The sequence below is a fragment of the Histomonas meleagridis genome (genome assembly GCF_020186115.1).
Source record: "Histomonas meleagridis strain 2922-C6/04-10x chromosome Unknown contig_20, whole genome shotgun sequence".
Lineage (NCBI taxonomy): Eukaryota > Parabasalia > Tritrichomonadida > Dientamoebidae > Histomonas > Histomonas meleagridis.
Genome location: NW_027150805.1, coordinates 410,622 through 698,979, shown reverse-complemented (window position 1 = coordinate 698,979; position 288,358 = coordinate 410,622). Strand labels below are relative to the sequence as shown.

At 29.0% G+C, this 288,358-nt stretch overlaps 97 protein-coding genes across 97 annotated transcripts; 45 read left to right on the top strand and 52 right to left on the bottom strand.

Moving 5' to 3' along the window:
* Window positions 1-259: 259 nt before the first annotated feature.
* Window positions 260-1,270, bottom strand: GO595_002806 (NADH-ubiquinone oxidoreductase chain 5; the record flags this gene model as incomplete). The annotated part of the gene is made up of 1 exon (XM_067915757.1): window positions 260-1,270. The coding sequence occupies one exon, from the start codon at window positions 1,268-1,270 to the stop codon at window positions 260-262; it is 1,011 nt and encodes a 336-aa protein (XP_067776607.1).
* Window positions 1,271-1,739: 469 nt separating this feature from the next.
* Window positions 1,740-2,402, bottom strand: GO595_002805 (NADH-ubiquinone oxidoreductase chain 5; the record flags this gene model as incomplete). The annotated part of the gene is made up of 1 exon (XM_067915755.1): window positions 1,740-2,402. The coding sequence occupies one exon, from the start codon at window positions 2,400-2,402 to the stop codon at window positions 1,740-1,742; it is 663 nt and encodes a 220-aa protein (XP_067776606.1).
* A 52-nt stretch (window positions 2,403-2,454) lies between these two features.
* On the bottom strand, window positions 2,455-3,405 carry GO595_002804 (NADH-ubiquinone oxidoreductase chain 5; the record flags this gene model as incomplete). Its single annotated transcript, XM_067915754.1, has 1 exon — window positions 2,455-3,405. One exon carries the CDS (start codon window positions 3,403-3,405, stop codon window positions 2,455-2,457), a length of 951 nt encoding a protein of 316 aa, XP_067776605.1.
* A 38-nt stretch (window positions 3,406-3,443) lies between these two features.
* GO595_002803 (NADH-ubiquinone oxidoreductase chain 5) lies at window positions 3,444-4,706 on the bottom strand (the record flags this gene model as incomplete). Its single annotated transcript, XM_067915753.1, has 1 exon — window positions 3,444-4,706. One exon carries the CDS (start codon window positions 4,704-4,706, stop codon window positions 3,444-3,446), a length of 1,263 nt encoding a protein of 420 aa, XP_067776604.1.
* Window positions 4,707-4,770: 64 nt separating this feature from the next.
* GO595_002802 (NADH-ubiquinone oxidoreductase chain 5) lies at window positions 4,771-6,051 on the bottom strand (the record flags this gene model as incomplete). Its single annotated transcript, XM_067915752.1, has 1 exon — window positions 4,771-6,051. One exon carries the CDS (start codon window positions 6,049-6,051, stop codon window positions 4,771-4,773), a length of 1,281 nt encoding a protein of 426 aa, XP_067776603.1.
* Window positions 6,052-6,086: 35 nt separating this feature from the next.
* Window positions 6,087-6,470, bottom strand: GO595_002801 (cysteine-rich, acidic integral membrane protein-like; the record flags this gene model as incomplete). The annotated part of the gene is made up of 1 exon (XM_067915751.1): window positions 6,087-6,470. The coding sequence occupies one exon, from the start codon at window positions 6,468-6,470 to the stop codon at window positions 6,087-6,089; it is 384 nt and encodes a 127-aa protein (XP_067776602.1).
* A 54-nt stretch (window positions 6,471-6,524) lies between these two features.
* GO595_002800 (NADH-ubiquinone oxidoreductase chain 5) lies at window positions 6,525-7,220 on the bottom strand (the record flags this gene model as incomplete). Its single annotated transcript, XM_067915750.1, has 1 exon — window positions 6,525-7,220. One exon carries the CDS (start codon window positions 7,218-7,220, stop codon window positions 6,525-6,527), a length of 696 nt encoding a protein of 231 aa, XP_067776601.1.
* Window positions 7,221-7,254: 34 nt separating this feature from the next.
* GO595_002799 (cysteine-rich, acidic integral membrane protein-like) lies at window positions 7,255-7,683 on the bottom strand (the record flags this gene model as incomplete). The annotated part of the gene is made up of 1 exon (XM_067915749.1): window positions 7,255-7,683. One exon carries the CDS (start codon window positions 7,681-7,683, stop codon window positions 7,255-7,257), a length of 429 nt encoding a protein of 142 aa, XP_067776600.1.
* Window positions 7,684-7,735: 52 nt separating this feature from the next.
* Window positions 7,736-8,563, bottom strand: GO595_002798 (NADH-ubiquinone oxidoreductase chain 5; the record flags this gene model as incomplete). Its single annotated transcript, XM_067915748.1, has 1 exon — window positions 7,736-8,563. One exon carries the CDS (start codon window positions 8,561-8,563, stop codon window positions 7,736-7,738), a length of 828 nt encoding a protein of 275 aa, XP_067776599.1.
* Window positions 8,564-8,615: 52 nt separating this feature from the next.
* On the bottom strand, window positions 8,616-9,026 carry GO595_002797 (cysteine-rich, acidic integral membrane protein-like; the record flags this gene model as incomplete). Its single annotated transcript, XM_067915747.1, has 1 exon — window positions 8,616-9,026. One exon carries the CDS (start codon window positions 9,024-9,026, stop codon window positions 8,616-8,618), a length of 411 nt encoding a protein of 136 aa, XP_067776598.1.
* Window positions 9,027-9,078: 52 nt separating this feature from the next.
* GO595_002796 (uncharacterized protein) lies at window positions 9,079-9,714 on the bottom strand (the record flags this gene model as incomplete). Its single annotated transcript, XM_067915746.1, has 1 exon — window positions 9,079-9,714. One exon carries the CDS (start codon window positions 9,712-9,714, stop codon window positions 9,079-9,081), a length of 636 nt encoding a protein of 211 aa, XP_067776597.1.
* A 928-nt stretch (window positions 9,715-10,642) lies between these two features.
* Window positions 10,643-11,281, bottom strand: GO595_002795 (NADH-ubiquinone oxidoreductase chain 5; the record flags this gene model as incomplete). The annotated part of the gene is made up of 1 exon (XM_067915743.1): window positions 10,643-11,281. One exon carries the CDS (start codon window positions 11,279-11,281, stop codon window positions 10,643-10,645), a length of 639 nt encoding a protein of 212 aa, XP_067776596.1.
* A 718-nt stretch (window positions 11,282-11,999) lies between these two features.
* On the top strand, window positions 12,000-12,305 carry GO595_002794 (uncharacterized protein; the record flags this gene model as incomplete). Its single annotated transcript, XM_067915742.1, has 1 exon — window positions 12,000-12,305. The coding sequence occupies one exon, from the start codon at window positions 12,000-12,002 to the stop codon at window positions 12,303-12,305; it is 306 nt and encodes a 101-aa protein (XP_067776595.1).
* Window positions 12,306-14,075: 1,770 nt separating this feature from the next.
* GO595_002793 (Histone H2B) lies at window positions 14,076-14,462 on the bottom strand (the record flags this gene model as incomplete). The annotated part of the gene is made up of 1 exon (XM_067915741.1): window positions 14,076-14,462. One exon carries the CDS (start codon window positions 14,460-14,462, stop codon window positions 14,076-14,078), a length of 387 nt encoding a protein of 128 aa, XP_067776594.1.
* A 3,689-nt stretch (window positions 14,463-18,151) lies between these two features.
* GO595_002792 (Bromodomain containing protein) lies at window positions 18,152-18,760 on the top strand (the record flags this gene model as incomplete). The annotated part of the gene is made up of 1 exon (XM_067915740.1): window positions 18,152-18,760. One exon carries the CDS (start codon window positions 18,152-18,154, stop codon window positions 18,758-18,760), a length of 609 nt encoding a protein of 202 aa, XP_067776593.1.
* A 5,902-nt stretch (window positions 18,761-24,662) lies between these two features.
* GO595_002791 (ARF GAP-like zinc finger-containing protein) lies at window positions 24,663-27,008 on the bottom strand (the record flags this gene model as incomplete). Its single annotated transcript, XM_067915739.1, has 1 exon — window positions 24,663-27,008. One exon carries the CDS (start codon window positions 27,006-27,008, stop codon window positions 24,663-24,665), a length of 2,346 nt encoding a protein of 781 aa, XP_067776592.1.
* A 4,323-nt stretch (window positions 27,009-31,331) lies between these two features.
* Window positions 31,332-32,780, bottom strand: GO595_002790 (uncharacterized protein; the record flags this gene model as incomplete). The annotated part of the gene is made up of 1 exon (XM_067915738.1): window positions 31,332-32,780. The coding sequence occupies one exon, from the start codon at window positions 32,778-32,780 to the stop codon at window positions 31,332-31,334; it is 1,449 nt and encodes a 482-aa protein (XP_067776591.1).
* Window positions 32,781-32,978: 198 nt separating this feature from the next.
* On the bottom strand, window positions 32,979-34,394 carry GO595_002789 (major facilitator superfamily transporter; the record flags this gene model as incomplete). Its single annotated transcript, XM_067915737.1, has 1 exon — window positions 32,979-34,394. One exon carries the CDS (start codon window positions 34,392-34,394, stop codon window positions 32,979-32,981), a length of 1,416 nt encoding a protein of 471 aa, XP_067776590.1.
* A 2,020-nt stretch (window positions 34,395-36,414) lies between these two features.
* On the bottom strand, window positions 36,415-38,250 carry GO595_002788 (uncharacterized protein; the record flags this gene model as incomplete). Its single annotated transcript, XM_067915736.1, has 1 exon — window positions 36,415-38,250. The coding sequence occupies one exon, from the start codon at window positions 38,248-38,250 to the stop codon at window positions 36,415-36,417; it is 1,836 nt and encodes a 611-aa protein (XP_067776589.1).
* A 2,284-nt stretch (window positions 38,251-40,534) lies between these two features.
* On the top strand, window positions 40,535-41,677 carry GO595_002787 (tetratricopeptide repeat protein; the record flags this gene model as incomplete). Its single annotated transcript, XM_067915735.1, has 1 exon — window positions 40,535-41,677. The coding sequence occupies one exon, from the start codon at window positions 40,535-40,537 to the stop codon at window positions 41,675-41,677; it is 1,143 nt and encodes a 380-aa protein (XP_067776588.1).
* A 2,791-nt stretch (window positions 41,678-44,468) lies between these two features.
* Window positions 44,469-45,524, bottom strand: GO595_002786 (Carbohydrate binding domain protein; the record flags this gene model as incomplete). The annotated part of the gene is made up of 1 exon (XM_067915734.1): window positions 44,469-45,524. One exon carries the CDS (start codon window positions 45,522-45,524, stop codon window positions 44,469-44,471), a length of 1,056 nt encoding a protein of 351 aa, XP_067776587.1.
* A 67-nt stretch (window positions 45,525-45,591) lies between these two features.
* On the bottom strand, window positions 45,592-46,863 carry GO595_002785 (Carbohydrate binding domain-containing protein; the record flags this gene model as incomplete). Its single annotated transcript, XM_067915732.1, has 1 exon — window positions 45,592-46,863. The coding sequence occupies one exon, from the start codon at window positions 46,861-46,863 to the stop codon at window positions 45,592-45,594; it is 1,272 nt and encodes a 423-aa protein (XP_067776586.1).
* A 383-nt stretch (window positions 46,864-47,246) lies between these two features.
* Window positions 47,247-47,648, bottom strand: GO595_002784 (uncharacterized protein; the record flags this gene model as incomplete). Its single annotated transcript, XM_067915731.1, has 1 exon — window positions 47,247-47,648. The coding sequence occupies one exon, from the start codon at window positions 47,646-47,648 to the stop codon at window positions 47,247-47,249; it is 402 nt and encodes a 133-aa protein (XP_067776585.1).
* Window positions 47,649-47,737: 89 nt separating this feature from the next.
* On the bottom strand, window positions 47,738-48,664 carry GO595_002783 (uncharacterized protein; the record flags this gene model as incomplete). Its single annotated transcript, XM_067915730.1, has 1 exon — window positions 47,738-48,664. One exon carries the CDS (start codon window positions 48,662-48,664, stop codon window positions 47,738-47,740), a length of 927 nt encoding a protein of 308 aa, XP_067776584.1.
* Window positions 48,665-48,809: 145 nt separating this feature from the next.
* GO595_002782 (uncharacterized protein) lies at window positions 48,810-49,328 on the bottom strand (the record flags this gene model as incomplete). The annotated part of the gene is made up of 1 exon (XM_067915729.1): window positions 48,810-49,328. One exon carries the CDS (start codon window positions 49,326-49,328, stop codon window positions 48,810-48,812), a length of 519 nt encoding a protein of 172 aa, XP_067776583.1.
* A 300-nt stretch (window positions 49,329-49,628) lies between these two features.
* GO595_002781 (small GTP-binding protein) lies at window positions 49,629-50,210 on the top strand (the record flags this gene model as incomplete). The annotated part of the gene is made up of 1 exon (XM_067915728.1): window positions 49,629-50,210. The coding sequence occupies one exon, from the start codon at window positions 49,629-49,631 to the stop codon at window positions 50,208-50,210; it is 582 nt and encodes a 193-aa protein (XP_067776582.1).
* Window positions 50,211-55,144: 4,934 nt separating this feature from the next.
* Window positions 55,145-56,533, top strand: GO595_002780 (MBOAT family protein; the record flags this gene model as incomplete). The annotated part of the gene is made up of 1 exon (XM_067915727.1): window positions 55,145-56,533. The coding sequence occupies one exon, from the start codon at window positions 55,145-55,147 to the stop codon at window positions 56,531-56,533; it is 1,389 nt and encodes a 462-aa protein (XP_067776581.1).
* A 752-nt stretch (window positions 56,534-57,285) lies between these two features.
* Window positions 57,286-58,383, top strand: GO595_002779 (transcriptional regulator, Sir2 family protein; the record flags this gene model as incomplete). Its single annotated transcript, XM_067915726.1, has 1 exon — window positions 57,286-58,383. The coding sequence occupies one exon, from the start codon at window positions 57,286-57,288 to the stop codon at window positions 58,381-58,383; it is 1,098 nt and encodes a 365-aa protein (XP_067776580.1).
* Window positions 58,384-61,272: 2,889 nt separating this feature from the next.
* Window positions 61,273-61,983, top strand: GO595_002778 (U1 small nuclear ribonucleoprotein A; the record flags this gene model as incomplete). The annotated part of the gene is made up of 1 exon (XM_067915725.1): window positions 61,273-61,983. One exon carries the CDS (start codon window positions 61,273-61,275, stop codon window positions 61,981-61,983), a length of 711 nt encoding a protein of 236 aa, XP_067776579.1.
* A 3,964-nt stretch (window positions 61,984-65,947) lies between these two features.
* On the top strand, window positions 65,948-67,705 carry GO595_002777 (uncharacterized protein; the record flags this gene model as incomplete). Its single annotated transcript, XM_067915724.1, has 1 exon — window positions 65,948-67,705. One exon carries the CDS (start codon window positions 65,948-65,950, stop codon window positions 67,703-67,705), a length of 1,758 nt encoding a protein of 585 aa, XP_067776578.1.
* A 148-nt stretch (window positions 67,706-67,853) lies between these two features.
* On the top strand, window positions 67,854-68,798 carry GO595_002776 (uncharacterized protein; the record flags this gene model as incomplete). The annotated part of the gene is made up of 1 exon (XM_067915723.1): window positions 67,854-68,798. The coding sequence occupies one exon, from the start codon at window positions 67,854-67,856 to the stop codon at window positions 68,796-68,798; it is 945 nt and encodes a 314-aa protein (XP_067776577.1).
* Window positions 68,799-69,226: 428 nt separating this feature from the next.
* On the bottom strand, window positions 69,227-69,814 carry GO595_002775 (uncharacterized protein; the record flags this gene model as incomplete). The annotated part of the gene is made up of 1 exon (XM_067915721.1): window positions 69,227-69,814. The coding sequence occupies one exon, from the start codon at window positions 69,812-69,814 to the stop codon at window positions 69,227-69,229; it is 588 nt and encodes a 195-aa protein (XP_067776576.1).
* Window positions 69,815-70,551: 737 nt separating this feature from the next.
* Window positions 70,552-71,514, top strand: GO595_002774 (Cyclin, N-terminal domain containing protein; the record flags this gene model as incomplete). The annotated part of the gene is made up of 1 exon (XM_067915720.1): window positions 70,552-71,514. The coding sequence occupies one exon, from the start codon at window positions 70,552-70,554 to the stop codon at window positions 71,512-71,514; it is 963 nt and encodes a 320-aa protein (XP_067776575.1).
* An 837-nt stretch (window positions 71,515-72,351) lies between these two features.
* GO595_002773 (uncharacterized protein) lies at window positions 72,352-73,077 on the top strand (the record flags this gene model as incomplete). The annotated part of the gene is made up of 1 exon (XM_067915719.1): window positions 72,352-73,077. The coding sequence occupies one exon, from the start codon at window positions 72,352-72,354 to the stop codon at window positions 73,075-73,077; it is 726 nt and encodes a 241-aa protein (XP_067776574.1).
* A 2,978-nt stretch (window positions 73,078-76,055) lies between these two features.
* GO595_002772 (uncharacterized protein) lies at window positions 76,056-77,294 on the top strand (the record flags this gene model as incomplete). The annotated part of the gene is made up of 1 exon (XM_067915718.1): window positions 76,056-77,294. One exon carries the CDS (start codon window positions 76,056-76,058, stop codon window positions 77,292-77,294), a length of 1,239 nt encoding a protein of 412 aa, XP_067776573.1.
* Window positions 77,295-77,722: 428 nt separating this feature from the next.
* On the top strand, window positions 77,723-78,613 carry GO595_002771 (putative HIV-1 rev-binding protein; the record flags this gene model as incomplete). The annotated part of the gene is made up of 1 exon (XM_067915717.1): window positions 77,723-78,613. The coding sequence occupies one exon, from the start codon at window positions 77,723-77,725 to the stop codon at window positions 78,611-78,613; it is 891 nt and encodes a 296-aa protein (XP_067776572.1).
* Window positions 78,614-78,653: 40 nt separating this feature from the next.
* GO595_002770 (Oxysterol binding protein) lies at window positions 78,654-79,844 on the bottom strand (the record flags this gene model as incomplete). Its single annotated transcript, XM_067915716.1, has 1 exon — window positions 78,654-79,844. One exon carries the CDS (start codon window positions 79,842-79,844, stop codon window positions 78,654-78,656), a length of 1,191 nt encoding a protein of 396 aa, XP_067776571.1.
* A 1,784-nt stretch (window positions 79,845-81,628) lies between these two features.
* On the top strand, window positions 81,629-82,318 carry GO595_002769 (protein MEI2-like 2; the record flags this gene model as incomplete). The annotated part of the gene is made up of 1 exon (XM_067915715.1): window positions 81,629-82,318. One exon carries the CDS (start codon window positions 81,629-81,631, stop codon window positions 82,316-82,318), a length of 690 nt encoding a protein of 229 aa, XP_067776570.1.
* Window positions 82,319-82,705: 387 nt separating this feature from the next.
* On the bottom strand, window positions 82,706-83,044 carry GO595_002768 (60S ribosomal protein L30; the record flags this gene model as incomplete). The annotated part of the gene is made up of 1 exon (XM_067915714.1): window positions 82,706-83,044. The coding sequence occupies one exon, from the start codon at window positions 83,042-83,044 to the stop codon at window positions 82,706-82,708; it is 339 nt and encodes a 112-aa protein (XP_067776569.1).
* A 597-nt stretch (window positions 83,045-83,641) lies between these two features.
* On the top strand, window positions 83,642-84,334 carry GO595_002767 (uncharacterized protein; the record flags this gene model as incomplete). Its single annotated transcript, XM_067915713.1, has 1 exon — window positions 83,642-84,334. The coding sequence occupies one exon, from the start codon at window positions 83,642-83,644 to the stop codon at window positions 84,332-84,334; it is 693 nt and encodes a 230-aa protein (XP_067776568.1).
* Window positions 84,335-85,281: 947 nt separating this feature from the next.
* GO595_002766 (protein disulfide-isomerase precursor) lies at window positions 85,282-86,661 on the top strand (the record flags this gene model as incomplete). The annotated part of the gene is made up of 1 exon (XM_067915712.1): window positions 85,282-86,661. The coding sequence occupies one exon, from the start codon at window positions 85,282-85,284 to the stop codon at window positions 86,659-86,661; it is 1,380 nt and encodes a 459-aa protein (XP_067776567.1).
* Window positions 86,662-87,134: 473 nt separating this feature from the next.
* GO595_002765 (Protein transport protein SEC24) lies at window positions 87,135-89,003 on the bottom strand (the record flags this gene model as incomplete). The annotated part of the gene is made up of 1 exon (XM_067915710.1): window positions 87,135-89,003. The coding sequence occupies one exon, from the start codon at window positions 89,001-89,003 to the stop codon at window positions 87,135-87,137; it is 1,869 nt and encodes a 622-aa protein (XP_067776566.1).
* Window positions 89,004-91,756: 2,753 nt separating this feature from the next.
* Window positions 91,757-92,260, bottom strand: GO595_002764 (bud site selection protein 31; the record flags this gene model as incomplete). The annotated part of the gene is made up of 1 exon (XM_067915709.1): window positions 91,757-92,260. One exon carries the CDS (start codon window positions 92,258-92,260, stop codon window positions 91,757-91,759), a length of 504 nt encoding a protein of 167 aa, XP_067776565.1.
* A 245-nt stretch (window positions 92,261-92,505) lies between these two features.
* Window positions 92,506-93,114, bottom strand: GO595_002763 (septum formation protein Maf; the record flags this gene model as incomplete). Its single annotated transcript, XM_067915708.1, has 1 exon — window positions 92,506-93,114. The coding sequence occupies one exon, from the start codon at window positions 93,112-93,114 to the stop codon at window positions 92,506-92,508; it is 609 nt and encodes a 202-aa protein (XP_067776564.1).
* Window positions 93,115-95,592: 2,478 nt separating this feature from the next.
* On the bottom strand, window positions 95,593-96,306 carry GO595_002762 (uncharacterized protein; the record flags this gene model as incomplete). Its single annotated transcript, XM_067915707.1, has 1 exon — window positions 95,593-96,306. One exon carries the CDS (start codon window positions 96,304-96,306, stop codon window positions 95,593-95,595), a length of 714 nt encoding a protein of 237 aa, XP_067776563.1.
* A 531-nt stretch (window positions 96,307-96,837) lies between these two features.
* On the top strand, window positions 96,838-97,230 carry GO595_002761 (ribosomal protein L14; the record flags this gene model as incomplete). The annotated part of the gene is made up of 1 exon (XM_067915706.1): window positions 96,838-97,230. The coding sequence occupies one exon, from the start codon at window positions 96,838-96,840 to the stop codon at window positions 97,228-97,230; it is 393 nt and encodes a 130-aa protein (XP_067776562.1).
* Window positions 97,231-98,194: 964 nt separating this feature from the next.
* GO595_002760 (leucine-rich repeat domain-containing protein) lies at window positions 98,195-100,942 on the top strand (the record flags this gene model as incomplete). The annotated part of the gene is made up of 1 exon (XM_067915705.1): window positions 98,195-100,942. One exon carries the CDS (start codon window positions 98,195-98,197, stop codon window positions 100,940-100,942), a length of 2,748 nt encoding a protein of 915 aa, XP_067776561.1.
* Window positions 100,943-111,205: 10,263 nt separating this feature from the next.
* Window positions 111,206-112,393, top strand: GO595_002759 (CDK inhibitor Srw1; the record flags this gene model as incomplete). The annotated part of the gene is made up of 1 exon (XM_067915704.1): window positions 111,206-112,393. One exon carries the CDS (start codon window positions 111,206-111,208, stop codon window positions 112,391-112,393), a length of 1,188 nt encoding a protein of 395 aa, XP_067776560.1.
* A 6,669-nt stretch (window positions 112,394-119,062) lies between these two features.
* GO595_002758 (uncharacterized protein) lies at window positions 119,063-120,346 on the bottom strand (the record flags this gene model as incomplete). The annotated part of the gene is made up of 1 exon (XM_067915703.1): window positions 119,063-120,346. The coding sequence occupies one exon, from the start codon at window positions 120,344-120,346 to the stop codon at window positions 119,063-119,065; it is 1,284 nt and encodes a 427-aa protein (XP_067776559.1).
* A 7,118-nt stretch (window positions 120,347-127,464) lies between these two features.
* Window positions 127,465-127,911, bottom strand: GO595_002757 (Ubiquitin-conjugating enzyme family protein; the record flags this gene model as incomplete). The annotated part of the gene is made up of 1 exon (XM_067915702.1): window positions 127,465-127,911. The coding sequence occupies one exon, from the start codon at window positions 127,909-127,911 to the stop codon at window positions 127,465-127,467; it is 447 nt and encodes a 148-aa protein (XP_067776558.1).
* A 101-nt stretch (window positions 127,912-128,012) lies between these two features.
* On the top strand, window positions 128,013-128,891 carry GO595_002756 (putative protein disulfide-isomerase A6; the record flags this gene model as incomplete). The annotated part of the gene is made up of 1 exon (XM_067915701.1): window positions 128,013-128,891. The coding sequence occupies one exon, from the start codon at window positions 128,013-128,015 to the stop codon at window positions 128,889-128,891; it is 879 nt and encodes a 292-aa protein (XP_067776557.1).
* Window positions 128,892-129,378: 487 nt separating this feature from the next.
* Window positions 129,379-129,648, top strand: GO595_002755 (high mobility group protein B3; the record flags this gene model as incomplete). The annotated part of the gene is made up of 1 exon (XM_067915699.1): window positions 129,379-129,648. The coding sequence occupies one exon, from the start codon at window positions 129,379-129,381 to the stop codon at window positions 129,646-129,648; it is 270 nt and encodes an 89-aa protein (XP_067776556.1).
* Window positions 129,649-130,916: 1,268 nt separating this feature from the next.
* On the bottom strand, window positions 130,917-132,395 carry GO595_002754 (RabGAP/TBC domain-containing protein; the record flags this gene model as incomplete). The annotated part of the gene is made up of 1 exon (XM_067915698.1): window positions 130,917-132,395. One exon carries the CDS (start codon window positions 132,393-132,395, stop codon window positions 130,917-130,919), a length of 1,479 nt encoding a protein of 492 aa, XP_067776555.1.
* Window positions 132,396-135,592: 3,197 nt separating this feature from the next.
* On the bottom strand, window positions 135,593-138,391 carry GO595_002753 (protein phosphatase 2C; the record flags this gene model as incomplete). Its single annotated transcript, XM_067915697.1, has 2 exons — window positions 135,593-137,224; window positions 138,143-138,391. 2 exons carry the CDS (start codon window positions 138,389-138,391, stop codon window positions 135,593-135,595), a joined length of 1,881 nt encoding a protein of 626 aa, XP_067776554.1.
* A 1,230-nt stretch (window positions 138,392-139,621) lies between these two features.
* On the top strand, window positions 139,622-140,842 carry GO595_002752 (Myb-like DNA-binding domain containing protein; the record flags this gene model as incomplete). Its single annotated transcript, XM_067915696.1, has 1 exon — window positions 139,622-140,842. One exon carries the CDS (start codon window positions 139,622-139,624, stop codon window positions 140,840-140,842), a length of 1,221 nt encoding a protein of 406 aa, XP_067776553.1.
* Window positions 140,843-142,148: 1,306 nt separating this feature from the next.
* GO595_002751 (Clan CD, family C14, metacaspase-like cysteine peptidase) lies at window positions 142,149-143,315 on the top strand (the record flags this gene model as incomplete). The annotated part of the gene is made up of 1 exon (XM_067915695.1): window positions 142,149-143,315. One exon carries the CDS (start codon window positions 142,149-142,151, stop codon window positions 143,313-143,315), a length of 1,167 nt encoding a protein of 388 aa, XP_067776552.1.
* Window positions 143,316-143,896: 581 nt separating this feature from the next.
* GO595_002750 (prolyl oligopeptidase family serine peptidase) lies at window positions 143,897-144,316 on the bottom strand (the record flags this gene model as incomplete). The annotated part of the gene is made up of 1 exon (XM_067915694.1): window positions 143,897-144,316. The coding sequence occupies one exon, from the start codon at window positions 144,314-144,316 to the stop codon at window positions 143,897-143,899; it is 420 nt and encodes a 139-aa protein (XP_067776551.1).
* A 101-nt stretch (window positions 144,317-144,417) lies between these two features.
* GO595_002749 (prolyl oligopeptidase family serine peptidase) lies at window positions 144,418-144,879 on the bottom strand (the record flags this gene model as incomplete). Its single annotated transcript, XM_067915693.1, has 1 exon — window positions 144,418-144,879. One exon carries the CDS (start codon window positions 144,877-144,879, stop codon window positions 144,418-144,420), a length of 462 nt encoding a protein of 153 aa, XP_067776550.1.
* A 1,269-nt stretch (window positions 144,880-146,148) lies between these two features.
* Window positions 146,149-147,603, top strand: GO595_002748 (Aspartate--tRNA ligase, cytoplasmic; the record flags this gene model as incomplete). Its single annotated transcript, XM_067915692.1, has 1 exon — window positions 146,149-147,603. The coding sequence occupies one exon, from the start codon at window positions 146,149-146,151 to the stop codon at window positions 147,601-147,603; it is 1,455 nt and encodes a 484-aa protein (XP_067776549.1).
* Window positions 147,604-147,959: 356 nt separating this feature from the next.
* Window positions 147,960-148,970, bottom strand: GO595_002747 (CAMK family protein kinase; the record flags this gene model as incomplete). Its single annotated transcript, XM_067915691.1, has 1 exon — window positions 147,960-148,970. The coding sequence occupies one exon, from the start codon at window positions 148,968-148,970 to the stop codon at window positions 147,960-147,962; it is 1,011 nt and encodes a 336-aa protein (XP_067776548.1).
* A 1,075-nt stretch (window positions 148,971-150,045) lies between these two features.
* GO595_002746 (Myb-like DNA-binding domain containing protein) lies at window positions 150,046-150,516 on the top strand (the record flags this gene model as incomplete). Its single annotated transcript, XM_067915690.1, has 1 exon — window positions 150,046-150,516. The coding sequence occupies one exon, from the start codon at window positions 150,046-150,048 to the stop codon at window positions 150,514-150,516; it is 471 nt and encodes a 156-aa protein (XP_067776547.1).
* Window positions 150,517-150,767: 251 nt separating this feature from the next.
* On the top strand, window positions 150,768-164,117 carry GO595_002745 (Dynein heavy chain family protein; the record flags this gene model as incomplete). The annotated part of the gene is made up of 2 exons (XM_067915688.1): window positions 150,768-158,090; window positions 158,523-164,117. 2 exons carry the CDS (start codon window positions 150,768-150,770, stop codon window positions 164,115-164,117), a joined length of 12,918 nt encoding a protein of 4,305 aa, XP_067776546.1.
* Window positions 164,118-166,173: 2,056 nt separating this feature from the next.
* Window positions 166,174-170,796, bottom strand: GO595_002744 (leucine-rich repeat domain-containing protein; the record flags this gene model as incomplete). Its single annotated transcript, XM_067915687.1, has 2 exons — window positions 166,174-166,352; window positions 167,448-170,796. The coding sequence occupies 2 exons, from the start codon at window positions 170,794-170,796 to the stop codon at window positions 166,174-166,176; spliced, it is 3,528 nt and encodes a 1,175-aa protein (XP_067776545.1).
* Window positions 170,797-171,428: 632 nt separating this feature from the next.
* On the top strand, window positions 171,429-172,946 carry GO595_002743 (Clan CA, family C1, cathepsin L-like cysteine peptidase; the record flags this gene model as incomplete). Its single annotated transcript, XM_067915686.1, has 1 exon — window positions 171,429-172,946. One exon carries the CDS (start codon window positions 171,429-171,431, stop codon window positions 172,944-172,946), a length of 1,518 nt encoding a protein of 505 aa, XP_067776544.1.
* Window positions 172,947-175,208: 2,262 nt separating this feature from the next.
* Window positions 175,209-176,144, top strand: GO595_002742 (uncharacterized protein; the record flags this gene model as incomplete). Its single annotated transcript, XM_067915685.1, has 1 exon — window positions 175,209-176,144. The coding sequence occupies one exon, from the start codon at window positions 175,209-175,211 to the stop codon at window positions 176,142-176,144; it is 936 nt and encodes a 311-aa protein (XP_067776543.1).
* Window positions 176,145-176,557: 413 nt separating this feature from the next.
* On the top strand, window positions 176,558-179,994 carry GO595_002741 (vacuolar protein sorting protein DigA; the record flags this gene model as incomplete). Its single annotated transcript, XM_067915684.1, has 2 exons — window positions 176,558-177,700; window positions 178,507-179,994. The coding sequence occupies 2 exons, from the start codon at window positions 176,558-176,560 to the stop codon at window positions 179,992-179,994; spliced, it is 2,631 nt and encodes an 876-aa protein (XP_067776542.1).
* Window positions 179,995-183,668: 3,674 nt separating this feature from the next.
* Window positions 183,669-184,253, bottom strand: GO595_002740 (DNA-directed RNA polymerase II subunit rpb7; the record flags this gene model as incomplete). The annotated part of the gene is made up of 1 exon (XM_067915683.1): window positions 183,669-184,253. One exon carries the CDS (start codon window positions 184,251-184,253, stop codon window positions 183,669-183,671), a length of 585 nt encoding a protein of 194 aa, XP_067776541.1.
* A 328-nt stretch (window positions 184,254-184,581) lies between these two features.
* On the bottom strand, window positions 184,582-185,559 carry GO595_002739 (uncharacterized protein; the record flags this gene model as incomplete). The annotated part of the gene is made up of 1 exon (XM_067915682.1): window positions 184,582-185,559. One exon carries the CDS (start codon window positions 185,557-185,559, stop codon window positions 184,582-184,584), a length of 978 nt encoding a protein of 325 aa, XP_067776540.1.
* Window positions 185,560-190,893: 5,334 nt separating this feature from the next.
* On the top strand, window positions 190,894-192,042 carry GO595_002738 (leucine-rich repeat domain-containing protein; the record flags this gene model as incomplete). Its single annotated transcript, XM_067915681.1, has 1 exon — window positions 190,894-192,042. The coding sequence occupies one exon, from the start codon at window positions 190,894-190,896 to the stop codon at window positions 192,040-192,042; it is 1,149 nt and encodes a 382-aa protein (XP_067776539.1).
* Window positions 192,043-192,560: 518 nt separating this feature from the next.
* Window positions 192,561-193,409, top strand: GO595_002737 (Phosphatidylinositol transfer protein; the record flags this gene model as incomplete). Its single annotated transcript, XM_067915680.1, has 1 exon — window positions 192,561-193,409. The coding sequence occupies one exon, from the start codon at window positions 192,561-192,563 to the stop codon at window positions 193,407-193,409; it is 849 nt and encodes a 282-aa protein (XP_067776538.1).
* An 829-nt stretch (window positions 193,410-194,238) lies between these two features.
* On the top strand, window positions 194,239-194,820 carry GO595_002736 (small GTP-binding protein; the record flags this gene model as incomplete). Its single annotated transcript, XM_067915679.1, has 1 exon — window positions 194,239-194,820. The coding sequence occupies one exon, from the start codon at window positions 194,239-194,241 to the stop codon at window positions 194,818-194,820; it is 582 nt and encodes a 193-aa protein (XP_067776537.1).
* A 12,910-nt stretch (window positions 194,821-207,730) lies between these two features.
* Window positions 207,731-208,036, top strand: GO595_002735 (Ras-related protein RABD1; the record flags this gene model as incomplete). The annotated part of the gene is made up of 1 exon (XM_067915677.1): window positions 207,731-208,036. One exon carries the CDS (start codon window positions 207,731-207,733, stop codon window positions 208,034-208,036), a length of 306 nt encoding a protein of 101 aa, XP_067776536.1.
* Window positions 208,037-209,030: 994 nt separating this feature from the next.
* On the top strand, window positions 209,031-209,564 carry GO595_002734 (penicillin-binding protein; the record flags this gene model as incomplete). Its single annotated transcript, XM_067915676.1, has 1 exon — window positions 209,031-209,564. The coding sequence occupies one exon, from the start codon at window positions 209,031-209,033 to the stop codon at window positions 209,562-209,564; it is 534 nt and encodes a 177-aa protein (XP_067776535.1).
* Window positions 209,565-217,468: 7,904 nt separating this feature from the next.
* GO595_002733 (uncharacterized protein) lies at window positions 217,469-219,913 on the top strand (the record flags this gene model as incomplete). Its single annotated transcript, XM_067915675.1, has 1 exon — window positions 217,469-219,913. One exon carries the CDS (start codon window positions 217,469-217,471, stop codon window positions 219,911-219,913), a length of 2,445 nt encoding a protein of 814 aa, XP_067776534.1.
* A 7,710-nt stretch (window positions 219,914-227,623) lies between these two features.
* GO595_002732 (SNF2 family N-terminal domain containing protein) lies at window positions 227,624-231,919 on the top strand (the record flags this gene model as incomplete). The annotated part of the gene is made up of 2 exons (XM_067915674.1): window positions 227,624-229,016; window positions 229,968-231,919. The coding sequence occupies 2 exons, from the start codon at window positions 227,624-227,626 to the stop codon at window positions 231,917-231,919; spliced, it is 3,345 nt and encodes a 1,114-aa protein (XP_067776533.1).
* Window positions 231,920-232,666: 747 nt separating this feature from the next.
* Window positions 232,667-233,353, bottom strand: GO595_002731 (5-amino-6-(5-phosphoribosylamino)uracil reductase; the record flags this gene model as incomplete). The annotated part of the gene is made up of 1 exon (XM_067915673.1): window positions 232,667-233,353. One exon carries the CDS (start codon window positions 233,351-233,353, stop codon window positions 232,667-232,669), a length of 687 nt encoding a protein of 228 aa, XP_067776532.1.
* Window positions 233,354-237,341: 3,988 nt separating this feature from the next.
* On the bottom strand, window positions 237,342-238,673 carry GO595_002730 (cytoplasmic heat shock protein 70; the record flags this gene model as incomplete). The annotated part of the gene is made up of 1 exon (XM_067915672.1): window positions 237,342-238,673. The coding sequence occupies one exon, from the start codon at window positions 238,671-238,673 to the stop codon at window positions 237,342-237,344; it is 1,332 nt and encodes a 443-aa protein (XP_067776531.1).
* Window positions 238,674-239,295: 622 nt separating this feature from the next.
* GO595_002729 (tubulin-specific chaperone D) lies at window positions 239,296-242,598 on the top strand (the record flags this gene model as incomplete). The annotated part of the gene is made up of 1 exon (XM_067915671.1): window positions 239,296-242,598. One exon carries the CDS (start codon window positions 239,296-239,298, stop codon window positions 242,596-242,598), a length of 3,303 nt encoding a protein of 1,100 aa, XP_067776530.1.
* A 1,761-nt stretch (window positions 242,599-244,359) lies between these two features.
* GO595_002728 (uncharacterized protein) lies at window positions 244,360-246,816 on the top strand (the record flags this gene model as incomplete). Its single annotated transcript, XM_067915670.1, has 1 exon — window positions 244,360-246,816. The coding sequence occupies one exon, from the start codon at window positions 244,360-244,362 to the stop codon at window positions 246,814-246,816; it is 2,457 nt and encodes an 818-aa protein (XP_067776529.1).
* Window positions 246,817-247,211: 395 nt separating this feature from the next.
* On the top strand, window positions 247,212-247,691 carry GO595_002727 (uncharacterized protein; the record flags this gene model as incomplete). Its single annotated transcript, XM_067915669.1, has 1 exon — window positions 247,212-247,691. One exon carries the CDS (start codon window positions 247,212-247,214, stop codon window positions 247,689-247,691), a length of 480 nt encoding a protein of 159 aa, XP_067776528.1.
* A 1,137-nt stretch (window positions 247,692-248,828) lies between these two features.
* GO595_002726 (phospholipase) lies at window positions 248,829-249,551 on the bottom strand (the record flags this gene model as incomplete). The annotated part of the gene is made up of 1 exon (XM_067915668.1): window positions 248,829-249,551. One exon carries the CDS (start codon window positions 249,549-249,551, stop codon window positions 248,829-248,831), a length of 723 nt encoding a protein of 240 aa, XP_067776527.1.
* Window positions 249,552-249,996: 445 nt separating this feature from the next.
* GO595_002725 (uncharacterized protein) lies at window positions 249,997-250,596 on the bottom strand (the record flags this gene model as incomplete). Its single annotated transcript, XM_067915666.1, has 1 exon — window positions 249,997-250,596. The coding sequence occupies one exon, from the start codon at window positions 250,594-250,596 to the stop codon at window positions 249,997-249,999; it is 600 nt and encodes a 199-aa protein (XP_067776526.1).
* Window positions 250,597-251,398: 802 nt separating this feature from the next.
* Window positions 251,399-253,684, top strand: GO595_002724 (Importin subunit beta-1; the record flags this gene model as incomplete). Its single annotated transcript, XM_067915665.1, has 1 exon — window positions 251,399-253,684. One exon carries the CDS (start codon window positions 251,399-251,401, stop codon window positions 253,682-253,684), a length of 2,286 nt encoding a protein of 761 aa, XP_067776525.1.
* A 435-nt stretch (window positions 253,685-254,119) lies between these two features.
* GO595_002723 (uncharacterized protein) lies at window positions 254,120-254,731 on the bottom strand (the record flags this gene model as incomplete). The annotated part of the gene is made up of 1 exon (XM_067915664.1): window positions 254,120-254,731. One exon carries the CDS (start codon window positions 254,729-254,731, stop codon window positions 254,120-254,122), a length of 612 nt encoding a protein of 203 aa, XP_067776524.1.
* Window positions 254,732-255,376: 645 nt separating this feature from the next.
* GO595_002722 (replication factor C subunit 1) lies at window positions 255,377-257,500 on the top strand (the record flags this gene model as incomplete). Its single annotated transcript, XM_067915663.1, has 1 exon — window positions 255,377-257,500. The coding sequence occupies one exon, from the start codon at window positions 255,377-255,379 to the stop codon at window positions 257,498-257,500; it is 2,124 nt and encodes a 707-aa protein (XP_067776523.1).
* Window positions 257,501-258,077: 577 nt separating this feature from the next.
* Window positions 258,078-259,094, bottom strand: GO595_002721 (uncharacterized protein; the record flags this gene model as incomplete). The annotated part of the gene is made up of 1 exon (XM_067915662.1): window positions 258,078-259,094. The coding sequence occupies one exon, from the start codon at window positions 259,092-259,094 to the stop codon at window positions 258,078-258,080; it is 1,017 nt and encodes a 338-aa protein (XP_067776522.1).
* Window positions 259,095-259,150: 56 nt separating this feature from the next.
* GO595_002720 (zinc transporter 6) lies at window positions 259,151-260,221 on the bottom strand (the record flags this gene model as incomplete). Its single annotated transcript, XM_067915661.1, has 1 exon — window positions 259,151-260,221. The coding sequence occupies one exon, from the start codon at window positions 260,219-260,221 to the stop codon at window positions 259,151-259,153; it is 1,071 nt and encodes a 356-aa protein (XP_067776521.1).
* Window positions 260,222-261,229: 1,008 nt separating this feature from the next.
* On the bottom strand, window positions 261,230-262,156 carry GO595_002719 (MATH domain containing protein; the record flags this gene model as incomplete). The annotated part of the gene is made up of 1 exon (XM_067915660.1): window positions 261,230-262,156. One exon carries the CDS (start codon window positions 262,154-262,156, stop codon window positions 261,230-261,232), a length of 927 nt encoding a protein of 308 aa, XP_067776520.1.
* Window positions 262,157-263,014: 858 nt separating this feature from the next.
* GO595_002718 (Adenylate and Guanylate cyclase catalytic domain containing protein) lies at window positions 263,015-263,998 on the bottom strand (the record flags this gene model as incomplete). The annotated part of the gene is made up of 1 exon (XM_067915659.1): window positions 263,015-263,998. One exon carries the CDS (start codon window positions 263,996-263,998, stop codon window positions 263,015-263,017), a length of 984 nt encoding a protein of 327 aa, XP_067776519.1.
* Window positions 263,999-268,626: 4,628 nt separating this feature from the next.
* GO595_002717 (uncharacterized protein) lies at window positions 268,627-268,911 on the bottom strand (the record flags this gene model as incomplete). The annotated part of the gene is made up of 1 exon (XM_067915658.1): window positions 268,627-268,911. One exon carries the CDS (start codon window positions 268,909-268,911, stop codon window positions 268,627-268,629), a length of 285 nt encoding a protein of 94 aa, XP_067776518.1.
* A 105-nt stretch (window positions 268,912-269,016) lies between these two features.
* Window positions 269,017-269,949, top strand: GO595_002716 (WD-40 repeat-containing protein; the record flags this gene model as incomplete). Its single annotated transcript, XM_067915657.1, has 1 exon — window positions 269,017-269,949. One exon carries the CDS (start codon window positions 269,017-269,019, stop codon window positions 269,947-269,949), a length of 933 nt encoding a protein of 310 aa, XP_067776517.1.
* A 377-nt stretch (window positions 269,950-270,326) lies between these two features.
* On the top strand, window positions 270,327-270,758 carry GO595_002715 (ribosomal protein L27e; the record flags this gene model as incomplete). The annotated part of the gene is made up of 1 exon (XM_067915655.1): window positions 270,327-270,758. The coding sequence occupies one exon, from the start codon at window positions 270,327-270,329 to the stop codon at window positions 270,756-270,758; it is 432 nt and encodes a 143-aa protein (XP_067776516.1).
* Window positions 270,759-271,062: 304 nt separating this feature from the next.
* On the bottom strand, window positions 271,063-271,425 carry GO595_002714 (40S ribosomal protein S20; the record flags this gene model as incomplete). Its single annotated transcript, XM_067915654.1, has 1 exon — window positions 271,063-271,425. One exon carries the CDS (start codon window positions 271,423-271,425, stop codon window positions 271,063-271,065), a length of 363 nt encoding a protein of 120 aa, XP_067776515.1.
* A 3,341-nt stretch (window positions 271,426-274,766) lies between these two features.
* GO595_002713 (Actin family protein) lies at window positions 274,767-275,879 on the bottom strand (the record flags this gene model as incomplete). The annotated part of the gene is made up of 1 exon (XM_067915653.1): window positions 274,767-275,879. The coding sequence occupies one exon, from the start codon at window positions 275,877-275,879 to the stop codon at window positions 274,767-274,769; it is 1,113 nt and encodes a 370-aa protein (XP_067776514.1).
* A 3,274-nt stretch (window positions 275,880-279,153) lies between these two features.
* On the bottom strand, window positions 279,154-279,747 carry GO595_002712 (small GTP-binding protein; the record flags this gene model as incomplete). The annotated part of the gene is made up of 1 exon (XM_067915652.1): window positions 279,154-279,747. One exon carries the CDS (start codon window positions 279,745-279,747, stop codon window positions 279,154-279,156), a length of 594 nt encoding a protein of 197 aa, XP_067776513.1.
* Window positions 279,748-280,188: 441 nt separating this feature from the next.
* GO595_002711 (Protein farnesyltransferase/geranylgeranyltransferase type-1 subunit alpha) lies at window positions 280,189-282,598 on the top strand (the record flags this gene model as incomplete). Its single annotated transcript, XM_067915651.1, has 2 exons — window positions 280,189-281,023; window positions 282,195-282,598. 2 exons carry the CDS (start codon window positions 280,189-280,191, stop codon window positions 282,596-282,598), a joined length of 1,239 nt encoding a protein of 412 aa, XP_067776512.1.
* Window positions 282,599-284,901: 2,303 nt separating this feature from the next.
* Window positions 284,902-285,225, top strand: GO595_002710 (ferredoxin; the record flags this gene model as incomplete). Its single annotated transcript, XM_067915650.1, has 1 exon — window positions 284,902-285,225. One exon carries the CDS (start codon window positions 284,902-284,904, stop codon window positions 285,223-285,225), a length of 324 nt encoding a protein of 107 aa, XP_067776511.1.
* Window positions 285,226-288,358: the final 3,133 nt, after the last annotated feature.

Below are 288,358 nucleotides of genomic sequence, written 5' to 3'. Positions count from 1 at the left end.
TTATGAATATGGCGTTTTATCAATGTACTAAATTGCAGTCAGTAATTATTGGTAGTAATGTTATTACAATAGGAAATTATGTATTTATGAATTGTGTTTCCCTAAAATGTATTTGGTTTAATGGTAAATCAATGCCATCAATCGGAACTGATGCGTTTAGAAATGTAAAAGTAAATACTGTGATGACAAAAGAGTTTTATAAGGATGATTCATTTGGACCGTTAAATGTAATTAAGGGAATAATTATTAATGAAGAATGTCAATTAATTTCTACTGAATCAGAAACATCAGAACATATTCCAATCATAACAACTGAATCAACAACTGATTCAGAACATATTCCAATCATAACAACTGAATCAGAAACAACATCAGAACATATTCCAATCATAACAACTGAATCAACAACTGATTCAGAACATATTCCAATCATAACAACTGAATCAACAACTGATTCAGAACATATTCCAATCATAACAACTGAATCAACAACTGATTCAGAACATATTCCAATCATAACAACTGAATCAACAACTGATTCAGAACATATTCCAATCATAACAACTGAATCAACAACTGATTCAGAACATATTCCAATCATAACAACTGAATCAGAAACAACATCAGAACATATTCCAATCATAACAACTGAATCAACAACTGATTCAGAACATATTCCAATCATAACAACTGAATCAACAACTGATTCAGAACATATTCCAATCATAACAACTGAATCAGAAACAACATCAGAACATATTCCAATCATAACAACTGAATCAGAAACAACATCAGAACATATTCCAATCATAACAACTGAATCAACAACTGATTCAGAACATATTCCAATCATAACAACTGAATCAACAACTGATTCAGAACATATTCCAATCATAACAACTGAATCAGAAACAACATCAGAACATATTCCAATCATAACAACTGAATCAGAAACAACATCAGAACATATTCCAATCATAACAACTGAATCAACAACTGATTCAGAACATATTCCAATCATAACAACTGAATCAGAAACAACATCAGAACATATTCCAATCATAACAACTGAATCAGAAACAACATCAGAACATATTCCAATCATAACAACTGAATCAGAAACATCAGAACATATTCCAATCATAACAACTGAATCAGAAACAACATCAGAACATATTCCAATCATAACAACTGAATCAGAAACAACATCAGAACATATTCCAATCATAACAACTGAATCAGAAACAACATCAGAACATATTCCAATCATAACAACTGAATCAACAACTGATTTCAGAACATATTCCAATCATAACAACTGAATCAACAACTGATTCAGAACATATTCCAATCATAACAACTGAATCAACAACTGATTCAGAACATATTCCAATCATAACAACTGAATCAACAACTGATTCAGAACATATTCCAATCATAACAACTGAATCAACAACTGATTCAGAACATATTCAAATCATAACAACTGAATCAGAAACAACATCAGAACATATTCCAATCAGAACAACCGAACCAGAAACAACATCAGAACATATTCCAATCATAACAACTGAATCAGAAACAACATCAGAACATATTCCAATCATAACAACTGAATCAACAACTGATTCAGAACATATTCCAATCATAACAACTGAATCAACAACTGATTCAGAACATATTCCAATCATAACAACTGAATCAACAACTGATTCAGAACATATTCAAATCATAACAACTTAATCAGAAACAATATCAGAACATATTCCAATCATAACAACTGAATCAGAAACAACATCAGAACATATTCCAATCATAACAACTGAATCAGAAACATCAGAACATATTCCAATCATAACAACTGAATCAGAAACAACATCAGAACATATTCCAATCATAACAACTGAATCAGAAACAACATCAGAACATATTCCAATCATAACAACTGAATCAGAAACAACATCAGAACATATTCCAATCATAACAACTGAATCAACAACTGATTCAGAACATATTCCAATCATAACAACTGAATCAACAACTGATTCAGAACATATTCCAATCATAACAACTGAATCAACAACTGATTCAGAACATATTCTAATCATAACAACTGAATCAACAACTGATTCAGAACATATTCCAATCATAACAACTGAATCAACAACTGATTCAGAACATATTCCAATCATAACAACTGAATCAGAAACAACATCAGAACATATTCCAATCATAACAACTGAATCAGAAACAACATCAGAACATATTCCAATCATAACAACTGAATCAGAAACAACATCAGAACATATTCCAATCATAACAACTGAATCAACAACTGATTCAGAACATATTCCAATCATAACAACTGAATCAACAACTGATTCAGAACATATTCCAATCATAACAACTGAATCAACAACTGATTCAGAACATATTCCAATCATAACAACTGAATCAGAAACAAACATCAGAACATATTCCAATCATAACAACTGAATCAGAAACAACATCAGAACATATTCCAATCATAACAACTGAATCAGAAACATCAGAACATATTCCAATCATAACAACTGAATCAGAAACAACATCAGAACATATTCCAATCATAACAACTGAATCAGAAACAACATCAGAACATATTCCAATCATAACAACTGAATCAGAAACAACATCAGAACATATTCCAATCATAACAACTGAATCAACAACTGATTCAGAACATATTCCAATCATAACAACTGAATCAACAACTGATTCAGAACATATTCCAATCATAACAACTGAATCAACAACTGATTCAGAACATATTCCAATCATAACAACTGAATCAGAAACAACATCAGAACATATTCCAATCATAACAACTGAATCAGAAACAACATCAGAACATATTCCAATCATAACAACTGAATCAGAAACAACATCAGAACATATTCCAATCATAACAACTGAATCAACAACTGATTCAGAACATATTCCAATCATAACAACTGAATCAACAACTGATTCAGAACATATTCCAATCATAACAACTGAATCAACAACTGATTCAGAACATATTCCAATCATAACAACTAAATCAGAAACAACATCAGAACATATTCCAATCATAACAACTGAATCAGAAACAACATCAGAACATATTCCAATCATAACAACTGAATCAACAACTGATTCAGAACATATTCCAATCATAACAACTGAATCAGAAACAACAGAACATATTCCAATCATAACAACTGAATCAACAACTGATTCAGAACATATTCCAATCATAACAACTGAATCAGAAACAACATCAGAACATATTCCAATCATAACAACTGAATCAACAACTGATTCAGAACATATTCCAATCATAACAACTGAATCAGAAACAACATCAGAACATATTCCAATCATAACAACTGAATCAACAACTGATTCAGAACATATTCCAATCATAACAACTGAATCAACAACTGATTCAGAACATATTCAATCATAACAACTGAATCAACAACTGATTCAGAACATATTCCAATCATAACAACTGAATCAACAACTGATTCAGAACATATTCCAATCATAACAACTGAATCAGAAACAACATCAGAACATATTCCAATCATAACAACTGAATCAGAAACAACATCAGAACATATTCCAATCATAACAACTGAATCAGAAACAACATCAGAACATATTCCAATCATAACAACTGAATCAACAACTGATTCAGAACATATTCCAATCATAACAACTGAATCAACAACTGATTCAGAACATATTCCAATCATAACAACTGAATCAACAACTGATTCAGAACATATTCCAATCATAACAACTGAATCAACAACTGATTCAGAACATATTCCAATCATAACAACTGAATCAACAACTGATTCAGAACATATTCCAATCATAACAACTGAATCAGAAACAACATCAGAACATATTCCAATCATAACAACTGAATCAGAAACAACATCAGAACATATTCCAATCATAACAACTGAATCAGAAACAACATCAGAACATATTCCAATCATAACAACTGAATCAACAACTGATTCAGAACATATTCCAATCATAACAACTGAATCAACAACTGATTCAGAACATATTCCAATCATAACAACTGAATCAACAACTGATTCAGAACATATTCCAATCATAACAACTGAATCAGAAACAACATCAGAACATATTCCAATCATAACAACTGAATCAGAAACAACATCAGAACATATTCCAATCATAACAACTGAATCAGAAACAACATCAGAACATATTCCAATCATAACAACTGAATCAGAAACAACATCAGAACATATTCCAATCATAACAACTGAATCAGAAACAACATCAGAACATATTCCAATCATAACAACTGAATCAGAAACAACATCAGAACATATTCCAATCATAACAACTGAATCAACAACTGATTCAGAACATATTCCAATCATAACAACTGAATCAACAACTGATTCAGAACATATTCCAATCATAACAACTGAATCAACAACTGATTCAGAACATATTCCAATCATAACAACTGAATCAGAAACAACATCAGAACATATTCCAATCATAACAACTGAATCAGAAACAACATCAGAACATATTCCAATCATAACAACTGAATCAGAAACAACATCAGAACATATTCCAATCATAACAACTGAATCAACAACTGATTCAGAACATATTCCAATCATAACAACTGAATCAACAACTGATTCAGAACATATTCCAATCATAACAACTGAATCAACAACTGATTCAGAACATATTCCAATCATAACAACTGAAATCAGAAACAACATCAGAACATATTCCAATCATAACAACTGAATCAGAAACAACATCAGAACATATTCCAATCATAACAACTGAATCAACAACTGATTCAGAACATATTCCAATCATAACAACTGAATCAACAACTGATTCAGAACATATTCCAATCATAACAACTGAATCAACAACAACATCAGAACATATTCCAATCATAACAACTGAATCAGAAACAACATCAGAACATATTCCAATCGTAACAACTGAATCAACAACTGATTCAGAACATATTCCAATCATAACAACTGAATCAGAAACAACATCAGAACATATTCCAATCATAACAACTGAATCAACAACTGATTCAGAACATATTCCAATCATAACAACTGAATCAACAACTGATTCAGAACATATTCCAATCATAACAACTGAATCAACAACTGATTCAGAACATATTCCAATCATAACAACTGAATCAACAACTGATTCAGAACATATTCCAATCATAACAACTGAATCAGAAACAACATCAGAACATATTCCAATCATAACAACTGAATCAGAAACAACATCAGAACATATTCCAATCATAACAACTGAATCAGAAACAACATCAGAACATATTCCAATCATAACAACTGAATCAACAACTGATTCAGAACATATTCTAATCATAACAACTGAATCAACAACTGATTCAGAACATATTCCAATCATAACAACTGAATCAACAACTGATTCAGAACATATTCCAATCATAACAACTGAATCAACAACTGATTCAGAACATATTCCAATCATAACAACTGAATCAACAACTGATTCAGAACATATTCCAATCATAACAACTGAATCAGAAACTAAATCAGAACATATTCCAATCATAACAACTGAATCAGAAACAACATCAGAACATATTCCAATCATAACAACTGAATCAGAAACAACATCAGAACATATTCCAATCATAACAACTGAATCAACAACTGATTCAGAACATATTCCAATCATAACAACTGAATCAACAACTGATTCAGAACATATTCCAATCATAACAACTGAATCAACAACTGATTCAGAACATATTCCAATCATAACAACTGAATCAGAAACAACATCAGAACATATTCCAATCATAACAACTGAATCAGAAACAACATCAGAACATATTCCAATCATAACAACTGAATCAGAAACAACATCAGAACATATTCCAATCATAACAACTGAATCAGAAACAACATCAGAACATATTCCAATCATAACAACTGAATCAGAAACAACAGAACATATTCCAATCATAACAACTGAATCAGAACAACTGATTCAGAACATATTCCAATCATAACAACTGAATCAACAACTGATTCAGAACATATTCCAATCATAACAACTGAATCAACAACTGATTCAGAACATATTCCAATCATAACAACTGAATCAACAACTGATTCAGAACATATTCCAATCATAACAACTGAATCAGAAACAACATCAGAACATATTCCAATCATAACAACTGAATCAGAAACAACATCAGAACATATTCCAATCATAACAACTGAATCAGAAACAACATCAGAACATATTCCAATCATAACAACTGAATCAACAACTGATTCAGAACATATTCTAATCATAACAACTGAATCAACAACTGATTCAGAACATATTCTAATCATAACAACTGAATTCAACAACTGATTCAGAACATATTCCAATCATAACAACTGAAATCAGAAACAACTATCAGAACATATTCCAATCATAACAACTGAATCAGAAACAACATCAGAACATATTCCAATCATAACAACTGAATCAACAACTGATTCAGAACATATTCCAATCATAACAACTGAATCAACAACTGATTCAGAACATATTCCAATCATAACAACTGAATCAACAACTGATTCAGAACATATTCCAATCATAACAACTGAATCAGAAACATCAGAACATATTCCAATCATAACAACTGAATCAGAAACAACATCAGAACATATTCCAATCATAACAACTGAATCAACAACTGATTCAGAACATATTCCAATCATAACAACTGAATCAGAAACATCAGAACATATTCCAATCATAACAACTGAATCAGAAACATCAGAACATATTCCAATCATAACAACTGAATCAACAACTGATTCAGAACATATTCCAATCATAACAACTGAATCAACAACTGATTCAGAACATATTCCAATCATAACAACTGAATCAACAACTGATTCAGAACATATTCCAATCATAACAACTGAATCAACAACTGATTCAGAACATATTCCAATCATAACAACTGAATCAACAACTGATTCAGAACATATTCCAATCATAACAACTGAATCAGAAACAACATCAGAACATATTCCAATCATAACAACTGAATCAGAAACAACATCAGAACATATTCCAATCATAACAACTGAATCAGAAACAACATTCAGAACAAATTCAAATCAAAAAAACTGAAACAACAACAGATTCAGAACAAAATCCAATCATAACAACTGAATCAACAACTGATTCAGAACATATTCCAATCATAACAACTGAATCAACAACTGATTCAGAACATATTCCAATCATAACAACTGAATCAACAACTGATTCAGAACATATTCCAATCATAACAACTGAATCAGAAACAACATCAGAACATATTCCAATCATAACAACTGAATCAGAAACAACATCAGAACATATTCTAATCATAACAACTGAATCAGAAACAACATCAGAACATATTCCAATCATAACAACTGAATCAACAACTGATTCAGAACATATTCCAATCATAACAACTGAATCAACAACTGATTCAGAACATATTCCAATCATAACAACTGAATCAACAACTGATTCAGAACATATTCCAATCATAACAACTGAATCAGAAACAACATCAGAACATATTCCAATCATAACAACTGAATCAGACAACTGATTCAGAACATATTCCAATCATAACAACTGAATCAACAACTGATTCAGAACATATTCCAATCATAACAACTGAATCAGAAACAACATCAGAACATATTCCAATCATAACAACTGAATCAGAAACAACATCAGAACATATTCCAATCATAACAACTGAATCAGAAACAACATCAGAACATATTCCAATCATAACAACTGAATCAACAACTGATTCAGAACATATTCCAATCATAACAACTGAATCAACAACTGATTCAGAACATATTCCAATCATAACAACTGAATCAACAACTGATTCAGAACATATTCCAATCATAACAACTGAATCAGAAACAACATCAGAACATATTCCAATCATAACAACTGAATCAGAAACAACATCAGAACATATTCCAATCATAACAACTGAATCAGAAACAACATCAGAACATATTCCAATCATAACAACTGAATCAACAACTGATTCAGAACATATTCTAATCATAACAACTGAATCAACAACTGATTCAGAACATATTCCAATCATAACAACTGAATCAACAACTGATTCAGAACATATTCCAATCATAACAACTGAATCAGAAACAGATTCACAACATATTCCAATCATAACAACTGAATCAGAAACAACATCAGAACATATTCCAATCATAACAACTGAATCAGAAACATCAGAACATATTCCAATCATAACAACTGAATCAGAAACAACATCAGAACATATTCCAATCATAACAACTGAATCAGAAACAACATCAGAACATATTCCAATCATAACAACTGAATCAACAACTGATTCAGAACATATTCCAATCATAACAACTGAATCAACAACTGATTCAGAACATATTCCAATCATAACAACTGAATCAGACAACTGATTCAGAACATATTCCAATCATAACAACTGAATCAGAAACAACATCAGAACATATTCCAATCATAACAACTGAATCAGAAACAACATCAGAACATATTCCAATCATAACAACTGAATCAGAAACAACATCAGAACATATTCCAATCATAACAACTGAATCAGCAACAGAATCAGAACATATTCCAATCATAACAACTGAATCAACAACTGATTCAGAACATATTCCAATCATAACAACTGAATCAACAACAACATCAGAACATATTCCAATCATAACAACTGAATCAGAAACAACATCAGAACATATTCCAATCATAACAACTGAATCAGAAACAACATCAGAACATATTCCAATCATAACAACTGAATCAGAAACAACATCAGAACATATTCCAATCATAACAACTGAATCAGACACAACATCAGAACATATTCCAATCATAACAACTGAATCAGACAACTGATTCAGAACATATTCTAATCATAACAACTGAATCAGAAACATCAGAACATATTCCAATCATAACAACTGAATCAGAAACAACATCAGAACATATTCCAATCATAACAACTGAATCAACAACATCAGAACATATTCCAATCATAACAACTGAATCAGAAACATCAGAACATATTCCAATCATAACAACTGAATCAGAAACATCAGAACATATTCCAATCATAACAACTGAATCAGAAACATCAGAACATATTCCAATCATAACAACTGAATCAGAAACATCAGAACATATTCCAATCATAACAACTGAATCAGAAACATCAGAACATATTCCAATCATAACAACTGAATCAGAAACATCAGAACATATTCCAATCATAACAACTGAATCAGAAACAACATCAGAACATATTCCAATCATAACAACTGAATCAGAAACAACAGATTCAGAACATAATCCAATCATAACAACTGAATCAGAAACATCAGAACATATTCCAATCATAACAACTGAATCAGAAACATCAGAACATATTCCAATCATAACAACTGAATCAGAAACAACATCAGAACATATTCCAATCATAACAACTGAATCAGAAACAACATCAGAACATATTCCAATCATAACAACTGAATCAGACAACTGATTCAGAACATATTCCAATCACAACAACTCACTCAGCAACTGATTCAGAACATATTCCAATCATAACAACTGAATCAGAAACAACATCAGAACATATTCCAATCATAACAACTGAATCAGAAACAACATCAGAACATATTCCAATCATAACAACTGAATCAGAAACAACATCAGAACATATTCCAATCATAACAACAAAAACAGAAACAACACCAGAACATATTCCAATCATAACAACTGAATCAGAAACAACTATCAGAACATATTCCAATCATAACAACTGAATCAGAAACTAAATATCAGAACATATTCCAATCATAACAACTGAATCAGAAACAACAGAACATATTCCAATCATAACAACTGAATCAGAAACAACAGAACATATTCCAATCATAACAACTGAATCAGAAACATCAGAACATATTCCAATCATAACAACTGAATCAGAAACAACAGAACATATTCCAATCATAACAACTGAATCAACAACTGATTCAGAACATATTCCAATCATAACAACTGAATCAGAAACAACATCAGAACATATTCCAATCATAACAACTTAATCAGAAACAACATCAGAACATATTCCAATCATAACAACTGAATCAACAACTGATTCAGAACATATTCCAATCATAACAACTGAATCAGAAACAACATCAGAACATATTCCAATCATAACAACTGAAACAACAACAGAATCAGAACATATTCCAATCATAACAACTGAATCAACAACTGATTCAGAACATATTCTAATTATAACAACTGAATTAGAAATAAATATCAGAATATATTCCAATCATAATAACTGAATCAGAAACAACATCAGAACATATTCTAATCATAACAACTGAATCAGAAACAACATCAGAACATATTCCAATTATAACAACTGAATTCAGAAACAACTAGAACATATTCTAATTATAACAACTAAAACAGAAACAACAGAACATATTCCAATCATAACAACTGAATCAGAAACATCAGAACATATTCCAATCATAACAACTGAATCAACAACTGATTCAGAACATATTCCTATCATAACGACTGAATCCACAACTGATTCAGAACATATTCCAATCATAACAACTGAATCAGAAACAACATCAGAACATATTCCAATCATAACAACTGAATCAGAAACAACATCAGAACATATTCCAATCATAACAACTGAATCAGAAACAACATCAGAACATATTCCAATCATAACAACTGAATCAGAAACAACATCAGAACATATTCCAATCATAACAACTGAATCAGAAACATCAGAACATATTCCAATCATAACAACTGAATCAGAAACAACAGAACATATTCCAATCATAACAACTGAATCAGAAACAACAGAACATATTCCAATCATAACAACTGAATCAGAAACAACAGAACATATTCCAATCATAACAACTGAATCAGAAACATCAGAACATATTCCAATCATAACAACTGAATCAACAACTGATTCAGAACATATTCCAATCATAACAACTGAATCAACAACTGATTCAGAACATATTCCAATCATAACAACTGAATCAGAAACAACATCAGAACATATTCCAATCAAAACTACTGAATCAGAAACAACATCAGAACATATTCCAATCAAAACTACTGAATCGGAGACAGAAGATTCTTCAACTTTCAGTAATACATTAACACCATCAAATACATTTACTTCATCAAATACATATACACCATCTAATGTATTTACACCATCAAACACATTTACTTTATCTAATCGATTTACACCATCAAACACATTTACTTTATCTAATCGATTTACACCATCAAACACATTTACTTTATCTAATCGATTTACACCATCAAACACATTTACTTTATCTAATCGATTTACACCATCAAACACATTTACTTTATCTAATCGATTTACACCATCAAACACATTTACTTTATCTAATCGATTTACACCATCAAATACATTTACTTTATCTAATCGATTTACACCATCAAACACATTTACTTTATCTAATCGATTTACACCATCAAACACATTTACATCATCTAATCGATTTACTTCATCAAATACATATACACCGTCTAATGGATTTACACCATCAAACACAAATACACCATCAGATCCTGTTATCACATTGTATCCAAATAATGTCACATTATCCCATTCATATGTTTTGGTTCAATCTGTTTCATTTATTCAGACCGATGTACAGCAAGTACTCTTCACAGAAACTATTGTATTCACTTCTCGCTTTTCAACACATATGACAGTTGTAACATATTCTTACACCAAGTCATACATCCCATCTATGTTTAGTTACTATTCTGATTACTACACACAACTTGCTCAATTAAACAGTGACCAAAGTAATGGTCTCTCAAATGGAACTATAATCGGAATTGTCTGCAGTGTCATTGCTATTGTGTTAATTATTATCATTATCATTGTTATCGCAGTACGCGAAAAGTCATCTGATGATGAAAGTGTATCATCTGAAGATTTCTTCCAAAAACTCTCAAATTACATGGCGAAAGATATAGAAAATAATACATCAAATTTTGACCTTTAAAGCACATAATAGAAAAACTTTAATTCTCGAGTTAGGATTCATTAATAAAATTTAAATAATTAAATGATATTTTTTATAGTAAAAACGTTGTGAGACAGCACTGGTACAAATAAAATTCAGTTTTGTTCGATAACACATTTCTCAGATATAATAAAACATTTCGTATACTGAAATAATACGTATTAACAAAGTAATGTTAACTACTTTGATTTGTTTGAATGTTTTTTAATACAAAGTGACATAAATATTCAAAACAAATTCCAAAATATGTTATAAAATATCCAATGATCAGAATAAACAAAAAATAAAATAAAGAAATATCTTTAAATTATATCAATTCCTTTTTGTTTAAGAAGTACTTTAACTGTTCTAATTTGTTTTTGTTCTGATGAAAATATAAATGCTGTTTTCAATCTCTGAATTTATTTTCAAAAGGGTTTAATCGGATGTCCCCCGGGGACTACCAGAGGATGTTTTTTTTTAAAAAAACAAACAAACTTATACAAATAAGTTAATGTAGTCAATTTTTTTAACTGCGTGTGTCAAAAAATTGACTACCAGGGGACAGTCCCCGGGGGACATCCGATTAAACCCTTTTCAAAAATGATAGAATTTCTATAGATAGTATGGGTATCCATAGACGACCGTTTATTTGAATTGGGGTTTCAAATTTGCACGTTTGGAAGAAGTTAAAAATTTTTAGAATTCAAGCTTTGCTTGTTTCCACATGTATCTCAAAATCATATAGGTATATCAATCAAATTTGTTGTTAATTAACTTGTGTTTGATGTTTCTTGATTCAATCGTTGATATGCAAATGTTAATAATTTTGTAAGTAGATGAAGAGCGGGTATAGGTTTTGGCATTTATTACAAAATTAACAAATTTTTATTGCAAAATCGATTTTGCAATTTTCATGAAACCTCTAATGCTGAATGGATGCGTTTAAACAAAATGAGCACTTAGATCAATTGGAGTTCTTGTCATCAAAATATGATAACGTTCGATTAATTATTTTCATTATGTATTATGTTTCTTGGCATTAAGCTTTGATCTTTCAATTTTAAGCAAAGAAGCAAGAAGCTCGAGTGAGTCTTCCGATATTTGACCATGTTCAAACCATAGAGCAATGTTCCATATATTAATTTGTTTTTTCAAAACATACAAGCCACAAAACTTTACATCATTTATGGTCTGTTCAAGAGTGCCACCTATGATGTTCATGACCAAATCATCAAAGCTTTTTTTATCAAACGATTTAATTATTCTGACTGAAAAACCATCTTCATTTTTTTTATCTTCCCAAGCTGGTTTTATTCCATCCTTAAACAAAGAAAGTCCACCTTGAGACATTTTTTCAATATTTGGAAATTGAGAATAAATATCCCAAAATTCTTCGATTGTTGAAAAAGATGCAATTGGCTCGATTTCGTAGTTGCGATTTGATTGAACAACCCAAAATTTCCAGCGTGATAAAAGTTTATGTTCTTCAATCATGTGGTCGAAAAAACAAAATTTTGTTTCATATAACATTTCTAAACGATAAAAGAACTTATTTAAACGGTCTCTGCGGTCTCTATTTTGAGTTTAGTTGATAAATTTCTTACTCTAACATTAAAGGATTGAACCAGAATGCCAAACACATGTGCACCAATATTAACTACAGGGTGGACATTCATTATTTAATATATATGATCCATCAATTTTTTTCGGTAATTTAATTAAATTTTTCATTCAAGAGAAAAAACAAAAAAATCAAACTTAGCATTTTTACTCAGCATTAAACTTAGCAACAGCTTTACCGCCTTCTGAAACAGCATGTTTTGCAAGATCTCCTGGAAGAACAAGACGAACTGCTGTTTGAATTTCACGAGACCCAAGTGTATTGCGGTCGTTCATATCTACAAGACGTGCACCTTCACGTGCAATACGTTCGAAGATATCTGTAACAAAGTTATTCATTACCAACATAGCTTTGTTAGAAATACCAATATCTGGGTGAACTTGTTTAAGAACTTTGAAAATGTAAGATGAGAATGATTCATTTCTCTTCTTATGGCGTTGCTTCTTTTCCTTTTCATTTTCGGCTGGAGCTTCTCCCTCTACAGCTGGCTTTTTTTCTGTTGGTGTCTTTGAAGCTGGTTTCTTAGTTGACATGATAAATAATGAACTCTTCGAATCAGCGGGCAAATTTACCGCCAAATCAAATGTCATTTTAATACAAATAAAATTGAATAAATAATTATTTACAATAGCCGCGTTACACAAGAACAAATTTTTGCGCCCACCCTCAGATTACATTCTGATACACAGATGCTATAATTCTGTTTTTTTATTAAACGTATTGAACCTTCTGGTTTTGATGGGAGTGACAAGATTTAATTTATAGAAATAATGATAAATATAACAAAAAATTGAATTCAACCTTTCTTTACAAATGAGCACGCATAAAAGAAGGAAAAGAAAATATGCACTATTTTATTAAGCTTTTTTTCTTTTTTGTTCCATTCTTATATTTGAATTAATGTCATCACTAACTTCAATTCCATCTTGTTCTAAAAGAAACAAAAAATATCAGTGTGTTGATTTTTATAAGCATGCATTAAAGCTGTTTCAGAATAAATAAAGAAATTCCAATAATATTTTTGAATCATTAAACTTATGATGTAAACATTTAATAAAAAGAAATAATATCTTTTGCATTAATATCTACATTTTTTTGGTTAATAAGTAATTTTACGACATCTGCATGACCATTTTCACAAGCAAACATAAGAGGCGTCCAATCATTTTAAAATAAAGCCCAAATACTTATTTGAAATATAAAATTAAATGAACTGATAATATCTCTTGCATTGATATCAATTTCTATCCTATTTAAAAGCATTTCTACTATATCAATATTACCTTTATCACATGCGAATGTAAGTGGAGTCCATTATATATTACTTAAACATTAAATATAATATATCAACAATAATATATTAGATGAAACATCAAATAAGAAATTAAAAAAATTTTCTGCATTAACATCAATTTCTGCTTTTTCAAGTAGTAATTCAACAATGTTTGTAAATTCATTGGCAGTTGCAAAAATTAATGGTGTCCAAAATTCAATATATAAATTCCAAATATCCATTTAGAATATTAAATTAAAACTATAATCATTTTAAGAATTCATCAAATATTACTTTGGTTTACATCAATATTCTTTTGCTCAAGTAAAAGTTTAACAATATCTGTGAAACCATTTGAACATGTACAAATCAGTGCTGAGAGAAATAATATATGTAAATACCATAAAATAAAATGAAATATCAAATTTTTTAATTAAACATCTTATAAAAAACATTAACGTTTTGAATATTAATATCAATTTCTTTTTGATTTATAAGTAATTTTACTACTTCAATAAATCCTTCTTTACAAGCTTCTAATAGTGGCGTCCAATATAATTTGATAAATTTCCATATAATATATTAAAAAATTTTGAAAAACATTAACAAAAAATAATTAATATCTTTCACATTAATATCTATCCCTTCTTTTTTAATAAGTAATTCAACTACTTTTATATATTCAAGAAATGATACGAGATGTAATGCTGTTTGAAAACATTACAATAAATCCCAAAAAATATTCAAAAATTTCATATGAATTTTATAAACATTATTAATAACAAAAATTTATATTTTTAACATTAATATCTATTCCTTTTTTACTAAGAAGTAATTTTACTATATCTGTATCATTATTTGTAGATGCAAAAATAAGTGCTGTATAAATATTTATAAAGATATTCCATATCTGAAATTAGAATTTCAGAATATTTAATTAAATATTGAAATAACAAAAAAATCATCCTGTTCATTAACTTTAATATTTTCTTGATTAAGGAGTAATTCAGCTATTTTATGTTGAAAATTGTTACAAGCATTCATAAGAGGTGTTTGATTTTTATAAAATAAAATCCAAATATAATAAACAAGCGAGAAATATTTAAAAGAAATAATAAAGAAAAGATTGAAATATTTTTCTTGTTTACATCAATATCTTTTTGCTCAAGGATTAATTTTGTAATTTTTTCATTAGAAGAAATCATAAGTGGAGTCCAAAATTATTCGAATAAAAGCCAAGTTATCATTTAATACTTCATATTTGTTTAAAAAATATTAAATAGTTGAAATATTTATCTTGAGCATTTAAATCGATTCCTTCTTGCATAAGAAGATATTTCATTATGTTAGTTAAACTTTTTTCACAAGCAACCATTAGTGCAGTCATAAGTTAAGCATAAAAATACCAATTATTAAAAAGAAACATAAAAAACAAAGGAAAATTATCCTTTGCATTAATATTAACTTCTTTTTTTTCAATAAAACATTTAACAATTTCAATATTTCCAGATTCAACAGAATTAATTAATATATTTGGAGGAATGGAATTGTTTCTAATGTATTTTTCTATGATAAAAATATTTCCACTACACACTAAGCATCTTATAAAAGAATCATTAATATTCATTCGTTCTTCTTCTAAAAATAAAAGTATATCAAAATTACTATATTCAATGCAAATCTTTCCTAAATCACTTAAATTGTCAATTGGTATAATTTTATTTTCATAAATATATTTAAAGATATCATTTCGATGAAATTCAATTGCTGTTTCATATGCATCTATAAATGATGAATGATTTTTTTCACACAAATGAATTATCTCTAAACTTCCACCTGCAATTGCATATTTACCAGTGTATAAACATTTGCGCCATTCATAAGTAAATATTTAAAACATTTAATAGAAGAAAAAAATGCTGCATAATCAATTAATGTAACATTTTCTTGATTAATAAATGAATATCTTTCATAAAGTGACGGCTTAATTATTTGATCAAAATCAAAATTTGTTTGTGATGTAATATCTTGAAATTTTTCTATTTCATCATTTCGAATTATTTTTGCAATTTCATTTGGATTAACTCCTTCTTCAATTAATTTCTTATGTAATTCCCAATTGTTTTTTGAAAGTTCTTTTTTCTTTGGAAAAAATTCATCATTAAATGGCGCAATATATTTAATTTTTCTGATTTCTGTTAATGTTTTTTTATGTGCAAAATATAGTGTATTTATTTTTGTTAATTTTGATTTTTTGATTCCAAGCTCCAATATTTTTTCTTGAAAATAATATGATTCCTGAGTTTTTAAAAAAAGGAGAGACTTCCAAAAGACTTTGATAATTTTGAAATCGCTTTGTGTTATTTTTTCTTCGCATGCTTCAATTGCCTTTATGAAATCTAAATAAACTTTCACGTCTTTTCTTTGAGAAATAAAAGATGAATAAATTATTTTGCTCATAACAAGATTCTAAGAATATGGAAATATAGAGTCATATGTTTTTATCACTAGTTGAACTGTTGAATTAATATTATCTTCCCTTAAGTTAAATATAAGATCTGCTAGTAACTTTAATTTTGTGACACTTTCTTTTCTCTTTATGCAACTTTCTTCATGACTCATTTAAAATTGATGAGAAAACGTTTCTTATTTTTTAAAAAATATATCATTTAGAAAAAATTATTCACAATAACACACTTAAAGCAGAATTTTAATTTGAAAAACATTATAAAAACTATAATATATCTTAGAAATATGTAAATTAAAAAAAAAAAAATCTGATTCCAACACGTATGAAGAATATTCCTAAAAGCTAAAATCTATACAATTTAATCAGTGCTTGGCAAGTATACTTTTAAAAAAGATTATTGTCCTCAGTTCATATTACATGCTGGATACATTTGCTATCGGCAAGCAATTTTGGTATTGACAAGGTCTGTTAGTCAAGGAATGGTTGAAGTTTTCAGCAAATCGCCTTTAGGGATCCTTTGTTCTGAATTCACAAAGGAACTTACAAACCACCCACTGTCTGGTATGTTTAGAAAACCTGTTGTTGATGAAAATTATTTATCAAAGATAAAAAATCCAATGGATTTAGATACAATCAGAAAGAAAATCAAAGACAATGTGTACACATCACATAAAGAATGGATGGCTGATGTAAATTTAATATTCGATAATGCAGTAGAATACAATACAGCTGAAACAATTCCTGGTGAAATAGCAATTTACTTAAAAAAGAAAGCATCAAAAATGTTTAAGCAATTTGATCTTTTCAACTTACAAAATTATGAGGAAAGGATAAGGGAATTATATCGAGAGATAGCTAGAGTCACAGAACAAATCACAAATCAGCAAATACGGAATGTTCCAAAATATGACTTGTCGGAGTTAAGTAAAATCCTAAACCAATTACAAGATACAACAGAAGTTGAAAAAATTATTAAAAATGGAGGCGATCAAAGAGTACTTAAAAAGAACAAAGAAGGCTTGGTTAATCTTGATAGCCTTTCACGTAAATCTCTAGATGAACTATGGCTAAAATATGGACCCCAATAAATTAATTTGTTGAGAAGTATTAATGCTTATCCTTAAACACAATCAGCATCATAGGGATGAATGAGTATGTTTTGATAATAATCATTTCAGTAGTAATCATAATAAAAATGTTTTTAAAAAATGATATTCTTTTTTTCATAATTTAATGAGAAAAAATAAATGAGGTATTTCATAATGACAAACAAAGATGAATATGCAAGTGAAATTTTCCTTTTGTTCCTTGGGAAATGTTGTTGCAGGGAGGATGTCATAACGATTGTTTTTCATTCATTTGATTCAAAAAGTGTATATTCACAGAAAAACCGACGTACGATAGCATAGTTCCAACCAAGATGAGGAGACTGACAATTGATGTTATCATGAAAGCCCCTGCTTTTAGAAACACACTTCATGAACGTGAGCTCGACTTGAGGGGGAACAAAATCCCAAGAATTGAGAATCTTGGTGTTACACAAGATCAATTTGATGTAATTGATTTATCAAATAACCAAATTGAAACACTAGAAGACTTCCCGATCCTTAGGCGTTGCACAACACTTTTAGTTCACAACAATATTGTAAAGAATATTGGATCAAATTTTGCTGAAACACTTCCAAATCTTCATACATTAATGTTATCTAATAACGACATACGTTCTTTTGAAGACATAAAGGTATTAAAAGAATGTAAGTTTTTGAAGCGTTTAAGTCTTCATCTCAATCCAATTTCAGCATTGCCAAACTATCGTTTAATTACTATCAAATTGTTCCCTAGCCTACGTTTTCTTGACTACCAAAAAATATCTAATGCTGAACGCGAACAAGCAAATCAATTAATTTCTTTGTAATATATATAAAACACAATTTGGAAATAATTTTTTGTGTTCCAACGGAAGTTCAAGAATTTATCTATTTTTATTTGAAGATTTCACTAAAGAAAGAATTTATTTAATAAGAAGAAAATAAAAAATGAACTCCATACACTATATCACTCATTTTAATGCTGTGACCTCTGTTTTAGTACTAGAATTTTAACTTACGAAAAAAAGCTTTTTTTTCAGATGTAATTTTTGTATAATTTATCATTTTTAAATATTAAACGTGCCTTTTGATTTTGTAAAACTTTAAATAAAAAATTACCAAATATTGAAGGATCAACATTATTAAAATCGTAACATAATTATCCAATTTAAATTTTTCACATTAGTAATAAACGAAATGAGGGTAAAATTACAATGATCATTTGAGCTATTATCTAATTGTTACATATTATGTTGAACACGTTTACGTGTTGTACATGCGCGCAATTACCGGTATTTGTTATCTATTTGATTATTCACAACACAACGAGATACGGCTTTGTGTAAATTTGACTTTTATCTCATTATAACATGGTTTTGATCCGTGAGATTTTCTTACAATTTCATGTTGTATTCCATCCAAATATTGTATCAAAACTTCGGTTTGCATTCAAATCGTTTGTTCGATTATGCCATCAAAAAGTTCGAATTCAATATGTTATAAACGACCTTTTATATATTCGGACATTTTTTAATAAAATTATTTATTTTATCATCAAGATTTTGTAAGCTTTATCGGGGTTTCATCCATTTTAAAATTCTATCGACCAATTCAAAATATTCTGACGATAAGTAATTGTGATGTTTTCACTAAGCTGTCAAAAAAATTTAAATAGAGGAAACAAAGCGACATATGACAGATAATGAGCGACTTTTCGAACAATTAACAGCTCTTTCAGGACCTTTTTTGGCGTTTTCCAAGAATCCTATTCAAGATTATAAAGATGTTGAGTATAAAAAATTAAGAACTCATATCTCATTAATTATAAAATTAAAAACCAAATTAAAAAATCCCATTACAATTGATTACAAAAATCTAGATGTTTGTATCAAGAAATCATGTCAACAACCAGCTTCTAAGTATTCGACACAATTTTTAATTTGCCAAATTGCTATACCAATTTTCACTATTATACCACCAAAAGCTAAACAACTCCCTGATTTCTTTGAAGTTGTTAGTTCTGTGATTTGTTTTAATGAACTTACAGAATTAGCCGGAAAATTATTTAACATTATTCTCAAAAATTTTCCAATAGAAACCACTGAAAATATTTGTGAGAACATAAGACAATCATTAAACCCGCAATCACCAAAAATGAGTAATTATATTCCAATTTTAAGTTTACTTGATTTCGACGAACATAGTGAATGTGTAGAAAAAATTCTTTTTCTTTTGATACCCAAAGCCACCACTTTCTTAAAAAACAAAGATTTTGCTGAACAATTTACATCTTCCATTATTCAAATGCTTGTATTATTAAAATTTAATCTTGAATCTTCTATTTGTAACAAATTATGTGACGAAGTCAAAGTAAGTCGTACAAAAATACATAAAGCCAAAGATATTTTAAAAAGATTAATTTTTCTTTCCATTGTCGTTCATAACCAAAATTTACTTAACAAAAATCTTAAACAAATTCAAGCGATATCAGAAGGCCTTAAATGTTCTGAATTAATCAAACCATGTCTTTTATTATTAAAACGAATAATTGTACAACTTGATGTAAAAGACATTCAACCAATTGAACCTATTGTTTTGAATCTCCCACCTTCCACCATTGCTTTTCCTGAGTTTGTATGTCAAATTATTGATGAATTTTTATCGAAAAAAAATGTCGATTCTAAATTACAATATGAATCATTATCAAAAACCGAATTCTATGAATGCCTTGTTTATCATAATAACATTAATGATCAAATTCGGCAAGAATTAATACATCGTTCAATTAACGCATCAAGGTTTGATTTGCTTGCAAAAGTGGCAAACGATACGACGATAGAGCCGATACAACCGTATATTTGCGAACTTATTCGAAATGAATATCCCATTAGTAAGCTTGTTGAATATTGTACACAGAAAACTAAGTATATACATATTTCATTTGATAATGCCATTAAGAAAATATATTATTTTAATGACAAAAACACGATTAATTATATCATATATTTTTTAACTGAACTTTTATCATCAATTATTACAATGTTTAAATCAACAAAATATGTTAAAGCGACATCAAAAATCCGGAAAATAGTATCTAAATTTGATATACCACATTGTAATGCGATGACTTTATTATATTTATATTCATCAAGTAAAATGTTAGTATTAATTATCCAAAAGTTCGCACGATTATTATTTGAAATATATACTATAGCATATCCTGATTGGAAATCCGAAGATTTGTTACAAATACCAATATATCAATTTTTATCGACATATTCTACGGAGAACTTAAAGAAAATCTTTTTTTCACCACAAGAAATATATTTACGGAATCCAGATCCAGAAAACATTGTCATGCCGCAATCATCTTTATTTATCTTAATACGGAATCAATTTTGTTGTCATTTTATATTTCAAGTAATATTAGAGATATATATTAAATCAAATCCTTTTAAAGAATCAATGAATAATATAATTAATGATATTAATTCGAAATATTTTCATATCAAAAGTTTTGGTTTAGTTTTAGGAAATATAAATGAATATAAACCAATTATGGAAAACTTAGTTAAATATAAACTTAAGCCGACACTTATATATACTTTAGCATTTACAAATGAAAAGTTTCTCGAAGAAATGATTCATCAAATATCAACATCACCGAAGTTAACAAATCTTGGAAAGTTAATAATATATCGACATATTGTCCAAAAGTTAAATTCACAAAAAGATCAAACGGAAAACATAAAATTTTATAAGTTAATTGTCAATTTGTTGTTGGAAGGATCATCGATTTTTAAAGAGTTCATTACGAACATAAAAGTTACAAACGCAACAAGTTCTTATATATTAATATTAAATATATGTTTTAGTCATATAAATGAACAAATTTCGAGACAAGAAATCATTGAATTTTATAACTTAACAAGTCAATCAATCGAAAATAATATCGCCGAAATAATTAAGCAACAAGAAAACCAAAACATTTCTATCTCCGAATTAATTTTTGTGTTTTTTGTTGAGATTTCTTGTGTTATAGCAAACTCTGATTCGAATTTTGATTATAAAAAATGTTTTAATACATTAAATAAATTAATACATTTCATACCAATAGATAAATGTATTGGATTGTTGAAGCCTTTGTTTTTAATTGCATCAAAACATCAAAACATTTTATCTGATTGTTTAAATTCAATCGAATTAATTACTTTGTCCAATTGTTATATAGTCGGTTATTTCGCTATTACATATTACGAACAATTAAAAACTGATAAACATTTAGCGTTATCAATCGCTTTAGCTTTAGTTACTCATGATTTCATATTTCCGACTTGCCCAGATTTGATAGATTTACTCAACCGAATTCAATGGTATACTAAACCGTCACGAAGACGATCAGAAGCACGTTTACGGAAACCGTTACCGAACCAACCTCATGTTGTCACTTTTAGAAAATCAGGTGGATTACATCAAATAATACCTAAAGAGAATTCATCAACATTTATAGCAAATAAATTAACCAATTTAACAGAAACATTTATTAAACTTATTATAGGAATTATTTGTAATGACAAAATTCAAAGTGAATTAGTCACAAAATTTGTACAAATATTAATTCCATGGGCTAAAAACCTTAAAATGAATTCTACCAGCAAATTTCGATCATTATTTGAACCATTTTTTAATTGTACTAAAAATGTTCATTATTATATAATGCGAACAATTTTCCCATTATTTAAAGGATCGCAAGGAATTATCTTAAATGAGTTCTATAAGCGTAATTGTAAGGCCAATGACTATTTATTATTTTATCAATGCACTGAATCCAAAGATGAATTTATACAATTTATCGAATCGAAAATATTAAAACAACAAAAAATCGAATTTTTTATGAATGTTTTATTTCGTTTACAAACAAATGATATCACAGAATCTAAACTTTTAGCATTAATGTATCCATTTTTTGATAGTGACGAAGAGAACATTATTAAATGTGTTGAAAGTGTATTAAAAAAAATTGGAGAAGATAAACCTTCGCTTGAAATTATATTTAATCGAAAAGGAAAAGAATTTGAAAACGAATTTTTATTAAATATAATTTCATTTTTAGGGTATAAAATGGATGATAAAGTAACAGATAAACTTTTTACATATTTAAATGTTCATGCAAATGAATTCGATATTGAACATATGAAACAATATATTAATACAATGAAAAGAAGAAAATGTAATTTGTTATATTTAACAAAACATTTTTTACATTTATATAATTTAATTAATGAAAACATTAAATATATAATTTATGATTTCGCTGAGTTTCTAATTCAAACAGATGATAAAGAAATTGCAAAATTAGCGTTCGATATATTAAAAGATAAAGATGACAATGATAACTTAATTTTGCAATGTATTTTTAGAGGTACTTTTACATTCACCGAAATAGAAAATTATGTTAAACTTGAAAAGTTAAAGAAAAATTACATCTTTTGGTATAAAATGTTTAAAAATATCGAAGTGGATGAAGACGAGTTTCCGGGTATCGATGACTTATATTGCGCTTTAGTTTATGGAAATGAAGAATTGTTACAGAAAATCGGTGATGTATTACCCGATTTAATCGATAAAGGTTTTAACATTAAGTACTTATTAAATTATATGTTCGATATCGATAACTTAAACGTGTTGAAAATAGCGCCGATCTTCATCGCAATTCCATCTGATTTATATAATTTGCCGGAAAAAGGAATTTCAAAACCAGACATAAACATAAAGCTAAACGTGGCTTTGATCGCGTCAAAAGAACATAGAGATTTCATTATGAAATATCAAATAAATGAGAATTAATTTGTATTTTATTTTGTATTGGTTTTGATCGTCAGTACTGTATCGTTTCTATCGTTTACTTAAACTTGGGTCGACTCGAGCTTTGAAGTGACTGATATGGATTTGGCTCATTGTTGAAAACAGGGATCCCGGATGATGCAGTGATCATACTTGCGCGTACAGGATTTGGTGGTATAGGATTCATATTTTGTGGCATTGAATTCATACTTTGACCCATAGATCCAATACTGTTACCAATAGTGCTTATGCTTTGAGGAATTGGATTGATGTTTTGTGGTATTGAATTCATACTTTGACCCATAGATCCCATGCTTTGTCCCATTGAGTTCATACTTTGATCAGTTGTGTTCATATTTTGTCCTATTGAGAAATTCATCGGGAATGGCATTCTTGGCATACTTCCAAATGGTTTACCGCCAGATTGGAAAGAAGGTTTAGGACCTTCGAATACTGGTTTAGCTTCGTTTTTAAGTACCTGACTGATGTTTGGTCCCATTGGGGTGCCCGGAACGATAGGCTTATCGGCATTTCCAGGTTTGACAGGTTTATCTCCATTGAGAAGTGGAACAACATCAGGAACAGATGGGTACTGTGGTGTTGGTGTAACTATACTTGAATGAAGGATGTTTGTAGGACTTGTTGAAATTGAATTGCCAAATGTATTCATTGATGCAGCTTCTAAATATGGATTTTCAAATGCATTGTTTGGAGTAATTGGTACAGGCGCTTCAGTTGGAGGAGCAGCTGAAAGGTTCGGATACTTAAGGTTGGTAAGTGGTGTTAACGAATTGATATTTCCTTGACATTCTTCAAAGTCAGGAATAGCTCCGTCAATAGCTTTTCGCTTCATTTGGAGTTGAGGAGTAGCTTGCGGAGGTTCTGGCTTCAAATGCATTATGCTTTTTAGGAGAAATGCTTCATCTAGTGGAGCATCTTTGACTAATGGACTTGGCGTTTCAATGTTGACGTTAATTGGTATTATTGTACACTTGAAAATGTGTCCAACTTCTGGAGGTTGTTCGGCATTATCAGAATGAGAACTTTCTTCATCATTTACTGGTTCTTGTTCTGGTTCAGATTCTGGCTGCGGCTCTGGTGTCTCTTGTATAGTTGGTTTCATTATGATTGGTGTTACAGTTAAGAAATCATCAACTTCGTCAAATGGGAATTCATCGACTGAAGAACTTCCAAATTCTGTATTCAATGCTAATTTACCAATATCAGGAGTAGCAACTTGTTGAATTGGTTGTAACTGTGGAGGTTCATAATCGTCTGCTGATGGATCGAAAAATGGGGGCGCCCTGAAAACATCCGTTAGCTGCACTTTTTGGGGCGGTGCATTTAACAATTCAAAAGGTGGCGGTTCATCTTCTTCTGAAACTGTAAATTGCATCGGCACAAATTCGGGGGGCTCTTCGATAGGGCGGTTATTTTGAATGAATTGTGGAGAGTCAACACTTGGTCGAAACAAAGGAGGAACGAAAATTGTAGGAACATAAAGTGGCGCCTTGATGCTCTTAAATTGAAGAGCATGTGAATCAAGTTCTATTGGTTCATTAGAAAACAATTCAGGAACATCAACATTTTGAAGTTGAAATAGTTGTGAACCAGAATCCTTTTTGACTTTGAATGGATGAATTGTGTCTAGTACACTGGCATCAAATGGATTTTCAAAGTCGTCATCATCAAATGGATTTGATGGAGAAGTGTTGGAAGGAGAAGGTTTGGGTGTGCTTGGAATGGGAATCATGGGCGGCTTTGGTGTAGATTTATTATGGAAGAAATCAAATTGGTTATCAGTTGAAGTATTTGGTTCAAATTGGAAAGTTGATGGAGTTTGTGAAGGCTTTGGCGGGTTAGGTGCACTTGGCTGCTCATTGATTACAAATGGATTAACATCGTCATCTGATCCAAAAGGATTTTCTTCATTATCAGACGGTTCTCCTGGATCAGCAAAAGGGCTTTGAGATGATGACGAATATGAATCTGAATCAAGTGATTCGGTTTCGTTTGCACCAAATGGATTCGGTGGTGATTTTGAAGGATTTGCCCATTTTTTCTCAATATATTTTTTGTGAATAAAATCTCTAAGTTTATCGAGTTGTTTGTTATTTGGTCTTTGGAAATTTCCTGAAAGTAAATATTCCCAATATTTATTTGCAACTTTATTTCCAATTTTTGACACTGATGTTACACGTGCGTCATCCCAACTGTCGTCAGAGCATGAAATTGCATTGAACATTTGATTTCCTAAAGTTGAATGAATTTCTTTGCATGATTTGCATAAAAAAATTCCGAGATTGAGTGAGCAATAATTTGGTGATTTTGCGCCACAATCAGCGCACGTTGAGTTTTCTGGTTTTGCCATTAATTGACATAGTTTTGTAATTGGAGCATTCATGAATTAATACTCGGCCTAAATTAAACGTCCCCTTTCCAGGTTTTTGAAAACAAATAAATGTTTATTTCTGCGTAAAGTTATCAAAAATTTCTTAAGAACTCGATTACAACGGTTATTTATCCACCATAAATTTCTAAACACTTTTTCTGAGATAATTTATCGTTCTTTATGCGTCAAATTTAGTTTAGCTACCAGACAATCAAGTCTTTAGAAGCTGTTAAACGATGATAGTCACATAATCAAGATGTAATTTTGCGAATGAGCAAATGGACTCTTTCCCATTCCAAAAATTAAATAATGAATAATTAAGAGATAAAAATGGGGGCAATATGTCTTCTCTCAGAGGCAAAAGTGACACTGCTCATTGACACTTTTCTTTGCTTACAGATCAAAATATATTTTGATTAAAATATCTGGATTAGATCATTAGCCCCTATGGGGACGATTGATATGAATATAAATTATATACTGATAATAAATATAGAATATTGTTATCTATTTTAGCACAGAAAATATTGACATCAAAAAGACCTAAGTTTCTTATTTAAATAAGAAAAATCATTAAATAATGAATAATTTCCTCTTGACTTAAAATTACAATTTGAAATCTCTGTAATTTTACTGTTTTGATTTGAATTTTTTTATTTACAAATTTTATCGCTTCTTTAAATAAATCAAACATTTTATATTATTTATTATTTTTGTTTAGAAAGTAATTTAACTATTTCTGTATTACCATTTTTTGAAGCATACATAAGTGCTGTTTGAAATATTTTAAATAATTTCCAAATATTATTTTGAAATATCAAATTATAATATTAAATATGAAATATAACAAATAAATATCTTTAGCATTAATATCAATTCCTTCTTGTTCAAGAAGTAGTTTAGCAATTTCTGTATTGCCATTTTTAGATGCTTCTATAAGTGCTGTTTGAAATATTTTAAATAATTTCCAAATATTATTTTGAAATATCAAATTATTAAATTAAATTTTAGATAAAACAAATAAATATCTTTAGCATTAATATCAATTCCTTCTTGTTCAAGAAGCAATTTAACTATTTTCTTGTTACCTTTTTGACATGCAATCATAAGTGCTGTAATAAGTATTTTGAATAATTTCCAAATATTATTTTGAAATATCAAATTATTAAGTTAAATGTAATCACATTTAGTATTTATGTCAATTCCTTCGTGTTCAAGAAGTAATTTAACTATTTTTATATGACCTTTTTCAGATGCCCAAATAAGTGCTGTTTTAAATAATTTCCAAATATTATTTTGAAATCCAAAATTATTAAATTAAATGTCATTATATTTAGCATTTATATCAATTCCTTTTTCAAGAAGTAATTTAACTATTTTTATATGACCTTTTTCAGATGCCAATAAAATTGCTTTTTTATATGATTTAAATAATTTCCAAATATTAATTTGAAATTACAAATTATTAAAATAAATATCAAATAAAACAAGTAAATATTCATGCAGTTAATTACAAATCCTTCTTGTTCAAGAATTAATTTAACAAGTTCTATTTGACCATGCTCACTAGCAATACTAAGTGCTCGATTAAGTAATTCAAATAAATTTTAAATATTATTTTGAAATCCAGTATTATTATAATAAACATTTAATAAAACAATTAAATATTTTTGACTATAATTTTAATTCCCTTTTGTTTAAGAAGTAATTTAACTATTTCTGTCTGACCATTTGAAGATGCATATATAAGTGCTGTAAAAAATAATTTATATAATTTCCAAATATTATTTTGAAATATCAATTTATTAAAATAAATTTCAAATAAAACAAATGAATATCATCAACATCAACTAATTCATTTTCAATAAGAAACATCGCAAGATCAAACAACCTTTTATGGCATGAGCTTTTAAATATTTTTTTAAATATTATTAATAAATCATAAATATCATTTTAAAATATCAAATAATATAATGAAATATTCTTATTTTTAATGTTAATATAATTCTTTGTAACAAGGTAATTAAAAAGTTCTTTATTCCATGAAATTGTTGAAATTCTTGGTATATATGTATCAATCACATATTGTTCAAGCAAATACTGAATTAAATATAAGTTACCTGTTTCAATTGAAGCAATGATATGTAAATCACAAATTTGCATTCCTTCATTTTGTAAAAATGATAAAATTTCATAGTTATGAGATAAAATACATTTAGTTCCTAATTCTTCTAAACTATAAATTTTCCTTAATTTATTTTCATAAATATATTTAAAAATCTCATTTTGATGAAATTCAATTGCTGTTTCATATGCACATGCAAGTAATGAATGGTTTTGTTCACATAAGTGAATAATTTCTTCGTTTCCACCTGCAATTGCATATTTACCTGTTTTTTCTACATTTGCGCCATTCATAAGTAAATATTTAAAACATTTAACTGCAGAAAAAAATGCTGCGTAATCAATTAATGAAACATCTTCTTTATTTATAATTGAACATCTTTCATAAAGTGATGGTTCAATTCTTTGATTAAAATCAAAATTTGTTTGTGATGATATTTCTTGAAGTTTTTCTATTTCATCATTTCGAATGATTTTCGCAATTTCATTTGGATTAACCCCTTCTTTTATTAACTTTTTGTGAAGTTTCCAATTATGTTTTTTAAGTATTCTAATGTTTTTATAAAATGATTTGTATTTTACAAAACTTTCATATTTGAAGATTTCATATGAATATAAATAATGTGAAAAGTATAGTGTACGCGATATGATTTTTTGATTTATTTCAATGAGGCTATTTTCAAAAATTTTATTAAGAAGATAATTTGATTCTTCTTCATTGCGATTATTTAAAAATTTTACAAAAATATATATTATATTTTCATCATTAATTGAATAAAGTTCTCTTTCTTTAGATTCAAGTAATTTCAAATATTTTACACATATTTCCCCATCATATTTTGAGATGAAAAATGAATATATAATACTACAAATAATAAAATTAAACGAATATGTATATTTATCATCAAAATAATTCAGAGTCATTTTTATAGAGTCCTCAATATTTTCTTCATTTAAATTGAATATTATTCAAGATTTTGTAATATTAGATATGTGTTTTTTTTTTTGTTGATGTTTTGATTTTTGGCTTTGATTGTTTCCCGTTTGAAAGAATGTATGAAATAACCTCCTAATTTTAACACTTTACCACAAAAGTGGCAATAACATAGGAACGGTAATTAAAAATATATATGGAAAAAAAATTGATCAAAAGAACCACAACCAAATTAGACAATCTGATATCAATAATATTACATCTAGTATATAACTCTTTTATCATCCTATCTCATCTTATCCCTTTCAGAATGATTCTTTATATCAAACTTTAATAAATTTCATAAAAATTATACTTAAAAAATAAGCAACAAAAATGATTTATTTCAAACTAAATATGTGTTCATTTTTTGCTTATTTCCCGTGATTCAAAAGCATTATTATTCGATTTTTTTTCAATAAAAATTTGTGCTCATTAAAGTGATTTTGCAAAATACATTAAATATTTACTAAATACTTACCGTGAGAGCATCGCAGTATAATGTATTTCACGTCCTGTCATCAAATCTCTAAAATAAGTTCCCCCACAATTGTCATATAAATTTGTTGGGAGTGTTCCATTATTAACCACAAACACAATCTTTGTTGGTTTTTGTTAAACCATTCAATATGACCATCAGTTCTTGAAAGGTTATCATTTGAAATGAAGAAATTCCAAATACCAATGATCATGAAGATCACCAATTTCATCTCCATAGTAAAATGTACCCAGTATAAGTAGCTAAGCAAGCAAATGCTATTTTATGGCGTTTCCAATAATTTGGGTTATCCATATTTCTTCTTCATAAGATTTCTTAATCTCCACACGCCATGGTGAAAAAACCTGTAGACCAACAGCAAATTTTTAGATAAATCATAAATTTTTACATAGTTTGTTAGCAAATAAAAATTTTAACATATGTTCAGTCCCAAAAATATGAATTAATCAAAATATGTAAAGAAAAAAGATTTTTTCATGTTAACGTTCTCCTTAGTGAAGTGAGTGAAAAACCAAATCGAAAAAAAATTTATTAAATATATATTACTAAATATGTTTTATATGAATAATGCTACAGTGTAGGCGTGGGTTATATTAAGGTGTTGGTCTACGGGTTTTTCACTGCGGTCTGCCTAAAATCTGTATTAATTTCATTCAAAAAATATATTTTCGGGCACACCATCTTCAACTTGGTTTAATTCTTCTGATGTTTCATTTGGAGGGGAAATGAATTTATGTATTTACATTATTCCTTTGTATTGCCTCTTCGTTTCACTTATCACAGTATCTGCTTCATTTATTTTATCCTTTTTCTTCTTTTCCTCTACAATTTCGATCGCGTACGCAACAAATTTCACAATTTCTTCTTTCATTTGCTCATTTGCGTCGCATGCAGTCATTAGAAAACACAAAAGAATTGGCACTTGACATTGTTCCATTTCCTTTTTTATGTTACTTTTTTTGTTATTCAAAAGATAATTAGTTACACGTTCGGCATTACGTGTGTCAACAATTGATTCGAAGTTTTTGTTCTCATTTTCATTTGCATCAATTTGTTGAATTTGATTTTCATTATCTTCAGTGTTAATAGTGTCGAATGCATTGGTTATGTCGGAGACAGCATTCATTGTTGCATCGCTAAGTTGCTGTACAAAATCAAGCTGAAGCTGCTTTCGCTTCTCTGTGAATTCAGCAAATGTCGCAGCAGAAGTAATGCGAATGCATTTGCCTGTGTATGTGAGAGTGGGCGTAATGTTTTGTGCTGTCGCATTCGGAGTGTATTGTGTTTGTGCTGCGTAGTATGCGTTTGCATTGTTTGGAAGTTGATATAGTGCATTACTTTGTTTAACATTTGATATGTAATTGGATTGTCCATTGTTCGGTTGCTGATATTGTTGTAGCTGTGTATAACTTTGTTTGTCGTACTGAGCGCAATTTATATGTTCTGTTTGTGTTATGATATTTCTTGCGTAATATGTTTGTGTACTATTTAATTGATTGGACTGTGCATAATTTTGTTGACTAAACCGATGTGCATTTGTCGGTTCGTAATGAGCGTTATCTATTTGCTCTGCTTGCGCTATGGTATTTGTCATGTAAGTGATTTGTGAATAATTTTGTTGACTGAGTTGTGCTGTGTTTGGATGTTCGTACTGAGTTACATTCATTTGCTTGTTACGATTTTTGTATTGTTCGCTGCGTAACGATTGTTTTGTTTGTGCTGTTATATTTGGAGTATAAGTTTGAGGATTGATTTGGGAATTATTTGGTATATATTCTCTTGCGTAATCTGTTCGCGCATTGTTTGGTTGTTGGAATTGTGCATAATTTTGATGATTAGGTTGTGAGTTGTTTAGCTGTTCAATTTGATAATCATACCATTGATTAGTTTGTGTACGATTTGATTGCTCAAATTGTATTCCACTATTTCTCAAGTAATCAGATTGTGGATTCATGCCATTTGATTGTCTATTTTGTGACTTAGCTTGAGTATAATCTACTTGTTGGAAATGACTGTTATTATGTGGTTCATAATCTGTGTTACTATTAATTTTTTGTTGAAACTGTTGATAGCCATTTCCTGTAAAATTAGAATATACCTGTTGTTCATATCCATATTGATATCCAAATTGATTATATCCAGAAAAATATGTAAAATTTTGGTATTTTTGCGATGCATTATATTGCATTTGAGGTGTCTGTTGAAATTGTGTTGGTTGTCCATTAATAAATTGCATGTTCCCTGAGTAATACATATATTATATAACACTTAACTTGTACAGCTATCGTACTATGGTACACCCCAAAACGATACAATGCATCAAGAAATTTGATGTGATGATAAAAAATTAAAAGTTTAAAGATTAAATTTTACTCTTTTACTTTGTTTATTCGACTGTTTTAAGTGGCTCCAACATTTCTTGTTCTTGTTGTTCAGGAACAATAATCCAGAAGCACAACAAAGCTGACAAGAATGCGAAGACTGAACCACAACCAAGAATTGGAGCCTTCCAATCAGGAGACAAAGCACCTATACCAGATCCAAGCAAAAAGTTAGAAATTTGTTGACCAACAACACAACAAGAGTTAAGTACGCCCATATAAGTACCCATTTGTTCTTGAGAAACGCACATTCCTACGACAGCGTAAGGAACAGAGTTGAATATATTACAAGAAATACCTAGTGGTGCGAAGATACCCATCAAAGCCCATTTATTTGAAATGAAGAAGACTAAGACGAGACAAATACCTTCGATGATCTGTGATAAAGCATAAGTCAATTTCATTCCTACGAGTTGAATAACCTTTTCTTGGAAGAATCCATAAATTAAAACTAAAACATTAGATACAGCAATTACAAGCATACCGAAGTTAACACCATCATTATATATTGTCTTTTGTCTATCTGTACCATTTGATCTACCGCCATAAATATCAAATCCGAAGAAATCAGTTGTTTCAATGTTAAATGGATAATAAGCCATCCATGAAAAGAAGAAAACTATAGCTATACGTAACACTGGTTTTGGTACATTACGTGCAGCTTGGAATATTTCCTTTAATGGATTTGCACGAACTGGTTTAACACGAAGTGGTTCTTCTTTAGCAACTACACATGTAATTATAACACCAATAGCTATAAGAACAATACCAATGATAAAGATAAGTTTCTCATTATCAAATGGTAACTTAAGTTTGGTCGCTAGATCTAATCCTCCAATAAGATTCGTAATAATTGCGGCAATACCTATCATAAGTGAACCAACGGTATTGGCCTTAACTTGTTGTACCTTTGGAACTACATCTCCCACTAATGTACGTGATGGTCCTTGAAGTACGTTAATGGAAATATTTGTAATAAGAAGCGCAAGTGTGAAGATGAAGATCTTAAGTCCTTTCTTTGCAGATTCGCTTTTGCCCATTGCGTTTCCGAGTGATTCAACAAATAATAATAATACAAATCCTAACAAGATACCAATAACGCCGACAATAATGAATGGACGCCTTCGCCCCATTTTTGCCATGGTAATATCTGAATAAAAACCAATTAATGGCTGGACGATAAATCCAGAAAGTGGACCAGAGAACCAAATTAAGGATTGTACACTTTGCGCAATGCCAAGGCGTGACATGATTGGCGTGCCTAAGGCAAATTCAACACTATATGCAATCTGGAATGCAAGCATTGAACAACAAATTCCCATAATGTGGAATATGGATAAGGACTCCCTTTGGTTAAGAGGTATCCAATCCGTTTCTTTACCAATTTCTTCGTAAGGGATCTGATCAGTATCTTTGTCCATACGTTGGTGATGTGATCGATGATTTATTAACTTTACATTATAAACCAAGGTCAAAAAGTGACGCGGAGATCAAAATCCAGGTCACCCCTGTGAATGATCCAACAAATTTCTTATTCTGGTTTAAGAGTTGATTTCATTTATAAAACTTTTTTTGATTTGCCTTTCACAGTACTGTAACGCTTATAATAAATTTTTGTTTTTTGAACAATTTGAATAAGATGTTTTTTTAGATTTAGAAATATTTTGGAATTAAGCGTCACCAGTCAAACATGAAATGGATTTTTAGTTTTAACTTTAAATTTAATTCTTAATCAAATGTAATATAATTTCCGAATTGCAACTTTTTCGAAGGCATTTCATAAACATTAAGCATTTTTGGTTAGCTTATAAATATCTAATGCTTATTTAGTTGTTTTAGAGCATTTTATTGGTATTTGAAATTGAAATTTTGTAAAAACAATTTAATACTTTATTCCAAATTTGTCAAAACATGTCAGTGGATGATTCCATCGAAATGACTGAATTAAACAATAAAAAATATATAAAAATTGATACTCCTAATGGAAATAAAAAGGTCTCTAACAAACAAAAAAAAAAGAAAATTCATAATCATTTTAAGCATCATTCTCATGATTTTTTTCACTATTTTGAGCTTTTGCTCTTACTTTATTTCTCGTAGTAAGTATCTTGAAGCCAAAAAGAAACATTCAGATCTTGATTTCATTGAAGTACCATTTGTTTTTGTTTTATTGCATTGGTTACTTTATTGTTCCGAAATTCTTCTTGTTGTTTTCATTATTTTGTGTCAATATTATGATAATATTCTTGTTTTTGAGTTGCTTATGTTCTCTGGTATTTTTCCCTATCTGGTTTTGCTTGTAACATTCATTAAGGAAGGAGATAATGAAGTTGTTCAAGGTGTTTTTTCTAAATATGAAACATATTACTCATATGAAAATGAAACAAATTATTTAATGAATCAATTTCCTTATCTCGAAATTATGTTTAAAGGATTTACTGAAGGTGAAAGCTATTATAATTGTAAAGCTACAACAAAAATTATATATTCTACAAATGCAACAACTACTTATCAAATGCCGACATTTGAAGACAACAGTTGGATACAAGTTAAGTTAAACATTACATATTCAAATGAAATTCAAGAATATATTAAAAGTTATAATGAAACGTATCAAAAACATTTACCAAAAATTGATCAAAAAGGAAGAAAAATATTTTGGAATTGTTTTACTGGTTTAAAAATGTATACAAACGATAAAATTAGATTCATCAAAAGAAAAGAATTAAGCGAAAATTTAAGTAATAAAATGAGAATAGTAATGACAATATTTGGCTGTGGAATTAGTTACATTTATAGATTGGTTTCTATTCCGATTTATACTGTAATAGTTAATAAAACAAATATAAATATGAAATTGGACGAAATTAACGAAAATGATCAACTGTTTAAGATAATTGAGTTGACTAAATGTAGTTAATAAACATGTTTTATTTGTATTATATATATATATAATGAAATGTCAAACACTCCAGAATTGTATCATTGGGAAACCTTTCCGCAATCACTTGATTAAAATAAATTTGCATGTCATATATAATGTACTTTTAAAGATTATATATTTATTTTGTGTTATTGTTTGAACTATTTCTTGAACAAAGTGAGTTCTTCCTGGAACTGTTTGTTTAAACTTTCTCTTTAATTAAAGCTTAATTATGCTTAATATACATAAATTTAATTTCTCTTTTAATAAATTAATTTCTCTTTAAATAGATTTTGCATAATATCCATAAATATAATCTTCAATCATTTTTCTATCATATTTATCTGTAAGCGAGATCATATTAATATTTTATTCGAATATTAAATCATATGAATACAAATATATATTATGTTGTGTATCTCATATAGAACATTTTATACATTTTTGAAAAATTTGCAGATTCAATCCGCAACAAAGAATAAAACTTTATATACATTTAAACACAGTTTATTTACAATTTATGTCAAAAGATTTTTTTCTTTTTCTGTTTTTTCTTTCTTTCTTCTTTTCGCCGTTTTTACAATTCTTGCAAGCGCTTCTTTTGAAGATCTCTTTTTACAGAACATAAACCATAATCCGAATCCCATACCCACCAACAATGCGATAATTGGCACGCTTGCGATTATAACGAGTGGAATATTTTCTGAAACCCAACTTGACAAATCTTCTTCGATCTCGGTTTCAATTTGTATTGTTGCCGTACGAATTTCATTTACCGACAATTCGATATTAACCGAGGTCTGATATGTTGTACAATTTATCCCTTGCGAAACTTGAAAACATGTTGGAACTAAACCGCTGGAGAACGTTAAGTTTATATGACGAAAAGTGACAGTTTCACTCGAATTGTACTTATGAACACTCACCAAAACATTTAAATAACAGACTTCCTGAGGATTATCTTGATCTGTTTCTTTGCAGTACATTGACAGACCAAAATAGTCATGCTCTAGGTCAGTCATTGGTGGAATTTGCTCTGACATATTAAATAATATGGTATAAAACTCACGGATTCGTGGATAATATATGGTAGAACCAATGTTCCTCATGGCAGTGTTGTATGAAATGACATCATTGTTATACGCTAAAATACCACATATAATATGATTATGAGTATTAACATGCGCATTAACAGACATAGCAACTGAGAAAAGCTGTTCGTAGTTATTAACTACATGGTTTTGTGTGGCTGTTTCTATAAGTGATATTGGTTTTGAACCAATTTGAAATCGAATTTTCCAAATAGAGTTTTTCTTTTCATTTGAATAATCAAACACTTCCCCACACAATGCTATAGGGAAACCAAATGAAATACAGTAATTTGCAAATTGAGGATGAATCCAATTACCCATCATTAAATAACCGTTTGGCGAATATTCAAAATTATTTACTACAAAAATAAAATATGAAGTCATTACTGGTATATATGGTGTTGTATCCTTTAGCAAAGCAAAAGGGAATTCTGCATTTGTTGGAATATTATAATCAACCAAAGTACTGTCAAATTTATCAGAAAAAAAGCCATTGTAATAAACGGTCTCCATAAGAGTTTGATTTGACAAGTTGAAAAATAAATCTTTTACAAAGCTGACCTCATATGAATAGAATGTTTCATTAATTTTTGAATAAATATATTCCAATTTAGAGTTTTTTCGGCCATATTTTTTGATATATAAACATTTTTCATCTTCACAATCAGTCAAATTCTCAGGAGGTGCAGAAATATTAACAGAAAAGCCGGGAATCCATTGGAAGTACTGAATACCATTTGCAATTGTTAAGTTACCAATCTCAAAAACTTGATTAAATGATTCAATTATCTGTAGAGGAACACTTCCATAAGAAACAAAAGATCCGATAAACTCATTTTGGTAAACAGAGTTGAACGAATGCTGCCAAATTTGTAAAGCTTGAAGATAATCCGTTGAAGATGTCTCAATGACAACATAAGAAAGTCTGAACGCCTTTAAAGGTCGAATTCTCATTGAAAAGCTATGCATATTGTCGACTTGTTTGACCTTCCAATAAGAAATATATTCTGTACTTTCAATATCGAAACCGATTATCTTTTCATCATTAGCGAGCACAGGTATAATAGAAAACTCTTCGCCGTTTTCGAATTTTTGGTTTAAAGGAAGAAGTGGATCTGGTATTGAATGAATGTTTGGAAGTCTGACAGTTTCGATTTCAACATCACCAAAACTAACATTAAGAGACACGCTACACCGGATTGCTTTAGCATGGTTTAGAACCATTGATCTTTGAGTTATCGAATAATCTGTTTTGCTTGCCATTGTGTAAAATATAACCTCTGGAAGGAGTACATTCGAAATATTGGGTCCATTGTTTGTTAAACTTATTGTGATATTTTGCGTTATGTTTTCAGTGATTGTGATATTGATTGAATGACCTGCAGAAACAGTATACGTTTCTTTTGGTAAAACTAAAGACCCGGTTACCAGGTCTGTTTCTCCTGTTGAATTAAAGAAAAAATAGATTTTAGTAAAATTAATATCTGGTAAATTTTGTATTTCTTGAGTAAGTGATACTTTTTCTTTTGGGCTGATATCAATTTCATATGTAAGATTACTTAAATTATGGGTTAAATTTGTTGAAGTCCATTGTGAAAAATTTTGTATATCGATTTTAAATGGGTCTGTAAAATTAGAAAGACTGATCCAACTAAATATATCATTCTCAAAATCAGGATTAACAGGTTCTGCTTTTGCTAGATACGCAAAAGAGAAAAGAAAAAACATTTGTGTGCTCTGTTTGAATTTTCGGTTTCATTTTCTTTCCGGTGAAACTTTTTCGTAAAAAAGTGAATTTTCTTATTCATGGTTTTAAGAAGAATAAACCAAATTTTTGATTAAACATCATACATATCCACATCTATGAATATAATTTAAAAATAATAAATTATAAGTTATAATGGTTTTAATTTAAACTTGTAAAAGTACTTTTGAAATCAAAACATTGATTTTGATCTCATTTTAAAATTGAGGAAGTTATTAATAAAAATCAAAAATTCATTAAATCATTAATTAGTGATCGTTTTCATTTCATACATTCATGGTAAATATTAAAATGACAAATAAAATTCCCTTCAAAAAAGGTCAATTTCAACACCAAGAATCCCAAAAAACGAAAAAATTATTTAATGCAAATCTCAGATATATTAATTTTTCATATTAAATATATTTGCTTAACTTAGTTTGAAAACGCAAATTTAAAAATTGGTTCCATGATTTAATAATATATAATTGAAATTTAATTATATATCAATTTTGTGAAAATAATTTTACTCTTTTTCTTAAAGTGTATATGTAAAATTTGCATCAGACTGATTGTTTTACTTTTTCATTAAAAAGTTTAATTATTTTGGCATTTCCTTGTATAGATGCTACATAAAGTGCTGTTTGAAATAATTTAAATAAGTTTCAAATATTATTTTGAAATATAAAATTATTAAAATAAATTTTAAATAAAACAAATAAATATTTTTAGCATTAATATCAATTCCTTTTTGTTTAAGAAGAAATTTAACTATTTCTGTATGACCTTTTTCAGATGCTAATATAAGTGCTGTTCCAAATAATTTAAATAATTTCCAAATATTGTTTTGAAATCCAAAATTATTAAAATAAATTTTAAATAAAACAAATAAATATTTTTAGCATTAATATCAATTCCTTCTTTTTCAAGAAGTAATTTAACTATTTCTGTATGACCATATAAAGATGCATTCATAAGTGCTGTCCAAAATAATTTAAATAATTTCCAAATATTATTTTGAATTTTTAAATTATTAAAATAAATATTAAATAAAACAAATAAATATCTTTAGCATCCATATCAATTCCTTCTTGTTCAAGAAGTAATCTAACTATTTCTGTACAACCAGTTGAAGATGCACAAATAAGTGCTGTATAAAATATTTGGATTAATTTCCAAATATTATTTTGAAATCCAAAATTATTAAAATAAATTTTAAATAAAACAAATAAATATTTTTAGCATTAATATCAATTCCTTCTTTTTCAAGAAGTAATTTAATTATTTCTGTATGACCATAATAAGATGCTAAAATAAGTGCTGTATTAAATAATTAAAATAATTTTTAAATATTATTTTGAAATATCCCAAAATTATTAAAATAAATATCAAATAAAACAAATAAATATTTTTAGCATTAATATCAATTCCTTCTTGTTCAAGAAGTAACTTAACTATTTCTATATGACCTTTTGAAGATGCTTTCATAAGTGCTGTTTCAAATATTTTAAATAATGATTTTCATCAAAAATGTCAATTATTGAATTTGCTGATTCTATAATATTTGTTTTAGCCAACCTAAAGAGGGTTTGCATTATTGATTGATGAATTTCGATATCATTTAATTGTTTTTGCTTCTTCATTTTTTTATGATTTGTCTTCACTAACGATATGTATCGGCTTTTTCATTGTTTTTAACGGTTTGGGTAAATTTTGAAGCAATTCAAACATCACATCACACAACATTCTGAAATCCTATATATAAACTATTCAATAAAAAAAAGATTTGCCAAACAAAATTTTATGACTGATTTTTCTAAAATTAAAGAGAACTTATCCCAAATTGAAGAACAAGCAAAAGAAAATCCACAAATATATATGGATCTTGGTAATTTATTCTTAAGAGGAGAAGGTATTGAACATGATATCAATAAAGCGGTTGAATATTTCCAAAAAGGGTCTGATGCAGGAATAAATGATGCATCATTTAATCTTGCACAAATTTATCACATCGGTTTGGGAGGTAATCCAATTGATATCCCAAAAGCCGTCAACTTATATGAGAAATGTGTCTTAAATGACGATCTTACAGCTATGTTTAATTTAGCGATGATTTATATTGTAGGTAATGGGGTTCCAAAAAATATTCCACGTGGTATTGAGTTACTCGAAACATCAGCACAAAAGGGTTTTGCTCATTCTATATATAATCTTGCATTACAATATTTAAGTGGAGAAAATGTTCCCTATGATTGTCAAAAAGCAATTGAATTATTAGAAACAGGATCAGAAAAAGGGTATTTTAATTGCACAATAAGACTTGCGATACTTTATCGCGATGGTTACAAAGAGATTCCACCAGATTTAGGGAAATGTGGAAGAATTTTAGTTGAATCAGCCAAAACTAAGAATCCTGATGCATTATGTTCGTTAGGAGAATATTATGAATATATTGGGAAGAACACGAGTCTTATTCAAAGGTCTGTTGAATGTTATGAAGAAGCAATCTTAAAAAATCATACACGTTCAATGTATAACTTAGCAAATTTATTGGTTAATACACCAGGACATTTTGTGCCACGTAATCCGAAAAGATCAATCGAACTTTTAACGAAAGCTTCTGAATTAGGTGATTTAAATTCGATGAAAAAATTAGCTGAAATTTATAGGGAAAAAGATCCTTATAAATCATTATATTATTATGAAAAAGGTTCTGAATTAGGTGATGATGATTGCACTTATAACTTAGCTTTAATGTATCAAGAAGGTGAAGGAATACCTAAAAATAAAAAGAAAGCTTTAGAATTATATCAAAAAGCAGCAAGTAATAACCATGTTCAAGCATTAACTAATTTAGGTGTTATGTATCATTATGGAAAAGGAGTCGAAAAGGATTTAAATAAAGCATCCGAGTATTATGAAGCTGCTGCTAAAAAGGACATTTAAATGCAATTTATAATTTAGGTGTACTTTATTCACAAGATGAAGAAATGAAAAATATTCCGAAAGCTTTAGAATATTTCGAAATGGCAAGAAAGAAAGGGGACACAATGGCAATGCATAACATGGCATTAATATATTTAAATGGTAATGGAATAGAACAAAATGTACAAAAAGCTGTCGATATATGTGAAGAATTAATTAAAATGAATTACTATAAAGTTATTGATACTTTAATTAAAATTTATGCAAATGGGAAAGGAAATGTTGCCAAAAATCCAAAAAGAGCTTTGGAGTTATGTCAATTTATGTTCGATAACCAAAATTTCCAATTTTTAGATGTCGCTATAAAATTGTTAAAAGAAGAAAACCCACCAAATAATGAACGAATTTTGGAAATTTTGGAAAATGGCGCAAAGCAGAATGATCGATTCGCTTTGATAGAATTAATAAGAGTGTATTCAGAAGGCGATTTTGGAGTGGCACCTTCCGAAGAAAAGATGAATTTCTATCAGGAAAAACTTAATATGACCCCTGAATGCACGATTTGGTAAATAAAATTTCTGATTTTTTGTTGAATATGTTTTAGTGACGAAAATATACACTTGCATATGTAAGTAAGTTTTAATAAAAGATCAATTTTTTCTTCTTTCTTAGCATCTGTAAAAAATTGCTTTGAAGTTTACTTGTCGGAAACTCAAAAAATTACTTTTAACATGGATGAAAATAACACACTTGGAGTGTCGTGGTACGAAAAGGTCTCACTTTTATTTACACCACTTTTTTAATAGTTTATCATCTCAAAAAGTCGAGTGTGTCAAAATATTTTTTAAAAAGCCGTTATTGCTATTAACGTCATTTGATGTCACTTTTATTTGCACTTTTACGTAAAGTATACAAATACATATAAAATACAGAATAATAAATAAATAAATCAATATTTTACATCCTCTTTCGGTCATTTAAAATATATGATAAACTCAATGGTCAATGTTGATGAGCTGATCAAAGCTGACATTATCGAAGGTCTAAGTCAGCGTGATATCGCCAAAAGACACAATGTCGGAAGACGCAGAGTTCAGGCGATTTTACTAATTTTCTTCTTTTTGCAAAATTTATTGACCTCGATCCAAATTACACAGGAATTTACGAGCAAAAATTATATTATCCACTTTTGAAAATGTATGAAAATAATATTCTTGATCTAAAAATATTGAAAGATCAGGAAAATCCATATTTTATCCATTATATGTCTAAAGAAGAAATTTATAAACAAAAAAATTTTAGCTATTTTAACCAAATCATTGCTAATTATGAAGAATTATCAAAGAATGATTGGGAACTTCATAAGAAATATATTGAAGAAGGACATAATCCAAATGAAATTGTAAAAATAATTCGAAATGATGAAATTGAAAAACTTCAAGAAATAACATCACAACCAAAATTTGATTTTAATCAAATAATTGAACCATCACTTTATGAAAGATGTTCATTTGTTAATAAAAACAAAGTTTCATTAATTGATTATGCAGCATTTTTTTCTTCAATTAAATGTTTTAAATATTTACTTATGAATGGTGCAAAAGTGGAAAACACAGGTAAATATGCAATTGCAGGTGGAAACATTGAAATTATTCATTTATGTGAACAAAATCATTCATCATTTAAAGATGCATATGAAACAGCAATTGAATTTCATCGAAATGATATTTTTAATTATCTTTATGAAAATAAAATTATCGAAATTGATGATATAGAAAAATTAGGCTCTCTATGTATTATGTTTTTGAACATTGAAGTTTTTATGTTTTTACAGAAAAATGGAATGAAAATAAATGAAAATATTCTCAATAATATGGTAAAAATTGGTAATCTTTATCTCATTAATTATTTTCTGAAAGAAAATCCAATTCCAAAAAATATTTTTGCATACTCTCCCGAATTATGGAACATTGAACTCGTTGAATATCTTTTAAATCAGAAGGAATTGATATTAATGTTAAAGATATTTATTTATTTTGTTTGATATTAATTTCAATAATTTGATAATTTAAAATAATATCTGGAAATTATGTAAATTAATCGATACAGCACTTATTTGTGCATCTGAATTTGGATACGCCGAAATAGTTAAGTTACTTCTTGAACAAGAAGGAATTGATATTAATGCTAAAAATATTTATTTGTTTTATTTAAAATTTAATAATTTGATATTTCAAAATAATATTTGGAAAATATTTAAATTATTTGATACAGCACTTAAGTTAGCACATGAAAAAGGATATACAGAAATAGTTAAATTACTAAATGAAAAAGGAGATAATTAAAAGAAATTGCCATAAAACGCGATCCCAATAAAGTGATGACAAAAGTGGTTTCGAATAAAAATTTGTGATAAGAAGAGAAACATAATGTAATCGAAGAGATACAGAGGTAGAATGCGCTATAACAATAGTTATACCAATGGCAGCCCCAATTTCGGGACCAAGTGTACGTGATAATAAATAATAACATCCGCCTTCTTTCATTTCTCCATTAATGGCAATAACACAAATGCTTGTAAGTGTTCCAATGGAAACACATGTGATAATAAAATAAAAAGAAGACTATAGCCCCAACCAATGTTTGAAATTGTATGATGTAAATCAAGAAAATATGTAACACATAGAAGATTATAAAATACAGGAATAAAGACACCAGAAAACCAGTGGAAAGTATGTTTTATATTGATGTGATCTGTTAAATACAGAAATTTCCATCATTTATATTAATATTTATTTATATCACATTATTTTTAATCTTCATTGGAGTCTTTTTCTTCACCTTTTTTTCTATTCATTATAAAAAGGACAAGAAAAGTTATTCCATCAATTACCACAGCAGCAATTACAATTACAGCAATTGCCCAAGGAGGTGCATCTGTATAAACGATGACAGTACTACTCATTGGTTCAATACCTCCGAATTTTTTATCACCGAAATTTACGGTGACAATAACCCTATTATTACCGAACACTGTTTGTTGTACTTTCCAATCATCAGACAAATATTTATGATCAGACATTTCATAATATCCAGTTAAATAAGAAATTTCTTCTGCAGTTTTATAAGATTGAACGAATCTATTTTTATATCTTTCCCAAATTGTTTGATTAAACAAAAACATTGGAGGAGTTCCATATAATCGATTAAACAAATCTCTTTTATCCCATTGAGGAATTACTTTCGAATTATGATCTCCCCAATACCAATAACTTATAACACAATCATGATAAACAAGTTCGAACAAAGGAATTCGTAAAGTTTCATCAACCATATATTGAGTTTCTTCAGGAACATAAGTAAACACTGTTTCTAAATCTCTTCCAGAGTTAGGTACTCTATATTCGCCAGGACTCATCATTCCTTCAAAGAAATCGCAATTAGGTATAGCTTGTTCTTTACCATTCTCTGTTCCTACAACAAATCCACGATTTGTATATTCCTTTAAAAGTTCGATTCGTGCTTCTAATGACATTGTTCGAGTCATAGGATGATCTGGATGATAACATTCACGATAAGGTGATGCAAATGTCGTATCAATAAATCGTGTTGTAAAGTTATAACCAGAAGAAATTTCTTTATCAAGTTTCTTCTTTGCATATTCAGGCGCTCTTAAGTCACATAATACTGCACAACCAACTCGTGGACATTCTTCAAGTGTTGAACATGCTGGACATGATAAATTATTTACTGACCATGAAGTAATTATTTGATTATTTTCATCAACAATAACATCATCAGGAAATGCATCATAAAAATATGCTGTCGAATTACTTACATAACCTTTGATAATATTTTCGGGATCCATTTGATCTTGATAAATATCATATCGACTTGAAAGGATATTAGTCATATTATTATTCATATAATTAACTTCACTGATTGATCCTCCACCTGATGATAATATTCGTTCGATTCCCTAACGATTGCATTTCGGTATATAATTTGATTTTATTAATATTAAAACTACCAACAGTCCATACATTAACTGCGCCAATTAATTTATCAACGTTTGGACGAGTTTTAATTTTCTCTGTAAATGGTACTAAATATCCTTTTTCTTGCGCATATTTTCGATATCTTTTGGCTATAGAAACATGATTTCCTTCTAAAAAGACATAACGAAGTTTTCGAGGATATGAAAAGCGTCCTTTCTCAAGACTAAATCGTGGTTTAATATATAAATATTCTTCATTATAACGGACAACGGCTACTGAACTATCATAAGGCGTTTCAAATATTATTATCATTGAACTTAGATCATTTGTTTGACCAACAAATGCCATTGATAAACTATAAATACTATAATAAAATTCATCACGTCCAAGAAGTTCGGTTAAATCAACAGGAAGTGTGATGCCTTCACAGTATGGAAGTACAATACGATCTCCAAGTGAAGAGATAAATGGAAACGGATAATCTGGTGGAAGAATTTCGGAGTTATTGTTATCAAGAGCAACTGTAGATCGAAAGCCATCCTCTAAAAGTTCAATATTAAAGTGAATAAGATTATCTTGTGTAATTGTATCAATAGAAATTGAACTACTGGTAGTTTTTAAATTTATTGTAGTGCCACCAATAGTTTGTCTACGTTGAGTCCAAGTTCGTTGGGTGGTTTTGTCATGAATTGTCATATTTAATAAAAGAGTATCATATGTTAATTTGATGTTTGAATTTTCAAGTTCGACATTTCGAATTGTGGGCGCATCGTAGTGACCAGTTATATCCCACTTTATAGATTTAAACTTAAAATTGGTAATATTACTTCCGACAAAACGAAATGTGAAATTACGTGAATTTCCTGGAATAATCCATTTTCTAGTATAAGTAGCATATCCTCCAGGTGAGTCAACAACTGGATAAGATTGAAATGACCAATCTGGATCATTATTAAAATCGTATGGAATGATTTGAAATTTAGCATCTCCTTTTATATAAAAAACATCGCCAGTAACAGTTACTTCATCACCAGGTTGACATGAGATACGAGGTGATGTAACAGAATAATCTTTTTCACCAATATGTGAAAAAGAAAATTCATTATCTGTTTGTTGGAGTTCAGCTTCACAATCTCCTGTTGAAATGCCATTACACCAAGTACTGAAACGAGTAATTTCAGTTAGAGAAAGGAAGAAAAACAGAAACATCAGGATTGTCCGAACTGTAAATACGGTAATTCAATGCAAGAGAACTTTTTACTCAAAATTCATTATCGTTTTATAGAAAAATCCATCGGCCGCTGTTTACAGCATCATTTCAAAGCATTACACAACTGTACAACTTTTGCACTTTTTGTCGTTTTTCTCCATGTAAATTATACAAGTTTCACGCCAAATAATTAATGATGTTGAAAATATAAAAATCCGTAACAGAGAAACTTATGTCCAGAATAATATATTTGCGTGCGAAGTTTATATTAAAGAAGTAATTACATGAGGACGCATTCGATCTTTCCAAATGTTTCCATATTCTTCTGTATAAAACATCACAGTAATTTTAATTAATTTTTTCGTTAAATTTTCTCCTCATTTCATCCAAGTTCAGCGAGATTCTTCTCAGACTTCTCGAGTATGATACGTGCTCTAATGACTCTTGACTCGAGCTCCAATCTCTTGAGCAAACTTTCCTTTGTTGTTCCAACTCTCACGACAGCGCCGCCCTTCTTTGCAGCTTCTTCTTGTTTCTTCCTTTGTTCTCTCTTATTGTTCAAAGCAGTTTCTGCGGAGTTTGCTAATGCGTTTGCACCTTTACATATTACTACTACGCCTTCTCTCAGTGCCTTTGCTTCAGGTGACTCATTGTTATGCGGCTTTGCGAATTTCTCTCCGATTCCATTTAATCCTTTCATTCTGTCGATGACCAAAGTTTCGGGTTCTTCGACTTTCTTTTCTTGTGAAGTAATTTTAGTTGACGCGTCGAGTAATAATTTCATTTGTTCAGTTACTTCTTCAGTTAATGAAAGATAACTATCGACGCTTTCTTCACTACTTGGATGTGCCTTCGCATGTAACACAACATGATTTACAGAGTCGCATAAAGTGATACCAATTCAAACATGTTTGTAGCATATTCACGTGAGATACTTGACTTCATTGTCTTGACTTTATCATTATAAGTTTCTAATGATGATTTAACTTGTGTTAATGGATTTAATACATTAGTGAACTTAGCGTTAACTGCATTTTGTGCTTTAGCTTCTTCTTCGGCTATTTCTAATGCCTTTTGCGCGATTTTCTGTGTCTCTTCAATTGCGTTCTTAATGTTTTCTCTATATTTCGGTGATTGTCCATCCCAATCACCACTTAACATGAATCTACTACGTAATTCCTTAAGTAATGAATCATAATTTACTGCAATGTTACTACAAGTAGTTGCTAAACCACTTTGCAATTCTAAGTTCATCGATATAGCTGAAACTCTTAATGTTTGTAATACGACATTATCTATAGCTGTATATACTTCATTCATTGAATCTGCTAATTGTGCATTCTTTGCATTAGGGAATAATCCATAAAATGCTTTAGACTTTTGTTGATAAATATTAATATATTCATTTAACTTCTTAACTGAATCAATAACTTTCAAATTAGCAGTGTCTTTAGGTACTGATGGCATTACATAACGTTTCTTAAGTTTTTCGGCATTTTCTAAATCAGGCACTATAGGTACAGCATCAGTTAACTTATTAATAACACGTGTTAACCCACCAAATGAATCACTTAAGTTAATGAAGTCATGAGTTAAATCAAATAATGCCGAATCTTGTTTGTTTAATGTTGGGTTTTTAGCATTAGCTTTGAATTGTCCAAATTGTTCTTTAATAGTAACAAATAAATTATTAAATTCTTTCTCTGCTTGTTTATCAGTATTTAATTGTAATAATTTAGTTGATTTAGTTTCTAATTCTTTCATAGATTTCTCTAATTTTTCGACTTGTGAATTGAACATTATTTCAAACGTTTCGGGGATTTTAGATTCTGCTCTAGCTGTAATAGTTGAAGATAATGATTTAATTACATCAGAAGCAATTCTCATGAATTCTAATTTAGATTTACCGATATCTGATGTAGGCTTTTGTTTATAAATTGGGATATTAGTATACTTCCATAATATCAAGCATCGAATCAAACATTCTATTAAATGAACGTGTAGATCTACGAATAGAAGTAGAAGAAACTGCAGAAGTCTTAAGGATATCAATCATTGAACGTACTGATATTAAAGAAGAATCGAATATTCTAATACAATCATTATAAATCGAATCATTTTCACATGATGTAACATTTAATCCTTGGAATATAGCTGCTATAGAATTAGAGACATATTCAATGATTTCTGCAATTGCTTGAGTTTTAGATGATTTATTTCTATTTTGGACTGATTCAATTAAATTCTTTGTAGATACACCAATCTTTTGCATAGAATTAGAAATAACTTTTTGGACATCTGTAGCTGTCTTAAGTTTTTCAATTAATTCATAAGGATTCTTAGTTTCTTTATTAATGATTGTAATTAAATCTGTTCGAAGTTCTGTTAATTCAGGACTAATCTTACCATGAGATGCATAAGATTTTTCTACTAATGGTAATATCTTATTAATTTTAGGTTCCATAGCTTTAAGATATGAATCATTAGTACCAAATGATAATGAATGAATATTTAATCCTTTGAATTGAATAATTTTTTTGTTCATTAAAATAAATATTTAATAATAATTTTATTTCTAAATAATATTTGAAAATTATTTAACAATCAAAAATCTTCGAAAAACTTTTTTTTTTTTTTTTTTTTTTTTTAAATAGATTCTTAAAAACACTAAAATAACCATAATTTCAGGTTTTATTTTACATTAATTACCAATTTTCGGTTTTGTAAACTAAACAAAAAGGAAACCGTAACTCACTGATCCAAAATGGATGACGAAAATACAATGAAAGTAATTTTTGTAGGAAGCTCTGGTGTGGGCAAGACCTCCCTCCTTAACTACTTTAGGGGAGAAAATCTCTCAACTGTTTCTACTGTAAGCCCTGAAAATTACACCAAAACTGTGATTAACAGCCGAAACATCAAAGTTAAACTCGACTTATGGGACACAGCCGGACAAGAAGAATATCAAGCCATTATGCCAATGTATTATAGAGGTGCAAATGTTGCCATTGTTTGTGCAAATAAAGAAAACCTCAATACTTTAACTGAATGGATCGATAAAGTTATCGAAATTTCACCAGAATGCACGATTTTCTTAACAGTCACTAAGTCTGATTTACTAAGTTCCAATGAAATCGAAGAAGCCACCAAGTTTGTTGATAATTTGACATCGAACGAAGGATTAGCCGAAAACTACTTTGTGACATCTGCAATAACAGGTGATGGAGTAGAAAACTTATTTGGTGAAATTGCAGATTGCAATATCAAAGTAAGTGCAAAGGGAAAGTCAATTCAAATCCAATCCAATGGGCCAACCCAAAATGAGAAAAAAGGGTGTTGCAATTAATAACCTTTACCATTTATAAACAAGGTTTACTCTTCACATTTTTATGTGCTCATGCAATACTTCTTATGAAGTACTGGAATCATTATTTTACAAAAATACTGATGGGGGCTGGAGTTCATTATCGCATGAGATCTCATGATCCTACTTCAGTGATTGATGCCATTCATTTTCTGATAAATTTAATCGTTTTTTGTTGAAAATTGAATGCTCTTTTTTCTATGGGTGTTACGTGATTGAAGTTTTTGGTGCATTTGCTTTGCATTAGCACTAACAACTCAATTTGTGCATGGACATTTAATAAATGAATATGATCCGACTATTTAATATGCATAACTTCTGGAAAAGTTATTCTTGTTGTTGATGACCAAAACATTCAACTTTATACTGGAGGATATGATGACCTTAATTCAATACATGCTTCATTGGTGAAGCAAGGAAAAGGATTTATCATCGTTCTATTGATAATCTTTCATCTTTCAAATAAACAGAAAAGTTATATGATTATATCATTATGATAAAGCAAAAGGAAAAAAATAAAATTCCAATACTGCAATTTCTTTTGATTTATTTAAATAAAAAAGAGTTATGAATATATCCTTAAAATGTTTAACTTTCATTTCAATTAGCCTGATATATTCTGTGTAAATCTATGCTTTTTTGTTGCAACACACTTTTTTAAGACTACGAATATTAATGAAAATATAAATTTTTAACATTAAATTTTGTTCATTTATTAAATGATAAAAATAAAAAGCTTATGTCCAAATAAAGAAATCAATTTTTATCAATTTTAATCTACATACAGTCATAAGAGATTACAAAGTTATATTTCTATTTGAATATTTCTCATAGTTATTTTTTTTATCCAAAAGAAAAAAAAAATTCAACGTATTTGATGATTATATTTTTAAAAAAAATTATTATGAAATAACAAGTTTTATTAATTATAAATTTTTCTTGTTTTGGTTTTTTATTTTGGTTTCTATGTTTATTTTTATTTTATAAAAAAAGTTGGTTTAATCCAAATCATTTATATTATCAAAAAAATTAAACAAATATCTTTAGAACTTATTTTAATACCTTTTTGTTCGAATAATTTGACTATTTTTGTATTTCCGTTTTGGAAAGCTAACATAAGTGCTGTAAAATATAATTTTATCAATCTCCAAACAATACTTTGAAAAATTAGATAACAAAAGTAAACAAATAACAACACAAATAAATATCTTTAGCATTAACATCAATTTCTTTTTGCTCAAGAAGTAATTCAACTATTTCTATTTGATCATTGTTAGCTGCAACAATCAATGCTGTTTGAAATAATTTAAATATTTTTCATATAAAACTATTAAATTTTAAATTATTAAAATAAAACCAAAACAAAACTATAAAACATCTTTAGCATTAATATCAATTCCTTCTTTTTCAAGAAGTAGTTGAACAATTTTTTTATTACTTCTTTCAGAAGCATAAATAAGTGCAGTTCTTTATTATCTATAAAAATTTCAAATATTAATTTGATATATGATATCATTTTAAAAAACGCCAAATAAATAAAACAAATATCTTTTGCATTAATATCAATTCCTTCTTTGTCAAGAAGTAATTTTATTATTTCAGCATTATTATTCATTGATGCAAATATAAGTGGCGTTTTAAATAAATTTAATATATTCCAAATATTATTTTAATATATCAAATGAACAAAATAAAAATCAAATTAAACAATTAAAAATCCTCAATATTAATATCAATATCTTCTTGTTCAAGAAGTAATTTCACAACATTTGTTTGATTCCTTACAATTGCTATAGTTAAAGCTGTTTCAAATAATGTAAACATTTTCCAAAAAATTTTATGGAATAACGTAATTATTTTAAAAAATTCGAATATAACGAAAAAACATTTTTTTGATTAATATTAATATCCTCATTTTTAAGAAGTAATTTTATTCCATTAACATTACCAATTTCAGATGCTAACATAAGTGCTGTTTCAAATGATTTGAACAATTTCCAAGTACACGAACATAATGTTAAATTTAATAAATAAACAAAAAAGTTAACAAACAAAAATCATCTTTAGCATTAACATTAATTTCTTCTTGTTCAAGAAGTAATTTTAATATTTCATCATCATTATATACAGCCATCATAAGAGCTGTATGAAATAAAACAAATGATTTCTATATATTATTTAGAATTATCATATTAAAAAAATAATCTTTAAATCAAACAAAAAAATTTTAGCATTTATATCGATTCCTTCATGTTTAAGAACATATTTCACAAGTTCAATGTTTCCTGAACTTACAGAAGGAACTAAAATATTTTTAGGAATTGGATATTCTTTCAGAAAATGTTTCACAAGAAATAAATTTCCATTTCTTGCCAACATATTAATAAATTTGAAATCGATTTTTATTTCTTTTATTAAATATAAGAAAATTTCATAATTTCCTTCTCGATCAGAATATTTTAATAGTTTTTTAAGATATTTAGATTTTAATTCATCTGATTTCGGTGGTACTAATCTCAAAATGTTTTGATCTATATTATAAAAAGTCGAATTTTGTACATTTTTATCTAAATTTTCGATTTTGTTCTTATAAATATATTTAAAGATATCATTTCGATGAAATTCGATTGCTGTTTCATATGATTTTTCAAATGATGAATGATTTTGTTCACATAAATGAATAATTTCTAAGTTTCCACCTGCAGTTGCATGTTTTGCTGTGTTATTTACTTTTGCACCATTCATAAGTAAATATTTAAAACATTTAACTGATGAAAAAAATGCTGCAAAATCAATTAATGAAACATTTTCCGCATTAATAAATGAAAATCTTTCATAAAGTGATGGTTTTATTTTTTGATTAAAATCAAATTCAGCTTGCGATGATATTTCTTGAAGTTTATCTAAATCATCATTTCGAATTATTTTTGAGATTTCTGATGTGTTTACTGCTTCTTTTATATATTTCTTGTGAAGTTCCCAATCATTCTTCGAAAGTTTATCATATTGTTGAATAAATATATAACTAAAAAAATCATCATATAATTCTTTGTTCTCTTCTTCTGTTTTATAATGCGCAAAATATTTCGATCGATTTTTTTTGATAATATTTTTCTCAATTAAATTTTGCTCAATCATTTTTTCAAGAAAATATTCACATTCTTGCGAGAATTGGATGTCATTTAAATAACTACTAAACACTTCAATGATCTTAGGATCATTTTCATTTATTTCTTCCTCTTTTTTCTGAATTAATTTTATGAATTTTAAATACGTATCTCCTTCCTCTCGTTGCGAAATAAACGAATAATATATCAAAATACTTAAAATGCGATTAAAAGAATATGGATATTTCGGTCTATATAAATCCATGGTTTGTTGAACAGTTAGTTCAATATTTTCTTCGTTTAAATTGAGTATTAAATGTTGAAGTGATTTCAACATCTGCATGTAAATAGACCTACTCTTTGTAGAATGCCTAGATTCACCTCCAAATGGGCTTACTGTGTATCCCAAGTTGAGGTTCGCTTCATTGTCAAGCATAAATGTCTGGCAAATAAATTTTGAAACTTATCCACTTTTGAATGAACGATTGCAATTATATATAATATTCTATGAATTAAAATTTGAATGTATTGAAATTCATTTTTATCTTTATTCTTAGAAAAAAACTCAGAGGTACTCAAACCTCAAATCCTGCAATATTTTTTCAACGGTAATTTTATGTTAATAATGGTATCGGTAGGAGAGTACAAAAATACCCTCGGTATGAAATTTTGATTGTTCAATCTTTCCAAATTCGATATGATTTCGACCATACTTTTTCGGGAATTTTGGAATATTTCTCATATAGTAATATTGTATGTTAGATATGTTTATTTTCTAAACTATTATCTTGTATCATTTTTATTGAAATTTTTGAGAAAAAGTGAAAATACATGAAAAAAACGACTTCTCCAACATTTATGCAAATGCAACTTTTTATATGAAGTGGCGCTGGTCTTTATTTATTTATGAATAAAAATATATAATTTAATATTTTAATATATTTGATTATTTTTATTTTTATTTATTATTTAAATTGAAAAATTAAAGTCTTATTTTCTTCAACGAATATATTTGTGAAACCAAATAAAACGATTTTAATCACAAAAATTTTGATTGAATATGATCACATAACAAAAAATATATAAAATACCAATTTTTGAGCACTTTTTGACCATCAAAATATAAATATCTTGGCAAATCATCAAAATCAAAAAATATGATACATATATTTTAATATTTTCTTTATTTTAATATTATAGCTAGAAAAAAAAGACCACTGCCACTTCATAGAACTTTTTATATATGATTTAAAATAAAGTGATAAAAAAATGAAGAAAATTGAATGAAAAAAAATCATCCTTAAGATTTCAAGAACTACCATTTGTAAAATATAATATAAATCACAAATAATTAAGATTTGACTTAAAAAATAAATATTTTGAAAAAATTGATTTCGAAATTTCCATTTTGATCTTTATGCTTTTTTCTCAATTTGAGGACAGATTTTTACTTAAGTGATGATAGGGAATTTATAAAAATCAAAAAATTCATCAGAATATGTTTATTTTCTCAGAATCATTAAAATTTCTTGAAATTAAAAACATTCGGTTTGCACTGGGTTTCGTGAAGATTACTAAGATTTCTAAGGAAAATATTAATTATTTAATAAAATTTCTTATTGAATTTAAAATTATTTCTAAAAATTTTCGCATGCGTGAAACATCACCTCACTTCTGAAGTGACGCAGTTTGGCGACAAAGGTGAAGTGATGGTTTGGTAAATTGTGAAGTAAAACCGTTTATATATATTCAAAAAATTGCACATTACAAAGTCCCCATAAAACCGTAAACCCTCAAAATTCCTGCCTAATGGAAAAAGAAGCAAAAAAATCTCTTTTTGCATGGTTTATTGATGTATATGAATTCATTGGTCCTGTGTTCTGGCTTTGCACCATCACCATGAGCTTAATGCCACTATATCGTTGGGTTTTACCAAAAATCAAATCAAGATATTTTCATTCTATATTTCACATTATCACAGGATTGTTCCTTACCCGTATCTTATACAAAAATGATTTTATCATCCCAATTTTAATTACATTTATAACTTATTTCATCATAGATAAAAACCCGTATATTGTTTCCTTAATTGCAATGGGCATAAATACTGCTGTAAACCTTTATCAAAAACTTAAGGCAAATGAATCATGGGATTTTGAAGTAACTGCAATTACAATGATTCTATTTAATCGTATAGTTTTCACAACATTCAACCTTTCTGATGGCCGCAAAATCAAGGAAGGAAAACCTGTTAAACGTGAATTTTCCAAGCGTCTTGCTCTTGATAAAAAACCATCACTTCTTGATTGGTTTGCATATTGCATAACACCAATGGGAGGCAACTCAGGTCCATGTTTTGAGTTCAAAATCTTTGAATACATTCTTACTATTGGTGATCATCCACAAATTTCAGCTGATTCTAAATCACGTAAGTATGCCAACAAACGCTTCCTTTCAAGCATATTTTGGTCCGTGTTCAACATTCTTTTTATGAACAAAGTTCAAATCTCATTTTATTCACAACCTTGGTTTGTTCGCCAAAATGTCTTTATACGTTTCCTTTTATCTATTGTGTGTACCATTGGTCAATTTTGTCGATATTATCCAGCATGGCATCCAGTTGAATCCAGCATTTATGAAACAGGAGTTTGTGAAACACCACTTGTAGAAGATTTCTATGATTGTTCCAACATGGGCTTAGTCCAACTTCTTACAACGCCGTCAGTTGGAGCTTGGTTACAAGTTTGGAATCATACATCACATATCTTCTTTAAGAGGTATCTTTTCTATCAACTGAAAGACAATGGATTTAGCTACTCCTTTTCACATCATTCTGTGTTTGTTGTATCAGCATTATGGCATGGCTTTGACCCAGTATACTTGATGTTGTTACCTGAGCTTGTTGCATCGTCGGTTGCCGATCAAATGCTTCAGAAATATTATCCAAGGTCTTCGAGATCTAAACTTGGAAATCTATTGTATCACTTTTGGAAGGTGATTTCAATGACAAACGCTACGTCAACATTCTGGTATAGAACCTTTGATTCATTCTTCTTTGTAAGAAGGAGTTGTGGTTATATTGGAACAATTTTAACTTTCGGCGTTTTCATCGGCGTAAACATCTATGCAAAAATTATAGGGTCAAAGAAAAAAGACAAAAAAGAACCAACTCCTGAAAAGAACTTAAAGAAAGAATAAAGTAATACAGTGAAAGAATTGTCGTTTTTATGAGTTGAGCATAAGCCCTCAAAGTTTCGGTTTTGGCAAAATTTATTTTTATCGCTTTCTGAAATAAACGTTTTCTTTGAGGTAATTCTTTGTGCTCTCAATCTACTTTTTGAATGAAAGACCAAACACAACTCACATCGCATGAACATGCGCAAATGCTCGAAGATAACAAAATAATAAGGATTAAACTTTCGTTCTCGTAATGTAGAAAGAGGCTCCAATAAAACTATTTGTTTTTTGGACAAACAATTAATTAATCCAAATAAGAAAAAACAAAAAAATATTTCCTAAAACGTGACCAAAGGAACGAGATCATTATGAAAACGTGTTCCAACCTTGGGAAATGCTCATAAAAAATTTAATAATGAGACAAAAATTATTGCAACAAGGATTTAACATGTTAACATCGAAAAGTTCCAAGACCGAACACAACAATTTAACATTAATATAATTATATGCTTTTTGGCTTTGTCTTGCCTTTTTTTTGGATTGCTTTTGCCACCTTAAAACGTTAAGACAAAAAATTTCCTCCGCCAACGTCTAACCGAAACTTTTTTTCAAAAAGCAATGTAAAGCAGCAAATTTTGTTTTACGGCGATTTTATTGAATTTTCGAGATCGACCAAATATTTTTGAGAGCAAAACCATTTGAATTTGAGAATTTGATTCAGTTTTATTGAAAAAGCTGTGCTGAAAATCTGAAATTGAGAGAGGAACCTGCAGATGGAAACGATCTCGTTGAGAAATACTGTTTTCGAGGCCTATGAGCACGGGGATGACCCAAAAGATCTCCTCTGTGACCTTCTAGGAAAAGATCATTCTGAAGCTGCGTCTTTTTTGGGTGTATCTGAGGAAAATTTGTGGCATCTTATCTTCCAAATTGCATCCCAAAGAGATTTGGAAAGCCGTGGTCGAGTTAAGCAACAAATATCAGACATCGGAACGGTTTACAACCTGATTTATCAGGCAAAAAATATAGTGATCCTTATGGGAGCAGGTGCAAGTACAGGTCCAGACTTTCGTTCTCCCGGTGGACTTTATGATACCGTCGCAAAGATGGGTGTTCTTAATGATCCTTATGATGTATTTGATATTCAATACTTTTTGCAAAATCCATCTATATTTTGGAGTGTTGCACACCTAATATTTCCTTCAGAAACACCACAGTACTCATCAGCTCATTATTTCATTGAAGCTCTTGAACAACAAGGTAAATTGCTCCGCGTATACACCCAAAATGTTGACACACTTGAGAAAGGAATTCCTCCAGAGAGGCTCCGATGCGTTCATGGCTCATGGAGAGAAAATCATTGTATTTTTTGCGGAAAATCATATTCGATAGAAGATTTGAGGCCAGCAATCAATGCTCGTACAGTTCCTCGCTGCGTTTCTTGTGGAGGTTATATCAAACCAGGTATAGTTTTCTTTGGTCAAGATACAAATTTTGATGAAAAAGAAGCGTTTCAAGATTCGATCCAAGCAGACCTTCTAATTGTCATAGGAACATCGCTTAAGGTAAGGCCTATTGCTAACTTGCCATCAATGTTCTATGATGTACCATCAATATTGATCAACAGAGAATGTGTTGAATGTGATTTTAATGCAGAGCTTATTGGTGATTGTGATGATGTGATAAGTAACATAGAGACGAACCTTCATTGGAAAGAAGCTAGAGAAGGTGGAGAATCAAATCCGATTTTCTTCCATCCAAATAAATTCATCTTTCCGAACCGTTCAGGGCTGGGAACGTCTGTTGTGAATGCAGGCAGAAACCAGTTCCTTGTGACACCGAGAAGGACCAGCTCACGCGATTTCGATTAATTATTAAATATTTTTGTTTTTTTCAACCGTCGGAAATTTGATGTGAAAAAAGTTTATTCAAAATCTCCGAAAATTTTCGGATCGAAGTGAAAAAGTTCAACAAATGGGGAAAAAATAACAAAACCCGGAATTTTTATGAGCTCGAAGAAGTATTTGTTGAGTTCATCGATAAGTTTGTCCGATGGTTTCTTTGGAAACGGCGTGACAAAACGTGATGCATGAAAATATTCTCGAACAACTTTGTCAAAATGAGTAAGACTCGTAAAATTCGTTTTGCTTTTGTGGAGATATATTGTGGTATCATCTTTTTGAATTCCAAATTCACATTTTAATGTGTTTGCTTTCGTTGCTTCTGTGAATGATACAAAAACTTTTGGCTTGGAGACTGAGCGACTAAGCAAATTTTTGTTGGTTTCATTTATTGTATCGATCTGAACTTCATTCATAAGAAAAATATTTTTCTCGTTTTTGCCAAACAGACATATTCAAATTGAAAAATATGAACGATCAAAAGTTATTTAAAAAGTTGACACTCCGCCAAATTTCACTCAATTTTTAATAAATTCATAAAAAACTTTATTTATAATAGTTGTGCTTTAACAACTGTAAATGAAAACTGTTTTAAATCATATAAATAATTTCCATATATTATATAAAAATATCAAAATAATGATTTATATAGTAAACATATCTAATCAATATCTTTAACATTTATATTAACTCTTTTCTGTATATGTTCTGCAACTTTCTTCGTTTTACCATTTTTGGTCGCATTTATAAATACTTTGATTTGATTTATTTTCTCACGAATCAACTTTTCAATTTCAGTGAAGCCATAATTAGATTCAACCTCAAGTGCTGTTTGAAACAATTTATATAATTTCTATATATTACTTTTAGATATGAAATTATTAAAACAAAATTATAAAATATTTTCAGCATTGACATCAATTTCTTTTTGTTATCTGATATATTTCAAAAGTTCAAACATGTTTCCTGATTTTACAGTACATAGATATAAATAAAATATTTTTTGGTATTTGATTCTTTTGAAGAAAATATTTAAGATATAAATTCCCATTACTTGATGATTCATTGATAATAATACCATTGATATTCATTCCTTCTTCTTCCAAAAATGATAGAATTATCGTTTAATAATTTTATTGTTTCTTCAATTGATGATTCAATATTTTCTTCATTTAAATTAAATATGATTCTCTCAAGTTCAATAATTGAATCCAAGTTAAAATATGGACCATTATCTTCTCCACATCCTCTTCTCAATGAGTACCTGTTTTTTGTTTTTGGATTATTTATGGTATTTGCAGTGCCAAAACCTTAACCATTCATAAGATTTTGTAAATATAATATGTCATATTTATTTGTTCATAATGCTGCCAAAAAAAACTTTCCCATCATTCAAAATATGAATTTTAATATGTCTTTAGCAGCCAACCACAAAGTTATGATATATGAATCAATTTGAAATATTGAAATGTTTAAGATTTATCACCAAGGAACTCATATTTTAAGTTGTTCATCACATTGAAGAAGAATATTCATAAAAATATTATTTTTCAATCATAATTTCAAAATTAATCTTTTTTTTTTTTACTATTTATGATTAATGTTATCCTTCCAATAATCATTTTTGTAATACAATGAAAAAAATTAAATTAAATTTATACAATTTACATAATGTTTTCGGGATTACTAATTTTAGAAAACAGAAATTCTTTTCTATTTTCGACAAAGAATTCTTCGCTCTTCATATTCTCCATCAAATCTTTTATATTATTTTTCATTGAAGAAGTTCTTTTTAATTTCTTTTTCTCTTTTCCATTTTCTCTTGCTGAAGAAACAAATGAATTTTCTTCATTTTGATTATTCAACAATTTGTTATATTTCTCCTTTAGTTCCATTATTTCATTCACCGAAATTGTATTAATCTCTTCAATGTTATCTTCGATTTGTGTTAACTTATGTTTTAATGTTCGAATTTCATCATTTTGTATTATGACACAATCTTCGAGTTGTCGAACTTCGTTTTGAAGTTTCTCGTTTCGAATACTTTCGTTATTTATACTTTTCCGAAGTTGATTTATTTGTTCTTCGATTTCATTCGAGGAATCATTAAAATATTTTTGCGTTTCTTCTGGCGTTAATTGAAATGAATGTTGTAAAAGTGTTTCTAATTTGGTTTTGTAAAGATCAAAGACACAACGCTCACAATGAAGAATGGAATCGCGCGCAAGAGATTTGGGTTCGTTGATACGATGAATAATGCGTTGATTAAGTTCAATGAATTCACTCATTTTGGGATTATAAATCGTATCTGGTGATGTGGTGTCATAACGACGCATTAACTGAGCAAGCTCTTGTTTCAGTGTTAAAAGTTCTTCGTTTAATTCTTCTTTTTTATGAATACTATCTATTATCATATTTTGATATTGAGTGGTAAGTTCGGACTTTTTGGTCTGAAGTGTTTTCTTCTTAAGACGAAGAAGATCGTTTTTATGTTGAATTGCATTGATTTCAGTTGAGAGTTGTTCTGTTGTGGTTTTGTTATTTAAAGGAAATGTATCAAATCGAGAATATAAAGATATTGATGATTTCACTCGAGGATGTTCTTCTTTACGAGGAGTTGATAATTCTGTTTCCTTTTTTTCAAGTAGTTGTATTGACTTTCTATTATTGGATGTTTGAGGAAAAGGTGATAATAATTTTTTTCCAAAAACAAGTAGTTCATCTTTGTTTGGAGCATCAGTTAAATATTCAGAATATTTTTCCAGAAAATTGGAAAATTGATTTTCTTGTTTCGAGAATTCCAAATTTTAAGTTAACGGATACAGTCAAAATTTTAACTGTTGTGTGAAATCGAAACTAATGTCAGTTGTTTCGCAAACTCTTTATGTTAATCATATTTGCGATAAAATCGGTACCAATGAGCTAAAGAGAGCTTTGTTTTCTATATTTTCTGCTTACGGAACAATTCTAGAAATTAGAGCTCATAAAGGATTAAAGAGACGTGGTCAAGCATGGATTACATTTCAATCAACTGATAGTGCTGTTGCTGCAAAAAGAATGCTTGATAAATATTATTTATTTGATAGACCAATTTCAGTAAATTTTGCGCTTGCAAAATCACAAATTACTCAAAAAATGTCAGGAACATTTAACCCATATGGTAGGAAGGCAGAACGAATATCAGATGCTGAAGCTGAATTTCTTACACATGGTTCGATTCCAAAATATTACGATTTCGATATGCTCTCAGAAGATGAAGAAGAGATAATTATCACAGAAGAGCCAGCCTATTCCAAACCAATTCCTGTTATTGCTCCAACAGCAGATCTCAATCCGCCTAATAAGACATTATTTGTTCAGAATCTTCCTGACTCAGATAACAAGCTCTTACTTAGTATGTTGTTCCAACAGTACCTTGGATTTGTTGAAGCACGAACTGTTCCAAAGAAAAACGATATTGCATTTGTTGAATTTGATACAATTGACCAAGCAACAGCAGCACTTAATGGCTTAAACGGAATGACCATTGATGATGAACATCACATGCTTATACAGTATGCTAAGCAATAACTGTATTAATAATTATTTTGGATTTTTAAATAAAAATTATACGTTTAATAATTTATGCAAAATCAAAACAATTTTATGAATTAAGCTAATGATATGATAAGAAGAGATTCAAAGTGAAATTTATATATAAATTGCATTCTAAATCCTCAAAAAATAATACATAAGTTTCAAACATGTCTTTATATAAGTGAATATATATTAAATTTAATTGAATAATTTCCTAGGAAAAAGATGAAAAACAAAATTAAACATTAAAAACATTTTATTAATTATTTTGAATAAGAAACTCCATCAGAATCTGATTCAGAATCATACTCATCTTCTTTATCAATATTTGCCACATTTATTTCTTCTTCATGAGGCAAAATCATTGAATTATGTCTTAATATCAAATATTCTTTTTGTTCATCATCGCAATCATTTAAGAAATTTTCATTTATAATATTATAAATTTCATCGAATTCATATAAATTAAATAATTTCTCATGTAATCTTGCGTTAAATAATTTCGGAAACAAATTTGCGATTTTATAAATTGCTTCTTTTTTATCTTTAGATATAAACAATTTTTGTATTACGAAATCTTTCATATCATTCATAATACAAAACGGAGGAATAATTAAATTTTTACTTAACAATGTTAAACAATCATATGCCAATGATTCCATATCAAAAAAATCGGGTAAATCATTGATTTTAATATTAGTATATAAGACGAAAAATATAGCATATATAGATTTTTTTGATATATTTAAATTTAATGTTATGTTTGGAATTGAAATTCCATAATTCGAATCATAAAAAAATTTCATATTATTATCATCATTTATTATAATAACATTACCACAAATTCCAATTAAATCGAGCACAAAAAATAACAAAAAATTAAATTTAATATTCGGCAATAAAGAAACTAAATCCTTTTTAAAATATATATTTTCTTTTGCCATAATAAAAAACAAATTTTTAGAGTTATCTATTAAATCATTAAAATATTTTTCGGTGAAATTCATATCACATGAATTAAGTAATTTTATCAAAGAGAAAATTATTTTATTCGAATGGAAATCAAAAAGTAATGGAATAGTAAAAGAAAGAATTGATTTAACTATTATAATATCTGTTTCATTAAGAACATCATTATCAAATTTAAATATATTATTTAATATATCTTTTCTTGTACCATTTGTTAAATATGCAAGTTGATACTTATGATTTGAATTTGGAAATATTAATTTAATTGATTCATAATCACAAGTTTCAAAATATGAAATTTTCTTTAGGATAAAACGTGATGAAATTGATGATAATCCGATAAGTAATGAAAAATCGGCAAATCGATGATATTTAGTTAAAAAAAACAAAAAAACTTTTTTCATTATTATTAAATTAGGATCTTCAAACATTGGTTGTTTAGAATTACCAAATGTTGAAAAACACAAACGAAATACTTGTGAAGGTATTAAATTCTGTAAATGATAACCAAACTCATACCATATTAAACGATATAATTTATTTAACATACAAAACTCAATAAACATAGAAAACTCAGAAAAATTTGTATATTTTGTTTTTGTTAGATCAATTGTATCAGTATATGCGTAATATATTAAGTCATATATATATTCTTTTGGTATTGCTGTTTGAGGAAAAAACATTTTTCCAATTCGTTTAAGTAAAATTTCTTTTTTCGCATATACATTAGCATAACATACAAAGTTTTGTAATGGAAAATGATATGTTTGATGATAATGAAATAATTCAGTTAATTCCTTTATAAATAATTTTGAAATTTGTTTATTCTGTTTTTCTATTATTATATCTCTTAAGTCTTTAATAAATTGATCATTAATTGGGTTAAATGACTTACTAAACGATTGAATTGAGTTTATCATATACGAATTATTAAATGAATTTTTATATAAAAAATTCTTAAAATTAATTTTATAAATTATATTATTGGGCTTAACATTAAATTGTTTGTTAGTAATAATGCCGCCAGATATATATACGTCTTCATTAATAATTTCACAACTATGATATGAAACATTAGGCACATCTTTAACTACAAATTTTCTAAAATTTTTGTTATGAAGTGAATAAAACCAAATGGTTAATGGCGCTTGATTTTCAATATCTTCTTTTATATTGTTAATTCCTTTTTCTATGAAATTAATATCAAGATAAAAATTTGAGCCACCAACAAAAACAAGATATGAATTATAATCATCACTATAAAATTTAAGCTTACAACCATAAACTTGACTTTTAAGCTGGACTGGAATCTCAATTTCTTCCCATTTTAAAACAGATTGGGATAAATCAAGAACCCAAAAAAATGAAGTTTCGGCTGTTTGAGTAAAACCGCCGAACAGAAAAAGTTTGTTCTCAACACAAAAAAGTGACGAATAAATCCTTGGAGATGGTGAATTAAGGGCTTCAACCTGAATCCAATTACCAGTAATGTTAGACCAATTCCACAAATCATTTAAAAAGGTTACGGTGCCTTCTATTTGACAAAGACCACCAAAAATCCACATTGAAGATGAATTGATTTCCCATGCACCTGAATGAAAACATCGCCCGCATGGAGAAAAACATCCCCTCTTGGAAAATATGTCTTTGTTAGGATTAAAATATGATATTGGAAATAAATTGTCCCATTTATGTGCATAGATTTTGTCTGAACAAATGATTTCGAGTTTGTTGTTAGCGTTTGCTTGTTGAATCATTCCGCCAAACATATATGAAATACTGCATTCGGGATTAAAAACACATAAAGCACCAATAATTCTTGTGTAAGGAAATTGCATATCATGAATTTTAGACAAACCTTCTGTAATTGATGCTACAGTACCAACATGAATAAGTCTTGTATTAAATTCAGAACTCGAATTTTGAATCCAAAGATCTTTCATGTCATATCCGCCAAAATAAGAAAAACTATTTTTTGTTTGAACGCTTTGACCTAGAATATGTGTCTGTTCCATTTCCATTTCGATCTTTAAAACATCTTGTTTTTGTTGGTCTGTCATTAGAAACCGTTAAAAAATTAACGTACTTTATTAAATGATTTTTTTCTCACCTGTTTTTCATCTAAATTTAAATAAAATACTAAATACTCGTGAGGTGGAAAGGCAATGAAATATCAATTGTTATCATTGTTACAATTTTTTTTTTATTTTCAATGTTAATTTTGAACGGGTGAACATTGATTTTTCTATTGAAGTTTCTTAGACTTTAAGTATAATACGTCAGGACTTTAAAGATCTATGATTTTCATTGTTAAAATTTACTGTTATATATGAACAAATGGTAAAAAGCTGAACGTTGTGGTAAACATATCACGAACGATAAAGTTATCAAAAAGTTGAAGCGATTAAGAAGAAAATTTGTGATAAATACGATAAGAATCTCACCTGAAAGTCAAAAAATTTAAGACATTATTTGTTCGAACAAACGATGACAAAAAGAAGTTCGTAAAGAAACATTGTTTCGTTCCAAGTCATCATCTAAATATTATATAATTCAACATTAATGATTTTTATTAAACGATTTCCTTAATAAATTGCAAAAAATTGAAGATTTAGCATGAGAAAAAATCAAGACTTTTGATCCGTAAAGTATTGAAAATAATTCTGATACGATGCAAAACCTTGGTGTTTTTGCAATTCTTTTAAATTCCATTTATTTTTGCTTTTAACACTATGTAAAGCTTAAAAAAGTGAATAACATTATGTTAATAAAATTAAAATCATAACATTGGTATAAATTGGAACGAAACGAAATCATTTCTCCCATACAACTCATTTGAAAAAGCTCAATTGGTCAGTGTTAATTGAATTTTAAAAGACCAATCAACGATCAGCGCACGCAACCGTTTGGCCCAAAAAGCCAATTCAAATGTTCCGCTTTTTCAATTTGTTTCTTGAAAAAGCTCAACCAACCGAAATTATAAAGAAATATGGCTCTCAAGAGAGAAACCATCCTCGAGTTTGTCCTTGGGTGTGGCACTATTGGTCTCTTCATTGTGTCCATAGCAGCATGTACATATAATGCATTATTTGATGACAATAATATGTACTCTCAATTAACATACGGAATTCACAGATGGGTACATACTATCGCAATTTTATGCGTTGTATTCGCTATCGTAACAGCCGTCCTATTATTGATCGTAACAGTTATGTACTTACTTGATGCAGCTAAAATAGTCAGACTTATAATTTTCATTGTTTCAATTATTACATCATTAGGGCTTATAATTTCACAGATCATGGGCCTTGATTACACTAGATTCGGCACAACAATTGTTCCTTCAGTTTACAATTATTATAATGGTAATTCAGAATTCAGAGAATATGTAGATAACTATGATGGTTCTGGTCTTGTTGAAGTTTACCAAGCTTTAAACTATTCATCACTAGAAGAATTCCAAGCTGATCATCCAGATTTCTTTGTTACATATGCAATTACATCAGATGACAGTTACACAGTATCCACCATTGCCCAATGTACAGTTAATGTTAATGCGTCAAATCTTAATCATTCATCAAATGATCCATGCTTCTTTACAATTGCTTCCGACAGTTGCATTGGAAGTTGGTCTGGTGACAACTTGAAAGGGTACATATGTTATGTCAGCCACCAATTACAAGATCGTGAAGAAGTTGCAACAACTGAATCATATCTTGAGTTAGAAAAGTATGATGCACAAGAAGAAAGGACACAGTTCAGTGTCAACACATTTTCTGCCTTCTATGCCTTCAATTCTTTCTTACTTGGCTTTGAAATCCCAACATTACTCATTTTGATCATCATCTTAAACGTCATCTCAATCCTCAACTACAACGACAAGAACAAGCAGGCCAAGAAGGCCGCGCCAAAGAAGCCAGCTCCACCCAAGAAGAAGGAGGAGCCCAAGCCAGCGCCACCAAAGAAGGAAGAGCCCAAGAAGAAGGAGGAACCGAAGAAGGAAGAGCCAAAGAAGAAAGAAGAACCAAAGAAGAAGGAGGAGCCGAAGAAGAAGGAAGATTCATCATCTGAGTCATCATTCTCTGAGTTGTCCACCTCATCGTCTAAGAAGCACAAGCCACCTAAGCCAGCCAAGGCACCATCTCCACCACCTAAGAAGGAAGAGTCAACCTCTGAGTCATCATCTGAGTCATCGTCAGAAGAGTCCACCTCCGAAGAGCCATCATCAGACGTCAAGGAGAGGAAGGCGCCGCCCGCCGAACAAAAGCCTCAGCCCAAGCCAGCGCCGCCTCCAAAGAAGTCATCTTCTGAAGAGTCATCATCCGAAACCGAGTCGTCATCAGAGGAGTCAAGCAACTCGTCGTCCAGCAAGAAGCCAGTGCCCAAGCCGCAGCCCAAGCCAGCGCCAGCTAAGCCAGCGCCGCCTCCAAAGAAGTCGTCTTCCGATGAGTCGTCGTCTGAGTCTGAGTCCTCCTCCGGATCATCCGAATCGCTGCCCAAGAACAAGCCGATCAAACTTGCGCCAGCACCAGCACCAGCTCCAGCGCCCGCTCCAGCTCCAGCGCCGCCTCCGCCAAGGAAGTCGTCCTCTGAGTCATCATCAGACAAATCTTCATCAGACTCTGAGTCTTCCTCCGGATCATCCGAATCTGAAATATCTTCTTCATATGAATCGTCACCTAACGCAACATCAATGGACGACTCTGATGAGAGCTCTGGATCTTCTTCAACATCATCAAGCAGCTAAATATGATAAAGCACTATGAAATATTTATTTTTTTTTTGACGCCACAATTCAAAGTGCGCCGAATCGTTTTGATACTTTGCGAAGTGCCAACAATTGAATGGTTTATGGCATTTGAACACGCAAATTGAACTCAAGTTCCGTGTCGGCGATGTCCAGCGAGAGTCACGGAGAGGAGGTACCGCACGCGCAGTCGAAGTTCCTGCAGCAGAGGCTTGGGTCATGTAAGCCGTTCTACACGCCTTGCGTTTCTTCAATTATTTTCATTATTTTAACAGTGGTATCACTCGCATTTGGATTGCCAATATTCTTGGCAAGCGACGGACTTTGGGAAGCCATTGTAAGATATGATGATAAATGCCAAATTGGGACAGTTTGTAATGTAAGTTTTGACGTTGACAGAGATCTGAAGAAAACTCAGCTATTTTTTTATTACCAACTAACAAACTTCTTTCAAAATAACTTCCTTTACATGAGCTCGAAAAATTGGGATCAGTTCAGTGGAGAATTTGTTACATCAGATAATTTAGATAAATGTGATCCAATGAGAGTTAATGATATTGGCGAACCACTTGCCCCTTGTGGCGCATTTCCAACAAGTATATTCAACGATACCTTTGTAATTGATTCTTCATTACCAAATTTCACATCAGATAGCATATCTATCTCAACTTATTACTCTCTTTTTCAAGACACTAACCCAACATACAATGATACTAGTGCTTGGCTTCGCAATTCTACCTTGTTTCCAAAAGGACAAAAAGATGAACATTTTGTAAACTGGGTACAAATAGCACCGTTATCTAAGTTTAGGAAACTTTGGGCTTCTACAGCACCTGACATTGATATTGATCACGGAACTTATTATGTGCAAATAAATAATACATACCCCGTCAGCTCATTCGAAGGAACAAAATCAATTGTAATCTCCGAAGTATCTTTCGCCGGTGGTAAGAATCCTGTTTTAGGAATTCTGTTCATTGTACTTGCTGGAATAAATTTAATAGCATCAGTCGTGTTTGCAATTCTGTTCTTCGGACAATGTTTACCAATATACAAACATCTGAAGGTATCGCCTTCGAGCAAGCCAATGTAAAAAAAATAATTTTTTGTTAGGTAATTACATAAAAGTAAAAACTATTTCTTTACACCTTAAAATTTGTTCACTAAATGTTTTTTTTTATGCAAAAGCTGGAAAGGATTATATTTTATTAAATGTGAAAGTGATGAAAATTTAGATTCAATGCTTTACGTAAAATTTCATTCCGTTTATTTTTGACTTTTAAGTTCGGATTCATCGCATTATCCCATCGAATGTTGATTTTCATCGGAAGCCATACGTAGACTTGTCTTAATGTTTTAAAAGGTACAACAAAAAGAAGTAAAAATATTGCACCAAAAGCAATAAAATTGATATAATTAGACAATTGTTTAAATTACAAATTTGATTTGATATAAAAAGTTTGAAACTTGGTCAAGTTTGGTTGCCTTTTCAAAGCGGAAAATTGTACATATATTTGAAATTTATCTCATAACCTTGATGATTTTAACATTTGATGCAATGCTATGAGGTAAGTTAGAGCTATGGGACCTTGGACGCTTCTTATTTTTTTCAGCGCCCATTGAATTTGGAACAGATTTGAACAAATGCTTAAAATTGTATGTGGTTTCCTGGTTTGGAGTAGAAGATGGGTAAGTGTATCCTATTGACTTGAGTCTACTTTCGTTAGTCCTATGGAGAAATTGCATAAAATGTGACTGTGGGTCAAATTCATCAAAAATGAAGTCGGAAGGCTCTTCCCTTTCCTCTGTAGTTGCTTTAGCTTGTGTATTATTTACGGAAAGTGTAAACTCATTTCCAGATGAAGATGAGTAGTGGTTTGCGAAAGGATACGATTTAGTTGAATCAGATGTAATTTCGCGAACAACCACTGGGTTATCTGCTTCATCTTCTGTTAAACCTGTGAAGGGTTCGCCATATTTGTTCACCATAGATCCGCATAATTGACAAAAAGATAACAGCCTTAAAGGTACCCCTATCTGTAGTTCATCCGCAGACGAGATATCCAGATTTGTTGGGGGATAGGATTTCGTCTTTGTGTGCGATTTCATGATTGGATTTGAACTTTTGATAAAATTTCAAAAAGTTAAAACAAATCTATTTCAATTGAAATTACAGTAACTCAATTTTGAATGGCTTGTAAAATTTTTGGCACGTTGTATTCAGGGGGATTGTGTGAATAACTGTTTACATATGTAAACCGGTGAAAACCACGATTTGAATGTAAGGTTTTGAGGCATTCTGTCACTTTTCATGTTGTCAAGGCGGTTTATATTCAATTTTGTCTGAAAATCTATTGTAGTAAACGGAACTTTGCGTCGTAATTTATGTTGTTTTCACTCAATTTCAAGAAAGAAAAACAATATAAAACCGCTGCGTTTTTTCGAATAATATCGTCAATAATATTATTGCTTATTTTTAATCGACAAATATTGCTGAGGCCTAACACAGGTGTAACTCAACATGAATTGTAGTATGCAACAATATTTAATTTTTGTGATTAATGCTCAATTTCTACTCATCTGAGGCTTTCGCCCTATCACATGTTAAGCCCGTTATATATTTGATAATAAAAATTTTTTTGTAGTAATGTTATCTTATACTTCAAATAAATGCTTTTTCATTTAAAAATATGACATTAATATCAATCGGATAAAATGCCATTTTAACATCCTTGAAGCGTCCAAACGAAACGAAGTCGTAAAGCTGTTGAAAAGTAAATTTTCTTAATTTTTTTGGATAAATTTATCAAAGCTGACGTTAATGCCCGTTTATTAATTGACCCGATATGGATGAACATGAAACTAAAATTAATCTAAACAACATAGGAGATGAAAAGGTTTCCCAAAGCACAATGAAAATTCAAAATATAAATAGTATAGAAGATGATGATGAATATAGTGATCCTGATTTCACTGAAGATAGTGAAGAAGAGATAATTGATATTGATGAGCAAAATAAAAGTATCCCAAGAAAATTATCATATATTGCAAATGATATTTTTTTAAATGCCATGGACGAAGATTTTTCTAATGTAGTTTCCAAAAAATCATTCCTTACTCGCCAGGAAAAAATTCTTCAAAAATCTCCAAAAATGAGAGAAAACATTATTAAGTATTTAATACGAGTAGCGCAAGATATTGGCTGTTCCAGTGATGCACTTTTCAATGCAGCATTTTATATCAACATTGTTCTTTGTTCCACAGAACTCCTTGCAGAAAATATTCAACTCTTTGTTTTATCATGTCTTTGGCTCTCCATTAAAGCCGACAAACGCACGTATGGATATTTAGATCAATATTTAGAGAAAACGAATACAAATTTTATAGCGGATCAAATAATCGCAACTGAAATGGATCTTCTTCCAGCTCTATCATTTCGTACAACATATCCTACAATCAAGTTTTTTGTGCGTAGGTTTCTTGATATTGTTTCAACAGATGCAATTGTCTATGAGTGTGCGAATTTTTTTTGTGAAGTTTTCATAATGTCTTTTGAGTCACTTGATTGTCCAACAGCTGTTGGCGCTGCAGCTGCTGTTTATTCTTCTTTTGTCGGATTAAATCAAAGATTCCCAATGCAGCTATTGTTAAGATATACAACAAATATTGGTGAAGAAGAAATTTTAGAGGCATCAGATTGGATGATAAAAAAGGCAAAAAATATTCTGAAAAATGATAAACATTTGTTGAATGAGCGTTACTCGGATCAACGTCTTAGAGGCGGTGTAAAGAAAATGAAATTCGAATAAATTTTTTGATAAATTTATATCTTCGAATTGTTTCTTAATGTTTTTGCTTTGAGGTAAGAGAAAATTCTTTAAATATCTTAGATATGAAACACAAACAAACATGTTTTCGTTATGCTTTTCTTCAGGTTAACACAATGGAATTTCTCTTTACTTCTTTATGTATTGCGGATTTTGATTTTTTGAGCTGAACGATGTTCTCTTATAACAGATACAGGCAAACTCATTCCACTCTTTTTTTTTCCTAAATTGAACTAAAAAAATAATAAACTTTGTGTTTAACATCATTTCCTTTTGGGATGTTTTGGGTATGATGTTTTACTCTTTTATGCATTCATCAAATTAGTTTACATATGTAAGAATTATTGGGATGTGTTTTGATTTTTATTAATAGTTTTTTAAATTCATTTTGATCGTTGGTATTACAAAGAACTTACAAAATAAAAAATGTTTACTCCAAAATTTCATGGTTCAATTTTCAATATATCATATGGGTTTAATGAAGCCCAAATTAAAGCTTTTACAAATTGTCATTTAATTACTTCACTCAAATACTTCGAAATTCTATCATACGATTGGAAATCTGTTCTGTTAAAAGTAGATGTTGAAAATATTGAAAAAGTAACAAACAAGAACAAATTGGTTCTGCTTGAAATGAAATCCACATCCAAATTTCCATTATTAATTTTTGATGCCAAAACCGAAAAACATCTTTTCGAAGCCCTCAATATTATTTATAATATTCCTAATCCAGAGATACGCTTTTTAGCTCTTTCTTCAATCCTTCCCACATTTAAATTTCCAGATCGTAGTAAATCAATTGCTTTACATAAAGATCTTATGGACCTTTCGAAGGAACTTTTAACTATATTTAAACCCGCCGAAGTTTATAAAAGTTTTACAACAAGTGTAAATGGAGCATTAGTTGATCTTCTTTCATGTGGCTATCGTATGCGTTATGGAGATGGAGAACGTGGCATTGGCAAAGCTCAAAGCTTTTCCATTGAGATACAACATCATATTATTCGTATGTGGCTTAAATCATTAATTCGTGCATCTGAATCAACAGATTCCAAAACTAATGACTTATTTTATTCCCGTCTTTCTGGGAGCATATTAGACACAATATCTCTTCTTTCTAATCGAATTTCATTAAGTTGCGACGACTTATTCACTGGTAACGAAAACGATAGCAATTTGAATACTTTAATTTCCTCATCAAAAAAAGTTATCGAAGAATTAGACAAAATGGATGAAGAAGATTTTGAAGCTGATTCTCCATATAACACTGAATATTTAGGCTTACTAATGGATATAATTGTTGTTGGCATATCTGGAATTGTTGTAGGAATGTATCAAATAGATATCGATGACTTGGCAGAAAAAGTTGTGAATTTCGTTAAAGCTTTGGTAACAAATAGTAAAGAAACTTCAGCACTAAAAATAAGTATGGAGAAATCATGTAAATCTTATTTAACAGAGATGTTGAGATATTTGGACGGTCATAGATTCGAAAGCGATTTTCAATTTGTTTATTGTACTTGGGATGTGATGAAATCTGAGTAAAAGTGATTAAAAATTTTTTATTTAAATGTTTTAATTATATAATTTTATGTATTACTCTTTGGTAAATTTACAAATGAATGCGAAACATTATAAACATTAGATAATATAGGAAAAATGGGCAACAGATAAAATATCATATACTGTACATATTTTCATTATAGATGAAAAAAATTTACAATTAATATTAATATAATTTATTTTTACACACAAGCATTTATATAACAATTGCTATGAAGCATCATATGCTTTATACATATGTGTTGTAATGCTGATATGACATATATGTAAGTTACTATTGTTAATGAAGATGTATATGCATTGATGCATTTGTTGAAATATATGAAATCCTGGATGTTCGAATTGTGGTGTGAACTAATGTATATGATAGTGATGATGTTTTTAAGTCAAAATATAAATTTGTATATGAATCGGATTGAACCCGAGTTAGATATATAGAAAGTGATGATGTTAGAATTTGTTATCATTTAAATTTATTGTTGTTGTGCTCCAATTAATAAATGATTTAGAATTAGTTTCAATGCTTTCATTAATAATAATATAACTTTGTATATTTGTAATATAAATGTAAAAGATGATATTGTAATTATTTCATTTTTTTCCCCAAATATTTCATGTTGAATAAAAAAGAAATGCATTAATCTTTAATAGAAATAGCGGAAGTATTATGAACTAGTTCTTCTACCAATGGATTCCAATGAGAAAATGAATGGCGAGGAATTTGTCTAACGTTAGACAACATAATTATGTTGAATGAAAAAATATTTCGTAAAATTCTTAAAATATGATAAATTTTCATTTTCTTCTGTGACTTCAAGGCTAAAATTAGATTTAACACACAATGTTTGGTTCGAGAGTAAGTTAAAAATCAAGAAAAATAACATACTTTCAAAACATTTATTATATCTATAATGTTGGAACAAATCAAGTTTTTTAAAAGACAAGCAAGTGTTCATGACCAATTTAATAATGCTTGTAACATATAGCAGTGGTGAATCAAGAAACGATAAATGATTTCAATTGTTTATTGAGGGGCACCCTAAAGTTGCAAACGTTAACAGCAGAAAGGAAATGCCTCTAAGAATTCGTCTTGTGACATTTCCAATTTCTTTATCATATTTTAACAATATTGGCACTCTTGAAACATGGCGGATATATCATAGGTTTACAATGAGAAAACTTTTCCACATTATCGAAGTTTTTTGTTGCTGGATGTACTTAATGAATGTACTTGAACCTGTTCAGATGGATGCTTACAATATCCGTGGAGTTTTCAAATCAGTATTTTTTTTAGAAACTCATGAAACTTCGGTAGCTACGGCATCTTTCATTAATAATTACTATCAAGAAATTCAAGAAAAAGCTGAAAGTATTAAAACCGATTTTCTCATGGACATTGACTTTCCAAATGAAACAACGCTTGTGTACCATCATTTTACATATAATAATGGAACGGAATCAATTATTTTTGAACCATCCATCACTTCAGAATCACTCAAAAACATCACTACAATACGTACCTCAGTTCCGATTTATGTTTTTTCATCTCGTAGACCAGTTCCAGGTTGTAGTTTATGGGAATTTCTTGTTATTGTATCATGTGTAAATTCTGATCCAGCCTTCTTTCTAAGTTCCAAAATCATTCGTCATCGATGTCCTCTTGAAGGAGACTCTATTAAAGGTCGTAAAATCGATCGTAAGCATCTTCATTATTATTTCAAATCAATTGAAGCTATTCGTCCTCTTTTCATATCATCCTTAATTCATCTTTTTATTCTTTTCTATGAACACCGTCAACGTTGGGCGAAACATCATCATTGGCTTGATACTGATGTTATTTATCAAGAATTAAAACCTCGTCAACAGTTTCATTACACTTTTGGCGTTTGGCTAGTTTACGAAATATTTGTGAGCTGTCTGATCATAACCGCCTGCATCGTCGTGTTTGTGGAATGTTTGAAATTAACTGAGTATCCATCATTATTAACATTACAATACTTTGCTGTATCATCATTCTTTATGTTTCTGTCGGCATTACAATGGTTTCAATTTAATGATTATTCATATCATTTTGTTGAAATTATCCGAGAAGGAATTTTTATGATTGTTGATGTTATACTTGGATTTGTTCCAATTATTTTTGCATTCTTTTTGTTTGGTATTTTTATGTTTTCGAGTGTTGCTGAAAAAGCACATTCGATTGTGTCAATGGTTGAGATTTTGGTGAGTTTTACACTTGGCGATAATATTATGCCGACGTATAACGCATTTAGTGATGGAACGCCTTTGTTTAATTGGCTCGCGTTTTTCTATATAACTGTGTTCGTGTTAATGGCGGGTTGGGTGGTGTTCGCTTCGTTTACAGCGACGATTTCATTCGTTGATCATAAAATTATGATGAAAAAAGAACATCCAAAAACGGAATAACAGATAAATTTTATTATTAAATATAAATAAAAATGTTCTTAATTATTAATATTTTGTTTTTTTGCTTGGTTGCTCTGGTGTAATACTTAAGTAAATATTTAAAGCAAAAATTAATTTTGAAATTGAATTAATCATATTTTTTCAATTTTCAAATTTTGACTTTTTTGGATTGAACCAACAAATGATGTAATTCCCTTTAGTTGATAATCGAAAGCTTGTGTTATTTTCGTTCCAAACTAATTAGAAACATTCAAAATTTTTTCTTTTTCTTTTTTTCAAAAACCGTTATTTTTAACATGAGTAACCAACACAGCAAACACGGAGCTTCTGCTGATATAAAAGAAGAAGATAATAAACAAATGATCCTAGTTCCAAATGAAGGGAATGTTTCAATAGTCTGTTATTCATTTCCGTTATATTGTTTCCCTCTTTATGGCGGTTACATACCATACATGTATCCATATCAATATCTTCCTTTTTATGGGATACCATTTTTCCCACAATTTTTTTCATTTTATCCCCAAGTGCAAATGATGGCAAACAAAAGTTCTCAGTTGCGCCAACAAAAGATTTCAAAAGCTCCAAAAAATGAAATAAGGACAATTCTTTCTTTGGGAGAAATCATTGAAAATGAAAAAGGAATTAAATTTTTACAGCGTTCAAATCGCCGACAAATAACAGAAAGTAGTGATTATGCTTTTCTTTTAAGATATCCGTTTTTTAGAGGCGATTTGATTCAATTATCATATAATGAATCACCTTTATTTCTCATATATAAGACAGGAAATAATTCAGAGCTTGTTCTTGCGCTCCGTATAGGAGACACAATCATAACAACCTTCAAAAGCGCACCAATTAACTTTGAAATTTCAGGAAGGTATGATCCCATTATAATTCGGAGAGAAAATTTCTTTTATTTTGTGATTTATGGACTTGTATTTCGAATCACTGAGAATGAAATTGTGCAGTTGAAAGCTCAATGTATTTCTTCGACAGGAGAAAGAATTCCATTCAGACCAATTTACTCAGAATTCAATCGTTTCCAAACGCAGAAGTATCAAACAATACTCAACACCATTAACTTCGAAGGCCAACAATATGTTTCAATTAACCCTTATTTGTATCGAATCGAGAAATCTGATGATGAATTTAATCTTCATTTAGTTGACGAAAATTTAGAACGATTCCAAATTTTTAATAGCACATCAATCTTGCTACCAGGCAAAGGGATTTTGACAATGGGTGTAAACGAGTTAACTTTATATAATCCAATTTCTCATGAATTATTTATAGACAATGTCGTGAAACTTGCAGAAATTGAAGCTCATTCCGATCAGTTCATTCTCATGCCATATTGTATTTCTTTAACAAAAGATAATAACATTGCGATTATTACCAAAAAAATTATATTAGAAAATCATCATGAGGTTGCTAACGAATATACTGTTGAAACAAAACCCATTTCTGATCTTGATTTTACTCGCTCTGATTACACATATACAAAGCCTCTTCTCAGCATTGCTTGTAAACAATATACTCCACATTCCAAAGATGGATTCAAAGAAACTCAAATTCAAGCCAATGGCTATAAATTCCAAGCATATTCTCCTGTTTCACCATTTAAGAACTACCGTATCATCAAAGGCTTTGGAGAAATTCCATCCGTTCTCAAGGCGCCAAACTTTGTTCAATTGACAGAAGCCGAAATTTTAACACAAATAGGCGCGCCAATTTTTTATTATAAAACTTGGGGCGATGATATAAACAATTAAACACAATTAAATAATATTTTTGGGACTGAAGGTGTATTAAAATTTCTATTTGCTAACAAACTATATAAAAATTAATGATTTATTTCAGATTTTGTTGTCGATCTACATATTTTTCAAGGCAGTTTCTACAAATGGAAGTTACTATAATAACAAGTGTGAGAGATATCTTTAAAGAAATGTTATTTATTTTTTCCAAAAGATTCATCACAATTTAAGAGGATTTAGAGGAAATTGCATATTGCTAAAATAATTTGAACATAAGTAAGTTAAATACAGAATGCATCATGTTTTCATCAAACAATACATTTCACCCAAAAGAAGATTTTTATGGAAGCCGTTTATTAGCAACCGTTAATCGGAAGACCAAAGAAAAAATGGAGCAGCAGGAACTTGATCCAGAATTTCTGCGCCCATTTCAAAAAGGGGATATGAAACACCCTCTCTTAGAAGAGTCTTCATTTGCAGTTCTATTTCCTCATTATCGCGAACGTTATCTGACTGATATTTGGCCCAAAGTTGAAGAAAAACTTAAAACTTTGGGGATTGATTGTACTCTTGATACCAAAGATGGTGTTATGGTTGTTCGTACCACCAATGAAACCTGGGATCCATGTGCAATTATCCGATGTCGCGATTTAATCAAGTTATTAGCACGATCAGTACCATTTGAAAATGCGGTTCGTGTTCTTGATGATGACGTTGAGTCAATGATCATTGTCATTGGTCGTGATATCAGAAATACAGAACGCTTTATTAAACGTCGCCAACGTTTAATTGGCCCCAATGGTGATACGCTTAAAGCTTTAGAACTTCTTACCAAGTGTTATATCTTAGTACAAGGACATACAGTTGCCGCGATCGGACCACCAGAAGGATTAAGAACAGTTCAGAAAGTAGCCACAGATTGTATGAATAACATCCATCCCGTGTACCACATTAAGACGCTTATGGTCAAGCGCGACCTCATGAAGCGCCCCGAGCTCGCCAATCAAGACTGGGACCGTTTTCTACCCAAATTCAAGAAGATGAACAAAAAGAAGAAGAAGTTCAAGAGAAAAATTAGAAACAAGAACATTTTACCGGATTATCCGAAAGACACCGAAATCGATCGACAAATTGAAAGCGGTGAATATTTCCTGAAACATAAAACAGGTGAAAAACGAAGAAAACAAAAAGAACTCAACAAGAAAACGGTCGACGGGGCACTCCAAACCGTCGAGGAAATTCAAACCGTCACCGAGGCAGACCTCCAAAAGAGTAATGTACCCTCGACAGAACAAATTGTCGCTTCGCTGAAGGCTAAACAAGAACAGAAATAAAAATAAGAAATTAGAAAAAATCAAATTTTAATAGAATATTCTAATGTTTAGGAATGCTTTCCCTAAGTTTATAGTCGTGACGCTGACACTCTTCCATAATAGTCTTGGCTTTGTCAGCAACATCCATATTACCTTCAATAAGATATCCTCTATCAATTCGATATCTGCAATCTGATGGTAAAATTTCGTCATCATCGACTTGCTTGTTTGGTCTCTTGACAATGTTCTCATTAATGTCCCAAGCTTTTTCATCTCCGATAAATAATTTATCACAATAATCGCCTTTGATAACTGGGTTGAACTGAAGGGATTTCTTTTCCTTTTTATCAACGTTGGATGGAATTGGTGCAACTCCACCATATATTGTGGTTGGTCGAGATTTCTTAATTCCATTTGTTTTTGATGGTGTAGGATTAACATCAATCACTGCAATAAGGTTATGTGTTGTATCTTTGATCTCAACAACGCCGCTAACTTTAACAACGCGATCTCCATGAAGTAATCCTGTAACAGCAATAATTGGGAATTCCCATTCGATATGAGTTCCATCACCAAACTCAAGTTCAGTGAGTCCCTTTTGGAGAATATCAATACGTGTAATACCAGTGTCAATAGCAAAATTGAATTTGGCATTAATCTTCCATTTGTTATTAGGTGTCACAATTTGGATTTGTGAAACTGGTGGGTGGTGGCTAGTTTGCTCACCATAGATAGTAACATCATTTTCCCATCTTCCGATATATGTTTCTCCAAGAACTGGATTCCATGGCTTCTTTTGCTGAAGATAATAATGATACCCAGCAGCAATACCAACAGCAACGTTGGCAAGACGCATTGAGGGATCATTACAATTTTCGGCACGATCCAAATAAATTTGGGTAAGAAAACCAAAAAGATCAGCTGAGCGCTCAAGGAAAGTACGAGGCTCGTTATAACCAACAGGGAAACTAAACCTTGTTACATCCATTTTGAAGATAGCCATTGTGAATTTTTTGATTAATTTCCAATTTAAACTTCTTTCGAATTCTTGTTCTTCTTTGGTCATTGGTTTTACACCTTCTTTTGTGTTGTGATTGATTGCATTAAAACGTTCACGAGCATAGTCTTGGTCAGGTGGATTAAGTTCATGACGAGGAAAAGATGTATAAGAAGAATTATAATATTTAACATCTCCAAGTTTACCAACTTCTTTGTTAGTATGCGGAGCCTCTCCTCTATTTATTGGAAGCATTTGCTTTGTGGGTATTTGAATCGGCAAAGGACCAAGCAAAAACCGCTGAAATCTTTCAAACTTAATGTAAACAAAAACAATAATTGAGGCAAACCGTTTATCTGCACTGATTTTTCAGTGGCTGATCCACATTTCCTTTTGAAAAGTTATTGCTTTTGGGAATTTGAGGATGATTTTATTTGAAATAAGACTCACAATCTTGACGCATCACAAGCAAAGAAAAAGATGTAAACGTTCCAATAATCAGTATCCTTACAGGGGCTATGTATTTATGAATACCTCTACTCTAAAAATGGATGGTTATTGAAGATAATTGGAAGAGAATGCAAAAATGATTGCACTTAAAAAAAAGCATTTTTCATGATGAAAAAAATTTTACAAGAAATGGCTTTAATGAATTGTGGAAAGAATCTCATTTGTTAATTGTTTTTCTGTAGCAGATAATCACATTTAACGTAATAATAAATGACATAATCTGAGAGATAAATCTAAATAATTAATCTTTTTAATGTGTGTGCATAAAAATTATTTTAAAATTTCCTATATTGTTTCTGATCAAAAAAATATCTTAATATTAACATTTATTTATCAGAAAATGTTCCTAATTTTTTTAGATGGCCTTTTTGGATCAATTAGAGATGTTAAATTTTATTTTTAATAAATTCTCGGGAAATGAGTTACTTATTTATACCAAAAAAACATCATATTATAGCAAAGGTGAGAAGTATAGACGACTATCATGTAAAAGGGATTGAAGAAAGGATGCCTCAGAAAGAACTCTAAAGTTATGAATTCGCGAATTGTTTGGAGATAATAATAAGCCAGATCTAAGAGCGACAGATTTTGATATGTCTGTTGAAACAACAAACATATTAGTATCTTTTTCGATGACATCAATTGGTATATTGTTGATTTCTGCAGTTCCGAATAATCTTAAGAGATTTTTATTAATTCCATCAATAACATCTTTTTTGTTTAATATTATTTCGTTTGAATAAGGTTCTGCTTCCAACAAGTAATATCTTTTTTTTGGGCTCAGAGTTAAGATAGGAAGAATTGTGCGGCTTTCTGGTTCCATCGCTTTCCTTAAACGGTTTTGTGAATAATAAACGTCCTCTAAACGATAAAAGATGTGAGGAGGTTGTGTAATGCTTTGAAATTAAAATGTTGACTTTTTCTATTGATTCAAATACATTCTGGTAACATCCATCAAAGAAAAAAGATTGGATGGTTTCCTGTTTTGGATTGATAAAAAAAGTATGAAAGGTAATGATAAATTAGTATCAATCAATACGTTTTAAAAAAAGGCATTTTATTATTAGTGATGTAAATTATTGTGACAAGAGGCATTTTTTATAATTGTTCGTGAAATTTCTTAGTGTAAACATCACAAAATTGTGTGTAAAAATCTTCTGGTTCAATTGACTGCTGTCCTTCGAACACCTCTTACATCCACATAATAGACCTGTTAAATATTGATAATTTAATTATTGTCCGAAATAAGAAGCACGCCTTCACGTATTGTTATAAAAACATATTGATAATATCATTATATAAGCGAAGAATTAATGGTATGAAATGAAAAATTGAAATTATTTTACACAAAATCTCGAACTGTGCCTACAAAAAGTCAAAATTTTGAACCATTCAAAATTTTCAATTAAATTATAAGCTTTACAGCTGTAAAGATTGATTTTACAACTCCCGCATAAAATTTTTGCGATTCAATTCTTCTTCAGATTTGAATAGCATAACCGTATATAACGTTTCATTCCATTTCTTCAATGACAACAGACGAAGACTGGGGATTCTTCATCGAAACTCCTCCAAGTTATGGGAGGAGCTTTTCACCAAATGATCTTAACCAGTACTCTTTGTTAAAGATCCCTACATTTGAAGCACCTCCAAATCCACCAATTCCTGTAATCAATAGACCTGATAGAGAGGTGACATCTCCTTCCGAACTTGAAAGCCGCTCTGTTGAGGTTTATAATCTTGAAAAAAAATTTACACAAGAAAATATGCATGAATTAATAAATCCCCCAACAGTATTGAATTATTTCGAAATGAACAGTGATGGATCTGTCCATATGGAATTCTTTGATTTAAGGCATTCAGTAATGTTCCATGATATGTTTAATGGAATGAAAATAGGAGATCGTGAAATTACTGTTAAATATTCTGTTCCAAAGTCTCTCCCTGGATCAGAACCAATTAACAATGGGACAATTGTTCTATTTCATTTGACGCCTTCGATAAATAATCAGCAATTATCCAAAGTGTTTTCGAAATTCGGCGAAATAAAACAAATTCGTGGAACGCCACAAAAGCCAATGCAGCGTTTTATAGAGTATTGGGATATAAGAGGATCTGCTGAAGCGTTCAAAGAAATGGACGGAGCATCAATTTATAATGCTCGCATTTCTATCAAGTTCTCAGTGCCTGGAGGACTTAGGAGAAAAGCATTTGTCTAGCTCAAATTAAGGCTAATTTCGGACTCAATAAATCAAAAAATAAAATTGATTTTTGGTGAATATTCCTTTAAAAGTAGTAACGTTTTTAATAAAGGAGTTTGGCAAGTTTTTATAATTTTTCATAATCAATTTATTCACAAAAAAATTTATAAGATTCACAATAAAATTTTGAAAATATGGAATGTACTAATTCCACTCTAGTTATTTAGTACGTATTAAAAGAGAAAAATAAGTAACAGATTTTATCACAAATTAATGTAATCTCTTTGAAAAACTTTCATAATTATAAACAGGTAATGTGAACCACTTGTGAGTATAAGCGAACAACTTTGCAATAAATTGAAATAAACTAATTATCAAAAAATAAAATTAGTTATCATTTTGTGTTTACTCGGACTTTTCCTTGATCATTTTGAGAATTTCAGATTCACCTGCATCAATGATTGTGATAACAGATGAACGGAAATATTTACCACAGGCTGTTCCAAGATCTACATTATCTCCATCAAAAGGAAGAATATCGCATTGGCTAAGCATAGCATAGTATTCGATGAGGGACTTTTGTGATGGAGCAATGTTTGATGCAAAGATAACAAGTTTGGCTTGACCTGAACGGAGTGTTCTTAAAGTCTGTTCAATGCCAAGGCTGTACTTTCCAGATTTGGTAACAAGGCTGAGGCTGCTAATGATGGATTCACGAGCTTTTGTGATGTTCTTGCGTCCCATCTTGATAAAGGCCAGACCATAACCGTCAATAAAACCGTTTCTGCCACTATGAATTTTTAAACGGTTCCTAATTTGGAATTAATGGAAGCAGACAAAACAAATGAAGAAGAAATTTGGCAACGTGCAAAAGAATTAAAAACAAAAGTAGACAACGGAGAAGTGAAAATAACACAAGATCAACTAAAAAGGCTAAATGCAATGCTTGAAGGTTATGATGCTTATATAGAGGCTGATACAGAATTAAAAAAGGGAATGATTGGATTGCTTTATGAAAAGCAAATATATCTTTCTAAACTATGGCTACTGGAAAAATTGGGTGTTCAAAATCAATGGAAACACCCTCTCTTACAGCAGATTCGTGATGTCTTATATGAAGAAACAGATGAATTTAAAGTTGATGATTACAGAGCAGATCAAAACTAAAATGTTTTTTAATTAAATATTATCTTCAATTTCTACATTTTCTCTTTATATATATATATATCTAAATTATAAATAATTTCATTGACGATCATAGCAAAATGAGAACTTATACATGGAAATTTCGGCAAGAAAAAGGAAAACGAGAAATAACCGTCAAGGCCGTTTATTTTTAGGATGGAATTAGGCGCCGAAGAAGAACTTAATTCAGCTTTGATTCAATTACAAAAAGCAGTTAAATCATTTAAGCAACAACAATCAGCATCATCAAGGATGTGGCAAAACCGGGTTACAGAACTTGAAGCCTTAAACCAGGATTTACAAGAAAGAATCAAACAATTAGAAAAGCAAAATACACAATTACAGATTGCATACGAAGATGCTAATGCAGAAGCTGTAAGACTTCGAACAATAAATTCTTCTATTTCACGTACTCTCCAACAAAAAGATCAAGAAATATCGCGATTTATCTCACTTAACCAATCTCTGAAAGGTCTCCTTGATCAACAAGATGCAATATCTAGCAGTCAACCAGAACCAGAACCTCAATATGAATCATTTATAAAACTGGAACCAAAACAATCAATTTCAAAACAATCATTTTCTACGCCTCACTCCCCTTCAACAAAAAGAACTAAACCATCACAAACTCCAACTACGGGTACATCTAAAAGTTCATTATTTATTAAAACTGCAAAACAAGAACTTACCTACAGTGACTTTAATCAAATGATATCTGAAATAAATTTGTATAACAGACACCAACAATCACGAGAAGATACAATAAAAAATGTACAAAATCTTCTATGCCCCGAACACCAAGAATTGTTTGAACTATTCTTGCCAATTATAAGTTTTAATGGTCACTAAAAATTATTTGTAATTTTTTTAAAAAACAAACAAAAATTATTTTTTTATTTGTAAAATTTGTGAGCTCACAAAATTGTCAACTTTTTTGTGATTAATTATTTTAGCCAAATGGAAAAATACCAAGCATTAAAATGTATACCTGCTTTTAATTGCAGGAGATGTGATAATTGCTCCCAAAACATAGATGGTTTTCTTGAATGTCCTGAATGTAAAATGTCTTATGAAGATCTAAGACCAATATGGCACTTCTATTTTACAATATCTAAAGTTGATGGCGGAAATGCGTTAAGTGTTGAGGGGTTTGGACCAATTTTTGATAACGTAATGGGAATGTCAATTGAAGATTTTTTATATATTTCATCAAAATTGGGTGATTTAACTGAATGTGTTCGCAGGTTTTTCGAAAAGAACATTTTCTTAATGACACATAGTGTAAAACGCATTACTTCAATATCACTTCCATTTGGTAATCAGATGACATTTCAAAAATGGCTTGGAATTCAAGTCTTTACATCACCAGAAGAAGTTACTGATATGCTGTTATCACATATGAATCAATTCACATTTTTACCTAACGAGAATTATGAAAATATTGGTCAATCATTCATCGACAGCCTCATGAACACCAAAGAAATACTATAATAAAGGCTTTTATTATTGGGGTCTGGAGTTAAATGTGATAATTAAAAAAAAATGGAAATTATGAATAAAAAATATTTTATAAGTTTATACTTAACGAATTTTTTTAATAGAGATGAAATAGGTGTACTTTTATCAATTTCGCAAAGCGTAACAACATATTTTTAGTTAATCTGCGATGCCAAAAAGCATTTGAAACAAAGAAGCCGTTTATTTTGTAAACTTGTCACTTTGGATAAACAAAAAAAATGTTTGTTTTAAATTTATTGGTTACACTCTCCAAACTCAGTATTTCAACTCCAAATGTAATGTCAAGAGTCAAGCTTGATGATTCATTCCTTAGAAAAATTCTCGATAAGGATTGGGAAAAATCTTTACAAAAAACTCCAAATTGTTTCCTTTTCTTACACGCAGACAATAATCGTATACCTGATGCAGGATATCTCAGATTTATAGAGGTTGCTAGAAAATATAAAGATAAAGCAATTTTTTATGTTATTCCAATCATTAGTGGAGATAAAACAGCTAGAAAATTTGCAATCCCTGGATTTCCTGCTTTATACCACATCTCAAATAAGACAGACATCAAAGAATTCATAGGATCATTCTCTTCTGATAATATGGATCGTTTCATTTCTTCGTTTATATCACAACATTTCACTGATATTGATGTTAGCGATTCCGAGTCTATTGATGCAGTTTATAGAAGAACAAGAATAGATGAGTATGATTCGTCAGATGTTATTTTTATGCTTTCAAACAATGAAACCAAATTTGGTAGAGCTTCAATTGACTTGTCAGAAGCTATTCACGAGCATGTTCAATTTTTAAGAATTTCTGATGAAAAAATAGCTAAATCATGGAATTTCAGATTCCCATCATTAGTTCTTTACAGAAACCAAGATCGCAAACCATTAGTTTATATTGGCGAACCCACTACCACTGAAATGATCTCATGGTATAAATCTCTTCCCAAACCAGAAGTTCGTAAATACAATATGAATTCACTCTTTGAAAAAGATGGACACTCTAAGAAGACACTTGTTAAGTTTATTGACGATGATTCTGAGATTCCTTCGCTCAACGAAATTTCTTTTGACAAGTCAAAGATTTCAATGGTTTATGCTAAGCCGATACAAATGAATGCACTTTTGACACTTTTCGGTTATGACAAAGCACCCAAGCAACTTTGTATTGCAACCAACTTTTCCAAAATAGGATATGCTGAATGTGATGATATTTCTCAATTTTCAGATGGTAACTTACCTTTCAAGTATATCAAAACGCCAATAGAAGCATTTGATCGCATTGCACTTGTAAATGAACTTGGAATGAAAGATCTCCTTGTTAATGGCCCATTATTTGTTATCTTCACCTTAAGGGGAAGTGATAAATGTGCTGAGTTTACTGAAGAAGCAGTTGCCGCAGCTGAAAAAATCCTTTATTCGGGCGGAAAGATTCCATGGTCCATCTATGATGTGTACAAGGAAACACCGTCTTTCAGATCTGATGTACGTTTGACCGTTCCATCCGTTGTTTACTTCGAAAGCGAAAATTTGACAAATCACATCGACTACAAGGAACAGCCAAATTACATGCTCATTGCGGATTGGGCCGCGAAGCAAGAGAAAGATGTAAACTTGGATAATATGTACCAAAGCGATCCACAACAATACGATTCTTTATAAGTAAATAAATTCTTATAAATCATAAAATTATTACGTAAATGTTTGGATAATTTTTTTAAGGCGTTTGTGTTCTTTTCAATTTCTGTTTTTGTATCGGCAAAAATTGATTCTTATTTCCAAAAAAATCTTCAAAAAATACTTAAAGGGAATCGAAAAACCTGTCAATGCGTTAACTCAACGCCTCAAAAAAATCGAAAAAGGAAATCAATAAAAAATTGCAATCATTTTAAATTATTCTCTTTTTTAAAAAAATAGATAAAACATTTGGGAAATTTAATTGTATATTTTTTTAAATAATTTTGGTTGGCAGACTTCCTCTGCTGACAGTTTTTTCTGGTCCCTTTATATTCAAATCTTTAGAAGTTTGTACATTAATAAATATGTAATTTAAAGAATATATCAAAGAAATTACACTTTAAAGTTAACTATAAATTATTTATAGTTGAAAGTGAATATTTATTTATATCCTTTTTCTAGTACTGTTCTCTTGGTAATGTGATTCTGTGTAACTGTATTAGCCACTGCTGATACGACGGAAGTGTCGTACTTGCCCTTTCCACCAATCTGTCGTACAGCACAAGTAAATTCGATGTCGATTCCTTAAATATCCGAACATTTCCTCTCATTAATGACCTGAATCGACTTAACACTTCGTCGCCATCTTCCAATACTTGATTCACCAAATCTGGATTTTGGACGCCGAAAACCTTTTTACAGATTTCTTTGTCGATCTTGCTTCCAACCCATAGATAGCTATTGAATCCATCGTAAAGAATTACGAATCGATCATTTGTCAGTTCGCCTTCGTTAAGCGATAATATTTGTATATCTCCTTCACCCTTAAGGTAGGACGTAATCTCCATAACTTGTGGAAAGCCAATTTCTAAAAGTTTTTCAGGTCGCATTAAATTTAATGATCCTAATTCATAACCACGATCATCATATGAAATTGACCGGGAAAAGGCTGTGGATTTAAGAAGCCCCAAGACATGATATGGTAATAATTTAAGGGAATCGGGCATGACAAAATTTGAAAATCGATTTGGACTACGAGATATATGATATCTATATGAAAAGAAGATCGGCTTTAAAAATCCTAAGGCCAGATCTTTCATCTGTTCCATTGATGAATTTTGATGATAAAATAAATCAAGTAAAGAACATGTAATATATTTAAAAATTGATGGCTCATATGAGCTATTTATAACCAAAGAAAGATCATCGGATACTGGTATAGTACGTGAATAAACCCGCATATGAAAGGTTCCATCAATCCCATAGTATTTAACGGTCGCTTGTATCGTTAACGGTTTTTTCAATACTTCGGGAAGCAAAAGTGGGAAAACAAGAGATTGCGGTGACGTTGCTTGGAAAGAAGAAGGATGGTGTTGATATAGACCAAGCGATGGCAAGATTTTTGCATCATCAGATGCCCGTAATTCACAAATAGTTTGATTGAAATGAAGAAAATTGGTTAAACAATTAACAAGTTCATATTCTTGATTAGCATTCATATAAAATAGCCTACCACCTGTAATGGAGCACATTTTATTAAGAGAAGTACAATCAACATCTCGACTAATTTTTTTGAATACAAATGTATCAATACTAGCACTTTGAACTTGAAGTTTTTTGGTAATTTGTTGAAGCCTCTCATTAAAGTTAGACCCTCGTAATGCACTAGATTCTGTTTCAGCACCAATTCTAGAAAATGATGATGGAGAAGATGTAAGAAAAAGAAAAATATGACCAAAAGAACCAACAACATTAGATAGCATATCAAGGGCAGCAATTATATCCGGGTTTTTCCATTTATGTGTAAATGAAATTAAAGGATTTAATGATTCTGGTTTTGTTTTAAGAAATGCATTTGGTGGTAAAACTGTTCCTTCAAGGTCAGGAGATATACCAATTTTGCCACCTGGAAGTAAATAACATAACTCTGTAGTAATTGTAACAAAAGCCATATTTATTGCATTTGGAGGAAGTGAATTTAATATGGTGTCAAGAATGGAAGTAAAATATCCACCATCTTGAGGAACAAATGAGGTATCAATTAAAAAAATAGATTTTGGTACATTATTTGATTGTATTTTCCATTCTGCATCTGATGGAATTTGAAAGTTAATACTTGGAATTGGTGACCCACAAAAAGGACATTTATTTGGTGATTCTGGGATCGGATATCCATTACATTTTGTACATTTAGGTAATTCACAATCATAAACTGTTAAATTTTCTGGAATAGGATCAAAAATTATACCAATTGGAATTTGGACTTTATCTCTTCTTTCCTTTGTCCTCGGGAGATGTGATGTAGTTAATCGAATTGGGTTTTCCATGTCCAATTGGAGAACGTTAAACAAGTTCCTTGAGAACGTTAAAATCTGAATTTAAAACGTATTTTCTTAAAAATATGTTCTTCTTTCTCCTTTCTCTATCTGGATCAATTCCAGATAACATGCCTATTTTAAAAACAGAATGCGAGGATGGAGAATATTTTGATACATATGGATATGAATGTCTTAGTTGTGAATCAAATCCAAATATATTCTATTGTCATACACAGCCATATGTTTCATATAATGGAACAGACTTTATAGAAACAAATGAATGTTTGGCTCCAAATCATATAATTTATGATTTATGTATTTCAGACGAAACTTATAATGCTGCTATTCAAAGTATCAATTCAATAAGTTCTGTACGATTTACTATAACTGATGATGCTTGTTCTATGACAATAGGTACCAACGAAATGACAGAAGAATTTTGTCGAACAGCATATGATCTTTTAATTGCTTACTTTTCAACTGTTTCTGTTTTACCATATCCAAGGTCTATCCAATTTATTTCTAATCTTGTTAGTCAATTTGGTTATTCTAGAAATGAATTTCCTTACAATTTGTTAACAGATATTCCACAATTTGGAAGTAATCTTAATCGACATCAATACCAAAATTGGCCACAAGATGGTCCTTTTATTGATTACCCTGTCAACTTTGATCTTACATATGTTTTATCAGAAGAAATAATTCTATCACATTTTGAATTTGCAGAAGTTACTCAATTTTATCTAGCAACATATACATGGGACGGAGTTTTTAAAGGCTTCCAACCACTTACTTTCCAGTTAAACAAATGTTCTCAAAAGAATAATATTGGTCAGTTATGGCGTCAATTTGGATCTGATTATTCATGTGAATGCTTTTTTGATCTCACAAGACTTAAAGATTCCGAGCCTACTGATTTTTATGAACCTTTTTTTGAAGATGGAGTTGATTCAAATGGATATATAATCATTCGTCCAATACCCGTTTTAATTAATTGGTATTACTATGACGCACAACGTGATACCCATAGTGTTCGCCGTTTTTCAATAATGAATAATAATACAAATTCAATCCAAATTCTTAATAGAACTAACATAACATTTGTCATTCAAAATGAAGACCAATCCCGTATTAACCCGCCTATTATCTCTCTCGAAAGGCGAGAAATTCCAAAATCCGACTTAACGTACAAAACCGCCGAGATTTCATCGAATCAAAACTCGAATCAACATCCATTTTTCCAATTTTTTGTTCATTATTCCATGAACATGGAAACCTTCCAACAAGTCTTTTTAATTCTTGTTATTATTTTAGCTGTTTTTGCCTTGATTATTGCTATTATTCGAATTATTGTTAATGTCATGACTGAGGGACGTTTTAATATGTTATCGAATAATTTCCTTGAAATTGTTTATTCATTTTTAGACACGATTGCATTATTCTTTTTCATTACATCATTTGGCTTTTCTCTTTTTGTTTTTATTTTTTATAAATTCCAAAAATTCGTTTTTTGGTGTTTACCTGATTCGGATATTTTAGAATTTACAATTTTGAGAAACTTTTTATATTGTGCGTTAGCATTTGAAGGCGCTGCTTCATTAATAAAAATGTTTTTTGTTCAACCTATGAACCATTTCTTTTTAATGGATTGGGAATCGCCATCGAGCGAAGGTGTTCCTGTATCAGCGTGGCGAAGAATTAATGTTGCGAATGAGTTAAATCGAATATTTACGATACGTTCATATAGTGTACCATTCACATTAATAGTAATAACATTTTGCCTTGAAGGATTAGATTTGGAATTTCTTTCAATTCCTATACCTACAACTGATTTAATTGACGTTGGATCAAGTTATTGGATGTTACGTTATGCTATCTCGACTATCTTTTGGCTCGGAATGATTATCGTTCAATACATTTGGACACATATTTTCTATCGGCGTTTTTGGGGTAACCCATTTTACAATTTTTTGGATTTATGCACTACGTCTAATATTTCATTATTTATTACGACTTCAACTGCACATGGGTTTTACTTGCATGGTAGATCAGTTAATAGTCATACTGATGTCGAAATGAAAAAATTATCACAAAATCTTTCCGAAGAACATGAAGGACTTGTAGGCCTTAGAGGGTTACTAGCTGGATCTAAGGAACAAGTTTTCGAGTGTTATTTCGCTAATGACTTTTATCAACAATATCAACAAATTTCACAAGTCTTACAAAAGAGTCAAAAAACATTTCCTTTAAAGGTTTCGTTAAAAGAACTTTCAAGTCAAACATTAGAAAGTTATGACGAAATTAACAAATTTTTACAAAAAACATTTGATGGCTCATCAACCGAAAACAAATATATTGTATTACAACCCGGATTTTTACAAGTTGTGTTTAATGCGCCGCCTACAGTATTAAATGAGACAGTTTTAAAGCCTGTTAAAGATGACAATTATAAGAAAACACTTTTAGGCGGTGTTGAGTTTTCATTAATAATTTTTTATATGTTATTATTTTGTGTGATTGATATACATTTAGAGTCAACATGTATAGCTGCTTTCATAGTCTTTATAATAGACTTCTTGTTAGTGAGAATATTTAGAAAGATTTGTAGAGCAAGATTAGCAAGGGAATCTTTGCTCGACACAAGATTTTTGCTGTCATAAATACAGCCGATAGAAAATTCAATGATCAAAAAATCGTTTTTACCAGAAAAACGCTATCGTACTATAGAAATTCAGAATATATCAGTAAACATATGTTTTATATCATTTTGTTGTTTGGGGTTCTTTTGTTTCTTCTTCTTCTTCATCGGAATATTCAGATGAATCTAAATAATCACCAGAACAACAGCCTGGACACCCGCAATTATGACACTTGAGATCTCGATTACTACGTTGGTTTCGTGGAACACGACAAATACAAACACCACCTTGATCAGTGTTTCGTGAAATACAGGAGACACAACATAATCTGTCATAACCTGGTTTACGCCATTGATTAATTAGTTCTCGATCTGCATAGCCTTGATTAAGAATCCATTCATAAAGTTCATTGGACATAGTTTGCTTCTTCCAACGCATTTCATAAATTGGTCTTGATCGTTTCCAATTAAGACGCATGACTGCCCATATTTGTTCTTGAGTTGAAGCAGCAGTATCTTCTGAATTTTCAGCGTTACGCATTTGTTCATTTAATTCCATTACCATATCTTTGACTTCATCCCAACCTTGTGGTGGTGCTAATTCTCTTCTTCTTCTTATCCGGCTCATTGGCACTTTTTGGATATTTAACGTCTTTTTCACACGCTTCAGTACTGAAGCAAAACTAAGAATTTATGAATTCTCAAAAAAAACTCAGGTTACTCCAAGTCCTTAAAAATCTTTCTGTTATTTTTAATATTTAAATTTTGAATATTTCATTTTACTTTCAAAATTTCAAATTATTTCATCAAATTAAAATACCGATTGTAGAACAACGAAGCCAAATAAAAAGAAGTTACCAATTTAAATCAGTTTTATTGCTTTAAAAGCTTTGCTATTTGAACACATATCTCGTGAATTGGGAGCCCAACTACATTGGAATAATCACCATCAATCTTTTTGATTAGAGAGACAGCGCCTGATTGAATTCCATATCCACCAGCTTTGTCAAGTGGATCATCTGAATCTGCGTATGCACGAATAACTTCCTCAGGAAGGTCGTCAAAGAAAACTTGCGTTTCAACAGAAAAAGAAACAGATTTGTTCAACTTTGGCATAAGAATAAATACTCCTGTTTCAACAGAATGAGATCGTCCACTTAGCTTGGAAATCATTTCATATGCCTTTTCATGTGTACCTGGCTTTCCCAAAATTTGGTTATCAATAAAAACAATTGTATCCGCAGTTATGATCATATCTGCATCTGTAACACGTGTTGCTATTTCTTCACATTTTTTCCTTGATTGAACTCGAACGAATTCACTTGGATTTGGAAATTGTGAAGGATTTATCGTGGATTCATCGAAATTTGAAGGAACAACTTCAAAATTAAGTATAGGTGATAAAAGTTCTTTACGGCGAGGACTTTGAGAACCAAGAATAATTTTCATCTTGTCTAATTGTTCGCGATATGGAGCAAGCATTCCAGAAAAAAATGGTCGAATATTTGTAAACTATTCAAAGTCAAAATTTATCATTCAACAGCTTCTTTAATCATTCTTCTATTCTCAGACTATAAGTCTTAAATAGTGAAAAGTTTTTTATTGTCAATTTATTTGGGAAATGTTAATATGTTTGTATATATGTTATTTTGTTCATTAATAAAATTTTTAGAAAATGATTCTTAAAATTGAAGTATTATTTTGCAAAAGGAAATAAATTAACTAATATAATAAAAATGTTAAAAAATCAAAACTAATAAAAATAAAAAATTCATGTAAAAATGTATTTAATATAAAACATTTTTATCTTATTTAGTTTCCTCAATTAACTTTTTCCTTTGTTTTTATCTATTAAAAACAAAATAGAAAAAAATAATGTTTGTAGTGATCCTCTTAAAAACAATCATATCTGGTGATTGTGCATCTCTTCTTCGAGATGATTTAGAAGCAAAAACATACGGTAAATTACCACTTAATTATTTTATTAATTTTTATTCTCCTGTTGGATATTATGGAGATAAAAACCCGCTCAACCTTCAAATGCCTCTATTTATGTTTCTTTCAGGTGTCAATCGAATAAAATATAACAATGGAGATTATAATCCTATTCCTTCAGAATCTTATGTTGCAGGAAAACATCAAGATTTTGAAGAAGCATGTCCGATGTATGTAAATAAAAAAATTGAAACATGTTGTATGTATAAAGATCCAGACTCATATAAAATATCACTATTTGAAATGACTCAGATTTCAGGGCATTATAATAACTACAAATTTAAGATTTACCCAAGATGTTATAACTTAATTCGTTATATTCCTTGTGCTATTTGTCATCCTCAAATAAAAGATATTTCTTTTATCGTAAATCATGAAAATAAAAGTTTACCTCCAATAAGATCAATTTCTTTGTGTGGTTCATTTGCAGAAAAGATTTATAGGGAATGCAAAAATGCTTATTATATGGATTATCGAATCGTACCTAAAGGATTTAGCCTCAAAGACTTTAAGAAACTTGTAAATTCACCAGAAAAAGAAGATCCTGATAAAAATTGCATTTCTTTCAATACATTCAGCAGCGCACCATTTGGACTTACTCTTAACATGTTATTAATTGTACTTGGTGTACTTTTTTCAACGATTAATTTGTTTTAAAAAAATAAATAAAAATGAATTAAAAGTGATTTTTTTAAATGAGATTGAACATGTTCGAAATATTTTTTGATGAACTTTTCTTTGTGAACTTTATTTTATATTTGAAATGGATTGTATACAAAAAGTGGGGATTGGCGCTAACTTCAGAGCACCCAAAAATCGTTAACAGTTATTTTGTATTGGCGCCCGCCAAGTCAAAATCTCAATCAAATCACCTTTTTTAAGAAACTAGATGAGCGCTGAAGATAATGATGTATATTCTTCACCCTTAATTGACCGTAATAATATTTCAGAAATAGACACATTTACATCCATCAAATTGGCTGATATGAAAACACCAGATGATTTTGATTCATGGACTTCATGTAAGAAACAAGCATGGATGCAAATAGAATCAAATCCAAATGGATTTTTCTACCGTCATGTTTTACCTGGAGAAGAAAGGAAATTAGGGCATTGGACAGAAGATGAAAAACAATTATTCATTGAAGCATTAAAAGCACATCCACCAACATCTGGGCATTGGGGGTTGTTTTCCAGATATATCCCAGGAAGAGTTGGATATCAATGTAATGCTTTTTATAAAAAACTAATTACAGATGGAGAAATTCAGGAAACGGATGAAGGGATTGAAGTTGTTGCAAATCCAGAAGATCCAAATAAAGCAGATAATATTTATGTTTCAAGTGAAATAAGTCCAAGAAAAAGGAATACAAATCAAATTTCTTTTAAAGGGAATGATTTTGCTTTCCAATATACTCCAATTGAAACAGATCCATATTTGGCTTTACCCGCATTGCCAAAAGAAAGTTTTCATAGAACTGTTAGTGAAGCACTCATGAACTCTGAGAACAAAAGAAATTTTTATAATTGTTCTGATCAATTTTTTAAAAGAATTCAAGTGAAATAAATTTTAATATTAATGCTTTTTACTTTTAAAATATATACAATGAACTTTAAAAAAAAAAAAGTATAAATAAATATTCTATTTTCAGAATATGATTTTGATTTATTATTTTTACTAAACTCCACTTTATGAAGTTTTACCAAGTTTTGTGATGGAATTCCATCAAATAATTTTAATTTAAAAGAAATCATAACTATAAATTTTATAAAGCGGAATGATATAAATTCTCATTATTCATTTTTAATACACGATTCGCGGTGCTTCATATGCAAAAAATTTTAATCTTCTAATTTTAAATTTAGTGATATCTAAGTAAAGAAAAATAATAAGTAAATAATTTTTAATGGGTTATCAAAAGAATCAATTAAATAAAAGGATAATCCAGCTTTTTATTAGAAAGCTTAACGCTTCCAACCTGATCTCTTCCCTTTAGAAAGTATTTTCTTCATTGGATTCTTATTTTTCCCTGATACCTTGGATTTAAATTTACCCCAAAGTGATTTCTTTGCTGTTTTTGGTGAAGAAGGATTTTGCTTTTTGTTTTTATTTTTATTTTTCTTTTCTTTTTTCATTTGTTTCTTAAGGAGTTTATCTTCTTCTTCATTATTTATCTTATTTGGATTTTGAGATTTTAATTCATCTTCAAATTCTTTTTCATTATCAAATTTTTTAGGAGTTCTATTTTGAAATCTTTCTTCTTCATCCTCTCTTTCATCATAAAGTTTTCTTGGATATCTGTGTTGATACATATCATCGTCTTCATCTTCATCATCAATATACTTTCTTGAATATTTAGATTGATATCTTTCTTCTTCATCATCTCCTTTATCGTTAAATCTCTTTGAATATCTAGATCTAAATCGTTCTTCATCTTCATCATCATCCATTTTATCTTCATTATAATATCTATAATTATTATTAATATCTTCATCTTCGAAATCACCATCTTCAAAATCTTCTGAATTATGTTGAATCCATGATTCTATTGGGGGAATTTTTGCATTACTTATTTTATCAATTTTTTGATTGAACTTTGATACCTTGTTTAATGCTGACTTAACACCAGGTATTTCGATGCTTTTAGCAAAAGAAAGTGTTAAAAGAAAGAGATACATTTATAAAAGTGATGAAAAAAACATTAGTAACTGAATATATTCTTTAATTTAAAAACTGTTAAAAAGGATTTTTTAAAAGGATTTAAAAAGGTACTTTCGTTATTCGATTCATTTTCTTATTAAAAATTAATCTTAGAGTTTGTGACATAAGACTTTATCCTCAAATTTAAAAGGGATTTACCATAAAAGTTTTTTAAAACAAAAATATTAATTCAGCATTAGAACTAAATCTCCAATAAAGATTATGACATATTAAATTTTGAAGTTATTTTAAATTTGTTGTTTTAACATTTTTTTTAAAAAATGGTTCTATGGGGGGTCACAATCCTATTCGAAAAAAATTTTTAAAACTTTCTATGACAATTTAAAAATGTTATGTAAATGCACTTATGTTTAATTTAATGGAAGTAATCCCAATTGGTTATATTATTATAATTTATGTAAATTTGCAAATTGGAGGATAAACGACCGTTTAAATGACACTTTCCTTAACATAAACCGTTATAACCGTTTGGCCTGGCCTTTCGATAAATGCCTTACACACAGTTCGTTGAATTCGGTCGCGTTGCACTTGTTTCCTACGGTCCACTCGCTGACAAGCTTGCCGTTATTGTTGATATCGTTGATGACAAACGTGTTATGATTGATGTTATTGGAACTAACGAACCACGTCAAATGATCCCAATCAAGCGCCTTAAACTCACAGACATTGTTGTCAAGATTGAGCGCGCTGCTAAGAAAGAAGTAGTTGCTGCTGCTGTTAAGGATGCTGATGCAGTTGCAAAATTTGAAGAAACAAAATGGGGAAAGAACCTCAAGGCTGCAGCAGCAAAGAGCCAAATGAACGATTTCCAACGCTTCAAGCATGCAAAACTTGCTGCTAAACGTGCACAACTTGTTAAGGAGCAACTTGCAAAGAATTAAATACCAAATAGCTTACTTCTTTTTTTTCTTACATCAGGGGATTCGTGGTCTTTTTTATTTTTTTTATTTTGAATTTGGTTTTATAAGATAAATTTATCTTTCAAAGATATGGTAATTAAAATAAATATGAAATAAAGCCAGCCAAAAAATTAAAACGATTGAAACTAAAAATCATATTAACAAAGCGATTAGCTCTTTTCTGGATCATCAGGTTATATTTTTGATTGTTAAATTTTTTCAAATACTTTGGGTAACTCACTAGTTCCTGCAAACCTTGCTTTCGCTTGAATTCATCCTTAGGGTTAAACTGAATTGTCAGAGGAGTGATGAAATTAGAAGAATATTTTAAATGAATTATAATCGTTTTCTTATTCAACATAACGGATTTTAAACGGTTCTATATAAACGTTCTTTACCCACAATTCAAAACTCCTAACAAAAAAAAATAAATATCTTGGCGAATACTGGCAGATGTGTCTAGACGCAAAGGTTAAAAATGCTGCATTCGTGAGAGTGTTCTATATTATATTTTTTTAAACCGAATATTGTCAGAGAATGAGAAACAGACATTGCAGACTGCAAATTCGCCCACAATTGAATATCAATTTGTCCAATCCATTGTATAAAAATAAGGTTGAAGAAAACAAGACGAAATATGTTTAGATAAAACAATGAATAAACTTAAAATTATATTTAGAAAAATTAATTAATATGTTGTAGAAGGAGAATTTGTGTATAAAAAATTATGTGTATTTTATAATATAAAGTTTTGTCAATAATATCATTATGACATATTGAAAATCTATATTAACCTAATATTCGACAAATTGAACAATTTGATTTCTTCATTTGTCACTTTTATAACTGGTTGGACAAAGTGAGGTATTACGGTTATTTACTTCAAACAATCGCCATTTTGAAAAGTTTACAAAGAACAACTGTAGATTGTCAAATTATTTTTTTGATGAATCATCTCATTAAAGGATTAATTCTTCTCTTTTTTTCAGTACTTTTATCACATACATTACAGACTTTTGATAATGCAACAAAAACACTTACTATATCTAATCCATCAGAATTTACAAATAAATATCAGAATGTTTCAGAAACTGTCGTAATTGCTGACAGCATAAAAGAAATCCCAGATGCAGCATTCTATGATTGGACTGAGTTGATTTCTGTTAAAATTGGAAATTCTGTTGTTTCGATTGGTTCAAAAGCATTTGATTCGTGTTATAACATTGAAAATATTACTTTTGGAAATAGTATCTCAACCATTGGTGATTATGCATTTCATTTAGCAAAAATAAGCAAAATTGTATTTCCAAATTCTGTCACTACAATCGGTAGTTATTCATTTTATCGATGCACCAGGATAGAGACAATCACTTTTAATGACAAACTCACATCAATTGGTGATTATGCATTTAATTTATGCTTAAGTTTAATCAGTGTTACAATACCAAATTCAGTAACAACAATTGGAAAAAATTCATTCCAATCATGCCGAAGTCTAAAAACAGTCATAATTGGGGAAAGTGTTCAAACAATTGATGATTTTGCATTTAGATTTTGTTTGATAAGTAATATAACAATACCAAAATCTGTAACATCGATTGGAATTGGCGCATTTTCATCGAATGAAAACCTTAAATTTATCGATGTATCCCCCGAAAACACAAAATATTCCAACAATGCGAATGATGGAATTCTTTATAACAAAGACATCACAACAATTGTTTCATATCCGCCTATGAAATCACTTGAAACATTTGAAATTCCTAATACAGTCACAACAATTTTAGATTATTCATTTTATGAATGTAACTTATTAACAGAAATAACAATTCCTAATTCAGTTAAAACAATTGGAAACAGTTCATTTGAATCATGTTCCAAATTAAATGAAATTAAATTTGGTGAAAATGTTGAAACAATTGGTGTTCGTGGATTTAAATTATGTGCAAGTTTAGCAAATGTCATAATACCAAATTCGGTAACATTAATTGATGAATATTGCTTCCAAGAATGCACAAATTTATTATCAGTTACATTAAGTGATAAAATAAACAAAATCTCAATTTACACATTTCAATTATGTTCTCAACTTACTCAAATTATTATTCCGAACTTAGTTATATCAATAGGTGATTATGCATTTCATTCTTGTAATAACTTAAAGGAAGTAACAATTGGAGAAAATGTTACAACAATTGGAAAATATGCATTTTATGAATGTTTACCATTAACAAATGTCATCATTCCAAACTCAGTACAAGTCATTGATGTTTATGCATTTAATTTATGTTCTTCACTAGAAACAATTACAATTGGAGAAAATGTTAAAACAATTGATGAGTCCGCATTTAGTAAATGTACATCATTAAAAGAGATAACAATTCCAAGTTCTGTTGAAACAATTGGCGCTTCAGTTTTTTATTTATGCACAAATCTTACATCCATTAAAGTATCCGAAAATAACAATAAATATTCGAATAATAAAAATGATGGAATACTTTATAATAAAGAAATAACAAAATTAATTTGTTTCCCAATTTCAAACAAAAACCAAAAATTCCAAATTCCAAATTCAATTGTTACAATTGATATTTATTCATTTGCTGAATGTTCGAATTTGGAACAAATTACTTTTGGTAATAAAGTTAAAGTAATTGATGATTATTCTTTTACTTCTTGTACATTATTATCTAACGTAGTAATACCAAATTCAGTTACAACTATTGGCGAAAACGCGTTTTCTTCATGTTCCAATTTAATTCAAATCACTATTGGCGAGAATGTGAAAACAATTAAAAAATTCGCATTTTCTTTGGCAGGACTTAAAAGTATTACAATTCCTAACTCAGTTACATCGATTGGAATATTTATCTTTTATGAATGTCCTTCTTTAGAGAAAGTTATTATTGGAGATAATGTTCGAACAATTGAAGATTTTTCATTTTATTCATGTCAATCATTAAAAGAAGTTAACACACCGAAATCAGTTACATCTATAGGTACATCAGCGTTTTCTTTAACTAATTTAACTAAAATTGTCATTGGCGATAAAGTAAAAACAATTTATGATAACGCATTTCAGTCGTGTCATAATTTGACTTCGATTACAATTGGCGAAAATGTCGAAACAATCGAAATAAACGCTTTTTCATATTGCAGATCATTAACAGATATTACAATACCAAATTCAGTGAAAGTTTTAGGAAAGAATTTGTTTTACGCATGTTCGAACTTAATCAGCGCAACAATTGGATCAAATATCACAACAATTAACAACTGTATGTTCTACAAATGCAATAATTTGTACTCAGTAACAATTGGTAAAAATGTTAAAACAATTAAAAGCGATGCATTTTCTTATTGTAACAAATTGAACTGCATTTACTTTTATGGTGAATCGCAACCTGCAATCGAAGAAAATGCGTTCAATAACGTAACTTTGGAATACGTAATGACATTTAATTATTACAATGATTCAAAGTTCGGAACTTTCGATGTAATGAAGGAAAACGCGTACGACAAATGCGCAGACATTTGGGAAAAGAAAAATAACAACACCGCTCTGATTGTCGGAATCTGCGTCGGCGCTGTGGTGGTAATTGTCGTCATAGTGGTCGCTGTTGTAATTTACAGGAGAAAGAAGTCGAATCAAAACTCTGTGCTGTCACTCAATACAAATCTGTACACTAATTAAGAAGTGATTTCAGTAAAGGTTGAATAAGTTTGTTCGCATGTTTGATACCATTTTCTGGAGTTTTAAATATTTTTATTGAAACATCAAATGATAAGTATCAGTTTTACTTTAAATGTATTAAAATTTTGCATATAATTATGGCATTAGGATTATTAAAAAAAAAATATATTATAGTAACTTAAGTCGTTTGAATGAAAATGAGTGTACGTTCATGGTAATAAGATCAAACAATAAAGAACGAGAAGTACAACATTTTATTTTATATTAGCTTATAAATTTATACTAAAATTTCATTGTTTTTCTTAATAGTACTATTCTGCAGATGTAGTATTTTGTAGAGATGAAAAATTTGGAAATTATATCAAAGGCAACTTTAAGAGCTAAAGTACATGAGCAAAAGTTACCGAAAATTCAGGAATTATCGCAACTAAGATTAAATCATAAAAATTTTTGAAAATTATGTAATTTTTACTTCTGGCTTATTTAAATATGATTTTGTACAATATAATTTGTTTAATTAAATGTCATTTTTGGGTAATAACTCGTTGTAATTATTACATTTATTAACGAAATCAAATGTATACTAAATCTATGCATTTACGTAGTCATATGAAATTTCATTTGTTGTTTCGAATTCATTTTCGTTTCTGATTTGAATTCTGTATTAATTTATGTTTTGAGTGAATTTATTTATTACGAATATACTGTTGTTGTATATTCAACTTATTACATATATTATAGTAATTTCTTTACAAGAAAATAACAAAATGAAAATATCGATGGTGATAATAAAAGCACAATCATAATTATAAGTGTTTGCTTTGAAGTTGCCATAATTGTATCAATTTCAATACTTATCATAGTTTTGATTGTAATTCATAATAGAAAACAAATACGTGAAGAACAAGATGCAAAAAGTTTCGGTGAAAACCATAATTAAAAAGAATATAATGTATACATTTACAATGGGAACATCAACAAATAATATTGATGAAGATCGATTTGCGAGTGATTTTAAAAAAGAAAAATTCAATAATGATATTAAGCATATAAACATTTACTTGTTAATTAAGAAAAAAAAAATCGGTAAAACTTAAAAATACGAGTTGAATGGTATTTTTATCATGAGATTTGTTGTGTATAACATTTCAATGAATTTGTTATGTAACTGCATTATATCAATAATTTTTATTTGTATTCTATTCATCTATCATATTGATAACACAAAATTATAATTCAAACGAAGTTTTAAAAGAAATCTTATAAAAATCTGTATACTACTAAATCAGTTCGTAAAAAAGCATATAGCCTGGAATTAAAAAAAAAAAAAAAAAAAAAAATCGTTCAGAGGGAAATCTTGAAATACCTCATTTAATGAAAATGTAATCATTTAAATAATTATTTTTTTCACAGTAAATTATATAGCTATCTATCGATATTTGATTCTAATATAATAATATTCATTCTGAATTTAATTCGGAAAAATTTCATAAATTCTGATTTCCACTTTTTCATTACATGAGGCATTTTGTGCAATTTTCAATTTCATTTTTTTTTCTAAAAACAAAAATTATTTATTTATTATGATTATTTACAAAATTAAAACCATGGAAGCGCAAACGGTTCTTTGACTTCCATTGAATTTCTTATCAATGCATCGAGAGTTTGGTTTACGTTTTCAAGCTCATTTCCCGCAATTGATATTCTCTGTATCTGTTGTTCAGCGACATTTGTGTTTTCTTCCAAATCGCTTAAAACATGAAAAATTTCCATTTTATAGAAAGAGTAACATAAGAACGAAGACAATATTCCATTTTTAAAAGGTCTGAACACCATTGTTTCATTCATAAACTTTGAAATTCTACCGAATAATCTCAAAACAAATCTTTTTTCATCAAATGATCGAATTTCATTTGCTGATATCAAAGCGTTATCGACGTCAATACTCATTTTAAAAGGGTTCATCACTTGTCCCATTAATAATATCTGTATAGAACATAAAGCGGCATATCTTTCTGCAAACAAACAATGCCATTTTATGTAAAACTTTTTCATAGGCCAACTGCCCACTTTTTCAATGTCATCAATATAACGGTCAACGCGACCGTTTATAAACGGCATGAAATTTGATTTTGATAAAAAGAATTCATTTTTTATAGAGATCGAAGGTATTTCAGCGATTATTTGACCTCTTTCTCTTGTGTCATTAAAGTTATTTAATCTACTATTAATAAATTTACAAAGTATATTAAATTTATTTGTCATTGGTATATTTGGAGTTAAAGATAAGTTAATTATTTTACCAGTATTCGTTTGAATGTTTAATAAAATTATTTTATTTTCATAGTTTCGAATTACAGGTTCAATTCGATAAATTGTTTCATTTTCAGTAAATGGTATTATACAATTACATTTCATACAAATTGATTTTAATAATGAAATTTGATTAGAATTTTTCAAGCTTAAGTCAATTATTTTATTTTCATTAATACAACTTTCGAAAAATTTATTTTCAATTTCGGAATTTTTTTTAATAATTTTTGCTAATTTTAATGAAACTATTTCATCAATGATTTCATATAATGGATAAATATCAACGATATTCTTAAATGGAAGAATTTCGTCTCTTTCATTTAATTCCATTAAAGTTAATAACAATGATTTATGTATATATAATAATAACCATTTTAATTGGTGATTTTCTTTTATTAATGAAATGAATTGTGAACTCCAAAACATATTAAATTGGAACAAATCATTTTTTTCGAATTTCTTAATGATATCTTTATTATTATTTTTAAATATATTATATAATGACACCATAAACAAATCATTATTCGGCCGTAACTTTAAACCATTATATATCACATTAACATAAATTTCTTCCCATTCTTTATTACTATTATTTAATGATAATAATAACTTTTTATAACTTATAAAATCTTTTGATATTTTATCAATCGTTTCTTCTAATGATGTAATAATTTCGCGTGGTTGAGAAAATGAAAATTCAAGTGATTTCTTATACGCTTTAATATGAGATTCTTCCAAATTTTGTATTTGTAAATTTTGTTGGAATATTTTTAAGAAATTAGTTCGAATAGTTGTAAATGATTTATGTATAAATGGTGGATATAATGATGAAATAGGTCTAATTTTAATTGGTTTTTGTCTTCTAGAATTAATACATTTAATAATCGATGAAAGTGTATAAAACTTTGCAAATTGTTCCGAATAAACATTTAAAGGTTTAAGTGGTAAATTATTTACACATGTTTTTAATATGATATCCAGATCAGAAAAGTTATTTAATATATTATTTGGAAAAACTTTATGATCAAGTGAAAGATAATTAATTAAATCCGAATCAAATGAATTTTTATCTTCAGCATATTTTAATGCATGTTCATACATCGAATGATGTAAATATATATTCGATGGTGATACATTTGAAATAGAATCATAAAAATCATAACGAATGAATTCGGGTAATGTTAAACTTAATTCCCAATTAGATAAATTATTAAATTCATTTGGATTAAAGTTCCTTCCGAATATTTTTAAAACTTGATTTTTACTTTTTGATTCTTCGATTAAAAGTTCTTTAATTTTATTATTTGATTCTTTTGTTCGTAATATTTCATTCGTTAATAAAAACTTCTTTAATATATTTAATATTGCTATTGCATCATTATCAGATATATTTTCGATTGACAAAAAATGTTTTATAAATATTAAACAAAATTCTTTATTTGTTTCTAATTCATTAATTATAATTGGTATCGTAAAATCAAATGAATATGATATTATAGTTTGTAACCCAATTGTTATTAATATTTGTGTTAAATTAATATCATGATTACCAGATTTAATTATTCTTAATATAAAAGGTAAATAATTCTTTGATCTTAATTCATTTGATTTACAAAAGATCCAAATTAATGAGAAATATCGATTCGTAATTTCATCATTATTAATTAACTTAATTTGATTAAAGAATGTTTCAAATCCTTTATTATTCTTTAATAAACAATATAAACATTGGAATGCATAAGGCCATGAATTCGATTTAATATTATCAATAACATTACATAATAATTCTGTTACTTGTTTATATTCAATTGTATCATCATATTGTATAGAGACTTCTAATACTGATGGCATTATTGATAATAAATAATCAAATCCATCAATACTATTTTGATTATTTTGATTATTCGTTATTGCTGTTAATGATTTTTGATATAATTCATTTAACATTTGTGTTATCATTTGAATAATATGTACTTGTGATCCAAAATGTCGCGTTAATTGTATTCCACATTTAATTATTGATGAAATACATTTACCTGCATAATTAAATTGTTCTAAAACCATTCGTAATGAATACATTAAAAATCGACCAAAATATATTATAACATAATGTTCTTTATTTGGTGGCGGTGGTGAAGAACATATAAATATTGTTAATTCATTAATTAATGGTTCTAAATAATCGATTTGAGTTTTCTTAGCAAAAGGTTTTAAATTTAATGTTTGCCTTAAAAGTAATGGCCATATTGTAGTTAAAGGATTTGAGATTGATGAAATATTATTTGCTAAAATTTTCCATAATGATGCTACTATTGGTTGAGTCTTTTGATAACTTAAAATACAATTATATAACATTTTTAAACATATTAAATTAATAGATACATCATTCGGAAAACGGATATTTTCACATGCATTCTTTTGATTATTTGATATATATATTGAGAAACTTTTTAAAAATAATGTAAACATTTTATCAAAATCACCATTATATTCGGATTTAGACCATATTTCAAACACGATATGTCGTTGTTTATCATTTATACATTTCTCATATAATTCATATGTTTTTGTTGACATTATTTTATATTTAAGTTGGTTTTGTAATAATAATATTGAGTTAATTAATAATTCATGATTATCTTGAATCATATCAATGAAGTTTTGTATTTCATTTAAATTCATTTGTAAATATTTAATTATTAATTTTTGTACAATAAAAATCGATAAATTAATATTTTCAAGATTTAATAATTCTTGGAAATCATTTAATGTATAATCAGAATCTATTTTAAGTATTTCATTAATAACTTGTTCTAATAAAAATATATATAAATAAGATTCAGGTTTAACTAATTCTATTATTAATGAAATTATATATTCTTTTGGTATTTTATGAATATTTTCTATAATGAAATTAATAAAATTATCGACATAAAGTAATTGTAAACCATTACCACCAAATGAAGATAATATTACTTTATATACTAAATCAAATAATTTTTGATTTGTAATAATATCATTTGATTGTATAGCTATTGATGTAATAATAAATTGAAGTTTATTTGGTTTATCATTAAAATTTAATGAACTTTTAATGAATGCTATATTAGTAAATAATTTATTCCTTAAAGGTTTTGGTGAAATTTTTAATGCTTTATATATAACAGAGTTTTTAGAATCAGATAATAAACATTCTTTTAAATATTTAAAACCTGTTTTAGTAGCAAAAGTTAAAGCATTAGTAATTATCGAATATTTCTTATCATCAATAGCAAAACCACATTTATCAAAAAATAAAATTATTGAATCCATTGTATTTTCGAATTGATCAATTGATAATAAATATTTAATTACATCCTTATTAATTAATTGATTTGTTAATATATAAAATGATTCAAGAACATTAAATAATGTATTCACTTTAGTTAATAATGATATTTGTGATACGATTGTAGCAGTTGCTTTATTTTTATCAATGATATATAATAATGGCCAATAATATTGTATAGATACCCATTTCCCAATTTTATTATTAATATTTTCAATTGTATTATCCCATTTATTCATTTCAATTATTCCATCATTATTTAATTGATCTAAAAGAATTTGTAATATTTGTTTTTGGATCTTTTTAGGTGATTGATGATAAATCTCTTCAAATAATGAATATATAAAATATATATGTTTTGATCTTGATGAAATTATTTCTTGGAAAATTATTTTATATTTTGGTATATTATCAGAATTTAATACTAATAAAGGATAAATGATATCTTTTAATGATTCTTTTTCTTTGATTTCAAGTGTATTATAATTTAAGACTGGAATTTTAATTAATTCTTCAATTCCTTCATATAATTTATCATAAATTTTTGGAAATGCTCTTAACATTATTGATAATATTTTACAATTATTTAAGTTATTCGAATAAATCGGATTTTTAATGACTAATTTTGCATATTCTTCAACTTCTTCATCTTCATAAATTTCACGTGCAAATTCAGCACATGTATATGAATATAATAAACAATTTACATGATTAATTCCTTCTAATAAAAACTTCATTTCTTCATGTAATTTATCATCATCTGTTTCTTCATTTATTAAGTTTTTAATATAATCAATTAAATCTTGTACATTCTTTGGTAATGCTGAAAGTTCTTGAAATTGAAATCGTTCTGAAGGAAATGGTTCAATAATTTGTAAGTCAGTGATATTAGAAATTATATTTAAGACAAAAATTAAAAATGATTTTAAATGGAAAATTGAAGAATTTAGAAAATCACATAAATAATTTGCTATTTTTAATTGGAAAACGTATGAATTTAAAAAGCAATTACTAAATATTGTTAATGAATTTAATATAAATTCTTGGAAATAATTTTTGGTATTAATTCGATTAAAAAATTTTAACATTTCATTCTCATCAAATGAATCAATTTTAGTATATAATATTGTACATATTACATAACTTAATATTTTTGGTGTATTTGATATTTCATATAAAATTTCTAATGTTTTTTTCTTGTTTTTATTTACTAATGCTGATACATAATTAAAACATTTAAAGATAAATAATAAATTATCTGTTTCTGATGGTATAATTTCATATTTAGGTAATACATCTGATTCATTTTCTTCAAATAATGATAATAATAACGATTTTAATGAACACCAAAGTTTTTCATCATCAATCGAATCTAATAATGAATGTACATTCGAATAAATCATTTGATCAATTGGTACTTGTACTTCATTATTATTAAAACTATAACGTGTAATAAATAAATTACTTTGTGGTGTAAAACAACGTTTTAACTTAAACTTTTTAGTGAATTTTAATAAAAGTAATTTATCATCTTCATTTGCATTTGATAAATTATTAAAAATCGTTTCTAATATTATTGAATTTCGTTCTTTTTTACCATATATTAAAGGCTTATTTCTTTTTCCTATATTTTTTAATAGTTTTAAGACTTTAATAGGTTCATTATGAATCGACTTTATTAATGAATCAATTGTTATATCATTTTCTATTAATTTCGGAAAGTTTTGATTTAAATATTCAATAAAATGTATTAAAATCGATGCAGAAGAATGTTGTTGTTCTGATAAAATCGAAATAATATTTGTTGTAAAATCGGAATTTAATATTTTTATTAATTGATTTGTTTGTTTTAAAAAAGTATTTATAAATATTAATAATTCAATAATAAACATTATAGTATCAGTAACATTTGATACTTTAAATATATTTGCTTTAAATGTCTGTAAAATACCATTAATATATCCTAAGATTTTGGACATATTTATTTCATTTATTTCTCCATGTGTTAAATTTGTACTTTCATTAATTTTTTTAAATATACTAAACGCTGTTCTAAATACTATAGTTCCATAAACAGAACTTTTCATTTCTTGGATAATGAAATCAGTTAATGTATGTAATAAAGGTATAAAATTCGGTATATCTAAAAAAAATGTTCTAATAAAAGAAGAATCAATAACCATAGAATTCTTTGCATTAAAGAACTTAATAAAAACATTTTTCCATATTCGTGCTTCTAATAATATATTACATTTAGCTAAAATTAATGGGAACTTTTGGAACAAATATTGAATTAAACATCGAATTCGATCATAATACTTAATAAATTTAGCATGAATCATACACATTTTCATGTTATTATTCGGTGATGAATTAATATTTTGAAATGCATAACGGAAATTACATTTATTAGTTAAATTCCTTAATCGTATAAATATATATAATGAATTTACATATGAATTAATGATTAAATTAGAATCAAGTTGTGTAAATTGTGTCTTTATAGAACCATTTGAAATTGATTTAATTTCTTCATATGTTATATGGATTGAAGAAGCAATTTCAAGTGATTTAAATAGTGTTTCAAATGATTGTTGTACAAATAATATCGTAGCTTGAACATTATTAAAATTTGTGGTGGTATCATTATTAGGATCAAAGATTTTATCAATTGATTTTTCGATAAGTAAAAAGAATTTATTAATACCATAAAATAATGTAATAAATATATCAATGCTTGGTGGTAATGTTTTTATTTTATTATTAATTTCGATTAATAATTTATGGAATTTTGTTGATCGTTGAATTAATGGGAATTTATCAATAAATAAAAAATCGACTGCAAAATTTACAATTAATGAAACAATTTTCAGATCTGATTTTGGTGATTGTAAAACAATTTCACATAACCTAAAAACTAATGTTTGTCGTGACGCATAAAAGTCGGGATCTGTAATAAATGAATTCATCATTGTTGGTAATATATTAATTAATGATTCGATCCATGGTTGTTCTTTCTTTTGATTAACAAAATATACAAATGAATATGATATTTCGTTTTGAAGAAGTTGAAATGAATGTGGACAATGTTGAATTAAGTTATAAATCGCATCAAAAATTGCCATCGATGATTTTGTACGTGATGAAACATCTGAGGCTAAAGTATAATAATGAGTGGTACGTGCTTTAAGCGCTAGGAGTGGAAGAATTGAATTATAGTTTGTATCGTTTGGTAATTCTTTGGTTATAAATTGTTCCATCATGGTAAAAATAGGTGAAAAATGCTCTGAAAGTTGATCAAACGTACGCGCACAAAATGATATCAGTGTAAGTAATGAAAGAAATGGATAAAATGTCGAATAATCAATTTTCGTATAATTAGTTAAAAGCCATTTCATTCGTACATTACCGGCAGAAACGGAAAGCCTGGCAATTTGTAATAAAAATTGATTTGATGTTTCGGGTGTCTCAAAGGAATGTCGAACAATTGATAAAGCTTCAGACATTTCTTCAATGGTTCCTTCAGAAATAAATTTAAAAAATGCTGGCAATTTATCTATATGCGTGTTTGGTTGAAATTTGAAATTTAATGTTACTAACAAAGAAAGAATCTCTTGTCGAAATTCTGGTGTTGAAGTAACTCCAGTCGTACCTGGTTTAATGGCAATATCCAATAACTTTTCTGCGAGCGGATGAGTTGATGGTTCGAGTTCTGAAATTGGCACTTGAAAAACTAGATTTCTGATTTCATTAATTACAGATGTAGAATTTATTGGAGTTGAAACTAGACGAGCGATTTTTAAATTTACTTGTTCATCAATGCTTGCCGGTGTAATATTTAATGGCGTAATGTATTTGGTTTCTTTTGGTCGCATTGATCCTTTGGTATCCCCAGGGCTATTCAATTTTTCGTAAACGTTTCAAATAATATATTTGAATACATATTAATCGTTACTCTGAAAATTAACCGCTAACGATGTTATAAATTAGGAGGGATATCCGTTTACACGAGGCCCCCCTAATATTTTGCCGATAAGAAAAAAGATCGAACCTAATAAACCATACAATCAAAATAACATGTTTTTGAAACACAAAAAAAATCTTTCATATAAAATTTCATGGAAAAATTATCATTGCCTTCGTTTTGCTTCATCATGGAATTCTGAAAAAACAACTTTAAGTACTGCTGTACTTCGAAGATACTTGTTTGTTTCCTAATGTTATTTAATGTGACATGTTATCATTTCATTCAAAATTTATCACTTTTTGAACAAAAATTGATTTTGAAAAATGTCATACTAGTTTTGAATGTTTTTATATTATGACAATTTATTTCACAGTTTTTCCGATTATAATTTAAGGTTATAAAATTATTTAATACTGCTTTTGGAATTATCATTTTAATGAATCAAGTTGTAGGGAAAAAGGGAACATGATTGTTCAATCAAGTATATTCTTAATTGAGATGTGTGTAAATATTAAAAACAAAATCTGACCGATTATAATGGATACAATACAAAATTTGATCTAAATTTAAGAGTTTGTTTCAATAATTATTGACTTAATTTTACAAAGCACTTTTTAAATAATCCATGCGTTAAGCTTAACGTATTAAATATAAAATGCAAAAAAGCCCATATGCCAACACTAGGGCACCTAAACAGAGAACACAATCAGCTCATATCCTTCGCTTCTGCATTTCAGACCTAAAAATGCAAAACCAATCTCCATATGATAAAGATAGATTTTTCAATTCTCCAATTAAATCTCCAAAAAATAGAACTCCCACAAAATCTCCAATTAAATCCTGTCAAACATCTGAGTGGCCATCGACTTCGAAATCTCCACAAACGCCTACAAAAATAATTCAAAGTCCATGCAAAAAGAAAGCACCCATTGCTGTTGATAAAGTTTTAGATGCTCCTGATCTTTTCAATTCATATCCATCGAAACTTATTGATTTTAAACAAAGGACTTTAGCTGTTGCATTAAATACATGTGTTTATATTTGGGAAGATGGTAACACCACAGAACTTATGGAAGCCAATTCACCCATTACATCACTTTGTTGGACAGATAAAGGACTTGTCATTTCAGCAAGTGGTGAAGTTGAATTATGGGATCCTATAAAATGTTCAATGATTCAATCATTCAAGAGTCATGATATCAAATGTGGTGCTATGTCTTTTAAAGGACATCGTTTTGCATCAGGTGGAGCTGATAACAATATAAACATCACTGACATCAGGACAAATATTACAAATGTTTTTAATGAACACAAATCAGAAATAACGCATCTTTCATGGTCAACAGATGGTTCACATCTTGCATCTACAGATTTATATACAGTTAACATATGGGGAGATCAAAAAAAGAAAACATATAATTTCGATCAATCGATTAGTAGTTTTACGTGGGTTTCATCAAATATATTTTCTGTAACAAATGCAATGGATGATGGAAATATTAAAGTCATTTCGATGCATCCTGAAGATGTTCTTTACAATATTAATATAGGAACACCTATTTCTGGTATTAAATATACTAATAAATGGGGTTATATTGTTACACATGCACGAAACGATTTTAGTTGGGAATTATTGACTCAAGATTGCAAGAAATATGGAAAATATAACGGACATACTGGTGATATTATAAATATTACTGTAAACGAAGAAGAAAATGTTGTTGCAACTTTGGGAATGGATGAAACTTTAAGGATTTGGGAACTTAAAGAAAACCAAATAAAAACACCAAAAAAGAATCCACATTCATCAATTCCAATTGGTTTCAATCTTTCACTTAGGTAATAAAGCGTTTATATATATACTTAGATACTTAAACATGAAAAATTATAATCTTAAAATATTTTTTAACCCAGTATAACCCAAAACAGGAACGTTCTGCATTGAAATATTGAACGTATCGGTAACGTACACAAGCACTTTTGATATAAAATTCTATAGCTGGCAAAACAAAAAAATGGTGGCCAAAAACTTGCCACCTTTAAAAAAAGTCGAAGGGTTTGAAAAGTCAGTCACAGCTCATCATACTTTTTTTGTGCTTTCGTACATAATTTCCGAAATATTAGAAATTCGGTTCACATTTCTTCGATTAAATCCTCCACGATTATTAATATCTCAATTTCTCCAATACATTTCAATGCTCCTTGTTGCTTTTTTTGGCCGTATTTTTAAAATCTCTAAAAAAATTTACAGTGATAAAGAAGAATTATCACATTTAAATTCAGCAACACTCACCCTCCTTGATATCAGTTGTGACGCCTCCCTTAAAATTGCCACATCACTTGCCCCCGAAAAATCAGAAACACTTCTTAGCATATTTCCAATAATACAATCAATCTTTTCATTTATATGTTTCAACCAAAAATTAACAACATTAGAATTCCTAGGCATGATGTTACAAGTTGTTGGTTACATTACCATTTCATCAAGTCCAGTTGGATTACCAATTGAACCCATCCATCCAACTCCATACTATGTTTTAGGCATTGAATCCATTCGTGCAGGTTATATATTTCTTGTTTTATCGATATTCCTTAAATGCATTAGTATGACCATTGTTCAATCACTTCACTCAACTGACATCAAACTTTCAGCGCTTTCGTTTTGTAGCGAGAATGGCTTTTTTGGGATAATTATCACAACTTCATATCATTTATATATTTCATTAACACATAAAGAACAAATATTAACATCTCCGATCAAAAGTAATATATTAATTGCTTTGATATTTATATTATCAAGCGCAATAAAACATTACACACAATTTTGGCTGATATTAAACACTTCTGCTGTGGAACATTCAAGAATTACAACTTTGGCAATGTTATTTAACTTTATTGTAAGACATTATATATATAGAGAAGACGCATTAACTTATGGTTATTCTGCAATGCCTTTGTTCGGAGTGGCGTTGGCGTTGTTGGGATTCAACTTGATGGGCTTAACTCAAGATAAAAATAGAATTTTGTTGATGGAAAATGAATGCGATGATGACGAGTTCAAATTAATTAAAAATGAGGAAGAAGAAGAGGAAAAGGAAATAGAATTTGTTGAATAAAAATAAAAATAGAATTCATGTATACAATGTTCATTTTATTGTAAAATATGAAAAATGTTTTGTTTAATAAGTAACTTAAGTTTTCTTGTATATATAAGAAAATTAGATGAAATTGAAATATAAACTTTTGAAGATAATAACTTATTTGATATATATAATCAGATGGCTTTTCCCCAATTCTACACTAATACTCGAACACAAAGCCCATCCATATATATATATCATCAGTTAAATAATAACAGTAGAAATTTGAAATGTTTATTTGTTATGAGTTGCTTTTAGGGGACGGGTTCAGTTTAACATTCTCTTTGTTTATAATAATGCCTGAATTGTGTTCTTGTTCAATAGTTTATTATCCAAAATTGAATATAACCGTCAAATAAAAAGATAGTCCATATTTTTGACCGTTTAAAATCCGATTTTTGTTTCAAATCTGAATGAACGAAGAAAAAAATCCAAGCACAAACGGACAGAAATTACTGGAAGAAATTCAGCAAATAATTTTTCTTTTAAATAATGATAATATTCCTAAATCAGCGGATTCAATATATAAAAACTTCGATGATAATTATTCATATTCTTTTAACCTTATTATTTGTCAAATAATATACTCATTTTTCATTATAAGTATGAAAAATATTGATATAATTTTAGATTTTATGAAAAAGATTGAAACATTAGAGGAAAACAATAAAAATAAAACAAAAATTTTTGATGTGTTTGCATGTTTTCTTTTGAGAAAAGATACAAGAGAGTCCTTTTATCTTCTTAAAGAAATAATTGAACGTGGAATTATTAATCCAGAAAACATTCAAAGAAACAATCCAAATTTTGTATTCAACTTATCAGATGAAGAAATTGAAGACATTTATAGTGATGCAATAATACATAACGATCAAGAAAATTATAGTAAACTTTCAGAGAATGATTTTGAACTTCATAAGAAATTAATTAAAGAAGGTGTTAATCCAAATGAAATGCCAAAAATAATTCGGAATGATGATATAGAAAAACTTCAAGAAATATCATCACAAACAAATTTTGATTTTAATCAAATAATTGAACCATCAATTTATGAAATTTGCTCATTTATCAACAAAGAAAATGTTACATTAATTGATTATGCAGCATTTTTTGGATCAATTAAATGTTTTAAATATTTGCTTATGAATGGTGCAAAAGTAGAAAATACAGGCAAATATGCTGTTGCAAGCGGAAATTTGGAAATAATGCATTTATGTGAACAAAATCATTCGACATTTAAAGGTGCATATGAAACAGCAATTAAATATCATCGAAATGATATCTTTAAATATATTTATAATAAGGAATTAGAAGGAAAACCAATTCAATCTTCTGATAGTGATAACGAAGATTATGATGAAGATTACAATAAAAATAGTGATAATGGAGATGATGATAATGAAAATGAAGAAGATGATGAAGATGACACAAGCGAAAATCATAGCTCAGATGAATCAATTACTAACAGTAATTTAAAAAGATTTCACAAACTACAAATTGCTTGTATTTCTAATAATAATTATGAACTTTTATCATATTTAAATAATGATGAAACACAAATCGATGATGATGTTATTAATAATTCAGCAAAAATTGGAAATATAATACTTGTTAAATATTTTCTTCAAAATAATCCAATTCCTAATGATATTTTAGTATATTCTTCAGAATCAGGCAATATCGAACTTGTTAAGTATATTTTAAACAATTATGAAATAGATATCAATGCTAAAAATGTTTTTTTGATTAAATTAGAAAAAATTTTTATAATTTTTTGTTTCTGATTAATATTTGAAACTTGTTAAATTTATTTGAAACAGCACTTATGATTTCATCTCAATATGATCATAATGAACTTGTTAAATTCCTTCTTGAACAAAAAGGAATTGATATAAATGTTATAAATGTTAATTTGTTTTGTTTAGTTTTTATTTTAATATATTAAAATTTTAAAATTATATTTGGAATTTATTTAAATTATTTGAAACTGCTCTTTTTTATACAGCACGTTATAACCGCAAAGAAATATTCGAATTACTTCTTGAACAAGAAGGAAATATTGAAATCAAAAATATTTATTTGTTTAATTTAAAATTTAATTTAATATTTTAGTATTTTAAAAAAATATTTGGAAAATATTTAAACTATTTAATTCAATACTTATTTTAGCAGCCAAAAAAGGCAGTACAGAAATTGTTAAAATACTTTTACAGAAAAATGTGATTGATATTAATACTAAAAACATTTTATCATTTTAATTAATGTTCATTTCAATAATTTTATATTTAAAAGTAATATTTGGAATTTTTTTGAAATATTTTATACAGCACTTATGGGTGCATCTGAATTTGGCCATATAGAAATTGTTAAATTACTTCTAGAACAACAAAAAGGAATTGATATTAATGCTAAAGATATTTATTTGTTTTATTTTTTGTTAGTTTCATTTAATTTTAATTTCGATATAATATTTGGAAATTGTTTAAATTATTTAGAACAGCACTTATTTTAGCATCGCGTTATAATCATTCAGAAATAGTTAAATTACTTCTTGAGCAAAAAGGAATCAATATTAATGCTAAAGATATTTATTTGTTTTATTTAATATTTATTTTAATAATTTAGGATATCAAAATAATATTTGGAAATTATTTAAATTATTTTGGACAGCACTTATTTTAGCAACTTGGAATGGGTATATTGAAATTGTTAAAATGCTTCTTGAGCAAAAAGGAATAGATTATAATTCTCAAGCTATAAATATGTTTTATTTAATGTTTTTTTCAATAACTTGATCTTTTAAAATTATATTTAAAGATTATCTAAAGAATTTTCAACAGCACTTATGTATGCATCAGAAAAAGGATATATAGAAATTGTTAAAATGCTTCTTAAGCAAAAAGATATTGATATCAATGTTATAAGTGTTTGTTTAAAAAATTTAAAATATCAAAATAATATTTGGTAACTATTTATAATATATGAAGCAGCTATTATGTATGCAGCTTGGAATGGTTACACAGAAATAGTTAAATTACTTATCGAACATGAAGGAATCGATCTAAACACAAAAAATGTTTATATATTTTAATTATTATTTATATTAATAATTTGAAATTCTAAAATAATATTCGGAAATCATTTGTTATATTTCAAACAGCACTTATTTATGCATCGGGAAGAGGTCATATTGAACTCGTTAAATTACTTCTAGAACAAGAAATTGATATCAATGAAAAAGATATAAATTTGTTTTATAAAATTTTCATTTCAATAATTTGCAATTTCAAAAAAATATTTGGAATTTATTTTAAATATTTTTTACAGCACTTATGTATGCAACTGATAAAAACTTTATAGATATTGTTCAATTACTTCTTGAACAAGAAGGAATAGATTTCAATACTAAAAATATTAATTTGTTTGATTTAATATTATTTTTAGCAATATGATATTTCAAAATAATATTTGGAAATTGTTTAAATGATTTAAAACAGCTCTTATGATTGCTTCTAGCAAAGGTAATTTGGAAATTGTTAAACTACTTCTTAAACAAAAAGATATTGATATCAATGCGAAAAATAAAATTTGTTAAAATAAGTTTGGATTTCAACATAATATTTGGAAATTATGTAAAATATTTGAAACAGCACTAATTTGTGCATGCTTTGGAGATCACCTTGAAATTGTTAAATTACTTTATGAACAAGAAGGAATTGATATCAATGCTAAAGATATTTTTTTTGTTTTGTATAATATTTGTTTTAACAATTTCATGTTTCAAAATAATATTTGGAAATTATTTAAATTATTTTATACAGCTTTTATAACTGCAGTTGATGAAAGATTTGTTGATATTGTTAAATTCTTTCTTGGACAAAAAGAAATAAAAATTTCTCATGATGTTAATTAATTTGTATCAAAATTTATAAAAATAGTTTGAAATTTGTTAATATTACTTGATGTTTATTCCTAAAAAATTTAATGCTGTCATTAGCAGCAGCTGTTAAAGATGGTTCCATAGAAATTATTGAGTTACTAATCGATTACATAAAATCAATTGAAAAAAAGTAAAATATTTTTTGAAATACATCAAAAGAGCACAGTAAAACAATATGATATTATCATAATATTTTTGTGTTTTATCATCAAGAACTAAGTAATTTATTATATTGTGTATCAAAACAATATTCATGTAAAACATTCAATCACATATCGTTAATAGTAATTTTCGCATTTCAGTGGTTTACTCTTATCGTGAATCTTTTGGTTTTAACAAACAAAAAAAAATACAAAAAACAGCCTAATATCATTTATAAATAGCACAACAACAATTACTGGAAAGAAATTTGATATTTTGCTTTATGAATAGGTTATGTAAATTTTAAAACTCTATGTCTAAAAATGAATATTCCCAATTGTCTGGACATAAGAAATCAAAGTCATTGCTCATGTTCAAATCATTTGAATTCATTCCAAAAAAGGATAAGTTATTGTTAGCTTCTTGGGAAGTGAATTTTGGTATTGGTAAAGAATGGGATACTGTTTCATTTTTAACACAGCACGCATTGGGTGGTGGTTGGGTATTTATTTTTACCCTTTTACAGCAACTATCTTCATGCAATAACATTTTTGTTTGTTCTAATTTCATTTTGGCTAATTCTTCCTTTTTAAGTCTTCTTTGTCTAATCTGCCAACGACTCTTTATGTTGATATCAGTTCTATTTGGGAAAAATGTTGAAATATATTTCCAACGAGGACCAAATTCTTCATATTTTTGAACCAATAGTTGGTCTTCTTTTTCAGTCCATGGTTCATTTGAAATATGAGGCGACAGGTACCCCTGCCACCTATCTCGGCACTGCCTTGGATTCCTTCCTGGCATTTCCTTTGCAATAATTTTCCAATCGTTTGTTCCAAATTTTTCTACAATCTGTTTTAACAGCATATCTTCTTCTTTTGAAAACTTATTTTTAGGATGTATGTGTCCTGGTATAGAAGATGGGTAGTGGAAGCAAGGAGTCATAAAAATGAAAAATTGACAAATAAAGTGTTCAGCTCAGAATTATATAATTCAAATTTTGAGAGGATATGTACCGCGAATAAAAGTGGTGTGACCAAATTGTGAGTCAATTTATTTGACCAGAAACGATACAGTCATCAAAGAAAATGATAATATTTGCACTATAAAACATCATTAAATCATAATTTTATATCAATAAAACATTATTTCATACCTAAAATGAAAAAAAAATTGTCATATTGCAAAAGAAGATTTGGAATTCAAGAAGACAAAAAACATCAAAATTGAGAGGCTTTGTTTGATTTTTGCATCAAAAAAATTTTTATTTAATTAAATTTAATGATATCGTTTAATTAGAAGAAGTAGATTCATCTGTAGATGATGATGATGAGCCACTGGATGTTGACTCATCATCATATTCATAATATTCTTCTTCGATAATTTCCTCCTCAATTTCATCCTCTTCTATTTCTTCCTCATATACATAATCTGGTGAAGAATCCAAAGTATCCTCTGAAGATGTTGTAGTTGTTGACGAAGATGATGATGAAGAAATGTTTTCATTTGATGAAGTATCTGATGAAATATCTAATGAAATCATTGGTTTCACAGGGCTGGATTTCACGACCTCCTTCTTCGGTTCAGGTTTCACTACTGGTTCCTTCTTTGGCTCTGGCTTCTTCTTTTGTTCCTTCTTGGGTTCTTCCTTCTGTTTCTTTGGCTTGCAGAATTCTATTGCTGTGTTTACGATCATTAACGCTAACAAAAGAAGTATATCGATTACTTCAATGATTATAAAGAGTGCGTTTAAAGAGTAAAAATTGGCAAACGTACCATAGCCATAATGGTTGCGGTCCATTTCCGCCTGATATTTGATCTGGTCGGGGATTGTCGGCTGAGCAAGTTTCTCATCATGAATTGTGACAAGATAACACCAATATTGGCCGAAGTCTTCTGCTGACCAACGACCGACGCATGTTCCTTCGACGTTGGAAAAGTCATAGAAACATGGGCCGAGCGATGCGGTCTGACTACTTCCTCCGGAGATTAAGTCGAGTGTAATGTTCTCAAAGCGACATGAAGGAACTCTGCCTGTTCGGTACATTCCGTTGTCATAGTAACGATATGAAACGATGAAATCGCCAAATAATGATGGATCATATGATACGGAACTATTTGTCTCTGGGAGTGAAAAATCATAGGCGGAATCACCAACATGGTAATTCTCATTGACATAAGTTTGGAAATCTTCGTTATTGTCATAGTATGAATGGATGCTTGAAATTAATGAATTCCCATACATTGTATAACTTTCCCCAATAATTTGTGCAAGGAGAGTTCCTAGGAATGTGAGAATAGCTATTACGAGAAGGATTAATTTGAATAATGTTGAAAGATCGAATAAATATACGAATAAATATAATAACATTGCCACAGCTGAAATTGCTGATAGAACAACTATAGCTATTGCTATATCTGAAACTTTTTGATCTTGGCCATACTTTAATGTCGAAAAACTGTTGTGGTCATTATAATACGCATTGTATCCGAGAGTGCAGACCATTATAACGATGTTTGTCGTTAGCAGACCGCCGAGTAGATAATTATATACTTCTTCTGTTTTGCTCACCATAGGCGATTGATAAGAAACCGTTTTGGCGGTTATTTCTAGCTTTTTCAGATGCGAACAAGTCAAAAACTGATCTTTGAATTCAATTCAAAAAAAACACTAACGGAAGAAAAAACGGCCGTCGAACTTTTTGATCGGTTTATGATGTATTAAAATAACCGAAAATTCTTGGTTCTACATGCCACTGAAAAATTTGGATATTAATTCAATTTCCTTGTAAACATTACAATTCCTTACTGTTTCGGCTAAAAAATCTGGTTTTAAAATATCGAAAACGGTTTTATACAACGCACCAGGTTCGATCTTTTTTCACAGAATAATTAAAAGTGCACTTCAATTTTTGCATAACAATTTTTTTGATCGTTATGAATGAAAAGTCTTATAAATACAACATTTAAACTAAAATATTTTAGAACTTTTAAAACATCATTTTCTTAACTTTGTTATTAAAATATCTAAAAATTTTGGTTAAAATGTTTTTGTGATAACTTACAAAAAAATTATTTTTCCAAACAATTCTATAAATAAAATAAAAAATACATTTTCTACATATATTCATACATTTATAAAACAACGTTTTGTTGGTCACTTAAACTATCGAGTAATGATGATAAATACATTACATCTTCAAGGACCACACCATTGCATGACATTTGCATTTCGGTAAGAACCTGACTCAAATTATCACAAGAATCACCACAAGAAGCAATTATTCTTTTTTGTTCATCATCAGTAAATATTCTTAGCAAAGTTGCAATTGATATTCCAATTCTCCCCCGGATGTCATTAGTTTCCACTTGCATAGCCTCTATCATCATATCGATCACATTTGCTGAAATTAATCTCTCCAAAAACTCAACCGTCAATTCCTCAGAAAACGAACTTTTTGAGAGGACCAAAATCGCATCAACAAAAAACAGAACAATCTCCTGCTTAAGCTGAAAACCTCCATCATGGTATGCTTGGACTAGCATGTTCAAAATATCTAAATTAAGAACAGCTTCAATGGTAACGGAATTTAAAATTAATGTCGAAATCCATAATCCAAGAATCCGTATACATTCGAGTTCAGCTTTTGTGCCAAGGAAAAGAAATGATACAACGTCAAGATTTAAGTTTTCATTATACTTTGCAATATACTTTCCAACTAAAACTAAAGAATTATATTGAACTTTAAAATCATTACTTGCTGTTTGATCAACACAAACATCAATAAACTTAAACATGTCGAACTCTGCTTTGATAAGAGTATCGTTATCAATCATCTTGATACATATCCAACAAAAATATTTATAACATTTGTTATTCACAACTTTCCCATCATATACAATAGAAGGAAAAATCTTTCTTAACGTTGTGAGGATAAAGTGTGAATCATCTTTGGTACATGGATGAGAACAATATGAATAAATGCACCGAAGCCATGGAAAATAATAACCATAAAGTTCTGGGTGAGAAGGATCTATTGAGCATATCATTTTGCAAAAGTTTTGAATTTGAAAAAAATTTGTGATATTGGAACATATTTCATTATTAATAAAACAATTCCCAAGAATAAGACAAACGATAGTGAACAGAGATGAATTTGTGACACGAGGGAGAACGTTGGATATGGATTGGAAAATGTTGGGCTGTACTTGAAAATAAAATTTGATGATATCATCTTTAGATAAACAAAGAGAACCTTGCACTAAAACTTTTCCTATAATCATGAGGATATTAAGATCCATACAATTTGCAAAAATTTCGATAGTTTTTTGAAAAAAATGAAAATCATTCAAAACTTTTGAAAAAAATGAAGATGCATGGTTCTTAAGAATTTTCGAAATGAAGCCTTGCATCGGAATCAATTGTTCAAATGACTCATTCATTAATAATTGCTTAAATAATAACAAGTTATTAACAATTTCTTCATTTGAGACTTCATCAATGTCATCTTGGACATTTGTCCTTGATAAATAATTTACTCTTGATGGGCTTCTAAATGTTTTCTTCTGTCTTGCTTTATAATTCAGCATGATTTTGTAAACTATTCAATTTGAGGTAAAAATAAACGGAACGAAATATGGAATTCTTAGTCATTTCTGTCACATCCTGATGTTTGATATTGTATTGTTTTTGTGTTTAGTTTACTTATGATTACTTATTACGAAATGAAAATTGAAAAAATAATAACGATTAATCTATTTGCATCTATTTTGTTTCAGGTGTGATTTTATATAATCTTATAATCTTTTTTAAAACCAATAAATTTAATTAGGTTATAATATGGAATAACATATTCCTATCATTTTATCATTTATAATTTTATATGCATTTCAAATAATAATGGAGATATATAATTTTATGATAAAATAATTATTATTATTTAATATATTTATGTATTGGAAGAGCTGTTGTTGTTTCAGCTAGCAGAATTCTTTAAGTCATGTTGCATACGTATTTTTCATGATCTTTATTACGTTTATTGAATTAATTATTTTGGTTTGGTAAAGTATTAATATGTACCAAACAAACTTTTACATTTCAAAATAAAATTTTTAACTGAATCATTTAATGATTAAAAATAAAGTAACTTGTTAATCATATTATTATCTTATTATTATATAAAAATAAAACTATTAATAGTATAAAAATAAGGAATCATTATTTTCAAGCATTTCCTATCAACTCTTTATTAATATTGATTTTTTTGAGTTTTTTATTGTTTTAAAAGGAATATAAATTATAAAAATTGTTTTGAATTTTTAAATAAATTGAGTTATATGCTTTTCACATTTGTATTTTGAACAATCAAGAGATACAACTGTCTTATGAAGAAGCAATTCGTGAAATCCAAAATCAGCAAAATATTATTGCTCAAAAATTTAAAGAAATGGTGGATTTTATTATGCAAATGAAAAATAGTTTTCAAGAACAAATCAAGAAATTAAATGAGAACCAATCCAATTCTGAAGTGCCATGTTTAGTTGAAGAAATTAAGAAACAAATTAGAATTCATTTAGAAAAATTGGATGAAATGGTTAATGAGAATTTTTCTCATCTTAGAGATACTGACCATACATTAGATGTTTTAATTAAAGATAATTCGAGACGTATTAATGAAATTATAGAACTCAATAAACAAATGATATTAAAAATTAATAGTATTTCAGATGAAGTAAAAAATAATCAAGGATTAAATTCTTTAAAGTTAAAGTTTGATTTTCTTGAAGAGGATATGATAAAAATTAAAGAAAAATTTAAAGAACAAAATTTTTATGTTCAAAGAATTGATATGGCTTCCAATCAAAGAATCGAAGTTTGGGATGAAATCATATTAAAAATACAAAGGAATTATATAAAAATTAATAAGTATTTTGATGAATATCAAAAGAAATGTTATAATCAAATTGATGAATTTCAAAATATTATCGAAAAAGAAATTATGCCAAATGTAGAGAAAAAAATAAATGAAATAAAAGAATATACTCAAGAATTTGTGAATACATTCCACGAATTTAAAGCAAAGCAAAATAATATTTATGTAAATCAAAATGATTTTGATGATCTAAAACAAAAATTAATAAACTTCAAATCGAAAACAAAAAAACAAATCCAAATATTAGTTGAAAATATCAATAACGAAAAAGAAAAGTTTCATGAGTTTGTGAGAACTTATCATGAATTAATTGGTGAAATGAAAGTAATGCAAGATACAATAAAAATGAAATCAAGTTCTACTGAAGAAAATTTGGATAATAATATAAATGAATCATATGATTTTAATGAAATGAAAGTAAGAATTTCTAGAATCGAAAATAATCAAGAACAAATTGTGCAATTAGACGAAAATCAAAAGCAACTCGAAGAATTAATTAACTTCCAAAAAGAAGAATTCCTTGATCAAATTGGAAATCTTCAATATGTTATTACATTAGAACACGAAGAAATTGAAGATAAAGTAAAATCAATTGAAGAGAAAGTTGAACAAGGTTATCGGGAAATTCTTGATTGCCCTTTAATGATTACAAAAACTATAGAGGATAATCAAATAATGTTACATGAATTTGAAGATAAAATCAATAATCTAAAAATTGATTTAAAAACAAATATTGGACAAATAAAACTTGCTGATGAAGAACTTGATGAACTTAAAAGAAAAATGGAAGAGTCAGAAGAGATATCAAATAAAATAATTGAAAATATTTCAATCATAATAGAAAATCACAAAAAAGATACAGAAATAATTTTTAATGAAGAAAATAAAATAAATGAAATCGTTAATGCTCTTAAAACAGAAGTTGATATTCAAGCTAATAAGACCAATGTTCATTTCAATAATGTATTAAATAGACTTCGTAAGAAAGTAAATAAACTAAAAAAACTAATAACTAAAAATGAAGCTGATTCAAACTCAGAAACAGAAGTTGATGAACCAATAAACGTTGATATTAAAGGAATCTTAGATGTTGCATGTGAAAGAATACAAAGAATAGAAGAAAATATGAGAATTAATACTGATAAAATTTCAACTTATTTAAAAATAGGAGAGAATTTGATGATGTATGAAGAAAAGCTTCAACACCAATTCCAATCAGAAAGAAAAAATCTTAATCATAGAATTCAAGACATGTTTTTATCCAATGATGAATACTTGAGTTTGAAGAAAGAAGTTCAAACACTGCATCGAGTACTAAATGCATTCATAGAAAATAGTAAAGAAGAAAAGGAAAAATTTGAAGAAGATATGAATAAAATTATTAATAGGATGGAAAATTCATTTTTCTTTGCTGATACTACTGAAGATAAAGAAAAAACGCATTTTCCTCCTTCTATTTCATATGAAGAAATTAATATTAAAATAGAAAGCATTGAGCTATCTTTTCAAAGACAAATAAGAAAACTTCATAAAAACATTCGAAAGATTCAAAAAACGATAGCAGAAACAGAAGAAGTTCCACATCATCATAAGCATGAAAAAGAGGAAGAAAAAGAACCACAAAATATAGTTAAAGAACAAACATCACAACTTCCAATATCAAAAGCATTATCAGAATTAAAGCAAAGTGATTACGAATTATTATTAGTTTTGTTATTTACAACACTTTTTTATTTTCTATTAGCAGATCTCTTAATATAATAATAAAAAGTTTTAATAAAAATAAATTTGAAATTACATTTTATGAACAAATTTTTATGATTGCCACTTTGGTCTTTTTGGCTTTTTCCTTGAAGATGTTTTATTTTGTCTTGGCTTTTTCTCTTTTTTCTGTGGCTTTTCAAACAGCTTTTGTTGCTTTGCGTCAAATGGAAAACTTTTCAAAGAAGTAATTGCTTTTTGGAAAGATTCCATTTCATTTAAAAATTGATTATCGAGTTCAACCTTCAACACAAATATCTTATTGAAATAAGCCGGAGCCTTATGAGCCAACACCAGACCGGAGAACAAGTCATTTATCAAGTTAGAAAACCAATTTAAATTTGGTGCTAATGTATTTACAAAACATTCAGTAACCCTAGAGACTCTTCCTAAATATTTCTTCTTTTGAACAGCCATTGCAATAAACATTGCAAATCTTTTCGTTAATTTACATACCCAATCGACAGTTTCTTTTTTCGGGTTTTTCGTCAATATATTTTTCAATAAAACCGCCGCTGACCTCCCAAAAAGTGGATCCAAAATCATCAGCTTCGAGATGTATTGAACCACTTCTTGAACGCAACCAGAGGCTGGGTTTGATGCAATTTTATCGAGCATCTCCAAATCGAAAGTGGAGACAACTTGTTGCGAAATTAAAATTTTCGCAAGAGTGTCTTTTTTGATATAAGCACTATGATTATATGCAAAACGAACAATTAATGCATGTGTAATTCGACTTGGTGGCGATGCTTTAACTAAAGCAGTGATTCTTCGTGATGATATATCAGGCTTCACTTTTTGAATACCGATTTCAATAATTTGAAAGGCGTTCCTCAAAAAGTTTATGGAAAATTCAGAGGGGGAATTGAATATGACACTTTTGGTGATTTTGTGGATGGAAAGAAGTGTCTCGTTCATGAGACAGATCATGTTTTGATTGTCAACTAGAAGATTTGTTATTAGTTCAAAAATTTCAAGACGTAATGCCCAAAATTCATTATCATATTGTCCTGGTGCTGGAACAGTAAAAAATGGAAGAAATAAATCAATAAATCTTTCAGATGAACCTTTCCTTTTTATAAATGAAACCCATAAAGGATGTTTTTGTTTGTGAAGATAGATGCATGTTTGTACACATAGTATTGAATCACCGATGCACCGAAAAAATTCATAAACAAAGAAGTCACTAGGATGCTGTGGACAAAATTTTTCAATAAATGGTATGCAATCTTGTATAGCTTTTGGATAAAAAAAATTTGAATTTTTATAAATTACATCTATTAAGTCTGAAAATTGGCAATCATCAGATAATTTAAAACTCGAAATAAAAGATATAAGTTCTTTGGCATTTTGCCAATAAGAATCAAAATCAACGTTGATATCAAGTTTAGCATCTAGAATTGGAGAAATTTTAGGCCAAATTTTTGATGCTATTTCTAAACTAGGAAATTTAGTAGGGACATCTGAGATATTATCTTCTGAAAAAATGCTTTTCCACCAAAAATTTCTCCCATCTTCCATTTGGCACTTTTATTACTTCATCAAAAAACAAAATCAAAACAAGTGGTATTAAAACAAAGAACCCAATATATACATCGAACAAAGCAGAAGTGTTTTAAAAAATCAGATTCGAATTATTTGTAAATTATGAAATAATTTATTTAATAATTTTAAACATAATCAATTTCCAATTTCTTTTTCCTGGTCACTTTGATCGATCCTGCCAAATTCCGATTCCAATGGCTGTTAATGAAAATATTGAAAATAATGCAAGATTTCCAAAAAAGATAGCCTTTCTTTTTTTCATCTCTTTAGGAGAAAACTCAACTACCCCAAACTTCAAGGAAAGAGGTCTGTTGAACCTTGTATCTTTCTTAATTTCGACTTCCATTAAAAAATTCCATAAAAAATTCAAAGAAAATATTTTGGCAAAATTAATAGTAAAGAAAAAAATACCGTTCTTCATTAATTGCATTTATTATTTCCAAAAAAGTTATTTTTATTTCTTTGTTGCATATTGTTCAATGTATTTTTTAACATTCCTTGCATACAGTTCCTTATTATTTCGAAATTGATCTAATGCTTCATTGTTTAGACCATGATCTGGATTTGGATCATCTAGAAATGATCTTATTGAAACTAAAAGTGAAGCTATGTGAAATGATGGAAGCCAACGATCAAAAAGTAAATCAATACAAATATTACCTTGTGGAGATATGTTTGGATGGAACATTGGCGTTGTAAAAACAACTCGAGGAGCTTTAAATGGGTATTCAGGTGGAAAAGTCACTTTTAATCTGAAGACTCCATTCTCCCAAATTGTGTCCTTTGGACCATCTATTTCACATATCCATTCATTAAGAGTTTCTTGTTCTACAAGTCTAACACCATCAGGTGGTTGAGTTGTTATTATTTTGTAATCCGATGCAATTCGCCTTGAAGCCATCTACAGTTTCCTTTTCAGTGGGTAAAATTTGCCCCGTAAGGATAACTTTTTGAAAGCTATGAAAGCGGCTTATATCGGTTTTTTCCAGCAGGCTGAAATAAATGTTTTTAACATTTTTATTATTTTTAAGATCACCAACCATTACAGACTTAACAGACAAAACATTCTTTTCATTCTGCAATCAGGAAGAGAAAATTTCTATTGTTCATTTTTATCAAAAAGATTGTCCTGCATGTGTAGATGCAGAAGATACATATGAAGAGTTGAGTAGAATGTACTGGCTTGAACCACGTGTTGAGTTTGGACAAATTGATTGTGATCATTACAATGATATCTGTGATTCAACAGGTGTTTTTGATCGACCATCATGGCTTGTTTGGATGCCTGGAAAAACACATCCTCAAAGGTATAATAGAAATATTGATACAGCTATATTTGAAAAATGGCTTCGTCAACAAGTTGGAATTTGGCCAACATCAATGCAAAATAATTTATTATATACAAACAAAACTATGGTAAGTCAGCTTATGAAGAAACCTACGTGTTTATTTGCTATTATTGACATACCAAGATATAACGGTTCACAAGATCTACACAACTCAGCTAGAGCTTTAGAGAAAAAAGTAAGAAAAGGAGCTAGATTCATTGCAATTGATAAAAGGGAAAACGAAGAATTAGCCAAAAGTTTACTTGGCGACGAGAATTTTGGAGCTTTTTTGTTCAAAAAACCACAAACTATTAAATATGAAAGCACAGCAGACTCAGAAGAAATCCTAAAATTCTTAAAATCTTATAAATGTGGTGTTTCAATTCGAACTCCAACACCAACCCCAGAACCAGCAGAAGAACTTGAAGATGTTATAGATGAAGAAACTTATTCATCTTCTCGAAAGAAACCAAGTCAAGAATTTATTGAGGAAAGCACAGACAACGAAGATGAAGAAGAAAACGATGAAGAATGGATGGCAGATGAGATATAAACCACAGAATTTCTTCGATGACTTTTTTACTTTGAGATAAAATTATCTGAAAATTTGAATCAAGACGGTTATCTAAATGGTTCCATTGCTTCCTCCATCCGCGAATTCGCCCAAAGAACCATTCTGATCCTTTTTGCGGCGTCTTCTATAGCATCAAGAAGTTATAATAAGTACATTAATTCCAAAATTTAACAATAAAATGTCTAATATTAGAAATTTAACAAACCCATCATTGAGATATATAGTGGCTCTTCACATATTCACAACAAATGTTCATTGCGCTTTTTCATTTCGGAGATTTTCATTAATTCCAAAACCTGTTTTTGACAAGATTTTGTTATTGGTCAAAAACGATATTTCAACCGTCATAATATTATTCAAAAAGTGTAATACGTTTATGTTTAATTTGGCGCCATTTTAGTCAATGTTTGAGGCTTATTCAAATATTTGATTCACCAGTGAAATATCTTTCAGTTCATTTTCATAAATGCCTAAAACAAGTGGTGATAAGCCAAAGCGTCCAAGGTCAGGTTACCTTATCTTCCAAGCTGAAGTTCGTCCAAAGATCGTAGAAGAGAACCCAGATATTTTACAGAAAGAAATTATGAAAAAAGTTGGCCAAATGTGGAGAGACTTAAGCGACGAAGAGAAAAAAGTATATAATGAAAAGGCAGCTGCTGAAAAGGCTCAAGCAGGTGGTGATTCAAAGAAATCTAGTAAGAAAGCCAAGAAAGAAGAGGAAGAAGATGATAATTAAAGCAGAGAAGTAAAAAATTTGAAAACTTGTCATTTCATTCCTTTTTATCTTCGTTTATTTGATGAAATTGTGAAAATTTGTGCTTAAATTTACTCACAAAAATCATTTCGAAAGTTCAAAATGCGATTTTAGAAACTCTTAAGTTATCAGAACATGATTAAACGCATTAAAATAAATTTTTTTGTTGATCAAATTTTTTGGTCATATCAAAATTAGAGCCATCTAAAGATAATACCCTGAAACTAAGGGATTTGGGATGTAGATCTTATGTTATTAAGGGTGGGTGATTTTGAAGTTTCGAAAAATAGTTACAAGATAATGAGATCTGAGGTTATTTATTAGCTATTCCTTTATTAGAGATATTAGAAGATTATTTTCCCACAATTTTCCTCTATCGTTTACACACTTAATTCAAAATTTGATTGACATTTTTACTGGCAACAAATATTTTTTATCAAAACTCATTTTTAACGTATTTTTTAGGTGCTCTGAAAAATAATGTTGAGATTTATTTAATAGCACTGTAAGAAAAAATGAAAAAGGTACTGGTTCATGCCGTAAAAGAAACCTGGTTGACAAATTTATTTTGAAATTTGCAGGACAAGGGAAATTTGTTTCTACAATTTTCCCATTGACTCAGGATTAATTTGTAAAGGTGAGTGTGAGGTTTCCATTAGAATCTTTAAAATTGGGATGATAAATATTTTTTGATTTCTAAACATTTTATGTGATGTATTTTCTCGCATTGTCTATTCCTTTAGGTCTGTTGACATAGTGCACTATTGGCATTCTGAAAAGAAATTCTGCAGTGTCAATTGACAATTGTTTCCCTGGTAGCAAAGCGTATCCAATTTGTTGAAAAGAACTGCTAAATGTTGACTTGCATTTCCCAAATAATAAATGCAATTACATTGATAGCAATTGAATTCGAGAAAATCCCACAAACTAATGATCTTTTTCAATCATTTTGATCACCTTTTTCAATAAAGTTTAAACTTATTCTAGATGATTCAAGTCTTTCTCCTTTTTGAAGTTTTCCAAATTTCCTTTTAATCATCTTTCGTAAAGATTTATATTCTTCTAAATCAGTAAAAGTTTCCAATGATTTGGAAATTATTTACTGTTGAAATTGGATAACTTTATTTCTTGAGTCTAAATCACAAGTTCACCTTAGAAGAATCTTTAAAGATTTTTCATATCAAAAGAATCAATTTTTAACACAACAAAATCAAAATTGTTTATAAACAATAAATTTAATCGAATTCGAGTTACTTATTTTTCAAGAGCATTTCCTTCGTATTATGCAAGAGCACATTCAAGTCAAATTTCGTTTTTTCCTTCTGATACATTCGAACCATCTCCTCATTATTCAATGAGTTCATCTCAATTAACATCGGCGCGAGCGAGTACAGCATTGACACAATGAAACTCTTCATAAATTCGATGGAGTCAGCTGATGATGCAGAAGATATCCACAAACGCATTAAATCTTCTCCTTCAAAACAAGTAGCAAACCACTTTTCGCAGTCTCCTCTCATGAAATCTAATGAGTACGCATGCTTTTGATTGAGCAACTGTAATAACGTAGGAAAATCTTTCTGTAAAATATCGTTGATATCAGCAAACATCTGAAGCTTAAGAAGAGGCTGTTTCGAGGAATGTCTGATTAAGGACGAGATTTTGTTTTTCTCATAAAAAAGATTGAAAACTGTAAATATATCTGCTTCTATGTCTTCAATACCGAGAGTCTCATTGTTTGGCATGAAGACACTTTCACCATTCGCATCTTTGATGAAAGAGTCAAGGAAAGGTGTTAATAATTCAACAAGACCAGGAACATAAGAAGCATTATCCCAATTATAGAATGAAAGAGTAAGGAAAACATTGAAGGTAATCCTTTGAACACATTTTGGTGATGAATATTTTTCGAAAATAGAAGAATGTGCTCGAAGATCACGTTCGAGAGTTTTAACCAATGACCGAAGTTCAGGGCTATTATGCCATTGATTAGTAGTTGTAGTTTCCCACTGTTTTTTCACTGTTCTATAAAGAGAACGCTTTTTGCCATCGAATTCGTTTCGCTCATCGGCTGTCATAACCGCATAACCGTCGTATAAGATGAACTTCCACAGCTGCGGCAGGACGTCATAGTCAACTGATGAATTAAAGAGTATTTCTGGAAATTCAGACATGTTAGCAACCTTTCCTTCAGAGTTTAGAAGAGAAAGAAAATAATCTTTGGAAATTTGACGGACTTTTGAAGATAAGGTGAAAAAAAGATTTTGAGATTGAACATCTGAGAGAGATATGTGAACTCGGTTAGAACATATACGAGGAAGGATAGGAACTATATATGATTGAGATGGTGTGTCAAGAGAATTAATAAGAAATAAATCTGGATCGTACTTAGAATGTTCAAGCTGAACTTTTTGGAATATACAATCAAGGAAAGTATTGGAATCTGTGTTGTTTTGAAAACAGATACAATATTTACTACAAGAACCAACTAGTGTAATATTGAGACTGTCGTTTGGATCAACTCTGAGTATTGTAAAATCGCTGAGTTGCTGAACAAATTCAGGTATTTGAGCTATTCTGCGCTTTTCATCATTTCCTACAGTGATTAATTGTTCTGGGAAAAAAGAAAGTGAAAGACTTCCACTACCGAACTGTAGCTTAAGGAGACCGGATTTCTTTTCTGAACCCTCTTTTAAACTTACATTCAGCGTGGAATCAACAAACGCCATTTTGTTAAACGGTCGACTTATTTGTTGTTTTTAAAATTAAAAAAGCTTTTAGTCATTTTATTTAATAGCAAATTAATTTTTGGAAAAACCAAACTTGGAATACCCGTGTGATTTGATAGAATCTTGAACATTATTTTTTGAATATGTATTCATGGTCTTCTTAATTCCATTTGAAGCATTTGAATAACGGGACGTTGTAGTGTTTCTGTCAATTTGTCTAAAAGGCATTTGTGGATCAACATTTTCTGATAAAAATGATGCAACATCAATCTTGAATATATCAACCGGAAGATTGGAACATGTAAATTCTTCATTCTTTTCGATACTTTTAGCGAATTTTGGTGATAAAAGCTTCTCAGCATCAAAATTTTTCCTTGTGCTCATTTTTATTAAAAAATAAACGTACGGATTTTATCAAGTTTAATTTAAAAAGTGCTCCATTTTATATAACGAATTTTCAATAAAATTATATTTATAGAATTAGAGATTTTTATTTATTTGTTCATGGATTTTCTTACTTTTTTCAAAAGTTTGTTTTTCATCATTTTAGATCTGATTTTATGTGCAGAGAATAAGCTAACAATTTCAGTATAGCCTTTTTCAGTTGCGTACATAAGTGCTGATTTAAACAAAGTTATTAAACTCCAAATTTTATTTTGAAAATTTAAATTTCAAATACAAACAAAAATTAAACAAAATAATTATCTGCAGCATGTTGATGTTTACCTTTATGACTCAAAAGTAATTTTGCTATTTCGAAATTACCATTTTTACATGCATAAATAAGAGCAGTTCTAAATAAATTATATATATTCCAAATATCATCATAAAACTTTAAATAAAAGAAATTAATATGAAATTATATTAAAAGACATCTTTATAACCAATTTTAATTTCTTCATTTTTAAGAAGTAAGTTAACAATTTCAGTATAACCATATCTTGATGCAATCATTACTGCTGAACGAATTATTTTAAATGAATTTCAAAAAACATTATAAAACAAGGAGTATGATAAACAAACATTAGAAAAAATGAAAAAACATTTTTTAAATTCACATCAATATCCTTTCGTTTAAGTAGAACTTCAACAATATCAATATAATCAAATGTCGATGCATATATAAGTGCTGTGAAAAATATTTAATAAAAACATGAAATATGAAATTTTATCCATAAATACTCAAAATAAATATTGAATCCAAAAAATATATATCTTGGTCATTAATGTTAATTCGTGGATGTTCAAGAATAATTTTTAGTATTTCAATATTTCCTTTTTTTGATGCTGCTAATAATGCAGTACAAAATTATTTAAAGAAAATCCAAATATTATTTTAAAACAAAAAATTATTGAAATCAATTTGAAATCACACAAAAAAATATCTTTTTCATTCACATAAGTTTTATTGTTTTCCAACAGTAATTTAACAATATCAAAGTAACCATATTTTATAGCTAAAATAAGTGGAGTCATAAAACAAACAATAAAATATCAAAATATTTAAAAGAACATTATTTAAATGCTCATTAATATCAACTTCATTTTTATCAATAATATAATTTACTAGTTCAACATTTCCGGACTTTATAGCAGAAAACAAAACATTTTTAGGCAATTTTCTTTTCTCAACAAATCGATTAAACAAGAATAAGTCGCCATTTGTTGCAATTTCGTTAATAATATCATCATCAATTTTCATGTTTTCTTTTTCGAGATATGAAAAAATTTCATAATTACTATATCTAACACATAATGTTCCTAATTTACTTAATGATAAATCGTGATTAATGTCTTCTTTTTCATAAAAGAAATGGAAAATTTCATTTTGATGAAATTCAATTGCTGTTTCAAATATACCTTCAGGCGATGAATGATTTTGATAACAACTTTGAAGGATTTCAAGATTTCCACCTGCGATTGCATATTTAAATGTATTTTTTAAATTAGAATCTTTAGACATTAAATAATTAAAACATTTAATCGACCCAAAAAATGCTGCATAATCGATAAGTGAAACATTATCATTATTAATAAAACTATTTTTTTCATAAAGCGATTTCTTAATTTTTTGATCGAAATCAAAATTTGTTACCACTGAAACTTCTCTAAGTTTTGTAACATTATCATTTTTTATTATATCTGTTATTGTTTCTGGATTATTTCCTTCGCTTATCAATTGCTTATGAAGTACCCAATCATTTTCAGAAAGTTTTTGATAATTTTGGAAAAAGTCTGTCCAAAACACACCGCCGGAATATTCATCTTTATATGGATCATAATCATTTAAATTTCGAATTGTTCGTGGTGACATAAGATGTGCAAAGAACAATGATTTTGTGTAGCGAACAAAATTTGGGTTAATTAATCCTTTTTCAAACATTTTTTCAAGAAGAAAATCGGATTCTTTTGAATTTATGTTTAATAAAAGATTACAAAACATTTCAATAATGTTAACATTAGGAATTTGTTCTTCAGCACCTTTAATTAATGTTAAAAAATTTAAATATGAATCATAACAAGAAATTTGACAAACACAGTATTGATATATTAAATGACAAACAATGGTATTAAATGTTATTGGAAATTTTGAATCGAAAAATGACATTGCAAGATTTAGTGATTCTTCTTGTGACCTTGAATCTATCCTAGATACGACATCCACCAGTGGTTCATAAAAGCTGCGATTTTTCTTAGTTAGAGCGTTCACTTGTGTTTTTATCATGTTGGATTTTTGCGAGAAATCTGGTAAATTCTAACGGTTAATTTTGAAATGCATGTCATTTTTTGAAATTGTGTGTACACAATGGAAATTGAATACTTATCGTCATTTTATAACATCATTTTTCCGAATTGTGTTTGATATGAGGGTTGCAAACTTGTATTTTTAGAAATAAAAAGAAATGATATTATGTGTCACATCCGACAAACCAAATCCAGTATTTGGTTGTCATTCCATAGAAAAAAGTGATACCTCTCAATCAATTCAAATTTTTACCTCACATGTCGGTGGTCATGATGAATGCCAGGCATATACCACACCACAAAGCGTTGTTGATGTCAATAAACACCAACTTTTGTCTAAAGTTTACATGAAAGTTGTTTCATATTCAAAAGCATCACATCGCAATTCACAATTTTCACTTCGCATACAGCACTTTTATTTTCTATATTATATAATACATTTCGTTTCTGTTTCATATTATTTCTATTTCGAAGTCCTCCTCGTTGTTGTTATGGTTTGCATCATTCACTTCATACATTTCATAATGATCACCAACGATATCCAATTCATAGTCTTCATATCGATTTCCGATTACTTCGACATCATCTTCATTATTTGACACGATTTCCATTTCTTCATTTTCACTTTCATTTTCATTTTGTAGTTTTTCTTCTTCATCTTCCTCTTCTTCCTCTTCTTCATTCATAACCATGAGTTTATTCTTTGTATAAAACAAATAGTCGACTGGAACGAATTGTTTCGACATATGATATTCAGGTATAGTTTCATCATCAGATGTATCAGATACAATTGGGCATTGTCCAAAGTCGAATAATTTTCGTGCTTGTAAGTCTATTACTATCACCGAGATGTTATCAAGTGATAAATTCGTAAAAGCAAGGTTACGAAGGTCATAAGCTAATCCGCGTGCATCATTTGATCGTCGCGCCGCTCGTGACACTTTTATGTTCGTCATCGCATCAAATATCCCATCACAGCCGATGATGAGCCAGCGGTCGTTTTTCTTCATTTTGTACGTGTGCACTTCGGGAATTGGGACGTTCGCAGGGACATTAAGATCACCAAGACATCGACTTGGCGCTAAAACTCCATGTAATCGAAGATTTGTGATTCGACCTCCAAATGAATGAATTCGTTCAAACTCACTACGTTCAGTAACTTTATGATCATTTGTACAATAATATATTCCACCGCCTCGATGAATGACTAGAATTCGTGCATCGCCAATATGCGCAGTGATTAGTTTTTCACCATTAAAAAAGGCTATTGCGATTGTAGCACCATCAAAGAACTTTCGATTTCGTAATGCTTCATCCAGCTTGTATATCATTTGATAGACTGATTTTTCTGTAAATTTGAAACTTTCTGAAGATACATATTGTTCGATAAAATATTCACTAAAAACAGCTGTAGCACTTCCGCCATGTCCATCTATCATTGCATAAACATCGAGATTTCCCTTTATATGTGATCGAACAATTATTGCATCTTCCATTGTATCTCTAACACCTTTCATTTCTGCATAAGCGACCCAATCATCACAAGTTAGTCTATGGATACGTAGATTTGGAGAACTTGGATAGTCTTCTGATACTAAAATCTGTTTGATGGGGCTATCGTCGGGGGTTTTGACATTTGTCATTGAAATGTCCAAAATCAAAAGATGAGGAAATACTGACGTGTTAAGGTCATCAAGAGGATTAGCACTAATTCTTAGATAACGTAGCATTGGGGCATTGAAGTTTTCTGGGAAATTGATGATACAATTAAAAGATAAATCTAATTCATCAAGATGAAGGAAACAAAGATCTTCTGGAATCTCGACAATGTCGTTAAAAGAAAGATCAAGATTTACTATAGTGTTTGGAATGTTATCTGGAAAAACCGTAAATTTATTTCTGGACAAATGAAGACGAGTAACAGATTTAAAGGTTGGTATCGACTGCAAATTATTCCCAGGTACGTCGACAACACGAAGATTGGGGTTTTTAGAAAGTGAATCTGGAAGTGAATCAAGATCACAATAACCTGCGAAAAGTGAAATTAATGTCTTTGGTAACTTGGGAAGCTTCTTTATTTTGTTCTCAGATATCACCAATACTGTCAGAGCTGTATACTTAATTGATGGAGGAATTGATGTTAATCTGTTATCTGCAATTGCAAAGAATTTCAAATCCAACTTGTCAAAAAAATTATTTGGAATTTCGGAAATATAATTATATGAGAAATCGATTCGAGTTGCAAAATGCGATATTTCATATCTTTCAATTTTTGTTAGATAATTAAATGCCAAATAATATTCAGTCAACTGACAATTTTCGAAGGCTGGGATATGAGAAAATCTGTTTTCGCGTATTGTTAGACGTGTCAATTTTGGAACAGAACAATATTCAATTTGACAAATTTCACATCCTTGTAAATTTAAACTACAAATGGACGGAGGAAGTCTTGGTATTCTTTTTATCCTATTTTTGCTTAGGTCCAATTTTTTTAATTTGGTCAGATATCGTAAAATATGAGGCACGGTTCTAAATTTGTTTGCGGATAAGTTATAATCGACTATAGTTTGAGGAGGTAATGGGAATTCCTCAAGTAAGTTATCAGAAAGATCAAGAACTTCGAGTTTTGGGCAAAAGTAAAATAAATTTGGCACTTTTTTCAAACGGTTTTTTGACAGGTCAAGTTCTTTCAAAAGTGGAAATTGAATACCCTCTCGAAAATATTCAATGCCATTCAATGACATTGAAAGTTTTGTCAGATTTGGAAGGCAAAAATCGATTGTTTTTATGTAGTTGAAATCCATATTTAACTTTATGAGTGAATTTGGTAATTCTGGTACAGAGGTAAATAAGTTATGTCCTAAATTAAGAAATTCTATATCTGACCGAATATTAATATGAGAAATTTTGTTGCTAAATAAATAAAGACGTTTTAATGCTGGCATGCCGTCTAAAAGATTTTTTAAATCAGAGATAAAATTTATGGATAGATCAAGATATACGAGATTATCATAACTTTGAATTTCTTGAATTAATTTAGGGGTGAGCCGTCGTATAAAATTAAAGGAAATATCAAGACCACGCAAATTATGTAATGACATAGGAAGATCACGAATGAGATTTCGTGGTGCTATTAATTGTTGAAGATATTCAAATTCTGGTTTATATGGCACAGCAGTTAATCCGCTCTCACTGAGATCTAATGTAGTTAATGGAGGTGTTGTTGGTGTTCCTGATTGTTGCGCACCCATTTGGAATCCTAAAAAGCGGTTGATAAATAATTCTGAAATCGAAACCTTTTCTGAACATTATAACATCACCTCAGAAAAAATTAAAACATTTTTCTTGCAAAAACATGGATGAAGTATTCAAAATGAATCATTCTTGTGATTAAGAAAGGAACTATTCATGATATTTGTTATCAATGTTTGGATTTTTTTTATTTTTCTAAATCATTTCGAAATTAATTTCAAAAATTTACAAAGAAACAATTTATATTTATAATATTACTAACACATGCAATTATAATAAATAAACTCATAGGTGATACTATGTGCTTTGCACTTTTTAGTCCCAAGAACTAGAGTCAATTTCTTAAAACAGACGATAAAAATTCTGTCCAGTTGGACATCAAAGTGAATCCGAAGAAAGTTCGCAGTAAGTTTTTATATAAATTTGAAATAATTGCAGAGTTGATCTTTACTGGAAGATTTGCTTCTAAAATTATCCAAAATATTTGATCTAAAATGATATATTTTTATTTTTTTCATGATGAATTTTCTGATTTGAATTATGATCGTTATAACCGATTTATGTCACTTTCTTACGTAAAAAAACTTTTGCACAAAACGGTTTATACGTTATGATGCATGACGATCAAAAGTGCTCTTTGGGGATCGGAATTGTTTAACATGAATGAAAAAAACGAAACAAAAAATAATATTGAATCATTTAGCATTAATAAACCAGATGATAACCTAAAACAAAACGAGAGTGAGTTAAATCAGAATAAGCAAAACCTTAAAACCTCGAACATTAGAAATTATCTAGAAGAAAAAGTTTTGCAAACATTAACATCTGGGTTAGAGGAACTCTTGAAGGAGGTCAATAATCTTGATAAACGAAGAGAATTAGGCGAAGAAAATGTTTCAGAGATTCAACCCATATATTTTTTAGCAAAATATCTCTTGCAAAATTCGGAAAACAATTCTAAAAGTATACCGCATGACTCCATGGATCATTCTTCATATCCCTTAGCGGAAACACTTGTTAATTCTGAATAATAAATATAATTAAAAAAACATTAATCGAATTTTTAAAAAACCACATCACTATGTATCCTTTTTTAATAGTTTTTTTCACTAAAGGTCAGTTTCGCGGGAAGAATTAACACGATTCTTCGTTAACGTCTTTTTGTGGTGAACTTCACTTGGCGCATTAAAAGAAAAATATAAAAAATGGCGCCATGATTCATTTCGAAAATGGAAATCTGTACATCGCTATGTGACATCAAAGAAGAATTCAAAGACGAATCCCATCCATCAAGCGAGTCTGATATAGATCAACATGTAACTCCAATTACCATTGATGATATTTTTAAGTATTATGATTTCGAACCAGAACTCGAAGATAAAGAACTGGAAGAATCAATCCGAAATAATAAAATCAACATGATAAAAAGAGTTATTAATCAGATCAATCGTTCTCTCCCTTCTATTGTTAAACAATGGCCTGAAGCAACACCTTTAGAAATATATATTGGCTTTACAATGTCTTGTTGTGATCCTGAGGAGCTTGTGTTTAATATAAATGATCCAAAATTCCGAATCAAAATCAACGACGAATATAAATATCGACTTCATCTCCTTAATCCCAAGAAATCCAAGAACATCCAGCCACCTACACCTCCTCCACCAGCCTCTGACAGTGATGTTGAAGAGGAAGAAGAAATATATGAAAGTGAAACATTTGGATATCGAGCCACAAAACGTTATCCTCGAAAAAAGCCAGCACCAAAGAAGTATCCGTGTCCCAAAGATGTTGATCCAGAGGTATGGAACAAATGGAGTGAAATTCATCAAAGTTCATATTTATCAGGACTCAGCAATCCGAATCAATACTTATACCGAAATCTTCCGCCTGGCGAGAAACAAAAGAATGGCTCATGGTCAGCTGAAGAAAAGCAACTATTTCTGAAAAGACTTGAAGAGATGAAAAAACTATACGGAGATGGAACATCACGTTGGGGCATCTTTTCTCAGACTATTCCCGGACGCGTTGGATACCAATGTGCCAACTTTTATCGGAAACTTGTTTTGAATGGCGAAATTAAAGATACTGATTATTATGTCGATGACGAAGGTAAACTTCGGTATAGATTCCCACGTAAAGCTAAAAGGGAAAAACAAGCCAGTCACTCGACGAAAAAGAAGCATGAAGTCGTATTGTCCAAATATGAGAAAAAGGCACTGAAAAACCCATTGAAAGGACAAATCGACTCCATGACACAGGAGGAGATTAGAGTGCCGGCGATGTCTCCGTCTGGTTATGTATTGGATTACAATACTTGGACGAGATTACTAAAGGACAAAAGCGAGGACCCTTTCACTCGGGAACACATTAACAGGAGACAGTTGGTGATATTGACCACAAAAAATATCAACGAATATATTGGACAGATTAAGAATTTGAATATAAAATAAATATTTACACATTTGAAAATTAATAAAACGAAAAGTACAAATGCTTTTTTTCATGAAACTTGTGCCATTTCTTTTTGATTTGCATGAGATTGATGCATTTGCACCACATGGAATAACGTATTTATCTCAATTTTTTCTATGAGTTCATTGGAAATTAACTTTAATTTTGTGAGTTGTGGGAATTCCGATAACGAAAATACAATACTTTACATTTCAATTGTGTGATCTCTTGTTTTATCATTTATTTTATATATCTAACAAAAATTTAATTCCTGATTAAGTTTCGTTTATATCAAATATAAATAAAGAATCATTTTTTCATTCATAAATGAGAATCTTTCAAAGAGTGATGGAACAATTTCTTGATTAAAATCGAAATTTTATTGTGCTGCTATTCCTTGAAGTTTTTCTGTTTCATCATTTCTAATTATTTTTGATATTTCATTTGGATCAACTCCTTCTTTAACAAATTTCTTATGATGCTTCAAATTATTATGTGAAATTTCATCAAAATTGTTCACAAAGAATCAGTAGATTCATTAATATTACCATCACTTAAATCAAAAATTGTTTTTTCCATATCTTGTAATACTTGAGTGTTATCTATTTACTTTTATTTTACTTTGTTTATTTCCTCTCAAAGTTAAAATTCTGAATCGCTTCATTTTGGCAGAAGAACGTTTACATCATGCAATTAAACGGTCATTAGACAGTTATTTAACGGTCTCCAATATGGGCTGTTGCCAAAGTTTGGAACAACTTTCAGAAGAAGAAAAAAGAAAAGAGGATTTAAAATCTTTACTAATTTCAAAGCCACAGCCAGTAGGAATTGTTGAAGTTCAACCAGATGAAACTGACTCTGATATACCATTATTCGCACCAGCTTCTTCAGATGATGACGTTGAAATATCAGATGTGGACATAGCTTTGGATTCTGATGAGTGATTCATGATGAAATTCAAATAACTTTTAAATATATTTAAATATTTTCTTTCTTAATAAAGTGTTCATTTTTTATATGTTTTTTTAACTTCTTCGAATTGGTTTTGTTTTTTCTTATCACATTATTGATAAATCGTGAAATTTTATTTATGTTAATTTATCAATATAAACATGTAATAATATTATTATATATTTATTTCTTTACATAGGCTTTAAGATATGTACATATTTGTTTTAATCATATAATTTGAAAAATATTTAGTATTTTTTATAAAATGTTTTGACGAAGTTTTCTTCATTCAATTCTTATTTGTGAAAAAGTGGTAAAACCGTCATTTTCCGCCCAATTAACTACTCCAAACTCATGATCGACTTTTCCAAGAGTCCGGAGATGCAAAAGAGTTCAAGGGATCTTAAACTCCCAGAGTACTTATTTTTCCATGAAGTTCCAGTTCCGATTCCGCGAATTTATCCTACTGTTACAGGATTGACAAATTCTTCATCATCATTTCAATCACCACCTGAAATCTTTTATCCAAAAGTTGAAGAAGTAGAGTATTATTACCAAAAGTTTTATGGATCTCAACCAGGAACAAAATGGATATCATCACCTTTACACTTTAATCCTTGGACACAAGAATCATGGGAACAACCATCCGAATCAGATATTCCTGATACCACTCATTTATATCCAACCATATCCATACCACCACCAACACCAGTATTTTCGATCAATGAGTTCCAAGAATTACGATCTCATTCTTCAATAGAGTCTGCGCTTTCCCAATTAAACGATATTGCCCAAGACATCACACATACAGATCCAACTACATTACCAATGCGAATGACACGAGCATGTCTCATTTGCGCTAATAGTTATACCAATCCAACCTTAGTTCTTGGCGTAGGTCCGGTCAATGACTCTATTACAGTTGCCGCCAATCATAAGTATATGGGCTATCGAGTATTTTTTGTTCATAATTCAACACCTGAACAATTTATTAAATGCTTAACAGTTGTACTACAACGAACCACAGAATATTTAACAGTATTTTATACCGGACATGGTTCTAATTTACATGTATATAATCAAAATAATGAACTTATATCAGTTGACCAAGTAATGGTCTTTGACAAAGGTCGAGTTGCAGACAGAGAGTTAGAAGACATCTTAAAGAAGTATTCAAATGGATGTGCGAAAACCTTATTATTAACAGATTGTTGTCATAGTGGAACTATTTGGAATATTCCTAGTGACCCTGTAAAAGCCTTAGAGTTTCCTGCCAATATTGTTTCAGTTTCATCTACAAATGATGACCAAACTGCGAAACAAGGCAAAATAGCCAATAATTCACAGGGTTTGTTCACTTTCTTCTTCTGGAAGACGTTTAAGGAGAGACCGGATATATCAATGAATGAAATGAAGAAAGTTATTGATGGGCATTTAATGAAATATCAACAAGAGTGTGAGTTGCATGCGACAAGGCCAGGAATTTTGTCCGGTCCTTTCTTCCAATTTTCACGTGGTTAAATTTACAATTGATTTATTATGTTTAAATAAATAATTTTATAATCGAATTAAATTATTCTAAATGTTATATATAAAAATATAAATTCTTTTTTGATAATATCTAATTCTGGAAATATCTATTTATCTTCAAAGCTTTGAAGTAATTTCTCTTTTGTAATAAGTAATTATATGTTTCAACTTCAGAAAATGAAAATGAGTTTCAAAACGATAAAGAAACAAATAATAACTTTTCTGCCGATTATCTGTAGCTAATATTGAAGAAGATCCCTTTGCAGCCGATTCTAAAAACATTTTTGTAAATGTGTCATTTTTTTCTTTATTAAAATAGATTTTAATAAATATGATTTTAGTTTAAATATATTTTTATATAAACATTAGAAATTATAGATATTGGTTTTTGAAAAAAGTAAAAAGAGGTTTTCGAATGGAATAACAATAATATTCACTAGATTACTTCTTTGAAGGATTGATTGATGCGATTTCTTATTATTTGCACACTAATATCACTTCATGATGGCCTATGAATATAAAACTATTTGCCAATTAAAAGACAATTTTAGTATTTCAATTAACACATTTCATTAGTTACTTTGTCTTTTTTGCTTAAACAGCCATTCTCTAACTCCTTCTATTGTATACGCAATTCTCCATGTATACTGATGATTCATATTCGGATGTTCTGGCGGCGCAACAGTTCCATTCTTCAGTGTAATGTAATTAATTTTCGTATTTTTTTCGACCGCTTTCTTCACTTCTTCTTCTTGCTCCGCAGTTGTCACCTTTCCGTCCCACGTTGCTCTAGTAATGTTTGCGCCAATTCCTTCCAAAACCCCCATAGCTTCATTCAATCCTGCGGAAGCCTTTGCGTCTCCTCTTGATACAATTACCCAAAACGTATCGTTAACCAAAACTTTCATCTTTTCCGAGCTCCAATGTCCTGGTACAAGTAGTGCACTCGCAAAGAAGTTTCGATTTTCGACGAGAAGAGAAATCGATGGCATGCATCCCATTGAATGTCCAGTGGTATATATTCGATCAGTATCAATTGTAGGGTGTTTTTCAAGGACTTCATTAAACATTGGCATAATTAAGTAGTATTGTTCTAATGTTTCATTGTCATCATGACAGTGTTAAATTGTGGTGCTAACACATAACACTCCCTCTTTTGCTGCTCTTCTTCAGAAGCCCAAACTGTAGCTCCAATTCCTTGAATAAGCGTAATGTAATATGATTCACCAACATTACCGGCATCATGAATAAACATAACAAGTGGATATTTCTTGGTGGTTGTGACGTTTTTAGGTGTAAATAAGTTGTACGTGAGCTTTCTTCCATCTTGGTTTTCGAATACAAATTGTTCAAAATCATTAACAACAAGATTAACTTTGTTTTCACTATGATAGAAATTGTTCGTCTTGCTGATTTTGTTTCCGCTTTCGCACTCGAAATCTTTGTCGATTTTAACAGATGTTATAGTTTTTAATATGGTCTTTCCTTCGCCTCTAACTTCAGTGAATGTATATGCATTAGAGTCATTGCGATCTAAGCCAATATTCTCCTTCATTAGCTTTACATTTGCCTAGTGAATCTAAGCAAGTATAAACTTCAGTGATGTTTCGATTCTCAACAGAAAAAGTACCATCTTCAAGAGATGACTGAAGTGCAACTTCGTTTTTCAGGTGTAAAATAACTCCTTTAATTTTTTGCCCATCAGGAAATACTTCAGTAATTGATACGATTTCTTTAAAAGGATTGCGAGAGTGTTTAATACCAAAGTATATACAAAGAACTAGAGCAAGTACAATAACAACAATTATGATGCTAACAACAACAATCAAAACCGAATGTTTTCGGCAGCATTTAATTAAAAAGTGACTGGTTGAAAAAAATTATAGGTGTGTCAAAGAGTTTACTTCATGCAAATCAAAATATAGTCAAAATGAAACTTTTTGATATATGATTCTGTGAAAAACGATTGCAATTTTTATCGATAATTCATAGCCTATCACAATAGTGGCACTTTTCTAACCGGTTTGGAGCGGTCCAATTTGAATTTTCTCAAGCTGAGAATCATAAAGACAATTATTTTAATATAGTTTCCAACACCAATCAACTGTATTTCAACATATTTATTTCAACTTTAATTTTTCTTTGAATTTTAAAATTTTAATTAATACACTTTTCATTTCCTAATCAGGCAATTTTTAATAAAGCAAAATGATGAGCCTAAATTGTTTATTCAAATGAAAAGTTAACTGTTTGTTACAAAGACAGAAATATTACAATTTTCAAGATGCCAAGATTTTGGGGTGTCCGAATGACTGTCAAGTCCACTTTTTGAATGGTTCAAAAAATTTCTTCTTCCTGACAAGACAAATATAATGACCCCAATAAATTTTTACAGATTTCTTATATTTTTATTGGATATAATCTAGCTAACATCATCATCAATTTAAAACATTGTTTAAAAAAATTATCATTTTATTTTTTGAGCTTCATTTTCTTTAAGAATTAATTTGATCAGATTTTAGAATCAATTTTTTCTTCAATTACCAATGGATTAATTATTTAAAATTTAATTTCTCGATCATCAAAAATAAACATAAGTCATATTCTATGTTACCGTTCCATCATTATTTCCTCAAAAGGTTTAAAAAGGAAACCAAATAGAATTTATTGAAATTTATAAATTTTGAAGAAAGATTTTGAAATTTTATTTTCAGAGGTAAAGTTGCTTGGAGACAATAAACGGCTTTTTTGCATTGAAAATTGAATGACATGTGGCTGTTTATTTCTGAGGAAACGGTTTTTTCGATGGTCCTTCACTTTCATTATGTCTCTTCCTTCAGAAGTGTATGGTGACTTGGGACTTATTCAATCCAAAGAAGGCGTTGAACCACGTGAAATCCTTTCCGTTGCTGACTTGACAGATGACAAAATTGGCAAGGATGTTTGGGTTCGTGCCTTTGCTGCAAGCGTTCGTGGTAAAGGAAAATGCGGATTCATTCTTCTTCGTACTCAAATCACAACAATCCAAGCTTGCGTTTTTGCTGGTGGTGAAATTCCAAATCAATTAGCAAAATATGTTCAACAAATCCCAGTTGAATCTCTTGTTGAAGTTTATGGTACACTCACCGCAACAGAAAAACCAGTCACATCTGCAACAAAGCAAAATATGGAAATCCAAATCAAGCGTTGCCACATTGTATCCAGAGCTAAGCCAACACCAATCGTTGTTGCTGACTGCCAACGTGTTACAGAAGAAGATGATGAAGGACCAGCTTCCACAGATAAAAGCCGTCCACATGTCACTCAAAAGGCTCGTCTCGATAACCGTGTCTTAGATCTTAGAACCACCACCAATCAAGCCATCTTCCGTATCCAATCCAAGGTCTGCCAATTCTTCCGTGAATATCTCCTTCAAAATGGTTTCCAAGAAATCCACACACCAAAACTTATTGCCACAGCTTCTGAAGGTGGTTCCGAAGTTTTCGAAGTTAAGTACTTCAATGGCAAAGCATATCTTGCTCAATCCCCACAACTTTACAAGCAAATGTGCGTTGTTTCTGGTATGCCACGCGTTTTCGAAATCGGTCCAGTGTTCCGTGCAGAAAACTCATTCACACACCGTCACCTTACCGAGTTCACAGGTCTCGATTGCGAAATGGAGTTCAAACTTAACTATCACGAAGCACTCAACTTTTTCAAAGATTTACTCGCAACCGTTTTCAACCGTCTTCTCAAGGAATGCCGCGCCGAAATCGACACAGTTAAGGCACAATTCCCATCTGAAGATGTTGTTATCAACCCAGTTATCATCAAGTATCCAGAAGCAGTTGCTATGATCCGTGAAGCTGGATTACAGATGGAAGATTACCAAGATCTCAGCTCAGAACTCGAAAAGAAGCTCGGTGAACTTGTTAAGGCTAAGTACAATACTGACTTCTTCATCCTTGATAAATTCCCATCTGCTGTTCGTCCATTCTATACAATGCCAGATCCAGAAAATCCAAACTATTCCAACTCATACGATATGTTCCTCCGTGGAGAAGAAATTGTTTCAGGCGCACAACGTATCCACGATTCTGATCTCCTCCTTGAAAGAGCAGCTAAACTTGGTGTCAACTTAACACCAATCCAACAATATGTTGACTGCTTCAAATATGGAGCTCCACCACACGCTGGTCTTGGATGTGGTCTTGATCGTATCACTTTCCTCTTCTTAGGATTAAAGAATGTTAGACGTGGTTCACTCTTCCCACGTGATCCATCAAGGTTAACACCTTAAATAAAGGAAAAAGAACTAAATTTTTAGAAATTTGAATTTTGTTGCTAATCAAAACAAAGTCCCTGAAAAAGTTATACGATGTATTAAATGATATAAACCTTTGAAAAACAAATTTCGGATCAAAAAACAAAAGTGCCGTTACATTCAAACAAAATCACTTGAGCTCAAAATTCAAATTAATTTGAATTTGAAAGTTAACTTTTGTAAACAAACGTTGGTTAGAACCAAAAATCTTTTCAAAATTTGATTTGGATAATAAAATCGGCCGATGGATAATTGAATCCTTATCGGCTATTTCAATCAACTTTAATTTATTTTAAAAAGTTCTATGAACTGTTTTTGGGTACCGCGTTGTATCAAAGTTCAGCGTTATCCACCTGCGGAGGACTTTGACAATCGTTCGATATAGACCTTGGCCTATAAAACCTGTACCTGACCATGTATGATGATGTTTGAGAAGTAGATGAACTCAAAGATGAATTAATTGTATTTTGATCTTCTGAATTTTCACATATTGAGAATGAAGCTTGTGATCTACTCCTTATCCTTGGAAGCTTTCTCCTGGTTGATTGTTCCATACTGTACTTGAGAAAAACCGACTTTGGGCTCCCAATTGTTCGAGCTTGTGGTTTGAATATCTTCGCTGGAGATGACCTCCTTCTTTCCTTCTGCAAGTACTGCCTAAGTATCTTTGTGTCGCCTAGGTATTCTATGTCAGGCCTTTTTATGTGATTTTGGATAACTGTGGAATCAATAGTTATACGAATATCTTCATGAATGTCGTTGGGAATGGAGATAACATAGTCATTGTCTGTGATAGATCTTATCATTGATATAACATTGTTCATGGGCCATGGAACACATCTCATTCTCATAAATGCAAGAAGAACGCCTAAGGCCCAGATATCTGAGTGCGCGCCTGGAATAACAGAGTGGTTAAAGTATTCTGGAGCAAGGAATGCAAGCTGCATTGGATCTGGCGTTCCAAAGGCCCATGCAATATTTATAGAAGGTTGATATAAATCTGTTACTACAATGTTGTTCTGTGGTGTTATAAAAATGTTATTAGGTTTAATTGGGTTTGGAGTGATTTTTTTCTCATGTAATATAACAAAACATTGAACCAAAAGCTTCCATATCGAAAGAATTGTATTATCACTGAAATTTCCGTTAGAAATTACATCGGATAATGATGTGTATGGTAAATAAGGACGTAATAAGTAAAAGCAATTATCATTTTCTAAAATATCTGTGTATGGGACAACAAATGGGATGCACGCCTCCTTTATTGCCTTTACTCTTTGTCTGAATTGGTTTATTTCTTGTTCTTTTCCAATAAATTCTTTTCGAAATAATTTACAAACCATTGTGTTATTTGTTTCGATTTCCTTTAGTACAGAGGTAGGACCATACAGTCCAGTTCTGATTTCATGTATTATCTGATATTTTTCTCTTAGTTGTTCCCATTGGTCTTGCATGCTTTAGTTGCTCCGAATAATTATTTGAATGAGAATATTACATTCAAAAATCATTTGAATTGAAAATCACTTTTCGTTTCAAAAATTTATTTAGTTATAATTTGTATTTAAAATAGTTTGTGAGTTTTTGAGAGAATGGATTAAAAAGCTCTAGCAAATTTTGAACGACTTTTTGAACGGAAAGATTTTAAAAGTTCTTATAAGTTCTCAAAATTATGTTGACAACATGAAACCTTATTGAACATTTTGAAGAAAAGTTAACGGCATCTCATCTCCGACAGGTTTTGAACTAAAAATTTGTTATAACTAAACCGTAAAATCCGTAAAATTGGAACAGAAAATTATGAGGAAACCAAATAAGAATTCAACTGCTTGTGGAAACATGAAAAAAGACATGTGGTATACCACAAATTTGTTAAGGTTTTTTTGATCATGAGTTGCAAATGTTTTTAGAACCTCTTGGGATCTGACGTACTCAAAAAAAAAGATTGATATGTTGATTCTCATGAAAAATTCTCTCCTTTATGCTAAAAACTTGTAACCCCAAAAGAAAAGGTGCGTTTTTTTCTTTAGTACGTGTTTTAGTTTTTGAATTATTTTGACAATAATAACAGATGTTTAATTCAAGAAAAATTAGTTTCGAACAGAGTGTGATTTGCAGTAACAAACTTATCTTTATATGCTGTTATATTAGATGCAATTTTATTTGGAAATTTTGAATTTGATCTTTATATTATGATTAAAAATTTAAACATGTTTCTGAGATCAGTGCCCTATGTAAAAGTATTTCCTTTTGATTTTGAAAAAAAATGATTGATATGGATATGGTTCTAAGAAGAAAATAATTTATTTTCCAAAAATGAATTTCCGATCAGTAACTTCTCAATATATATCGTTTCTGATTGAAAAAGCAGTAACACCTATTCAATTTTTGGTGGGTTTTTTTTGGCTTAGTAAAATTCAAATGTCGAACCCCACGCCACCAGGAACAAAGCCACCTCGAAAACAAAAAGCAATGTTCACACATGAAGAAGACCAAAAACTTAGAGAGCTTGTACAATTAAAGGGAACTCATGCATGGAACGAAATTCAAGAGCAAATGCCAAATAGAACTGCTCGTCAATGCAGAGAAAGATGGAACCTATATCTTTCACCAGATGTTTCAAATACTCCTTGGACAAAAGAAGAAGAAGCATTGCTCATGAAATTTTATCGCCTTGTTGGACCAAAATGGTCAGTTATTGCAAAAAATTTCCCTAATAGAACAGCAAATAATGTTAAGAACCATACAAAACAGTTTTTAAGAAGAACACAAAAATACTTTTCTCAAACTTTTGGTTACATACCAATACAAGCACCAGCTGCTGGGATAGTTATCTCTACTCAAGAGCCACCATTAAGTGAAGTGGTTATAGGACAAACGCAGCCCCAATGAAATGATATTTCTGTCAATAAACAATTCTTCGAGGCAAACTGTTTTAAAACGTACTTGTTGATTTTGTAAAGAATTTGGAGTGGTGTTTCTTAAGTAACATATTTCATTTTCTCATTTTTTTCAACATTTGATATGAAAATAATCTTCGACCGTTAAAATACGTTTTTTGGAAAAAGGAATAAACGGATTCCTCAAGTAACGTATTTGATTGAAATACTACGGTTTTCCGTTGCAATAATTGATCCAGTCACATGGACTTATCCAAAGTATTTTATGAGGATGAACGATCTCGTTTTATCATTGACCGTGTGAGTGGGATGCTCAAGCTCACTAAAGATCGTTTTGATACAATGTTCAAAGAAGAAGAATATAAAAGAAATTATTCACTTTTTTTAACAGGAAAATTTAATTGTATTATATTATCATTAAATGCCAAAGGAATGTTACAATGCTCTATGAATACTTTTACAAAAGGAAAGAAAGGTGTTACAATTTATCGAACAAATTCATGTAGTCCAGATAATCCAAAAGAATTTATAGCATCATTAGCATTTGTTGATATACCTAAAATGCCAATTGATTTTATGTATCATATAATCGACAATGTTTATGGACCAATTTCAAAAACTGAAAGCAATTTATCACGTTTCTCTAAACCAGTTGCAAATGAAATTGTAACAGCAATGAGTGATATTGATGGGCTCATGTACATGATGATGGGAAAAAGTCAAGGAATGACATTACTCACAATTCCATCACATGAGATTCTCAACGCAGAAGACTCACCAACAAAACTCCATGCATTTGAGGGTCAAGTAGTCCAATGGATTGAAGAAATTAGGCATTTTTTAGATCAAGAATTTCCAGAAGATTCAGAATTATCCCCATTAGACGAAGTTAAATTCTGGAAAAAACGAAGGCAAAACCTCGAAATGCTTAAGAAACAAATGGATACAGATGAAATTAAAATTGTTCTTGAATCATTAGAAACAAATTCACCTCCATTTGTTGCCCAATTCAAGCAAATTGAGAGTGAAGTAAATGACGCTTATGAATTAGCTATCGAAACAGAACGTTCTCTTCATCCTATTCATATATATCTTGAACAAATTGATACTGTTGGTGTAGATCTTGAATCCTTATGTGATGTCTTCAAGCCAGTTTTTTATCTTCTTTTCCTTATGTATACTCGAACCAAATATTTTCATTCACCACGACATATCTGTTCATTTATTCGTCTGATCACCGATTTCTTCACCAAGCAATTTATCATTGCCATTGATGGGTCTAATATCATGTCTGGAGATCCCCAAGATTCACTTGAACATATAAATGAGTCAGAAGAAGTCTTAGACAAATTCAATTCTGCTTATGTTGAATTCAAAGAGAAACTTATTAATGCTGATGGTCCATCATCATTTACTCTTAATAATCAGGCCGTAATGCCTAAATTTATTACTCTCAGAAACCGTTTAAACGATATAAAACCGTTACTTCAAACCATTATTGAATTTACACGATTTGATAAAACAGAAGTCGGAGGTATTCATGGACATATTTTATCGCCGAAATTTTCCCAACTTTTAGATTCATTTCATGATATTGAAAGTAAGATCACAAGTTTAGACGTTGATTTATTAACTATTTCCGATGAAGAATTTTCACGAATTTGTAAAGAAATCCAAACAGACTTTTTAGATTTAGATGTCCGAGCAGTTGCAATTGCAATTTGGGCCATTCAAGATGTCTCATCAATAGTCTCATTAGGTCAAATTCTTTCAGGTTTTAATGCGTTATTACGACGACCATTTTTTATCGAATCATTTAAGAAACAATATCCACAAATAATTACATTATTTAATCAAGATATTGAAAACATATCAAATACATATCGATTAGGTAAAAACTGTCCACCAAAATTATATGGAGTATTACCAACTACATCCGATTTTATATATTTCCATGGATTAATTCAACGAATTAAATCGATCAAAGAAAGTCTTAAAAATACAATTCCTGAAATATTTGAAGATCCAGGAATGAAAGAACCACTAAAACGAATGAAAGAATTAAAGAAGACAATTGAAAGCACACAAAAATCGATGATACAAAAATGGTCATCAACAATTAGTGAAGATTATAAAGATAAACTTAAAAAACCATTAATATCACGAGATGAAGAAACACGATTATTATCAATGAATTTTGATCCAGATTTATTATCATTATTAAAAGAAGTCAAATTCTTAATAAGTTATATACAAGAAGATATACCACCAGTAGCAATGGAAATATATGAAAAAAACCAAATATATAATGATTATATTCATTCAATTAATGTTTTAGTCGAACGTTATAATCATCCATTAACTACTATAGTTGATGTTGAATTACCAATGTTTCAAAAACATATTGATCATATTGATTCGATCTTAGAAAAAGGAATTTCTGAATTAACATGGGAAAGTTCTGATGTTAATGATTTCCTTAAAGAAGCAGTTAATGAAGTTACTAAGTTTTCTGATTTATATAATGCATCTAATTCGAATATTTCAACAATTAAAAATAAAATCGAAAGTTGGAAACAACCTGCATTATTTAGTAGAACCGATCCTAAGAAATCATTAGATAAAAATGAAGTTAATAATACATTAAATAATCGAATAGCTTTAATCACTCAACAAAGTCAAGAAATTCAAGAACTTGTAAATTCATCAGTAAAATCTTTAACAGAATCACCAGATACGCCAGAAACACATCAATATCTTGATTATATCTCATCATTAATTCAAAAAGGGTTTAAAGAGAATATTTTATATTCATTAAATCAATTAATTAAAGATTTATCTATAAAAACTACTGAAAATCAAACAGGTTCACATATAATAGTACCATTAATTACTACGAAACTTGAACTTATTGATAATCATGTCTTATTTTCACCACCATTAATAGAAGGACAAGATAATTTATATTCTACATTTAAGAATTGGTGTTTACGAGCATTAGATTTAACTAAATTAATAACACCATTTTATGAAAATCAAACACCAATTTATGATTTAATTAATAATGATGAAGAAATACAATCAGCTATTAATCAAATATTAAGTTCTGTAGAAGAAATGGCTAAGAAATGTATACAATATAAAGATGAAAACTTCTCAAAACATTCAAACGTTTGGACTCAATCACGTGAAACATTTATTAATGAGTTTTTACAAAAAGGTGGAGGATTAGGTGAAATAGATAAAGTTACTGGGAAACAAGAATATAAGAAACCTACATTAGAAGATTTTGGTAAACAAATTGGAAGTTATCGAAAATCACAAAATGACATTCGTTTAATTCATGATTCACATTCATTTGGTTGGTTACGAGTAGATTGTCGCCCATTAAAACAATCATTAGATTTAAACTTAGGTAAATGGGTATATTTATTTACACATTATTTAAATAATGACATGTTAAATCAATTAAAAGAATTTAAACAATTTTTAAATGATGCACATAAAGGTTTAGATATTAAAGTTAATAAAGGAGATATAGATCAATTAATAGCAGTATTAGAAGCAATGTTATTAGTTAGAACTAAAGCACCAAAATATGAAAAATTATTTGATCATTTAAAGGCTACAGTAGCATTATTAAAACAACATGGTGTAACTGTAACTGATTCTTTATTACAACAAATTGAAGAAGGACCTGATCAATGGCAAGAACTAAAAACTACTTGGACGAATGTACAAGATAAAACAGCGCCTTTACAACAAGAAGAAACTGCACGATTACGTGCAATCGAAGATGATTTTGTCGAAAAACTTCAAGATTATCTTAATAAGTTTAATCATGAAGAATTCTTTAAATATTCAATTGGTTATGATAAAGCTACTGAATTAATCAAGAAATGGGAAGATATATTAGAAAAACAAGATGATGAAGCAGCTGAAATTCAAGCTAATGGAGAATTATTAGAATTTACTGTAAATCCATTTAAGAATTTAACATTAATGAAATCTGATTTAAATTTACTTAAATCAGTCTGGGAAATATATCATGAAATTGATTCAGAATTATCTAAATGGAAAGATACATTATGGTCCGAAATAGATGTAGCTTTATTATCAAATGAATGTGAAAATTATATTAAACGAATCCGTAAAATAGAAAAGAAAGCTAAAGAATGGAATGTTTATGAAGGACTTGATAAATTAATTAAAGAAGTTTCGTCAGTATTACCTTTAATGGATCAATTACATAATGATAAACTTCGAGGTCGACATTGGGAAAAACTTGAACAAATCACTGGAATTAATTTCCAAAAATCAGTCAACTTAAAATTAAGAGATATATTAAACAAAGATTTAAATCGTTATTCAGAAGATATCACTGAAATTGTTGATGGTGCTAATAATGAAGTTCGAATGGAAGTACAATTAACTAATATCGAAAAAACTTGGGCTAATATGAACTTTGAATATAAACCTATGGAAAGTTTCCCTGAACTTGATGTATTATATGTTCAAGATGAATTAATTCAATCATTAGAAGAAAATCAAGTTGCTATACAAAATTATTTATCTTATAAAAACATTTCTTTCTTTAAAAATACATTAACCGATTGGCAAAATAAATTAATGAACGTCGATCGTGTTATTACACTTTGGGTTGATGTTCAATATCATTGGACTCATTTAAGACCTATTTTTATAGGTTCAGAAGATATTCGAAAACAATTACCTAAACAATCCGAATCTTATGAAAACATCGATAAACAAATGAATGAATTCATTAAAAAACAAGAAGAAAATAAAAGTGTAATTGAAACTTGTAATCAACCGAATATACAAAAATTCTTAGAAACTCAACTTCGAGAATTAAATATTGTTGAAAAATCGTTATATGAATATTTAGAAACTAAAAGAAAAGCATTTCCACGATTTTATTTTGTATCTTCTAATGATCTTTTAGATATATTATCTAAAGGTCGAAATCCAAAAGATATTGAACAACATTTTAGTAAAGTATTTGATAATTTAGTAAAAGTTAATTGGACTGGACCTAAGACATGTAATGCAATGATATCTAGTGAAGGAGAAGTAGTTAATTTTGAAGAAGAATTAGAATTAAATGGTCAAGTTGAAGTCTGGATACAAAAACTTTTAGATACTTCTAAACATACATTAAGGAATAAATTAGCAGAAGCAATTTCTTCTGCTTATGAAACTTCTCAACGACCTAAATGGATTATAGAAAATATTGCTCAAGTTGGTTTAACAGCAGTCTCTATACAATGGAATAAAGAAGTTAATACTGCGTTTAAACAACTTGAAGAAGGTATTGAAAATGCAATGAAAGATTATAATGTTAAACAAAATCATCAACTTGAAGATTTAATTGAAATGATTCGTGGGGAAAATTTAAGTCCATTAAATCGACAAAAAGTTACTGTCATATGTCAAAATGATGCACATAATCGAGATGTAGTATCACGTTTAGTTCATAATCATGAAGAAACTCATGAATGTTTTGAATGGCAATCACAATTACGATTTTCATGGCGAAACTCAGAATATGATTGTTTTATTAATATTATTGATGCTGAATTTCGATATCAATATGAATATTTAGGTTCACCTACACGTTTAGTAGTAACTCCATTAACAGATCGTTGTTATATTACATTAACACAATCATTACATCGGATAATGGGTGGTGCACCTGCAGGTCCAGCAGGTACAGGTAAGACTGAAACAGTTAAAGATTTAGCACGTGCTTTTGGTCAAATTTGTTTTGTCTTTAATTGTTCAGAACAAATGGATCATAAATCATTAGCAGCTACATTTAAAGGGTTATCACAATCAGGTGCATGGGGATGTTTTGATGAATTTAATCGTATAGCAGCACGAGTATTATCTGTTGTATCTAATCAAGTTAAATCAATATTAGATGCACGTCGAGCTAATTTAACAGAATTTAAGTTTTGTGGTGAAGAAACTATAAAACTTCAACCGACTTGTGGTATCTTTATTACAATGAATCCTGGTTATGCAGGACGTACTGAATTACCCGAAAATATTAAGGCTTTATTTAGATCAGTATCTATGTGTGTACCAGATTTCCAAATCATTTGTGAAATTATGTTAATGGCAAGTGGATTTAAAACAGCTTCTTTATTAACAAAGAAATTTACTACACTTTATAGTCGTTGTGAACAATTATTATCGAAACAACAACATTATGATTGGGGTTTAAGAGCAGTTAAATCCGTTTTAGTCGTAGCAGGTTCTTTAAGATCTGCAGATCCTAATATGTCTGAAGAAGCAGTTTTAATGAGAGCTTTACGTGATTTTAATTTACCGAAAATTATTTCAACTGATATACCTGTCTTTTTAGGTTTAATTAATGATTTATTCCCTTCAATTGATGTCCCACGTAAACGTAATCTTAAATGGGAAGAAACTATTAAACAATGTGTCTTAGAAGCTAAATTCCAAGCAGAAGATCAATTTATTCGGAAAGTTGTCGAATTAGAAGAATTATTAAATGTTCGACATTCTGTATTCATTATAGGTAATGCAGGTACTGGTAAAACAGAAGTTTGGAGATCTTTATGTAGAGCTTATAATAAGAATGGTACACCTTGTAATTATATTGATTTAAATCCAAAAGCTGTTACTAATAATGAACTTTTTGGATTCTTAAATCAATCTACACGAGAATGGCAAGATGGGTTATTTTCATCTATAATGCGAAACTTATCTAAATTAAATAATGATAATCCTAAATGGATAATATTAGATGGAGATATTGATCCTAATTGGATTGAATCCTTAAATACTGTTATGGATGATAATAAAGTTTTAACATTAGCTTCAAATGAAAGAATTCCATTAACAAAATATATGCGATTAATATTCGAAATATCACATTTAAAATATGCTACACCTGCTACTGTATCACGTGCAGGTATTTTATATATTAATGAAACTGATGTAGGTTATATGGCTTATGTTTATTCATGGTTAGATAAAAGAACGAATGGTAATGAAAAAAGTCAATTAACTGTTTTGTTTAATAGTTATGTACCTCGTACATTAGAATTAATTCATACAAATATTAAACATATTATCCCTTTAAGTGATATAGCAATGGTAGAAACATTATGTAGATTATTAGAAAGTTTATTAATTGAAGAAAACTTACCACAAAATGCTGAAGCTTCTTTATATGAATTATATTTTGTATTCGCTGCTGTTTGGGCTTTCGGTGGAGCTTGTGATGATCAAGGACGTGATTATCGTTCTGAGTTTAGTCAAATGTGGAAATCAGAATGGAGAAATATTACATTTCCTCAACAAGGTACAGTATTTGATTATTATGTTAATCCAGAAAAGAAGAAATTTGTACCTTGGAATGAAATTAGCCCCAAATTTAATTATGTTCCAGATAAAAATGTATCTTCTTATTTAGTATTTATACCAGAAACTACACGAGTTCATTATTTAGTTAATAAATTAATTGAAAATAATTATCCAATAATGTTAACAGGTTTATCAGGTACAGGTAAATCAGTATTAATACGAAATTTATTAGAAAACTTAAATGAAAATGAATATATATATAAAGCTATGAACTTTAATTATTATACTAATTCGTTAACATTACAACAATTTTTAGAATCAGGTATTGAAATGAAATCAGGGAAATTATATGCACCACCAGCACAAAAAAGATGTATTTATTTCATAGATGATTTAAATATGCCTGAAATTGATCTTTATGGTACACAAAGTCCAATGACATTACTTAGACAACATTTAGATTATCAACATTGGTATGATCGACAAAACATGACATTAAAAGATGTGAAAAATATTAATTATATTACTTGTATGAATCCTACAGTAGGTTCATTTACTGTTAATCCTCGTTTCCAACGACATTTCTCTACATTTGCTTTAGGTATACCTTCAGATTCTTCAGTGAAAACTATTTTAACAGAGATATTAAATGGACATTTTGAAAATTATAATTTCTCACAAGTAGTTAAAAATTATCAAAAGAAAATTATTGATAATATATTATCTATACATAAAGAAATCACAAAAACTTTTATACCTACAGCTATTAAATTCCATTATAATTTTAACTTAAGAGATATTTGTCAAGTATTACAAGGATTACTTCGATCTTTACCTACACATGTAAAAACTGTTGAACATATTACACGACTTTGTGTAACAGAATCGATACGTGTTTATGCAGATCGTTTAATCGATTTAAATGATTATCAAAAAGCTAAAGATATTTGTATAACTTCATCAATTAAATATTTCGAAGGTGCATTAGATCCACAAATTATTAGAGATGAAATGATGTTTTGTGCATTTCCACCTGATGGTGATGATTCACAATTTGATGAAGGTAATTATGCACCAATGATTAGTAATGAATTAACTACTAAAGTTATTAATGAGAAATTAGTTGAATATAATGAAAATCATCCAGTAATGAATTTAGTATTATTTAAAGATGCTATTGAACATATTTTAAGGATTTCTAGAGGTATTACATCACCTAGAGGTAATATGTTATTAGTAGGTTTAGGAGGTTCAGGTAAACAAAGTTTAGTTAAATTAGCATCATATTTATGTAATTATAATGTATTCCAAATTAACTTAACTAATAATTATGGAATTAATGAATTTAATACTGATTTAGTTAAATTATTTACTAATGCTGGAGGTAAAAAACAAAATACTGTTTTCTTATTAACAGATACACAAATTATAGATGAACAATTCTTAATTCCAATATCTGATTTCTTATCAACTGGTGTTTTACCTGATATATTTACACAAGAAGATAAAGAAATTATATATTCTCAAATTAAAGGTGATATGAGTGTATTACGTATATCATTTACACCTGAAGAAGCTTGGAAATTCTTTACTGAAAGAGTACATAAACATTTACGTATTGTGTTTTGTCAATCTCCTTCAGGTGATATATTTAGAATTAGATCACGTCGATTCCCTGCATTAATTAATAATATGATTATCGATTGGTTCCATTCATGGCCTTATGATGCATTATATTCTGTTGCTAAAAGTTTCTTAAGTGATGTTAATTTAGATAATAATGATCCTGAAACTATTATCGAATTTATAGCTAATACACATTCTAAAGTTATTCAATTATCTACTGAATATTTAGAAACTGATAGAAGATATAATTATGCTACACCTAAATCATATTTAGAAATGATATCTTTATTTAAGACAATGTTAAATAATACAAGAAATATGTTAGTTAATAATACTCAACATTTTACTAAAGGATTAAAAATGTTACAAGATAGTTCTAAAGATGTCGAAGAAATGAAAAAGAAACTTGAAAAACAAACGAAAATAGTTGCCGAAAAACAACAAGAATGTGCTAATTTAATAGATCGTATTTCTCAAGATGCTACAATTGTAAAGAAAGAATCAGAAATTGTACAAAGAGAAGAACAAAAGACAGCTAAAATTAAACAAGAAGCAGAAGAAAAACAATCTATAGCTACTGAAGAACTTAAGAAAGCGCAACCATTAAAAGCACAAGCTTTAGAAGCTATTGATTGTATTGATAAGAAATCAATGACTGAATTATCATCATTTACTACACCTCCTAAACTTGTAGAACCTGTAATGCAAGCAGTTGTCTTAATATTAAGTGAGAATGGACGACCTGCACGAGATTTATCATGGAAAGCAGCAAAGAAATTAATGGGTAATACTGGTAATTTCATTAACAAATTACATCATTTACATGAGAATTGGAATAATGATATTATGCAATTAACGAAACAAAAAGTTGCAAAGTTTAACTTTAAAGAAGCAGATGTAAGTAAAGCTTCTTCTGCTTGTGCTAATATCTTTACATGGTTAAATAATATATTAACATATCATACAGTTATACAAAATATTATACCTAAAGAACGTGCAGCTAAAGAAGCCGAAGAATTATTACAAGAAAGTGAAGAGAAATTAAAGAAAGTACAAGCTAAAGCTAAATCTTTAGAAGATCAATTACAAAAATTAAAGGATCAATTAGAAGAATTACAAGAAGAAAAGAATAAAGCACAATTAGAAGCACAAGAAATGTCTGATAAAATTAATAAAGCTACAGATCTTGTTGCAGGTTTAGGTGATGAAGGAGAACGATGGAAAACTCGAATTGTTGAATATCAAAATGAACAAACTTCAATTGTCGGAGATGTATTATTAGCAGCTGCATTTATATCTTATAGTGGACCTTTTACACGTTCTTATCGAGAACGATTATTAAATGATATCTGGAGGCCATTCTTATTAGAACGGAATATTAAGTTACAAAAAGATCCTTTAGACGTAATTACACATCAAGCTTTAATAGCTCAATGGAATAATGAAGGTTTACCTATTGATCGAGTATCAATCGAAAATGCAGCAATTACATATTCATGTCAAAGATGGCCATTATTTATAGATCCACAATTCCAAGGTATTAAATGGATTAGAAAGAATCAAGAAAATAATAATTTAAAGGTATTAAGATTTGGCCAAGATAATTTCATTAATTTAATATCTATAGCAGTTGAAAATGGTGAATCAATATTAATTGAAAATGTTGAAGAAACTTTCGATCCAATAATAGAACCTTTATTAGCTAGAAATATAATAAAACGTGGTCGAAGAAACTTAATACAAATTGGTGATAGAGAAATAGAATTTAATGATAAATTTAAATTATATTTACAAACAAAAATTGCGAATCCTCATTTCAAACCTGAAATTCAAGCTCAAACAACTATAATTAACTTTACTGTAACATTAGATGGTTTAGAAGAACAACTTTTAAGTAATGTAGTTCAACATGAAAAACCTGGTTTAGAAGAAGAAAAAGCTAAATTAATCACACAAATGAATACTGATAAAATCACCATGAAACAACTTGAAGATAATTTATTAGAAAGATTATCTTCACCAGGTATTAATTTAATTGAAGATGTAGAATTAATGAATACATTAGATAAATCGAAAGAAATGTCAGCAGAACTTAATGAAAGAGTTAAGAAAGCACTAGAAACTACTGAAGAAATCTCTATACATCGTGAAGCATATCGAAGAATTGCAGGTAGAGCTGCTTTATTATATTTCATATTAGTTGATTTAGCTAAGATTGATCATATGTATCAATTCTCATTAAGTTCATTTATTGATGTATTCATTAAAGCTATGGATGAAGCAGAAAATTCTACAAATCCTATCGCAAGAGAAAACTCATTAATTGATTCGATAACATTTAAAACATTTAGATGGGCTATGAGAGGATTATTCCAACGTCATCAAATCATATTTACTACTTTATTATGTTTTAGGATATTATTAGCTGATAAACAATTACAAACGATTAAAATGGATGAGTTTTTACATCTTTTAAGATGTCCACGTTCAATGTCAATTGCAAATCCTATCACTGATTGGTTATCTGATTCTTGTTGGGGTGCAGTTGTAGGTTTAAGTTCATTACAATCATTCCAAACTTTACCACAAGATATAATGACACGACCGAAGCCATGGCAAAAATGGTGTGATTTAGAAACACCAGAAAATGAAAAGTTACCACTTGATTATAAGAACAAAAATGATTTCCAAAAGTTATTAGTGATTCGAGCATTACGACCAGATCGAATGGTCAATGCATTAACACAATTTATATCGAATCAAATAGGTGAGAAATATACTGAAGATGTAGTGTTTACTTTACAACAAACTTATAATGAATCTACTCCATATATATCAATATTCTTTATCCTTTCACCAGGTATAGACCCTGTTAAAAACATTGAAATCCTTGGAGAGAAATTAGGTTTCACTGAGAATAATAATAATTTATATAATATATCATTAGGACAAGGTCAAGAAGAAAATGCATTAAATAGTTTAACAAAGGCTTCTGTAGAAGGTTCATGGGTAATAATACAAAACTTACATTTGATGGGTAAATGGTTACAAGACTTAGAAAAACATATCGAAAAAATCCGATTGAATAATGACATTAATGAAAAGTTTAGAATATTCTTTACGGCTGAACCAAGTGATGATATACCACCAGGAATATTACAGAACTCAATTAAGGTGACAAATGAACCCGCTAGAGGTATGAAGGCAAACTTGATGAGAGCTTTGGCTTTGTTTAACGATGATAACATGGAACAATGTCAAAAGGATAGAGAATATAAGGCATTATTGTTCCACTTATGTGTGTTCCATGCAATTATGGTAGAAAGAAGAAAATTCGGACCGCAAGGATTTAATAGAGTTTATAACTTTAACCCTTCTGATTTAACAATTTGTGCGGAATTATTATTCGATAGTTTGGATCAGGCTCAACCTATACCTTGGGTGCCTTTACGTTATTTGATTGGTGAGATTATGTATGGTGGTCATATTTCTGACGATAGAGATAGAAGATTATGTAGAACTTATTTGGAATCTTTTGATAAAGAAGATTTCGAAGGTGGTGAACTTGTGCCTGGCTTTAACTCACCTACCGGATTATCTACTATGGAAGAATATAAGGAATACGCTCAAAGAGAATTTCCTGACGAGTCCCCATATTTGTTTGGTTTACATCCAAACGCTGAAATCGGATCGTTAACGACTCAAACAGAATTTATTTTCAATACTTTACTGAACATCCAACCGAGAGCGATAGGATCTGATGAAGGCGATTCTTCTATGGAGAAAAGTGTTAAAAAGACACTTGATGAAATAATGACAAGTATCCCTATGCCTTTTAATATTACTGAACTTTATAATAGAATTGAAAAACATGAGCCTTATGTTTCAATTTGTTTACAAGAATGTGAAAGAATGAATGTATTAATTGCTGAAATTAAAAGATCTCTTGTTGAACTTGATATGGGTTTAGCAGGTGAATTAACAATATCTGAAGCAATGGATGAATTAATGATTTCCATTTATAAGAATCAAGTTCCTAAATCTTGGGAAAAACTTGCTTATCACTCTCTGAAGCCACTTCTTCCTTGGTGGAAGAATTTACTTGATCGACATAAGCAATTAACAGATTGGTCATCTGAATTAATACTACCTAATTCAGTTTGGCTTCCGGGCTTATTCAACCCCTCTTCGTTCCTTACTGCAGTTGCACAATCTGCAGCTCGTAAAAATGGATGGCCATTAGATCAAACAATATTAACCGTCGAAGTAACGAAGAAAATGGAAAATGAAATCGATGCTCCACCACGTGATGGCGCATATATTCATGGATTATTCCTTGAAGGAGCAAGATGGGATTCAAAGATGAATTCTCTAAATGAGGCAAATCTTAAAGAACTATACCCACAATTGCCTGTTATATATGTAAAGGCTGTATATATCGATAAGCCACAAGCAGGTAGACAAGCAGTTTATTATGAATGTCCTGTGTATGTCACAAAAGAAAGAGGTCCAACTTATGTATCTGACTTTAATTTAAAGATTAACCCTAACTTAGGATCACCAAGCCATTGGGTAAAAAGAGGAGTTGCAATTTTACTCGAGGCTGATTGAATAAAACAATCTGAGTAGCACTTTTTGCAGTTGCAATCTATCGTTTTATTTGATAAAATTGAATAACATTTGACATTTTTTTTGAATAAAATTGAATAACTATTGTTTTTTTTTTTGCGTCACGCGTTTGAATGATATCATTGTGTGAATTTGCGGTTTCATTTGGACGGTTTCACTCAAATGGCTCAACCTTCTCTCAATTTCTTGGCTTTTTAACATTTTCTGTATTCAAATTTGAACTAATAAAACCCTCATTTTCTTTTCAAACACAATAGCCAACATTATTTTTTTTGAAATAATTATATCAATTTTGTACCTTCCTAAAACAGATTTATGCTGGTAACAATACTTCAATCTTTACTTCTTATTGTTGCAATTGTTTTATTCAGCATCAAAATTACATATTTTGTTACTTTTAACGAACATATTATTCCAATCAATGATACAATAAATATTTATATTGACTCTAAAAATGAAATTAATTTTTTGCAATATAATATATACTTGTTGCCAAAATTATTACATGTTGGAAAGGAACAATATTTAGAAGAACGAGCTGTAGAAATTGCTAAAGTAATATCCAAATATGATATTGTTTGTTTAAATGAAGCTTTTCATTTTGGTTCTTCAATTGTTAAAAACTTTCTTGTTGATTTAAAGAAATATGGGTTCAATCATTCAGCAACACTTCATAAATATAATTTTTTCTCTAGATTTTTCATTGACGGTGGTCCTTTAATAGTGTCAAAGTATCCAATTATAGATATTGATAGTACGATTTATTCACAAGGAACTCATTCTGATCAATTTTCTGCAAAAGGTGTGATTTATGTAAAAATTCAAATATCTAAGAACAAATCAATTCACGTACTTTCAACTCACTTACAAGCTTCATATGGTTATGGTACAAATGAGGATAGAAGTGTTAGAGCAAGTCAAATTACACAAATCACTGATCTTATGACTAAACATAAAGACAATTCACCAATCTTTTTACTTGGTGACATGAATACAGATTCAATAGATAATGAAAGAGAATATTATCGGTTAATGAATTTACTTAATTTTGATGAAGAATATGACATATATGACACACTATACATAACGCAAGGAACTCATCCTGTGACATCATCAAAACTTACTGATGCTGAAAAAGCAGATGCAAAATGCTTAGACTATGTATTTTTGTTCCAGCATAAGAACGATCATTCTGTTCTGAATTTTTCATCTCGGGTGGAAAAGTTTCAAGTTGAAGGGAAGCCATACAACAGACTGTCTGATCATTTAGCTGTAGAGTCTTTCATTAAGTTTAACATATAAATTCAAAAAATTTGGTGCGTTTTTTAAATAAAATTTATGTATATTTAATTATTGTTTTAAGTTGAAAATAAATCAATTTTTTTTCAATATTAAAACCAAATGTATTTTATTCATTTACCAATACTTTTGGTTATTGCAAATGTTAACTTCTCTTTCATAGTTAGGATCATAAAATTTTTAGAGCATGTTGCTACAAGAAGGTGATAATAATGTTTTGTTCATTTTAAATATAAAAGAAGAAGAAGTCCTTTATAAAGTTTTTTATTTGGGTGAATTTCCCTTTATTAACTTGACTTATTCAGTATATTTAAAAAAGTTTTTTTGGGATTACATGTGAAAAAGAGAAATTCAAAATTTTATCAAAGAGAATTTCAAATGTTTTATTTATTGATTTATTTTTTGAAAATATGAATCATTTCATAAAATTTTCGTGACACCTTTAAGAGAAAAAGATAAAATTATATATTCATCTTTTACTTTTGTTGCAAAAAGATACCATCGATTTGAATTAATTGCTACTGATTCGTTTTGCCATTTATTTCTTTATATATATATAACTAATTGCTGTATTTATTCCAAAAATTCTTAGAAAAATCTCAAACAAATTGTACTGTAGTTTTCCTTATCATAAATTGATACCAACTGAATATACTGCAAATCAGTTGTCTCTAACTATAGCTATAGATGCACAATCATTCGAAAATATTTACCATCAAATGAATTATTTATTTATTTATCAGTATCCTTGATAAGGATTTTGTGACACTTCATATTCCTGATATGGATGTGTGTATTGGTATGTCACATTCGAGAATGTTTCTGCTACCTGCGGCTCGGTAGCGCTATTGAGTCCTTCGTAGATTTCCTTTTCGTTTCTTCTCTTCATGATGAAGTACACCGTCAAAACGACGCCCACTATAACCACTATGACGCACGCCAGCGTTACACCTATCACCACACCAGCGTTTGATGATTCCTTTTCGCTGACTCTTTTTACAAGCATATTACTTATGTAATTTCCTACGAAATCATCGGGAACAGTAATATATTTCGCGTCCACATTATCAAATACATATGAATCACAATTAGGTGAATATGTACCGTTATAGAATATATAATATAAATTCCAACATTCGAATGCATAATTAGATATATAACTTATGGTATCATAAAATATTAATTCTCGTAAATCTGAATACTGAAATGCAGCATATCCAATTGTGCGAACTGATTTTGGTACTGTTAATTTCCGTAATCCAATGTGTGAAAATGCATATTCACCAATTGTTTGAAGTGAATCACCAAAAATAATTTCGTCCAAATAATTACAACTTTGAAATGCACAACCATCAATTGTCGTAAGTGCATTACCGAATTTAACAGTTACTAATGAGTTACAATCATAAAATGCATATTCACCAACTTCTTCAACATTATTCAAATCGATATATTTTAATGTACTACATTTATAAAATGCTGAAGTATTAATAAATGTAATTGCATCCGAAAATGTAAATGATTTTAATGCATTACAATAATAAAATGCTTTATATCCGATTTTTGTAATTGTACTTGGATATGTTATCTCTGTTAAATAATACCATTCATAAAATGCTTTTTCGCCAATTTCTTTAACTGATTCTCCTAAATGTGCTATAGTACATTGGGTAAAATAAATTCCGATTCCTTCGAATGTGTTTTCTTTAATTTCGGTGAAATAACTTCCATCGAAATATTGTAAATTATTACATGATGAAAATATTGAATGACCTAATTCTTGAATTGTATCAGGTATTGTAATACTTTGTAATGAAGTACATTTATAAAATGATGCATTACCTAAAAACTTAAGTGAATTTGGTATTGTTAAACTTTCTAATGATGTACAATATTCAAATGCAAATATTCCAATTGATATAATTGATTTACCAAATGTAATACTTTGTAAAGATTTACAATATTCAAATGCTGCATTTTTGATTTCTTTTAATGAATCTGGAAATGTAATACTTTGTAATGAAGTACATTCATCAAATGCACTGCTTTCAATTGATATAAGTGATTGAGGTAATGTAATATCATATAAAGATGTACAATAATAAAACGCCATTTGTTCAATAACTGTAACATTATCAGGAATTCGAATACTTTGTAATGAATTACATTTATAAAATGAAGATCTTCCAATTGTCGTAGTTGATTTACCAATTGTAATATTCTTTAATGATATACATCCAAAAAACAAATATTGATCAATTATTGTAACTAAATCTGGAATTATTATATTATCTAATAAACCACAATCAGAAAACGCACCAATACTTATGGTTTTAACTGATTTACCAATTATAACATTTGCTAAATAATCACTTGAATCAAATGCAGAAATTCCAATTGTTTCAACTAAATTACCAATTAATACACTTGTTAATTTACATTGATAAAATGCTCTTGAACCAATTTTAGTAATTGTTTCTGGAATTATATATGAACCTGTTTTAGCTGATGGATAACATAAAATTTCTTTAATATTTATATCATAAAGAATTCCATCATCTTTATAATTTGTATAATGTGTATTATTTGGTGATACATTAATAGATAATAAATTAGAACAAGCTGAAAATGCTGAACATCCAATCATTATAACTGATTCTGGAATATATATTGTAGTAAAAGATGTTCCAGAAAATGCATATTCACCAATTAATGTTAATGAATTTGGTAATGTTATAGTTGTTAATCCAGTACATTTATAAAATGCATAATTCATAATTGTTGTAATTGTTTGAGGAATCGTAATTTGTGTTAATTTAAAACAGAAATAAAAGGTACGAACGCCAATTGTTGTTAAGCTATTTGGTAAAATAATATTATTTAATTCAATACAATTATAAAATGTATAATTTCCAAGATCAGTGATTGAATTACCTAATGTAACACTTTGTAATTGATTTGATTTTGCAAATGCATTTGCAAATGCATAATTACCAATTGTTTGAACTGAATCACTAATTACAATTTTCTTTAATTTATAACATTCACTAAATGCATAATCACCAATAGTAGTTACAGATTTACCAATTGTAACTTGAGTTAAACCATTACAATAAGAAAATGCATAATTTCCAATTGTTATAACATTATCAGGGATTACAATTGTTGATAAATATATACATTTATAAAATACATAAGCACCAATTGTCTTAAGATTATTTGATAATTTAATTGCGCCCATTTCACATTCATAAAATGCATAATCACCAATTGTTTCAACTAAGTTACCCATTGTGATAGACTTTAATCTAGAACAATAACAAAATGCATCATCTCCAATTGTTTTAACATTATCTGGAAGTATAATTTCTTTTATTTTAGTACAATATTTAAATGCATTTGATCCTATTTCAGTGACTGATTTACCAATTGTAATGTTATCAATAGCATAACAATTATAAAATGAATAATCTCCAATTTTTGTAACCGAATCACCTATAATAATATCTTTTATATCATGACAATTAAAGAATGCATAATCACTAATGACTTCAACTGAATTTGGTATTATTAAACTTGTTAAAAATGTACTATTACAAAATGCATATTCAGAAATTGTTTTAACTGAATTAGAAATTGTTAATGTATACATACGTGTACAATTAGCAAATGCATAAGGTGATACTTCAGTAATTGAATCAGGAAGAGTAACATATGTTAAAGCTGTACAATTATAAAATGCATATTCTCCAATTTGTTTAATTGAATTACTGAAATAAATTGTCTTTAATTTACTACAACATGAAAATGCTCTACTTTCAACAATTGTAACTGGATTAGGCACTGTATAATATGTACCTTTAGCTAATGGAAAACTAATAATTTTATTGATTTCATAATCATAAAGTACTCCATCACCAACATAATTAGCATAATATTTATTTTCTGATGAAACAACAATATTCTTTAAGATGTAACAACATTTAAATACATTATTACCAATTGTTTTAATTGTTTTTGGTATTTTAATACTTTCTAATGATCCACAATATTCAAATGCATTATCTCCAATTGTTTCAATCGAATTACCATAATTAACTAAATATAAAGAACTACAATGACTAAATGCATAAGGTTCAATTGTTATAAGAGAATCTGGTAAATCAACATATCTTATTTTAGAATTAGAGAATGCATAACTTTTGATTGTTTGTAATGTGTTTGCAATATTTATTGCTGTTGCTGTTGCTGGTACATGTATCATTTCCCGATAATTATAATCATAAAGAATTATTCCATTTTCTCTGTTCCTGAAATATTTGTTTCCTTCAGAAACTTTAATAGATTCTAAATTATTACAGCCTACAAATACTTGTTCATGTATTTCTGAGACTGTCTTACCAATTATAATAGTTGTAATTCTTTTACAGCCATAAAATGCTTTGTTACCAATGGATGTAATTGGTTCTGTAACATTAACTTTCTTTAATCGAATACATCCTTCAAATGCTGAATCTGGGATACCTGTGAGTGAATTACCAAATGTAATACTAACTAACCTTTCGCAATGAGAAAATATTTGCGCGCCAAGCGATCTGACTGAGTTTGGTAATGTAATATCTGTTAATTGAATACAATTTGAAAATGCAGAAACACCAATCATTGTGATTGTCGTACTAAATGTAAGATCATTTAACGCTAAACATCTCTCAAACACTGAATCACCAAGAGAAACAACAGATTTTGGAATTGTTATGTTATTTAAATTTGTGCAATTGTAAAATGTATAACTTTCAAGAGATGAAATCCCTTGTGGTATAGTGATTGTGTTCAATAAAGTAGAAGCAAAAGCTGATGAGCCAATTTTTGTGAGTGTTTTTGGGATTTCAATGTTAACTAAACTTGTATATGAAAATGCAGAATCACCAATTGTTGCCAAAGGGCCTAAGATTTCGATGCTACTTAAACCACTTTTGGAAAATGCTGAATTTGGAATGGACGTAATTGAATTTGGAATTGTAATGCTTTGTAATGATAAACATCCATAAAAAGCATATTCACCAATTGATGTGACTGATTCTGGTATAGTAAATTCCTCTAAAGAAATACATTCATAAAATGCACGGTTTCCAATTGAAGTAATTGATCCTTCAACCCGAAAAATTTCAAGAGAACTCCATTCATAAAATGCATCAGAGTCGATACTTTGAATATCCTTTTCTAAAGAAATGCAATTATATCCAAGAGTATCAAAATCGGTTCGACTGATTGTTTGACCTTTGCTCACAGAATAGCATATCTCCTTAGTTGCTCTGCTTAATGCTATGGAATTTGCTTTGACGAATAGCACGAACAAGAGCATTTAGAATAAATTATGTGACTCTTTTCAAAATTAATGATCGGACGGTTATTCAAAGAGCCTTGATCGTTATATAAACTTTTTCATAACATTGTTTGTCTTTATCCATCACTTTTTGATAAACGTGTTCCAATTAAATACATGTGTTCACATGTTAAGAACGATCTTTCTAAAGCATTTGTTGAATTATTATAAAATTTCAAATTTCATTAATACTGTTGTGAGAATTATAACAAATTACAAATATATTTGTATAAATTTCTTCTCGATTTCTCATAAATTAAATTTTTCCGAATTTTTATGCTACAATAAATATTATTATATTGAAATTCATCATTTATAGTATTCTCTCATTACAATAAATTACACATATCTTTTTAATCAATAAAAATTATAATATTTAGTGAAAACTGTTCACTGGAATTTTTTTATATGTTGTGCAATTTAAAATTTAGATAGATTTGGTTTCTTTGAACGAAACAATTATATTTATTTTTTCATCAAACGGTCGTTACCCACTTTCTGAATAAAGTATAGAATAACAATATCGATATGGAGTTGTTGTTTCATCGTTTTCTGTGATTAACGGTTGACTGTTTCAATTTTCGGTTGAACCGACAACAAAACCTCTTCTGATGCTTTTCTCTCTGCTTGCTTTAGGAACGGCTGCACCAGAAATGTTTAGCTGGCCTGCGAAATACACAATCCGTGGAACCTGGAAAGTACCATATACAAACTTATCAAATCCAATTACAATCGTTCATGAACCTGGACGTCAATATACAAATCAATTAAATGGGGTTGAACAAATATGGACAACCACAAAAGAAGAACACATTCATCGTAAAATTGTTGGTGCTGGCGATAAAATGATCTGCTATGGTTATTCCAAATCAGCAGCTGAATGGGATCTTGAATTAACACAATTCCTTCCTGACCCAGCAGGTTATGTAGCACAAGAAGGACTTTATCCATACAATGGAAAGTTATGCAATCTTTATGTCAAAACTGAAGTTGATGGCAAAACATCTACCTGGAAAATGTACACAGACAGTGAGACTGGTTATCCAGTAGCCTATGTTGCTCAAGCCATTTCACTTTTTTATTCCCATTATGATGTTTACATATTAGAAATCAATGAATTCATTCCAGATGCTCTCTATGGCGTATGGAGCTTCCCATCTATTTGTAATGAACCTGACATTCTTGATGATCCATATCCAGGTAATCAATTCAATCTCTTTTTCCCAAGCAGCAATGACAATTCTTTCCACAAGAACAACGAACTCATCAAGTCACGTAATCTCCATCATACACCCAAATTCCATCATATCGATAGTAAACGTTGGTATGATACCATCATTGGAGCCCGTAAATTGAAGAACCTCAAAGCACGTGCATTTGATGATGTTTGCCTTTCATCTGAAGAAACTAGCAAGCTTCTTAACTTCGAACTCCCATCACTTCCAAACGGTTTCTCATGGCGCGATCACAAACCGACCATCGTTGGGGCACCCCGTGACCAAGTTGCGTGTGGATCATGTTGGGCATTCGGTACCGCTGAATTACTTGAATCCCAATTTGCTATGCTCACTGGTGAATTCCGTGAAATCTCAGTCAATCAATTCATGGATTGCACATGGGATGCAGATAACTATGGCTGTCAAGGCGGCGAAGTTAATTGGGCGCTTTCATCATATGTTAACAAGAGCTTACCAATTGTTTACGAACGTGATTATCCGTACATTGGTGTTTCTGGATTATGTGGCGGAAACTTTAGCGACGAACAAATTGCCGGTTATGTTGATGCATGTTATCATATTCCACGTACAACAGAAGCAGTTAAGAAGGCATTATATAAGTTTGGGCCATTATCCATTGGAATTAATGTTGTCGAAAGTATGTCATTGTATACTGGTGGCGTTGTAGATGATGAAACATGTGTTGGTACTGCAAATGATCTCGTGCACGCCGTCATTTTAACTGGATGGAAGATAATCGATGGCAAGGAGGCATGGGAAGTAAAGAACTCATGGAGCACATATTGGGGAGACGAAGGCTATGTTTATATACAGGCAGAAAACCAGGAATGGAACTGCGGTGTAACTACAGACGCTGTTGCAGTATCTGTCACTAAGAAAAGACCAGAATAAATAATAAGCTAATCAACACAAATGATTTTTTTTTTAATAATTTCATACATAAAAACATTTATTATTTTTATGTTTGAAACATTTTATAAATAGGTTATAAATAAATTTTATAAACAAATGTATCTAATTTTTGGAATTTGGTTAATCAATTTGAATTGCAAAAAAATGTTTTGATTGAGTAATATATTTTTGGAATCAAAATAACTATACCAAATTTTCCAAGCAATTTTACAATTAGAGGGATTTTGTTTCAATAATTTTCTTTATTGAATATATGTTCTTGAAGAGTATTATTTTAATCATTTGGAAAATTTCTTTGAAAAGATTTGATACATTGAATGTTACACTAAATTTATAATTATACCCGTAGATCTCCTAAAAATATATGTTAACCCATTTTAAGTAATATTTTTATTATTAGTATATATCCTCATTTTCAGGATAAAAATATGAATAAAGTGTAATTGGGGGACACTCCATAAAATCATCGCCTTTAAGTACATTTAAAGTACCAAATGTTTCATTAATATAAGAAGAATTTGTAAAGATTGTTGTAGTGCCGATATCCAAAAATGCATTTCTTCCAACCTTTGGTTCAATATTTCCAAAATAATAAATACACTTCAGTGAAGAACATTGATGAAAAGCATAATCATCTATGAATAGATTTGATCTCCCAATGCAGAGTGTTTTTAAATTATTACACCCTTGAAAAGCATACATAGAGATTTTATTTACAGAATTTGGAATTAATATTTCTAACAAATTAATACACCCTTTAAAAGTATAATAATCTATTATACTTAGCTTTTGATTCATTTGAATATTTTTAATGAAGCAACAGTCAAGAAATGAACTTAAAATTTAAGTTTAATGTTTTCTGGAAAAGTATAATTTTCTATTAATTTTCCTTCAGGAATACGAATAATTTTTGTAATTTTTTTATTATAAAGAATTCCATCATTTTCATAATTTGAAAAAAATTGATTAGACTTACTTACATTAATACAAACTAAAGATTTACAATGATCAAATACTCCATCATCAATTAACGATACTGTATCACTTATGGTAAATACTTTCAAGTATGTACAGTTTTTAAATGCACCCATAAAAATTTCTTTAATTGAACGAGGAATTTCTATTTTTGTTAGATGTGTACAATCTGCAAAAGTATGAGCTTGTATTTTATCCAGACCATCACTTAGTGTAACTGATATTAAGAAGGAACATCCCATAAAAGATCCCATATTTAATATATTTACTGAATTTGGTATAAAAATTTTAGTAAGAGATATGCAAGCTTGGAATGCAAAGTCACCAATTTTCTTTAGTCCTATATTTAATTTTATGTTTGCTAATCTATAACAAGAACCAAATGCATGATCATCAATTACCTTTGTTGAATTAGAAAAGGTAATATTTACCAATGAAACGCAAAATTGAAAAGCATATATTCCTATATATGTAATATTGTTTCCAAAGAATACTGACTTTAAGTTTATGCAATCTTTGAAGGCATAATGTTCAATTCTTCTTACAGAGTGCCAAAATATAACATTTGTCAATGAAAGTAATGTGTTAAATGCATTTGGTCCAATTATGTAGACTCCATCCCAAAATATTATACTAGAAGGTCTCAAACCTCTATAATTTCTATGAAGAATGATTTCAATATTAGAAAAATTAATTTCAAAACTCTGTGAATGAATCATCATTGAAAAAAATATTGTAAAATATGTAATTAACATGTGCATGTAAAACATTAATTATTAATGAAAAAAAAATCATATCTCTTTAAACTCAATCTATAATTTATGAAAAACATTCTTCAAAAGTAGATACATAAAAATTTTAATCGAAGATTTTCCATTTTTTTTAACTAATGAATGAAATTATTCTCCAAAATTATGTTTAATAATTATCTTTTCATATAAATAAAAATTTGATATATTTAACATATATTAATTCATGAGTTATAATGTAAATATTTCATCATAAAAGACAAAGAAAGCTTTTAAAATGTGTCATCTTGGAGATTTCTTCCGAATGAATATAAGATTATGAAGAGGTAAAGAAAATATAAAAATTTTATCCAGATTAGTTGTTTCATAAACATTTGAATAAAGTAGAAAATGAACCAGAAACAAATGAATACGATCGTAGTGAACTGAAATTTCCATTTTCGATAGCGTTTTTGACACTCTGAAATTTTCTGGAAGCGGATCAAAATTTTGAATAGAACTTAATCGTTGCTGCAATATGATCTTTCTTGCCTTGTTTTCCACGACCCAAAGTATTTGCAATGTAACAATCGCAGAAGCCCACCTTCACGAAATAAATACATATGTTATGGAAGAAGGCCAAGAAATTTGCATTAATGCGACAAAAATTTTACCCTTGTATGTAATCTTATATGACCTGCCTCAGGAAGCAAATATATTATATTATCAGCAAACAGTTGCAAACTCAACATTAGATTTAAGATATGAAGCTAAGGCTCGTGATTTGCCATATGTTATCAGATCATTAAATCCCAATTCATCTTTTACAATTCAAGCGAAAATCAGTGGTAACTATACAATTGGCGTTATTGCTACCAATTCATGCCCTGATGGAATAGTAATTACTACAAATTTCAATGTTTCATACAAATTTAGCAACAGCCAATGGCAGGAATTCTCGATTGGCCCTGGCTCTAACAAGTGCGTTCTTCTCATGAACATGCACAACACTAAAATTAATGTATCATTATCACTAATTTCAAATGTTGATTTTTTATACTATTATCAATTTTTATCTGAACCAGAAAACTATACCAGCAATAGAAATGTAACTTTTGAGAAGAAAGATCCAAATCATCCTATGCTTTTCATAGTATCTATTTCTCCTCTTCTTCTTGCTGACAGAAGCGCAATCTTCTCAATACAAAGCGAAAACACATCATTTGAATGCCATGAAATGATATATGGCGAATACAGTATCCATAAGCCAATTGTGTTACCAAGTCCCGAAGCAATTATCATATATGATTCACCAGTAACACTTTTAATATGGTTCGGCGTTTCTTCATGCATTGCAACTATTTTACTTGTGTTCTCTTGCATAAGGTATAAGTGGTTGCCTTGTTGTAGGAAGAAAAAGCCTTTGCCTCCAAGCTCATTTGTAGGAAACAGAAATCCAGCTTCTAAGAATTAATTTTGTTTGTGTATAAATCGTTTTGTTATTGATTTTTTTTTTCTTTAATGCAAATATAATTTGAAAAGTAACCAATCATGCAACTATATTCTCATTTACGTAATTTTTTTTATGATGAAAATTTGTTTAATTGCAAAAGAAGAAAAATATTTTAAACGGTCACTATTTTGATTGGCGTTAATTTAGATTATCCGACTGAGCCAACAAGAACATTTAATGACGCATTAAGAGAAGATAATCCAGAATTAATTCAGTTAAAAATTTTTGATCCAAATGATTTAGAAAGATTTATGACTAAAATTTTATTTCGTGGAGAACCTCAATATGTTGCACTAATAAGCGCAGCTATTCACTTTAAAGCTAAAAAATGTTTGTCCATGATTCCAATTAATGAAAGTACATACGGACCAAAAATGGATGGACCATCAGCTGTTGATGTTGCATTTGAAGAAGAATGGAAACCTGGAATTGATTTCATATTCGCAAATAATATCCCTATTGACAAATACGACAAAGATTTTAAAACACCGATCATATCAGTTTTAGACAAAAAGAAGATCAATTTATTCAACAAATTAGTTGACTACTTTGTTTCTAAGAATTTAATGAATGTTCTTAAATCCATTAAATTTACAAATGAAAGATCCATTAATGCTTTATATTATTGTGTTCTTGAACATAACATTGAAATGATTGAAGCATGTCAATATGCATACGTGATGGGTCTTATTGATGACAATGATGTTTTAGAATCTGAGAAAAAATGGGTTGAATTATATAAAAATGAAAAAAAGCCACTTTTTCTCCAAACGCTAAACCATCTTGAGTCTATTACAGCTGCACGTGAATGCTTCACGCCTGATGTTCCACTTTCACAATTTGCAGGCATCCCCACGCGTTATTCACTTCCATTTGACATTTCATTTCACGAAACCGCCGATTTTGTAAACTATTTAATGTTCAAGGACATCAAACCTCCAAATTCACTTATTGCTTTTCCTGACGACAATATATTATATCAACTCCCTGCATCATTATTAGAATCAGATGATTGTTTTGTATTTGTCAATTATTTTGATTTGAAGCAATATTTTCGGCAGATAATTAATGGATATTTTTCAGAATCACTATATTTAACGCCAATTAATACCAAAAAAGATTATCAAGTCTGGTATTATTTTGGTGTTCTTTTAGGTAATCTTTCATTAACAGGGTCACATTTTAAATTACCATTACCACTTCATCCATTAATATATGCGTCATTAACATGTTCCAATGTTACTGATACATTTAATGATATATCAGATGATCTTATAGAGGAATATTTACTTGCATCTAATCCCAAACAAATCACTCGAATTCGTACTAAGGCATATAACGCATTAGAAAAAGGACAATTTAACGAATCGTTAATGTCAAATGACCTTCAATCTGCATGGAAACAAGTATACGATGAATACATAGATATTCTCGAGAAGATAAATCAAGGATTTTATGATTATGCAAAACATAAAGAGCCGAAACTTAAAGATTTTACTTCGTTTAGTATCCAATCCGTAATATTTTGGTTTGAAGGTCTAACATATACTAATGAATTATTAAAGCAAACATTCGAAAATTCGAAGTTCCAATTTCGTGTATTTAATCTTAACATGAAATTCGAAGAGTTAAATGACGCTAGGAAACAATATATTAATTGGAGTAAAAATAACACAGAATTATTCGTGGAAGTAATAACAATGATCGCAAGCCAAAGATTCTTCAACCCTTTGTTCTTCCAGAATTCGGTAATTTTGTTTTTACCTGAAAACGATGAAACTTTCGCTCCAAAATTTATATATGATACAAATCAATTGGCGTTGCCTGCAATGTTTAATAAAGATGAAGAATTGAACAATGAAAAAATAGGAAAATTAATGAAGGAATGTATAGAAAGAAGAAATTTTGTGACAAATATATGTTTAAAGGATTTCTTACCTTCTTTTACGAGATTAGTTAAAATATATTCTGATGAAGAAGTTGAAGAATTCTATTAAAAAATTAATGTAAAGTAATCAAAAGTGCGTATCGTACATTGAAATTTTTTGTTGTGTTAGATAAAAGAATAAAATATATATTTAATAACATTTTTGGTATTTTGATTATAAAAAAGAAGAATTTAAGATAAACTAAAGCCGTTCTAAAATTAAATCTTTGGGTTACTCTAAAGAAACACAGTTTTAAAAATAAAAGAAATGTATGGTTTATGAAAAGTGATTTACACCACTTTTTGTATTTGTCAGATCAATAGAGCGGAATGACCCTTTTTGTTCAAGAACCCCTATTAAGGAATCAAGCTGTTAAAACTTTACTAACACCAAAGGCTGTGAAAGCTATACAAGCAGGAGAATATGATACAGCTGCAGAAACTTTTCTTATGCAAAATTTACCTTTTAAGCATGTAATGAAAATCATAGCTAACTGCCCACGTATGCTTATGGCTTATTTATATAAACGAGCTGCTGTTTTAGGTGCGAGTAATAGTTCTCAACAAATTGTTTGTCATCTTTTTCTTCAAGTAGCTATATTCGAACTTTGCAAAATGGATACAAAAGAAAAGCGAAAAGAGGTTGAACGTATCAAACAATTTATTACTGAATACAAACAATATCTTAATCAAAAAATTATAATGAAGTATGTTTTTCAATCCAGCGAACTTTCCTTACTTCAAGCTGCTTGCCTTGCCTTTGGCGATTATAAAACTCTTGTATCATATCTTTTTCTTGTCCAAGATTATGGTACAGTCCAAAATTACATCCTTAATGTTGGTGATATTATGCAACGCCAAGCTTATATGCGTTTCAACAGGCGCGATACCATGAAATTCACCGAATCACTTGATTCTGACAAACCCGGCATGTCCGCAATATTTGATACATTTGTTGAATTATCACTTACAATCAAAGACATTCAACAACAACTCCAAGGCAATGTTCTATTTATCTTTAACTCATATTTTGACATGGGCTTATTTACAGAGCCTCATCACATTCTTTTATATTTCATTATCTTAGCCATTATGAACCAAGAATCCTTAATCGTTAAACTCTTTGAGAAACCCGAATTCAAAATCCTCGACAAAGATTACTTTGTCGCCTTTTTAATCCGACGTAATATGTATGCACTAGCAGCGAAAGTATTTGCGCGATGTCATAAGCGTCATAACTTAGCTATTAACTATGGCGTTAGAGACTCAATGGCCACCACAATTGGGCTATTACAAGGGCCGCTAAGCACAGCCAAAGATTCCAAGCAATGCTGGCTCCAAGCGATGCGCCTTTTAGGTGATAGAGAGAAAGCTCCGCCCGACACCAAATTCGATAAACTTATTGAAGCTGCTTATCATTCTAAGAAGTTAACTCTCGACGACATGCTTCCTGTTATCCCACCTGATATGGAACTCAGCAATTTGCAATTAATTATCGCAGATTCGGTGCAGCAATCTTCTTCTGATATTAAGGAGAGTGACGAGATGAGGGCGAAGATAGAAATAAGAGCTGACGAACAAAGAGCGCTCGTGTCAACGCCAAACTTAAGCCCAATGACTATTGACCCTTCGCAAGCACTCTGTTACATATGCGGAAGGCCAGCGTGCGATTCGCAATTCGAGGCTTTCCCGTGCGGACATTTGGTGCATACAAGCTGCTACTTGTTGTCAATAGGATGCGCACAAGATGATAAAGAACAAATAAGTAAGCTGAAGGAGTCTTGCCCAGCATGCGGTACGGCGTCGTTGGTGATATTGGATAAGCCATTTGTGTCGTATGAAAATGATAAGGAAGAAATCGAAAAATGGTTAGTGCCTGAGTAAAGAATTTAAATATTTAAGAATTAGTTGTGTCGAATGGTTAACATCTTGTGTACATCCGATTGATGTTTGCATATGTTTTTGAGTCGTTAAATATTAATGTTAAGTGAAGTGATTTGCACTTAAATGGCATTCAAATATTACAGTTATTTCAGTGAAGTAAACTATACATTTTTTCAAAGTGAGGCTGATTAAAAGAAAATCAAAAAGTTCTACTAAACGGTCTATAAAAACTGTTTTTGATTATTGAAAAAGTTACTGGTTTAAAAAAAAAATAAATAAATGAAAAAAATTAAAACAATATCAGCTCTTGGTTACTCCTCAAAAAAGTGGGCACAAACCCTCATGCTACTCGATGAAATAATTTTTAATTTAAGCGAAGATAATATTATCGAATCTGTTGAAGCAACAATAAATCTTTTTTATAGTGATATTTCATTATGTTTCAATATTGTAATTGTAAGGTTAATTTATTTATCATTTATTTCACAAATGAAAGATTTTAATATATACATTAATTATATTAAAAAAATTGAAACAAAAGAAAATGAATTAAATAAAATTAATGATAATTTAGTTGATATATTTTCGCATTATCTTCTTGGCCTAGACACTCAAGAATCTTATTTTCTTCTTGAGAAAATGATAGAATTAGATATGTTATCAACAAATTTTATATTGAATAAAAAAACTAATTATTTCTCACATTATATCTTTCCAAAAATTAAAGATATATCAATAGATCTTCCATTTGGAACATATTTTACAAAAAATTTCGAAAAACTTGTAAAAGACAATTGGAAACTTCATAAGAGATATGTTAAAGAAGGAGTTAATCCAAATGATCTTGCAAAAATAATTCGAAATGATGAAATAGAAAAACTTCAAGAAATATCATCCCGAGAATATTTTGATTTTAATCAAAAAATTACACCATCACTTTATGAAAAATGTTCATTTATTAATACAGAAAATGTTACGTTAATTGATTATGCAGCATTTTTTTCTGCTATTAAATGTTTTAAATATTTGCTTATGAATGGTGCAAAAGTAAATAATACAGGTAAATATGCAATTGCTGGTGGAAACATTGAAATAATTCACCTATGTGAACAAAATCGTTCATCATTTGAAGGCGCATATGAAGCAGCGATTAAATTCCATAAAAATGATATCTTCAAATATATCTACGAAAATGAAATTGTTAAGTATTCATTCGAAAAGATTATTAATTTACTTTTGTTTCCAACCAATGAATTCATAAATATTGATTTAATAAACTTTTTTCTAGCAAACAAAGAAATTGATGTTAATTATAAAAATGATCAAATTTTATTTTCCAATTATATTTGTATAATTTGATATTCCAAAACATTTTTTGGATTTTAATTAAATTATTTAAGGCAATACTTATTTATGCATCTGAATATGGATATATAGAATTAGTTATATTACTTCTTGAACAAGAAGGAATTGACATCAATATTAAAGATAGTTATTTTATATATTTAAAATTTAATGAAAAAATTTAGAATTTGTATAAAATAATTGGAAATTAATCATGTTACTTGATACAGCACTTATGAAAGCATCTAAAAACAATCATATAGAAATAGTAAAATTACTTCTTGTTCAAGAAGGAATTGACATAAATACTAAAGATGTCTGGTTGTTTTATTTTATATCTTTTTAATTAAAAATGGATTTCAATTTAATATTTGGAAATACATCATTAATATTAGCATCTGAAAATAATCACACTAAAATTGTTAAATTATTTCTTGAACAAGGAATTAATATTAATACTAAGGGTGTTGATTTTTTTGATTTATTATTTTTAGTAATTATTTCTGATTTCAAAATAACATTTGGAATTCATTCATAATATTTAAAACAGCACTTATTATTGCGTCTGAAAAAGGTAATACAGAAACAGTTAAATTACTTCTTGAACAAGAAGGAATTGATATTAATGCTGTAGATATTTATTCGTTTTATTTATTATTTGTTTAACTAATTTTTAATTTGATGATTTTATTTGGTAATTATTCATATAATTTGATACAGCACTTATGAAAGCATCTAGAAATAATTGTATAAAAATTGTTAAATTACTTCTTGAACAAGAAGGAATTGATATATACATTAAAAATAACTAATTATTAGTTTTAAAATCTGATTTAATAATTTGAAATTTCAAAATAAATTTTGGAAATATTTTAAATTATTTAGAACAGCATTAATTTATGCTTGTGTATTTAATCATATAAAAATTGTTAAATTACTTACAAAGCAAGAAGGAATTGGTGTAAATGCTGAAAATGTTTATTTTCTTTATTTAATAATTTAAAAAATTTGATATTTCAAAATAATATTTAAAAATTATTTATATTGTTTGGTGTATGTCTTATCTATGCAATTAGTTATGAAAACACAAAAATAATACAACTAATTCTCGAACAAAAGGGATTTGATATTAATGCTAAAGATGTATATTTATTATATTTATTATTCGTAGTAATAATTTGATAATTCACAAAAATTTTTGGAGGAAAATCATATTATTTTATACATTACTTATGGCTGCTTCTGAAAAAGGTTACTTGAAAATAATCAATTTACTTCTCGAAAAAGAAGAATTGGATATTAATGTTGCAAATATTTTTTTCTTTTGATTAATGTTTCTTGGAATAATTTAATATATTTAAATGAAATTTGGAAATTATCAAAATTATTTCAAACAGCACTCATTTTGGCAACTCTTTATAATCAAACAGAAATTGTTAAATTACTTCTTAGACAAAAAGGCATTGATATTAATGCAAGAGATGCTTATTCGTTTTATATAAATTTTATTTTAATAATTTGATATTTCAAAATAATATTTGGAAATTATTTAAATTATTTTATACCGCACTTCTGTGGGCATCTTGGAATGGTCATACAGAAATAGTTCAATTACTTCTTGAACAAGAAGGAATTGATATTAATGCTAAAAATATTTATTTGTTTTATTTAAGTTTTATTTTAACATTTTGATGTTTCAAAATAATATTTGGAATTTATTTAAATCATTTTTTACAGCACTTATGTTAGCATCTTTTAATGGGCATATAGATATAGTCAAATTACTACTTGAACAAGAAGGAATAGATATTAATGCAAAAAATATGAATTTATTTTATACAATATTTATTACAATGTACTCAGATTTCAAAATATTGTTTGGTAATTATTTAAATTATTTAAAACAGCATTTATGCTCGCATCCGAAAATGGTAAAAGAGAAATAGTTAAATTAGATATTTGGGAACAATTCTCTTATGGGAAAATATTTTTATTCTAGAGCATATCTTATATATCAATAAAAGCAAAAATTAGTAAAAACTTTTTATATTCCAAAACACGAATATTAACTTAGATATTTAAATTGAAACAATTAATGTATATAAAAACGAAAATTTTTTTACTGTATGCTCAAGCATTGTTCTGATATTTTATAAAGAAGGTAAAGCTTCCTTGAAATTGTAACGAGTGAGGGTTTGTGAGTAACTTTCTGCATGCTTTTAAAGATTTTTTTAATGATAAAATTTATCAAAATTATAATTTTTTCTTATGAATTTTTTACTATAAATTATTATTTGGAAAATTAAACTCTACTCGTTATATTATTTTTATTATCCAATAAAACCTAAATACTCATCATCTATTGTAGCTGTTGCTGTTAATTTAGTTAAATCTGTATGAGGTTTTGCATTGATAATCTTTACTCTGATCTTTGTGCCTCTTTGAAGTACATAGTTTTTACGTTGGTCGTTTGTGGTAAGTTGTTTTACCTTCCCTTGATTCCCTAAAATTGCTGTAGCTCCAACAATTGGAACAAACGATGAATTTTCCCAACTAAACTGATACCATTCTGGCATGCATTTGTTGGCAATAAACAAACTTAAAGGACCAGCTTCAGCATATATACCAAGATTTTTTACTTCGGTAATAACAGCATCGATAACTTGTCCTTTTCTCGGATGAAAAACAATCGCACTGTATTTAACATTGAAGATTGCAAATCCAGTCCTAAATGAAATAAAGCCTGCATCAAAGGAAATTATTTTTTGAACATGAAGAATAATACCATCGTTTGGTGTAACGAGCCCCTCAACACATTTACGAAGCTCTCTACCAAGGGTACTAGTTTCAATGTCCCTTGAAAGATTTGTTGGATGAATCCGTACTTTCTGTGAGAGTTCGATTTCCCAAAACATAATGCCACTTTTCAAAATGGTCAAGGCAGCCGTTTACTTTTCCAAAATTCCTGGTTATCAGACTTCATATTCATAAAAACAACAGAGGTACTATGGCCGAGTGGTCTAAGGCGATGGATTCAAGTCCCATTACCGAGAGGTGCGTGGGTTCGAACCCCACTGGTACCATTTTTTAATATTTTTTTGAGCTCAAAGTTGAAACAGATTTGTTCGTACTAACAAAAAATAACTATCACAACAAGCTAAAAATTTTTTAAGCCCGCAATATTGTATTGAGTTATTCTAATTAATTATTTATTAAATCAATAGATTCTGTAATGAAAATCCCTTAAAGTTTTAAGAACTCTTCAGAACTAATAACGAACTTAACACTATCATTTTCTTCAGACCTTTCATCAAGAAGTTCCATTTTTACCGGTCTTTCCTTCAGTGGTGAAATTGTCATTACAATTTCATTTGCCATCCACATCTGAGATACTGATGTTGTAATCATAGAAAGTGAAGGAGATATTTGTGGTGTTTTCTTTGTTGGCACTGTAGTTGGAGAAGTTTCAGCTTTATCCATTACATTTGAATACATTTCATACTCCGAAGCATATGGGAAAATCTTTGGTGGGTTGCGTTGTGATATCAACCCTCTTAAATCTTTAAGCTTATTACATTTAGTAATAGGGGGCATTTCATAATTTGTATCAATAAGCTTCTCCATTTTTATTTTAACTTTTTCGCATTGAGCAGCTGGGGTTGGGTCAACATCCTTTAATGAAACAATTCCTGGATTAACAGAAGAAACGCAAAGAAGGAAATCAGCTGCCGGTGATAACCGTAAAATTTTTGTGAGAGAAAATTCATAAATTTTGTATACTATTTTCGGTTTGATAAAGTTCTTGAATTTTGAAAGCAAAAGTGTCGAAATTGTGAAAATTGCGTCTTCGAGAGGAGAAGAAGCTGTTGTAAGCATCTTAGAATACATCTTAAATATACATGATGCATCACGTGCTGTTAATGTAAGATATGTTATTTGTTGATAAGTTTTACCAACATTAGTAAATGGAAGATGTTTATATAAAAATGGTGCTGCTACGAAATAAAGAATTGTTGAATCTGTAGCTCGTATTAGATTGCTTAAAGTTTCTTGTGCTTCAAGATCACTTTCAAGTTTATGTAAATATGGGAAAAATGTATAAATGAATACCTTTTGAGTTTCCTTATCTGGTTTATAATATTCCAGAAGAATTTTTACTGCTTTTTCGATACAATTATTTTCGAATATGCTACAATTAATAAATGAAGAAATGTATTTCATAGTCAATTTTTCTGTCTTTATGCTGTGATGGTTATATAAATAATCAAAGCTTTCTCCAACAAATAAAGCTAATTCATTTTCTGTATATAATTCTGATTTATGTGATAAATGATATATAACGGTCTCTATTAACGTGCTTATGAACGACTTTTTCACAGGTTTATTTATATATAATGAATTTAATATGACAAATGATCTATAAGCAGTCTTAACATCACAACAAGATAAAACCCATTTTGTTGCTTCATCGGCCCATTTTTCAATTGCTGTTGGATAATTTTCAGAAATCAATTTTGAAACTTCTGATACAATATCTTCAATTTGAAGTGGACCTGAAGCACCACATTTAGTCCATAAGTAAGTAGAATCAATAGCATCAACAGGGAAAACAGATAAAATTGATTCACAAAGACTTGGCGTTTCTTCTATAAACAAGAACGCATAATGCATAGCTATTGTAAAGTTATTATTTGAAGTTTCTATGAATTCGATGAAGAATTGAGAAATAACTTTAAGTATCCATGAAAGAGAAGAAACTGTTTGTTGTTTTTGAGTTCTCATATAATACCAATGAGCAAAGCTTAAACATTTAGCCAAGAATTTTGAAACTAATGAAGCATCTTTTTCCATGAAATATGCAAAAAGTTTTTCTTTAAGGTTAGCAGATTCTAAACTATAAAGGAATATCAACAGTATGAAATTCTTTTCAGTTGACTTTAATAAAGTCAACCAAATTTCACAAAATATATCGATTTTTTGATTAAATAAATTCTGTGACACTTTTCCTGTATAGTTAAGAAAAGATCCGACGTTAAAAATTCTATACTTTTGGGGTATCCCTTGTATAATCCAATCATGAGTTGGTAAAATTCTAATGTTATAAATCCAAGGGATTAAAGCCAAAATAATTCTTTTAATTGAGTCCTTATTATTACAATTTTCGATTATATTTAATCCAGCTCTTAAAATCAATTCAGTAGCGAATTTGAATGATTTTGATAAATCGAAATCATTTTTCAAATCGATAATTTTTTCGATTTCTTTTTGGTTTTGGAACACCTTTAATCCAACAGCTTTTAATATGAACTTTAACATTTCAGGGTTTTCTTCTCCATAACATATTGCTAATAACAATAAATAACCTATATCAATTTGTTCCACGAAATTATCTTCATGAATTTGCATTATTTCTACTAAAGAATTCAAGAATAAAATCGATTCAGTTCGAGAGCGTTTAAATACATTTTTAATATAATCATTGAATAACAAACGAAAATGATTTTCTAATAATGAATCTAATACAGGGAATCCATTTAAATGGCATTTTATCATTAATTCTAATATATTATCATCTAAATTAAAACTTTCAGTGAATATATTCACTAATCGAACAATTAATATTACTGCGTTTAATGCATAAACTTGAATCTTTTCTAATTCATTTGGTAATTTCGCCCAATGAATTAGAAATTGGAACATAATTTGTCGTGATGAGATTGGCCATATGTCGTCATAAATTGGACATTTTAAGTTATTAAATGGTGTTGATATAATTACACAATAATTCACACAAATTGTTTCGTTTTCTTTTAACATTTTTAATTCTTTTTTATCAATTTCGATTTCGCGTGTAGTGTTTAAATTCTTTTTATAAAAATATGTTTGTAATGATGTAATGAATTGAATATAATTAGGGAATTCATAATCAATTACATATTTTAAACAATTAGGCGAACGAATTATATATGAAAATGTTACCAAAGCTTCAGAATAAAAATCAGAATTAATCGAAAATATGATTGGTAATATTATAGGTATAAAACTTTCATTAACAAATCGAAATGAATATAATAATACTTTTATAAGTTTACTTTTCTTTTTATTAATAATCGAATTAATAATTACTTTAACTTGAGATTTATCAAATTTACTTAAATCGATATTTTCTTCATCATTATCACACATTACTTCTGATATATAAGAATCAATATATATTAAACAAATTGCAGATAATGAATAATTTGGTATTAATTCATATTTCTCGGTAACGTTTTTAAAGAAGTTTCGACAATTAATTAATATTTGGATATAATTATTTTGTATTAATATATTAATTAATTGACTTAAAAATATTAAAAAGACGTCATTATAATTCGAATAACATGCATCTTCAAATGTTATAGATCCTATAGTAGGTGATATTAAAGTAGGTTTTGAAGGTACATGTAACATTATAATTGATTGATTAGAACAATCAGAGATTAAATTAGAATTTGATTTTAATAGAAAATAACATTGACTTTTACCTATAGCACTTAAATATTTAAGGATTTCTAATCCATAATATCGATGACTTGGTTCATCTGATATAAAAGAATAAAATGCAGTACATTCTATTTCTGATACAAGTTCATTTGATAAGTTATTTGTTTTTTGTAATAAGTTTAATAATGTATATAAACAATGTGAATGAAATTCATCAAATACACCAATAGATATATTATTAATACATTCTTTAATATATGTAACCATTAAATTATTATGATGTAATATTACTGATTTAAAGATTATGGCTATTGATCCTGATATTAATGGATCATTATGTGATGATAACTTTAATATTGACGTTGATACAAATGAATCACTAAAATCTTGAATAGTAAATATATAAGGTAATGTTAATATTATTAAATTTAATAATAAATTATTACTTTTCGTTTCATAATTCTTACGTAAAATACTTTTGCGTTTACATTTGAATTTATAATGATTTTGCTTTAAAAAGTTTTCTAATATATAATTCGATTGATCAAAAATTGTTGAATTAGTATTTATTTCATTATTTAAATTTTCTTTTGTTAAATTATTAGCTAAAAACTTCTTAAATTCGGCAGATAAAATTAAGTTCTTTAAATATGTATTAATTTGTTGGATTTTAGCATTATTTAAATGTGAAGTTAATGAGTTTATTAAAAATAAATTATTGTTAATTAATGGTATAATCATTAAAAATGGTATAATTTGTTCATTAGGTTTATTAAACTTAGGCATAATCGAATTAATAAAAAAATCTATATCAAGTGACGCTAAATGTATTAATATGTCTTTAAAAACATTCGGACAAATAGAAAAATTCGCTTTAGGTAAAAATACTTTCGAAAAAATCGATCCAAATGATTCATTATTAATTTGTTGGCCACATGATGATATATATCTTAATTCCTCACATTCACAATCATCATTTTTTACTTTGGAGATATCTCCACGTATTAAATTTAAAAATGATAATGCGGAACGTTCAACTTTTAAATCGTTTCCAACATGTTTAAAAACTCTTCTTTGATAAAAATTCGAAATCTTTTTAACGTTAAATGGAATTCGTGTGAATAATACACTGATTAATTCAATTGCTCCTGATTTAACTGTTTCTGATTTCTTTAATAGTTTCGCAATTGCATAAAATTCTTTTAATATGTTTTCATTACATTTCGCAGTAGATAATAAAATAGATAACCCATTCAGTAAATAATTTGTTATTAATTTATGCTTTCGTGTGTATTGAAATGCTAAAAGAATTTTATCAATGAAACTTTGATTAAATGAAACGTTTTTGACAAGATTAAACATGTATTCATAACTAACATCACATGAACATTGTAAAAACCAGACTTCTACATCACTACAATTCATACTTGGGATTTCTTTGAATACGTTAGACCATTTGTCAATTAGAAGATGTCGTAATTGTTCAAATCGATCTTTCTCATATGTACATAATTTAAATCCGCATGAAAGAATGCTGTCAATGGCTTGGGATTGAGAGTAATCTTTGAAAATACTGTGAATAATGTCGGTTATGATAATTAATGTGATGTATCTTAAAAATTGAAAATGATGAATGTCTGTATTCTTAAAAGAAAGAAGGGTAATGGTAATGATAGTGGGGGGAGATCCAACTGTTCGCTTAAATTCATTCTTAAAAAGTGTACATAAATATTCTAAAATGTCTGTAGGATTAGAAGTGGAAAAAGATTTGGCTGATTCAATTACTTTCGGATACATAACAAAAAATTTGGGAAAATTACTGACCATTTCTTGGGTAATAATATCAAGTTGTTCTTCATTAAATTGACCTGAATTAATTTTTGCATCAAGAGGTGAAAAATAACGATTGATGCCACCAGAAAGAGAATTAAGAATCCCTTGGAAAACAGATTGAAAGAGTTTTAGACTTGCTTCTCCCATCTTTTGGTGGTACAGAAATTTGAATGCTTTTAATAATGGCACTTTTAAAAATATTTGGCACAAAAGAGAGAAACATCCAAAAAAGAAAAAGATTCAACAATTATTATTTTATCTATGAAGAATGTATGCTCAACTTAAATATTTAAGCCCATATGTATTATATTAAATTTAATTATCCTTTAAAGAGATTATGAATGTTTCAAAAAAGCACAAGTTGGTAAGCAATCTAAAAAATGAAAAGATATTCTCTTTCTTTTGTAAAACATGGTGCACTATAACAATGATACATTTTCAATTAAAAGTGAATTTTTCAAATTTAAACAATCGTATCTGTATAATGCATATTACCTATATATCACCACACTGTTATTTACATGTTTATGATTGTAGAGGAAATTAAATAAGTTTTCGAATTATTAATAATTATTGGAAAAATAATTAATTTGTTTAAGCATGATAAAAGGTATACTCCGAGTTTATAATGTCTTTATGCATCCAATTATATTTCATTGTAACTTTTGCGAAAATCGTTCATAAAATTTGTTCGAACTGTCAGTTCCGATTGATTTGTTAGGCTTCAGAAATTTGAATTGATCTGTTATTGTTTGTCAAACATACCAATTAAAAAGTTGAACGTTTCGGTTTGTTTTTTGACTTATTTAAATAGTTTACATACCATCGAATCCATTGGTTGTTTCCAATGAAACTTCGACTGTTTCTGAACATTAGATTATTAGAAACACTCGACCTATTTTCCATTAATGGAAGATATGCGAAAGGTCAAAATGAAATTTTACCTATTAAAAATTTTGGAATCAAATTGCGAGAAAAAAAATTATTTACAAAGGAAATGAATATATTAAGTGGGGCATGTCTTCGTTGATTATTTCTTCATCAAACATGGAATTTAATTTTATATATTTTACATCATTAATTTTATCTATTCTTTTTTTATTTAAGTACATAACAAAAAACAAATCATTTTTTGTTATAAGAAATACGTTTCTTCCGATATTTTTTATTTCAACATTATTTTCACATACTTTCGAAATTTTTTATAATGATACATGCACTCTCAGTATTTCAAATATGTCTGACTTTACGCAAGATTATAAATATGTTACTAAGCGTGTCATCATTGATGTTGTTAGTGAAGTTATAGGCCGATCATTTGCAGATTGGCCTCTTCTTTCATATGCTGAAATCAAAAACTCTGTAACACTAATAAGCGGCTTTGCATTTAATAGATGTCCAAGCCTTACAACTGTATACCTTAGTGAAAATATAAATAAAATATCTGATTATGCATTTTCGAATAGTTCTATTATATCGATAACAATTCCTAACTCTGTTTCCATTCTTGGTAACCAATGTTTTAGTCAATGTCAAAAACTTAACACGCTAATTCTTGGCAATGGGATTGAGAGTATTGGGAAATACGCATTTTTCAATTGTACAAGTCTTAAATGCGTATATTATTATGGGGATAGTACACCCACAACAATAGGAAATCCATTCGTATCATGTCCTGTGGATGCTATAATGACTTTAACAACATTTTTGGAAGAATATTTTTATACATTTTATGCAGTCAAAGGATCAATCATTGAAGGGTGTTCCCCTCCTCCAACTCCAAAGTTCACTCAGTCCAATGCATTTACTGAATCAAATACATTTACTAAGTCCAATGCATTTACTGAATCAAATACATTTACTAAGTCCAATACATTCACGAATTCATATACATTCACCAAATCAAATGAATTTTCTGAATCGAGGACATTTACACAATCTTTACCAAGTGGTGCATATTTTACATACTCTTTCCAACTTACTAATACAATATTAGTAACGCATACAATGAGTATATTAAATGCGTCTATTTCATATACACTATTAGCACCACAAAAAACTAGCGAACTTGTCTTTTATGAATATACAGTTATTAGGTATTCTACATATATGGAATTTTATCAAAAATTTATATATATGGAATTGCCTACTGAGGTAATTAATGAAGGCTTATCGCAGCTTGAGGTTGTTGGAATTGTTTGCGGAGCCATTGCTGCTATTGTAATTATTGCTGTATCTGTTGTGTGCACTATAAGAAATAGCAAAAATGCTGAAGAAACAATACAAAAGAATTATGAAAAAAGTTATGAATACACACCAACCGAGGAATTCAGTCCAATCACATTTAATTTGATCAAAGATGAAAAAGATCAATGGCTTTTGTAAATTGTTGAATAAACTTTTTGTAAATTTTTAGGTATTTCTCAAAAAATCAAAAAAAACACACCTACGGGGACTCGAACCCAGAGTCTCCTCCTTAGAAGGGAGGCGCATTATCCATTATGCTATAGGTGTTACTGATTTTCATATAATATAATTAATAATAAGTTATAAAAAATAAATTGGAGAAAATGTACCAATTTAGACACAATTAATTTCTGTATGAATAATTTACATCTTGAAAATATATTATTAAGCAACAAATATATTACATAAATTCTATTAAACAAAACTTGTAAGATATCTTATGTACAAAATGTATAATAATCTATCTTATTTTTGACATGTTCAAGTTTATTTTCATTATGAGGAAAGAAATTTCAGTCTAAATTTAAGTTTCAGTTCGACAATTGTCAATTGAAAAGTTTGACGATAGGATTTTGTTTTCTCTGAACATTTTAATCAAAAAGTTTGTCGCACATTTTTGACAAACCGAAAAAAACAACAGAAATCTTAGCTTTCTAATGAAGATAGTCGAACTTCGAATTATTCTTCCAATTGCACTCGAACAATTCGATGTTGCTGATGATTACATGATTTTACAACGAACCATGGAAGAATCAAGTGGAGGTGAAGGAATTGAATTTGTTTCTCGAGACTTTTACACAACAGAAGATGGTAGGCAGGGAAAGCATGAGCACAAAATTTACCACTATAAGTCTAGAGTTCCTGCTTGGATTCGTTGGGCTGTCCCAACCTCAATAGCAGATTTCCATGAAGAAGCTTATTCAACTCCTCCAACAACACATTTAGACTACATTATTCCATTTTTTGGTGAAAGGTTCCAATTTAGCATTGATTCCAGTGCACACGCTTTCACAAGCATCGAAGATATTGATAATCCAGCTAACTTAAACGAAGAAGAACTTAAAATACGAGAAGTTCGATATCTTGATATCATTGATTCAGCCCCATTACCAAAAGAAGAAAGGAGGCTTGGTGGATTTGTATGCGAAGCAGCAGGAATTCAACAATTACCACCACAAGGGAAAGAACATGATTACAAGTATCCACCAAAGTGGGTAGCCGACTACAAGGGCCCAATGATGTTCATTTGCAAGGTTCTTAAAACTAATGTAAGAATCTGGGGACTCCAAACAAGGGTTGAAAACTACATAGCTAACAGCTTAGTTCCAGGCATACTTCTTGAATCTGCACGTGGAATTGTGTACTGGGCACCAGATTGGGCTGGAATGACACCGGAAGATGTCAAAAAACTAACTGATGAAACTTTCTCAAAAGTAAATAACATGATTGAAGAAGCAGAAAAAGAAAACAATCAAGAAGAAGAGCAAAATGATAAAAAAGAATAATCATTCTTTTTTTTTTGATACAATTTAATCTTGAGTAATTTCATTGATTTGGTTGAAATGTAAATTTTTTCTGGTGCATTGTTAATACTTTTAAATTAAAAATTTTTAAGTCATGATTTTTATCTTGAGATAAAAAATTATATGTAACAACTAGGAGCTGTTTCAGCCGAATATGTAACATGGGAAATGTGTGAAAAATAAGTTTTTTTGTTTGATCTTAACTAAGATCCCAAACTTTTGCCTCACTTTTCGTAAATTACTCAATGTTTCCGGAACCGCTGCGAAAATTTCAATTGCCCAAAATTTTCTGACAGCAGATCATCGTTTTTTTTTTCTGAGAGATTCATTTAATCATTGAAAAAAATTACTGTTGTTCTCTTTTCCTCTTTAAAGATAAATATAAAAAAAAATTGGGATTAAGTGGTTATTAAAAAAAAAAGAAAGCCAAAGATTCGACAAGATATAAAAATAAACAAAGAAAAATCAAGAAAATAAGACATCCTCAACAAGGACCTTAACGTCGTTTTGAAAATCAACTTTTTTTATGTATACTTTGAACGTTTTTTCCCACCCGCCTCTTGCTCAAGTAAAATTAACAATATTATTTATTTTTACAAATTTCAAATGTTCAATGTTTTTTTCTCGATTGAATTGTAAAGGCTGTTCTTTATTATATACCATAACATAAATTCATTGGTCAAATCCGTGTTTAAGGCGGAGGATTGACCATTTGATTCAAACCTTAACCGATCATTCAATTTTTGTTTCGATATGACTTTTTCAGACCTTCGGTTGTACATTCCAATGTCTTTGAAAAAAGAATCACTAAATGAATGAATCCAAGCATAAAGTGGTCTTACTCGGGGACCCTTATGTTGGAAAGACGTCCATAATGCACAGATTAACATGCGATTCTTACATATCGGAATATAACTCTACAATTGGAACAGGATTTGGAAATTGGAAAATTGGATCAACAGTTCTTCAGATATGGGATACAGGCGGGCAAGAAAAATACAAATCTTTGGGTGGAATTTATTACCAAAATTCAGAAGCCGCAATTGTTGTTTGCTCGAAAGAAAATTTATCAAGTCTAAAAAATATAGATTTCTGGGTTCAGAACTATGAAAGCGTTGTTGGGAATGACAGCATGGTTGTCATTGTTGCAAACAAAAAAGACTCGCCAATGACAACAGATTTAGAAGAAGTCGAATTTAAGAGACTTACCAAATGGGCAAAAGAAAGAGGGTTTTCGCTTTACGAAACCTCGGCAAAGACAGGGGAAAATGTTGAAGAGATTTTCAAGATGGTAGCACAAACACTCCAAACCAAGAGGAACTCCCCTAATAAGTTTGTTATTCATCCATCAGTTTTATCACGAAGTGCGGAAAAGTGTGGAAACTGTTGCTAATTTTGTTATTTTTCAAATAGTAATTAAAATCATAGTAAATGTTGGAAACAAAATGTATTTTTGATGAGGCTTTTGGTTGCTTTTATCATAAACTGGCAATAATTATTTGTACTTCTGGTTTCATAGCGCTTCAAGCGAGACATTTTTTGCCTTAAAATGATCGATCTCATTGAAAATATTGAATTAAAAAATTCACAAATTTTGTTTTTTTCAAAAACTATTACATGGAGACAACATCGTCTCTGTTTTTCAAAACTTAAAAAAATTAATGTGGCTAGTAAAATTCGCAGAATGGAAACGCAAAGTCGAAAAAATACAAGTGAGATTTAAAATATTTATTATCAAAATTTATCAATAATATGAAATGATGGTGGAAGATTGACAAACAGTAAATTGTTTGGAAATGGTGTAGACACCGATGCATCATTGTTTAACATTGATATAATTATGGGAACATCTTTCCCAATTGTTTTCCAATGCATGCAGAACCAACTATATATCCCTAACTTTGTTCTCCATGCAGCTCTGTCCGTTTTCAAGTTGAACATTTCACACGTTTTGAGTTGTATCTTTCTCAACATGGGCATCTTGGAAATTTTTTTATCCGAGAACGCTCTTTGCACTGCCTTTAGGTTGTAGCTATATAAGGCAAGCCTCCTTTTTACTATTTCTTTTTCTTTTTCTCCTTGGTTGATCATTAATCCAATTGTATTTTTTGGGTCAACCATACAGATCTCATTACTGTGCATATTAGATTCTAATGACGTTCCATTTTCTTGATTTATCATTTTAAAATGAAATGAGGTTTGATTTGTTTTCTGTCCTTTCTAGAAATCGGTTGGCTGAAGTTCTACAGTGTAAATATATCAAAAACCATTCAAAACAAAGAATCCCCTCAAAATGATTCTGAGAAAACAATAACGTTGTATTTAGAAAAGGTGTGACAGAAAGTTCCCAGAAATGTCTCAAACCGATGAAACGGTTATGTACATTCCTCAATCACATTGATTGAATACTTTATTCATCTTTTTGATACAAATATTTTTCAGGGTTTTTTATAAATTGAAAGACCGTACACTAAAACGATATAAAATCCAATGGTTTATTCTTAGGGGCCTTTGGGTCGAGTCGAAATAAATCATTGAATTATGTGTGTTTTCTTTTAAAAATTGAGTTAAGCTAGGGATGTTGTGTTAATGCTTTGTAATGAGTGTCTTAAAATGAACTTCCAACAAACTACAATTTTTGGTGGCGTATGATTGGAAAAAAAAATTGATATTTTGATAAAATATTTTTCGAGCTGAATATAAAGTGATTTTACCATGTACTCTTCCTTGTTCCAAGGCTATGTCAATGTGCAGTCACTGCAATGCACAAGCAATCCCCTCTTGCTTTATTTGGAATCAGTTTATTATATAATTTTTATAAAATTTCAATTTTTTATTTCAACAACCTTGAAAAAAGAGTTACCACATATGATTAGATAACTTGATCATTTTATTTTTTAGAAAGATTTATTATTCGTTTTAAAACCAGTTCTTTATGAAATTTCTCAATAATCATGTAAAAGTATTCCATATTTTTTTTCCAAATTATTGTTTATTAATGTAGTAGAAATGATGTATTCTCATATATCACTTTCTAATCCAATTTTATCAAACTCCTTGTCCTTGAATAAGAGGTCGGTTTGCAATCACTTGTTGTTCAGTTTGATTATTATTATTATCGTTTTTTCCCCAACAACAACATTTTCTCTTTGGCAGCTCCAAACCATTGAAGGCGTTGTCAATGAAATGTTTTTTATATGAAGCTGGAGCTGATGGCCATAATTTCTGAAATGACTTATTTAGAATTTTTACCAAATCATTTTGAGTGTGCTTGAAATTTTGATTATCTAATTCATCTTGGATATAAATTTCTATACTCTTTTTATAAGGATCCCAAAAATTGCATATACTTTCAGGGTTTATTTTTTGATTTCTATAATCTTTTTCATAATTTTCTTTTGCTTCTTGAATGAGTTCATCAAATATTGCTTCCAGATGCTTTTCCTTTCCGCAATATTGTCGAATACATTTCACAATTTTGTATGCAATTCCAATTATCCCTAATGAACATATTATTTCAATAACCCTTTGGGTTATTCTCACGGCTTCAGTAGCAGAACAGCTCTCTCTAATATTAGAAGATGTATGGTACCATGCAAAATTTGTTGAATCATAACATCTGTTAGTGTTTGATGCATTACCTTCACATGTTTTTGGAACATTTGATAAACATGTAATTTTTAAATTACCAAATGCTTTATTTCCGATAATAATTTTATCGCTAGCGATTTGCTTATCAAATTCAATCTTCGTGAAACCTTCGCATTGGAAAAAGGCATTCGTTCCAATGTGATTAAGATTTTTCGGTAAATTTAAAGTTTCAGTAAATCCGGTACAATAAGCAAAAGTAGAATCGCCAATATGTAAAAGTGAATTTGGTAAAGATAAACCTTTTAGATTATGACAATCAAAAAATGCAAAATCCCCAATCCATTCTAAAGTATTTGGTAAGACTAAATTACCTTTTAATGAGGAACATAAGAAGAATGCATTCTTACCAATTCTTCTCAGTTTTTTAGTATGAAATTCAAGTTGTCCATTAAAACCATTACATTCAGAGAATGCAAATGAACCAATATATTCAACATTATTTCCAATAATTAATGAGCCTGTAAATGATGAACATAAAGCAAAAGCATATTTCTCAATTCTATTAACATTATCAGGAATAACTAATGGACCATTAAATTTACAATATGAAAATGAACAAGCGCCAATTTTTTTAAGTGAATTCGGAAAAACTAAAGAACCTCGTAATGAGCATCCTAAGAATGCATAAGAAGATATATTTTCTAATACATTATTTATTGTAAAATCTAAAATCCCATTTAATCCAATACAATTTGCAAATGCATAATTACCAATTGATGTAAGTTTTTGAGGAATAAAAAGTGATCCTGTAATTTTGCTACAACCTGAAAATGCTTCATCTCCAATTTTAATTAATCTTTTAGGAAGTCTTGATGATAAATCAAATGTGTCCATTTTCCAAAATGCTTCATTACCAATAATTAAATCATTTCCATCTGATTCAGGATCAAGAAATTCAAGTGATATAAAATTAGGACATTGTTCTATAAAATGTGCAGAAATATAAGTTACAGTTTTTGTAATTCGAATATATTTTAATGTTAATGATCCTGAAATTGCATAAGAAGGAATTACTGAAACATTAAAAGTAAAAGTTTGTAAACATGATTCTTGAAATGCATGTGATTCCATACGTAATGAAATGGAACTATCAAATTCTAATAGAGGACATTTATAAAATGCAAAAGATTCAATAACATCAATTTTTGAACCAATAAGTATAATATTTTTGAAAAGTGGACAATTGTTAAATGAATATTTAGAAAAATTGATATCTGAATTATAGAAGTAAATATATTCAAGTGTTTCGACAGAAACAAATGCATCTAAAAGTAAATAATTTGCATTGCTTAAAGAAACTTCTGAAAGTTTAGGACAACCATATGTTGATACCAAAATTTTAGAGTCTCGAAATAATCCGCTAATCGTAAAAGTTTCTAAATTCTTACATTCACTTACCAAAGCGGACGAAATATTCAATAAACTATTAGCTTCAAATGATATAAGATTCTCACATTTTTCAAAAGAACTTTGCAAAATTCTTGTTCCACAAAGGTTTTGTGAAATTTTAACTTTTTTCAAGAACGAACATTTATAAAAGGCATATGATAATATATTTACAAAATTTTTTGCATTAACTTCGAAATGTGTAATATTTGTATGATCAAAACAATTATAGCCAATGGTTAAATTATCATTTGTAAATTTTAAATCACAATTTAATTTTGATTTCTCAAAGGCTGAATATCCAATTTCAAGTGCTGCTGATGTTCCGAAAGATATTGAAGTAATATCTAATTCTTTGAAACACTCATTACCAATTTGTACAAGGGTTTGAGGAAATTTAATATCTCCAACTAATTTTGTATGAAAAAATGCTTGGTCATTAATGATTTGAAGATTTGAATTTTCTGGTAAGATAAATGAATTAATGTTAGTCTCCATAAAAGCACATTTCCCAATTACTTCCAGTGAAGAAGGAAATATTATATTTTTGAGTTTATTACAGTATGCAAAGCAATAATCACCAATGGATTTTAAACCAGATCCTAAATGAAGTGATGTAATCTCTTGTTCTTTGAAAAAATTATTTCCAATTGTTGTAACTGTGTCTGAAATTTTTAGATCACCTGTTAGATTACCAACAAGGTTTTGATTAATTTCTAATCGAGTCACAGCATAATTTTTACCTTCATGTTGAATTGTTGAAGGAATAATTATATTGCCGACAATGTTTTGTAGAATGTTTGTAAGAACAAGATCACCTGACGACTCCTGAAAGCCATATTCAAAAATTCCATCTTCTGTGACAAAAAATTGAGATATTTGAAAACTTTTATAGAATAATAAAACAGAGAAAACAAAGTACATCATTTTGTCAGAGTGGTTGTTCTCTCTTTGTTTGGCATTTTTTGTTTTCAATGCTAATGATAATGAAAAAATTGAGATAGTGAAACTGTTATGTTCTTAAAAAGTTGGATGATTACTCATTGGAGTAATATCATAAAAGTGATCAACTAATGGAGAAAAAACAGAGCGACAAACCTATAATCTCAATTAAAAGGTGAAAACAATGAAAAAATGAAGCTTCTGACAACGCCACAAAAAGTAAAGGATGTTTTATGAAATCATTCGAAGATCAATTTAATTTATGTTTTAATATCGGAGGAAAATCTATTTCACATTATACAAAAATGAGGCGAGCCCAGTGCCTTTGAACTTGTGCCAATAGAAAGTGGCTGGATGAAGCCAAACTGGACTGAAATGTACTTTTTTGAGGGGTGAGTTCACCTCATTCTGTGTAAAAAATAAGTTCTTTTCGATCGGTTTCAATAGAATCATGTTCAAAAAGTGAAATCGATCCTACTGATTTTTTTTTTCCATCAGCTTATGCAATTCTATCAAACTTCTGAACAAATTTAATGGAAGCACGAAGTGTTGAATAATATTTCACAAGTATTTTTTTACAATTGTTAAAAATGAAGTCAAATACAATTTTATCATTAACATGATATTAATTTCAATGTGTTATACCTATGTAAAAACTTTTGGAGGATTTGGTTTGTGTTAGAGGTTGAAACAAAGATATAATTTCATAGTAATCCTATGATCTGATCTGTTCTTCTTCTTTGTTACATTCAATGATTTGCAAATCAATGAGTATGGTATTTTTTAATTAATTAGAAATAGGATTATAGGATCTATCCAATATTTTATAATAATCTTTATAGAGAATTCTAAAGTGGGTGGTACTTGGTTTAAAACTGCCGCCAAAAATTAACGTACGACAATATGGACACAAAAGATATCCAGCAACTTCTTCAAGAAAATCAAAGTTTAAGAGAAGAGGTTGCTTCACTTCAAAAACAATTTGGTAGTGCTGTTTCAATTTCATCTCAAATTGATGGTTTATATAATCAAATAACAGGATTAGAAAATGAAATTCGTAAATTAAATGCAGAAAATTCTGATTTAAAGCACAGGCTACAAATTAGCGCTCAGAAAAATCTTGATATAGAAAAATCTTTTTCGGATGAAAAAGCTCAGCTTGAGTTATTAAACGATAAAACTATCAAAGGAATTAACATGAAAATGGAAGAGATGAGGAATACAATGACAAATGAAATAAGTAAACAGCAAAGAATTATTGGCCAATTAAAAGAATCACAAAAAATCATAGAAGATCAAAAAACGAAATTGGAAAAACAACTTTCTGAAATAATGGCAAAAGTATCAGAATATTTTCGAATCAATAATCAAGATTATGAAACAACTATTAATTTAGTCAATTCAAGTATAAGGAAAGAACAATTTCGAGAGAAGCACCAAAGTAAACTCAATAAATTTAAATCAAAAATTAAAAAACTAAAAAATGAAAATATTGGTCTCAAAAAACAAATTAAAACAATTCAAAATAATTTCAAACAAAAAATTGGTGAGAACACAAATGAGCAAACAGAAATGAAAAACCAAATCGAAAAACAAATAATTCAAATTCAAAGCTTAACCAAAACTAATGAACAACTTCTAAAAGAAAATGGAACTCTATCAACTAATATCCAATGTATGGAGAAAGCCAATGAAACAAAACAATTTGAACAATTATTACAACTAAATCAACGAATTGAACAATTATCAAAAAATAATGTACAGTTAAATGATGAAAATGAACAATTAAACAAGCAATTAAAATCATTTTTGAATCAAGTAAATGAGTTAAAAAAAGTAAAAAAACAACTTTTAGATACAAACAATTTAAACCAAACAGAATTATCAAATCAAAAGACAACAAGCTCCAAATTAACAAAAGAATTATCAACAATAGTTGATGAAAGAGATAAATTAAAAACAGATGTAATTGAACTTCATAAAAGAATAAAAGAACTTATTACAACAGGAAAAGAATTAAAAACAGAATTAAATTCTCAAATTAATGATAATAAAAAGTATAAATTATATTTAAATCAAATCGAAATAATAATCGAAAATCAAAACAAGGAAATTGTTGAATTAAAGAACTTAAGAGATCAATTTTTTGGCTTAAATACAAAGCAAAATTTAGTTATTCAAAAGTATGAAGAAATTGTTCACAAACTTACAAAAGAAAAGTATTCTTATGAACAACAAATTAAAGAGATCAAACAAAAATATTCAAATATTTTACAGCCATTTGATGAAAGTTGTCTTTTACCAATAGCTACTTCTTGTTTAGGTATATTCCCTAAAGAATTAAATCAAATAATTTTAAGTATTTCAAATAATAAAACTATATCAACACCTACGAAAATGAAACAAATTTTTTCAATAATTAATGAATGGTATAATAATAAAAACAAAAATATGTATAATGATTATGAATCTATCAGGCAAAAATTAAATTTATTTGAAGAAAAATATAAATTATTTGTGAATTTAATCCAACAACTTTTCCCTGAAATAACAAAACCACTTAATGACTTAATATTTGATGATAATTTGCAAGCATTATTTATAAATAGTATAAAAGAACTTCGTTTTTCAACTAATGAATCTAAAGAAAAATATCAAAATATAGAAAGTAAAATTCTAAATCTTTTTTTGATGTTAAAATGTAATGATATTGATGAAGTTTATAATAAAATTAAAAATATTAAAGAATGCTTAACTCAACAAATTAAAATCAATAATAATTATAAAAATTCAAATCATAAATTAAAAAAATTAATTAAATCACAAAATCTTCAGAAAAAAGATATCCAAATAAATATTTCCGAATTTGAAAACAAAATTATTGATTTACAAAAACAAGTTTTACAAATAGAAAGTGAAAAAGAAGCAATAATAGAACAAAAACAACAACAAATCCATGAAAATAATTTATGTTTTGAAGCCAAAATTAATGAATTTGAAAAAAGAAATCAATTATTAAACAATAAAATCAAAGAATTATCACTTAAATTAAGAACATCTGAAGAGAAACTTATAAATTTGCAAAAAGATTATGAAAAAGAAAAGCAAGCAAACACTTTATTCCAATTACAAATTCAAAAGAAGAAAAAAGAAATTCAAAAATACCAAAATCAAAATCATTTTAATTTGAAACAAGATGAAAAAATAAAAGAAATTAATGTAAAGAAAAATGATTCAATTATAGAAACATATCAAGATAAAATCAAAGAATTAAATTCAAATAATTCTCAAATTCAAGAAAAACTCGAGAAAATTCAAAATGATAACAATTCATTTAGAATACAAATTGAAGAATTGTTATTAAAATTACAACATTCAGAAGATAAAAACAAAAATTTAACGAGTGATTTCACGCGTAAATTAAAATTAAAAGATTCATACTACAAAACAGAACTTTTTTCCAAAGAAGCGAAATTTAAAGAAACAATAGAAAACTATAAGAAGAAAGTCGAAGAAATTCAACAGAATTTCATTGCATTAGTAGCATCACATTTTTGTATAATGTTTGATACGAAAGAAGGATTAAATATTAATAATTTTGATGTATTTTTAAAAAATATAAGCGAAAAATTTAAAGAACTTCTTCGTGATGATCTTGCAGTTCGTGAATTATTAAAATTAGGACCAAAACAATCTATTCCTAATGCAATATCTTCATTTATTTTATCTAATAATTAATAAATTTTTTGTATGTTTATAATCACGAATTTTTTTTGTATAAGAAATTGCTGGATAACGAACGTTAAATTTTCTGTTTGTTGTAAAAAGTAATCGTTTCAAACCAAAGAAATGTCGATTATTGTTTCCCAAATCGAAAATATACAAAAATCAAATTCTCCTGCAGCAAGTGTTATCAGTGTTCTTCTTGATATTCAAAAGCATTTTCACAGAGGGATAATTTCTGGGATACCATATCAATTTCAAATTTCTAAACTTCAAAAAGTCTGGGAATTTTTAATTGGTTCATGCGAACACGACAACACTTCTGTTGTAAATACTGCAGAAAGGACAATAATGATTTTCGTCATGAAATTTTATCCATATTACCCAACATTTATTGAACAAAAGACAATTCAAATATCACAAAAAGAATCCCTTCAAAACAGTACTGCTCAAGTTGTTATTCGAATTTCATCTTACATTATTTCCAAAATTCAAAATAGTAAAATTCAATCATTTTGTAGTCAAATCAATATAATTCCACATTTTCGATCACGGTGTTCAAGTTTCCATCAGTATATATCTAATTATATACCTTCTTTTAAGAATTTTGGATTAGAATGGAATCAACAACTTTTAAATGAATTATTATCTGAAGAAATCCAATATTACCATCATAAGACCATTAGTTTAATTATTCAAAACTATCCAGAACTCATTGAAAGTTTATATGACATCAAATATTTATCATTATTATCGTTTGTTATGTCAACAAATTCGGTTAATTTTACCAAAATTAACTTCATTGACAAGTTAATTCATGATTTACCAACACTTACCACGCAAAATGACATTGATATTTATTTGCAAATATTATATTATCATGGGGAAACCACAGCGAAAATTGATTTGGACAAAGTAATTTTTACCCACAAAGAAATTAAATGCGAAGTAACGCTTGAAACAATGAAAGAACATCCATTTTTTTATAATTTTATATATAGTTTTAATGACTTAATTCCAAACGAAGAAGACAGTATATCACATGTTACAATCAAATTTAAACAATTATCGAAATTAGCTAATGAATGTAATACTTTAAATGAAATTTTACCAATTTTTAACTGTTTTAAGGATTTTCTATATAAAGAATATAATCAATATATATCGACATGTTTAAAGAATTTAGCAAATTGTATAAATAAATTTGGAGAACTTTTATCGATAAATATGTTTTCGACGTTTTTAAGGAGAATTATTTATGTTAATAATGTTTCATGGATTCATTCATTAGATATATTATATGTTATACAAAAATTATCAACAAAATATTTTTGTTTTATTGGTGGAAATAATAAAATATTTGAAATATTAATAAAAAGTCTTTTAAATGAAAATGAACAATTATCAAAGTTAGCATCGAAAATAATATTTTCTTTAATTAATTCGAATAATTTCGAAAATATATTTTGGAAAATTATTAATGAAAATGATATTTTTAACATGAATAAAATGAAACAAATTATTAAATTATTATTAAAAATCATTAAAAAATTCGGAATAACCAATTCAATGTATTCATTTTTGGATATAATTTTGGAGTTAATTCATTATTCACATACTGATATTGATTTAATATCATTATATTATAAATTTATTTTATTGTTTAATGTTTCAAAACGAAAAATTTCTCAAATTATCGAATATTTATATTCAACGATTTTTTCGTTTTCTGCATGTTTCTCAGGAATTATAAATAGTTCACAAATCGAACAAAACATTTACTTTATGCATGAAATAATTGAACATGATATAGAAACCAAAGAAGTTGAAGAATTATCATTTAATTATGTTAAATATGTAATAAAAATCATTGATAAATTTAATATAAATGATACAAATTTCATTAAATTCATATGTAATGATGTAATATATTTGTTCCCAACTGAGTCTACAAAACTTGCGCAAAAAGTTTCTGATATGAATTTGTTTTTAATATTTTTAAATGTATTAAATTATTTGAATCTGTTTCAAGATGTTGAAAATGGATCAAAATGGTGTTTATATTATCTAAAAATACCACCAAATTTAAGAAAGAATTTAAATGAACAAGCAATTTCATGTTTTAATACATTATCTACAATTGCTTTTTTATCGCCAAGAAATTATTCTGTTGAATGTATACAATATTATTCATATTATAAATCGATTTATATTAGCGTTGATGAGTTTCATACATTTTTTGATACTTTTCCAAAAGATTTACAAGATAAAGTTCAATATTATATACAACAAAAAGATGAAAACACTAAAATATTTACTAATAAAATTACAATAGAAAATGATGATAATAAAGAAATAGATAATAAAAAAGAAATTAATGAAACTAATGAAATCGTAACTAAAAAATATATTTATAATGATATTAAATCATTAAAAGAATTTTCCGAAAATTTATCAATTATCAAAACTCAAATAAAATATAATTTGTTTGATTTTGATAATGAGAAACTTAATGAAATGATTTCGAAATATTTAATTGATTTGGATTATAATTCATTATTTGATCTAATTAAATATTTCCATAAAAGATCAATTGAGTTTCCTTTTGATAAATTTGATTTTAATGAAACTCCTTTTTCATATATTTTTCATACTAAAGAAAGAATTTCTATTTTTTATTCGAACATTGATATCACAAATGAAATCAAAGAAACAAATTTAATAATTTTATTTAATGAAATAATACAAAATAAACAAAACTTAACAGTAAATAATTTTCCGAAATTTTTATCGATAATTCCGAAAATTAAAATGGAAAATTTAAATGAATTAATTAGTTTTGGAATTAAATGTTTAAATGATTATATAAACAAACCTAAAAAACTGAAATTTTCATTATATTATATAACAATTATTTTTAACTTACTAAAAGAAATAACAGAAGAACAAATCGAATCATTTGTTACTCTATTTAATAATATCGAAACACAAAAACTTCCAATTTATGAGTTATCATTATGTTGTTCTATTATATCAATAAAAACGAACATTAAATCGAAACTTCGAATCATCGTCAAAAAATTATTTGATGATTTAAACTATTTAACTACTCATTATTTCATTTCTATTTATAATGTTCATACATCTATTTTATATTATATAAAAGATTCATTTCCATTTGAGTCAGTTATTAATCATGTGATTAATAACATAATAACAATTCCATCATTTTTTTTATCAACAATTAAGTTATGTAATTTATATCTTAAACATGCATCACCAAATGTAACTATAATGAACACTAAAAATTATTTTTCGATAATATTTAATCATCTGAATAATTATAAAGAGAATTATTTCCATCAATATTCATTTTCATTATTACTTCAAACGATATATGAAAATGAATCATTTGGAAACTTACAAATTTATTTCTGTAAGTCAATAAAATCATTTTTCCCAAATAATTATAAAATTTCAACTTTTAACTTTTATGTTCCTTTAATTCGACAAATAATAATCAAAAGTAATCATAAAACAACATTATTCTTACAATTACGTGATTTCCTTCAATCGATTCCTTTAAATCATTATAACATTTTAACATTTTATCATTTCTCGATGGGAATGATAAAGTCGAATTTAGTCGACGCCGAAGAAACAATTATAAATAATTACTACAAATGGTTATCCGATTGTGAAAACGACGATTATTATCTGTTCCACGAAACTTTGTTCTTGTGGATGAACATGTTTTATAATTTCATGTCGAAGGAAACTTTCGCATCGCTCGCGATATTCCAAACTGTGCAACATATGCCGCGTTTGTTCAGTTACATTGTTGCAATTATTAACTTCTTGAAGGTACATAAAACACTTGACGTGTCCGCGGAAATTTTGGACTGTATTAATTTGTTCCCATCGAGGGTGAAAAGATGCGCGTTAGCTTTAGTAGCGAAGAAACATTACGATGAAGCGCTAAAGATTGCAGCGTATAATGAGGACTGCGAAGAAACTGAAAAATTGATCGATGAATATAAAAACTTGTTGGAATAATATTATTATATATAATAAAATATAACGATTATAAGTTTTAAAACTTTGCGATGTGAACATCGTCGTAAAATAGGTTTTCAATACAACGATGATGACTTTTTCAGACAAAAGAGGCGGTTTCATTGAATAAGTGGATGTTTTTTAAATTTCAGCCCTTTTGACCGTTTAGAACATTTTTTTAACAATAAATGAGCTTAGGAAATTAGTATGTTATTTTTCTAACATAACAGTGATTACCTTTTTAGTATGATTTGATTCTAACATCAGAAGTTCTCATCGTTGGAGAATCTGGAGTAGGAAAAAGTTGCCTCTTGATCCGTTTTACTGAAGATATCTTCATTGAAAACTATATATCAACAATAGGTGTGGATTTCAAGATCCGTACAATTAACCAAGATGGAAAGATCGTGAAGCTCCAGATTTGGGATACCGCAGGACAAGAACGATTTCGTGCAATAACGAAAACATACTACCAAGGTAGTCATGGAATAGTTATTGTTTACGATATTACAGATCGCAAGACTTTCGAAAAGGTTCGAGATTGGATGGAACAGATCCAACAATCAGATTCAAGCGAAGATACATGTAAAATATTGATTGGTAATAAGTGTGACTTAAACAATGTTCGAGAGGTTAAAGAGGAAGAAGGCGAACAACTTGCGCGAGAGTATGATATTCCATTTATGGAAACAAGCGCAAAAGACTCACTGAACGTTGACAACTTGTTCTACACAATGGCTATAGCAATGAAGGAAAAAGCAGGTGTGAGCACATCTCAGCAAACCGAAACAAAAGAGTCATGTGAACTGAAAGGGAAAAGTGTCGGAGGTAAGAAAAAGTGCGAATGTTGAATTCAAAAAGTGATTTTCTAATTGTTTTCTTTTGTGAAATTGTGGTGTAAATCCAATTGGAGTTGTCTTAAGACTATGAAGGCTTGCTACATGTTTTCAAACATAAGGAGTTGTATGTTCGATTATTCTGTTTTAAAAAAAAAAATTATACACATTCTTCTAATTTTCGAGTTTTTTCAATATCTCTTTTTTTATGATTTTTTTAATTTAATATCTCGAAATCATTATTTTTATTAAGTTTTCAAATATAGATATTTAAAAATTTGGACAAAATCATGGTTATTCTTTGTGCCAGTTTTTCATGTTATTTAGTTTATAATTTAACCTTTATAGCTTTTATATAATTAATGAGTTTTATGTTTAAATTATACATCATTTCATTTTAATGTATTTATTTTTTAATATTTTAGAAATTTGTACTCTCGAATTAGATGGTATCTTACCAGATTTAAAAAGTCACCCATATAAGTTACATGCTTTTTTACCAAAAATACATGATCCTGCTCTAAAACAATGTGTACATGATGAAGTATCAAAAGTTGTTTCATTAGATGTTAATGAAAATAAATGGTTCGAACAAATATTTGATCCGTACACACTAAAATCATTATCAGAAAATAACTTAGATCCTATAAATTATGATGAAGCTAAAATAATTCATGACTACTTATTTTATCCAGAACTTATTTCGAGCTTAGATTCTGAAACATTCAAAGGGAATATCACTAATAATTTTTTGTGTACATTTTATAGATTTATGAGAGGATTTGATAAATTAGCAAAAGCAGGATATACAACAGTTTATAAACCTTCAAATGAGATTAGCCCAACACTATTCAATAAGAACACTTTGGTTATAACAAGAGCATTTACATTAGTTCATTCTTCTTTTGAATCAGTTTGTAAAAAAGGTGTAGAGTTGATATTCAAAATTACTGCAAAAAGGAATTTGAAATTACTCCAGAATATAAATAAGAAGTATCCAAATACAATGATGTTCCCTCCAACAGCTCGTTTTGTAGTAACCAAAGATCCATATGATTTAATTTGCGCAGATATTCAAGGCCAAATAAATTGCCAAATTACTAAATTTCGTTTGCCCGTCATACATAAGTTCAATATAACTATTGTTGAATTAGAAGAACTTGATACAGTCTATGGCCCTATTATTTATGAAGCACTTCCTGCACAGACTCCTACACAATCTCCTACACAATCTCCTACACAATCTCCTACACAGACTCCTACACAATCTCCTACACAGTCTCCTACAGAAACATATACAAAAGAGAGTACAACAGTACATACGACCGCATTTACATCTGAAGTGCCGAAGTCTGAAAATTACTCTAAAAATTACTCTGAAGATAATCCAGATACCACTAAAAAAGAAGAAAAATCAGATTTAAAACAAACATATATAATTGTTTTTCCTGTTATTGGGATAATTCTTTTAGTAATTGTGGCTTTCATTATTATTTCCTCTAGAAAATCTACATTAAAAGAGACTAATACACAATCTGTGTAATGAACATAAGGATTTCAACACATGAAAATGAAAGATTAACAAAAAATAAATAAAAAGCAATATTAAAAAAAAAAATGCAATGAATAAAAATAATTTATTAAAATTTTAATAAACATTAATTAAACAAAGATAAAACATTTTGATGTTTTGCTATTTCTTGTGCAACTTCATTATTTCCATTTGCATATGGAAGCAAGAATTGCACTGCTTCTCTAACCAATTCCATTGGTACAAAATTTACATTTACTGCCAAAAAATCGATTAATTTCATACAAAGCACATTACCGAAAGCGTTTGCGACTTCATCTGATTTCAAAAGCATTAAAAACGTTTTCCAAATGTTAATTAATTCCGATATATTTCCTTTCGATATCAAACATTTTATCATTGTTGGTAATAATGTTTGGAATGGGAATTGACAACATTTCGAAATAGTACATAACAATGAAATCATTGAAATTGATAAACCATTTTGTAATTTACTTTGGCACATGTTCAAAATTTCTTGTGACATTAACTCAGGAACGTAATCTAATATAACTCTAACAAGGATAATTGGATAATCAGTTTCATTATCATTCATTAATGAAATTGCCATTTGAAGCATATCATTAAAAATTGGACTTTTCTTAATTGTTTCTACATAAGTAATGAATGGTAACAAACATTTCTCTGTTTCATATCTTGAAACATTACCTTTCATTTCGATTATTATTTTAGCATATGAATCAATTGTGAAAATATTAATATCTATTCGTATAATTTGACATATGAACTTTAGAACAGGATCAATAATTTCTTTCTTATAAGAAACATCATCAGAATCCTGGCATTCAAGTTTATGATTAATTGCCATTGCTGAAAGATTAATAAAAACATTCAAAACTTCAATCGGAATCTTAACACCGCGTTTTAATATTGTAATAATTCCTTTAAAAGATGATCCGGAAACAGAAATATTATCAGACTTTGCATTATTAATTAATAACGAAAATAATTCTTCGGGAATTTGATCCCCTGAAACTTTAGAAGCAACTTTAGTTGCATTAATTACTATATCTTCATCAGGTGCTTTCATACATGTGATAGAAAACGAAAGTAAAAATGGAATTAACCTTTGACATGAATTAGGATGGAATTTAATGGCATCCGCAAAGAATAAAAATGAAGAAGAAATTATTTCAAAGTTTTCTTCGTTTTTATAAGCGTTTGTTACTATTGGCAAAACATTAAACATTCCAATTTCAATAAATGGATCGATTTTTTCTCTAGAGTTAGCTGTATGACGAAGTGCTGATAAACATGAAACAACAACTTTCGAATCATCAGAGTTTAAGTTTGGTATAAATATCTCAAATGCTTGTTGTATAAAAGAAATACAAATTTGTGGAGAAAAACACATTAAAGCGCCAATTGCTTCAATCGATCGCGATTTTATTTCAGAGTCTTCATCAGCAGATTGTAATAAAATAGGAATTATCGATTGCGCATATTCAGATATATTACTTTCAATAGAAAATATGATGCCATATAATATATATATCGCATTTGATTTCATTGCTTCTTTGGAATTAACCGCAAGATTAATAAATGATGGAATCGTTGGATATAATATTTCATTACTAACTTCGCAATTAAATAATATTTGTGGTATACATTGTATTACAAGATTAGAAAGAGTTTCATGTTGTTGTGAATTAAATGAAATAAGTGCTTTGAATATATCATCGGCATAATTTTCAAAGAAATCTGGCTCATAATCAAGAATATCAAAAATACAAAGCAATGCAAGTTCTTGTATTGTATGATTATTAGTTGATAAACAATTTGAAAGAAAGTTAAAAATTTGTTGTGAATAAAGGTGAAGTGATTCTGAAACTGAACTGATAATTGAATACAAGCCGCCGATAACCGAAAAAAGCTCTGGAATATTCGACGGTTTCATGAAATTCAAATAAACCGCTAAATATTCTGGGGTTTTATCGGCAAGTTTTCGAAGAGTGGAAAGAACGAAAAGAGAATCTGATTCATCCATATAACAATTACCCTGATACAAAGATGAGGCAAACGTTAAAACTGTTGAAGTAATTTCTGGTGCTTGCGAAACAAACATTTTCCCAAATACTTTTATAAATCTTCTGATTGGATTAAAAACTACAACTGGACTTGATTTTGATGCAATTTGAAATAGCTGTGAAAGTACTGCGCTTGGATCAAAAAATATTCGATTTTTGTTGAAACATTTTGAAATTGAATTTGCTAAATCAGTAGAATCTGTTGTATTAGCAAATAGTGTTAAATAAAAACCAAAGGCTTGAGATGCAATACCTAAGCACTCATCAGGGATTAAATGAACTAACTCAGAAAAAAGTTTGGAAGATAAAATAATTAAATCGGAATTGTTCGATTGAATACATTTTTGAATATTGTTGAAGCAAATTGGAATAAGAGGTCCAATGTTACTTTCATTTGAATATGAAATAAACGAGGAAAGAATAAAAATTGTTGAAAATGATAATGATTCACATACAAAATTAATTATTTGATTCCATTCATATCCAATATTTTGGAAAATAGGCTGAATCGCATCAATAAGATTATTGGATAATATATAGTTATTTTGGTAAAGAACAATTAAATGTAATATTTGATCTAAAATTATTCCTCTCATTTCAGGATTTGCAAATATTTGGTCAAATATGTTTTTTTGTATTAACATTTTCTTTAATGTAATTATTGCAATTAGCTTGATTGAATTTTCATCAATTGAGCAAATAATTTGTAATATGTAAAATATATTTTCTGGATTTGAGGACATTTCCAATATCCTTTGTGATGCTTGTGAAACAGTCCCTTCTTGAAGGGCCTGATGGAAATATGCAATAAATTCTTCCATTAGTCGCGACCAAGAAGACGATAGGAAACCCATGATTTAAACGGTCGCCATTCCTACATTATTTTGAGAATTTTCCTTAGCATACTATACAAAGGAAAGAAGTAAAACATGTGAATGAAATTCCTTTTAAAAGGGAAAAATCATAAAGTATCCTAAAAAATTATTTTACATAACATTCTGTGTTAGAATTTGATATGATTGAATCTCATTATTATATGCAAAAGCAACGACCGAATTCACCGGGTGCACTGCAACGACAGACTTTGGCTGTACATCATTAAATTTGTACAGCAATGAGCCATCATGTTTTGTCATGTATGGAACATCATTAATATCAGAATAAACAATATAAGGTAAGAACGGATGTATTCCGACAGATTCGATTACTCTTTCATTACTTTGATTATTTATAAGCCTTGTTTTATTTGAGAAAGCATCCCAAATCAAACAATTTCCTTTATTCGTACATAAGTATGCCAAATTAGAATTACTATTATTTGTCAATATATCAATTATTTCTTCATCCTTCAATTCTTTATATGTCATTATAGTCTGTATAAAATGTGGTATTCTTAAATCATATGCTATCATTGAACCGTCATCAAAACCGCCAATGACGATACGTGACTCATTTGAATGAACCGATAGAGCTGTCACTTTTGACTTAACCGGCCAACTACAAATGTACTGTTGCATCTCAATATCCCATATATAAATCCCATTATCACTCCTTGCAGTGGCTATTTGATTTGTTGAATGACTAACCGCTACAAATTGTTGTGATTTAATATCATTAAAACTACAAATATCAGCTTTGAAACAAATTGAAAGCTCTCTGTTTGGGGGGTTCCAAACGCGTAAACTTCCATCGTCAGTTGAAATTATAACCGAATCCTTAACGGTCGCTATCTGAGAAAAGTCCTCTTCGACGTTACTTAGACAAATTTTGGAGACCGTTTGCAGATTTTCATCGAGTTCATAAACGGTTTTATTAGCAGTAGCTATAACGACATTTAAAGAATTATCATGAAACGTAATTTTTCTAGGTGCTTGGATTTGAATTCTTTTATAAAGCTCAGCTTTTTTAAATTGTGATATAAAATAATCATTAGAAAACTCATTATTTTGTTCTAATGAATGAACTAATTTAATTTCTTCTACATTTGAACTTCTCATTATTTGAGAAGATGAAACTTTAAAAAATGCTTTTGAATCTGATTCGAGTTCATTATTATCACTAACATCGAATAAATCATTAAATTCACTTGTTTCGAACTTTTGATAAGGGAAATAATTTTGATTTGTGAACTTATTAGCTAATTGTTTAATATACGGATGAGGATCATTACAAAAATAATATATCAATGAGTTTATGATACCAATCATATCATCATCTGATATTTCAAGCTCTTTAATATTTTGGACAAAAGGTATAAATTCTGGAATATAATCCAAATTATAAATTTTTTTTATTATTTCTTTATAACTTCCGAATTTAAATGTTTCTTTATATTGCGAAAATGTTGAAATGTAACGAATTAAAATGATTAAAACTTGATGTCGAACATAAAATGAAACATCAGTAAACAAAGGAATGATTAATTCTAATATTATTTTGTTGATTGGATGATTTTGATCTTGAAACAATATCGAAAGTGCTAAAAGAGATGCGCAACGTACTTCAAATGATTTATGCGTAGTTAATTCACATAATTGTAAATCAATTGAAGAACTTCCATATATCGAATAAGGAATTGAATTCGATCCAAAAGTTCTTTTTAGTAATATCATTAACCAAATTTGTAAACGTGGATGAGAGTTAACAATTTGTTTACGATATTTATCCAAAAATTCTTCGTTTTTAAATTGTTTTCTTAATTGTTTTAATTGATGTGTTAATGAAGATAATATTATTAAAATATAAATTTTTGTATTCCTTTTTAAATTGTTTTCAAATAATAACTCTAAAAGTGTTTCTAATTTAATATCATCCGGAATACAAGATGAAGAATTAGGATTATATATTAACGTTAATGAAATAATATAACAGACTGAATCAAATTCTCGATTATTACATTGGAATAAATAAAAAAAGATTTCTTTCATGGGTATAACTTGTGATAGTTTCATTCGATTAATTTCTCTTTCACGTGCAAAATCAGCAAGATAATTCCATACACTATTATATGTGCTTTCTTCTTGTTTAAATTGTACTGTTCGTTGTTTGTCATCACTCATATTATATTTTGGCTTATGTTTTCCTGGCGATAATAATGGAATTGCTTTAGCATTAGATGAAGCTCTACGTGATGTATGATCTAATCGCATTTGGACAAGTGGTAATGACATTGGTAATATTGCTGATGAATTATCTTCTTTTTGTTGTAGATATGAAATAATTGATGTTTCTTTTCGATTATTTGCTTCAGGACTTTTTGATTCTTGGATTTCTATTTGATATGTAATTAATGGATATTGAACTATTGGAGCTAAATATGAACTAGGTATCGTATTAAGTATTTTTTCTTTTTGAAACATGATAAAACTTGAAAATGATTGACTGAAAAAATCATTGGAAAATGATGGCTTTGGTATAACAATACTATTTAAAGTGTTGTCAATCGCCATTTCCCATTTTTCCCAAAATAAATGTCGACTCATATTTGGTATTGATGGATATGAAGTTGGATATGCTGAATAAGGTTTAAGTAAAAACTGACATAAAATAAACCTCTCAAAAAGTTTTGTTATTAACGGATCCTGATTAAAAAGTTTGAAATATAATGAAGAAGATAAATAATCAACAGCAATTGCATTCGTAATATTACTTAAGAAATTTTCTAGGTCATGAGGATTATCATACATTAGAACTGAGTTTAAATACTTTAATGGGAAATAATCATCTTTAAATGATGTTCTATAATATTGAAGAATATGACATAAAATGGAAATTGAAACAGGTGTAAGTAAGCAGGAAGTAAGGAAATCTGATGGCAATGATGGGTTTATTGGTAATTCTTCATTTTGATCATATGTACAAAGACATATAAAATCATCCCAATTAATTTGTGCTCCATCATAACCAAACTTACCCCTTCCACTCCTTCGTTGTGGCGCATTTTTAAATTCTTCTGCTGATTTAATTAATATGCCGATTGCATTACTTGCATTTGAACAATCAAAAATAAAAAATGATGGTGGAGAAAGAGATCCAAATATTCTAGAAATGGGATAATTATCAATTATTGTCCCATCAACAATCTCTTTTCCAAGATAATGAAAGATAATTCTTGGTCTTGGGACATCATTCCGAAGTGAACTTAAACCATCTAATTTGGAAGAACTTGGTGAGTTATGACAAATACAATCAATGTCACTCTTTAAATTTGTATATTTTTCTTTGATATATTCTTGTTGACGGATTTGAAAATCTGAATAATGTATAGTTTTAACATCAACCCAAGAACTTATTTTTGGTTTCCTTGAAGAATAACTTGAAGCAACATTATCAGAAATGTTTGGATTTGAAAAAACAAATACAACTGAATCAATTGGAGGTGAAATTGATCCTTCATTTTGTGCAGTTTCGCTAAGTTGTTTCATGTTATAATCTTGATCAGCAAGTTGAGGCAAAAATGATAATTCATTAAATTTCGAAATATCAATTGAATTTGTTGATAGCTCAATAAAAATTGGTTGAGCCTCAGATTGGTAATCAAGTTGTTCCATATAATCAGAATTTTCTTCACTCGAATAACTTGTTTCCGAATCTGAGTTATCATAAGAATCAGACATTTTTCCCTCCTTTCTAGAACATCGGTTTCGGTTTATGAATACTTTACATATAAAAAATCAATATATATTTCGGTTTTTTCATGATTTGTGTAGTTGAAGTACTTCTATTTGGTTTTATCTAAATAAGTTCATTATTTCACTTATATAAAAATCGTAGAATGTTTTTACGATAAAATCGTTAAATTTAATAAGTTTTTTATATAAAGAAGGAGTGTACTCTTTACAAATTAAATCAATAAATTTATCAAATTTAAGAAAAAGAGATTTTAATAAGAAAAAATTTTCAAGAAAAACCGAATCGTAATTTTTAAAAAGATATTTGTTGGAAAAACCATAAAATTAAAATTAAAAAAAGATTCTAAATAAAAGATTTTACGACTCACAATATTATATATTTTACACATATCGTCATTGAAATAACAATTTTCAACATTATTCCGAAACAGCTCTCCAAATTTTATTATTAATATATATTCATTTTTAACGAATTTTTGATAATATAATTCTTTGATATTGAAATCAGTTCAACAATAGATTTGTAATTTTTTAGAATAAATATATAATTCACAAACTGTATTCGAACAAACATTATCATTTTAAAATAACCGCAAGACTTCAATGAACAACAGAAATCATTTACGATCAAATTGAAAAATGAATGGTCATACAAACTATTGTGATTAAGCTTAATAAAATTATTAAAATTAATATCAATAATTATTGTACCAGTTTTTTCTGAGTTAACCGCCAAAACCACTTTTTAAATAACATAGTATTCAAAAAGTAATGCCGATATGATTCAACCATAGAAAATAATAAAATAATAATTTCGCAAAACGTTATGTTACAATTCCTTAGATATAAATTTTTTCTACATCACATATTGTATGTATATTATAAATTTATATTGGCTAAGAGATCTGTGGGGCCAATTTTTTTGATCTTCTAAATGATTTCTTTTTTTAACGGTCAATTTTCCACCGTGGTTTAAACGATAGAAAATAATTCTTAGAAAAGTATGAATTTTTGTTATAATGTCAAAAATTCTTGGTGATGAATCATTTTCTTGATAAATCACTGAATTTTGGGGTATCCGCCCCAAACGACACGTTATTTCACTAGTTTACGGAAATGTAAACAGACACTTTGAGTTCAACTAAACCGAAAAATTGACTGAATTAATCGGTTATTATCAAAAACTACAACAAAAAGGATGGTTCTCCAATACAGATGGCGTGAGCTCGATCTTGTGTCTCTTACATCATTTACCAATGTTGTTACATTCATCCAGTTTGCAATTCTTCCATATGATATTTGTAAAAAGTATGATAGAATTAATCCATCTGGATCGAATGAGCCAGATGGCTTTGACAAAGCAGTAGATGTTCTCCTTTCACAGCTTGATCTTATTGAACGGTTTAATCAAATTGTTGCTCCTATGCGAGTTCTGCTGTTTGCAATTATTATTTTATGTTTCATGAACTTTCTTTATGTTCTTTTCTTTATGCCTTCTTGGCGGATCATCTTGTTCTTCGCAGATCTCTTTATACCATGTCTTCTTACTATTGGCTGTTGCTTTATTAATCATGATTATGAAGAAGGAAGGACAGCAGCTATCGTCTTTATTGTCATTAGCTTGATATATGTTCTTGTTAGGCTTTGTATATGGGGCTATGCCATTGTTCTTCGTAAGAATTTCCATTGGCATATCAAAGCAGCCCATCAAATCACATCTGTATTCCTTGCTAGAATTACCAAAGAAGTTGATCCCCAACAGCTTAATGAGAAAACGCAACATATTCACAAGAAGATATTATCCTTTGAAATTGGCTTAAATCCAAAACTTATGAAACGCAAGACAATATTTGGCTTTGATTTACCATTTTCAATGATTATTGATGCCATCATTGTCGGTGTATTATTTTTAGTAGTAATCATTGTTGGCTATGGAGTTGGTTGGGAAAGCATTTTATCAAGCACCTATGAAGGCAAACAGCTTCAAGACATAGTCTACATATGTGATGTTATTTCATGTATCATTTTAGTTGGTATATGTATTCGTATCGTTCTCGAAGTTCTATGGTTTATACCAAAGTGCTACTTCATACTTGTTGTATTAAGAAAACTTGGTTTCAAAGGCATAAACATGTTATTTACAGTTGCACTTTTGCCAATTTTGAAAATGGTTTTGAATGCAGCCACAACAGAAGATACATATTGTGGAGAACATCAAGCATATGATTTCAATGGCAGCATAGAATCTGTTGTTGATTATTTCTCACATAGAACTGCTGGCTGTCGACATTGTAATGAAAGTACATATGTTGTTAATGAATATAACTTTACTTCAGATTCTGCACGAGTAGGGTTATATGGAAATTGTTCATTTTATTGTTTCCGTACGGAAGCTTCAGTTAAGTATAAGGTTCATCAAGAAAATCCATGTCTAAGTGAAAATGATATTACTTCTATATACTCATTACCAGTCAGCTTGTTAGAAGTATATTTCTTAGCCGTCTTATTGCAAATTCTTCGATATATGTTCGAAAACTTCTTAGAAATTGTCGATGCATTACCTGCGCCAACATCATTTGTGGAATGTAAATTCTCGACAATTGTTAACTTATTGCAGAATGGTGCAATTTCACATTTCACATCATACAAACATCGTTCAGCATTATTCTACTTCACGTTCCAACAAATCAAATTGTTTGCATTGTTCTTCGTGTCTTTGATTCCATTGTTTGAAGGTATAAGTGATGATGAAAAAGAATCAACTTATTCACCAGGCGATTCAAATGGTGGACCAACAGTAACACAAAAAATCGTTCCATGGCTATTGTTTGCCACATCCATAGGTATATCCATTTCACAATTCTTCCAAACTCCATATGTATCACAGCTCCACAACATCACCAATTTCATCTGTTACACAATCAGTTCCATATTTGCATTACTTGTAGCTTTTGATATAACTCTACCTAATTTTGATTTGCCAGATGAAGCATTACAAGCATTGTTCATCATTATGTTCATTATTCCATTTGTCATTATCTTTGTCTTACCATTCTTCTTACGTAAGAGTAAAAAGTTATTACCATGCGATTACTCATTACCACACGTCATTAAGCGTGATAACTTCTTAATCAGCGCATACCAAGCAAGAATGGCGGGAGGCAAACTAAGCGAAAGTGAGTATTCGGATTATTCGGAAATGTTTGAGTATGATACAGATGAAGGAGATCGTCCGCACGATTTGCAACAAGGTAACTTCAACTTGAAGAAATTCGCGCCAATTCACTTGCAATTAGGTATGGAGAAGTCAAACGATATCGAAAAGCCGGCGTCACAACTATGGAAAGTTATGGATGTTATCGAAAATGAAATCGATGATGCAGCAAAGGAAATGTTGGAGAGCGGCGACATATTGTTGGATATTTATTCAATGAGATTCTTGTATAAGTTGTTGAACTTCTCAATCATATTCTGTTCTTTGTTGTTCGGTTGGGCGTTGGGTAATGGCATCGTACATTGGAAACGAAGTCTTCCTCTCGGAAATGACTTCTACATGAATTGTTGGTACAACGTGAACTTGACACAAGTGCCTATAACACCTATAGATCAAAATCTTACTTCTACAACAAGCAATACCAACTAACACTACTGGATGGATGTAAAACAAATTTTACGTTATCATTAAATAATTTTTATTTTTATGATAATTATTTTGGAGAATGAATCGAAATGTGCATACGATCAATTGACGTAATTTTCAAAAACAAATGATAAGTGATAACACATTAAATTCATTAAGTTGATAAGTGATAACACATTAAATTCATTAAGTTGATAAGTGATAACACATTAAATTCATCAAGTTGATAAGTGATAACACATTAAATTCATTAAGTTGATAAGTGATAACACATTAAATTCATTAAGTTGATAAGTGATAACACATTAAATTCATTAAGTTGATAAGTGATAACACATTAAATTCATTAAGTTGATAAGTGATAACACATTAAATTCATTAAGTTGATAAGTGATAACACATTAAATTCATTAAGTTGATAAGTGATAACACATTAAATTCATTAAGTTGATAAGTGATAACACATTAAATTCATTAAGTTGATAAGTGATAACACATTAAATTCATTAAGTTGATAAGTGATAACACATTAAATTCATTAAGTTGATAAGTGATAACATATTAAATTCATCAAGTTGATAAGTGATAACACATTAAATTCATTAAGTTGATAAGTGATAACACATTAAATTCATTAAGTTGATAAGTGATAACACATTAAATTCATTAAGTTGATAAGTGATAACATATTAAATTCATTAAGTTGATAAGTGATAACACATTAAATTCATTAAGTTGATAAGTGATAACACATTAAATTCATTAAGTTGATAAGTGATAACACATTAAATTCATTAAGTTGATAAGTGATAACACATTAAATTCATTAAGTTGATAAGTGATAACACATTAAATTCATTAAGTTGATAAGTGATAACACATTAAATTCATTAAGTTGATAAGTGATAACACATTAAATTCATTAAGTTGATAAGTGATAACACATTAAATTCATTAAGTTGATAAGTGATAACACATTAAATTCATTAAGTTGATAAGTGATAACACATTAAATTCATTAAGTTGATAAGTGATAACACATTAAATTCATCAAGTTGATAAGTGATAACACATTAAATTCATTAAGTTGATAAGTGATAACACATTAAATTCATTAAGTTGATAAGTGATAACACATTAAATTCATTAAGTTGATAAGTGATAACATATTAAATTCATTAAGTTGATAAGTGATAACACATTAAATTCATTAAGTTGATAAGTGATAACACATTAAATTCATTAAGTTGATAAGTGATAACACATTAAATTCATTAAGTTGATAAGTGATAACACATTAAATTCATTAAGTTGATAAGTGATAACACATTAAATTCATTAAGTTGATAAGTGATAACATATTAAATTCATTAAGTTGATAAGTGATAACACATTAAATTCATTAAGTTGATAAGTGATAACACATTAAATTCATTAAGTTGATAAGTGATAACACATTAAATTCATTAAGTTGATAAGTGATAACATATTAAATTCATTAAGTTGATAAGTGATAACACATTAAATTCATTAAGTTGATAAGTGATAACACATTAAATTCATTAAGTTGATAAGTGATAACATATTAAATTCATTAAGTTGATAAGTGATAACACATTAAATTCATTAAGTTGATAAGTGATAACACATTAAATTCATTAAGTTGATAAGTGATAACACATTAAATTCATTAAGTTGATAAGTGATAACATATTAAATTCATTAAGTTGATAAGTGATAACACATTAAATTCATTAAGTTGATAAGTGATAACACATTAAATTCATTAAGTTGATAAGTGATAACACATTAAATTCATTAAGTTGATAAGTGATAACACATTAAATTCATTAAGTTGATAAGTGATAACACATTAAATTCATCAAGTTGATAAGTGATAACACATTAAATTCATTAAGTTGATAAGTGATAACACATTAAATTCATTAAGTTGATAAGTGATAACACATTAAATTCATTAAGTTGATAAGTGATAACATATTAAATTCATTAAGTTGATAAGTGATAACACATTAAATTCATTAAGTTGATAAGTGATAACACATTAAATTCATTAAGTTGATAAGTGATAACATATTAAATTCATTAAGTTGATAAGTGATAACACATTAAATTCATTAAGTTGATAAGTGATAACACATTAAATTCATTAAGTTGATAAGTGATAACATATTAAATTCATTAAGTTGATAAGTGATAACACATTAAATTCATTAAGTTGATAAGTGATAACATATTAAATTCATTAAGTTGATAAGTGATAACACATTAAATTCATTAAGTTGATAAGTGATAACACATTAAATTCATTAAGTTGATAAGTGATAACACATTAAATTCATTAAGTTGATAAGTGATAACATATTAAATTCATTAAGTTGATAAGTGATAACACATTAAATTCATTAAGTTGATAAGTGATAACACATTAAATTCATTAAGTTGATAAGTGATAACACATTAAATTCATTAAGTTGATAAGTGATAACACATTAAATTCATTAAGTTGATAAGTGATAACACATTAAATTCATCAAGTTGATAAGTGATAACACATTAAATTCATTAAGTTGATAAGTGATAACACATTAAATTCATTAAGTTGATAAGTGATAACACATTAAATTCATTAAGTTGATAAGTGATAACACATTAAATTCATTAAGTTGATAAGTGATAACACATTAAATTCATTAAGTTGATAAGTGATAACACATTAAATTCATTAAGTTGATAAGTGATAACATATTAAATTCATTAAGTTGATAAGTGATAACACATTAAATTCATTAAGTTGATAAGTGATAACACATTAAATTCATTAAGTTGATAAGTGATAACATATTAAATTCATTAAGTTGATAAGTGATAACACATTAAATTCATTAAGTTGATAAGTGATAACATATTAAATTCATTAAGTTGATAAGTGATAACACATTAAATTCATTAAGTTGATAAGTGATAACACATTAAATTCATTAAGTTGATAAGTGATAACACATTAAATTCATTAAGTTGATAAGTGATAACACATTAAATTCATTAAGTTGATAAGTGATAACACATTAAATTCATTAAGTTGATAAGTGATAACACATTAAATTCATTAAGTTGATAAGTGATAACACATTAAATTCATTAAGTTGATAAGTGATAACACATTAAATTCATTAAGTTGATAAGTGATAACACATTAAATTCATTAAGTTGATAAGTGATAACACATTAAATTCATTAAGTTGATAAGTGATAACACATTAAATTCATTAAGTTGATAAGTGATAACATATTAAATTCATTAAGTTGATAAGTGATAACACATTAAATTCATTAAGTTGATAAGTGATAACATATTAAATTCATTAAGTTGATAAGTGATAACACATTAAATTCATTAAGTTGATAAGTGATAACACATTAAATTCATTAAGTTGATAAGTGATAACACATTAAATTCATTAAGTTGATAAGTGATAACACATTAAATTCATTAAGTTGATAAGTGATAACACATTAAATTCATTAAGTTGATAAGTGATAACACATTAAATTCATTAAGTTGATAAGTGATAACACATTAAATTCATTAAGTTGATAAGTGATAACACATTAAATTCATTAAGTTGATAAGTGATAACACATTAAATTCATTAAGTTGATAAGTGATAACATATTAAATTCATTAAGTTGATAAGTGATAACACATTAAATTCATTAAGTTGATAAGTGATAACACATTAAATTCATTAAGTTGATAAGTGATAACACATTAAATTCATCAAGTTGATAAGTGATAACACATTAAATTCATTAAGTTGATAAGTGATAACACATTAAATTCATTAAGTTGATAAGTGATAACACATTAAATTCATTAAGTTGATAAGTGATAACACATTAAATTCATTAAGTTGATAAGTGATAACACATTAAATTCATTAAGTTGATAAGTGATAACACATTAAATTCATTAAGTTGATAAGTGATAACATATTAAATTCATTAAGTTGATAAGTGATAACACATTAAATTCATTAAGTTGATAAGTGATAACACATTAAATTCATTAAGTTGATAAGTGATAACATATTAAATTCATTAAGTTGATAAGTGATAACACATTAAATTCATTAAGTTGATAAGTGATAACATATTAAATTCATTAAGTTGATAAGTGATAACACATTAAATTCATTAAGTTGATAAGTGATAACACATTAAATTCATTAAGTTGATAAGTGATAACACATTAAATTCATTAAGTTGATAAGTGATAACACATTAAATTCATTAAGTTGATAAGTGATAACACATTAAATTCATTAAGTTGATAAGTGATAACATATTAAATTCATTAAGTTGATAAGTGATAACACATTAAATTCATTAAGTTGATAAGTGATAACACATTAAATTCATTAAGTTGATAAGTGATAACATATTAAATTCATCAAGTTGATAAGTGATAACACATTAAATTCATTAAGTTGATAAGTGATAACACATTAAATTCATTAAGTTGATAAGTGATAACACATTAAATTCATTAAGTTGATAAGTGATAACACATTAAATTCATTAAGTTGATAAGTGATAACACATTAAATTCATTAAGTTGATAAGTGATAACACATTAAATTCATTAAGTTGATAAGTGATAACATATTAAATTCATTAAGTTGATAAGTGATAACACATTAAATTCATTAAGTTGATAAGTGATAACACATTAAATTCATTAAGTTGATAAGTGATAACATATTAAATTCATTAAGTTGATAAGTGATAACACATTAAATTCATTAAGTTGATAAGTGATAACATATTAAATTCATTAAGTTGATAAGTGATAACATATTAAATTCATTAAGTTGATAAGTGATAACACATTAAATTCATTAAGTTGATAAGTGATAACACATTAAATTCATTAAGTTGATAAGTGATAACATATTAAATTCATTAAGTTGATAAGTGATAACACATTAAATTCATTAAGTTGATAAGTGATAACACATTAAATTCATTAAGTTGATAAGTGATAACATATTAAATTCATTAAGTTGATAAGTGATAACACATTAAATTCATTAAGTTGATAAGTGATAACACATTAAATTCATTAAGTTGATAAGTGATAACACATTAAATTCATTAAGTTGATAAGTGATAACACATTAAATTCATTAAGTTGATAAGTGATAACACATTAAATTCATCAAGTTGATAAGTGATAACACATTAAATTCATTAAGTTGATAAGTGATAACACATTAAATTCATTAAGTTGATAAGTGATAACACATTAAATTCATTAAGTTGATAAGTGATAACACATTAAATTCATTAAGTTGATAAGTGATAACACATTAAATTCATTAAGTTGATAAGTGATAACACATTAAATTCATTAAGTTGATAAGTGATAACACATTAAATTCATTAAGTTGATAAGTGATAACACATTAAATTCATTAAGTTGATAAGTGATAACACATTAAATTCATCAAGTTGATAAGTGATAACACATTAAATTCATTAAGTTGATAAGTGATAACACATTAAATTCATTAAGTTGATAAGTGATAACACATTAAATTCATTAAGTTGATAAGTGATAACATATTAAATTCATTAAGTTGATAAGTGATAACACATTAAATTCATTAAGTTGATAAGTGATAACACATTAAATTCATTAAGTTGATAAGTGATAACACATTAAATTCATTAAGTTGATAAGTGATAACACATTAAATTCATTAAGTTGATAAGTGATAACACATTAAATTCATTAAGTTGATAAGTGATAACATATTAAATTCATTAAGTTGATAAGTGATAACACATTAAATTCATTAAGTTGATAAGTGATAACACATTAAATTCATTAAGTTGATAAGTGATAACACATTAAATTCATTAAGTTGATAAGTGATAACATATTAAATTCATTAAGTTGATAAGTGATAACACATTAAATTCATCAAGTTGATAAGTGATAACACATTAAATTCATTAAGTTGATAAGTGATAACACATTAAATTCATTAAGTTGATAAGTGATAACACATTAAATTCATTAAGTTGATAAGTGATAACACATTAAATTCATTAAGTTGATAAGTGATAACACATTAAATTCATTAAGTTGATAAGTGATAACACATTAAATTCATTAAGTTGATAAGTGATAACACATTAAATTCATTAAGTTGATAAGTGATAACACATTAAATTCATTAAGTTGATAAGTGATAACACATTAAATTCATTAAGTTGATAAGTGATAACACATTAAATTCATTAAGTTGATAAGTGATAACACATTAAATTCATTAAGTTGATAAGTGATAACATATTAAATTCATTAAGTTGATAAGTGATAACACATTAAATTCATTAAGTTGATAAGTGATAACACATTAAATTCATTAAGTTGATAAGTGATAACACATTAAATTCATTAAGTTGATAAGTGATAACACATTAAATTCATCAAGTTGATAAGTGATAACACATTAAATTCATTAAGTTGATAAGTGATAACACATTAAATTCATTAAGTTGATAAGTGATAACACATTAAATTCATTAAGTTGATAAGTGATAACACATTAAATTCATTAAGTTGATAAGTGATAACACATTAAATTCATTAAGTTGATAAGTGATAACACATTAAATTCATTAAGTTGATAAGTGATAACATATTAAATTCATTAAGTTGATAAGTGATAACACATTAAATTCATTAAGTTGATAAGTGATAACACATTAAATTCATTAAGTTGATAAGTGATAACATATTAAATTCATTAAGTTGATAAGTGATAACACATTAAATTCATTAAGTTGATAAGTGATAACATATTAAATTCATTAAGTTGATAAGTGATAACACATTAAATTCATTAAGTTGATAAGTGATAACACATTAAATTCATTAAGTTGATAAGTGATAACACATTAAATTCATTAAGTTGATAAGTGATAACACATTAAATTCATTAAGTTGATAAGTGATAACACATTAAATTCATTAAGTTGATAAGTGATAACATATTAAATTCATTAAGTTGATAAGTGATAACACATTAAATTCATTAAGTTGATAAGTGATAACACATTAAATTCATTAAGTTGATAAGTGATAACACATTAAATTCATTAAGTTGATAAGTGATAACACATTAAATTCATTAAGTTGATAAGTGATAACACATTAAATTCATTAAGTTGATAAGTGATAACATATTAAATTCATTAAGTTGATAAGTGATAACACATTAAATTCATTAAGTTGATAAGTGATAACATATTAAATTCATTAAGTTGATAAGTGATAACACATTAAATTCATTAAGTTGATAAGTGATAACACATTAAATTCATTAAGTTGATAAGTGATAACACATTAAATTCATTAAGTTGATAAGTGATAACACATTAAATTCATTAAGTTGATAAGTGATAACATATTAAATTCATTAAGTTGATAAGTGATAACACATTAAATTCATTAAGTTGATAAGTGATAACACATTAAATTCATTAAGTTGATAAGTGATAACACATTAAATTCATTAAGTTGCAAGAGAGACAGCTGTTACAAAATTTTGAGTCCTTTGATAAATGTAAACTTACCAATTATTCTGAACACTTCTCAATTCTAAAACTGACAGTTCTATGAGCTGGTCACTTGTATACGATCGAGCACATAGAAACGTTCGAAAGCCAAAATCGTTCAATGAAACAGATGAAGACGGAATGCAAATTGAAGTTAGGAAGAAAAAACGTGGAAGACCACCACGTGTTCAAACACCAGAAAATAGTAGAGATCAACATTCAACAAATCAACCAAGAAAATGTGGGAGACCACCGAAAATACCTAGGTCTTTAACTCCTTCACCAGCAATTTCTGGACAAAGTGAACATGAATATGATCCAACATTTGAACTAAAAAGAAAACGAGGTAGACCACCAGCAAAAATTAAAGATATTCACCAAAAAATTCGTAATCCAGTTTTTGACTATGATTTTGAAAATTCAGATGAATATTATGCTGATTATGCTTATGAGTATGAATATGAATATTCTGATGAAGAAGAAAAACCTGAAGAACCTATTCCAGAACAAGCACCCAACATACAACAAAATCAAATTAATACTTCAGAAGAAGATTCAACAATTAATATATCTATTGAGCCAACTATAACTGCTCCTTTAGAAGTTAAAGAACATAATCCAGCACTAGTAGTTCAACGAATCATAGGGCAAAGTTCAATTCCAGATATTGATAACAAATATTTTGTCAAATTTGAAGACAAGTCGTATTTGTCGTCACTTTGGATGAGCAAATCATCTATTTTGAAACTTGAGAATGGCGAAAATGCCCTTAGAACATTTTTATCATTAACTGAGAAACATCAATTAATCCAATCCACATCAATCCCAAACTTATTATACATTGAAGAAGAGAATATTTGTTCGAATTGGTTTGAAGCAGATCGTGTCATTACAGAATTTAAGAATGACGTCACCACAAATTTTTTAATCAAATGGCGAGACTTAAGTTATGACATGTGTACCATTGAACAATTAACTGTTTTTAAGAACATAAAACTTGTTGAAGATTACCAAAGACGTATGAAACGACATAACACACGCAAAATCCCATCACGATGGAAGCGACCGTTAATTACATCATATGAAGTTATTACTGAGAAAACGATCTCTAAATCAGGACAAATATTAGAAGACTTTCAATTAGAAGGATTAAATTGGTTAATCAAATGTTATCATGAACAAACTAATTGTATATTAGGTGATTTAACACGTATTGGGAAATCATTACAAGTTATTCTAATGCTGAATTATTTATCTAAACGATATGAAGTTAATGGGCCATATTTAATCTTAACAACAAATAAAAGACTTGAATATTGGAAACAACAAATAGAAGAATGGACTGATTTTAATGTTATTATATTCCAAGGGAATGCATCAAGTCGTAATACCATTGTTGAATATGAAATGAATGTATATGATGTTAATGGGAATCTTTTAAATGATGCAATACGTAGTGATGTTATAATAATTTCTCATGACTTCTTTATATTAATGTATAATTATTTTGTTGATATAGAATGGCGTTGTATAGTTATTGATGATGGATTTAAGTTATCTAATTCAAGAGGTCGATTACGTAAATTATTACGTACAATTAAATATGAACATTCAGTAATATTAATGGAAATTGATTTATTTGAAAAGCCGGATATTTTTAAGATATTTTTCTTGTTGAATTTTTTGGATCAATTCCGTTTTATTAACTTCCAAAAGTTCACTGAAGTTTATGATTTACAAGATGAAGTTAAACGAAATAATTTAGTTGAAGTTATTAATAAATATATATTATCAAGAGATCCAAATGAAATAGAAAAAGTTATTGAACATAATAATCAAAAAATTGTTTTATGTTATCCTTCTAATATCCAAAGGAAACTTTATATTGAAGCAATTAAACAAAAAACAGATATCTTCTTAAAGCCTATAACGGATGAATCAGACACACCATTAATATCATTAATTTCATATCTAAGGAAAGTATGTAATCATCCATATTTAATTAATAACATATATAAAGAATTATCAGAAGATAAAAATAATATAATATATTCATCTGGTAAAATGTATTTCATTGATAAATTTTTACCAATTTTATTAAATGAAAACAAGAAAATTTTAATATTTTCTTCATTAGTTAATGTCATAGAAATATTAAATGAATATTTGAAATTAAAAGATATTAAATATTTAATGATAAATCAAATGACATTACCTGATGAACGAAATATTATTATCGAAACATATAAAAATAATCCCGATATAAATATATTATTATTTTCCTCGAAAATTAATGGGTATAAAATCGATCATCGATTATTTGATACTATAATAATATATGATAATGATTTTTATTATTTCCCTGAGAATATGAATTGTGAAATTTATCGATTAATTTTAGAAGGTACATATGAATTAGAATTAGATTCATCACAAGCATGTTTTGATAAATCTATAGTTGATTATCATGAATCAGAATCTATACATGAAATGGATGCCGAAGACATCGAATTAATGTTACGTGGTACATCCGAAATTATATTTAATGATTCGATTAATGAATCAATAAACAAATATTATAATTCCGAAATTAATGAAATCCTTCAAAATAACATAAAACAAAACATTATAATAAATGAAGTCGAAATTAATTATAATCAACAAAAAGAATTTTGGAATAATTTATTACATCCGCCTCAATTCCCTGTATCAATAACATCATCAACTAATGCATTATCTGATAAAGTTAGTTATGCAAGACATATGGTACAAAGTATAGTTAATCATGGATTCCAAAATAAAGAAAATCAACTTGATTTCATTAAATGCGCTTTAACACTTTCACCTCCAGAAGATCGAAAATCAATGAACTTGTTATTAGAAATAGTTGGCGATAATACAAGTGATGACCCATTAAAAAAATTCGGTAAATTCTCAGTAATCATTGAGAAAAATGCCGAAAAAATGTTTTCTTCGATTATATTCTTTGCTGAATTACATAGAGCATTGTTTTTAACTACACAAAAAAGTATTAATTGGCCAAATGTTAAACCTATTTGGGGAGATGCACTTAGTGAATATGCTTTGTTATATGAATTAGATAAAAATGGCTTCAAGAATTTACAATCAATTTTTAATGAAAATGAACTTCTAAAGAAAAATGATTCAATGACAAGAAGACAAGTCGAGAAAAAAGTTTCTTTATTAGTACAAGCTATCGAAAGACAATTTAATGAATTCCCGAAATTAGATTTAAGTTTCCAACCTTTAACCCCAAACCAATGGATGGAATTACATACCGATATCATCAAAAGAACTGTTTTAAATGAAGATGAAATCTTTAAACTATTTCATATCTTGTCAAATTTCGGTGTTCCAAATGAAATTAATTCAAACAAATCGTTGGGTGAATTCACCGATGTTTCTGAGGAATCAGTTTTTGAATGTGTCAATTCAATTCTATCGGTTGCCCTTTCAATCCTATCGTCGCCGGATTCAATGCCACGATACGACTTATTTCCTTTGGTTCAATCATTAGAAAACAAAGTTAATAATAATGATTATTTAAACCTAATATTTGTCGTTCGTAATATGGATAAGATCTATCGATTTATTGAAGATTTTCAACCGATCAAAGAATCATCATTTGAATATATTAAAATTGAATTATTACCAGAATGGTGGACACCGAATGATAGTCGCAGCTTAATAATATCGATAATGAAGCATGGGATTAATGATATAACGCAATGGTATTTAGATAAATCAATAACATTTAGTGTCAATGAACAAGTTTTAACAGAATTTCTTAGTTCTTCACAAGTTAAATTAAACATTACATCATTAATCATAGATCAAGCGCGAGGATATTCGGCGCTTAAAGATCCAACGAGTAATTCCACGTACGTAATCACAATATCATCAAACTTAAAAATCGAATGTTATGGAAAAGTGTTAAAAGATCCATTGTTTAGGACAAGTTCATGTATATATCCGATTGGTTACATCAGCCAAATATCGCCTTCCTGCTTCTTCAAGAACATTCCGCAAGATGTAATCTTTCGATGCGAAATAGAAGCGATTGGTAAAAATCCAATTTTCGTTGCGTCGTTACTGAGTAATCGCTTCAAGGAATATATCGGCGTTACACCGTCAGACGCAATTATAAATATTTTGGGAGATGAGTTCGGCGATGACGCAAAAATCGCGTTTAAGGAGGCGGGAATGTCGGGTGAGTTCTTGTTCGGTTTGACGAATTCGAAAGTGGTGGACAGGATTCAGTACATCGCGAAGTTGGACGTGAGCTCGACAAACGAATCGCAATCTGATGACGATGATGACTTTGAGCCCAATTAAGTTATATTTAATAAATTGTTATAATAGAATTATTGTAAAGGAATTTTCGATGAAAAAAATATAAATTTCGAATTAGAAAAAGATGATGTTGTTAATGGTATGAATGGATAACTAATAATTTCATTTAAATTATGGACACTAATTAATTACCAATCATTCTTTGAACGTTTGCTTTCATTACTTAAAATCAAAAAAGTTAATGAAACGTACAAAACATAATGAAAAATTGCAATTTTAAATCAATTGATTTAAAAAAATGGTTCTAGCAAAGAAGTAAATTTGCGAGAATATTAGTTATTTTGAATTTCCCTTTGTAAGTTTCTTTTTCTTTAAAAATTTTAAATCTATACAAATATTAAAATCATTCATTCGAGAACCAAAAGATACATATATTAGTTGGTTCATAACATGTTTTCATTTATATGGTTATTCTATCTAGTAATTACAGAATCATTTCTATTTTTTTTCATATATATTTCATTTGGCCTAAATATAATTTTATTAAGATTTTGAAATCTTATCAAAAAATATCTAAATTATTATGTATTAAATGATTAATTGAAAAATGATCCATCAACTTAAGAAACTATTTTGAATTATCGGATTACATCCCTCATATAGTTACAATGGATTTATTTTGAATAAATAATGTAATTTTAAATAGAGGTAGAAATAGCATGTAAAAATGTATAAAGAATGATTCCATAATTCCTACGCATTTATTATCAAAAAATAATATCGAAAAAATCAATTTTTATTCACTGTGTATTTGAGCCACACAGTATTTCCTTCAAGCTTTTGTACATCTTTTAATGAAAATGTAAATGTTTTAGGATCCATGAAATCCGATCTTTCGAAAAGAGTTACAGTGTTATTTTCGCCATCTGCAACAGGTATAATAATCATACTAAGTTCATCTATTAATCCAGATTGTAAAAAAGTATAATTAATGAACCCTCCGCCTTCAACCATTAATGTTTTAATATGGAAAAGTTTTTGGAGTTTTTCAACTGCAACTTGGCAATCAAGGTGTTCCTTGCCTGCTATAATATATGATATTTCATATTTGCGTAGAAATGCACGATATGAATTTGGAACTTTTTCGCTTAAAACTTCGATAATATGTGAATCAGGGCGATTAAGATATTTGAGTGTATTAGTTCTCCAGCCAATGCGACCTGATGTATCAACAGAAACATAATACGATTCGCAATTGTCTTTGGCCACATAATCTCCTTCAGGGACTTCAGGTGAATTTTCATCAATATCTGGTTTGGCATACATTGTAAAGTTTTGATCTGTTGTAACACGACCACATAACCAAGCATCTGGATGGTAAGATTGATGGGTTGATTCATAATGTTTGCCTGATATATCATGCTCAGGTGTTTTTAGATATGGCCCTGTGATTTTACCATCAAGTGCAGAAATCATGTGGCATACAATGTATGGCTTGCTCATAACAATAATAAAAATGATTAATATTTTTGTCACTTCATCGATAAAAATTGAATACTGCGATAAAATTTGAAAACAAATTTCAATTGTATGCATTTAAATGTCGAATTCATATCAATTTGTATTCTTAAATCTTTGTTTAGTGACTCATTTATACTTACTGGGAGCTTTGAATGTTGTGTTATTTGTTACTTTATTTTGAATTCATTTTATTATAACATACCACGAGATATTATTCAATAAAATTCGAATAGTGATTCATATCCATTATTTTGTTCATGTAAATGTTCACGGTTTTGAACTGTATTAGCATATTTGCTTGTATTGGTTGATTTGTATTCAAATTATAAATAGTTTAAACTTCATCATCTGAAATATTGCTAAAATTTACATGATCATGATTCGTTCATGGTGATATCTACTGATAATTTATTTCAAGATTTCTACGAAACATATTGGGAAATAAAGTTAATTTTTTTTTAATTTGGTAACTCAGAATGAAAAAATAATCAATAATATACCTTCTAATATATACTGAATATATTTAATACTATTCACATACTATTTTTAATTATGGAAAAAAATTATTTTTATATAACTTATTTATAGCTTCATTCACTTATTAATATCTTTACATTATTTAACTTGTGAATGAGATTCGATAAAAAATAATTTAACATTCGCTTATTTACTCATAAAATCATTTTATTATCTTCCTTAAAATCAGGTGCAAACGGATCTTCCTCAACATTCGACAAATTCATTACTGCAGCAAACGTATCTTTGCTATCAAATCCGTTCTGTTCTTCCAAACTTTTTGTTGATTCTGATTCATTAAGACGCTTTTTGTTTTTAATTCTGATTAACAAAAAAATAATTAAAATTATAATGATAACTACTACAATTGCAACACAAACAGCTGTGATAATAATTGCATTGTCTTTAGATGGATTTGTTTCTGTTTGATGTAAAATTGTAAAGAAATTCGTATAAAAGCTGAAATAAAATGAATATGAAACAATTGTATAATCATAATAAATTATTAATGTTGGAATATAAACGCGATTGTCGTTAGTAAATGATATCAAAAATGAATTTGAAAATGAAGAAATAAAAATTGAAATTGTTTGTGTGAATGATAATGTCAATATCAACGAAAATGTGTTGGAAATATTTAAATTAATAATAAATGAGTTGGTTGTGCTAAATGTAATATTTTCTGGAAGCAAATAAGAAAATGTATTCGATTGCGAATATGTATTCAATTGAGAGTACGTGTCGGATTGCGAAAATGTGTTTGTAAATGTATTTGAGAATGTGTTTGATGATGAAAACGTATGCGTTGGCCACGGATTGCATTCATCAATTGTTGTTCCTTTCGAAATACTTAATTCACCAAATTTAGAGTTTTCTTCACTATTAAAATAATCCAATGTCATTACATATGTGGTATGAATATTAGTAAATGCATCTGTTCCAATCGCAGGAAGTGTTCCTCCATAATAATAAATACACTGAAGTTTAATGCAATCACGAAATGCACTAGAACCAATTTTTGTGACATTTTTACCTATGAAAACTGTGTTTAAATTAGAACATTGATAAAATAATTTGTGTAATGTTTTTATTATAAATAATTCCATCATTTTCATAATTGGAATATTTCGTGTTATTTACAGATACTTTAATAAATTGAAGATTCGTACAATCTTGGAATATATTACTTTCACTTATTGGAAATGAATCAGGAATTGTAATATTAATTAATGAAATACATCCTTGAAATGCACTACTTCCAATTTCAGTAACATTTTCTCCAATAATAATATTAGTTAAATTAGAACATCCTAAAAATGCACTTTCTTGAATTGTTGTAACTGAATTTGGAATTATAATATTAATTAATGAAATACAATCTTCAAATGCATTACTTCCAATTTCAGTAACATTTTCTCCAATAATAATATTAGTTAAATTAGAACATCCTAAAAATGCACTTTCTTGAATTGTTGTAACTGAATTTGGAATTATAATATTAATTAATGAAATACAATCTTCAAATGCATTACTTCCAATTTCAGTAACATTTTCTCCAATAATAATATTAGTTAAATTAGAACATCCTAAAAATGCACTTTCTTGAATTGTTGTAACTGAATTTGGAATTATAATATTAATTAATGAAATACAATCTTCAAATGCATTACTTCCAATTTCAGTAACATTTTCTCCAATAATAATATTAGTTAAACTAGAACATCCTGAAAATGCACTTTCTTGAATTGTTGTAACTGAATTTGGAATTATAATATTAATTAATGAAATACAATCTTCAAATGCATTACTTCCAATTTCAGTAACATTTTCTCCAATAATAATATTAGTTAAATTAGAACATCCTAAAAATGCACTTTCTTGAATTGATGTAACTGAATTTGGAATTATAATATTATTTAATGAAATACAATTTTCAAATGCATGACTTCCAATTTCAGTAACATTTTCTCCAATAATAATATTAGTTAAACTAGAACATCCTGAAAATGCACTTTCTTGAATTGTTGTAACTGAATTCGAAATAGAAACATTGATTAATGAAATACATCCTTCAAATGCATTTTTTGGAATTTCTGTAATACCATTTTGAATTATAACATATTTGATTTTTTCTTTGTCAATATTTCCTTCACTAATATCACTAAATTCATTTGAATTATATATATCAAATATTCCTGTAGCTTCATGAAAACTTTGAAATGTATGGATAAAAAACATTATGAAAATTAGTAAAAATATTTTGTTTTCTTGTTTGTTTTTCAAATAAATATTTTGTTTAAAGAATTTAATGAAATAAAATGATTTTTTAATGATAAATAACAAAATATTTATAAATAATAATAAATTAATAATAATAAAATAGGAATATAACGAAGGAAGAATTAATTTTAAAAATTGATTAAAAAGTGCATTTGAAATTAGAAAATTATCTAAAGAATGTCCAAAAAAACTTGGAGGTCTTGTGCTATAAGTTGAGTTAATTTTCATTTTAGAAATATTATTAATGACAGAATTGAATTTAATATCTAAGGGAAATGAATTTTTTAAAGTATTGTCGAGCGACACTGAGCTTTTTACAGATCTTAACCAATTTGGTATCAACAGAACGAGAAGAGTTCCCATCCCCGTAAACGAATGAGCTTGCTTCGATTTTTTTATGACAGAATTGAAAATCAAAATAAAGCAATCAAAATATTCTAATATCTTTTATAAACTTTTAGAACACTGTCAATCATCTCCGATGTGGTAAAACGGTTACAAATTTTAGAAACCGTCACAATGAAGGAGATTATCAACTTTCTTTATTTCCCCTCAAATTTGAGCGCTGAAAGCTGTCAGGGCTTTTCCTGCTGAACCCCTTTGAGATGCACACAAAGTACTCACCATCCTGGAATAAATTCCATAGATTTCGCACCAAAAAAACTCGTTTTATGACGACGGTTTATGCTTTTCAAAATGTTTTTATTATTTTACAACCACTCAACCGTTCCTAATTCAATGCTTGCCGCTGAAATTGATTTTTGAACCGTCACATTTTAAACGGTTGTCAATGAACGCCGATCACCAAAAAACGGAAAACGACATTACCAACATGTTGCCAATATTACAACACTGCTAAAACACTTTAAAGATTGGGGTTAGGCTTGCATATATTTCAGGTGGGAAGAATCTAATAAAATTTGTTTCAAGATTATTGCATAATAATTTATTTGTATTTTTAAGTTAGAACTATTTTATTTGTAATAAATATTTATATGTTTTAAGTGTTTCAAGAAATCAATTAAATATGAAATTAAATAAGCATTTTTCATTATGCATGGAAAAAATAGTTTAAAGCATTTTTGAAAGAAATAAAAAATTAAATCATTCTGTTATAGCTATTTATTACACCATTTACTTTTTTTTTTTACAAATTCAATATCTTTTCCACTTTTATCCTCATTTTATCTGATGTTCCTGCAGCCATATCTTTAGCTGTGACATCTAAAATTCCATTTTTATCTATTTCCAATCTCACCTCAATTTTCGGATTTTGACCGCTTTCGGGTTTTGTAACTTTTAATTCAAACATTCCCAAGAACACATTATCTTTTGTTTTTGGGTTATCGCCCGCATAAACCTTAATGTAAACTTTTGGTTGATCCTGTTCTATTGGTGTATAGTATAATGGTTGAGATTTAACAGGGATTTGTTCACCATGTTTAAGTATTATATCCATATCAGTTCTATTTATTTCGACACCTATAGATTGAGAGATTACTGAAGTGTATCTAATAATTGGGAAGTCTTCTTCTTCTTCATTGCTTGCTGCTTCGATTGCTGCGCCTTGTGCAACTGCTTTTTCAGGATCAATATTCATAAGGATTTTCCCGTTGAAGAAATCTGATACAATTTTCCTTACAAGTGGAATTCGTGATGTACCTCCAATGAGTATAACATTATCAATGTTTTCTTTGTTAATTCTTGCAATTTCCAAAATTTGAATAATTGGCGTTTTGATTTTTTCGAAAAGCTCTTCATTAATTTTCTCGAATTTCGCTTGTGTAAGTTCATATTTGAAATCAATTCCATTAAATAAATTCGCACAAAAAATTAATGCCTTGGAAATACTTGTATTTGACAACATTATTTTTGCTTTTTCACATTGACTTCTTAGTATAAGAAGTGCTCGTTTATTTTCATAAATATTATAATTATATTTCTTCTGTATTTTCTTCGCAAGATATTCGACTAATTTATTATCAAAATCTTGACCACCAAAATGTGTGTCGCCTCCTGTTGCAAGTACTACAAAATTACGTTTATCAACATCTAATAGTGATAAGTCGAGTGTACCACCACCAAAGTCAAAAACTAAAATTTTCTTTGAGATGTTATATAGTTCTTTAAAGCCAAATGCAATGGCAGCAGCTGTTGGTTCATCAATGATTCGTAATATATTAAGGTTTGCAAGTCGTCCTGCTTCCAGAATAGCTTCACGTTGAACAGCATTAAAATATGCTGGAACTGTAATAACTGCATAATCAGTGTCGTTTGAATCAAGAGAAAGATAACTATCAGCAATTAATTTCAAGTGATGAAAAACGAAGGAGGAAATCTCAACAGCTGAATATAAACTAGGCTTATTATTAACTTGAACTTCAACCATGGGTAAATTGTTTTTACCAGGAACAACTTTAAATGGCCAATGATGTATATCACTTTGAACACATGGATCATTAAATGTGCGCCCAATCATACGTTTGGAATCAAAAATTGTAGAAGTTGGATGAAACGGAGCTTGATCTTTTGCAGCTTCACCAATAATCAAATCTCCATTTTCTTCGATTGCAACATATGAAGGTATTGAATGATGATAATTTTCATTATTTAAAATTTGAATAACACCATCTTTAATTACAGCAATACAACTATAAGTTGTACCAAAATCAATCCCTAAAATAGGCTTTTTTGTTTTCTTCATGAATAAAAATGATAGAAAGAAAATGGCATATTTTAGATAATTATTGTGAATTTTACATGATCGATACTGTTTATGAAGTTTACAAAATATTTACATCTCATCTTTCTTAAAATAATTGTATTTTTAATTCATTTATCTAAAATTCTTAGCTGCCTAAGGTTGACAACATTTTTGTCGATTTAAATTTAAATTTCTACATTACTTGATTTTTACATATTACATATTATATCTGATAATTTCTAACATGTTTGTAAGTACTTCTTGCATACTGAATATTTCAAATAAATCCAATGAAGTTTTTACATATGCTTTTTCTTTAATATTTAAACAAAATACTTGCTGAACCTTTTAGTTTAATAAAATTGGCACTTTTATTAATAAACGTATATCTTTAAATATGGCTGAAAAAATCTCTGTTGCTGATAATCTATCAACAATTGTAATCAACGAAAATAAGGATTCAATTGTTGATGATCCTTTAATAAGTGAAAGCGCAATTCTTGAAAATGAAGGCGAAATTCAAAGGCTAACCCAATTATTATGTCAAAATGTAGAAGATAACGAATCAGCCGCAAAGATTATTGATTTGGTTACTAAATATCAAGAAATGCCACAATTACTTGATCCAATTCTAGCAAAATTAATTGGTGAATTAACAAGTACTTGTCGTAAGTATTTTGGCCAACCTTTTCCAAAAACAATTTACTATTGTATTTATACATTATCAAAGATTCGTGGCTTTCGTGAACTATTACAACTTTTCCCTAACGAAGTTGAATTATTTGAACCAGTATCAAATGCTTTTTGCCAAAAAATTGAAAGATGGGAAGTGCTTTATGTTTTATTATTATGGCTTTCACAGCTTTCGCTTGTTCCATTTGATATTTCCTTCGAATCAGAAAAACGTAAAAAACTTATTTCTGAAATTATCACCAAATCCACTGATCTTTTGTCATCACCATCTCGCGATAGTGAAGCCTCTTCATTTTTCTTATCTAGACTTCTTCTTCGCAAAGATATGATTGAAAATCGTGATGCGTTTCTACGTAATGCATTTTCTTCTTTTAGTGGGAATCATGAAAGGCTTATTACTGGTTATCTTCGTTGTATATTTTACATGCTAACAAGCTATGATAGATCTTGGGTTCTTCCATTTGCTTCAGAAATACTTAAGTCAATTGGCCCTCTTGCAGAATCACCATCTGCTCACCACAGACTTTTCCATGCAAAGATTATCCAACAACTTGCTCTTTCTTTCCTTCCTCCGCATATTGCACCATGGCGATATCAAAGAGGCAAAAGAACGGTTAATATTGAAAAAGTTGGCAAACACCAACAAAATTCAGAAGTTAACAATGTATCGTCCGGTGATGACATGTATATTAATGAGGAATATGAAGTTCCATTAGAAGTTAACACGATCATTGGAATGCTTTTTAATGCCCTTCATAGTAATCTTTCAATTGTTCGATGGAGTGCCTCCAAAGGAATTGGTCGAATTGTTGAACGCCTTCCATATTCATTTGCGTCACAAGCAATTGAATATACATTTAGTCTATTTGAAGACACAGATAATTATAATCTTATTAATGGTGCATGTTTATGTTTAGTAGCATTTACTCTTCGCGGAGTTCTTTTACCATCAGTTTTACTTAAGACAATTCCATTAATATTTAATGCATTAACATATGATGTCCAATATGGAGCGCATACAGTTGCAGATAATGTTCGAGATTCAGGTTGTTTTATATGTTGGGCAATAGCACGTTCATATGATGGAGTCCATTTAGAAAGTGTTGCGACACAAATAGCACAACATTTAGTGAATGTGTTTTTGTTTGATCGAGCAGTAAATGTACGAAGATCAGCATCAGCAGCATTTCAAGAAAATGTTGGACGACATGGAAAGTTTCCACATGGACTTGAATTGATTCATGTAGCAGATTTTTTGTCTGTTTCTTCACGCATTGGCTGCTTTACGAAAATTGCGCCATTTATAGCACAATTTCCTGAATATGGGGAATCAATAGTAACATATTTAGCTAATAATCGAATTCGACATTGGGATTATGAGATTAGAATGCTCGCATCACAAAGTTTATCTATTATAGCAACAGCACAAAAAGAATTAATCACAGAAGATATAATATATGCAATTTGTGATTGTTGTTCATCTTATGATATTGATGTCAAACATGGAGGATTAGAAGCGTTAGGAAGTCTTTTAAGAGTTATCGAAATTGATTATTCGATTATCAAAGATTACTTAGTGTTACCTGACGAATGTAAAAGCGATGATATTAAATGTTCATTTATTAAAATGTTAAGCGCTGCAACAAAAAGAAAAATTGAAACACCAAATTTAACGCAAACAATTATCGAATGGCTTTTAAGTGACTCGCAAAAGGTACAAAAATCTGCAATTGATGCATTGTTATATTTAAAAGACGAAGAAAATAAATATTTGGAATCCAATTTCTTTGATGAATTATTAACAAAGATTTCTAATCCTGGAATTGCAGCTTCGTTAATTTCATTTCCAAATTGGTATCTTCAGACAAACATAAAACGAATTATTGAAATTATATTAAATTTATTGAAAAATCCCGAAACAAAAATCGAAACGAAATCAAATTTATTACAATCAATTGTTGGTATATCAAAATTTACTGATTGTAAAACTGTATCAGAATTATTAAGTATCGGACTTAATGATAGAACTACAACAAAAAGAGGCGATGAAGGTGCATCAGTACGTGCGATGTCACTTCGAATGATATTGGAATTACTTCCAAATGAAGAATTAGCAAAGTCATTACTTTGCGATGTATTAAAATTATGTTTGGATCGAATCACTGGAATTAGAGAATTATCATTAGAAGTTATGAAGAAACTTGTAGAAGCTAAAACAATTCCACATCGAGAAAATTTACTTTTCTTAAAAGAAGAGAATGCAAATGATTTCAAAAATTTCGCTTCTTTAATTTCGGTTGATGATTTCGCTCCATTTATTTGCGAAAAATTAATTTTATGTATCGGAGCTTATGCACCTGATCTTTCACAAAGAGCTGGAAATGCATTAATACATTTCATGCAAAATAGTGAAGAAAATAAAGTGAAAATGGCAAAAAACGTTAACACACTATTCAAAAAGTTCAGATGTGATGTGACTTTCACTTCATCTTTGTTTTCATTTATTCCAAAAATTTTAAGCGAAGGATTATTTATGGGGAAGTTACTGCATGATTTTACAGAAGAGTTTTTGGTTACTGTTACAAATTTCTTCAAAAAAATTACATATCGTAAATTAATGGTGTCGGCGCCAACACTCGCATGGCTGTCCATTCTATGTGTTGGAGAACAGAAAAGGAAATCTTTTGAACTGTTTGCACCGACTTTTGTTTGCGAATATCCTGTCGTGAGAGAAAAAGCTGCAAATGAATTAAATGAAGCGATTGAAGTGTTCAGTATATTTGATCACACAGAAGAAGAAGAAGAAAATGATGAAACTATAGATTTGATAGAGATGCAGAACTTGCTGTCAGACATTGATTGGAAAAATGACTTCGATAAATGTGCAGAAGGAATAACGAAACTTTGCGAAATGTTTAAGGTTAAAGTTCCAAAAATAGAGAAAAAGGAAGTTCAACAAAAGAAACATGTTTTTAGTTATAGAAACTTAGTAAAAGATTCTTTGTAATTAATGATGGATTGATAAATGTAAAAACAAAAACGAACAGCAATTTATAAAATAAGTTAAAAAAAACACAAAAAAACTCGCTGACCGGGAATCGAACCCGGATCACAGGAACGACAATCCTACATGATAACCATTACACTATCAGCGAATCTGTTTTTAAGTCATTGAGTAAATATAATATTATTCACGAAAGCAAATTCATCATTTTTTTCAACTTAAGGAAGCGAAAAGAAAAAAATCACTTAAAATATTATTAATAAGGTTTATGGTTTTTAATTAAGTTTTGTTTAAATTTACACAAAGCAGTTTAAAAAGGATTTCTAGGGTGTTGTGAACTGTGAAAACAGTTTCAAATAAAACACACAAAATTTCTTAATAATTTTTGTGTGAATATTGATCGTTATCTTCATATTAACATGTTTTTTCCTTTGGTATTAGCCATCTTCAGTAATCATGATCTTAAAAATGCAAAATCGTGCTTAACAGGAACTTGGCTTGCAGAAAATAAGTGTCCATTTCTTTCCGAAAAATTCAAGATCAAAGTTTCTTCTTCTTTTGCATCATCTGATTTTCACATTGATATTTCACCTTCAAACTGGAATCACAGCAATCTTCACATCCTTTCTTTAAAGAACAAAAAAGATAATTTATTTGAACTAACAGATAATCGTTTTAATCTTATTTCAAATCTTAATCTATATTTCGAACCAAGGTGTGGCTTGCACACTTCCCTTGTGAATCTATCTGTTAACCATTCATTATTTGGCAACATCAATAGTGGCAGTGGCTTTATAGCATACACATCACCTGAATCAGAACCATGCAAAATATTCATAACCAAGAAAATAGAATATTCCAGTTATAGTTTCTCTCTCACATTTTTCTTTGGAGTTCTTTGCATGTTCATTGCTTTCCAAACATATTATGGCTGGAATGAATCAGAACTCGTTCAGCCGAAAAAGATACCTATTGATAATCCAGGAGAAGAAAAAGTTCTTCCTGATGAAGAGCAAGAGAAAGACGTATCGTCCTCCGATAGTTTTGAATCTTCTGACGGTTATTAGCTTTTTCAAAGAAAACTTTTTTATAAAGACAATTACCATCAAACATTTATTATTTTCTTTTTTCTTTTATTAAAAGATTGTTTTTGAGTATAATTCATGATGGCTAAGTATATTAGGACGTTTTACTGCATTTAATATAATAGTATTGGTTCAAATCTTGGAGTTTATCCATATAATAAGATGATCATTAATAATCAATTTATATTCATATGTCCCATAAATATAATTTAAAGACGATTTAAAAATTATTGCGGTGGAATACCTTTGTTTTGCAGGAAGTTGAAATTTTCGTTCTGGCAAATTCCACACCCATTGTTGATTGATTACAAAATTATGCATCAAAAATTTAATTTGAAGAAACAAAGAATATCAACATAGTACTATCAAAATACTAGCGCAAATTATAACCATATTGATCAAAGATACATTCAAGTTATTTGGTACAGCACTGATAAATGCAAACTGAAGATGTTAAAAAACTTTTACAAAAAAATTGACATTAAAGGAATCCTCACAAACGTATTGAAGAAGCTGTAAAATTATTTCATCCTGTTAATAATGAAATTGTTATTGAATCAGACCAACCCTTGCTTTTGTATGGCAAAACTCATATTTCAACATATGTTGCAATGATTGGAGTGAAAATTTCTGAAGTTTATTTATTTATAATTTCAAAATTCTAAACGTATGTTTTCTAATGAACCATAATTCCCCACCTTTAAGCGAAATTGATAATTTTGATTCATTCGAATTTAATACAGATGATGAAGATATTGATGTTGGATTATCTGATATAAATTCTGATGTTGACAAAAAGAAAACAAATCAAAATGAAACAACTTCAAGGCCACCAGCAATAAGCCCCATACCAAATAACACAACTAATCGATTGGAAACTACACCCAGATTAGGATTGGGCCGCGGACTTTTAAGTAAAGGCACGATTGAGAAAGCCAATGAAACTGGTCCAAGCTCAGAAATGTCACATTTTGACTTCGGCGCAGACGATCCCAAGAGTCCACTTCTAACACCAAAAGGAACCAACAACATGGCGTTTAATCTTGATGGTTTTGATAGTGATACGATATCAATGAATGAGAAAAGAGAGAAAAGAAATAAACAGCAATCACTTGATCAAAGTCCTACTCGACAAGAATCAATTGAAGGGAATTCTTCCGTATCTTTCGAAATGTTTGCAAAACTTCCACCTGTTCCACCACCAAAATCAAAGCCACTGGATATCATTAATCACGTGCAAATAACAAATGACAATAAACCTTATAAAACACCACAAATTCCGAATAATTTACACATGATGATGCAAGCAAATAATCCAAACCCATCAAATCCAAACGGAAAACAAATTTCCCGACCAATGCTTCAAATACCACAGAACACAAACGACTTACAAAATAACCAAACAAAAGAAAACAACGAAGACGAAGCTCCGCCTGTTCCTCGCCCGAGGTTCCAAAGGTTACTGGGAACGACTCCACTCAACAAAGGCGCGCAGCAGCAGACGCCGAACAAAGAAAAGCAATTGCAACTGAACTTAGATCAAAATTTAAAACAGCAAATCACAGAAACACCAAAGTTAACATCTGTACAGCAAAATAATAATATAATTCAATCACAACAACAAAATGACATAATGCAAACACCACTACAACAGACACAGACAAATAATAATATAATTCAACTGCAACAACAAAATGATAATAACCAAATGCCATTACAAAACAATAACATTACGAATCAAAATCAACAAAATGAAATAAATCAAATTCCAATTCAAAATCCACAACAAAATACTATGAATAACATAAGCAATGCAGCGTTACCTCAGAACACGAATTTAATGCAAACACAGCAAAATAATATAAATAACATAAGTCAAACGCCAATGCAAAATCAGCAAAACAATAATATAATTCCAAATCAAAATGAAGTAAGTCAAACGCCGTTGCAACAGCCACAGCAATATAACACTGTCCAACCACAAGCAAACCAAATAAACACAGTTCAAGCACCTGTATCACTTCCATTACAAAATGAAAACATTAATCAAAATCCGCAAATTTCATTACAACAAATGCAATTTCCAGCAACGCAATCGCATCCATACTATTCACCATTTTATCGCCCACCACAAATTATCACATCTCCGCCAATTGACACAACAAATACACAATTTGAACGTATGGAACGTAATCTCAAAAGCGAAATCAATAATTCTCTATCAAACGTAAAGTATAGTTTTTCCAATGATCTCTCATTCATTATGAAAAACTTTGAAGTTTCCATATCATCATTCAACTTTGATGATTACACAGATTCACTTATATCTGAAATCACTGAAATATTCGAACTTCCAAATGATTTCTTTAATATGAACATACAAAACACCACACAAACATTACAGAAATCGATTGACGAACAAATAAATCCAATGTTAACAACTTTAACAGAAGCGAAATCGAAAGTGTTACCAACAGTTTCGCAACGTATAAATGAACTTCAACAAATTAAAGAACAAATCGATTCACTTAAAACCATTTATAATGAAGGAGCTGATGGAATTCTTCAAGAACTCGAAAGAGAAAGAACATATTCGACGAATTTCAAACAAAATTATTTACGAAAAGAAAAATCACTTCAAAACAAAATGAAATCAATTAAATTGGAAAATGTCGAACTTGAAACGCGTTCAGTACATCTAAAGTTCGAACAAGAATCAATCGATAAATCATTTCAACTTTTGGAGCAAAGAAGAAACGATTGGTTATCACGAAACATAAATAATGAATATAATGAAATCGAATCATATCAAATACAAATACAAAATGAAATCGATCAACTCGAAAAATTTATTTCCGAAAATTCATTCGAAGCGTTCCAAGATATAATTGGTAATGAATTGAGGAATTTGATAAAAGAGAAGTCGTATTTGGCAGACGAAATCGCAAGAATTGAAGAGTTCCAATTGTTGACTCAAAGAAATAATAACTTTTCGTCGTTCGCGCAGACTCAGTATGTGCCGAATGAGCAGAGATCGCTTCAGCACTCATCAGACATCGCGGATAAAGCTGCAAGAAAAATAGAAAAGCTGAAAAAACAGAGACAGAACTCAGTGAAAGAGATATCGCAACTTTAAACTGTTTGAATAAATTTTGTTTTTAACTCATATTTTCATTTAATTACAAATTTTAGAAATTGTTAAATATTTCGAAATTTCGATTTGATAAATTCAAAATACAATAAATCGTTTGTGTATTATAGTGTGCGATTTTCCAGTTATTTATTTGATTATATAAGAATTTGCATTTCTTTTGTTTTTAACTCATATATTTATTTAATTACGAATTTTATAATTTATCAAATATTTCGAAATTTCGATTTGATAAATTCAAAATACAATAAATCGTTTGTGTATTATTGTGTGCGATTTTCCAGTTATTTATTTGATTATATAAGAATTTGCATTTCTTTTGTTTTTAACTCATATATTTTTGTTTTTTGGTGCATTTAACGGTTTCTATACTGGATCAAATGTTTTCTTTTGAAGGAGAATATTCACATCCATACATTGATCAAGAAATAAATTTGCCTGGGATGAGAGATTATGTACAGTCGCTTATTGATGAGGAAATGCAAAAAATTCCTCAAGAAGAACCAAAAATTGAAGAAGTTGAAGAGCTCCAAGAAGTAGAAAGAATAGTCCCAAATGAATTACCTCTTGGGGTGTATTATGAAGACCTTCTTCAACAAGATGAACTTTTAGATATTATGTCCATTCGAAGATCAGAATACTGGCGAACACAAATTAGACAACTACAGATGCTACTTTATGCTGTAGGTGAAGAAATTAATGGAGTGGAGAGCGATATTGATGAAATCACAATTAAAAGACAAAAATTCCAAGAATCACATATCACAAGATTAAAGAGACTAAACGAACATAGGAATCAACTCAAAGCAAACATTGCCAAACTAAAGGCACTCATTGAAGAGGAAAAAAAGCAAATGTAATAAACAATTGATAACTTTTGCAAAAGCATTTAAAAATCACATGTTTAAAAATAAAATAATTTGATTTTTTGGAGTAACAATAAAAGTAATGTTTATTTGTAATTAATTTTCAAAAGGTAAAATAATTGATATACTACCACCATTAACTAAGACTGTATCATGATGTCGTGGCTTAAATTCTGGGTTTACAACATTTGTTTCAGTTGCATCGTCAATTACGCAATTAACAGCAGAATCAAATCCTTTTAAAATTCCTTCAAACTCTATTCCTAAGCTTGTCACTATCACTACCTTTTGTCCTATAGAACGGTCAACTAATTCAAGTGGTTGTGCATTTAGTATCTCTGAATTATGGATATTCATTCTGGCCTATTTTAAAAGGGTAAAATTTACCCTTTCCCCATTCGAACAAAGCATGTCAAATATAAACGGTTATTTGTTTGGCTAGAAATCATATGTTTTACTTATTTGTCCTCTCGGTATTATCTCAAAGATTAACAATTGTTGCAACAGATGTGAAAGGCGCTAGCCACGATTTTGCTGAAGTGGAATACCAAGAAAGATCAAATATTGGAAAAATCAATCAATTATCTGATACAAAATTCGAAAACAATTATATAAAATCATTTCATATCACTAGACCGGATGGCACTGTTTTGTCATTCCCATCTCCTTCAAATACAAATTCTTTAATGTTCAAACTTTACATATTCCAGGAAACGCCTGTTATGTTTGAAGTATCAACTTCTTATAAAAAACAAGGTGTTCAAGTTTCCCTTTCCAGATCCAGAAATATGGTCCAACCAAATTACCAAAAGTTTGAAGCACCAGAAGAAGGTGGATTGTTTTCCTTAATCAAGAAATTCCTTCCTTTCTTGCTTATATTTTTTGTCATGTCCGCTATGAAAGGCGGTGGCGCTGCTCCTCCTGCACAATAAAATATCACATTTTTATAATTTTCAATATTTCCAAAAAACCCCTTTTAGTACCCTATATAAAAAAGTTTGAATTTGTATCCAAAATGATCGAAACCTGGCACTTCAAATACCGATCATATTACATAGAAAAAATTGAATATATTACAAAACACGACAGAACGATAGAATTAACGTTTTTTTAAACGAAAGCACTTTTGATTTACTGGACTTCTCTATAGAAACGTTCAAGAAGAACAGCTGCATATATTTCTGCATATGGGAAAGAGTTAACAATTGCTTGATCCCATTTGGCTTCATCCTTAGTTAAGACAAGATCTTTGTTGGAAGCAGCGATTTGGCAAAGCTTGTTAATTTCAACACCAAATGTAGCCTCATCAAGTTTACCATAGTATCCCTTAGCAGAAGTAGCATGATATTTGGCAGCACCATCAACAAGAATCTTAGCATACTTTTCGAAAAGGCTATGATAGTTTGTTTCGAAGATGTTCTTTGGATATTGGATACCGCCTGAGTGTGGTGGGCAGCCGATATCTCCTAAATAATGAAGTGCTCTACCAAGTGAAAGGAATGTCTTCTCAAGTTTTCCACTCTTGAACTCTTCAATAGCATCTTTCCAGTGTCCTTCAAGACGTGTTCTTGAGCTTTCATCATTCTTATGTCTTGGTGCGTTTGGATAATATTGACCAACGTTTTCTGATCCATCATCTGGGTAAACATAATAATGTGTACCAGTGCCAAATTCAAAGATATCAGGATCCCATGAGCCCCAGATTACATCATTCCAATAGTCGGCATATTTGTTGTTGAAGAAATCATATGCTTTTGGCTGTTCAGCCTTAAGGATTTCGAGTGCTTGTCTGGTCAAAGCTTTGTGTTGACTAAAACGCCATGAGAGAGCACCACAAACGAGTGCAAAAAACATTTTGCGTTGATGTCAAAAGCATTTCAATTTTTGAATGCATTTGACATTCAAGAACACACAATCGATCAGTTCAAAAAGTGTGTACGATAACTATTAACCGATTCTGAACTTTCCTTGAAAAAAACTTCTGAACTTAAAAACTTCAAAAGATAAAACAAAAAGATATTTATAAGCACAATAATCTTTGGATGAGCGCCAATCAGAATTATATTGAAATATAAAAATTGAATTTTAGTGAGTGAATGGTGAAAATTAGCCACTGGACTTTTCAATAGTTTACGCAAACACCGATTTTAAACGTTTACTCGGTTAACTAATCGTTGAAAGAAAATTTCTCACTAAAAAGACATATTAACACCCTTATAACATGATAAAAAACATGAAGTACTATCCAAAAAAATCAAATTAACTTTTAGAAGGGAGATATTCCTTAAGTGATAATTATTCAATATAAATCCTCAGGATGAATGTAACCAACTGCAGTGGATTGTGTAAGGAATCGTTCTAACTCTTCAGGAGTACAGTCATCAGAGAGTTCAGTAATAACATCAACTTCAACCTTAATCCAAGGTTCTCCTTTTTTAGCATATAAAACCTTTACCCAGTCGCAATCATGTAGCTTAGCAATGGTTTTTGATGATTCAGATGGTTCCTCTTTAACTTCGACATAACCAGTTACGGGATAAGGTGAATAAATTTGTTCATTTAGCCCTTCATAATAATAGTCATTTAAAACATCATCATAAACATAGCCGTGGAATCCACCACGTTGTGTAGTAACATAAACTAAACCTTTTTCTTTATCAAAGTAATCTATAACTTTTACTCTCTCGCCCTTTTTGAGGTAACGTTTGAAAAAGAAATCACCTGCCATTCTATCATAAATTATAGCATTGTCTTTGATTACTACAGACATTGTATCAGGAAAAATCCAATCATTGTTTGGTTGCGCTGGTATCCTCTTATTAATGCGGTGATGGCCGTGAGATTTATAGATGTAAATCTTTTTCCTGCATGAAGCAAGTGCGATCAAAAAAGCCAGCATCAAATTTGACTAAGAAAGCGATATTTATCAAAAAGTTGATAAACCGCGAAAGCACATTGAATTGTTTCGGCAAGCTGCCAGTTAAAAAGTGTCGTTTGAACGCTTTACTAAAAATCTTTTTAACAAAATTTGTTGGGCATTAACGGTTAACAAACACTCTCATGTCACTTTTTGCCCTCGGAGGGTTGCGAATTACAACAAACCCTCCCATACTTCCATATTTATTCAGCCTAATAGGCACTGCCTATCTGATTCTATTTTGAGGAGAATACCAACAAACTGCTGTAAGAATTTTTTTTCAAATTTTCTGTTTATGCTAGCCATCTCTTGAGTATTGGAACTGTTATTGAGAACATTTAAGATAAAGGTTGGTAATTTTTAATATTTAATCTATTATTTTAGATTTGCTGGAGATTAAACGCCAAAAAATTAATGATTTTCAGTGAACATTGTATCGAGTCCATAGGCAAAGCAAGAGAACGTTTATTGTCCTATAAAATCAGACAGAGTCCTCAAATAAAATATGGGAGATTCAGATTTTCCCAAATTCCTAAATTGCCTTACACAACTTCTAGACTCAGATCATCACGTTGTTAATGAAGCTAACCGACTTCTTAATGAATTACGTCGGATAAACACTGTAGTTTTTCTTCAATATTCTGCTGATGCTGCAAATCTTCCCAACATTCCAACTCAACTATTATTTATTTCCATATCTTTAATTAGGGATACCATTAGACCAAAACGAACCACTTCGATTGAAGTCATTCGAAAAGCTTGGTTCCAACCCACATCACAAAAAATGCGTGATTCTGTCAAGCATACTGTTACAACTAACATTACGCATAGTGACATGATTGTTCATAACATTGCGTCAGCTACATTAGCATTAGTATTACAAATAGAATCTTCAAATTGGAGTTCCATCTTTGAATATCTTCTCAACATTGCTAAATCCAATGTAAGTATGCACCCATGCGTCATTGATGTATTACGTGAAATTTTCGAACTTCCAATATTCAATCCACAAATTCCACTTGCGTCAATTCCACCGCAAATAATAGAATTTCTCCAAATAATTTTTACTCAGCTTTCAAGCCCCGATGTTCCAATTACCGGAAAATATATAATTTCCGACACATTGCAAAAACTAATTTCTCGTCTTCCGCAAATTTTCATGAATGATCAAAGTATTACATCATTATTTACTCTGATTCGTATGGTTATTCCGATGTCAGATGAAACTTTATATCGAAATATGCATTTGATCATTCTAGAAATTGTAACACGACTATATCAATACACGCCACAATTCTTTAACCATATTTATGAAATCACTTATGAAGGTGTGCGTTGTCCTGATGTAATATTTAGAGGAATATCATTGAATTTTTGGGAAGAAATTTGGAAATTCGAATCAAAGAATTTAAAAAATGAAAATTTCGGGTTTTTGAACGTGACTTCTAAAGTTGCATTACAATTTGAACCTTTCGCACTAAGGTTCTTAATAATTGAAGATGAAAATCGTACATCTGCTTTTGATGTTCAAAATCCTCAGCTTGAAGATTACTCTTATATCACCTTAAAGGCATTCTTTCGTAGTGTATATGGCACTCAAATGTTTGATGAATTCATTAATGTTGTTTCTGGTTTCGTTTCGGAAATGCTCCAACAAAACGGTTGGGTGTTCCAGAACGCGGCGGTTATGGCTTTGATGTCCGTGACATGTGATCTGAAAAATGATTTGACATCAAATTTAATTGTAAACTTTTTGAGAGCTGCGGAGGAATTTGCACTTTCACCGATACCAAAACTTGCAGATCAATCATTACGTTTTATAGGCTTGGTTGTTACTTATTACGAAGAATTACTTGAACAGCAACCTATTATAGCTAGTATATTTGAAACATTATCAAAGATAATTGTGAGTATTCCACCAGTTGCTGCAAGAGGATTAAATGTGTTGGGAAAAGTGTGTAAGCATGTATCAAAGGAACAAGTAGATTCTAACTTTGATTTGATTTTTTCAACAATTTTTGCAAAAATTAATGATCAGGAATTCGCAGAAAGTGATTTTGCAAGTTCTCCTTACAACGCAATGTGTTGTTTAATACAATCTTGTGGTGAAAATTCATTTAGGAAGTTATCTATATTATTGGAAAGATCATTAGCAATGCTAAAGGAATCATTTGGATCATTTTCTAATGGAAATGAAATGAGGAACTTTAGGATTTGTTCATTAATAACATCAATTATCCAAAGATTAGAAGATAAAGTTTTACCAATATCTCAAGCGGTCATAGGAATTCTATTTGGGATTTTAAACAACCACTCAACAATTCTTTATGAAGAAGCAATGATTTGTTTTACAGCAATTATAATGGCAATTGGATATAATTTCGAACCTTATACTCTTCAATTTCTAAGCATTGCCAACGCAGCTATGGCATCAAAGTCGCCAAAGTTAGTTTGTTTGACTGCAATAGCAATTGGTAAATTGTGTAAATGTTTAGAAACAAGAGTAATCCCATATTTACATAATGAAGTAGAAGGGTTGTTCAAGTATATAACTGAGCTAAATGAAGTAGTACAAGTTACGATGATGCCACAATTGATTTTAGCCTTATCTTTTATGATTGATGGATTAGGAAAACAAATGCCAATCAATCAGATTCGAGCGATTTGGAACTTCATGCTTGTACAGACTTCAGTTTCCTTAGACCCTGAATCTGAAAATGATGTTGAATATGCGAATAATTTGTTCGAATCGCTTTGCATAATTTTCGCATCAATCTTAAACGTACTCCCGCCGGAGGTTATTAAATCGAGGAACTTCATCAATGAGGTGAAGCACAGGATGATGAAAATTTTTAAGCAGATTGACAAAATGCATGCATATGCGCACACAAATATTGTTGCCGCATTGTATTTGTTGAAAACATTAGGCGATAAAATTGGCCCACCAATTAATATTCATCTCCATAGTGAATCAGTAACAAAATTGTTTAAGTTCGGAACAAGTCTGATGGAAACAAATAAACCAATTGCGAAGTTGGCTTTAGATGTACAACGCGATCTAAAAGATTAATAGATTATAAATAAACTTGTTTTTACCTATAAATTTAAATCAATATATTACGTTCATCTTTTCAAGGTGATTTTATTTCAAGGAACGGATTCTTGAATCATTATTAACGTTGATTTCAAAAAATGTTTTAATACAAAAAAAAAGCATTCAAGCAAACCGCTCAAAATCAGTTCACGATTTGTCACAAATTTTCATCACTTCACTTTTTTATTCCTTCAGAAAAATAAAAAATCAAATGCAAAATTTCCACTTTTTGAATTGTTGTAAAACTACACAAAATTTTCTTCAGCGTCTTTTTGCTCTGAATCATGAAAATCTTTGCGCCCATAACCAAAATTTGAGTTAAAGGCCATAGCATAGTCTTTAATTCATCTCAAAGAAAAAAGTTACTAAAATAAAAATGTAAGTTTCATCCAAAGCATGTTGAACGATTTTTTAATCTTTCTTTTGGCACTTAGCAAAATGTGGTTCGATCTTTTCCAAAACCTTTGGGTGGAAAATGACGGCTGGGAGAAGGAGAATAAGGTTAACAAGAACAAAGTTCAACCAGAATGTGCCTGTCAATAAGAAGACTAAGAAGAGTCCGGCTAAGATACCAAGAGGAAGTAATGCAGAACCAATTGTTGGTTTTTCGCCTGGGCAAATACGACCTCTGAGGGAGGAAATCTTTTGAGCGATGCATGAAAGTGTTTGGCTAACACTTTCAAGTGAGTAAATCTTATATGTTCCTTCCTTGTTTTCAATTGGCTTGAATAAGATTGATGCGATCTTTTCACCAGCAATCTTTTTGACGACCTTGATGAGAACTGAAATTGTAGCAAGCAAGAGCATTGTTGGGACAAATGACAAGTTCAATTTGTAGATTATGAAGAAAAGGAGGTTAACAAGAACAAGAAGAATAGCCATTGGGATTGGATTCCTCCAGAATAACATTGCCTGGATTTGCTCGATGTGTTTTTCGTATGGCTTAAGTTTTTCTTCAATATTCTTTGGATTCTTGAATGGGCATTCCGAGCCTCTGCTGCATGTTTGAGCTTCTTCGGACATAATAGAAATGATTAAACAACCGTCACAATTAATTCAAAACCAAGCGGTTAATACCAACCGTTTCATCATAACCTAATTTCTGTTTTATCGTCTCGTTTTTCAGAGCAAAATTTGTCAAGCAGAAAATTAAATGATAAAATGAGACAAAAGGTTTGCTTTTTGAATAGGCGCAAAAAGTGATTTCTATCGAGCTATTTTTCAAACAAAAGCAGTGTAAGGCATTGAATTGTGTTAATGGTGTAAATTTTGTCTCCATCAACTATTTTTCCCCAATTAATTTTTTGATAAATACAATAGACATTCTTTCTTCATGTACGTTAATTCATTTATAATCATAGAAATATTATCTTGGTTCTCAAAACATGAAAACACATTTCATGTTCAAATGCAAAAATTTCATGTAAACAATTAATTTACCTTTTTTCATGTTTGCCTGTACAGGCCGTACTTGTTATTAATGTATTTAATTATGTTTGTATTTTTTTTTTTCAAATGATAATCATTTCCATTTTCATACTTGTGAAATTGAATAATAAATAATATGAGATGTTCTTTTCTTTCTTTTTCTTTTTAAATCATGATTTCATGCGAATGTCAAGGAAAAGAAATATAAAATACAGAAAATTTTAAACGTACGCATCATATATGGAAGCAACAAAGATAATAAGGAGTGTACTCTATAGTTTACCAGAACCAAAGTCCGAATTTACAACAAGTGCTGGATTTCGATATGGAATGTCTGATAACCCACCTCTTTTAAATCAAAAACCAATTCCAATTGGTGCAGCAGGATGTTTATTGGGAATAACTTTTGTTCCTACTGGAACAATGCCGTGCCTTACACGTAGCATGCTCAAAGAGCTTATTGAACGATATGGCGGAAGAGTAACTTCAGCTATTAGTGGTCGTACTGATATTTTAATTCGTGGAATTACAGAAGTTGGACCATCTAAAATAAAAAAAGCTAAAGAAAAGGGTATAAAAATCCTTGACGAAGACCTTCTTTTTCAATATCTCGCATCAACAAATCCAAATTATAAACCACCAAAACCAAAAGGAATTGAAGGCAAAGCTGTTCTTCCTGACGACTACTTTCCACCATCAACACTTCTATCAGAGAAATATCGCCCACGCAAACTTAGTGATATTCTTGGAAATCGAGCAGCAATTGAAAGTCTTATGAACTTTTTCAAGCATTTTGGTGAGAGCGATGAAAAGTGTGCTATTCTTAGTGGTCCTCCAGGTGTTGGTAAGACCACCACAGCTCATATAGTTGCACTTGAATTTGGTTATAATAGTGTTGAATTCAATGCCAGTGATACGCGTAGTAGAAAGCTTCTTCAAGAAACCATTTCTGATGCTTTTCGTAACACATCTCTTAAGTCGAATACGAAACTTTGTTTAATATTTGATGAGATTGATGGAATGTCACGAAGTGATATTGGTGGCCTTCAAGAGTTAGCAAAGTTGGTTCAGACAACTTCTAACCCTGTAATTTGTATTTGTAACGAACGCGGTGACAAAAAGTACCAAACGCTCGCTAAATATTCGGTTGATATTCAATTCAAACCGACGCTTCCGGAGGTTATTTCGAGTCGTCTTCGTGAGATCAGCGACAAAGAGAATATTAATGTGAGTGATTCTGTTTTGGATCACATAGCACGTACATGTAATGGAGATTTCCGATGTGCGATTAACAATTTACAATTTTGGGTTAAAAGTGATATTGATGACGACATGGATAAAAATGCTGAAGATAATAAGAAAAATGTATTCATCACTGAACCACTTGATGCAGCACAACAAATGTTTTTAACCAAAACAACAATGGATCAACGATTTGAAGATTATTTTGTTGATTATTCACTTGTCCCACTTTATATACAAGAGAATATTAAACCAGGCGAAGATCGACATAACTTTGTTGAAGCACTTGATAGTATTTCATATTCAGATTTAATTGATTCAGCTATATTTGACACAGGTTCATGGAATTTACTTAATACGCATGCGTTATTATCATCAGTGATGCCAACTACGTTATGTTCTACAGGTGATTTTACCGGATTAATGAAGTATCCGTCATATTTCGGGAAGTATGGTAAGCGTAAAAAGCTTCAAAGATATACACAAGAGATTGGCAATCGGTCCTCCAAAACTATTGGTGTATCTTCTAATGAATTATATGACTCTGTTATTCCATGTTTAACATTAAAATTTATGAAATTATTACAAGGAAGAAGTCCTCAAATTGAACAATTTTTAGGTATATTAAATGAATTACAACTCACTAAAGATGACTTTTTACATGTTTTAGAACTAAGTTCATTTGGAGAAAAAGATTTCTTGAAGAAGATTTCGAGCAACGTAAAAACCCAAATCACAAACGACTACAAAAAGAAACACAACGATGACCAAACGAAGATACGATCGGAGTCTGAAGTCAGAGCCGACTATTTGATATCAAGTGCCGAAGTAGAGAAAAGAGGAAGAACAAAGAGGAGAGCGAAAGCTAAAAAAGACGACTACAGCGACGAAGATTTAGATGATTACACTGACGAGGAATACGACGAAGAATATGAGGAAAAGAGCAATAAGAAAAAGAAAAATAATAAACGCGGAAAGGATTGGAGAAGGAAAGAAGAAGACGACGAATCGTTTGTAGTGGACGATGACGTCATCGAATATGAAGAGCCGAAAAAGAGAGGAAGAAAGAAAGGAAGCAAAAACGCAACAACAACGAAAAAAGGTAAAAATAGTAAAAAATGAACACATTCTCATTTTTTATTCATGCAGCTGCGGTAAAAACTAAATCAAAGATCTGAAATATTTTATTTAGATAATATAAACTTATGTTGTTGTTTATTTAAAGGGTATTTTTATTTATTTTCTTACCATATATTAATGCTTATAACTACTTTGAAATTATTTGTTTTTATTATTATTATTATTAAAACATTTACCACTTAAGTGTTGACTATTTAAATAACAATTATCATTAGATATCATTTAATGGTTTACTATATGTGTCTTGTTCATAAAATTTATTAAATACATCAATAAGTATCTGATGGTGAAGCTCAAAATCAAATTGTTTTTCTGATGAAGGAAAAGAACCTTGAAGCACGAATGTGAAACTTAGGGCGTCCAGTTATAATTCTCGAGTGCTGCATGAACAACAGTGAATTGAAGTTTGTAAGAAAAACTGAAGCGAAGCGAACTTCGCCAACCAAGTCGGCCGTTTAGAGTATTGGATATCAATTTTTTGAAACAATTGTTTGAATTATTTCAACACCAAACGCTAAAGCGTGTTTTTAATCGTCGGTTTACAGTCTGATGGCGTTTTTCACCTTTTGCTCCTTTTCCTTTTTGTTTCTTCCAAAAATTTCTTATATTTTAGATTTTCACGATTGTTCATTGCCTCCATTGCTCTATATTTATGCATATTTTGAAATATTTCATCACCAAGTTGAGCAATTTCTGATTGTACATTTTCCATTTCTTTTTTGATTTCAATGATTTCCGCTTCAATTTGTTGATTTCGACCAAGCGTTTCACTTGGAACCAATCCCGCGCCAATCAGCTCAATCCTTAGACGTTCATCAAATGAGTATCCAAGATATTCGTCACAATCAATCTTTGGAAGTAAAGGATGTGGACTTGGCAAAAATTCTTCGCGTGGTTCGTCAGATGGCGGAATCGGATCGGCTTCAACAAGGGCACTGAGAAGATTGTTGAAAATTCCACTGCTCTTTTTTTGAGATTCTTCAACTTGAAATGGTGGAAGATTTAAATTTGTTTCCGAAAAAGTCTCTTCTTCAAGCTCTACTTGTGAAACATCTGGAACTGAAATATGTTGTGCATTACTGTATGAACGTTCAATAACATTGAAGATGGATTCCCATGGTGAATGATTTGTTGTATATTGAGATTGATCAACCTCAACTTTTTGGAGCATATGGCGTAGGTCAATTTCAGATGGAATTGAATTAAATATGAATTTTGTTCGACACCAAATATCTAGAGAATCATCACTTATTTTTTCGCGAGTTATTTGTCTGGACATTTTCCTCTCGCCTTTTGAGATAAGATTAGAAGGCATTGCTCTTTTAGGCGTTTTTTTATTATTCTCAATTTGTTTCTTATTATTAAGCCGAGAAGTTAACAAATTAATTTGTCTTTGGTAAGCTTTGTTTGATGCTATGATCGCTTCTCTTAATGCCATGATATCCTTTTTTCCTTTTTCGAGTGATTCTTCCATAACGCTAGGATTTGAAAAAAATTCATCTGTACAGATCACAGCTTGCAATTCCCCGAGAGGTGTAACATCCAGTTTCGTTTCGTTCTCACCGCCTTCCTCCATATGGAGTTGTCCGTTAACAGAAATTGTATAGAAAAACGTTTAGAAAACAAATGAATTCAAAAGTCGAGCTCGTCATCGAACTCAGGCGATGAAGCTCTGTCCAAATAATCCCAATGATCCTTTTCAACTTGTGCAGTGAAATGATGAACAATTGGATCAAATTTTGAATGTGCTTGAGCAATTACATGTTGCTCATTAGCATCATTCTTAACTCTGATATGAAGAGATCCCACGTATTCTGTGAATGTGATTCCCCAGAAGTGCGCAGATTTACACTCTAAAACACCTTCAAAATGTGAAGCTTCTCGTATCATTCTGTCGATGACCGTTTCTCCTAGTCTTGAATCAATCACCTCCAAAAGCGTTGAGGGTGTTGCTTGCATCAAAACAAGGAAAGAAGGATAAAGAAGTCTCTTTGCGCGATCTATGATAAAAAGCGCAACAAGCCCGTGAAAAAGTGGCGAAATCTGTTCGCTTACTTCACCAGTGAACTTAAGAAATGGGGTGTACCCCGAGCAGAAGTGAGCCAATGAATGCATGGATCCGGAGAGGAAGACAAGGAAGGCAGCATGGAAATGAGGTGTATGAGAAAGAGATGGATTCTTAGATTCATTTCTTAACAAAAATGCAGGAATCACATAAGATATGAATACAACAATATGTGGGATAATTGAAGAAATAACACGTATGTCAGTAGGAGTGGAAGTGGTGTTTTGTAAAAAATTCTTAAGTGCTTCAAGTAATAAAGAAAAAGCAAGTAAAATTATGGAGAATGATACTGCAAATGATGCAACAATTGTGGCCCTTGAGTACCCGTAAGTGTGTCTTTCATCAGGATAAAGCGTTGAATAATAGTCTGCAACAAGTGTTATTGCAAGCAATATTGAATGCATAAGTTGTGTAAAAGCTGTTGAAACATAAGGAGAATTCTTAGTGAACGCAGAATATAGTACTAGACATATAAAATAAAATGCAAGAAATATGGATGTTAAAAAAATAACTTTCTGTTCGTTTCCTTTTGATGTGACAGTTGTCAAAAAAGAAGAAATGTCATTTGGTTTTGATGTTTGTTCGTTAATTTCTTGAAGAACAAGCGGAGATAAGTCAAGGTCTTCGTCTTCGCTCATTTTTTTACCCAAAAAATACCCCATCAACCGTTTGATATATATAAAGTATTGAATTTGGAAGTGATCACGCTCCATTATCTCATTATCGTTTCATCATATTGTTATTGTTGCCAGATGAGAAATTTGTTTTCTTGATTTGATATATAAGAAATCTTCAATATTGTGTTAATAATTTAATGAAGTTTATCATTTTTTATTGATGTGTTTTTATTTTATTGACCACTTTTTGAATCAAAATCTGAACGGTTTTGCTATCGATTAACTATGTTTTTTTTTCTTGTTTTGTACGAACGTTTGAAATAAACAATTCAATCTGCAAAGAACCTTTGTAGGTTCTGAAAATTGATAATTTCTTTAAAATGGTCACTTCACATAAATGGAAGCAAAAAGAGAAAGGTCTCGTAATAAGCGCATCAAAAAAATCACTACTACCTTTCCTGGTGATGTCACACACGTTTATGATGTGAAAGAATGTAAAATAATTGAAAATATTGGATTGTCAGAGTGTTATGATTGGCCGATAATTGAAGAACTAAACCAAGATGAAACGCAAAACCAAGAAGCAAGTACGCCTGTAGACGAAGAAAATGACATTTTTGATAAATACTTCAATGATAACAATGGGCCTTTTGATGACGATATATTTTAAGATCTCTAATCAGTAAAAACATTCTGATTTGAATACATCATCTTAATTTCTGACTGCATTCTATTATTATAATTTTTGTTGATATATATCCAGATTAAATTTTGATTTTATATCATTTGAATTTAACCGTATATTTGACAATATAAACCGTTATAATTTCTCAATTATAAATAAACTCCCTTTTAAGTGTTCGAGTGGTTATATAATTGAAAAAATGACCATTTCTGATGTTTACAAACGAAATATTCCTAACAAAATTAAAAGATTTATTTTTCAAAAATGTATTTCTGCCACTTAATTTTCAGACAAAACATTTGTGTCAATGTATTGTATTTAAACGGTCATGCGATTTTAAAATTTTATTCACAATTTTTTAGTTTATGGTACCTCTCCCTTAGTTTTGTTAGTGTCTCCTCTCCGATCCTTGCTGCATCTTTAAACGATACCGGCCTAAGCTTTACACATAGACATAAAGTATCACTTTCATCAACGTATCCGTCCCTCTCAAGCTGGCGTGCTGTGGCAAGCTTCTTCCATCCCCACGAGTCCATTATTCCGAAGAGTGAAGTGAAACTTTTTACAATATGTTTATCCTCATGAGGATGAACAATCTCAACTGCATATTCAAACTGTGCAGGCTCAGAAAACCCGCTGAGGAGCTCAATAAAAACGCCAAGGTGATCGCCATCTGATCTGACAATTTTTACTCTCCATTGGCCGTTGTACCTGGACACTACACGAGAATACTTCTCTGTGAAAGGCTTGCCACGGAATGATTTCATAAAATCTTGGATCTTAAGATGATATGAAGCAAATATTGGAATTAGTTCATTAGTCCAATCAATGGTGGGAGTTTCTTCAATGGTAAAATTGGTATCTAAAGATACAAAAGAACGAATATTTTCGATTAAACGTGGAGCTGCTGAGATGGAATTTGAATCTGTGGAATTAAGTATAGATTCTGAGTCATCAACAAGTACTTCGGCTCGGCTAGCAAGGTCATTGAGTGTGTTGATATTATTTGATAGTTTAGATTCACACTTAGATTCTGAATCTGATAAATGTGATTGTATAGATCTAAAAGTTGAAAACATATCCATTTGTGCTTCATCATATGAAACTGAGAGCTGAGTTCTTAAATTTTCGAGATTTTCAACTTTATCATGGATGATTTTGAGTGAGTCATTTAATTTCGTTAGAGATTGATCCAAATTTCCCAAGACCTTTTCTTTCATTTCAGATATCTTCATTATTTTATGTGTTTTGTGTTCTTCACTTTTTTGCATTAATTGTTCGAAAAGGCAATCTCCGCATAAAAAAGTTCCGCATTCTTCACAACAATAGTCAAAAGGCTTCTTATGCTTAGAACAAATATTATGTAAATTTTGTTTGTTGGAAATCGTCTGTGTTAGTGAAGTTTGGTTGCTTTGGCCAAGTAATCAGTCAAAAAATTGTATTGAAAATTTTAATGGGGCACCCCAAATTATATCAGTAAAGACAAGTAATTACTATTCACCCAAAATTATCTAAATATATAATATAATGTCTTACATCAACAAATACTCTGGTAATCAAAATAAATCATGGACTGCAATGAAAAACATGTAGACGGATGAAAAACACCTATTTATAACCCAAGTTCACACTGTAGCATTATTCATAGAGAACATATTTAGTAATATATATTTTAATAAATTTTTTTCGATTTAATTTTGTAATTTTCGCAATATTCCTATTTTTTACTCACTTCACTAAAGAGAACGTTAACACGGAAAAATTTTTTTTCTCGATTTTCTTCACATATTTAATTAATTCATATTTTTGGGAATATATGTTAAAATTTCTATTTGCTAGCAAATTTTATTAAAATCATTATTTATATAGAATTTTGTTGTTGGTCTACAGGTTTTTCACTGCAGTCTATCTAAGTATCTCTTCCCGGAAAAAATATATGATTCGATTTGGATATCTGGAATTGCTTGCAAATATTTCTCTTTCACAAAACAAAAGTTCTTCTGATGGAAGTTTCTTTAAGAGTGGAATCAAATCTTTTTCGGTCGTCCGTCATTTACATTATTGAAAAATTTTAAAAAAACATTTATTAATTAAATACAATTTCATTACCGAAACGCCGAACATAACATCTATGACAAGAACGGGAACACTTCTGTTGACGTTTCCTCCACTCCCACGAAGTACGCCATCTGCAGTCCCTTTCCCTTCAGCTGTATCTTTCCTCTTTCTTCTATTACGAATCCCTTATTCTTTATCAAGTCGCAAGTTGCCTGTGATATCTGTATATGGTTTGGCAGACTGTTACTTTGTAATCTTGACGCGACATTTATTGGGTCTCCGATTATATCGAACAAAGGCTTATCGATTCCCAACACGCCAGCGATCAGAGGTCCTCCAGTGTTAATTCCAATTCTCACTTGCAAATTGGATTCCAATCCATGATTGATTTCATCCAACACATGTAACACGTCAATAGCGAATGAAACCATTTCACTAGCAGGCACGTCACTTGATAAGTTTTGGTTGAATAAACCAGCAGCAGCCATATACACGTCACCAATTAATTTGATTTTAATTATTGTCTTATATTTTGTTAATAAAGAATCAAATGATTTAAATACCATTCCAAGGTTTGTCATTATTTGTTTTGCGGATAAAGTTGCGGAATATTCACTAAACTTAACAATGTCAATGAATGTAATTGTAGCAATTGGTACTGAAAATGATATTTCTGTTTCTCCTTGATTAATTCGATTAACAATATCACGTGGTAATATTTGATATAATAATTTCTCGGCTTTCTTTTTGGCTTCTTCAATATCTTTTTGAGCTTTCATTGCAATTGTCATGTCATTCATTATTAACGCAAATGATTCCCCATTGTTTATGCCTAATAATGTAACATTTAATAAGATTTCATTTTCATCATCTTTTTCTCCAATTAATTTACATGAATATGTCATAGGTACTTGTTTACTTTTCATGAGATTAATTTGTTGATAAAATTGTTGTGAATTCTTCGGATCTTTATTAATAGGTAAAATAGTTGTAATACTTTGACCTAAAAGTTGTTGAACTGTATAACCAAAGATTGTACTAACTGCGGGATTCATTAATTCGATGATTAAGTTTTGATCAAATGCTAAAATAGCATCAGTCGATGAATTAATGACTGATTGTTCAGCTGAACTTGATTTTTCGGAATTTAATTCTTTCGAATTATCTAATACATAATTTAAAAGTTTATGATTAGAGACAATATATTGAGGTGAAAGTCTACCAATTAAAGATTTAGATATTTCAAATGAATGTATTAAATTGATTAATGTTTTGATTTGAATTAATACAAATATTAAACAAACTATGATTAAACAAAAATATAATGGGAAATAAAATGTAATAAAATCTTTTTCATATTTTATGGTTTGTTCATTTAATATCGAATTAATCTCTAAAAGTTTTGGATATAAATGATATTCAATTAAATGTATTAAGTTTTGGAAATGAGAAGTTTCTAATGGATTAAGTTCATTAAATGATTTTAATGTATCGATTTGTAAATGTTGGAATAATATCATCATTTGATTAATTGAATTACATTTATAATTATTATGTTCATTAATATCATCAACTTTCGATATATTATCATTGTTATCACAAGTAGAAATGAAATGTAAATCATCAATTAATGTGGAATATCCATTAATATTATTATCAGTTGATATTAAACGATTATGAATTTCCATTGTAATATTACATAAATTCGAATATGTATATATTATATTATCAGGTTCTATCGGGAAATTACTTTTAGTAATTATTGAACTAATAATTCCCATACTCATAGTTTCTAATAAGTAAGAATTCCGTTCATGTGATAATATATACCAAATTGATATATTATTATATACATCAATTGATCCAATTAATGCTATATATAAAGTTATACATGAAATTATTATACCAAAAATAAAAAGAATATTAAAAATTGGTAATAATATCATTTCATAAGATTTAGCTTCTAATGTTGATGACATTACTAATGTATTATCATCATGAGTTTTCATTATAGTTTTCGATGCTTCTTCAGCTGCTTCTTTAGAGACATTTAACATTATTTCTTTTGAATAATTTAAATCTTTTCGTAATAAATAAAATGGTATAATAAATGTTATCGAACATATTAATATAACTAAAATAGAGATAACTATAATAATAATAAAAAATGTTTTCTTATATGAATTAGATAATGATGTATACCAATTATAAATCGAATCCATTTGATTAGGAAATAATTTTAATGATGAATTATAATTATTAATTAATTGACAAAATTCTTTTGATGTTTCCCAATTATCATTTGAATAATTCGAAAATAATGAAAATTGTTGAAATAACATTCCGATTAATGCTTTACCTGATGTTTCAACTATTACTCCACTTTCTGGTTTTTGACAATAAGTACAATTTTGGAAACTATAATAAGGTTCTAATAATGCTGTATAATCTTCAACATTATCAAATAATGCTACGGAATAACTAAATGTGTTTTGAACTTCCATTCCTTGAGCACAAAACTTTAATAACATATCTTTAGGTACACCGAAATAATTTAAATCCAAATTTTCTTTTGTTATATCAAACCCTAAAATTTGATTTTTAATATCATTTGTAATATATAAATTTGAAATTGATTCTAAAAATCGTGAAAATGAATACCATTCAAGTGAAATTGTATCTCGAATATTTGAAAATTGTTTTACGGCAGTAAATTGCATTTTTAATGTATTAAAATAATCATTAAAGAATAAACTAAAAGTAATTAATATGATAATACATAATATTATTTCTAATACAAATGTAATCTTAAAGTTTTCTAATCGATGATTCTTTAAACCATTTAATGCCTTTTGTAATGCTAAACGTAACTTACTATGGTCCATAACTTTCGATGCTTCTTCTTCAAATTCATTATCATCAATACTTATTAAAGTACTTGAGTTATTATTAGATGAATTACTTGTGCCATTTTCTTTCTTTTGTTCAATGACTTTCTTACCTCGATGATCAAGGATTTTCTCCTTTAAATAAATCGGATATCGATTAACAAATGATCGATAAGCATAATCAATATTATTATGTTTTCCTTTTTCGATTTGATCTGCTATATAATGATATTCAGTTCCAAGTTCAAAATCTGTTTTACATTCGATGAGAAAATGTGCATATTCATCAACAAATCGTGGACTATTTGGATATTTATCAATAGCTTCTAAACAAATCGTATTTACTTTTTGGATTTCTTGATAAAATGATAAGAAATATCCATAATTATGTGTAATCTTTTTATCAACTAAATCAATCCAAAATTGTTGTGCAATTTTAATGGTTCGACTTGTGACTTTTTTAACTTCATTAAAATCATTGTTTAATTGTCGTGAAACTGATGATTGTCGTAATAAATGAATTCGTTTGATTTGAAAAAAACAAAAGCGTTCAGATGATGTTAAATCAGTTCGATAACTAATTATCGATATAAATCGATTTAATAATTGACTTCCTAATGGTAACATTGCTAATATTCGTGCTAATTGTACTAATATTTTTGTTGATTTATGTTTCGTTGAGATATCACGTATTAAATCTAATGTTATAAACTTTTGAGGATCATAATATATTTGGACTCGTAATGATCGAATTGCTTGTGTTTCTGTCTCGATTGGATAATCTTTATTACGAATAGATTGTTGTGATTTTGACATAATTATATAACATATTGGTAATGAAATCATGATAACTATAATTGGTATAAAGATTTTAATCGTTTGATTAATTTCAATAAATGTAAATATGTTTGTAAATAATATGGATAATTCTAATGCTAAAAAGGCTGCGTTAGAAAAAACTTGGAAACATGGAAACTGAAACATTTTATAGATTAAATAAAGACATAAAATAATAACTAATGCACCAGAGATATAAAATGTATATTTGGGTAAAATATCAAAAATAAACGAAAATATAGAACAAATAGAAGCTGCAACAGTGATGTAATAAATGGTTTCGCCATCCCATGATGATAAAAGACTATTTGGTAAAAATGGTGTCATGGTACTAATTATTTGATTGAGATAAACCATGAAAATATTCGTCAAAAAGAAGATAAAGGTGATAATTATGACAAATAAATATGTTCCATTAAATGAAATAAGAATTTGCTTGATGTAATAACCACATGAATGAGAAGTAGGAATAACTAATAAGGGACATATAAAGGTGGATATAAGTGCTGCTAAGCCTAACATCCATTTAGGATATGTTTTAGTTCGTTTATAATAATATTGGATTATTAAAATAAAAAGAATTGCTAAAAAAGAAATAACGGAAACAATAATAGGTGGAATAATAGAATCAAAAGAAAGACCAAAATCAGCAACTGAATATATGTAGCGAAAAAATTGAAGAACTAGATTTCCTTCAATTTGCCAAATAGCTGGATGAAAAAACCATGAGAATGTAGCAAATGTTTGAATCATAAAAAACGTATTTGTAATTATGGCAAAAAATGAGTTTCTTGGAAAAGATCTATTGATTTCATCGAAAAGTAGAAAAAAAGAATCGATATAAGTTGACACCTCTTCTTGTATTGTTGAAACACTGGCCATAGACAAGGAAAAAGACCTTTGTGATTCAAATGCAGATGTTTCTTCTTGTTCACTTTTCATTTAATGATAAAAAACGTGTTTTTCGTGCAGATTTTTATACCGTCACTTTTCATTCAAAAATTCGAACAACCGTTTTAACTTCGGACAAACTTAGTCGATTTTAAAACAAAATTTGAAATAGAAGTTTTTGAAACAATACAGTTAGCTAAAAACCTTTTTGTTAATATTTTTCACAAGTTTACATTATCTAATTGAGGCAATTTGCCATTTAACGAGGGGCGGGTTATTTTTCAAAAACAAATTATTGAGTATGATAATAAGGATAATTTACATATTGTGAAATTAATGTTTACATATAACTTCGAGTTTTATGAGAACTGCCAATCAAAAAAAAATTTTATCGGATAATTATATTTGATTTTCAGTAAAAAATGATGAAATGTCAATGTTTGTGAGTTGTTGATATCTTGAAATTTTGGAGATCTAAAAGAATCTGAATAATGTATGTTTTTTTTGAATGTGTTATTATTATATAAGTTTTGAATGTTGATTTGTTAATATCCAATTTATATAATTTTATCAAATTTCATCGTTACGCCTAAAATGAATTCATTTCTATAATATGAACACTAAATAGTATATGATTATCAATCTCGTTTTAGAATTTATTTTTTTTTTTGGACACATCAATATCGTATCCTCGAACGGTGACCTCGAAAATTTAGAGGGCCCGTAATCATACTCAAAAAGTTTTACAAGAAATTCAAATCCTATATTTATTTCAATAATTTATATCAAAACTGTCATTAATTCAAATAAAGTTGATCAACTTTTCTACTATCAAAAAGTGAAAAATCACCTTATGTGAGAACGTTTATTAACCCATGCAACGTTAATTGGGAAAAAAATTATTTTGTTTACCTGACGATATAAGATAAACATAAACAACAGAGCCAAAACAACCAATAGGAAAGACTTTTAATTTTTATTATTTAAACTACAAATATCAAATATTGATTTTTGAAAAAAAGTTAAAAAAAATATTTTATTTCGTATTTATGTATATCAAACTAAATTTATGGTTCTTGTTCATCAGAATAATATGATTGCTGACTTAAATCAGAATCAAATGATTTTTCAGCTGATGAAGAATCTTTATGAGAGTGTGTTTCTGTATCTATAGACGATGCGGCAAAAGGTATTGGAGTTCCTGAAATTTCGTTTTGATTTATATTTTCCTTATTTGACAATCTTTGTTTTCTCTTTTTTGCTGGTGGCGGCATACGATCTTCTGGTTGATCATTTTGAGGTTCTTTATCATTTTCATTTGGATTTTCAACATGATCAACTTCTTTACACATTGTTTGAGTAATTTTCAGAAAAGATGAACTTTTAAAAAATTTACGCAACTAACATGACATGTGATATGAAATAGTCGGACATGAGAAACCGCCAACACTTTCCAAATGGAATTCTATGAAATCGATAAAAACAAGTATACATACGTAGATATACTTGACCAAGTTGCACTACTTGGAAAGTGGGTAAATGACCATATTTACATTGGGTCTTTTTCTGGGGATTTATTGGAACTTTCATCACAAAATGATCAATTTTATAAATCAAGAACATTGCCTGCTCATTGCCTTGCAATTACCGATATTGGTGTCTCAAATGATGGCCAAAAAATTGTTTCATCATCACTTGATGGAACATGTGTTTTAACTGATGCAAAAGATTTCAAACGAATTCGAGAAATTAATTGCCCGGATGCTTTTAGCCCACATTGTGCAATAAAAGGTGATGGTTCCATCGTAGCAGTCATTGGTGATCATGGTAGTCTTTATATTGACAATGGATCAGAAACATTTTCCGGGAGAGTTAGTGATGCCTTTTTCCGTTCTGTCAAATTCTTTGGGGAAGATGAATCCAAAATTATTTGTCTTGCAAGACACACATTAGCACAAATTGATGTTGAAACCAGGCAAGAAGAATACCATTTATATGGAAGCACACCACAAAACCCAGGCAAGCTTAAGCTTTCGATCAACTGCTTCGCGACACATCATTCTCATAAGCAAATACCCGTCGGAACCGTCGGCGGTTACGTTCAATTTTTTGATTTCAAAGAGCCGAAGGAACTTGTGAGTCAATCAAAGATTGGAGGTAAACTTATAGAGAGTATGGAATTCACTCAAGATGGATATACATTAGCAATTGCTTCTTCAGACAGAACAATTAGATTAATGGATATGAGAACAAAAACTATTTCTGACGAATTAAAGCCGCAAAGATCTAGAATATTATCAGTTTCATTTAACAACGCGTCAACAAAACTGGTTTCTATCAGTGAGGATCAAACAGCTATTATTGCAAATGTGAGACCAAAAGATATTTAGAAGTAAAAAATCATTTATAAATAATGTTCTATCGTTCTTTCAAAATATGCATAAAGTTCTGAAATTCTTTCAAAAAAATGTTTAATTACTATACTCAACATAGTCTAATCATTGGTTCACATATGCTTAAAATATGTTTAATAAACAAGTGGCATTATATTGTGTTTAATTTTTATAGCATCTTTCAAGCATTTACCTTGAATTGATTTGGCATAAATCTAATTTTGTTTTAAATCATATCATACCAAAGCTCTCCTAAAAGTGTTTGTTGCATAAATTAGCATTTTTTTACAAATGCATTAATATGTTTTGTGATGATAAATCTCTTGTTGAATACGATAGAGTGTCACTTTTAAGTGCGGTTTGGCCCTTTTTTGATGTCTGCTCAGAAGACACTCCTTCAGCCCGGACGATTTGTTATCCTTCTTAATGGCCGCCATGCTGGAAAGAAAGCCATTGTTTTGCAAGCTTACCCAGAACCAACTGAAGCACGCAAGTATCCACATGCTGTTGTTTTGGGTATTGATAAATCACCAAAGAAGTTAACAAAATACATGCCACAAAAGACCCTTGTTAAGCGCACACAAGTCAAAGTTTTTGTCAAGATTGTTAACTTCAACCATCTTCTTCTTACACGTCATATGATGAAAGATGAAGATTTCTGGAACAAGATAAAACCAGACCAAGTCATCAAGTCTATGGAAGACACTGAACAAAAGAAGGCTGAACTTCAAGCTGCTTCTAAAGTTCTTCGTCAAAAATATCTCAACGGAAAGATGTCATGGCTATTCAAGCCTCTCCAATTCTAAATAAACTAATAACCAAATAACTTTTGTAATATTTATATACTGCTGAAATAATTTAAATTTAAATCATTTTTTCATTTTTTTTCATCCAAATTCGATTTGCTTTTGTTATAACACAATGACTAGCATTGTATCTTGTTTTGTTTTTTAAGTCAAAATAAATTGATTATAGTATTGCTTAAACTTATTTGATTAATCAAATGTTTCTATTAAAATATTTCTATTAAAGTTATTACAGGAAATTTCATTTTCTTGCGAAAAAGCCAAAGAAAAACAAAGTATTAAAAAAATGTATTTTTGAGTTCATTTACTCTGTGATTACTGAAACTTCTACGTGAACTTCTGGTTCGAGACCAATTTGTGTAACTTGTTTAACAGCTGCTGGTGTTCCAACAAAATCGATAACGCGTTTGTAAATACGAAGTTCAAGATGATCGTATGTTTCAGTACCATTACCACATGGTGCTCTGCGTGTTGTAATCCTAAGGCGACGGCGTGGCATCGGAATTGGACCACGAACCTTAAGATGTTCAGCCTTAAGTTTTTGAATTAAATTGTTGCAAACCTTCTGGAGATTTGGAAGTTTGGAAGATGTGATTGTGAGACGGATGCGTTGGGTAGCTTGTGTTTGTGCGACTTCTTTCTTTTCGTCACCAGTTGGAACGCTCATTCAGAGAAAGGCCAAACAAACTCACAGAATTTTTCAATGTGTTAAAATGCGCGTAAACTATTCAAAAAACCATACACAAACATCGATAAAACTCAAGTTTTTTCTAACTTGCGTGACTAAATATTGTACATAAACAAGAGAATAACTTGGTATTACAAAGGGATATTAAATTTTTTAATATATTTTCGTTTTAATGAGTTATACAGTTATTTTTCTTTTTTGTGACTTTTTTGGGCATTTTTTCTTCAGGGATTTTTGCAATTTCATCATTCTTATTTTCAGAAGCATACATAATTGCTGTTTTGATAAATATAAAATAATTCCAAATTTTATGATGTGACATCAAATAACTTATGTTAACTTTAAATTAAGCAAAAAAACATTTTTACCACTTACTTTTATATTGTTTTGTTCAAGAAGTAATCTAGCGATTTCTGTATTATTTCTTGCACAAGCCCACATTAATGCTGTCCATAATACATTGAACAAATTCCAATTGTTATTTAAAAACATAAAATCATATAAAAATACTGAGTAAAATATAATTTAATGTTTTTTATATTGATATCAATTCCATCTTGTTCAAGAAGTAATTTAACAGCTGCAGTATGACATTTTTCAGATGAAATCATAAGTGCTGTCCAAAACAATCATTATAAATATTAAATACACATTAAAAATACAAAATCAATAAAACAAATATATAATAATGAATTTGAACAGTATTTGCATTAATTTCAACACCATCTTGTTCAAGAAGTAATTTGATTATTTCGAAATAACATTTTTCACAACTAACTAACAAAGCTGTATAGAAAGCATTAAATTAATTCCGAAACTTTAAATTAAATTGCATATTTTCTTAATTAACACAAAACAAAAAAATACAATATTTTTTGCATTAATATTAATACCTTTTTGCTCGAGAAGTAATTTTACAATATCAATATGACCATACTCAGATGCTAACATCAAAGGTGTCCAAAACAAATTGAAGAATTTCCAAAAATTTGATATCAATTGTAAATTTTTGAAATAAATAGCGAAAAAAACAAAAAAAGATTTGCTTTATTGAAATCAATTCCTTTTTGTTCGAGAAGCATTTTCACTATTTCAGTATTCCCTTTACTTGATGCGAAAGCTAAAGCTGTTTGAAATCAAATTTACAAAATTCATAATTGATTTTGAAACAAGAAAACATAAAAATAAATACAAAATAAAACAAATATATATCATCTACTGCATTTATATCAATATCTTTTTGTTCAAGAAGTAATTTAACTATATCTATGTAACCTTTTTTAGATGCAATCATAAGTGATGTTCTAAAATATTTTAGAAATAAATATCAAATAAAAAATTGAGACTTTTCTTTTATTGATATCAAATTTTTTATCTTTAAGAAATAATTTTAACATTTCTATATTATTATTTGATACTGCTAAAACAATAACCAATAAAATATTAATACTTTGTCATACTTTTTTTGATGCTTAATTCCTTTTTGTTCAAGAAGTAATTTTACTATTTTTGTGTGATTATTTAAAGCTGCATAATAAAGTGCAGTGGGAAATAACTTGAATGAATAGAAATAAAAATGAAATTTTATAGAATCAGTAAAACAAACAAATTTTTGAAAACTCAAAAATTAATGCTTTGTGCATTAATAATTATATCTTCTCGCTTAAGGAGTAATTCAACAATTTTTGCAGATCCATATTTTGATGCTATCATTAAAGGTGTTTCAAATCATGTAAATAAATACCAAATATCATAATAAAACATAAAAAAATTTAAAGATATACTAAATAAAATAAACTAACATTTGTTGCATTGACTTAAATATCTTTTTGCTTAAGAAGTAACTTGAAAAGCTCATAATTTCTTGATACAGCTGCATAAATAAGAACTTTTTCTGATGGAGTTTTAAATTTTAGCATGTATGTCGTAATAAAAGTATTACCTGTTTTAGCTGCAGTATCCAACATGAAATCTTTAATTACCATATTATTCTCAGTTAAAAATTTGAATATTTCATAATTATCATGTGATATACAAATATCTCCCAAAGTAGAATAATTCACTATTTCTTCAATTTTATTATCAAAAAGATATTGAAAGATATCATTTCGATGAAACATAATTGCTGACTCATAACCACCTACAAAAGATGAATGATTTTGCACACATAAATGAATGATTTCTTCATTTCCACCTGCAACTGCATATTTACCTGTATTAATTATGTTTGCAACATTCAGAAGTAAATATTTAAAACATTTAACAGATCCAAAAAATGCTGCATAATCAATTAATGTAACATTCCATTGATTAATAAAAGAACATCTTTCATAAATCGATGGTTTAAAGGTTTGATTAAAATCAAAATTTGGTTGTGATGATATTTCTTGAAGTTTTTCTATGTCATCATTTCGAATTATTTTTGAAAGTTCATTTGGATTATGTCCTTCTTTAATTAAATGTTTATGAAGTTCCCAATTATTCTGCGAAAGTTCTTTAATGCTTTCAACAAAATATGAGTCATATTCTTTTGCATATATATTTACTGGTAACGTTTGCTTAGTAATTTTCTTACTTGCAGTAATATGAGCAAAATATAAAGAATATCGATGGTTGATATCTTTGGGATCAATTATATTTTGCTCAATGAATTTTTGTATAAGATGATCTGATTCATTATTGATATCATAAACAAATAAAAGTTGCTTTGAAAACATTTTAAATATTTTAATTTCTGTTTGATTCTTGTCTAATTCTTCAAGAAAATGAAATAACAATTCATCACTAGGATTACGTTTTGTATAAAATATATAGACAATATGTAAAACAGTTAAATAAAAAGAAAATGGATATTTTTTTGAAGACATTTTAATAATTGATTGAACAATTGTTTCAATATTATCTTCATTTATAACAAAAATTGTCTTTTCCAAATCCGTTAGGAACTCTAACATGTTTTCTTTTTGTATCTTTTTAACTGTGGTCATTTATCAAAGAGAGTTTCTTTTTTTCTTTGAAAACTTTTCAAAACTTTACATTTGATTACAGTAAGAACAAAAATCAAATCTAGCAATTTAATAAATATTTTGCTACAGGTGTGACAAATTTTTAAAATTCCAAAACTCTTTTTATTTTCATTTGTTTCAAGAAAAAAATTGTCAATAATTCAATTTAATAATTTAACAAAATGTATTTCTTCAACAAATACCAAAAATAATAACCACACTGAGAAAGATACACCAAATTCTAAAAATCATTTACTCCAACTCATTCCCAAAAACAATTCACCAATTCCTCAGAAACAGTTTTATTCTGTTTATTCATATAGGGTTAATTCCATATTGGTTGAACCTGCTATACGCCAAGTTCGGGTCTTCGTCGTATTCCTCCTTCGTCAGCCACTGTTCGTTTTCAGGCGAGCATTGGCACACCACAGCCGCGCCCATCCACGCGGAGTTGACAGGGTCATCAGGCGTGAAGATGTTCACTGTTCCGATTCCTTCTCTCATCTTCTTCAGGTCATTGAGGAGACGGTCCTTTAACCCCTTTGTTCTCGATGTTCCGCCGGTGATTATGATGTGGTTGTACAGGTCGGACCTGTTGTGGAGGTCGCACTGCTGGATCGACTCGCTGATGAGCTTGGCGAGGCCCGGCTCCTCCATGAGCGTCGATATTCGGCTGTCGGCGGGTCCGTCTTTGGAGATGCCGGCCTCGTACAGCTTTGGCGTGAAGAGGAGCTCGCCGCACGTGAGGCCGAACTCTAATGTTGTGGCGTCGTCTGTTAGTTTACTAATTGAGTCGGAATAATTGAGAGAAACTTGAATGTGATCTTCTTTGATCTTTCGTGCTTGCTCCATTTGTGACCATTTGGTGATGCTTTCGATCCCTAGTTGATACCGCGATGCGAACAGGTCAAGGCCGGACCCGGCATTGAATGTCCAGTTGATTCCTTTGGTGCAAATCATATTGTGCTCAATTGGAATAACATTGGTGATATCATAGCCAATGTCAATGCAGATGCAGGTTTCAATTGAAAATGTGGTTAATGAATAAACTGCAGGTGGCTTCATGATTATTGCATCTGCACCAAGTAATTCAAATGCATTTTGTGCAATATCGAGGTTACACTCAATCGAACGTGGTGAACATGCAAATGCTAGTTTTAAGTTTGTTGGCTCTGGTTGATTTTCATCAAAATAATGATTATAAATAGAAGCAAAAAGATATGTCATTCGATCTTTGTCATCAATTTCAGCATCTGTGATGGCAAAAGATGGGTCAAAATCATCTGGAAGTGGTTTATCTATGGGATAATTATGTTGTCCTGTTGGAAATGCTGAAGGAATTATAATATCAGGTAACGGTTGAGTTGCTAAGCCTGTCCTTATGTGTGAACTTCCTAAATCAAAGATTAATATTGGTTCACCACTCATTGTTTTGTTTGATTAGGTTTATCAAAAGTAAATACTTTCCGGCGGTTATCTACTCAATTTCCTTACTTTTTTGAATGCGATTGGCAGGAACCCGCCGCCAAAAAGTGGAAACAAACGGTTTTTGAGTTTCTGCGTGATAATAAAAGCGGTTTTTGCTAAAAAAATGGCATTGACCAGTTAATGATTAAAAAAGTGGAAAAGATGAAGAAAAAAGAAATCATGAAACCAAAACTAAATGATTTGGTTTTAAGATATTACTATAAAAAACATAAATGAAAGTTCATAACGATATGTTTTTTGCTCATGTATTTTATCTTTAATTTTCTAGTATGGAAGTTCAATTCGAAAAATTCAGAAACACGAAAAATGTTTTAGCAGTAACAAAAAAATTAAAAATATCGTAAAAAACATTTACATACAAATCAAACAATCATATTAAGTGGATATCTCTTGTGTTAACGCTCTCCACCTTCGAATACTTGAGAGAAACGTCCATCATTCTTTGATAGATCAAAGAGCTAAACACTGCAACTAACATTGGGAAGCGGCCCAGCAGACCGTCGAAAATTAGGTATTTTCTTTGGTTGCTCAAATCTGTGAAGAATGATGCAATAAATGATGCAAAGCTGAAAATTCCGAATATCACAAGAAAAATAAGTAACACACGAGTAATCCTGTAGAGTTTTTTGTAAGGAGATCCTTCTTCTATACTTAAATTTCGAAATACCATTGAACAATGAAATGTCCCATATCCAAGAACAAAAAGCATTTGAGTTGAGGAAGCAAATGAGTTAAGGTAAAAAAACACATGAGGCGTTGATATATTCTTCATAAAATATGTGGTTAATTGTGATATCATTATAATGAAGTTAAAAAAAAGGATTGTAATAGTAACAATACTTTGATGACAGAACTGAAATTGAGCTCCTCTTGTGATTGCATCCCATTCCTGAATTGATAAATAAAATGTTATGCAAAATGCTGTTGCACTGACTATCACTACTATGTAGAAGATAATAGAATATATTTCTTTGTTGCCTTTGTAAACAAAAAACTTGAGTGATGAAGCAATTGAAAATATCATAATGAAAAATATAAAAAATATTCTGTTTGGATACTTTTTTTCTGATTGCACTGCTATATAAAAAATTGAAACGACAAGTGAGTAGATTCCAAGAATGATGAATATTATTGAATCGATAATGAAATACCATTCGGAATCATTCATTTTGTACTTAAACGAACTAAGTGAAATTTTCAATTTATATCAAATTGAATTAATTAACGTATTATAGACCTGTCAAAAAAAGATGTATAAATATTCAAAAAGTTATAATGGTTATTCAGTTATCTATCGGTCTCAATTGACATTTTGCAAATGTCACATAGAAGCCAAGTTGAATTTATCGATTAGTTTATCATTTTCATGCAAACAAACACTTGCAAGCTTAAAAGATCAATATAGGTTTTTCTAAGCGCGCACACATAAGAAAACAATAAATCACTCTTCTAATGAACAACGGATACTATCACGCATGCAATTAGAATAAATTATTGTGGTTTGAACTCACCAAACTCGAAAAATTTTTTGTGGAAAAACTCAGCATGGTTATGGCAAAATATTCGAAATTAGTGCCAATCAACTTTTTCTGTCGTTTGAATGTCCGTACTGGGGGTTATTTCTGACAGGACATCTTCGTCTCAATTTTTATAACAATTTTTATTTTAACAGATTATAATATATAAGCAGTTACATTCTCCATTAGCATATATTGATTTATGAATTAATTTTCGTAATTAAATTGCCTTGAAGAAAAAAGATTGATTTCACTTTCCTAAATTTTTGGCTGATCAAAAAAATGATCGATAGCTTTTTTGAATTGTTTATCAATGACGATTAAAGTTCAGAAAATATTAAATTTCTTCAACGGTTATTTTTTGGGTACTTTTTCGTCTTGGGCAGTATCCTTTCTTTGTTTTGTCATTTTTGTTCTTCAGGTTAATAAATTCTTCATCAAATGCATCTGCAAATAAAGAGTTGAAACAACGTTCAACGTTATTAAATTATCTATTCATCGCATTACATGGATAAATTCTTTTTGATCTATGTTTCACGAATGGATCATAAAACGGATCAGTAAAATAACAAAGCATAACTAAAAAATGAATTAATTAATTGTTATTTCGATTTAAAAAAAGATTATTATTAAAAATTTTTTATTAACAATTATTTAAACTTTTTTATTAGGTGTTCTAACATTACTTCTTCGATTTGTTTTAATTTTATTTCCTATTGGTGCTTTTCTATTTCTTTGTTTATTTAATCTTCGTTTTTGTTTTTGTTTTCGTTTTTGGATAAAAAATTCTGTGATTTTATTAATAAAATTTGTTTCATCCATATTATTTGCTATGTTTTGAGGATATTCAAAAGATTGAATTTGGGAAAATTCTTGATAATAACTTTGATTATTTTGGAATGAATAATTTGGCATTGGATTTAACATATATTGACCATCATAGTTATAGTAGTAACTTTGATTGTACATTTAAAATTATGGAAGAATGCCACTTACACAAAATTTTAGTATTCAGAACCCCAAAATTTTGGGGTGAAGTGCTTTCTGACATCTACACTTTTCTGTAAAGCATTCTTTAATCCTCTTAATTGAGAAGAAATTTTAAAATTTTTCAGTGTAGTTGTTTTGCCATTAAAACGTTCGTAATTCAAATTCGTCAAAAAAATTTCGAAGTCGGTGTGTTTAACGTTCGTTGAACTTTTTGTATAACTAAATGGTATGTCAAAAAGTGCATTTATCTTACGCATAAAAATATTGGATTTTTTTATCAAAATTTTTAATCATAACATGTTAGCATAAAAAAATCATATATTTTTCAACGGCATTCAAATGTATACCTGATAAACATAAATAGTTGTCAATATCTAAAAATTAATTATATAAAATGATTTTATTTTGGAAAAAAACCACTTTTCAAATTTAACCAAAAATGAATAAATATATAATTCTAATTTTTCAGTTATATTATTCATTAAAGTTTTCAATTTTGTTATTTTTAAAGTATGGATAAATAATAATGATTTAGATGATATAATGTGTGTTCTGTTTTGTCCATTTAGTTATACAAAAAGTTAGGAATTTATTCTCACAAAATACCACTTTTTGAAAAATAAGAAAAAGTTTCAAAACTAAAGTCACTTTTTTCGTACCTAAAAAAGAATAAAAAATCAAATGTTTTCTTTTAATTTGTGCAATCCTTAGCAGGGGCACGTTTTATTTGACGCTGTTTCCTCAGGAAGAAGTGGTCTTTTATCGATAGGTGGTGTTGATGGTTTTAATCCTTTGCTTAATATTGTTGTAGCAACGCGTACAAACGCTTCTCTAACATTATCAGCTGTTTTTGCTGATGTTTCAAGGTATTGCATTTTTTGATTTGATGCAAATTGTTCTGCTTCTGATAATGTAACAACTCTCCTTGAGCTTAAATCTGCTTTATTACCAATTAGCTGTACAACAGCATTTGGATCACATAGTGAGTGAATATCATTTAGCCAAGATGTCAATTCGTCAAATGACTCTCTATCTGTTATATCAAATACAAGAATAACACCGACCGCATTTCTGTAATATGCCTTTGCAATAGATCTAAAACGTTCTTGACCTGCAGTATCCCAAATCTGCAATTTTACTCTTCGGTTATCTATGTTTAAAATTGTTGAATCGAATTCAACACCAATTGTTGATTGTGATTCCTCAATAAATATATCTTCAACAAGTCTTTTCAAAATTGCTGTTTTGCCTACACCACTTGATCCTATTATAATAAATTTGTAGCTTACCACGGTTGCCATATCCGACAAATGAATTAACTGTCTCTGTTTGCAACGTAAAGTTAAAACCATATTCTGTAGGCAACGATTAAAAATTCTGTGTCCTGCATAGGCAATAGGGCACCCCAAAAATATTTCGTTCTTAGTTCCAAAATCAAAAGGAAGTTTTTGATATTTTGGTTTATAAAAATTAATTATTGAAGATTACAGTACATTTACATGTAACAAAGATTAATACTAACATTTTTATTACATCATGATTTTGTTCGACATCATTACATGTAATTTTATCAAGACCCATACCTTTACTCTATAAAAAACTCATGTTGTTTTATAGATAATGGGAATATACTTCAAAAATTTAAAAGAACCCGAATTTGGGTTCGTTGGAAACAAATTAATTAAAACCGTTTGATTTCAATGAGCACGATTATTTATAATTGAAAGTATATAATTGCAACCATGTCTGCTCCTGAAACGCACGAGGAAGCAAATCCTCAATTAAAAGAGCAAGCTCAAACCCACGCTGATACTGAAGATGATGAAGCATCATATGAGGGAGAAGAAAACGTGCTTTGGGCTAATTCCCAAGAATGGGCCGACTTAGAACCAGTTCCAGGGGTTCAGAAAAAGGGAGATCCATTTTACATTGATTGGGAACCTTTCTACGACCAAATGATGAGTTATTTCCGTGGAGTTATGAACGTTAATGAATATTCACAAAGAGCAAATGAACTCGTAAAGACAGTTCTTATGAACGTCCCAGGAAATCCATGCGCTTGGTGGTATCGTCGTAAGATTCTTGAGAAACTTGGATATGATTCTGATGAAGAAATTCTTTTTACCCATGAAATTCTTGAAGAATGTTTAAAGTCCTACCAAATATGGTACCACCGTCAATGGGTTGTTGACAATCAAGAAGAAAAACCAGTTGATGCAAGTCTTTTATCCGACCGAATTCAAAATGATCCAAAGAACTTCCATGCGTGGAGCTATGCTCTTTGGCTTGCCAGGCGATGGAATATGTATCAAGATATTCTTGATCTTACAACTTACTATCTTGAACAAGATCCCGAAAACAATAGTGCTTGGTCTGCCCGTTTTTCCGTAATAGATGGCGCTAAGGCTGATCTTTCCGGAGAACTTGATTTTGCTTTCAAGACATTGGAGAATGATCTCCAAAATGAATCTGCATGTTCATATATTTTGGGTATTGCAAAGAAAAGTGATGAATTATATAAGAAAGCACTCGAAAACGCTAAAAAGCTTTACCAAGCAACACCAGACAACTTCCACCGTGTTTCATTATTATTACATTTGATGCAACAAAAAGATGATAATTCAATGAACGACGAACTGTATGATAAACTAATAGTACTCGATCCTTTGAGAGAAAAGTTCTGGAAATTGCAAAAAATGGGCGACAAGCGCTTTGGCTAATAACTAAAAATGAAAAACCGATAAAACTTTTTCTTTAGAATTCAGAGAATAACGATAAAAAATTTGGATTCATTTTCGCTTCCAAGTTACAAAAATTCATTAAGAAGTATTTTTTTTAAAAAAATTTGAAAATCCCATATGTATGTTAAAGCTTTAAATCCGACCAAAAAGAAATGTATGTAAAATATTTCAATATAACTCCTAATTTTCAATAAAGAAATTTTATTAAAAATGCTTTGAAGCAACCCAAATTAATGGGCACAAGCGATTTTTATGACCTTGTACAAATTATTAAAGCTTCAAATAAAAATGCATATAATATTAGCAAATAGAATATCAATTTTTATATATGTTAGTATACATTAATTATAGGTAATTTTTGATATAGACAAAATTCTTAAAAATAATGAGATTACTATAAAACAAAAAAATATTGAATTTGAAAGGCTGAAAAATAAAAATAAATTAAAATTCAAACTGATGATATAGGTGTGTTTTAATTATGATTGACAACAACAAATATTGTTTTAATTAAATATTATAAATTCTATAAATAAATATCATTATATTAAGTTAAAAAATTAATAATATTGTCCTGGCCAAGTGAAAATGTACCAAAAGACAGACAATCCCAAAAATTGCGAATTTAACCAAACCTTAACATGACATATGTATCACTACAGAATGCTTATATAAGCATTTTTAGTCTGGTGCAATATTAATGTTGTGGAGTCTCAAAACGTTTCGCTTGTTCCCTTCTTCCAAATTATTCAATAAAATTTATTCCAAAAAGTCTTCTTTGAATGGGTCATTTCCACCATCTTTATCAAACAATGGATTAAATTTTTTATCAACTGGTAAGGGAGTTTTGTTCTTTATGGCATTACTTGAATTTTGTTCAGAGTGAGATTTTTTATTGAAATAAATAATACCAAAGACCAAACCAATTGCGAGAATAATACCAATACCACTTCCTAAATAAATTTCATTTATTCCTATTGTTCCCTTTCCAGATTCTCTTGAATGAGTTATATCACCAATATTTTGTGTTTCCATTGGTGATAATGTTGGCGATCTTGATGGTGTTGGTGATTTTGATGGTGAAGGGTTTTGCGATCTTGATGGTGTTGGGGATTTTGATAGCGAAGATGATTTTGATGGAGAAGGTGTTGACGATCTTGAAGGTGTTGGTGATTTTGATGGTGAAGGTGTTGGTGATTTTGACGGTGAAGGCGTTGGTGATCTTGAAGGCGTTGGTGATTTTGACGGTGAAGGCGTTGGTGATCTTGAAGGTGTTGGTGATTTTGACGGTGAAGGCGTTGGTGATCTTGAAGGCGTTGGTGATTTTGATGGTGATGGCGTTGGTGATCTTGACGGTGAAGGTGATTTTGTTGGAAGCGGTGTTGGCGATGGTGTTGCCATAATACAATGAATAGTATCTCCAATATTTTTAGCTTTATCAATTGCTGCAATATGAAAATACGAATTTCTTTCAGATGGTTTATATTTGTAATTCAATTCCTCAGTATATTTTTCTTTCTTTTTATCTCCATTAATTATCGTATTTGGATTTTTGTCAATAACATAATAAAATCCTTGAAGTCCTGTTTTTATTTCAATTTTTACTATGTTTGAACTATCAACTAAATTTTCAATATTTCTATCTGCAATCGCATCAACTTTAAGATCATATTTTGTACCAATATCTTTAGCAACCCATGATATTTCATCGTCAGTTATCTGATTCACTACTACAACTGGTCCATCAATATCAATTGTTGAATGAGATATAAAATGTGTTGATTCAGTCATTTTCTTCATATAATGAATCATATTTGCCAGAATTTTTAGTTCTACTTCTTCTGTTTCATATAATGAATGACCAATTTCTATTGAACCTATCCTACTATCTTCGATAATTGTAGCATAACTAAATGAATTTTTATTTGAAGGTTGTTTAGGAATATCTGAATGATCAAGTTCAAAATAGGTATCCCCATGAACATAACCTGAAGCAGTATGTGTCTCTTTAATATTGATAGAATCTCCAATTTCACCAATATAATGAGGATATAATGTAATCGCACCCTTTTTCTTTATAATAGCTTTTTTGTATCTTTTATCTCTATCATAACCTGGTGGGTGGTACATTTCGGTTCCAAAATGTGATGCTGCTATTGGAGATAAAAAGATATCACCTTGATTTGTATGCCATGAATCGCTTATAGTTCCATGTCCAATGATAAAACTACCACCTTTATCAATATAAGGTTTAATAAAGCTTTGAACAATATACGACTGCAAACCATTTGGTGAACCATTCCAAAAGCCAAATACAACAACATCATAACCAAATATTATTGAAGGATTTGCCTCAAATTCATCAATACTTTTTGTGATTACTCTGGTCATTTTTCGATTCCCTGGAATGAGTCCATATGGTTGATAGAACAATATTTTCGAAATGCTATCATCGATTGTACATGATCCACCTTCCATCCATAATCTTAGTAATCCTGATGTTGAATATTTGGGCCCTGCACCCTTAAATAATGAACAGGTATCAACGGGTATTCTATGTTTGGAGTATACATTATTTTTTGCTTCTCCAGGGTATATATTTAGTACATTAATAGTTTGACCATTTTCATATGTACTAATCATTTCCCATTCTTTAGTATTATGTATTCTTTGATATGCAACATATTGAACATTATTTCCAGTTGCTTTCGTCCAGCTCAAAAAAGCACCGCCATTTCCATATGTTTCTTTAGGATCAGCACTTGCTCTAAGATATATTTCATTATGAACAATAGCAAAAAATATCAATGCAAACATATGAAATTTTAAATTTATTTATTTAATTTTTATGTATGTAGTTTTGTTACCAAACTATACTGATTTTTAACCTTTTATTTATAAAAAAGTGAATTCTCAAACAATAAAAATATATTTTACCCAATATTAACGAGATTCCAGTTTTATTCCCGTGGATTATAGTTTTTTTCATGGATTTAACTTGAAGAGAACAAATACAACAAAAAATTGTGTTAAGATTTGAAGAAAACTGGATAAGGTACAGATGAACTAAAATTGGTAAACAATTGTTGTTTCAGTAAGTTCATTTTGGACTTTAAGAAATGGAACAGCCAGCGAACACCAGCACAACTACTAGCAGGAACAAGAAGAATCCCACTTGAAGAACCAGGAAGCGTGATTCAAACGAATATTGGACAACACTTTGATAAATGCCGTTTATAATTTTCATTTCAAAAGACCGTTAATTTTAGTCATCGTGTTTCTTAACGTACTTAACTTTGGGTACTGTAACAAATGATCGAGATAATTTTTTGAAATCAAATGATATAAACACATAATTTTGGATTAATGGTTAATGCCTTTTTATATTTTCGGAATCCTTAAAAAAATTCCAAGTTTTTGGTCTCAATTAATAATCTTTGAAATGCATAAAACAATGATATTACATATTCTACGACAGAAGTTTCGAGTTATTCTTTTAATTAACTAAATTATGAATTTTTGATTGCACCCACGCCCAAATGATAAATTGTTCCATTATAATTTTTTTGAAATTTCAGATGCGGCGGTTAATGATAATTTTTTAACGTTTTTTGTCAGTGTGGTTATTTACCGGCCACACCTCAGAAATAATTTATCGGCGAACACTTTCCTTCAGAAATTTGAACAGTATTTTAGCGTTTACTTCACTTTCTAATGGCTCTCGTTTCAACTGTCTCATTCTCACGCTTCGGTAGCATTGTTGGTATCACAAAGGGTGGCGAAAAGAAGACACTCTCTTTTGAAGATGACCAAAACCTTTTCGAAGTTCTTACTGGTGCTGATGTTATCTCAAAGGATGGAACTTGCATGGGTAACATGGCCTGTGGCAAATGCAGGATAAAGGTTGTTTCTGGAAACGTCCCAGCTGCTGAAGATGAAGAAAAGGAAGTTCTTGGAGATGCTGCTGCCGGTGAGCGCCTTGCTTGCGCAATCACCCTCAACGGTGATGCTGAAGGTGCTGTTTTCCAAGCCCTCTAAACAAATAATTTCTTATTTTATACTTTTTTAATCTTTTTTGGTTGAGTTCGAACTATGGATAACTTTTTGATTACTTTATTATTGGCAAAGAATGATACAATTCCTCAGAAAATATAATTTCGATCAGCGGTTACTCTGAAACATTGGCAGATCGATCAATGAATTTTTATTGGCCATTGTGAAATTTCAAATCGTAATATCTCGCGATAATATTATTTTTATACCATAAATTTTAGATAAAGATCTCAATACTATAGGTAGATAATCGAAACATCTAATGATATAAATTATCCATATACAATTATTTATAAAACACTTTCTTCAGTAATTAATGAACATCTTTCATTATATGCTATTGAAAATGTGTGATTTAAAATTAAATTTAATTGTGATAATGAGAATTGTTAATATAATTGATTTTCGTAAAAACGAAATATATAATATGTTTGAGTTTAATAAATTCTAATATAATTGTAGCGAATTTACTTTTTTAATGGGTGAAATTTTCTGGAAACAAAAATAATAGTTTGTAATAAGGTTGGTAAAAGTTGGTGACGTATCCTTTGCCGTTTTTCACCATCGATGATGTCTCGATGAGGCCCTTTTACATTGATAATGAAATTTCATGAAAAAAGTGTCAGCCGTGGTATCGATCATTGCGATGAAAAAAGTGGTGTCATCGAGACATCACAACGTTATTTTTTACCAACCTTAGTTTGTAAGAAGTCAGTTTAGTAAAAATAAAAGACATTTCAACATTTATTAAATTTCATATCTTAATTTTCATATAAGCACAACGATTAAACTGTACTCCATTTTGGTTTATGAAAACAATCAAGATTGCTTTAAGGAATGGGATAATAAACTCCAACCAGATATAAATCCACTTTTCAAACAAAAATATCTTGTAACCATAAAATAATCAATTATTTCTTTTGCAGTAAAATTTACCATATTATTTTCATTTTTTAAATAGAAGTTATTTGGATGTGGTACAGGACGAGATGTTTTTGTAACATCAGTTCTCACCGGAAAAGAAGGCTTATTGGGATTGATATGACACCAGAACATTTAAAAATTGTGAATGATTCACTCGATTATCATTATTCTCAATTCCCAAATTCTTCAAAAATCGAATTTAAGGAAGATTTTTTTTTGAAGAACTACAAAATAATGGAAATTAGATTCATCAATTAATATATTTACTTAGAATTGTATTATTAATTTAAGTACCAATAAAATAAAAGTATTTGGAGAAATTCATCGAGTATTAAAAGAATGAGGAGAAGTCTAGAGATATCTTTTCAAGCACACCACTTAATGAAGAAACACGACTAAATAAATTATTAGTTGGTGGGTGTATTGGGAATGTTTTAAATTTAACTGAATTTGTTATTATTATTAATAAAACAGGATTTTCAGAGATATAACCAGTTAAAATTTGAGTTCTTAATATTTGACATGAATTAATTGATCCTTATACAAGATTTTTTTTTATATTTAAAATATCTAAAATATCTCAACAAAATAATATATTTGAACATGATGTTGGAATTTAACAAGGAGGAATTGGTGATAACGAAGAATAATTTCAATTTGACCGAATGCACAATTTTATTTGAAATCAACCAATACCAATCTCAACTAAATTAAAAGAAATTCTTCAAAAATCACGTTTTTGTAGAAATTTTGCATTTGATAAAGATGAAAATATCGAATCTTATCAAAATGAATTAATTCTTAATGTATTAAATGAATATTTATCGAAGAAAGGAAGTGAATGATGTGCTTCATCATGTTGTTGCAATAAGAATAGCAAATGAAATAAAAAATCAAAAGCAATAAAAACAAGATTGAAAATTTTCTTTATCTTAGGAATGACTCTGATAAATAAACAGTCGAAAATTGTTCGTTAATTTCAAAAATTAATGTAAAAAGAATTGAAAAGAATTTTTTGTAAATTTGAGTGATATCATTTATTTAATTTAGGTGAGATATTTATATATAAAAATCGATATTGTTTGCCAGTACCCTTCTTTAAACTTCTACAGAAACAATGCTTGTTTGGATTATTGAATAAAAATCTGAAGAATGTTTCCTTGATGGTAAATGATGTCATCTTCTTTCTTTAATTTTTTACACGATTCTTACACAATATAATTAGGGAACCTTTTGTCACTTTTCATAAAGAAACATTGTGTTTCAGCTCTGTAAACATCTTCCGATTGCAAAAACTATAAAACATGTATCAGCAAAAGTTTAACCAATGAAATCGCTAAAAGGCAAAGCGGTTGAAGCTCTCTGTATCGTTATTGGCTGATTTATCAATAAGTTTTCAAGTTTTCTCACGGATGTGCTATATCTTCTTAGCTTTCCCAATGCATTTCTTTTTCTTATTACAAACCTCTCCACAAAATTTAGGTTCAAAGATTTTGAGAAATAGATTTTTAGATTTTGACTAATTTTGTCATCTATTTTTAGTGGTAATTGATCAATTATCTATTTCTCAAACTTTCAAACACTCCATTTGCTTTACTTCAGAATCCAAAAGGGATATATGCTTTTCGTTCTTATCCAATGACAAAGCAAATGTATCCATTAAAGGAACAAATTTTATTCTGCTAAAGGATAATGAATCCTATCCATTTAACATCAGCACAGGAAAATATCATTGGGATCTCCCTTTATTAGAATTACTGATTTCATATGTTAAACATTATTTCAGGTTCTTTTCTTTAGTTCTTAATCATTTTTCATTAAAAGCACATTCAGCAATTTTAATGAACAATATTTTCATCAAGAAAATGTTCAAAATCATTGAAACTATTCAAGTTCTGAAGTATAACCTTTTTATTTTGGGATTTTTATTATTTGAAATTAACAAACTAAAATCAAGCGAAAAGAAAAAGCATAAGAATGTTTTAATTTTTCATAAATTCTTTTCAAATATTTTATGGTGATACTTTCACATTAACAATAACAAATTCAAATGATTTTGAAGAAATGGATCAATATAAAGACATAACGAAATTTATAAATATTATTGAAGGAATTTATTCCATTCCAGGTGATTCATTTACAAATTGGTCATCAGTTATTTCGGTAAATTTTGGTAATTCTATATCAGATATTG